The 282,752-nt window shown below is 50.4% G+C and overlaps 6 protein-coding genes and 1 long non-coding RNA gene across 38 annotated transcripts in view; 3 read left to right on the top strand and 4 right to left on the bottom strand.

The window, feature by feature from the left end:
- The window catches only part of LOC137204314 (uncharacterized), a 9,694-nt gene extending 8,073 nt beyond the window's left edge, over nt 1-1,621 (top strand). For 3 of the 4 annotated variants that reach the window (XM_067701495.1, XM_067701496.1, XM_067701494.1), the window contains one exon: nt 1-1,621. This exon is cut by the window's left edge. The gene's annotated coding sequence lies outside the window, so the exon portion shown is untranslated. The other variant, XR_010933522.1, reaches the window with a different exon arrangement.
- Nucleotides 1,622-88,827: 87,206 nt separating this feature from the next.
- DLL1 (delta like canonical Notch ligand 1) lies at nt 88,828-98,160 on the bottom strand. 2 transcript variants are annotated; one of them, XM_067701492.1, is made up of 12 exons: nt 97,734-98,160; nt 96,701-97,113; nt 96,214-96,510; nt 95,426-95,486; nt 94,937-95,194; nt 93,080-93,140; nt 92,433-92,563; nt 92,142-92,311; nt 91,811-92,027; nt 89,889-90,684; nt 89,582-89,699; nt 88,828-89,483 (listed from the first exon to the last, which is right to left on the bottom strand). In XM_067701492.1, exons 2-12 carry the CDS (start codon nt 96,752-96,754, stop codon nt 89,478-89,480), a joined length of 2,169 nt encoding a protein of 722 aa, XP_067557593.1. In that variant the 5' UTR covers nt 96,755-97,113; nt 97,734-98,160; the 3' UTR covers nt 88,828-89,477. The 2 variants fall into 2 exon arrangements, with proteins under 2 accessions (XP_067557593.1, XP_067557594.1); XM_067701493.1 differs by having other exon boundaries at nt 97,742-98,160.
- A 5,316-nt stretch (nt 98,161-103,476) lies between these two features.
- Nucleotides 103,477-109,792, bottom strand: LOC137204312 (uncharacterized). The gene is made up of 2 exons (XR_010933521.1): nt 109,546-109,792; nt 103,477-103,868 (listed from the first exon to the last, which is right to left on the bottom strand). It is a non-coding gene; the product is annotated as an uncharacterized lncRNA (long non-coding RNA).
- FAM120B (family with sequence similarity 120 member B) lies at nt 109,646-203,778 on the top strand. Of its 15 annotated transcripts, none has more exons than XR_010933518.1 (12): nt 109,646-109,749; nt 120,772-122,205; nt 127,245-127,425; nt 139,340-139,441; nt 146,060-146,232; nt 149,670-149,762; nt 161,532-161,738; nt 163,171-163,279; nt 165,938-166,030; nt 171,715-171,766; nt 178,526-178,784; nt 179,409-180,521. XR_010933518.1 is itself a non-coding variant. In XM_067701473.1 (11 exons), exons 2-10 carry the CDS (start codon nt 120,793-120,795, stop codon nt 171,753-171,755), a joined length of 2,412 nt encoding a protein of 803 aa, XP_067557574.1. In that variant the 5' UTR covers nt 109,646-109,749; nt 120,772-120,792; the 3' UTR covers nt 171,756-171,766; nt 202,960-203,778. The 15 variants fall into 15 exon arrangements, 5 of the variants coding, with proteins under 5 accessions (XP_067557574.1, XP_067557575.1, XP_067557572.1 ...); XR_010933515.1 differs by having other exon boundaries at nt 174,722-178,784; XR_010933512.1 differs by having other exon boundaries at nt 171,715-178,107.
- An 18,676-nt stretch (nt 203,779-222,454) lies between these two features.
- Nucleotides 222,455-240,379, bottom strand: PSMB1 (proteasome 20S subunit beta 1). Its single transcript, XM_067701491.1, has 6 exons — nt 240,203-240,379; nt 235,873-235,980; nt 232,946-233,027; nt 230,424-230,553; nt 223,792-223,898; nt 222,455-222,742 (listed from the first exon to the last, which is right to left on the bottom strand). Exons 1-6 carry the CDS (start codon nt 240,313-240,315, stop codon nt 222,557-222,559), a joined length of 726 nt encoding a protein of 241 aa, XP_067557592.1. The 5' UTR covers nt 240,316-240,379; the 3' UTR covers nt 222,455-222,556.
- Nucleotides 240,380-240,420: 41 nt separating this feature from the next.
- On the top strand, nt 240,421-256,904 carry TBP (TATA-box binding protein). 13 transcript variants are annotated; one of them, XM_067701484.1, is made up of 11 exons: nt 240,421-240,720; nt 241,787-242,069; nt 243,971-244,037; nt 244,587-244,627; nt 244,773-244,973; nt 247,220-247,602; nt 250,493-250,580; nt 252,930-253,021; nt 254,067-254,234; nt 255,440-255,534; nt 256,227-256,904. In XM_067701484.1, exons 5-11 carry the CDS (start codon nt 244,920-244,922, stop codon nt 256,304-256,306), a joined length of 960 nt encoding a protein of 319 aa, XP_067557585.1. In that variant the 5' UTR covers nt 240,421-240,720; nt 241,787-242,069; nt 243,971-244,037; nt 244,587-244,627; nt 244,773-244,919; the 3' UTR covers nt 256,307-256,904. The 13 variants fall into 13 exon arrangements, with proteins under 13 accessions (XP_067557585.1, XP_067557586.1, XP_067557581.1 ...); XM_067701485.1 differs by having other exon boundaries at nt 244,770-244,973; XM_067701480.1 differs by having other exon boundaries at nt 243,971-244,068.
- A 3,503-nt stretch (nt 256,905-260,407) lies between these two features.
- PDCD2 (programmed cell death 2) lies at nt 260,408-267,277 on the bottom strand. Of its 2 annotated transcripts, XM_067701476.1 has the most exons (6): nt 266,907-267,254; nt 266,105-266,347; nt 265,609-265,740; nt 263,553-263,656; nt 262,225-262,338; nt 260,408-260,967 (listed from the first exon to the last, which is right to left on the bottom strand). In XM_067701476.1, the coding sequence occupies exons 1-6, from the start codon at nt 267,187-267,189 to the stop codon at nt 260,809-260,811; spliced, it is 1,035 nt and encodes a 344-aa protein (XP_067557577.1). In that variant the 5' UTR covers nt 267,190-267,254; the 3' UTR covers nt 260,408-260,808. The 2 variants fall into 2 exon arrangements, with proteins under 2 accessions (XP_067557577.1, XP_067557578.1); XM_067701477.1 differs by lacking the exon at nt 265,609-265,740 and having other exon boundaries at nt 266,907-267,277.
- Nucleotides 267,278-282,752: the final 15,475 nt, after the last annotated feature.

The following is a 282,752-nucleotide window of genomic DNA, read 5'->3' as shown; positions in this document are numbered from 1 at the left end:
GCTCTTTAATTGGGAAGCCCAGTGTCCAGGCCCACGGCACTGCCCCCACCGTCCACTCCCCCGCCTCGCCAACCCTGCTCCCTTGGTGCAAGCTCCTAATTGATTAAACGGATGATTGATTATCGGGCCCGAGCCATGTGTTCTCCAGACACCCGTTTGCTTGGAATGGACAGAGCGCGGCCGACATCCATCACCGCCCGCTGCCCGCAGACTCGGAGCCAGGGACTGCTGTGGGCCCCGCCGCCGTAATTGCCGCCAGCCTCCCCTGAAGCAGGTGCACACCCGCCATCAGTTTTGCTGTCTTGATGTGAGCGTCCTGCCAGCCGGCCACTGTCAGATGCTGCTGACGCAGGACTCGCTGCTCCCAGCCTCCCAAAGCAGCCACCCTGTTCGGGATGCCTGGTGACGGTTCCGTCAGGGAGTGGGGAGTGAGGAGTTCGGGTGCCTCCTGGTCGCGGGGCTGCTGGGGGACATGTGATCCGCTACTTTCTTGCTGTCTGGTGAGATGGAGTGGTGACTCCAGCTGGGTCCTGGGAGCAGTAGGATCAGTTTCCCCCCCTAAACTGTGGCCCTCAGGCTAAGATGCTATTGCCCAGGCAGCCCTTGAAAGCCGGGGTTTCACTTCACCCCCATCTGGACATGAGAAAGTAGGGGGGAAACGGGAATCCACTCAGTCAATCCAGCCACACGAGGCCCTTTATTTTGTGCAGCCTGGGAGGCAGGCATAGCGTCAAACGGGAGGTGGGGTCAGTGCATGACTGTCACACGCAGTCCTGAGACTCCACGTCTGGAGGCTGATGAGGTCCTTTCTGCAGGGGTGCGTCCACGGCCTGTGCTTCCGGCATCTTTCTTGCTTCGCCCATGAATTTCCACGAACTTCGTGCTTCTTTAAAGTGAAGCAATGATTGTAAGGCAAATATAAAGCTACGGGGTGCAGAAGCATCTATGTTTCTACAATTTTCTCCTCGACCTTTTAACGGTGGCTGGTCTCCCTCAGGGCCACGTTGGAAGCGATATTTGTGCTACTCAACTTTACAAGTCTTTCGAAAGCAATAGGCCCAATTTTCATAAAACATCAATTCCCTCTCTTTTCACTCAGTCTCCATCATTTTGCTTCCCAGTGAGTAAATCTCATCAGTGCAGTAAAGCGGTCCTAGACAGCTTTGGGACCAAGCACACTGCTTCCAGCTGCATACAAGCAGCTCGAGACGGCCACAGTCTCCGCAGGCCAGCTGGAGGTCCTGCCACAGGAAGGCCAGCCTGGGACGAGGCCAGGCCTGCCCTGGCGATGCTCAGCGGGCACCCAGGAAGAGCGGCACCCAACTGGGTCACGACTCAGGCTGAGAAGCTCAAGGTACATCCACTGCGTGGTGATCGGCAGTCAAAGTCGAGTCCCAAGACGCCGCCGTTTCCCTAAGACTGAAAAATAAACCAGAAGCCCCAGCGTTCCAGAGCCCCGGCGCTCCAGAGCCCTTAAAGAGAATTACACATTCTGGACATTTACTTTATTTGCGTTTTTTTTTTTTTTTAAGCTGAAGACATTTTCAACTTAAAAATTTGTATAATAATGTATTGTGCAATGTACACATCGTACATTATTGTATATAATTAAAAGCTTGAAATAATAAAGCCATCCACGTGTGACTCCCACGTGGACGTAGCATCTTGTCGGTAACTCCCAGATGCTGACGGCGGTCCTGAGGGGTGCACCTCGGGATGCTTCCACCGGGAGGGCGTGCTTGGAGCAAGTTGCCACCCTCACCGCCCACACACCCCTCTGGGTCCCGCCAACTGGCAGACCAAACCTAGCAGCCTTTTTAAAAAGTTCTCCTGTCTACAGCACGTTCCACGTCAGGTGCTGAGTTGAGTATCCGTCAACGTCCAAAGAAGAAGCGTCTTCAGGAAGCAGAAGTCCTCTGGTCTTAAGTGAGGACTGCTATGCCATCCCCCAGCTGCCACTTGTCCTTCCAGGCCCAGAACAACTCTTTGAGCCACAACCAAATCCTCTCCAGGTTCTGCCCCCAGGCCCCCAGGCCGAGGTTCCAGCTGGACCCTGTGCTGAGGGACAAGTGAAGGTGTGCTGTTCAGGGGGGCCCCCAGGGGCAGGCTGTGTGGACTCAGACCCACTCTCCCGGGGTCGCATTCCCGCCCTCCTCCAGGAGTGGTTTTTGTGTTTGGACAGAGATTTTCCAGAAAGAACCTAAGCCGGGGACCATCCTGCTGGTCGCCCTCCCAGCATCCCGGCTCAGGTGGAGGTGAGATTCGCTGGTTAGAGCGGGGAGCATTCCCATCAGGCAGGGACGCCTCCCGTCCCCTCGCAGCAAGAAGACGGTCTCGAGAGGAGCAGGCGGCCGTCGGCCTGGCCAGGAAGGGCCTGGAGTCGCCAGCGTGGGTCTCATTAGCCCCCCGTGGGGAGCCGGCCTCCTACCGCCTGACCCCTGCCTCCGGCTCGTTCTTCCACAGACTAATTCCCCAAACTGACAGATTTCAGAGCCTGGTGTGCCCAGGGTCACTCAGTCACACTGCGCTCTGGTCAGTGTCAACGCGGGCTTTACCGGAGCAGGGGTTGCGGTGGGAGAAGGGGGTCCACAGGCCCGGCACGTGCGAGCTCAGCCCGAGCGGGCGGCGTGGGGAGGACGCGCTCCTCACTGAGGACACGGCCACGCCGCAGTGATGCGAAGGCGCTGAGCTCAGCAAGATTCCCGAGCACGCGGGAAGTCTCCCGGGAGAAGCGGTTTCCAAATGAGGGCGCTGTGCCTGGAACAGTACCTCGTGTGTGTGTAACACACACTCTGCAGAAACATCTTTTATGTCCAGGCACCTGTCACCTGAGGCTCCCAAGCTGTCGTGTAGCCGGCGGGCGAAAACCTTCGTCTCCTTGTCTTCAGTGGAGACCGGCCACACGGGGCGGAGTCGCCACCAGCCCAGGTGGGCTGAGGGCACCATCCGCTCCCCTTCCTCAGCGCCCAGCCCCACCACCTGTCCCGTCGGAGGACTCGTGGCCGGGCCCCCGGGGCTGATGACGGGGGTGCCAGGTCGGTACCAGCAGCACATCAGTTAAAGGCATTACACTGAGGGCTTCTGAGGGAGCTCAAGGCTCTGCTCAACTGGGATCTGAGACACGGACCCACAGAGACCCTGGCAGGTGCCCAGAGTAAGGACCCCAATGGGCAGCAGCTCTGGAGGGACCCTGGAAACCCGTCCTGGGGAAGGTGACCAAGGGTCCTCTGAGCCAGCGGCCCCTGCTCCTGCCAGAGAAGCAAAACCACAGAAAAACCAGGACAGGCTGGTCACCGGGCCAGCAGGACCCGGAAGCCCGGCCTCACGTGTGGAAGGCAGCATGTGGTCACCTGGTCCCTGTCCTCTCGTTTGTCTAATCGAGCAGCCCCCCGTCTGGCCTCATCACACGGGCGGGGGCCCGGCTGGGCTCCAGGGCTGGGGTGCAGGCCTGGGCACCGGGCTTTTGAACATTCCTCAGGGTTCCGGGCTGCAGCCGGGCTGAGCGTCCCTGGCCGAGCAGACCGCGCGTCCGCACAGCCTGGCGCATGGCGTGCCCCGAGAAACGACAGCCGCTGCGGGCGGGGTGATGTCAGACTTGGGCGCATTCGTGTATGGGCACCATACTGAGTCCTTTAAACACAGAAGCCTCAGTGCAAGCCTGAAAGCACCACGATTGTCCCTAATCACAGATGCAAACCCTGAGGCCCAGGAGTGCAGGGACTCGCGTGAGGCCGCTCAGTGGTCAGTGGTCCAGCCAGATCCGAGCTCCAGTTCCCCTTGACCCTGAGCCCATGCTCCCCACGCTGAGGCTACCTGTGAGGCTTGACCCTCGGGTCACAAACTTCTCTTCAGTCATTTCATGCTGCACTAAATCATATTTTGGCCTGACCTCTGTCTATTTTTTATGAACCTAACAATTATAACTGTGTTCCGTGAGTATCGCACATATAATTTGGTACCTGTGCATCTCTATACATACATATACATGTATTCGTATTTCTGGCGTGGTCATAGAATGTGCTTCTCCAGGCAACAGGAAGATCGGGTCAGCACAAAGGTGTCTTAATGCTGCTTTTTTAGGACCCCTAATTGAGTCTGCTGCCTGCATATCCACTTGCAAGGCATCCTGACTTCGGAACGCGAGCCCACAAATGCTGCGGCACCAGCTGTCTTAAGCCTGAGTCTGCTCCGCCAGAAGGGCGGCATTAGATGTCCTCTCCCTTTACATATTTTCATTTTTGTAACAGCATTCCTCGGCTCAAAGCTGCCGTAGGGGGGTGAGGAAGGAGCGATGAGGGGCTGGCCTGGAGAAGAATGAGAAGACCCATGCCACCTGCGGGACCTGGGGCTCGGAGCCCCAACTCAGGCAGAGATGTGAACGGGACCTGGGGCTCAGAGCCCCAACTCAGGCAGAGATGTGAAGCAGTCTTGTTGGCCGGGACTGCCACTCCCGAGACAGGACTGGAACACAACGGGAGCCACACTGGTCCCTCTGTCCCTTCTGGAGGGATCCACACACACGCACGACAGGCGCCCCGTTTCCACAAATAAGGGCCAAACCACCAGCAGCCCAGTGGTGGCCCCCCAAGAGGTGCTCCTGTCTCCTCGTGGGAGCCCTGCTCCGCCGGGCACATGGAGCAAGGGGCCTGCACACACGTCGGGTCTCGCTCGGAAGCTTCTCCCTCCTGTTGGGAGATGACCCCCGAGGCTCCACACCTCCACACGGCTTTCCCAGGCGGCCACATCCCAAGCTCTGGGACCTGTGTGCCATGTTCCCTGGAAAGGGGGGATTTACATTGCTAATCAGCTGACCTGAGACAAAGAAAACTGGAGACCCCTGATGCTGCTGGCTCCGAAGACGGAGGAAGGGGCCAGGAGCCCAGGAACACGGTGCCCCCAGAAGCTGGATGCGAGGCCCAGGAGGAAATACGGACTCTCCTCAGAGCCTCCAGGGGGAACCAGCCCTCTGACTCCTTGATTTTAGCGCAGTGAGACCCACGTTAGAATTCTACCCCAGAGGACGGTAAGTGGATGAATTTGTGCTAATCTGTTAGAGCAGCAATGGCTCACTAGTTCAGTCCCACTCCAAGGAGAAGTTCAGAATCTGAGGGAGGAATTGTAAAGGAAGGTTTGTGAACGAGAAACGCGACGAGTGGGTTTCCAGCGGTCACTTCCAGAGTTTCATCTCCTTGTGCCGACTGCATGGAGTGATTTGGAGTGAGGTCAGCCTTGAGGGCAGTGCCGTGCCCTTCTGACCCGTGGGGTCAGAGTCACCAGGGGAGACCCCGGGGCCCTCTCCTGGCACCAGCGACCCAAAGGGGTCAAGGTAACTTGACCCTGAGAGACTGGGCCAGCCTCTGGGTTCCGCTGCTCACAGGATGGTGGGAGGGGTCACATGGGACGCCCTGTGCCTCCCAGACACCCCGCTGTGTGTTACCGGAAGCACCGTCCCACGGCGGGGACCAGGGGCGCAGCCCCTCGTGGGCCGGGAATCGCGGCTGTCTTCCTGCTCCGGCTCCACGGGCGGCCTTCATGGGGCTGTGAAGAGCTTCTGGAAGCCCGGGTGTGGGGGACCAGGCAGGTCACGTGGGACTCGGGCTCCCACCTCCCTTCTCGCTGTCTGTCCATGTTCATGACTGGGCAGGACCTTCCGCAGGCCTGGGGTCAGCCACCCAGCCCAGACCCTCAGCCTGGGCGTCACACGGAGCCTCTCTTGACCAGGGCATCGCAGACACACACGCTCACAGGGGCACGCACACGCGTGCACACCGAGATGCACATGCCCAGACACACGTGTGTGCTCACACACGTGTATGCACGCACGCGTGCCCACCCTCACCCTGCGGGCTTGCTGGCTGGGCTCCAGAGCAGGGCCTGGCCCACGGGGAGGGGCCAGAAGACGCTTGGGCACTCCAGCCAGTCCCGTGTTTGCACTACCCTCTGCTGCTAACCCACTTGCTGTAAACTCCAGACTTGGTTCCGTAGAAGGAAGGAGAGGCCTGAGCTCACGCCAGCTGCTGTGGAGGACGAACAGGAAGCTCTGTGCCCTCACTTCCCCGGACGGACGGCTGAGGATGGCATTTACCACCGGGGAGAGCCTGGGACCCCCTGGACGTGCCTGTCCCCCGGAGCAACACGCCAGCCCCTGGGGCAGGCCTCACTCGCAGGCAGCCCCGCTGGGGGGCTCCGGGTGTCTGCACGGCGGTCCCCAGGCAGCTGGCGGCCTCCTCGCCTCCCCCGAGCACGGCCCAAATCTACCCGAAGGCACCCGGCTGCACCCCGGCCTCTTCCTTCCTCACTGGGAACCTGAACGCAGAGGCCGTGTGTGCTGAGCTCCTGCGGAAAGCGCCTGGCACACACGGCCTGAGGCGAGATGGCAGCGTGATGCCCCCCCAAGCCCCCCGCCCCTAGGAAGCCACCACCTCTGAGGCGGCCCAGAGGCGGACGGCAGGGCCCCGGGAGCTCCCGCCACCGAGGGCTGAGCCCGCAGGCCTGGGCTGCACAGCGGCCGGCACCGCGGTCGAGCGGGCACCTTGTCTCCAAGGCTGGTCCACACCGACCACAAAAACTCGTCTCCTCGGCACTGGAGTCCTCAGGGAAGTGCCGCTGAGCGTCTGTGTGGGAGGCCCCCTCCTCTCAGGACCCGCCTGACAACCGTGGCGAGGCTGTGACCCAGTTCTCGGGGGCAGGGGCGGGCGCACAGCCATCCAGTGTCTGCTCCATCGCACGAATGGTGGGCTCTGATGTGTGGACCCACCTTGCAGATGAGGAAGACGGGGCTTTGGGCACATGGACAGGAGACGGGCCCCGCCCCCGCTGACTGCAGCTCAGACCCCTCTGCACCGTGGTTTGCCGCCCTTGCTGCCTGGGAAGCAAAGCGTCATCCTGAGGATGAACCCGAATGCACCAGTGCTGGGCAAAGCCCAGAGCACAGCACACTTGCAACCCTCACGGCTGTCAGTGTTACCGCTGCTACAGCGTCCCTGCAGGGGACCCGCCAGGGGCTGGACCCCGCCAGCCACAGAGGCCACTTTGCAGGAAGAGAGCTGGCGTCAAGGGCTGGGCCCCTCCCCTCCTGGGTCTCCGCCCTCCTCTAGGAGAGAGGGACCCGCCAAACTGTTCCTGCTGCACTTGGAGGAGCCGTGGCGCCTACCCACAGCCACTCCGTCCCTGGCCCTTCCCTGCGGCTCCACCGGCCTGGACGGCTCCTCTCAGCACCCTGATTAGAGCAGCAGGGGCAACTCAGCACCCTGGTTAGAGCGGCAGGATCACTTAGCACCCCAATTAGAGCCCCAAAGAGTTTATTCATCACAAAGGCGACCCATCACCTAATGATAGACTCACACACGTGTAGCACTAAATAGCCTGTGTTATTCATGGTTTTCTTGGCAAGGACCTACCCTTGTTTGAGGGGAGTCGTATTAACCTGGATCCCAGTACTTCAGACTCTGTGCTCGCCTGAGAAGGATGTAGCAGAGAGACCCGCTCCGTGCCCGCCCCTGCCCCGAGTCAGCCGTATTCGTTTCTCAGGGGAGATGTGGTGCTTTGCTCTAGTCCCGTGAGCTGCCCGGGAAGATGGAATGTCTGAGCCCAGGTCGCCCCTGGGGCAGTGGCTCATGAGTCAGGAGAAGAGTAGCCTCCAAACACGCCAGTTACCTCTGCTTTCCTAGAGACGGGACTTCAGCTTACCTGGGGCAGAACTAAATGCCCACAGCCTTCTTCCCGCGTCACTGAAGCGCACGAGGGAAGGAACATAGACAGGGCGAGAGGCGGGAACGAAAACCAAACTGTAAGACCAGACTCGACAGGTGGGTGGTGCCCGTGAGGCCCCGAAGAGCAACGCTCTGGGCTGTCAGCCAGCTCTGGGCACGGGGGAGACACTGAGGCAGGTGGAGAAGGGGCCCCACTCAGGCCGCACAACAGGGCAAGGGGAAGTGGGCTGAACCCAGAGCAGGCAAGTTTCCCCTTGTCAAGGGTCAGACCCTGAGGCCCAGCTGCCCTGACTGGAGGAGCGTCACAAGAACTCTCATCTCCTGGTATCACAGGACTTGTCTCCCAGACCAGCTACAAGTCTCAGCTAAGTCGACAGTACTTACTGATAGAACTAGGGTGGCAGGTGCCCAGCAGCAGACATCCTGCAATTCAGGTGAGATGTTTGGAAGTCACATATCAGCTCCAGGCTGTAAGCACCAAGTTCCGCAGATGCCAGAAGCAGTGAGAATTGCCATTGGAGACCTCCATCCACCCATCCCTCCACATGCACAGAGCTGACTTGGAGCCACTCTGAGACTTAAGACAGAGATCAGCAGAGGATAAAGAAGAACAAAACCCAGGACCTGCTCCTGAAGCCATCACATGGGGGAGGAGAGGCCCAGAGGCCCCATCACGTGGGGGAGGAGAGGCCAAGAGGCCCCGTCACGTGGGGGAGGAGAGGCCAAGAGGTGTACATCTACAGTGTTGTGTGGACTCTGTCCCTCAGGTGGGACGTGGAGGTGTAGACACCCCTGCTGTCCTGTGGGCTCAGCACTCAGGCGAGCCCACTGTGGCTCTCAGTGGGTGTCTGGCCCACACCCTGGGCTCCGGTGGCCTCTGCTGCCTTTGTTTAGATGGTAGAGTTCATGTTCTTTAGGACCCATGATTTCCAACCCACATGCCTGGGTCTCTCGTCTGCTAAGGACCTGCATCAACAGGTTTGGTCTCCACGTGACAACACCTGGGCCGTCATAATGGGGAGCGAGGCGGAGGCGCGGGAAGCACGGCTTCAAACCTGTTGGCCCAGCCCCTGGGATAGGCGCTTCCCAGCCTCCTCCAGGGGAAGGGCGCTCCCGCCCCCTCCCCGTCTGTCTGCTGCTTTCCTTCCCCTCCTCTACAGACACCTGGCAAACATGGACTGAGGGGAATTTAGTGAGGAGGCAAGGAGGCGAGGTCTCAGAGTCCCCTCTGGATGGACCACGTTGCTTCAGCGGATAAAGGCCCAGCCGCATGCAGACCCTATCCAGATGGATCAGTGGGTCTTCTAGCCACCACCGGGCAAGGTCTTGGCCTTACAGCCGCTTCCCCAGCAGGCACTGACTTAACTCTCTTCCTTACTGGTTTTGCCCTAAGCGTTCACTGCCAGATTTCCCAATTTTTCTCTAAAAACTAACGAAGTACTTTATTATTTTCCCCAAGGGAAAAAAGTTTGAAAGTAGCGAAATGATTGTAACTGAGCAATTATATTGTGCCAGAGGCTGACGACTAACTGACAAGCACTTTCACAGATTCAGTTTCACAAGACGGCGGGAAGGTTGCTGAAATACTTCCCTTCTTCTCTCTTCTCTTTTTCAGCCGTATTTGTGGGGAGTCCTGGGAGCTAGGAGCTGCACAAGGGCCTGAAGGGAGGTCATGGTTTCCCCACGTCCCAGGCCTTGGAAGTGCTGTCTTGCTTCCGTGTCCCCTCCCAGGGACAGTCTCATTGCAGCATCGCATCCCCCAAGACCAGTTTTCAATTCGCTAAATAATTTACCCCCAGCCTCCCTCGGCCTCCCTCCGTCGGAAACACACCAGCTGACTTGTGGAATCAAACAGTCCTTTCTTCTCTCCCTGAGGATGTGAAGCTCCGTAATCTTTCACTGACCAGCTCTGTCCCCTTATGAAATATTCATTGCCTGGAAGTGTCCCCCTGGAGAGTGGCCCGGCCTCCTTCACCCCCCAGATGAGAGAGCGGGCGGGGCGGTAGGGAGGCGGGAGGGCTGTGTTTGTTTGGGGTCCGGTGCCCTGTTCAGCCAGTGCAGCCGGGCTCTTCGGAGGCTGCCCCCTCCCCCGACTCCTCAGCTGCCTCTGCGCACAGGCAGCCGGATGAGTCATGGTTACCATGAATATTTTAAGGAGGTCTTTTCGGTGTTGCTGGATGGGTCGCAGCTGTAATGCAATCCACACCATCACCACCATTGCTTCCAGGGAACCAGGGAGAGATGGCAGCTGGGGAGCCCGGGCCAGGGGAGGGGAGGGCCGGCAGGGGCCGGGCGGCTCGGGTGCGGGGCAGGCTGCAGGCCTGAGAGCTGCCCAGCGCTGGAGGGGCGGGAGCAGATGACCAGCCTCCCCGCGGTGTCACGCCGGCCCCTCCCGGTGAGCCCAGGAGGTCAACTATGAATGTTTCAGAAATGCATGTGTAAAAGAGAGAAAGAAAGAAGAACCAGTGTTAAAACTCGCTTCTTCTGAAGCTCAGAGACCTCAGTTCAAGGAATCTCCACCTACCCCGAGTTCCGCCTCCCTCTTCCTGGCACGTCTCAGTTTCTATTCCAACCGGAAGAGAAAACGCTGCCCCATAACCACCACGGGAAGGTCTGGCTCCACGGTTCCCACTTGATTCGCACCCAGATGAGATCCAACGCGGCAGAGGCCGGAGGCCCGCTAGCCCCGAGCTGCCGCGGGCGGGGGCCTCCACCCAGGCACCAACCTTCTCCCCGAGCTCAACCCGGAGCCGCGTGCGGACGGAGCCCAGCCGGCACTGCCCAGTCTCCTGCCGTGCGGGAGCACCTGGCAACGTCCACGAAGCTCCCTCAAGCCTGAGCACCTGATGAGCCTCTGGAACGTGGCGGTTAAATCGTGAAGAGCCTTGTGAGCGTGAGGACCACCCTTGTCCACGCAGCCGTCTGTCCATCCGGAAGCCAGGCGGAGCCAGTGCTGCCTGTGCGTCTCTCTGGGCCTCCGCAACAGGACCACAGTCTGCGGCCGACTCACACTTCTGAAGGCCTCGGACGGCGGTCCAGGGCCTGCCCCGAAGGCTCCCGGGGCCCCTCTCCCGCCTGCAGAGCGCCGGCTGCCCCCTGGGGGCCTCCACGTCACCTTCCTCTGCGTCCAAATTTCCCCTTCCGATAAGGACCACGGTCCCGGGCGAGGGTCCACCCAAGTCCGGTGGGGACACTGTTTCCAAATAAGGTCCCATTCTGAAGGACCGGATCAAGACATCAGTGTATGAATTGAGGGGGACACAACTCCGCCCACAACAGACCCCGTGTTTGCCCACAGGCTGCTGGATGATGTGCCTTCCACAGCCAGGGGATGGGGCTGGGGTCCCCTCACGGCACCCCAGGGACCCCACGGCCCCTCAAACCTAGGCAGCACCCACGCCTTCTCAGCACACAAATGTGCAAGCTGCTTACGGATATGGAGTGGGGACGCCAGCAGTCCCCCCCGCGAGGGGCTGGGCTCCAACAGCCCCAGCCTGGGCCGAGAGCAGCCGCTGGGAGGTGGTCCAGCGCATCTTCACGAATTCTCGGCCCCGCCCCACGGGAGAGCGTGGAAGGCGCTGGGTCGCTGCGCGTGGGCCCCACGCCTGCCCGTGAGCGGCCCCAGCGCCGCCCAGCCCCACTGGAGGCAGCTCTCCTCCACTGATCCCTGCGCTGTCTTCCGAGTTTGTCTCAGAGCCACAGGGCAGCGACCAGGAGACACGGGGATGGTCGCGAGGGCCCCCTCTCAGGAGGCACAGCGGCCGGTCCCGGCAGAGGGCACCGCGCCCACCCTCTCAGGGAGTGATGGCCACTCCCCCCAGTGCTGGGGACCCGCCGGGGCTGCTTTCTTGTGTGGAGACGCAGCCCATCGACAAGCGCACTTTGGTCAGGCAGCGAGGCTCCTGGCAGCCGACAACGTGGGGAGGGAGGTGGGGCTAGGGTGTCAGGGCCTCTCCGACCGGTGACGTGGGGGCAGTGAATGACGGGGGAGGCCAGCCCAGGGTCCAGGGAAACAGCCGCTGCCAGGGCCCAGGTGTAAGGACAGGGAACCAGAGGGGGCTGGAGAGGCTGCGGTTGGCCCCGGGGGACCACAGAGTTTCCAGGTGACAGCCTGCGCTGGAGAAGGCTCTCCAGCTGCTCTGTGAAAGCTGGATGGAGCGGGTGGGGAGAGGGGCGCAGGAGCAGAGGGACAGCAGGAGACCTCTGCGGTGATCCGGGGCGCTCGCGGCTGGCCTGGTCCAGACGACGATCCTGGTCGAGGTGGAGGAGAAATTGCATTCCGGTCGCGCTCCCGTGGCCGGTTTTTGCTGCTGGGCTGGACGTTTGTGCAGGAGCCGAGAAGCACCGAGGGTCCCCCCAAGCTCTCAGCTCAAGCAGCCCCGGCTGAGGCTTGAGGGAGGTTGTAGGATGTAGGAGAAGCAGACTGGGGACGTGGGAGCCGGGACTCCTTTGACCTGGACCATCTTAGTGCGGGCAGCTCATCAGGCATCCAAGTGCAGGTGCTGCGTGGGCTGGGGGGGGGCATCCTGGGCTGGGGAGGCAACCTTGGTGCTCATCAGACTGGGCGGCTCTGAGGGCCGTGGGGCTGAACGAGACACCCCGGCAACGAGCCCCAACGAGGAAGAGAAGGCGGCTCAGACGGAAGCAGCGAGGCTGCGCTGGGGGAGACGAGACCCGGGTGGGGGGCTGTGAATGGGCGGGGGCTCCAGGCCTGACCCACGTGGTGCCCTGATGGGCCTGGAGAGGAGGGGTGCCGGCCGGCTGGGACCTGCGTCAGGAGTCTCTGCACCAAGAAATGTTGGCCAAGGTGCTTCTGTCTGGAGGAGCCTTGCTTTTCTCCGCTTCACGCCCAGGCGTCCGTGTCTACTGCTTTTGCACGTAGGAAAGAGCAGTTGCTGAAAACAGGCCCGGCCCAGCAGCCTTGCTAATTAATCCCACCCACTCTCCCCATCTTGAAGGCCTGGGCCTCCCCTCCCCACAAACCCAGCCCACGCTGCTGGGCCGGCCCAGCTGTGAACACACACCCCCCCGCTTAAAGGGGCTTTGCCACCAGGACCCCGCATGACAGTGACGGGTCTCTGCCTCCAGAGCCTGGGTCACAGGGGAGACAAGCCTAACCTAAGCAAGCCCAGAGAGGGAGCGAGTCCTGGGCAGGTCTGTGAGGAGTTGATTCGGGGTCGGATTAGCGTGCGAAACAGCAGATGCTGTCTGGGCATCATGCCAACCCCTGACTAGTCTGGACGAGGCCGAGAGTGCAAACCTCAGGGTCCTTGGGTCCGGGGGCAGGGAAGCTACTGTCCACGGTCTCGGGAACAGACAGGTCGCAGGAGCATGGGAGGCTGGCAGCTGCCCCCTTGGTCCAGATGCCACCCAAATTCTGTTTGAATCTCTGGGAGTCGCGGGACGCTACACGGCCACTTGGCCTGGCAGGAGCTCCCACCCCCTCCCGGCGTCCTGCCCATCGCTGAGCAGCTGCGGCCTCCGGGGACAGGACCAGCACACTCACCCCGCCGTGTGCGTCGTTTTAACCTGCTGCTCCACAGGACAAAATTACTCTCAGCAACAATCATGAGATGAAACAAACAATAACAGTGGCCAGAAAAGAAACAAGGACAGAAATCTTCTGTTATTAAACTGCATATATAGAATCACACCAGTAAAGTTTAAAAAACTAAAATTAAAAGCTGATAAAAAGTAAAACAGATATTACATTGCTAAGAAAGGAAAATTCATAGATGAACACTTCTTGATTATGTGAATGTCTCTCTTCACCAAAGGGGCACACTGGCAGTACACCCTGGGCTCGCTGTTTTAACCCCCGGGGCCACATTCCAGTGGTATTGGAGTGTCGGGCGCGCCTGCTCCGTGGTTTCTGTCGCCGTCCGTCCTGAATGTAGAGTTTTGAGTTCAGGACTACTGGCTCACGGTGGTAATAAAAGCAAGCCAAGCTTTCGCTGGCTGAATTGTTTCCAAATTCTCTCAGGACAGGGCCCCGCCCTTGCGCCGAGGCCCCAGAGCTTCGCCGCACAAGACGGCCAGCCCTGGGCAGACCGGCCAGATGCCAGCACCGCTGGGCAAGGATGAACACTTCTCACAAAAACCAGGGCTTTGGACAGGCTGCCAACTTACACTAAAGCACGTCTGTTCTCGAGGGTGACCCGGTCCTGTCGGGCCCAAGGCACTGCCCATAGCCCGGTCCATCCGGCCAAGTTCACATCGTCTCCAGGTGGGTCCCGAGCTCCATGACCGGTCAGTGCAGTGAGAGAGGCACCTATAGGTGGCCACGGGCAGGGGACACCTGGGTCATAGGTGGCCATGGGCATGGGGAACCTGGCCTTGCTGTTCAGAGGTTGTGGGCCTGACTGCAAAGGAACCTGCTTGTCAAGAATCCGGTTCTTCCTGGTCACAAAGGCTCTGGAGGCTGCTGAGGGCTCTCCTTGCTGTTGGTGCTGATGCCGCCTGGAACGAACCTGCCTGTGGAAGCAGCCTGGCCTGTGGACTCAGGAGGGACGAGAACCCAGGCCGATGGTTTCTAGTGGTGTTTCTGAGAGGGCTGAGGGTCCCCGCAGGGCCTCCCAACGGGAACTGCCGTTCAAAACAGGAGGCTTAATGAAATGGTTTTTTCTCTCCCCAGCCAGGCAGCGGGTGCAGCCTGGGGGCTCCTGGGAGGTGAGGGAGGGCTGGGCCTTGCCCCGGCTGTAAACAGCTATTACACTGATCAAAGGAGCTATGTGCACCTAATTACAGAGCTTAAAAATGAAGGAAGTGCAAGGCTTTTGCCCACGACGGGGATAAACTCGGAGTTAAGGTAATCCGTCGTGACAACGGGGGGGGCTCCCATGGTCATGTCCTCAGGCTTCCTGTGCCTACCCGGCCGCACTTGTCAGCAGGGTAGGACCAGGCAGTGGACGCTCCAGCCTTGGACGGCCAAGTGTTTGCTGCACGAACAGCCACATCACGTGAGAGGAAGTGAGATTTTTCAAGATTCCAGTGAAGGGGACAAACCTTCACGCTTCATTGATGGAGATGCCGCGTTTGGACCGAAGGTGAAAACAGCCGGAGCCCACGTCCAGGTAATGAGGGAACAGCTGGGACGGACAGACTCCCTGTCTCCAGACGGCCCTGTCCAGGCAGGACCTCCCCCTAGGCTGCCTTCCAAGCCCACCTCCTAAGGGGCACCACGGGGCTGAGGGAGAGCAGAGCCTCACACTGGCCTCGGCGGGGCCAGGAGAGCGCCCCCAGACCCTCTGCTGCAAAGAGAGAGGGGACGGGGGCCCGACACCCCCCCCACCGGGCCCACCAGCACGTTGACGACTTGTCCACTCCCAAGAGTTGCCTCTGGTCGGGGGCTGTAGGCCCGTCCAGTCCCCAGACCTCACCTTGGCCCAAGGACTCTCAGTCAGCCCGGGGCCCGGTCCTCCCGGCTGCCTCCCCATGCTCCACAGGCATTGCCCCTGCGGTTCCCTGCCTGGATCCCACCTGCCGTCCGCCTCCCGAAGGCCTGCACTGGCCACGCCGCGTCTCTGCGCCCTGCAGCCTGTGCGGGGGCTCGTCGAAGGAGCTGGGAGCAGCCGTGCCTGTCTGCGTAGAGGACCCGGCCCCAGGCAAGGACAGCAACAGTGGCCCCAGCACTGGGGTCCTGAGACCATGGCGAGGCGGAGCTGTAGCAGCGTATCAGCCAAGGTTCTCCGAAGGAACACACGTGTGAGAGACAGAGAGAGTTATTTTAAAGAACGGACTCACGCAGTCCTCGGGGCTGACCAGTGTGAAGGCGGCAGGGCAGCCCAGCAGCCTGGGCCCTCAGGCAGGACTTCTATGTCGCAGGCTTGAGGTAGAATCACTTCTTTCCTGGAAAAACTCAATTATTTTCTCTACTGTCTTCAGCTGCTTGGGTGAGGCCCACCCCCACCGTGGAGGGTCGTCTGCTGGACTCAAAGTCCACCGATTCTAATGTTGATCTCACCCAAAAATAACTTCACAGCAATTAGACTGGTGTTTGACCAAACACTGGGCACCATGGCCCAGCGGGTGGACTCGTAAACTAACCACCCCTGGGACCGTAAGTCGCTCACTCAGTGGCTGGCCCTCGCCGGGAGCCCGTCCGGGAGCCGCACGATCTGCCCAGCCCCGCCGACACCACAGGGCTCGCTCCTCCTCAGGGGTCCCCGACCACCGCTGGCTTCGTTCCGTATCAGCACCTCATCGGTAGCTTCGGGGTTTACGGTCCTCTCAGATCTGTGGCTCTCTGTACCATCCCCTTGCCGGACATGCCACCCCCGGGCCCAGGCTGCTCTGCAGGGGCTCAGAGAGCAGTGAGTGTCCCGGGCCCCAGCCGAGCAGCACCCCCAGGCCACACCCACAACTGGCTTCTCTTAGGCACTGTCTGGGGCTGACCCTGACCTGACTGAAGTCTCCTCACTCAGCAAGCACCCGCCCGGGAGCCGCGCCTTCGCAGGGTGCAGAGGAGAGAAGGACGGGGGCCCAGACCCAGGGTTGCAGTTGCTGTGTGGCCGCCAGCTGGTCCCCGGGCCTCTCTGGACCTGTTGCTTCTTCTCTGCTGAGGGCAGCAAGATTGCGGGGAGGGCAGTGTCGCTAAGGTCCCTAGAGCCCAGAATCGCGTGGTTCTCAGCCTTTGTTCTTGGAAGGAACCCTTTGGATGAGTGGGGACAGCTGCAGTCTGGACACGAGGGTACAGCGCCTCCTTCTGTGCCCATTGGGCTGCCTCAGGCCAAAGGGCGCCTTCCAGGGAAAGGGCGCGTGTTCAGCGGTGACTGGCACGGGTAGGATGCCGCCACGGTGGTGGCTGGCCACTGAGCGCCCGGCACGTCACCTGCCGGCAGAGAGTCCTACCCGCTCAGAAACCCAGAAGCTGGGGTGGGTGTGCCCATCCCGGAGGACCTCCCCAGCAGGAGCGGTTGGCGTCAGGCCCGGGGGAGCTGGTGGGCTCTTCTCATCACGCGCGCAAGGAGAGCCCTTCCGCCCGTCAAGCAGCGGCGGCGGAGATGGATGGAGCAGAGGGCCTGGAGGCGCCAGCTGTCCTCACTCTTCCTCTCAGGGTCCAGCAACTCTTCCCAACCGCTAACCCCAAGCCCAGCGCCAGATGTTTGGCTGCAAACCGCACAGAAGCACAGCCTCCTCGGGTCTCCTCGGGCGTCCCCTTGATCCATGGCAGCCGGACACGCTCGGCTTCTCAGACCAACAGCTTGTGGCACCCTCTGACCCCCATTTCCCTCTAGACTGGTTCCCTCAGCTCTGCCACAGTCCCCACAGCAAACGCCTCATCCAAGGACACTGATTAGTGACCCGCTCCTCTCACGGAACCCACACCGAGGCACCAACACGCCATTATTGATTTTCGAGATTGGATGGCACTGTGCCAGGTGCTGGGTACGCACAACCCGGCTAGATGATGTATTTATCCTTATTATGTCATATAATAAATTGTCATTTATTATGTTCATGGTCCAAAGCATCTGCCGTTATTATTTCTACGAAGCACTCCTTTGGATATTACTGTAATTGTCTTTAAAAAGTTACTCAGATACAAAGCGTTGGTAAAGAGGTAGAGAAGCTGAAACTCTCACTCACAACCGTGAGAGTGTAAATTGGTACAACCCTGTGGAACCACTTCGTAGTATCCGTGAAAACAAAACCTTCAGTAGGTGCCTATCTGATGATCCAGCAATTCTGCCCTGAGGTATAGACCCATCAGACAGTGTGTTCGCGGGAGTGCTTTTTAATAGCCCAAAGCTGGGAACCACACAAACGCTCATCATTAGTAGAGGGATAACTTGTGGTTTCTCTTCAGCAGTAAGAACCTCCAATGGCAGGCACGAACAGGGAGAAATCTCACGTACTGTGAGGGAAAGAAACCAGACACACAAAATATGTATTGTCTGATTCTAGTCATACAAAGTTCAAAATCAGGAAAAGCTAATCTAAAGGTTAGCAGTCAGGCTATTCAAGGCTGAGGTGGAAGGACACAGTGACAGAGTGGAGAAGCGACAGGCTGCTGGGAAGCGGCCGCTGATGACTATCCCACTGTGCTCACTGGAGAACTTCACTGGGTTTTGCACCTAAGATGTGTGTATTTTTCTCCTCAAAACAAGTGTTTTACCCCTCAGAGTTACTCTGCTTTATCCTTATTTCCTTTTATTTCTGTATTTCTCTTCATGTCCTAAAAATATATGAGCTACACCTGCCTTATCATCCTTCTAATAGTGTTCAGTCATAGTGGGCAAGTACATCTGTGCAATTCTCTTTGTATCTTTCAGGCCAAAGGACATTGTGCTCTCAGGTTCTTCATAGAGGTCTTCTGATGATGGTGGTGATGATGGTGATGGTGGTGATGATGGTGATGGTAGTGATGGTGATGGTGGTGATGATGGTGATGATGGTGGTTGTGATGATGGTGATGGTGGTGATGGTGGTGATGGTGGTGATGATGGTGGTGATGGTGATGGTGGTGATGATGGTGATGGTGGTGATGATGGTGATGATGGTGATGGTGGTGATGATGGTGGTGATGGTGGTGATGGTGGTGATGATGGTGATGATGGTGATGATGGTGATGGTGGTGATGATGGTGGTGATGGTGATGATGGTGGTGATGATGGTGATGGTGGTGATGGTGGTGATGGTGGTGATGGTGATGATGATGATGGTGGTGATGATGGTGATGGTGGTGATGATGGTGATGGTAGTGGTGGTGATGGTGGTGATGATGGTGATGATGGTGATGATGGTGGTTGTGATGATGGTGATGGTGGTGATGGTGGTGATGGTGGTGATGATGGTGGTGATGGTGATGGTGGTGATGATGGTGATGGTGGTGATGATGGTGATGATGGTGATGGTGGTGATGATGGTGGTGATGGTGATGATGGTGGTGATGATGGTGATGATGGTGATGATGGTGATGGTGGTGATGATGGTGGTGATGGTGATGATGGTGGTGATGATGGTGATGGTGGTGATGGTGGTGATGGTGGTGATGGTGATGATGATGATGGTGGTGATGATGGTGGTGATGGTGATGATGGTGGTGATGGTGATGATGGTGGTGGTGATGGTGGTGATGGTGGTGATGGTGATGATGATGATGGTGGTGATGATGGTGATGGTGGTGATGGTGATGATGGTGGTGATGATGGTGATGGTGGTGATGGTGGTGATGATGGTGGTGATGGTGATGGTGATGATGGTGGTGATGGTGATGATGATGATGGTGGTGATGATGGTGGTGATGGTGATGATGGTGGTGATGATGGTGATGGTGGTGATGGTGGTGATGATGGTGATGATGGTGATGGTGGTGATGGTGGTGATGGTGGTGATGGTGGTGGTGATGATGATGGTGATGGTGGTGATGGTGATGATGGTGATGGTGGTGATGATGGTGATGGTGGTGATGATGGTGATGGTGGTGATGATGGTGGTGATGGTGATGGTGGTGATGGTGGTGATGGTGGTGATGATGGTGATGATGATGGTGATGGTGGTGATGGTGGTGGTGGTAATGATGATATTTATCTCAGAACATGTGACACAAACAAATGGATGATATTAATGCTTGAATTATTAGATAAAAGATATAATTAAAATCAAAATATTAGTATTTTATGCCATGTTCCCAGTCCCAGATGGATTTCTGGGGTACGATTCACATAAGCGACCCACAGTGGACCGTGGCGTTCTCTTGGACACTGCAGCACGCCCCCTTCCTGCTCCCAGCACCTGTCTGTCAGCATCGACTGAGGATCAGAAAGGGCTTTAGATCCTGCCACCCTCTTGTAAGTACGTGAGGTCTCGTCCCTGGGGGTGGCTCTGTCAGATACAAACATGCACCCACTTCAACAGCCAAGGAACGCCCCCCTCATTTCCATCTCCCACTTGGTTATCCAGAGGGCTGAGGAAGAAAGGAGAGGACAAGACCAGAGCGACAGCCCCCAAAGCCCCACTGCTGCCAGCACTTCCAGCAAAGCAACAGGCCCCATCGTGCGACTGGGCTCATTTACATGAGGAAGTGCTGCAGGTGTGTCTGCAGTAAACAGAGAGGAGTAATCAGGGCCAGACAGCAAGGCCGTGGCTGTGGTGACCGCCTGCTGGAGCCACGTGAGGGGCCGCTGACCCCGAGGCTGCAGATGGGGGTCTGCCGCCACCCTCCTGAGCCTGGGCGTTCTCGTGGCTCTGGTGAGCTTCTCCACCAGTGTTTTTTGTCTTTGTCTGTGGCAGAGACGCCACCAGTACCTAGAGCGTATGGCAAACAGGAGGGGACTTTTTCTCACTTCCAGAACTTACTGCAGCCGGGACAGTGGGCAACTCACCTCTTCTCTCCAGGTCTTCGTCTTCCTCTCTCAACCAGAAAAGTTAAATAATTAATGACTTTTTCTCCAATAATCATGGAGTATCTCGGGGATGTTTATGGTGTATCTATGCTTTTCAGAAGTTTAGGAAAGGTAATTGCTGTTACTCTCCTGCAGCAAATAAGGGGAAATAAGTGTATCACCCCCTTTAAAATAGACCCCAGTCAGTCGTCAGGGCACCTTCTCCAGGAAGCCTTTGCCGATGTCCATTCCTCCCTCCCTGGAGGCTGAGTCCACGCCTCCCCCTCGCTCAGGGGGACACGACGCGACGCAGAAACCAGACTCAGCCCCCCACGTGCTCTGTCCACGTGCTCACGGCCCACGGTGCTGCTCTCGGGAGAATGCTGCATTTGTGCACGAACAATGAATGACTCGGGGAATCTCAGGGCCCCAGGAACACCAACCACGCATGGGGAACTCAGACCACACGACGGCTCCGTAGTCTCAGGTATCTTATCATCTTGTTGTCACCAGCAGGCAGGCAGGCTCGGCCCAGGGAGCAGCGGACCCAGCAGCTTCCCCCACCAGCTCAGTGCCCTCCGGGCCCCAGCTCAGCAATGAGCCCGGGAGCCTGGGCCACCGACTGACCTCACCCACCCAGAGCCTCATTTTCCTGGGAAAACGGCAGCAGCCACCTGAGCGTCTGGGGAGACATGAAGAGCTCGGGGAAGCACCGAGTCAGGAGCCTGAGGACCCAATGCCAGCTCACTGCTAAGTCAGAACCCAGGACGCGGTGAGCAGCTGCGCTCACCATGGACACGGGAGCGCCAGGCACCAAAGCCACTGTCACGGCCATGTTAACTCCTCACAGCACAGCAGCGCGCCATGCCCGCCTGAGAGCCGGGGGGCCTCGCCAAGCGCTCAGACCATGAACTGACCTGAACTCCAAGGCTGGGCCCCCGGCGGGCCCCGGTCAGGCACAGGAACAGGGACGAGCATCTGTCGGAAGGCGCGAGACGTCGTCACCACAACAGAGGGCAGGTGACTGGCAGCCCTGCCTCCTGTGGGACGTGGTGGCCACACGCAGCCTCACGGGACGCAGAGAGGATGGCGCTGGGGCCCCCCTCTTCCTGCAGGAATGTCTGAGGACAGTCCCTCAGCGCTCGGTGTCTGCTGTCTGGGTCTGGACAACATCCCGAGAAAGAAGGGCCTCCCGTGACAAACGCTTCCTGTCTGTCCTAGGGAGCTCCCGGGTCTGCACAGGCGGGAGGCACACGCCAGCGCCCGCTCCCCACGTGCCGCCCTTACTGTGTTTTCTCGCCTCGGCAGCGCCCGAGCTCGAGGCCTGTGTGTGATCTATCTTCACGGGCCTCACGCGGCCCTCGGCACATGGCAGGTGTTGGGTGAGTGAGGACACAGCTGAGTGGCTGGAGGGGCACCCAGGATCTGACCTTTACATTAGGACCGACACACACATGGCCCTAACTCCAAATCCCCTCCACAGCGAAGGTCTTGACATTGTTTCCCCGAAGCCACAATCTCCTCCTCCTTCCTCAAGGGCCAGCACGGCGAGGAAGCTCCCTGCGGCGACTCGGGACGCCCGTTCTCACAGCGGCCAGAGGGGGTTAGAGGAACGGAGAGCCGCTGACAGTCACACGGGCAGCAGCCCATCCCCTTGGCCGTGCAGCCCCCGTGGGGCACCGACCAGCTTCGCCCTCCCGGCGCCTGCAGCTCCCTGCTCTGCACGGATCTTCGCCTCAACCCCATCAGTTTCCAAGGCGCCCCCCCAGGACCAGGTCCGCCCTCCATCTCGCCGGCCTCGCTCCTCTCTTCCCTGCCCACTCTCACGTTCCTAAGAGCCCCTCCCATCTCCTTCCTGAGGCCCTGAACCGTCCTCCCTTCAAAGCCCAGCACCGCCGGGCTTGGCTCTGCACTCAGCGTAGGTGGAGACCTTTGGGGATGGTGATGAGGCCGCCCGTCCAGCTGTGGTCACAGGGCTACCGGAAGCCACTGCGCCATCAGCTGCCTCCCGGATCATGCCTGGAAGGGCCTGAGCACAGTCTCTGGGGACCCGTCTCCCCATCTTGCAGTGACGCAGAGGGGAAGCACCCCCTCCCGGGAATCCTCACTGGAGGCTTGGTTGTGGCCATTCCGATGTGCCAGCCCAGCTCCCACTAGGAGAGGCAGCACCGCTGCAGCTGCGACACCGAGTCCTGCCCCATCAGTCCTCCCTGGCCACACCCCAGGGGCAGGTTGCTTCTGAGCTGCACCTGTGGCCACAGGCCCCACAGGTCAAGTGGAGCCCAGCAGGGCACAGTCCTGCCCCCCGCACGAGCTGCCTGTCCTCCACGGCCGGGTGGGGGCTACGCCAGCCAGCTCAGGGTGCCCTCCTCCACCCCCTGGGGAGCTGGGAGCATCGAAGTCCCCAGGTGGGAATTGCAGACACAGGGGACCGCAGAGCACCCAAGGGTCTCGAGGACTTTGCGGGGAGAAGGACTCGTGAGCCAGAGGGAGGCCCAGTGAGGCTGCTGCCCAGACCGCAGCCCACGACGTACTCACGGGGACCTCGGGCTGAACCCAACCACGTGCCTGAGTGTGAAGGCCCAGCTTTGTCATAAGCCACCCGGCCTCTCCTGCGTTAATGCTGATGAAAACCCAAACCAGCTCGCCCTGGGAGCCAGGCCAGCACCCGAGCACACCGCCCGCCCCACGCGGGGCAGGACAGCAGCCGCTCCACCGACCGGCAGTTCCAGGCCGGCAGCCTCGTTTACAAAGGCTGCAGACGACCTGAGCTCCTCCCAGCCAGAGAACACACCCGGACGCACCCAGGTAACGGTGAGACCTGCACCCCAGGTGGGGCGAGCAGGAAACCTGACCCTCCAGCCCCGCCCTGAAAGTGAGTCAGGACCCCTGGCTGGTTTCCTGGCCTCTGTGACCAAACGCTCGGGTCCACGTTCCAGAAAATTCCCGCGTGTTTGCACATATGTCGTATGTAGACAGGTTCCAGAAGCAGTGGTGGAAGCCCGCTGACCTCCAGGACTTGGTCTGTCTGGAGAGGCTGGGAACCCCCAGGTAAGCAGGAAGCACACTTACTTCGGTGGGGGGGGGGGGGGGGCGGGGGCACACAGAATCAGGAGCAGCGGCCGCGACACCGGCGGGGGGTTTCCAGGAAGACTGGAGACTGCTGGGTGGGGGCCGGCCAGGGTGACCTTGGGGCAGAGAGATGCAAGTCATCCCCGCCCGCCACCAGGCCCAGAGAGATGCGCGGATGCTGTTGAGTGAGCTCTGAAGAAGCAGACCGACCACAAAACATGTTTGGCCCCAAAGGCAAAGTTCCAAAGTTGACTCAGGGCTGAGAATACAGATTAAAAAGAGAAACCATACCTGGAACCTACTAAGATTTAAAAAACGATAATTTTACTCTCTTCTCCTATTTTAACTTGAGAACCACAGACTTAGCTCTGCAGATCTCAGCACCCTCCGTCCTCGGTGCACCCCTTCTCAGTCTACCACGTGTGCCCACAGCCTTGGGGTCCCTCCTGTTCCCGCAAACTGACCACATTCTCTGAAGATCCGCCTCCAGTACACGACCACCCTGAGCAGACTGCGGCACAAGAATAACTGCTCCGATTTTCTTATTAAAAAACAAGAGAGAAAGATACACAAAACCAGTCACCTGGACTGTTTCACAAGCCTTATGCAACTTCAGTGGACTCTCATGCAGAATGCCCCAATTCGGGGCCTTTTGCTAAATTCTGCTCAGCACGAAGGAAAATCATTTCTCACCTGTTAATTCTTTGTCATTCACATTCTATTTCTTCGTACCCCTCCCCCGCCCCCCCAACATTACAAACTTGCCTTTTTCTTACAGGCAAAAGATTTAAAAAATACTACTTTGTGACTTCTGTAAAGGTCTCTCTTGCCTGGAAAATATCTTCTCAACAACTTTGCAAACCTGCGTGAGGCCGTCCTGCTCCAGCAGGACAAACTCCATGACATGTGCCTCACTGCGCCCACCCTACAGGGCCAGCTTCCACGCTGGTGTCACCACTTGTTCCAAACACACAAGCCCACTGCTCACAAAAGGGTCTGTAGGTCACACACAAGGGCATGAAGTAATTAAAGAGCAAGGCTCTGGGTGGCCTGACCCTGGGAGGCGGGGAGCCACCCACAAGCTGTGAGTGTGAAGAAAGAGGAAGTCATGTCCAATGACACTGACTTCAGACATTTTCTCACCATAAGTCCCAGAGAGCTGTACCCCACCCCTCCTCCCAACCCTGGCACCGGGAGACCCAGCGCAGGTGTTTCGGGCAGCTGCTCCAGGTGCTGGCCCACGACGGGTTCACGCGTCAGTTGTGGAGCAGGGCAGGGAGCTGCAGAGCCAGGCTGACAGGGCATGTGTGCCTTTACCTGAACTCAGCAACTGTGGGGACTGCAGTCTCCGGGATTTTAATATCAGTTATGATGCCAGTGGCCATTGTGGACCATGAACCAGCGTACGGGGCGGGGGGTCAACATCACAGAGCCAGCTGACCTGGGCAAGTCCTGGCCAGACAGTTGCCACACCCAGGCCCTGGTGAAGAGAGATGGTGTTAACACAGAGCCACATGTGGACTCGTTCCTCGTAAGTGCCTGATGTGTGTATACCTGCGCTTCAGTTATTGAGTGATCTGTACACAACTTGTTAGTAGATGATTTGGTTGTTCTCAATTGCACCTACAGAACTCCTTCACATAAGAAGCCTCTTCACGTCCCTCTTTAGGGCCTCGGCCCCACTGTGGTCAGGAATCTCTCTAGGGTGTCCTCACAGACAACACAGAGTGGGAAGCGTCTCTCTGCTGGCCTGTGTTCTGCAGAGAGAACAAACCAGGAATGAAGAGGAGGAGAAAGAGGAGGAAAAGAAACACTAATCAAAGAAATGAGAGTTGAAAACCTCTCAAATTTAGCAAGAGACATAAACCTACAGATTCTGAAGATGAGCAAACCCAAACAGGATAAATTTAAAATCCGTATCAAAACACCTCATAATTACACTTCTGAAAACTAAAGACACAGAAGAAAAAAAAAAAGTCCTGATGTCTGCCAGAGAAAAACTGACCTACCTTTAGGGGAAAAAAAGTTGGAATAATAGCGTATTTCTCATCTGAAATCATGGAGGCTGGAAGAAAGTGGCCCAATATTTTATGTGTTAAAAGAAAATAACTGTCAATTCAGAATCCTATATAATTCAGAAAATGTCCTTTAAGAATGAAGGGGAAATCAAGGCATTCTCAGGTGAAGAAAAACTAAGAGAAGTAGACCTATCCTAAAATAATGACTAAAGTAATTTCTCTAAACAGAATGGAAATGATGAAAGAAGGAATTTGAGAACATCAGCAAGAAAGGAAGAACACAGTAAGTAAAAATACAGTAAAGTTTATACAATAGGCTCTTCTTGAGTTTTCTAAATTATGTTTGACAATTACAGCAAAAGTATACCACTCTCTGATATTGTTCTAAATGTACATTAAAAAGATATTTAAAACACTGTATTATAAATAGGACAGACTAAAGAGACATAAGAGGAGGAAAGGTTTCTAATCTTCACTCAAACTGGTAAAAGGACAACATGCGACATGTTAGTTATATATACTGTAATACCAAGAACAACCACTTAAAAAGCTGTACAAAGAGATAGACTAATGAACACTAAAGATAAATCAGAATGGAATTCTAAAAATGTTCAAGTGAACCACAGGAAGGCAAGAGAAAGAAAACATACAAATGAAAAGCAGAGAGAATAAAGAGGAAATAAAAAATAAAATGTCAGATTTAAGTCCTAATATATCAATAATTACATTAAATGTAAATGGTTTAAATATACCAATTAAAAGACAGAGGTTGGCAGAGTGGACTAAAAACTATGACCCAACTCTTTGCTATTTAAAAGAGGCACTCTTGAAAAAATAACAGTACAGGAAGACTGAAAACAAAAAGATGGAAAAATATATATCATGAAAACATTAATCAAAGGAAAGCAGGAGTGCTTATATTAATATAAGGTAGATTTCAGAGCAAAGAAAATTACCAGAGACAGAGAGGGACACTATATAATAATAAAAAGTCAGTCCACCATAGCAATCCTAAATATGCATGAACCAAACTACAGAACTACAAAATACATGAAGCAAAAACTGATAACCAAAAGATGAAATGAACAAATCCATAATCATTGTTGGAAACTTTAACATCAACAATAGATAAAACAACTAGGCATATAATCAGTAAAATTAGAGAACTCAGTGATACAATCAACCAACAGGATTCAACAGATAATTATAGAGCACTCCACCCAACAACAGCAGAAGATACACACTTTTCATGTGCCTATGGAATATACACTAGGATTCGCCATATCCTGAGTCATAAAAAAATAGCTCAACAAATTGGAAATAAACGAAGGTATAAAGAGTGTGTTTTCAAACATAGTGGAATCAAACTAGAAATCAATAATAGAAAGAAAACTGCCAAACACTAATTGGAAACTAAGCAACATACTACTAAATAATCCATGAGTTAAAGAGGAATTCATGTAAAAGTCAAAAATTACATTGAACTAAAATGAAAATGCAATATGTGCTTAATCTGTGGGGCACAGCTAGGCAACATTGAGAGGGAAATTTATATCACTAAATCCATACAATTCATACATTAGGAAAGAGGAAATGTCTCAAATCAATAGTCTAAGCTACCAGCTCAAGACCCTAGAAAAAGAAGAGCAAAATAAGCCCAAAGTAAGCAAAGGGAAGGAAATAAGCAGAACGTAATAAAATTGAAAACAGAAAAACAATAGAGAAAATCAACAAAATTAAAAGTTGCTTTTATAGAAAGAGCAATAAAATTGGCAAACTGCTAGCAAGACTGAAAAAGAAAGAAAAGTAGAAGACACAAATTATCAATATCTGTAATAAAATATCAGAGAGGTATCACTACAAACCCTGAAGACATCAAAAGAATAATAAGAGAATACTATGAACAACCCTACACATATAAATTTGCTAATTTAGACAAAATAGACTAGTTCCTCCAAAACCATAATCTACCAAAACTCACCCAAGATGAAATAGATAATTTGAGTAACTCTTTAATTCTTAAGGATATTGAGTTTGTAATTTTAAAAGTCCCAGAGGAAGATATTTCTAGGCCCAGATGCTTTCACTGAAAAATTCCACCAAATGTTTAAAGAAGACTTAACACCGATTCTATACAATCTCTTCCAGAAATTAAAAGAGGAAGGAACACTGTAATTGATTTAATGAAACCAGTGTTACCCTGATACCAAAACCAGTCAAAGATAGGCCAAAAAGCAAACAAACCAATATCCCTCATGACTATAAATGCAAAAATCCTTAACAAATATTAGCTAATGAAGTTAGCTCTATAATATATAGAAAGAATTGTATACCGTAGCCAACTGTGGTTTATATACACTTGAAATGCAAGGCTGGTTCAATATTTAAAATCAATCATGTAATCCACCACATTAACAGACTAAAGAAGAAAAACTGCACGACCATAGAAGCTGATGCAGAAAATTCATTTGACAAAATTCAACACTCACTTAAAATTTTTTTTATATCTCATAAAAATAGGAATAGAGTGGAACTTCCTGAACTAGATAAAGAGTGTCTATGAAATCCTACGGCAAACATCATATTTAATGGTGAGAAACTGATACTTTCCGCTAAGATTGGTGACAAGGCGAAGATGTCTGTTCTTACCACTCTTATTCAGCATAGTGCTGGAGGTCCAACCAGCGCAATAAGGTAAGATAAGGAGATAAAAGGCATACAGTTAGGAAGAGAGAAAATGAAATTGCAGATGACATGATTGTCTATGCAGAAAATTCCAAGGACTCTACAAAAAAAAAAAAAAAGTTCAACAAAGAATTTCAACAAAGTTGCAGGATATAAAACGAACATATGAAAATCAATTGTATTTCTTCTTGCTACTTATGAACACGTGGACACAAATGTCAAATACAATAGCATTTACTGTTGTTCAAAAAACATGAAATTCTTAGGTATAAGTCTAATAAAACAGAGGGTCTGTATGTAGAACAGAACAAAACACTAATGAAAGAAATCAGAGAATATCTAAAGATGCAAACACCCAGTCCCTGGCACTCTTGCACATGTGTTCCAGAAGGCCTGCAGGAAATGTTTAGAACAGCATCGGTGGGACAGCAAAAGTACCAAAACAGCCAATGTCTACAGCCAGTAGAATGGGTTCATGAACTGTGGCATATGCAGAGCTGGTAAGTAAACTACAGTGATATGCGTCATGGCTGTTCATCTCAGAAACTTCATGTTAAGTAAAAGAAACAAGTCCCATAAGGACACTCAGAGTGAGAGTCCACTTATATAAAGCCCAGACACTGGCAGTACTAAACAATGTGTTGTGTGGAGATGCATAGATACATACACATGTTGTAAAACTATAAAGAAAATCAAGGCAACCTTTATAAAAATTCAGGATCATGATTACCTCTAGGAGAAAGGAAGTGTGATGCGATCGGTTAGGGGCACACGGAGGTTTCAAACAGATTAATGAGGTTCTCGTTCTAAATTTAGGTGGAGGATACCCAGGTGTTCATTTTACTAGTATTCTTTAAAATACACTTATATATTGCAAAGACTTTTGTATACTTTTTCGGTTTTCTATCACTCTTAGAAACATCTTTTATGCATGTGACTTTACACAGTGTATTTCACGCAACAGAGTATATCAAAAACATTCTTTTTCTTCTTGGTAAGTGTTTTTGTGTGTACACATAGCATAACGTGTACCATCTTCACCATTTTTAAATGTACATTTCAGTGGTATTAAATATATTCACATTTTTGTGCAAGGATCACCACCATATATCCCCATAACTCTGAAAAGGAGTTTTCACTCTGAAAAAAAGTTTTTCATCTTGTAAAACTGTAAGTCTATACTCATTAAACAGTAACTCCCCATCCTCCCCTCCTCTGGCCCCTGGCAACCACCACTCTACTTTCTGTCTCTATGATTTTGACTACTCTAAGTATCTCACAGGCGTGGAGTCATATAGCATTTGTCCTCCTGTGAATGGCTTATTTCATTTTGAATAATGTCCTCAAGCTTCACTCATGTTGTAGCATATGCAACACTTCCTTCTTTTTAAGGCTGAATAATCTGCCGTTGTATGTGTAGAACACACTTTGCTTACTCATTCATCCGTTGATGGACACTTGATTGTTTCTGTGCTGCTGTAAGTAACACTGCTATGAATATGGATGTGCAAATATCTCTTCAAGACCATGCTTCCAATTCTTCTGAGTATATACCCAAAAGTGGAATTGCTGGATCATATAATAATTCTACTTTTAATTTTTTTGAGAAACCACCATACTGTCCTCCACAGTGACTGTACCATTTTATATTCCCACCAGCCATGTACCAGTGTTCCAATTTCTCCACATCCTTGCCAACACTTGTATTTCCTTTCGTGTATATACTAGAGTTATTTTCTTTGTGGTTGCCACAGAGATTTCATTTAACAACCTAAAGTTATATACATTGTGTGCCCCAAAACATAAAGTAATCATTCTTTTAAATGCATTAGGCTCTTAAATTATGTAAAAAATAAGATTTGGAGTTACAAACAAAAGTTCTAGTAATATTAGCTTTTACACTAATAACTGGTTTTCTTAAATGTATTAGTCTCTTACATCATTGTAGAAAGCAAAAAGTGCAATTACAAGCCATTGTTTCAATAATATTAGCTTTTAGAATTGCCCATATATTTACCTCTATTAAGATCTTTATTTCTCCATATGGCTTTGAGGTCTGGTCTAGCATCCTTTTGTGTCACCCTGCAGGACTCCCTTGAGCATTTCTTGCACAGCAGGTGTAGTGGTAACAAGCTCCCTCAGCTTTTGTTTATCTGAGAATGTCTTAATTTCTTCCTCACTTTTGAAGGACAGTTTTGCCAGATACAGGATTCTTGGCTGACAGGTTTCTTTTTCTTTCAGCACTTTGAATATATCTGCCCATCATATCTGGTCTCCAAAGGTTTGATGAAAAATATGATGATTACCTTATTGAGGATCCCTTGTGTGTGATGATTCACTTCTCTCTTGCTGTTCCCTAGATTCTGGCTTTGTCTTTGTCTTTTGAAAGTTTCATTAAAAGATGTCTTGGTGTGGGTCTCTTTGAGTTCATCTTACTTGAAATTCATTGACCTTCTTGGATGCTTATATTCATGTCTTTCATCAAATTTGGGAAGTTAGCCATTATTTCTCTCTGCCCCTTTCTCTCTCCCACAAGTCCCTTAGGCCTGTTAGCTTTTCTTCAATCTTTTTTCTTTCTGTTCCTCTCTTTATGGATACTCCCATTTTGTTAACACATTGTTTTCTTGACTTTATCCACATCTTTTTTTAGTTCTTTGAGCATATTTAACAGTTGTTTTAAAGTCATTGTCTAATATATCTGCTATTAGGTCTTTTTCAGAGACAGTTTCTCCTGAACTTTTTTCTTTGAATGGGCCATACTTTTCTTTGTATGTCTTTTGTTTTTTAACTGAACAATGGACATTTCAATTTAACAATGTGGTAACTCTGGGGCTTCCCTGTGGCACAGTGGTTAAGAATCCACCTGCCAATGCAGGGGACACGGGTTCGAGCCCTGGTCCAGGAAGATCCCGCATGCCGCAGAGCAACTAAGCCCATGCACCACAACTACTGAGCCTGTGCTCTAGAGCCCATGAGCCACAACTACTGAGTCCACACAGCACAACTACTGAAGTCCACACGCCTAGAGCCTGTGCTCTGCAACAAGAGAAGCCACCGCAATGAGAAGCCTGCACACAGCAAGGAAGAGTAGACCCCGCTCACTGCAACTGGAGAAAGCCCGCACGCAGCAACGAAGACCCAACACAGCCAAAAAAAATAATAATAACAATGTGGTAACTCTGGAAATCAGGCTTCCCCCTTTCCCCAAAGTTTGCTAGATTTTGTTACTGTTTTTGTTTATGGTTTTTGCTTCTCCGATTGTCGTATGCTGTCTCTGTGCTAAGGGCCAGCCTAAGGCATAAACTTGATGCCTTCTTACGTTTCTTCTGAAACTTCCCCAGGTATTTATGGGCACTTTCTACTTTTCCCTGTATATGCAGTCATTTTTTAATGTCCTAGTCTCTAATGTCAGGCTCCCAAAAGAGGGGAAAGCAAAAAATAAAGGGGGAAGACAGGAGTGGGCCTTTTAAATCCCCTGGCAGTCACTGCAGCCTGAGGGGGAGGGGTTGCAATAATGGGGGAGGTGCTACGACCATAGATGTGCTCCTCCTTGTCTGCACCTCTGTGACCAGAAGTAGCAATCGGTGATCAGAGCACAAATCCCAGTATTTGTAGGACAGGGTCCTCTTGGCCCACCCCGGCCCCACAGTCTGTGTGCACAGCTGTCTGCCAGGGGCTGGGGGTGGCTGGTAGGTGTCTGCTCCTGTGGTAAGAGCTGACATTGACCAAAATGGACCACAATTTATGATCCAAGCTTTCAACAGACCCCAGAGTTCCAAGACGGTTACATCAGACAGACTCTGCCAGTGCCACTGTTATCCGGGTGGGAAGACAGAAGATTTCTGCTGTCCTACTCTGCCATCTTCCCAGAATCCTCTGAAAAGACAGTCTTTTAGTGAAATAACACTGCATGTACTCATACGTACAACTAGTATTCTTAGAAACATCTTTTGCACCTGTTCTTTTACAGAGAACGTTAAATACAGCACATGTAGTGAACACATTCTTTCCCTGAAATAACACCGTCCAGGTGCAATAAAATCCTACCACCCTTAGCAAAATATTCTTGCTGCTGTGGCTCAGTGGGTATAACATCTCTGTCATGCAAGAGGAATACGTTCCAGGGATCTGCTCTAAACATAGTACCTAAGTTAATAATGTAGTTTGTGCACTTTAAAATATGTTAAGAGGAGAAATCTCATGTTAAGTGTTCTTACCACACACAGAGAAAAAACCCACAAGGAAAGTTTTAGTAAAAGAAATAGTGCAGCACACAGTGGAGCAATGCCTCAAAATTCTGAGGGAAATAAAGTGTGAAGTTTAATGCCATAGGCTTAGCCCCAGCAAGGTCATACATTCTCAAGTCTGTATTAATTCAGGGATTCAGTAGATTTTCAGTAGACTGAAAAATCTACTTAATGGTGAAATTTAGTTAAACAAGAAAAAATCAAAATTAATAACTCAAAAATGCAATCTTTGAAAAAGTCACTAGATGAAATAAAACTCTAATTTGAATGCAGTCAAAGAGAATATTTGATATTTGGAAGATATCATTGACGCATTCACCCAAAACTCAACATTGAGTGACAGTCTTTTATATAAAAGAACAATTCAAAGATAAGGATAAATTTTAATGTCTCATAGACATTCTAAAAGGAAAAAAGGAATAAGAGTAACAGAGAGACAGCATTTGAAAAGACTCTTCTAGAACAGAAGAAAGATATTTGTCCTGGGAACAAATGTGCACTTCATACACTGAGCAGGGTAGTTAGTGATAATATACAGTGATACAATATAAGGGAACTATGACATCACAGGCGAAAGGAACACTTAAAACCTTCCAAAGGGAAAGGCATATTACCACAGAGGAACTACCTCTACCAGACTTCTCATCAGCCAGAGCAAATGAGAAAGGGGAATGGAATCACATCTAGAACGTGCCTAGAGAAAATATCTGTCGGCTAAAAGATTTACACTATCGCTTAAGAATCAGGGAAAAATAAAGGCATTTTAGACCTTCAAAGACAAGGAACTGAGCAACCACAGATCCTCACTAAAAAGAAGTTAAAGGAGTTCTTCGGCCAAAAGATAACTAAACTTCGAGGGACACACAGGATATAAGAAACAACTAAGTGATTGATTTTTAAGTCATTTATTTAAGCTTTTAAAAAATATTTTATAAAATAGCTTTTATGCTTCAAAAAAAAATACCCAAATAATAACAATTTGGAAGGAGGGATCAGTGATAATTACAACTTGTTATTTGGGAGAAAAGGAGAGACATACTGAATAAATTTCTATAAAAACTTCATCAGAAAGATAAAGGTTCAAAGGAACTAGTTACGTTTTTGATTTAAGAAGACAGAAAGAGAATAGAGTGAACCTAAGGAAAGTAGAAGGAAGGAAATATTAAAGAACATAAAGTAACAAAACTGAAAATAAGTGATCGGTAAGACAAGAAAGGCATTAAGTTGTTCTTCGCAGACTCTAGATAAGAGCCTAGCAAGATAAGGCCAAGAAAAAAGAGACACAGATTACATACTTGGAATGAAAAGGGGAGGATAATTACAATAGAGAAGACACTTTTCAAATTACAGAGAATCCTATGAACAACTGCACACTGATAAATTTTAAAACCTCTATAAAATTAATAGTAATTTTAGCAATATAGATTGTCAAAAATTAAACCAAGATGAAGTCAAAAGCTAAATGAACCTATAATCATTAAACAAAATAAAAATTCATTCAAAAGTCTACCTTTGCCAGAAGTTTCCAAGACACTTATCATTCCCCTGTTTTCAACTGGAAAATGTACTACATGAATGGAAGCTGAGGAAGGGGCCGTGACCTTCCTGTAGACGTGCCTGACCCATAACACACATGCAAAGACCCTCAGTGGCCCTGTCTTGCCTATCAACACTGACCCCGCATGCACCGTCCGATGCAGGCTAATCTGAACACAAGACAAGAGTGTGGGAATCTTTTTGTTCACAACCTTCACACTCTCCTGGGGCCACGTCACACAGGCTGGTCACGGTGCTGATTACCTAACTGCATTTCTGCAAACTTGGAGAAAGCCTCAGTCAGGTTTTGCTGCCGTGGTGGTAACTGCTCTGTGCTCCTGGCATCCACGCCCCCGAAGGCAAAGCACAGAGCAGATGCCAGCTCCCGGGGGAAAGGTTTGGGCTGCCGATGTGGACTCACGCTAGGGTAGAGCCTGGATGACCAGCCACCACCTCAGAGAAAGTGCCAGTGGCAGCGGGTTAGAACCCAGAAGCTCGCTCAGCGTGCTGTGGGGCCGCAGGCACGCGGACGGCTGGCGGAGCCAACACACTGCTGAGCGCACATCTGGCGGATGGGAATGTCCTTTACAGACTTCTAAACTTTCTCCCTGGTGCACTGGAGTCTAATATCACGCTCACCCAATGTGACCTCCGAGACAGATGACAATGGTACCAACGAAAGGACGGAACAACCCAAGACCCAGCTCACAAGGAGCCACACAGACCCCAAGGGGGGGCTGGGCAAGCCAAGCTGCCCGGCAGGGGTTACAAGCGCAGCCATCGCCTTCCTGAAGCCCCTGGGAGAGCCACGGCCATCGCCTTCCTGAAGCCCCTGGGGGAGCGGCTGGGGAGGGGCCTGGGGTGTGTGCTGAGCCCTCCCGCGAGGCCCCGGGCAGGGACCTCCTCTACCTCCTTTCCTGGCTTCAGCCCAGGCCGCTCTACGCCCCGGTCTTCAGCCACCCCCGCCCCCGCTCACCTCACCCTGCCCTCCTCCGAGCTACGGACAAGGAAGACGCCTGGTCCTGGAGGCATCCTTTACCTCTTCCCACCCTGGGCTCTGCAGCTTCTCTCCCCGCACCTTCAAAGCCCTCTTTGACCCGCGCGCGGTCTCCTTCGCCAGCATCCCTCTAAAAGACGCTACAGCGTTGCCGCGGTCTCCTCCTGCAGCGCGCGGAAGGGCGGCCTCCCCCTGAGCCTCCCGGAGCCAGGAGGCCCCCAATTCAGAAGAGCCCTGTCCTACTTGTGAAGACGGATGAAGCACCTGCAGGCAGGCATCCTCAAACAGAACAAGGGCAAAACCGTCTCTTAGACCAAAGAAAGAGATCGGGGAGATGGTTTAAACTATGGCTCTTTCCACCAGCTTAGGGCAAGACAAAATCAACTCTAAGCCCCACTTGGCTCAGCTGTGCAGACTTGCTTCATCCCAGATGGCAGCCACTAGCCATATATGGGTTCACATCTGAATTCACTAAAATGAAATAAGATTTTAGAAACCAGTTCCTCATCCTCACCAGCCACAGTTCAAATGCCCAGTGTCACATGTGACCAGTGGCTACTGCGTTGGACAGTCTAGAGATTTCTCCCCGACAAAGCCAGCCTCAGGCAGGAGCTGGGGGAGAACACAAGGCTGGGCGCCCGGTGCCTCCTTTGCCCTTACAGGCGCGCACAGAAGCGCTCGGCTCTCACGCCCGAACCCTCCCCCACCGCTTGGGAAGCGGTGGTGGAAGTTCACGTCGTCCCACGAAGCGTGAATTCGGTGACTCGGTGTCTGGTCGCGCTCAGGCCAGCTCCTCCCCACCCGCGGAGGGGTTGTTCTCAGGCGCGGGCGGGGGTCACTCAGCTTAAGGCAGTAGCGGCAGGGAGCCCACGGGAAACCGCCCGGGGAAATGAGAGCGCTGCAGGCAGAATCCGCCTCGGTGAGGGTGGGCGGCAGCCCCGCCCGCTTTTACTTCGGATTCAGAGATGACAACGCGAAGAAACGCCCCAGGAGGAGTAGGTCACACTCTTGGGTATAATCTTTTGCATTTTAAAATGCCATTAAAGGGCCTCCCTGGTGGCGCAGTGGTTGAGAGTCCGCCTGCCGATGCAGGGGACACGGGTTCGTGCCCCGGTCCGGGAGGATCCCACATGCCGCGGAGCGGCTGGGCCCGTGAGCCATGGCCGCTGAGCCTGCGCATCCGGAGCCTGTGCTCTGCAACGGCAGAGGCCACAACAGTGAGAGGCCCGCGCACCACAAAAAAATAAATTAATTAAATAAATAAGTAAAATAAAATGCCTCAAAGTTTTAACAATCACCATCTTTTTATTGACAAATTCTCCCTTAGCACCAATCAAGTAGCAAGAGAAGGAACTGTTTCAGTTTAACTCTCATTTTTAAAGATTTACTTCTTGCACGATGGTTAGATTTCACAACTCGCAAAATCCAACCGCTGGAAGCTGCCTGGTGTCCCACAGATCACAAAATGAAGATACAGACAATTTAGCCCTGAGCTCACGTAAGTCTCCGTGTGTGAGCGGGTGTGTGTGAGCGGGTGTGTGTGAGCAGGTGTGAGCGGGCTGGGAGTGAGGAGACATGCGTGTGCTCTGTCTAACTGGAGACCTAATTGTGCCAGGTGGGTCCTCTTTCCTCCCCCTCTGCTGGCTGCAGTAACGCGCTTTTCTTCTTCCACCCTGAGGTCTGGGTGTGCACTGTCCCTGTGGACAGCCGTGCGGCCGGGAGGCAGCTGAAGGGCCGCAGCTATGCTGCTCGCATGGCCTCTGCACGAGTGGCTAATGGTACTTGCTGTGGCTTTTATGATTGGGGGATAAGCTGATGGGACGGCATGGCTCCGCATCCTACCTTCCAGCTCCCAGGTCGAGAGGAAAACCCCGTCCCCCATCCCGGGGCTGCCCAGGGAGCCCTGAGCAGAGTGGCCTCACGGGGCACAGTGCAAGGAGCAGAGGGCAGGCTGCCTGCGGGGCGCTGAGGCCCGGGCTGGGCTCACGGGGGGTTGGGGACACTCACAGACTGGGGAGGCGGTGGGCACCCAGCGCGAGCGCATCCTGCGAGCATGCGCTCCGTGGCGGAGGCCACGTGTCACGCAGCACAGCCCTGTGAGCTGGCTCTGGGACCGCTGGTGGCAGCAGCCTGATTCTACAACAAGGAAAGTGAATCGTGATGTTGAGAAGATCCTCATCTCAGGCTGTAAACATCCGGCAGAGGAGTCAGAATTGGTGACCCGGCAGCTCTGAGACACAAACTCATCTGGGATTTTTAAAATTTCAACCAAAGAAAGTCACTGCCTATTTATTTGGCTTTTTTGTGTGGCTGAGCTCTCAGCTAACGAGACAGGTTGGCAAGTCCCCCTTCTTGGGAGCAGCGGCTCTCCTGGGAGAGCTTGGAATTGGGAGATGGACTCAGATAACCCCTAATGCATCCCGCTCCGTAAGTCTCCCCTTGATTCCCTCCGGGATCAGGAGACTAGCGTTCCTGACCTACATATTTTCAGGTAGACTCTATAGAGGGAGCTCCCGGCTTCCTTCCCAGACCCCGTTCTCCAGTTTCACCTGCCGGCCTCCCTCTCTTGTGTCGGGGCAGGGAGGGTTCAGCTTTCCCCGTGTGCGCCCTTCCCCCGGGGATGTCTGGTCCACACGCCAGTCCCTGGTGGCAGATCTGGTCCTCGCTTCTGTAACAGGAGCTCAGTTGTTACCGACATCGGAATCAGACAGATCACTTTTTCCAGAGAATCTTGGGCCACAATGAAAACAAAGCAAAATAAACCCACATCATCCTCCATCTGGGTTTCCTTTGGCTTTTGTTCATGGTAGGAATGTGGAAACACTGAAATTCAGTCTCTCCCCTGGAGATGCGGGATTTCGTTAACGTTTGGGGCAAACTGAGAGAGGGGCCCGCGCTAGCGACCTGACCACTCCAGGCATCGGGTCCCCAGAGGGCAGGCGACGGCTGGTCCCTGTGATGCAGGGAAGGGGCTGAGCTCCTGCACACACCACGCGGGGTCGTGGGTGTGAAGAGCCTGGACCCTGGGGGAGAGTCCTGACCTTGTGCCCCCTCAGAGACTCCATGGATCGGATGGCCCTTCGAATCCTGTGTGAGAGCCACTCCTCACTGCGGGGCCTGCGGCGTCCTGGCCTCAGGGTTCGGTCACTGCGCAGGTCTGTGTTAGCGCCTAAGGGTAGATTTGCGCCCGAGCAGGCAGGTGCCAAGTGTGTGACCCACTCGCCAAGGACGCCAAGGTGTCCTGGGTGCCCGGTGTGGGCGGGGGAACAGGGACAATTCTGCCCAGGGATGCAGGACACAGAGCAGAGCTGTGTCCTCCTAGCCGCTGGCTCAGTACCTGCTCTGCCGTTACTTTGTTTCAGGCTTGTATCATCTTCACTCTGCCAGGAGGCTCCGTGCTAAAGAAAGTGATTTTAGCTGAAATGTCCTTGCTCTCGTGAAATCTTGGAGCCTGTGACCTTAGGGAAGGAGCTCGGGGCAGGATGTTTAGAACAGACTCTGGGTCCACGAGGACCATGGAGGACTTAGTGCTCGGGTTCTAGAGCCAGATCATCTGGCTTTGAATCCCGGATCTGCTGCACACCAGCTGGGTGACTGAGAGCATTTATGTAGCCTTTTCGAGCCTTGGTTACTCTTCTCCAGATGGATGTATCGGTTCCTCCTTCGTGGAGTTGCTGTGAAGACTGAACGAGCACCGTCTGCAAAGGGCCTGGAAGAGCACGTGCTCCCTAAGGCCGAGCCGGTGCCGGTAGAGGCTCCCTTAGGATTTCCGTCCTTTGAAGCAAGACGCTGTGAGGCCCTTCCTCTTAGGGAACTAGCTGTGGGCGGCATGTGGGCAGGGAAGGGGGGCCGTGTGGAAACCCCTCTGGCTGGGGAGGCTCAGGGCAGGTGGCGTTCCTGTAGGCTGACGGGGACACCTTATCACGGCTCCCTCAGGCTCCCTGAGCAGGGTCCTGGGGGGCGTGAGGGTGAACCTCCAGAGGCCTAAAATTTTCCACAGGCTCCAGCAGCGATCTGGAGAGGTGGAAAACTGTGATCCCAGCTGTGTTGTTTCAGCTCGAGGGCTTTTTGGTGGGACAACCAGGGCCCCGGCACTCCTGAACGGGGCACACAGGACCGCTGAGCCCAGGGGCGAGCGTCAGACGCCTGTTAGCACTCTCGGGCCCGGGCAGCGGGCGGCTGGCAGCACAGCTTGTCCGCTCGCCTTTCTGAGGACGCCAGCTTGCCGGCACCGCAGTTTTGCAGTCGCACAACCAGCGGTTCCTGGAAGCAGGGCGACAGCAGCCCCGGGGGATGCTGTGGCGGACAGTTCCTGGTACTTGCTGGACACTGGACGGCCCTGTGCTGAGGGCGGGCACTCTGGAAACAGGCAGCCCCGCCCGGGCAGGAGGGCCCTCGGGGAGCTGCTGCGGATAGGAGTGACAGGCTCTCGGGGGCATCTCCTCCCCTGTGGCCCTCCAGCCCGCCCACGACTGTGTCCTCTGTCCCCCACCTCAGGGGCTTCTGACTGCGCTAACGTTTTAAAATCAACGTGGAATTTACTTTGCAAGGCTAAGACAAGACACAAACCCAGTCTCTCTTTGTACGAGCCACCGCCGCCCCTCAGACACCGAGCCTTCATCACCCCCGAGCTCGTGTGAGCTGTGACCTTCGACCTCACAGCAAGTCAACAATACTGCCTCTACTGCTGTTGAGGCCTGCGGCTCGGCGCCTGTGTGCCCAAAGTCTCCAGGCCAATGAACAGAACAGGTGAGCTGGTCCTGCGGCATGGCTCTGCCCACACGGCTGCCCACACGGCTCCATGTTGGGAAAGGGCCCGACCAAGAGCATCTCGACTGAAAGAAGGGTGAGCTTGATGAGTCGGTGCACACACCGGAGTGGATGTAAGCAGCCTGGCGCCGCGGCAGAGCCTGGTGCCAGGCTGCACCTAGCACGCCACAAACGGGCCCCTCTCTGCAGCCAGACTGCTGGGCGTCAGCGTGGTCCCAGCTCCTACCTCTCCCCCCGACCGTTCACACGCCCCCTCCAGAATCCTCTGCCCTACCTTCCACTGCTGGGCGTGCACAGCCGCCGGGATGGTCTCAGCGCCTCCTGCCTGGTCAGGCCTCATCCTTCACTCAGCTCCAGCCTCACTTCCACGGGGAAGCCTTCCCTGGCCTCCTAGCAGGGTCACGAGCCTCTCTTTCGGAGCATTTCCCACAGTTTACTTTGCATATTCTTAAGTAATTATTTGACGGGCGTCTGCCTCTCCCGGTAGAGCGTAACCTCCATCCGGCAGAGGCTGTGTCTGGGTTTGCTGCCCACTGCACGGCAGCGGTTTGCAGGGTTAAGCGCTTAATAAACACTTGTAGATGAAGGCCCTGCGGCCCAGGAGATGGAGGCAATGGTGCATCCGTTGGTTGGAAACTCACTGCCTGGGAGGGAAGAGTCTGATCTTGGCTTCAGACCGGTTGGGTCGGGGGCAACACAGGTGAAAATGCCCTCTGAGCGGCACAAGCTCAAGAAAGAGGTGCGGGTGAGACGTCCCTGGGGGACGTCACCATGGAGGTTGTACGTGGACTCCCAAAAGGAGGGAAGACTGGAGACACAGCCATGTAAGGGAGGGACAGGTGGGAAGAGGCCAGGCTGGGGGCCCCCGGTGAAGAGGACACAGCAATCCAATCCGGCAGAGAGTCGAACGGCAGGACCCTGGGAGACAGAAGGGATGTCACGGAGGCAGGGGACAGTGGGATATTCAGCGTCAAGAAATCCAAGGACACTGGATGGGGCGGAGCCCACATACGGGATTTGTTATTTTGTTTCAAAACTAGATTCCTCACGCATAATAATATCTCCTCCTCACTTGTAAGCGTTCTCTGTAGGTTTTCAGAAAAACACAACTTTGAGAATCGTAGCATCTGGACTTGCAGGTCAGGAACAGAAAGGAGTCCGGTGGGTGGGTGGGTGGCGCTCCTGAGGTGGGTGCAGCCCAGGACCGCCAGGCAGGGTCTACACCTGAAACTCACCAGTCACACCCTGCAGGGCAGCGCGTCATGGGTTGTTGGGACCGTCCTGTGAACAGAGGCCCCAACCGGCAGCCTGAACACTTGTTAGAAGAGCAGGGACGGATGGTGGGGACGTGAGAAACAGTGCCTGGGCTGCCTCTGAAACGTGATCTCCAAACCCTCTGTGCCCCTCTGGCTCTGAGCTCGGCGGGCAGGGGTCCCCGAAGGCACAGGAGAGAGGCTGAGGCCCTCCTGACCCACCCTCGCCTCTGTATCAACACAGACTCACAAGTGAGGGGCCGCAGTGGGCTGGGCTCGCTGCAAACACAGCTCTGAGCCCCGGGGGCCGGGAACCCCCCCAGCCGCCGGCGCCACCGCTGGTGCACGAGGACTGGAACCTGAGGGGCTCCCGGCACCATGGCTGCCTCTTCCCCTCCTCCTGCCACCGCTCCCCTGCCCAGCCCGGCCACCTGCCTGTGCCCCACCTGCCCAGACCTCCTTGTGGAATCCCTTTGGACTGTGGGCCCCTAATTAAAACGGATTAATGTTCTGGAGCAGAAACTGTACCTAATGGAGCCGTGCTGGGGTCCTTCGAGGCACTGTGCCTGCGTCCTTACCAGCCCTTCAGAGACGGCTGCCACCCGGCCCCAGCCTCTGCCACCAGCAGGTAACGCAGGGCGACGTTCCTCACACCTTCACCTCGACCTGTCCCTGTGCCCACGGCAGACGGGCCCACCTGACCTCTCACGCCGTCCCCAGGAGGGGGATGCCCCCATCTGGATCAAGTGGACAAAGGGGGGCATTGCAGACCCTCCCTCCCAGTTGGGGTCTCAGGTGGTCCCAGTCTTGGGTCAGCACTTGCACACCGGCTCAAGCCTTTGCTGCTCCCACCATTTCCGGCAGGGGCCCCAGGAGGGAGGCTGTGAGGCCTCCAAGTGGTCCGTCTAGAGACAGGGCGGGGCGGGACGCAGAGGGTCAGGTGCCCCAGGACGAGAGACCTGCGGCTCCCGACCCGCCCACGCCCTCCATGAGGCCAGGGCAGAACCTGGAGTCCACGGTGCTTTTAGGGACCCAGGTAAGAGCGGAAGGCGGGCTTCAGGTGGGGTGATGCTGACCTACTTGTCTTTTTCCAATGCAGCCAGTGTCCTGTGTCCTCTTTGAGGTGTCTGACGGGGGAGGGCCCGGCATCTGCAGCCTGTGCAAGGGGTCGGGTCAGCAGTGGGCCACTCGTCCTCCCAGGGCCTCTCTCGGGCTGCCCTGCACGGCGTGGGGCATGGGAACAGCAGAGCTTCCCCGACCCCAGCTCTGGGCCTCCCGCCAGCTGCCCCCGCTCAGAAAGGGCCTCCGAGCAGAGGGACCCTGGGCAGCTCTGCCCCGAACTGTCACCCGGCACGAGGACGGGCAGGCCAACGCTTGTCTCTCGGGTCACTGTGCTGACCGCCCCACCCTCCGGGTGCTGGCGCGGGGCTGACACAAGCCCGCGCCTGTTTCTGGGCAGGCGTCCAGCCCGCCTCAGATCCTGCCTGCTGCCCTCTGCCCTGCATTCCTGGCCCTCGCCCGCAGCCCCAAATTCCTGCCGTGCTGGAGGCGGGGTGTTCTCCGCAAAGGTACCTAGCTTAGGAATTCACCCTCTCACCTGGCCTGTCACGGCCTGAGCCCATGGCCCGCAGGCTCACACAAGTCCCGTCTGCTCCCCGGTGGAGGCCTGGAGGTGGTGAATCAGGGCAGGGGAGGTCCTGGACCACACGCCCCATGCCCAGGAGGCTGGTGGCAGCCCTCTCTGGACGTCAGACGAGGGGTAATGAGTTTCCTGCACACCAGGCTTCTGAAGAGAGATGGTCCACAGGTGCTGGGGGGGACGTGGACCCTGATTTGTGCTGCGGGGGAGCTTCCACTGTCTGGAGCGCTTCTCCTCTAGGTGTTTGGGCCTAGAGGCTGAGGAATGCCGGTGGCCTCAGGAATGTTATCTGCTGGGAGGGGCTCAAGATTGCATGAAGCAACCTAGCCATGCAAAAGAACAACCTCCAAAATCAACTCGTTCAGAAGGAACCGGCAGCTAAAAAGAGACATTACGGTGAGCGGGTCCTGAGCGCACAAGCCACACCGTCCCTTCAGGCTCACAGATGGTGCCCGCCGGGTTCGCCAGCGGCCCGGTGTGCTCTGCACTCGGCTCTGGGCGAGAGGCCGGCCCAGGCCAGCCGAGCCTTCCTGCTGAGCCATCCCGGGCCAGGCCGCTCGGGGCGGGGGCCCTTGGCCTGTGCTCCCTCCTCCCGGCACCCTGGGCTCACCCCACGGAGAACACCGCTGAGGTTAAACGGATCTTGTACACAGTTTCTTGTCTCCTTAAGTGAATTGACTTTATAAACAGTTTTATTTTAGTCGCATCATTCTTTTACAAATAGGGGGCGGGTCTCCTAGAACTGTCCTAGGTCAGATTTCTCCCAACCAGCCGCCATTTACCAGAAAGTCAGGCCCAGGATCGGCACATGACAGACATCTATGGGCGGCTCTTGTCAAACCCCCATTAGAAATGCAGGATTTTTCGGACCACGGGGGCCAGCACCCTCTTTTTGCATGTGAGGAAACAAGAAGTGTTCCTGGCCTGCCCGAGTCTCAGGCCGGCCACCTGGAGTCCTACCCATCCGGTGCTCCGGCGCTGAGCCCCTGGGGTGTTGTCAAAGGAGCAGCCAGCGCCCATCGGCAGTAACACCGCGGGATGAGTCACGATCGTCTCGTAAGCCTTGCTTCTAAGCCCTGAACCAGCTTGGACCTGCCCTGCCCCGGGCGTACACAACATCCCCGTGACCCCCAGCCCCGGCTCTCCATGGGGCGCGAGCAAAGGGCTCTGGAGGGACAGCTCTTCTCCAAGAGACTCCTGCACGACACTAAACACATCTGCAGTCTTTAATCGCTACAGATAAAAATACAAATCAGCCTAAGGCGTGCTTGGTAAATTCATGGAAGATGGAGTTGCCGTGTTCGACACCCTGGGATCGCTTGGGCACAGTTCCTTTCTCTGATCGCGTGCCCACTGGTGCCGGGCACTGGGTTCCACTGCTCTCATCGTTCAGCAAGCAGTTTGTTTTTCAAGAACATCCCAAAAGGGGGCTTCATTTTTTTTTCAACTTGTAAGGGGCACCTGCTCTAAAGGTCCTCAGTACAGGCCTAACGTCACTGCCCCGGAGTGTGCAGTGCGTCCTGTCTTGCTGTTTCCCACCCAACTCTCAGGTAGAATAGAACTACGTCCGCATCTGCGGTCACCAAACGTCCTGATTTGCCCAGGACTGTCCTGCTTTTAGCACTGAAAGTCCCATGTCCTGGGCAAAGCCTCAGCCCCCGAAACCCAGGACGCTGGTCTCCCTCTGACTGCCTAAAAGCAAGGCTGCTTTGTCTTACATCAAGCAGAATTTTACACCAAAAACTTTTTTTAGAAGTTCAAGTGGAATTTTTATTTTATTTTATTTTATTACTTTTTTGGCTGCGCAGCATGTGGGATCTTAGTTCCCTGACCAGGGATCAAACCTGCGCCCCCAGCGTTGGAAGCACGGAGTCCTAATCACTGCACCGCCAGGGAGGTCCCTCAGTTGGAGTTTGTAGTGATGGGGGAAATGGTGGGAAGAGCTGGGGAATGTGATCTCGACCTCTGATGAAAAGGTGGAGAGAGGATTGAAATCGAGGGTCTTTTTCTGCAAAAGCTCTGAAGCTCCTCCTTCCTCTGTAAGAACTGCTGGTGTTTTTATTTACATTCAGTGTGGCTCCACATTCATCAGGGAGGGAAAGTCCAGGATCCAACAGGTTTCTCCTTCTCAGATTCCTACGATGTAACCAGCAGGGGAATCATCTGGGCTTTCTCAGCGAAACGGCAGCAGCTCACGGGGCGGCCGCCTGTTCATGCATAAACATCACCACTAATTGTCTCTTTGTTACCCTATAGCTCTCCTCCCGGGGCTGCAGTGCACTTGGTTTTGGCCCATTCCCCAGTGCGGGAGAGCCATGCGAGGCCCTTCCTGGGGCTGGATTACACCCCAATCCACTGGCAGGGCCCGTGGTCCAGCGGCAGCACAGAGGGCAGGGGGACACCGAGGGTGCCGTGTCACTTCCACTCCCGCTTCGTCCCCGGAGGGTGCTGGGCCAGTTTCCGGGGTGGGACCTCGGCCATGCCTGGCGCTGCCCGAGGGAGCGCGGCCATCTGGCCGCTGGGCGAGCTGCTGCCCACGTGGCTGCTGTCCTCTCTTGTCAGGAGCCGGGGCCTGGGGCAGGGCCCCAGGGAGGGTCTGGCACAAATTCACTCCCACGTCTGCCCTGGCCTTGGACAGAGAGGGGACAGAAAGGACCGTGGCAAAGTGTCCTCACGCGCATCCGTGTGCACACACGTGCCACTCTCACACACGGCACCGACTGTCCGAGGAGGCGTGCAGACGGGCACAGGAATTCGGTGCCACCCGAAGAGCACGGCCCAGAGGACTTAGAAGACGAGGTCTCCGAGGGCGAGAGCCAAGAAAACCTGTGCAAAGAGGAGGGAAAAAGAAGGGCGGACGGTGTGAGGAGGCGGTCAGACAAGTGAGGACGAAAGACGGGCAGGAAGGATGCGGCAGCCCCGCGCCAGACCCGCACCTACACTGCCCCGCACGCCAGGCGGGACCCACCACGAGGCTCCCCCTGTGCTGCACCCCCTTCTCCTGGCACGTTCTCTTGTTTGTTTGCAACATGTTGATGTCATGCACTCGCCAAGAGCTCAGGGGCCAAAGTCGCCTCACACTCAAGAGTGGGAAGAACAAAGCCGTTGAGGGAAAGTTTGCTTTTTCTGAAACGGGTGCACCACAAGGGCTCGAGCCGCCGGCGTTCTGCAGGAGCTCGCCCTGCCGTTGTCTGGCCCTCGCCCTCGCCTCTGCCCAGGGAGACCTCCGACTTGGAGCCGTCCTGCCCCTCTGTCCCCAAGGGGCCCCCAGCTGGAGCACATCAGCCTTGGCCGCTGCCTGCGTGGGCCTGTCTGATCCACACCTCGCAGCGGGGCTTACGCGGTGTGCCGGCCGCACTGTACAGAGAGAAATGTCATGAAGCCACCCTCTCCGTGTGGGGGAAATGCACCCCCCCCAAGAGGCGGAGACAGGAAAAAATAAAAGCAAATAAAAGTGTCTGGTCGCGGAGCCTTGACAGTTGAAGCAGCGAAAGAAATGGCAGCACCCCCTCCTCCTGGTCCTCGCGCTTCTCATCCGGTGCCCACGCCACGGCTGTGACATCACAACACAAAGCGCCACACGATGGCAATGAGCTCCTCTGAGAAGGCCTTTCAGCATCCACCCTCGCGCCTGTGACGTCAGGAGGCCGTGTGCATCCCTGGGTATCCGATGACTCACCCGGAAGAAAGCCTGGTCGGGGGCAGTGAGCTTTGCTGGGTAAATTCTCTGGAAATTGTTTATTTATATATATGTGTGTATGTGTGTGTGCGTGTCTGTGTATGCGTATGTGTATGTATGTATCTCTGTGTTTGTGTGTCTGTGCATACACGTGTGTGTTGCGTGTCTGTGTGTGCATACGTGTGTGTGTGTGTGTGTGTGTGTGTGTAACATTTACATAGTTCCCTTGGGCCGTTTGCTCACTCAGATTCCTCACCTCCTGGCTGAGGACAGAGAACTCACAGGAGCCACAGGAACCAGACTCAGCAGGAACGGCCCTGACATGGCTTCGAATTCTCACAAACAGGCTCAAATCTGAAAAATTTACCCCAGTCAGGGAGAAGCTGGAAATCCTGCAAGAAGAGGACCTTTTGCTTTTCAAGACTTCTAGTCCAGAGGGAACTGAAAAAGAGAAAAGCAGGAAAATCCTATTTTAGTGGTTTCTTGAGTTGTTGGGTCTGCCCCGCAGACACGTGGTAACTAGGGCCGCCGCGTTCTCACAGTCACCACAGCGCTCACTCGCGGGAATAGTTTTCTGCACTTTCATATGGCGCCACGTCAGCGCTCTCACAACGGGGAAGGGTTTGAAACTAGACACAGAAGAAGTTCCCGCTGACCCTGCTAATTTTCCAGCGAGTTCTGGTTGGGAGATAATACCTGGCTGCAGCTCCTTAGAACGTGGGCCCTGCTCGCTCTGCTGCCGAGTCTGTTCTGGAAGCTCTCGGAGGCCGAGGGCAGCGGCGGCAAAGCCGTCCAGGGCTGCTCGTTGCTGTGATGAGAGGGGAGGGGTGCCGGCCCCGGCCCCCTTCTGCGGGCAGCGGAGGGACAGAGAGGGAGGCCCCTCGCCGGGCTCAGGTGGCTAACGCACCCAGGGCACAGGATCCAGCAGGGAGGCATGTGATCTTGGGGGGAGGCGGCCTCTGACGCAAAGTCACCCCACACGAGGACGTAACTTGAGCCCTGTAGCCGGTGGTCCCTGGCGGCGGCAGGAACAATGGCTGGGGGTGTGCCGAGGCCCCTGGCTTTGTGCTGGGCACCAGGCGAGTGTGTGCACGGCTGTGCCTCTGCGGATGCTGGAGAGCAAGGCGCTCCCGGTGCCAAGATCCTATCTCAGCTCCAGACGGGACCCTGCACCTGCCGCGTGGGTTTCGGGGCCACCGGGGGTGGACGGGAGGCTTTGCGCACGGATGAAGCACTTCTGAAAAGCCGACTCGCTAAATCGGCTTCTTCGGGGCTAATTGATATCCCGCACAGGCTTCCGCAGACTGGCCTCAGGCAAGCCCTCCTCAAAACTGAAATCCTAGTGCAGGGCCGAGGCAGGCCTGCCCGAGGACCCCACTGTTGATCGGCCCGCAGATCAGCCCAGGAGTCAAAACTCTTCCATCGGCAGTAAGACGGTGCGTGTCTGAGACAAACTGCACACACAGTTCTCAGCCACGTTTTCCCAGCGGAGCCTTGAGTTCCGAGTGACATCGTGAGTGATTCTGAGGCGCAGAGACGCGAAGGCCCGGCCGGCATCACACAGCTGGGCTGGGGAGGCGGGGATGTCTGCAAACCCCCGGGGCAACGCGAGCGTGGCACCTGGACGGGGCCAAGTGCGTGCACAGCCTCCTTACGGAAGCCGCGGCTCCTCCACAGCCTGAGGCTGGCAGCACCCTGACCTCACAGAAGAGCAGAGGGCGGTGGGACCCCAGGACCCATCCACACTGTGGGCCGCCGAGACCACAGAGCCTTCCCCGAGGCAAGTCCAGCCCTGCGTGTCTGGCAGCAGGAACGGCCACCAAGGGCACAGTTTTCAGGGGAAAATACTTACGACTGTTGGTGCGCATCCTTTTCATTGTTTCCTGCAGCTACGAGACGCCCTGAGTGATTCTGACGCCGGCCTCTTCCCTTCGGGAGGGCTGGAGCCAGCCTGTGGACTCGGCCCGGGTCTCTCCTGACCTCGGCCTGCCACCGCGTCTGGGGAGCCATCTGACCACAGAGTGGCTGTTCACTGCTGGCTCAGTGGGGTTCAGACCCGGCCCCTACAACCCTACAGACGCCCATCCCCCAGCAAGTCGCCCCAGTTCGCACGCCCGCTCTCACCACCGAAGCGTTGCACCGATTGGGTGGGTTCAAGAAAGCCCTGCAGGAGAGACGGAGACGGGCCCCACCCTGAGGACAGGGCGAGGGGCCATGAGAGCTGAGGTGGGTGGTGAATCAGCACGAGGACACAGAGGTCACTCGCGATGGTCTTTCAATCAAAGTCCTCATACTCGAGGAGCTAACGTAAGATGAGGGAGGTCAAAGCAACAGATGGCTGGCGCACCGCGTCCACGCCACACGCCGCTTCACTTGTGGGTCAGAAACCCACGTTTATTTGTGATTAGGTCCAGAGGCCTGTGAGTGCTTCGCAGCTCCACGCCCTTGCTGCCCCGCTGAGCTTTCCCACAGCCAGAGCCTGAGGTGAATCAAGAAGGAAGAATCTTCCCGTACCTGGCCAGGGACTTTGCAGCCCCCCACACATCATGGGTCAGAAACCGGATGCTGTGGGAAGACACAGACCTGCTGCACCGACCACCTGATTCTGACGTGCTGAGCAAACCGCGGGCCCCGGGATCTGGTGGACCCAGGGCTTCCCGGTCGTCTGAACCCAGGACATCAGCCGCGGACCCTCGTCCCCGCTCACCCAGAGATGTGAGGGTCAGGAGTGGGCCGGCGGGGCCTCCTGGCTCAGCCCATCCACCAGAGGCTCTCGGGCTCCACTCTGAGGTGCCCGGGCTCCAGGGCAGAGCTCCCTCCTGGAGGAGAGGTTTGATGTGAAGCAGCGAGCGCTGTGACTCAGGCCAAGCTCATCCGTGCCGGCCGCTCTGCCTGCCTCTCCCCCCCACTCACCTTTGCTCGTCTGTTTTCTCTCCATGTCGACCGAGGCCAAACGTCTGGCCACGAACCCTCCATCCAGCATGTTCCCAGGCACTCGGACCCACGAGGCCAGCGCACCTGGTGAGTGGACGTCCCACCTCTCCTCCGCAGCTGCCTCCTCACAGTGACCCCGCGGCACCGCCCCCAGAGCCAGCGCCCTGCTCTCAGCTGGAGGAGCGGGGTCTGGCTGGGGCTCTCGCTGAGCCGATGGCCACCCACACGGCCTCCCGGCACCTGTGGTGAAGGCTGGCCCTGAGGACTCTGAGGACAGCTTAAGTGACTCTGTCTGCTTGGAATCACTTTCTTCTGGAGGCCTCGTAATTTCTAGACGCTGAAACACCCAGATGTGCGTGTAGGGTTTGGAAAGTGAGCGTGCGGACCGAGGAAACGCTGAGGCCCGATGAGCTCAGCAGTTTGGCCTGATACCCTGGATGGCGGCGTCCTTGCCTCTGGAGGGGAAGGCCGGCTGAACCTGTGCGGATGCTCGGATGCTGAGATCGCCCTGGGACTGAAGTCGGGCCATGGGGGCCCCACCTCAGCAGAAAGGCAGGTGGAGCCAGGGGCACGCCCTGCCCCGCAAGGCCGTGTCAAGGCCAGAGTCCTTGCTGGAGCCAGCTGGTCAACCCCTGGTCTCCTGGCCAAGAGTAAGCCCAGGCGTGACGACTGGTTAGCTCATGGGAGAGGCGTTCTTTAGATCCTCACGTGAAGGAAGCACCGAAAGGTGTTATTAAGCCATGGTCACAAAAAAAATGTCTGAGAAGAAAAATGCCAGGTCAGCGGCTGGCCCTTCAGCCCAAGGAGTCGCACCGCACCGAGCCCTGGTCCCGGCTTCCAAGCTGCCCCCGGCGGCTGGAGGCCCCCACGGTCTGTGCTGTTGTCCCTAATACATAGGCACAGTCTCCGTCCTCCACAGTGATTGTGTCACCTAGCCAGCTGATTTACTACTCCTTTAGGGCTCTGACCCAAAGGTACATATCTAACTCCCTAACATATCAGTCAGCTCTTGTGTTCAGCCACCTTTCGGAGTCTCTTCAACCCAAATGTCCTGACTGTCTTCCCACCCAGGACTGTCGGCACCTTCGTGGGGCCTCCTTTGCGGGACCCTCTGGGCACCGTGAGGGGTGCCCAAGCCTATTGTTCATTAGATTATTCATAAATAAAGTTGGCTTTTTGGTTTAAAAAAGAAAAAAGACCAAGTCATGAATGCAAAAAAATACCTGCATTTTAACCCCAGACTCGCTCTCCCCGAGCTCGAGCTCGGCACGCTCAGCTCCTGCACGTCGCCCCCCAAGTCCACGCCGTCGTCCGCTGTGACGGTCACAGCCTTTTTCGCGGCTTCCACCTCTGCCTGCCGGATCATTCGTCTCCGTGTTGTTTTCCCTTCATTGTTCTGCTACTTCCAACTGGGATTTTAAAGATTACATGACTGGCTGCAAAAATCCTTAGCACCAAACGTAAAAGCTTCAGTGAAATGAGTTGAATTCTCCACCAAATTTTGTTCATCCAGACTAGATATTATTGTTATTAAACCTTTGTTTTCAATGTACTCTGACAGAAAATTGTAAAATCTGTAACAGATGTCAGATGATGGTTTATTCGAAGAGATGGCGACTCCATAAAACAGTTAATCAATTAATAAAACAGTCAAGGAAAAACTGTGGCCAAAGAAACAGTATATTTTGAAGAAAACGTCAGATTCACCAAAAGCAAAGGAAGCTTCGGAGCCGCCAGATCTTTGCTGTTGTCTTTCCTTTACATATTTTCTTTCCGTTTCTTTTTGAACGCTGCCAATTAGACGGGTTTAAAATTCAAGCCAGGCATTTTTTTATTCAAAAGAGACCATTTCAGTTTGAAGAGGAGCGGCTTTAAAGCAGCAATTCCCCCCTGCTGTGCCTGATCAGCTATTGATTAGGGGAGGGTTGCTGACCTGGATCATCAATGCCGGATAATAGGCCTGCAGCCTGACAGACTGAACGGAGCACATTTGTTGTAGGAAAAGTAAAGCCGACCTTTTGTGGAGAAGCAAAGGCTCTGGTCTCTCTCAAGGAAAAGAAATGTTAATTGAAAAATTCCTTAAATAGGTGGAGGCTCTGAAGCTGCTTTACAGAAAGGTGTGAAAGCCCAGTCAGAGGCCAGGAAAGGAAGGACCCAGCCGCTCAAGGGGGAGTTTGCTCTCCGATGCCGCTGATTAATTTCCCATTCACGGCGGCCTGGGCGGGTGGAAAGGACTCCTTTCAGCAGTGCGGCTGATGACAGCTGGATCTGCGTGCTCAGGGGTCTGGATTAATTGGCCCCTTGACGGGAAAGTAAAACAAAGAAACTTCCTATTGGATGCTGAGAACTAAACCTGACGATTTACATAAATAATTAATGCACGGCCGTCTTCTCTTCTGTCAGTTAAGGACCTTAGACAAACAATCACGTTGCCACCGTTAAAGGTTCTCAGGGATCCTTATGCGGGAAGGCGACTCCGAGACCATCAGGGCATCTACACATAACCCACTGTACCTGACGAGAGGAGTATCGAGTGTAGACAGGAAACCGAGCGCGACTGACAAGCCAGGAGACCTGGGGGCACAGGAGAGACCAGCGGACAGAGGCTCTTCCCCAGAGCCCGGATCCTCCTCTCCTGCCATCCACGCAGGCCGGGGCTCGGCGTCCCTCCAGCCCCTCTTGCCCTTCCTCTGACCCTCACACTGTCCACACCACAAGCCAGACTTGATGGAAAGAAAACACATCCATTCCTTCTGCCTCAGCCACGAAGCCACCCAACAAAGTGGCCAACGCGGCCCCAAGCTTGGCCTTGGCACTGGCGGTTGGCACCGTCCCGGCTCCCACGTTCACGGGGAGACACGGGGAGGCTGCAGGGCATCAGGGCGCAGGAGCAGGTCGGGTTCCCTGAAGATGACAGGGTTCCAGAAGGGCAACGCGGGACCCGGGGCAGCAGGAGAAGCCGGGCAGCTCCCATTTACCGTCGAGAGCTGTGGACCCCCCCCCAAGTGTGCCCATAACCACTTCCCGTTACTCAGCACCCTGCACGGAAACCAGCCTGACAGACCGAAGACGGAGCAAAGATTCAGGTTCTGGCTGTCAAATCCCAACGGCCAGAGTCACCTACTGAGCAGCGCCAGCTATGCAGGCGCATCTAGCCTCACGGCGGGCCCGAAATCTGCCCGTCCCCCCTCCCCGCCCAGCAAGTAGAGACGTCCTCTCAACATGGAGCGTCTGTTCTGCTAAAATTAGATGAAGAGTACATTTGGGAGTTTAAATAATTCAATTAATTGATTAATCTGATTAAATAATTTAAATCTTTCACTTCTCGCTAACTAGGAAAGATGGTTGAAACCAGCGTGTGTTCTGCCCCCTCCCCCAACCTCCAGACTTCAGTCAGTGACATGCAGGTGACATGCAGTTGCCTGAACCTAGTTCGGCCCAATGAGACGCAGCGGTGAGAAGGAAACAATACCTGGGCTCGATCCGGTGTGGGAAAGGTGGCTGACAGCACAGCCCGTCTAGGGCGGAAAGGGCCACGGTGACCTGGTCCTTGCTGGAGGCGGGGTCTGCAGCCCTGTGTGCAGGTCCTCAGCAGTCGGGTGCTGGAGGACAGACAGGCCTGCTTGTCTCTGAAAGAACCGCAGGAGAGGTCTCTTCCACTTCAAAGGGGCGGGAGAACACACAGGGGAGCTCACGTGGGTCCCGTTGCACGTTCTCAAGCACAGGATGGCGCCCAGCGCAGCGGCTCAGCCTTGGGGCCTGGCCCAGGCGAGTTCATGCCACACCGTGTTTGCTGGGTCTTAGGTTCCGTCCATCCGGGGAACGCGATCGTCTTACCCACGGGACTGCTCAGACCCACCCCCGGGGACAGGCAGCCCCGGGCCTCCCTCCTAAGGGGCAGGCACTGCCAGGAACCGGCCTCCTGTCCTGCTGGAAACAGCTGAGGGGTGGGCGTGGCCTCCGGCTGAAGACCGGGAATTCAGAGCTGCTCAAACAGCACACCTGGCCCTGGTGGGGAAATTGCCCGGAAGGCGGCTCTGGACTCTACCCCCTCAGGCCTGGGCCCAAGCGTCATCCTCTCAGGGCCGTGCCCATGACCAGCCTCATCCTCAGACTAGGCTCATGGCCACTGCCTGGCCTGGCCTGCTCTGGGAGGGAGGGCTGCGGCCCCGGGACCAGCTCCACGCTTGCCTCTTGACTGGTGACAGTGAGAGTGCCAAGCCCCAGGTCGCGAGGGACTCAAAGCAGAGTTCCCGTTGCCCAGGCACTCTCACAGAAGCAGGGCCCCTTGAGGGGACGGCACCGGGCAGGTCTGGGGGTCCTTCTGCTTTAACGTGTCTGCACTTCATTGGGATTTTTAAACAATCGAACAAGAGCACAGAGAAGAAAATTCTGCATAGACTCTACGGTGGCGCACATCCCTCTGAAGAAGCCCCGGGACAGGGTCCTCCAGAAGGAAATAGGGAAGCAGATGCTAAAGACGGAGAGTCAGAACGGACTGAACTGGCTGGTTTCCTTCTGAGCTGAATGTGTTTCTAGGGAGCCCTGCACGGGCCCATGGGGTTTCACCAGCCCCAATGCCTACAGCAGCCTTGGCCACCGCAGTGGCAGGAGTATGGAGGGCGGGGAGGCGTCCATGGGCCTCTGGGGGTAAAGACTGCTGTGCGACTGGTGTGCAACAGCAGAAGGAGCTCCCTAAGAAGAAAAGTTACAAAATTACAGGTATTAGAAAGAGAACTCAGCCATAACAAGTGTACTTACAACACCAAAATAGACGTAGAACAGAAATGGCCAACAAAAGCGGATTGGATAAATAAATGTAGAGCCTCCGAGTGACAGAAGACTCTGTTCCAAGGGAATTCCAAACCAGCACAAGCAGCCATCCAGCCTGGTGCCTGGCCCAGCCGAGGGCCTGGACCCCTTCTAAACTCTCGGGCTAGTCTCCCTTTTAGGCCAAAGAGCTTAATTTTTTGAGAGACATGATTGCTTTGACAAGCTGAGGAAAGAAACTGACTGTCTCCCTAGAAAAACTTGCAAGCACCTGCTATTCTGCCCACAGTTTGAAGAGTTCCACGGCAGCAAGGAAGCACGAGCCCAGGTCCCCACAGCCTCTGGCTCCGCGGGGACATGCAGGTGTCAGCCAGGGATGTCCAGTCCGTTCAGACCCACGTGCTTCCCCATCCCCTCGTCTGCTAATGTCAACACAAGAGGAGCCCCCAAATCCAGAACTCGAGTCCCTCCAGACCCTTAGGCTCAGGAGGAAGAACTGTCCATCCCATTGATTCTCTGGCCCCAGAACTAGGAAAGTCTTCCCTCCACAAGCATTTTCCACTGGATTCTCAAGTGCTTCCAATAAGTGAAGAGAAGAGGAACAGCCATCCAGCCACGGGGGAGTGAGTGGCGACACAGGGATTCCAGGCCCATGTCCACGGGACGAAGCCCCAGACGCGGTTAGAAGAAGACAGTCCTACCTGAGACACAGCCAAGCAGAGCCTGCTCCCCAGGCCCGCACACCCGTGTCGGACACAACAGGCCACACGCTGGAGAAGCCACGGCATCACTAGGATTAAGAGTCTTGAGTGAGTTCTAGAGCAGCCAGTTCACAAGTCGGAAATGTGAGTGAATAACAAACATATTTTCCTAGTCCAACTTCATAAGTAATAAAAATATAAATTAATATGTATCAAATTTGCAAAAAATGTAAAGTATCTGTATTTATTGTTAGCAAGGATATAGGACATACACATTGTCAAATGCTGCTGGGACACCCGAGTTCAAAGTTTTGGCGGTCAGTGAAGCGATGTAATCAAGAACCTTGAAAAGGTTTCTGCTATCTTAACCACTAATTCTGCTTCCTGCAATTTCTCTTAAAGAAATAATAAGTTTACACAACAATTTTTATACCAGGACATTCTTTACAGTTTTATTTAGCAATAATAATAAATAGACATGACATTAATAACCAACAAAAGGGGATTAGTTAAATAAATTTTAGAACATCTATATAAAGAATACTCTATAGACATTATAAAATCCTATTTCAGGAAAGAGTTAATGACATAGGAAGTGGCTACAGTAACTTAAAAGGCTCATTACATTGCAGTGTGTATGGTGACAATATTGTACCATAACTTGGAAATTATTGGGAGGGTGAATTTTATGTTATGTGTTTGGGTTTTCTTTGCCACAATTTTTCAAAAGGTGGCCACGACGGTGGACAAGCCCAATTGTGATGATAGCGTAACGCAACGGGAATGGGCCCCACTTGCTTCTCACGTTCCTGTTTCCATTGATCTAAAGCCTCTCTTCTTTCCCGTGAACATGTGTTGCCTTTATGAACAGGAATAAAGGGAAACTAGTTTTTTCATGTTCCTACCTCTACCCCCATTTTTCTACTCCTGGAAAATTAGCCTAAGGAAATAAATTGAGCTCTAGAAAAGATTATTTTTAAAACAAGTTCATGCCACCATTATCTATAAGAGTAAAGAATTGTGCTACTTCAAATATTCAAATCAAGATTTTTTAAAAGAAAATGTTTAAAAATCTATCAAGTCAATGGAATATTATATAGACAAGATAATGCTTGAAGGGCAGAGAAGTGCTTACATCGTAATATAAAGCAAAATATCAAGATATAAAATCATAATCCTATAAATATCTAAAAGTGATGCATAATCTATAAGCAGTAAATGTACATGGGAAAAAGGAGGGAAGAACTACGCCAAGATGTGACTAGTACTGCCTGTGGATGGCGAAACACGACGATTTTATTTTCTACTTGTCTCTGTTTCTGAGTGAGCAGCTATTACTTTTGAATTGGAACAAACGATACGTTTTAGTTTTAAGTGTAAAAAGCATACCTAGATTTCCTTCCTCAAGGAGAGAAACATTTTCTTTATGAGCCAAGACGTCAGCCTCTGCCCACTCTCTCCAGCATCGAGGACGAAGGCCCAAGGACCGGCCTCCACCAGGGTACCCCGTGGCGAGAAAATGCTAGAACAAACCTCGCGAGAGAACCGCCGGCTGTGTGGACCTTGGATATGAGGTCAACCTCAAAGGGTCTTTCGACTCACCTCTGAAAGCTTTTCAAACCTGGGTTTCATGCGGCGCATCGTGACGTGTCCACACGTCCTCACGCAAGGCAGGTACACGCACACGCAAGCAGCTCAGGCCGGCCCAGCCCCACGCACACGCGGCCGGCACGCCAGCGGGGTCCCTCTGGGGTGACTGCGGTGCCCCTGCCGAGCCACATCCTCACGGGGGGAGAGCGGCCCCCTCAAGGAAGCCACCAAGGTGGGCGCCCACCCCAGGGGTCCTGAGAGCCACACCTCCCCTCTGCCTAGACCTTCTGCGAGGGGTCCAGGACTCACGAGACCCTCCTCCGGATGCCCGAGAGAAGGCAGGTGTGGGGATGCAGAGCTGCAGGCCCTTCACAGTGGCCAGAGGACAAAGGGGCAAACATTTGTCTCATAATGAAAACAACCGACTTCACACAATAGGCTGGTAGATAATGTATCAACCCAACACACGCGGCTTTTAAATGTCCACGTTTGGAATTGGCTGACGTTAATTATTTAAACACAAATTGAATTAACAAAATATTCAACATATGTTCTCTTTAAACTCTGCTAAATCTGATGGGACATCCAGAGCCGATCCGGGGTCAGCCTGCGGAAAGGGGGGAGGCAGGGGGAGGGGCCGAGTGAGTAAACGCAGCCCAAGGTGGCTTCACGCGGCGCTGGAGGCCTGAACTTCCCGCTCCCCAGAGGGGCGGGTGATTAATGCTGCCACCAAATGTATGCCCGTACCTGACCCCGATCTCATCAAATCCTGCTGCCACCATCTGCTGTTTTTAATTCCTCTGCAATATTTGTATTTGCTGCCTCTTCCGACAAAGGCGGGGGCGGGAGAGCCCGTCCCTGCTCGGGGCGGTGCGAGCTGGCTGGCTGGCGGAGCCCCGGCCAGAAGGCATCTGTTGCTCATAGCCCTGCAGCATCTGCTACTATTTCTCACTTTCCCCGATCGCTGCGGGATACGGTTTCTCCCAAAGGTGGCCTTTCCGCGCTCACTGTCAATCCCACCTTTGTCCGCCTCGCGTTCCCACGGTGCCGGCCTCGTTACCATGCTGCCGGCCTTTGCTCGCTGGCTGTCTGTAATCCAAGATATTGTGTGATTGGGTTATGCCATTAACCCTTTTCGTACGCATCAGGACATTCAATTAAGCCCGGCAGGAGAAGCAGATTGAGGGGGAGGGCCGTCTGGTGGGAGGCACAGCCCATTTCTGGTGGGAGGGAAGCTAGAAAGTTTACAAGGATAATGATGACAGCAACCAGCGAGCACTGTCAAAATAGCACGTCCTTTCAGAGAACCAGAGGCGCTTCTTGACAGGCAGCTTTCTCCTCTCTCACTTTGTAAAATTTAAAATGCTGGGAAAGGATGCCTCATTTTTCTCCCGATTCCTGATGCAGCTACTAAGCCCTGGCATAAAATGTGTGTGCGGGTGCTATTACTCAGGTGTCTGCTCTTTAAACACCTCCTGTTAATGGGGTGCAGCCTGATCTTGCAGCGTCCCAAGCTGTCATCCCTCGTGTCCTTCTGTCAAACCCGAGCACGTCAAGGGCTTCTATGGGGAACAGTCCTTCCTCCGGAAGCTATTTCTCCCTGGGGCACCAGGCAGAGGGGAAGGAGAGCAGGGCATCCACGGGCGTGGCCTCAGGCAGCCTCCATTCTGTGGCTCTCTGCTCTGTCCCTCATCCCCGGGATGGCGAGAGCTGGTCAAGCTGTGCGCTCCGTCCAGCACGAGAGGCCGCGGCCACCGCACAGGCCCTCTGGCTCCCGTCCGTGTGGGGCTTTCTTTCAGGCTGCAGGGCCCCAGATTTGGAAAATAAGTACTGAGCCGGAAAAGATTTTCTTAAATTGAGGCATTTTTAATGTTCCTAAATATTAACACTACCACACTGAGTGTCAGCTCAGTGATTCTGAATACCCTAAATTTGTGAATAATTGGCAATTTGTAAAGAGAGGGGCACGTCTGAAGGGCGCCTACTGTGCATCTGCAGTATAGGGATTCTGCTGGTGCTGAACCCTAGGAGGTACCGTGGGTGTCCCCCTCCGCGGGTGAGAGATGTCTCCGGAGGAGCTGCGGGCATGCCCAGTGTGGGCACCTACAGGTGGAGTGTGGTCCAGAACCACGTCCGGCCCAAGCACACTCCTCAGTCTTTGTTATTGCAAACACGGCTGAAAAAAATAAACCCACGAAATTCAGGGAAATCGCACTAGGTTAGGTCACACTCAGAGGTAATTAAGAATCTAACCCTGCTCTGACAAAGCAACTTGGATGTCCTCATGCGCTCTTAGAGAAAGGCTAGACTGAAGAGGTGCCGCTCGCGGGGCTGGGAACCACAACTTGTAACACATCCCAGCCCTTCGCACGGCCTTTGCTGTGTCGCCCTGTGTGGTTCCATTTCCAGGAGCGGCTGCTGTCTGTGGGCCCAGCCCAGGCTCCATGGGAGCCCCGAGCCTGGCCCTGGGGTGCACAGAAGGCTGAAAGGAAACTGTTTGCGTGACAGGTGTGCCCTCCCCACATGAGAGCCTGGGAAGCCACCTTTTACAAGTTGGTCGCTTATCTCACAAACCCACTCTGTGATCCTCCGTTCTTTTTTTTTTTTTTTTTTTTTTTTTGATCCTCCGTTCTTGTTATTAATTACAAAGTGTCCAGTCCCAGTCAGCATTTCATCACCACGTAAAAGGCACAGGAGCGCCCAGGATCTCTGCCCACGATGCTGATGACGGCTCTTCTCGCCCGGAGCATTTCATCTCTGGGAAGGAAGCTCCCCGCGGCCTGCGGGCACTCAGACCCTATGCTCCCTGTCAACCTCCTTCCAGTCTGGGATGACACCGTGTGTCTGCTGGACAGAAAAGAACAGGAAAGGCGGGGCCTTCCTGGCGGATCTGAGCCGGCAGAAAAGGCAGTGCTTGGGGCCACGCGGCCCGTCTCTCGTTGGCAGTGTGTGCGCCTGAGTCCTCGTCTCGTCGCCGCCCAGAAGCAACAGGACACCCCCGACCCTGGACGAGAAGCTCGGGGCAGAAACGACGGCTCAGTCGCTCTCAGCGGCGCTGGGAGAGCCGTCGGCAAGCCTCCAGCTGCCCTGGGCACACAGCAGGCATCGGGGGGCCAGGCCGGGAGAATGTGGGAGCAGATGCCAGGGTGTGGCTCGCGGGCTTTGTCTGGGTGACCGACCAGGAGACGGTGCTGCGGCTGTCGCGGCTCTGCAGGGGAGCGCACAGCTGCTGGTCTGTCTGTAAGGCCACGCTGCCTTAACCCCGACTGAAGGGGCCAAAAGTCCTCTCTGTGAATACTGGCTGCACACGCAGGTGCACAGCAGCCCTGGAGAACAGGGAGCACAAGTTTCACCCCAAGTGAAGTCGAGGTCCCCACGGCCAACAGCAAACGATACAACCAGGGGGATGGGGAGCTGGGAGGGGAGGGCTGTCTCCCTCCCCTCAGGGGTCAGACCCTACCCTGCCCCGCCCTGAGGCCCTGCCTGCCGGTGGGGGGGGGGGGGGTTGGTCTCCCTGGAGCCCAGGGGCCTTAACCCTCTGAACAGATTTCTGCCAGATTTCTCAGCTCCCGACGCCCCCAACGCCCCGCCCCACGCACACGCAGGCGCACTCGTACGCACCCGTCCGCTAGTGTCGGTGCTGAGCTGCAGGCAGTCCACCCGCCTCATTCCTGCTCGCGTCTAGTTGCACAGGTATCTCCCCCTTCTGCCCCAGGAGGGAAAGGCTCGGGGCAGGGGATGAGACAGAGAGGGCGGGAGGTTCCACTACACCACCTGCCCACTCTGGCCACTAGCGTCCCCAAAGCCAGGCCGGCGCAGGTGACCCTGGTGCAGAGAGGGTCTCAGCTGCACAGCCCCTCAGGTGTCCCCACTCCCCTGCTGTCCATCCTAGAGGTGGGCACGTTGGCTGGGGTCACAGGCTGGGGACCCGGGCCGTCGGCCTCTACGCCGGGAGCGGAGGAGATGCTCAGAGCTGACACGGTACAATCCTCTTGTCACACTAATGGGGGACCAGGGGGACCCCTCCGCCCACCCAGAGGCCCTGGGTGCCTCTGCTCGTCTCCCACCTTCCACTGGCCATTCAACACCATCGGCTGGGCCCAGGGTGGGAGGCCAACTGCCCCGACCCAGGATCCGGATGCCCTTGCACACTTGGGCCTAGCGAGTACAGACCAAACCCAGAACCCAGACCAAAATCTGGCCTCTGACTCAGGCTTTGTTTCTCACCTGAAAGACAGAATCCTCCCTTAGGGTTGGGAGTGATTTAGTCATGGGCGTTGCCTGTGGGGGGGGCTCTTGAAGAGGCCACCAGGTGGGGAAACTGAGGCAGGGGCCCCTCTTTACGGCCCCCAGTGGAGAACGCCGCTCGCAGATGTCCGCGCACACGGGGGCAGCCTGATGTGAGCACCCTGCAATGACCTCGAGGTGCCTGTTTGTGGGGAGGACGTGGCGGGCGCCCTGCTGCTCTCTGCTTTGGAATTGGTGCACTTCCCTCTGCTTCACTTTTCTACTTTGAGAGCTGCCCGTCCTGGGTTTTGTTAAGGCAGAGTCTGCTCATCTTTGCTTTTCCAAGACTCCATCTCGTGATGGAGAAGCAGCTTTGCCACAGTCATTCCCGAGCCACACAGAACCCACAGCCCGTGTCACCCCCTCCCCTGGGCGGGAGCACGCCTGCCCACCACAGGCAGAAAGGCCTGGACATGGCTCCACAGAGGACCCTGGAAAACCATTCACCCCAAGACCTGGTCTGTGGACCTCGGAGCTTTCCCACTTTCCTTAAGGTTCTTAGAATTTATCTAAAGAAAAATAATTCTTGTTTACTTAACTTTTTAAATGTTCCTGTTGGGCACACTTTACTTTTAAGAAAAGAGTTCAGAGTCTTAACTCCAAAGACTCAGAGACCAGTCCTAGGAATGCAGGGGCCCATCAGGCAGTGGGCAGAAGGGGCAGGCCCACTGCATACCCTGAACTGCGGAAGGTCCAGGACGCCGGGCAGGGCCAGGTGACCTCCCATGAGGGGTGCACAAAGCAGCCTCCGACTCGTGACTAGACTTTGTACTGTGTGTAGAAATGACTTCCTCCATCCCAGGGCCTTCCAAGGTGTGAAGGGGAATTATTTCATAAGACCAATGTTGAGTGGGAGAAACTGAGGCACAGAGAATGGGTAAATCTCCCAAGATGTGTTCAGAGCCACTTAACTGAGTCTGGAAGAAAACCTTTGGTTTCCATGAGACCCTGGGGCTTTCCTTTCTATGTCCGATTTCTTTTTTTTTTTTTTTTTTTTTTTGCGGTACGCGGGCCTCTCACTGCCGTGGCCTCTCCCGTTGCGGAGCACAGGCTCCGGACGCGCAGGCTCAGCAGCCATGGCTCACGGGCCCAGCCGCTCCGCGGCATGTGGGATCTTCCCGGACCGGGGCACGAACCCGCATCCCCTGCATCGGCAGGCGGACTCTCAACCACTGCGCCACCAGGGAAGCCCCCAATTTCTTTTTTAATTAAAAGCTTCATAGCTTCTCCCATGACAGTGAGGCCCGTGCTCTGACACTCTTTCTAAGAACTGTGCAGATGTTCAGGTTCAGACGTCCAAGGTAAAAGGGGAAAGAAAGGAAGCGGGCGGGTACTGGTGCAGGCACGCCCTGTAGTAGCTCGGCCCCAGGGAAGGGACGCAGAGGGAGGTTCTCAGACGTCAGTCGTGAACGATTGCTCTTTGTTTAGAATAAAATTAAGATGAAGCTGAAGCCAGCAGACCCTACCTGGATCGGGACCAGATAACAGCTTGTTCCTACAGTGGAGCCGGGGTCTGCAGGTCCAGACGCTGTTTCTGTATCTTTCCCTGGCTTCCTGCACCCGGGGCTGCATGGCTCCTGCCTTACTGTGGATGCCTCTCATCTGGAAAACAACATAATGGAACTAAGATATACAACTACTTGTCTGGGGTAGAGCGCGAGGAATATCACCTGTCTGATCCACAGCCCTCCGCAGGTTGATGTAACCGTGGCCCTTGTGAGTAAGATGAGTATCCAGCCGGAGAGCATCACTTCACGCGAGTCCGGGGCCCCACTGCCATCCACGCACGAGGGGACATGCTCCTTGCGCCCTCCATGGGACCCACAGGCTCTCCGTTTAGGCCACATCCGAGAGAGCCCAAGAGCTCCCGCAGCTCTGGCTCTGGTCCCAGCCGGGTGATCCTCCAGGCAAAGGGCGAGTGTGTGAGCCGCAGGGGACTCGCGCATCGGCAGCCGGGTCAGCGGCGGGACGGCTGCAGCCCAAAGAACCAGGAGACGCCAGACTCCGTGCCACTCCCTTCCCCGGAGAGGCTCCCAGTGTCCTTGCTGCGCTACTTGGAACGCGGCCGGTCGTGCATCAAGCGCGCGTGTCAGGGCGTCCATGTGGGGAAGCCCTCGGCAAGCACACAGCGCCACTTGCCACGTTGAAGCCCCCTGGTGCTGCGGCGTGTCGGCCCCAAGCTCAGTGGCCTGGACAGCCCCGAGGAATGACATGCACGTCTCCAGGGACAGGCCAGCCCACCACGTGAGAAAGGCCCAACCCAGGGCTGGATGCGCAGGAGACCGCGGAGAGGCTGGGGCCAGCCCACAGCAGGCCGGGCCGTCCCCTCCCCGTGAGGCACCCCCCCGGGCAGCCTCTGCACGTTGGGAGTCTGTCACAGCCAACAGGCTTTCAGATCTGACCCTGGGGCCTCAGAGAGCAAAAGTCACCCCGAAGCTGGGTCCTACTGGTGGGGCAGATGTTCGTTGTGGGGAAAGCCAGGAGCACCTGCCGCCGCCCTCACGAGCACCCATCCTGTCTGTTTATCCAAGGAGCCTCCCCATCCCCGTTCAGACCATGGAAGTGGACACCCTGGCAGAGGCAGAGCCACGCTGCGGTCCACTCTGTGCCGAGCTGCAGCCCAGCCCCCAGGTGATAACAGCAGTTGAACAAACACATTTTTAAGATGGCCCTTCTCCAGCCTTTTCCCACTAGGGCAGCGTTGGCATCTCAGTCATTAATCGACTGCATTGATCAGCTTAGTGTGTGTACCAGAGTCTCTTTTAAAATGACCACTTGACCCTAAACCAACTTCCCGGAAACCTGGATCTGCAGCCCCAGGTCCACCTGCTCGTCGAGGGGCAAGTTCAAGCTTCAGCAAAAGGAGATTTGGATAAAGGAAAGAGGGAGGTCAGGTGGATTCACACTCAGCCTTGGATCAGACCCCAGAGGCTGAAACTCAGATGCACCCCTCCCCCAGGTTTAAGTGCTGAGTGAGACCTCGCCTTGCACAGAGCACCCTCGGCCTGGCTGCCTGGAATCAGATCCGCAGGCCCCGACACAGGGGCAGAAACAAACCAGCCCAGTCCTAACGTCCATCAGGATCCTAAGGTCCATCAGGATAGAAACCTCTCTCAACACTGACAGGACAACCCACGGAGATGGCATGATGCCTTCCGACCTCCTGTTCTCACGGAGGGGACAAAGGCACTGAGGAAATGCAGAGGTGAAGCCCACGTGGCTAGTGGCCTTTGGATACAACAGGCACCAGGAGTTTGGGTTGTCTGTGTGACCCTAAGAAGTGTCACTCTGTCCTGTGTTACCTAAACCCAAAGTGAAGATTTAAATTCTCTGCCCAGTATGTTCTTGTAAGACACTGCCAGATTCTTAGTTGAAATTTCCAAGAGAACCAAAGTGTTATCTCACCTGTTTGCTGCACCCAAATCCTTATGCAAGGAAACCACATAGCTGTGCCAGCTTCCAACCTCCCCTACCCTGGTCTCAGCCTGAGCTCCAGGACACAGAACTGTGACTGTGGTGGAGACGGCCTGGGACAGCCATCGTCTGTAGCGGAGGACAGATGCCCTGCCAGCCAGGTGCAGCAGAGAAGCCAGGATAATGCTTCTGGGAAAGAAGCGTGGTGGAAACAGCATGACCACACGGCCCCTCGCAGACCACAAGTTGAGCAAGCCTGGGACATGTCTTACAATGCCAGTTATTTTTTTTGCTGTGTGTGGCCGAGGTCATGAATCTTATAAATCTGATACAGAGAAAACCTGATACAGATACAAATTCAGTACTTTTCACCTTCTAAACATTGATCACATACAAATTCAGTAAGTGCCTAATATGTGCCAGGAATGTGCTAGAAGCAGAGGAAAGAGATGAAAGACACGTCAACCCCAGGGAAGTTTGCAGACTGGAGAGGAGACTGACACCAGAGGAAGGAGTGACATCTTCCAGGAGGAGGTGCTGTGAGCCGGGCCCTGAAGGATGAATAGGAGTTTTCCATGAGGAGCGAGCTGCATTCAGTATCACTGCAGGTAGAGTGAGAGGAGGGGACAGACCAGGTGAACGTGATTTTATCCTGCAACCGATGAGATCACTGAAGCTCCTGATGGGAGATGACCCGCCCAGAGTGGCAGGTTGACCTTTACTTGGAGTTCCCCGAGGAAAAGCACAGCAGTAGTGTAACCGTTCCAGGCAAATCAGCTGTGGAAGTACCAATGTGCCTCTAAGAGATATTCTAATTATCACCTACTGTTTCTTTTGAAACCACATTGATTTTCCTAAAATTTTCTCTTCCTTCCTTCTACTATACTTAGAATAGTAAGCTGCTTTTTTAAAAATATATTTTCTGTCAAAAGCTTTTTAGCTTTTCACTACTTTCCACAGCCTCCCCCCAACTGAACAGAAACACTGAGATTTGGCTAAATTTGCCCTTCGAAATGGGCCCACGTGGTGGATGTAGACCTGCAGGACCACCCCCCAGCCAGGGACCCAGACACCGGATGGGAGGGGAGCACGTGTGGCAGAGAAGTGGAGGTCCCCCGGCTGCTCACAAGAGGCCCAGGGACCACCTCCCTCCCAGAGCTGCTCTGGAAAAGCTGGGGAAGTCACTCCAGCCCTCTCGCTTCCTAAGGCTGCTGTCGGCTCAGAGGCTGGCTTCCGTCTGAGACCTGCCCGTCCCTGGGCATTGGGAGGCACCTCTGGGAGGCTGGCCTCTTCCCGCAGAGGCAAGAACACCCTTGCAATTCCATCAGGAGAAATGATGTCTAGATATGCCATCATAGAGACAGCAGTTACACGTTTGCTCTATGTCTGTGTCCAGGAGGGGAAAGGGGGGAGGGATGAATTGGGAGATTGGGACCGACATACACACGCTACTATGTATAAAATAGATAACGAATGAGAACCCGCTGTACAGCACAGGGAACTCAGTGCTCTCTGGTGACCTAAATGGGAAGGAAATCCAAAAAGGAGGGATGTATGTATATGTGTGGCTGATTCACTTTGCTGTACAGCAGAAACTAACACAACATTGTAAAGCAACTGTATTCCAATAAAAAAAAAAAAGAAACAGCAGTTACATTTTAAAATCACGCAGCCTAGCAGGAGGGTGCCACCACTATGCTTTTCTCCATGGAGGGCAATCAGTCCATCAGCATTTATTAAGCACCTACTATATGCCAGCAGCGCAGTGAACACTTGAGATTAAACGTAAAAATAAAATAAGCCCCCCACCAAGGAATCATCATCTCACAGGGCAGCAACTCCAGGGCCGGGAGAACCTCGTCCTTCAAGACGAGGTGGGTGAACCACAGGGTGCCTAAGCGGCTGTGGACCAGCCAGTCACTCAGGACAGACGGACCAAGAGTTCGTGGTGGTCTGAACCAGGCGGCTTCCTGGGGATTGGGCCTCAGAGGCCCTGGGGAGTGGGCTGTAAAGACAAGGCCAGGAAGGTCTGCGCCTGGGAAGCTTTGGGAAGCGAGCCCAGTGGCTCCAAGCTGAGGGCGACTGGAAGGGCCCCCAGACAGGGGCGCGAGGAGCCTGTGCGGGGAAGCAGCACAGAGGTGGGGGCTGTCTGGTCCCCAGGAAGCTCTTCATCTGCTCAGAGACTGGCCGGCAGGGCTCTCTGCAAGATGGTCCCTACAGCTGACTGGGGGCAGCCGGCGGGCTGACCTGAGGCCCAGGATGTCTGAGGAGGGAAGGCTGGGAGCCCCTGGTGTTCTGGGTGGCGCTCGGGCCCCAGTTCTTCAGTCTCTCTGTCTCTTATCATCTACCTGTCTCTGTGTCTCTGTCTCTCCGTGTGTTCCAGGGCAGGAGAGACATCGCCAGACCCCAGACTGCAGGGCAGTTGTCATGGCTCAGACGTGCGTCCTGGGCAGTCCTTGACCTGTATTTTCTTATCTGTGAAATCCTACCTTCCTTGTAAGTTTGCTTTGAGGATGAATACATCGGCGTATTCAGATGCTTTGCCCCATAAATGTAGCGCTTATGATCATCATCATTGTTCAGCATCTCCCTTCTGAAGCTGCTCTTTATAGGATAGGGTCAGAATGGAAGTTTCCCAAACCTCAGCAGGGCTCTCCATCACCTCGAGAAGTGACAGCGCTCGGCCTTCTAATCCTGGAAGGCTAATAAAAGGTGCTCTTCAGGTTAATAACGCCGTGCCCTGGAGAGGCCAACCTTAAGCACGAATGTGATCAGGGCTGCCCAGCACAGCTGACGCCTCTCTTTCAATTATTTGCCAGAAATGAGTTCTGACCACCACTGGCCCTTGTGTCTGCCAAATGCCCCTTAAAAGCAACAGGCAGACTCACGGTGCAGGAAAGTCGCTCCCTAGAAATAGACCAGCTGCTTCAGAGAGAAACTTCTGAAGGCCAAGTTAAGCCCAGCCAGTAGCAGACGCCTAAAATATCTCACCTTGTGTTACTATAAATCAGTGCCTCAGCCCTGCTGGAGCTGCACCCGCCACTTCTGTCACCTGTCACCCCTCCCCGCGGCCCCGGGGGTCAGCTTTGTGCTCTGGGCCATTTTCTCCCGAAACGAAGCTTCAGAGAAGGTCCTCAGGATGATGGCCAGATTTAGCAAATAAAAATGCAGGACATACAATTAAATTTTGAGTTTAAGATAAACAGGTTTTTTTTAGCTTAACTTTGTCCCATGCAATATTTGGGTCACACTTTATAGTAAAAAATTTCTAGTTCATCTGAAATTCGAGTTTAACTGAGCCTCCTATTTTTATCCGGCAGCCCTGCCCTGTGAGGCCTTTGCAAACAGATTCTCATCGGTCTGGTGGGGTCCCACCTCCAGGTGAAGGCGAACATAAGATCCCACGAGGCCCCCGGATCCCTAAGACATTGCACTTCCTTTTCCTTTAGCAAACATTAAACTGCACGGCTTGTAGAGAACGGCACAGCTCAGGCCAGGAAGATCTGTTGTCTACGTTGGCATGACACAGGCCGGGAAGTGAGGTCCCAGTGTGGGGTGGCCCATTGAACAAGTGACATCTGGCTGCGCAAAGACCACACACCCTGCACTTTGTTTCCGGACTGGAGGAGGCCAGTTCCAGGAGTGGAACCGAGACCGCAGAGCACTGAGGCCCTGCCACCAAGACCCCTGGGGCTGGAGAGGGGCTCCCCACCCGGAGCCCTGTCCTCTGCGGGCCCAGCCGGCTGCCTGTCGGCTCCCCTCCCAGCACAGCGGAACGCCACGGGTTTGCAGGCTGAATCGTCCTGGGTCCCCAGGCCAGTGTGTGTGCTGCCCCATCCAGCGTCTGCCTGGGTCACGCTGTGTCGTGACGCGTGGACACCATTGCTGCCTGATAAGACACTTGACTTGTTCACCAGACCCTGTCGGGCAGGGGGTGACTCGGCGTCCCTGGGAGGGGGGGCTTCCCTGGAGTGACTATGAACCAGACACGGGCCAGACCTTTGTCCCCAGGGCCCACAAGGACTGTCTGCTGGGCAGTGTCACCTCAGGAAGCCCCTCTGAGTGACCGTCCACCCTTTTCACTTTCACTATTCTATTCTAGGATGCCTGCTGTGGAATAATTAGAGGAAGAAGGTAATTTAAACAGAAAGAACATCGTTTCCTGAATCCTGCACTGATCAGCTGTGAACCCTCCCCCCACCACTTCCACACGGAGGACACGCCAAGTGTGGCAGGTTCTGGGGGCTTCCTCTTCTGCCTGCCCTGCGGTGGAGACGGCATTTCTGTCCCCGTCAAGACAAGGTTTGCTCATCTACGTCAGACACTCTCACTGGCAACAAGTCTGGTGTCAACGTGGGGCGGGGGACAGGTGGTCAAGGTTGTGAAGATCTGCTGCCCCAGGAGATGGTAAGCTAAAGCCACCAGAGTGGACAACGTGACCTCAGATAAGATCCCTGCTCTGGCCCTGAATTTAATCCACCCACAGTCTACAAGCTGAGAGACAGGAAGCCCCACTTCTAGCTTGTCAGGTAAGGACAGCTGCCCTGGCACCTGCCCTAACTCGGCAGGGAGAGTAGAGGGGGCTCCCGCCGACAGGAAAGTGCCAGAGCCTTGGGAGCTGCTGAGACACGGATCCAGACTCCGTGGGAAGATCGGTCCCTGCAGAGTGTCCCCCCTCTGACTCACACTCACCCCTCGCAAAGACGCTGAGAAGAATAGTGCCTATTTCCTGCCTGTATCTCCCGAACAGTAGGAAGGTTGATGGGGTGTAATCTTTTGCATACTTTATGTTGGAAGAAAGACAGAGGTAGGTTATGATCGGGAAATCTATTATATTCTAGAACTGCTAGCCCCACTCACTAAAATTCTGGCCCCGAGGAGCCAGCAGCCCCGGGAACGTTGGTTTTGAAGAAGAGAAGACTAGAGGCAGGAGTCAGCACTCCTTTCTTAATTCCGGATCCCTCTTCCTCCTCCTTTTACTTCTTCCTTCTCCTCCATTTTTCTTCCTGGAAAGATGTGCGCAAGGTGTCGACACACCCCGCCAGGCCCTCACTGCTGCCTCTGTCCTTTCCTCGTTGCCACTCTAAGGTCCAGTGGTGCTCGCTGCAAACAGTGGACGAGGGTGCGCGTGTTTGCGATGACGTCATCCAACTGGAAACCAGGTCCGGGCTCCACGCGGTCAGCTGCTGCCGTCTGTCCCGGATCCTGGGCATGGCGGGGCTTCAGTGCCCCTGGCGAGCACAAAGCAGTGGTCTGGTTCACCACAGCGCGGCAAAAATAAAACCCCATGACAATAAGTGACCAAATCAAAATAGAATTTCTTTTTTTGGTTCATCGCTGCCACACCAAGACCTATCTTCAGAATCAGCTGACACAAGTGCTCGAACACCTGGTCCTGCCCTGTTCCCGCCCCCGAGAATTTAGGTGGGACAAGGGACAGCATATGTGTCAGTCCACCTCCTGAAGCACCAGCACAGAGGACCAGCGCCTGTGCCAAATGCCATGACTCTCCCGGGACGGCTGACACTCAGTCACTGCCCTGGAATTGCTGGTCAGGCACAGACGCAGACCGGCACATGGCAGCACGAGGCCGGATGTAATTGCTGAAGGATTTTAGTCAGAGAGGGTTTTTACCTGGGATGTCAGCAGGCTTTCCTGTAAGCTTTTTACCACTTGGGATTTGGTCTGAGCCTTGAGAAATATATAAAATTGGACCCAGTAGAGAGCTCTTTTTTCTGGATGGCAGAAATGAAACTGATGAGAATTAATACTAAGCACGCTTCTACTGAGCATTTTTTTTTTTTTTTTTTTTTTTTTTTTTTTTGCGGTACGCGGGCCTCTCACTGTTGTGGCCTCTCCCGCTGCAGAGCACAGGCTCCGGACACGCAAGCCCAGCCACTCCGCGGCATGTGGGATCTTCCTGGACCGGGGCACAAACCCGCGTCCCCTGCATTGGCAGGCGGACTCTCAACCACTGCGCCACCAGGGAAGCCCCTACTGAGCATTTTACATGTGTTTATCCATTTACCTCACGGCAACTCTAGAGAGCTATCACCCCCTTCCTCAGGTGGGGGAACTGCGGTTAAACACCCCGGCCGAGGTGAGGCCACGCCCAGAGCAGGTCTGCCTGGTCCAGGGCCCCTGCTGCGCGCAGGCCGTCGGCACACGAGCCAGTCAGGCCTACCTGCTAGCACTGGCATTAAATGCTGGTTCTTGTGGGTCTAGGCCCAAGACCTCAGGGAAGTAAAACACTTCAGCTGCGAAGAGCCGGGCCTCAGTGAATATCACAAAGCAAAGAGCGTTCTTGCTCCCAGGCACCTCGTGCCACGTGGAGAGCTGGCCGCCACCCACAGGAAGCCGTCCGTGATCCCACATCTCGTCCATGTGTTGGGGCAGAAGCATTAGTTGGGGAATTTCCGTGAGTTTCCCGAAGCTCTGGGTCCTAACGTGACTTTGTAAAAGTGGGTGAGTTCTGGGCGCCTGAGGCTCCAGGGGGCAGGATGGACAAACAGACACCTCCTTTCCACGCCCCCCGACCCCCAGGAAGCTGACACACCAGCAGGAACTGAGCCCCCAATGAATCCAGGAAGAGGATGGCACAGGCTCCACCCACCCAAGTCGACCATCCGAGAGGTGAGAGTTGTCACGGGGACCCCAACCTACCACCCAGACTGCACAAATGTGCTAAAACAGCGTCTTTACTTTTGGTGGAGTCTATCAAATCGCCTTGGTACACAGGTCATCCAACACGCACCAGCTGCTCTCTTTGGCAATTAAATATGCCTTTGATCAACAAAATGGTAAAACACACAAACATAAAAATGAACATAGGCTCTATGGGGAAAACAATAAAAGGGGTGTTTGATGATGAAAAGATTGAGAATATCACCATCCTTGATAAGTTCTGATAACACGAGAGAGCCTGAGGAGTTAGAGCAACATTGAAAAAGGGGTCACTCATCACGGAACGAGGTCGACCAAACTGATTGGAAAACCATTACTGCTCTACTAGATGAAGGTGAAGGAAAATTATAACTCAGTGAGAGAACAGCCCAACTCGCTCATGGTCAAATAGTGTAATTAAAATGATTGCTTACCCGTTATGGTATAAAATCTCCTTGATAAGTGTATTGTGGTAAAACAGGCGTCCCATACATGGCGCGGAAACTGGTCCCGTCTCGGGGGGAAGACGTTTGACATTTGGCGATGAGCGCCGGGAACAGAATCCGCTCAGGTCCTTTGACTCAGTAACCAGTGTGGCAGGTGGCAGGAGCTGTTGGCCAGTGTCATTACAGTAGCAAGAATTTTCTAAATAAACCCTTTATGGAGTATTAAGTAGCCTTTAAAATGATGGTTTTGAAGACCATGTAGTAACACAGAAATTGCTGATAATATAATGCTGCTTAAAAATAGCAGGATAGGGCTTCCCTGGTGGCGCAGTGGTTGAGAGTCCGCCTGCCGATGCACGGGACACGGGTTTGTGCCCCGGTCCGGGAGGATCCCACATGCTGCGCAGCGGCTGGGCCCGTGAGCCATGGCCGCTGAGCCTGCGCGTCCGGAGTCTGTGCTCCGCAGCGGGAGAGGCCACAACAGTGAGAGGCCCGCGTACCGCAAAAAAAAAAAAAAAAAAAAAAAAAAAGACTGGGCAAGGCCTGGAGAAAAGCCAATTAAAGGACGACCAGAGATCAGTGTGGAAACATGCCATTCTTTGTTCCTTGGAAAACATCGGAAACTTGCCCCCGGGGGGGGGGGGGGAGGCGTGGCCGGCTTGCAGCTGGGAAGGGGCCTCATCGGTCTCTCGATCCTCGAGATCTGGGAGAGGAAGGAAGAGGGGCTGGTGCGTGAGGATTCCCACCCAGGCCCAGGCGTGGCCAGGGGGGCGAGCAAGAATTCCAAACTTGCAATTTCCTTGCTAGCGTGTGAGCGGCCACAGCCTCTCTCGTGCGCAAGAGGTTTCGTGACCTTGAGGTGCCCAGTCGCCGGTCCAAGTCTTGGCGTCCAGCTGTGCAGCACTTGCAATGAGGGCTGCGGGTTAGAAACTCCAGACCGAGCGTCGCTGCCTGTGAACCCTCAGAACGACACTTGAAGACTCCGACTCACGTTGTCACACAGAGCTTCTCATGGACGAGGCCGTGGGCTGAGTCCAGAACCTTCTGTGTGCCGGGGTGGAGTCCCACCTGAGCATCTCCGTAAAAGGAAGAAAGGTCTCGGTCTACCGCGGAGGCCTGCACCCTCTCCCTCCTGTCCATCTGCCACACTGCAGTGCCGGCAACACGAAGTCACATCTTCAGAGAAGGTTTAAGTCAACGGCACATCACAGCTGCGAGAGCTGCAGCAGTGGCAGCAGCAGACCCTCCCGACGTGCTGCAAACGAGGGCCCTCCTGGCACACGCGGTCCCAACGCCCCTGTAGTGGAATCGCACCGACCCAGACTGGCGCTCTGGTCCACGCGTGCTCGACGGAGTGGGAGCTTTTATTCCAGCTCGTTTATCATCTGTATCATCGGTTCAAAACAAGGCGGACACTTACTGGGCGGACAGTTACAAACCTGAGTCTGAGCCGCCACGGTGCCCCCTGCCTCACGCCCTGAGCGGTCACCTCCCGCCGGGCCCCTGCTCCCCCACGGGCGCCGAGGCCCCTCCGTCGACTCCGTTCTCTGGAGTAAATCCTGAGGAAGAGTTGGGCCTTTTTCAGTAACCTGAACCTCATCGTGCAACATCCGTTCTCAGGATCTCCCACACAGAACAAGCTTCACTTCTCTGAGCTCAGTTGGGGCATCTTGGGCGTCTGTGCAATTTCAAAAGGAGAAGACGAGGCGCTCTCACCGGGGACAGAGCTGGCGGCCAGGTGACAGAGGAGGGGGCGCATCAGCTGCAGCGGAACTGCCAGGACCACAGGGCCGTTGCCGCTTTCTGAGCGACCTCATGTTAGCAGCCGCGCCACAGCCCGGCTGCCCCCAGGTGACAAAGGTAGAAGGTGTCAGGGGGTTTATTAACTATTCCCTGGCCCCCGAAACCAGGACTCGCAAACTTGCTCTGTACAGAGATTCGTGTTTCTCTGAGCTCTGTTACTGAAGTAATTGCCAAGTCTTTTCCTGTCCTGTGCTGACCCCAGAAAAGAGCTTTTTTCCCACACGTTGCCATTCCGAGGCTTCTATCATCTACCAAACCGGCCGTGTGCACTTCCGTGGAAAGACCCAGCTGGGAGGGGGCAGGAGCGCCCCTGACGCTGTGCCCCGGGGCTCACCCTGGAGGCTCTGGGGCTGCAGGGCTGACAGAGGATCTCAGAGCGGCAGGAGTCAGCCTCGGTCTCCCCGTCTGTGAAATGAGAGGCTTGGGTGTGTGGTCCCCCGCAAGGGGACCCCCAGTCCTCGTGCACCGGGGCGGTTCTCTGAACACACGCGGTGTGGGTCCAGCCCCTGCCCAGAGCTGCCCTCAAGCAGGTCACCAAGCTCACGCCCCGTACCCCCAGGGGCCCCTCGGAGGGACATCTCAGCAGCCCCAGCTCCTGGGGGAGGGGCTCACCAGTCTGGAAACAGCGCCTCCTCCTCAGCTTCCCTTTCAAAACTGGCCTGTTTCCTTGGCGCTCTTGGGAAGACCAGGCAAAGAAGGCCTGACGATTCCACGGGAGGAAAATCAGTTTCATTAGTGCGTTTACTGGACATTATTCACTTAAAAAAGTTAGTCTAAATCCCCCAGAACACAGTGGTTAGGAGGGCAGGGGAGGGGGAGTGGCCGAATGGAGGTGGGGGAAGCGTCAGCCCAGCAGGCGGACACAGGGGGCTTTGCCTGCCCCTCCCGCCCCCCAGGGCAGGGCTGCCGCAGGACCTGGAAGCAAGTGCTGGGCCAGCTCCCGGCTGACCCCGTGTCGCCAGCTACGCGCCCAGGTTGGGCCCAGGGGCTTCCGTCAACATGATCACTTTCTTCTTTGTTTTTCAAAGAGGTCAAAGGTCAGGGGCTGAGGGCTGGAGAGACTGGGGATTCTGAGATGTGGTTTCTTAGAAAACACCCCCCAGGAAAAAATACTTCTGTCATGAAATATCAATGCTGACCAGGTGTCACTGGCTTTTTTTTTTTTTTTTTTGCATGTGTCCCTTAGCAGCTGGCGAGAATATCAGCTCAAATTATCGGCCACGAGCGCACACTTTCCGTCTCCAGATAAGGGGATTTGAAATCCTATTTGTCAGTAAGGGATGGTGAAAACTGTGGAATGGATTTTTCTAGACCAAGAGAAAGGTGACTTTCTTCCCTGCTGCCTAGACGTGGTCCCGAGGGACCAGAGGGCTGCTCAAGCCTCCCGCCTCATCCCCGGGATGAATCCCACACCCACCGGCAGGTCCTTCAGCAGAACCAGAAATGAGGGCCATTGTTACCGCCTGTTCTGTCTCGGGATCTTGTAGGCATAAGGCCAATCTCCTTACAATTTAGAAGCTCCCGGTCATTCCTGCGGTGTCTGTTGGTGTCCAGTCTAGAACATTCTATCATGCATCTACTCACATAGACTGTCTTGGGGTGTTTTCCTCATTTCATGTGCAGCTTCTACGTCTTGTCTTTTCTTGTGTTTTCTATTTCATTTCTACTCCCTGGGTGCTTTGAACAAGTAGGTCCTCAGAAAGTCCTCACTGAGGAAAATTTCAAGCAGACAACGCCCTTTTAGAAGCCATTTCACCAGTTATAATGACTGTTCAGTAGTGGGTTAAATGATATCCCTCCAAACCCAGCACCTCAGAGCCTGACCTTGTCCGCAAACGGGGTCTTTGCAGGTAATTCAGGATGGAGGTGAGCTCATACCGGAGTAGGGCGGCCCTAGATCCAGTGACTAGTGTCCTTATAAGAGGCGGAGAGACGCACAGGGAAGGGCCTGAGAAGATGGACGCCGCTCAAGCCAAGAGCGCCAAGGTGCTCACCGCCCCCCGGAGCCTCCAGAGGGGACCTGCCCCACCGACATCAGATTCTGGCCGCAGAACGGTGGGAGTCCACATTGCTGTCGGTTAAGCCCACCCGGCTGGAGGTACCGTGTTATGGCAGCCCCAGGAACTAACCCAGTACCCAGGAAGCATAGCAAGTTACAGCTGGTTCTAAGGGAAGCCACTGCCCCCAAGGCAAGAGCCTGCAAACCCACCAGTGATTCAGAGTCGCATCCAGAATGGCCCTCAGGTCACCCCCCGCCCCCCGGGAACCGCTGCAGGATGGTGCACCCCTGGGGGGCTGCCCTGGGGGGTGAACTGGGCACCACGCCCAGCAGGCTCAGTGAGGGGGGAGGCCACGGGACTGCCCAGGACCCCAGAGGGACATGTCCTCAGTAGAAGCCTCGGAGTTTGTGGCTTGAGCTGATTGGCTAGTTTCCCATCTCATTTTGAGTTGATAAACAGCAGAAAAAGGCAAAAGACTAGACGCTCACTCTCCCACACCAAAGAAGCCCAGAGATTTTAACTCAAAGTCAAGGACGTGGCAGCTTGTTATTATCCACACAACACAGCACGGAGCCCAAGTCCTGCCCTGAATGTGATGCCCGGGGGCGCCTGGCACTTGAACTCTGACAGGGTGAGCACGCTCCTGGCTCTCGGTCTCAAACATTCAGCCCCATGGCACTGAACAGGTTAGAACCCGTGGTAAACAGGCAGCCCTGTTATTGCAAACGCTGGAGAGCAGCCCTAGAACTCGGCAGGAAGAGTGTTTGCGGCCCTCACCCTGAACGCAGCCGGTGTCCAGGCCGAGGCGTCAGGAGGGGAGTTCGCAGTCATCAAACCAAAGAAATAGCTAAAGTGACTTAATCGCGTTTTCAGGAGGCACACAAAAAGCGAGTGAGAAAATCACGCAGAAATTCTTGGCATTTGGTGTCTCAGAGTCTAAGAACACAGAACCCAGCTAATAACAGAGACCCAGCTCAGCAAACACTGGGACCTGTTTTGTCTTTTGTGCACGGAACGCAGGACACTTCACAGCTGTCTCATGGCCATAAACGCTCTGCCAGGAGCGCCAGAATCCCGTCTGCTCTGCTCATCCGGGCCCAGCACAAAATGGTGCCGCCGGTGGTGAGGGAGAGGGTGCTGTCTGCGACCCACCCACCTTCAGGACAGACCCCACCAGGAATGTGGGAGCTGGAGGGGGCAGCCCAGGGAGCAGACACACCACCCACGAGCCTCACCCAGCACGCCTGTGCGTGATGCCCGTACCGTCTACACAGCTCTGCGGGGCGGTTTCAGCCTAGGAGACAACAGTCATCTCAGAAAGATGCCATGAAGAACCAAATGCCGTCTCAAAGCAACTGCAGGGGCTGCAGTTTAGATTCTCCCCAGCCTGCCACTCCTCCAGCTCTGCTGCAGGTCTCAGGAATCAGCTTATAAATACTAAAGCTATTGCTGTAATAAGAAAAAGCAAGAAACATTCCTGGAATATTTCAGAGCAAAATGCTTCTGCAAGCCCTTGGGTCCCCACAGAAAACAGATTCAAAGAAGCAGCGCGGGGACCGTAGCAGCTGCCCCAGCACCTGTTATTTATTCCCATCATTACTGTTCTCATGGCATTTTGGAAAGAACTGAGCGTTTTCCCTGAAGAAATACCCTTGGTTCTGGATCACAGTTGACTGCACCCAACTGCTGCGGGGACAGAGGGCCCATGAGGTTCACGGCCGGCAGAAGCAGCCTCCCCCAGGCCACACAAGGGGAGGCCGTGGGCCATCCCACCCCTCCCGGCCCCCTCCCCTGCTTCCCTGCCCGCCCTGGGCCCGTTTCTACAAGGACTAAGGTGTCGCCTATCTGTAGTTTTCACTCTCATAGAATAAATATCTGGAGGGAGGGTCTTCAGGGCCCTGGAGACGCTCTAAGGATCCCTCAGACACTGGCCGCTACTGGAGCCAGGTTCACTTCTCCCTGCGTCAGTCCGCAGGCCCCCTGAGGAGCTAAACGCATACTCGCTTCCTCTTGCTGCGCTAACAAATGGCCACAGACTTGGTGGCTCGGAACAATACCAGTGTATCATCTTCCAGTTTTGAAGGGCAGAAGTCTGAGACAGGTCCCACTGGGCGAAGTACAAGTGTCAGCAGGGCTGGTCCTTCTGGGGGCTCCAGGAGGAATTTGTTCCCTGCCTCGTCCAGCTCCTCGAGGACACCACATTGCTTGGCCCCTGGCCCCATCCTCCATCTTCCCATCTCTCTCGTCCTAACCTCTGCTTCCACCATCACCTCTCCTTCCTGCCTGACCCTCCTGCCGCCCCTTCCCTGTACGAGGGCCCTTTGACTAGGTCAGGCCACCCAGTAACCCAGCATAACCTCCCATCCCCATGTCCTTAACTGATCCCAAAGGCAGGTCCTGTTGCCACATGAAGCAACATATTCACTGGTTTGGGGGCCCAGGAGGTAGACAACTCTGGGCCTTCTTCTGTCCACCACATCCTTGATCCATGTAATTTTTTAACGACCTCTTTGAATTGGATCAGTTTCTGTCATCCACGCCACTGACGCCCTTCACCCAGCCATTCACTGGGTTCTATTTCTAGGACGCTGGGATGTAGAAAGGACAGCTGAGAAGGGATTCTTCCACCTACATCTTTCTGCCAATAATTTGTTCAACAGGTGTTGATGAGCACCTACCATGGAAGACGCTGGGCTCAGGGTGACCAGGGCCATGAGGAGGCCACAGGTGGGCAGGACACAGTCCTGAGTGGTCATCAGGAGACCCACGTGCTGTGTAGAGTCCAGCCGCAGGGACAGAGCTTCCTAGTGGTCATGTCCTTCCTCCAGAAGCAAGGCTGGATCAAAAAAGGCTCCCTCGGGTTGTGCTTTCTTGCCAGTTTTGTGGGAAAATGCACAAACAACACAAATCCCATTGATCTGAGTGAGTGTCACATGCTAATTTGGAATTTTCAGTTCCTCAGTAGACCAGAGCAAGAAAGTGAAAGTGTAGCAAGAGGTCAAGACCTACTTGCTAGAACTTCCCAAATTTCTAGAGGTCGTTAGATTTCCTGCGGAGACGGCAGGCTGTCAGCACTGAGTAGAGCCGGCGACCCAGGAAAACTGGGATCGTCACAGTGTCTCAGCATCCGCGTCTGTCGTTCTGAGTCAAGCTGGGGCGGCCCGGGTCTCACGGCCACCTGACGCCTTGCGAGCTGTGGGACCTAGTGATTGACCATCTATTTGCCTCCATTTCTCCATCTCTAAAGCCCTTAACCCAGGCCCTTAACTCAGCGAGCTCTGGGTGAGGGCTGTTAATATCCCAGGTAAATTCTGGTCATTTCCAGGAGGCTAGTCCCAGGACCTGAGGGACTTTGATACCGGAAGGAAGACCTTGCTGAGAAGATTAGTCTGTAAGTGTTCGGAGCTGGTGGCACTGAGCTCAGCACACCTAATGGGTGGGTGGGCAGAGGACCAGCAGTGACTCCTCGCTACTGATAAAGCCACACAGAGGCCCGGTGTCGCAAGGAGAGAAAAGAAGTTCCCCATCGGCCCCGTATCTTGGCCGTGTTCCCAGGCTTCTCCTTCCTCTCTTCCATGATTACTGGGACCTCGGAGATGATGGGCACCAGAGATACAAAAGCAACCAGAGAGTGCTTATCCACAGAGAGGCCAGGCATAGGGAGGGGATGCCAGCTTTATGAGACGTAAAGGAACAGGCCTCCTGGGCCATGGTGCAGAGCACGGCGCCTCCCCCCCAGAAGGGGTGGGTTTGCAGATGAGTGGGGACATACGGGGACCCAGGGAGAGGCCCTGTGGACCGGAGACAGGCAGCCCCAGCCTCCGTTTCCCTGCTGATAGGATAGAAATTGTGTCTCTCACTTAGAATCCGAGAACTGTGGCAGCATGTTAAAAATCCTTTCCAAAAGGTGTTTAAATGTTGCCACTGGCCACCGGGAAGCCGTGCGATGGGGGAAGCTCAGAAACCTCTGGGATTTGCTCTCTCTGTTGGTGCTGTGACCTTGGGCTTCAACCTCCACATCTGAAAATAAGAATTAAATGAAATGCACTTGGTGCAGAGCAGGGACCCCAGTTCTGGGTGGACGTTTGAGGAGCGGATTGGAGGCTTGACCCTAAAGGGCAGGAGGGAGGCCTGGCCTCTGGCCGGCATCTGGGCCCAGGCAGGGCCCCTCTGGTACCACCCTCTGCGCAGCCATCCAAGCGGCTGGCACGGCGGGCACGGAAGCCGCCTCTGCAGCACTGACGTCTGCCGTTTTCACTTCCGGTCCTGGCGGGACCACACGCCGGCAGTCACTGTCGTCCTGAAACTGTTTCCCTCTGGCCCCGGACACCAGTCAACTCACAATTGAGTACCGTGCAATTTTCAGTGTCTCGCTCCTGAATCTTCTGTTTTTGCAGAGTAACGCTTTACTGACGCCAGACTCCTCAGCGCAGCGTCAGAAGGTGCTTCGTGATGACAGCCTAATTTAATCAGTGTGATCAGATCACTTGAACCCTAATGTTGAGTGGAGAATTGCTCCAACGCCGTCTCACTGTGTCAGATGCCAAGAGCCTGGGGGCAGGTGTTCAGCATACAGGAACTCGAGCCGGCCTCCTGTGACAGTGACCTGTGTCCCCACCTGCAGGGTGGCAACACAGAGATCCCACCTCGCTTGGAGCCGACACCCGTGGCCGACGTGGGCCCAAGCTCCCGCCCGACCACTCCCCTGGGCCCCTCGGGCTGTGGGCTCGGTGCCCGGCCCGTGCCCTGGCTGCAGGGACAGTGCCTCCCTTCCCCCCCGGAGCGCGAGGGCTGCAGAAAAAGTAACCGGGTGGCCAGCGCCGCAGGGGCAGGACTTCTGGCCTTCAGCTTGTCTCCAGCTGCGACCAGAAGACAAAACTGCCACCTGACTCTGCCGTCTGGGCTCAGGCAGGACGACAGGCCGGCAAACCCCACTTGTTTCTCTGTCCAGCGAGTGTTCCCAAGCTCTCCTGCGGCTGACCCTCCAGCAGAGAAGACCCAGCGCTGTGTCCCCGATGTCAGCTGACGAAGCCGCAGGCTGGGAGCTTTAACGAACGCAGCCACGGTGTCATGGGGCTTGTCCTCTGGGCTTCCCACGGTGTCAGCAAACCCCAGAGGCAGCCACCTGGCCGACCTGCGATGCTCACGGTGAGGTGTTCGGAGCTTCAGGCCCCAGAGGGCGGAGCAGTGGCACCCAAGTGCTCCGATGTAAACTGAATTCAGGTGAAATGAACCAAGGCAGAACCCCTTGCTTTCACCAGGTGGTCTGTCTAAAAAGGTGTCTTTAGGTCTCAAGAACTTTTTAAGTTACGGCAGGTATGAGGGGCATGGAGCAAGGCCCAGAAGGGTGAGGCAGCAGCGTCGGGAGAGACACGATAGACGCGTTACCCAGAACTCCCGCTGGTTTGTGCTGCAGCGGGTGGCTTTATATTTTCTCTGCCAACAGCCGGGAGGGGGTTGGGTGGAAGCAGGTAAGGAGGGGCACGGTCCTTTGTATCCCTGCTGCTGATTTGTAGAATTTCATTTATTCCAGTCAAACAAAGCTGCCCTCTGGGCCTCTCGCTGCCCCTGACCCCTCAGCCTGAGCCCCCATCCTGCCTCCCCACCTGGTCCCAACCAGTCACCCCATGACGCTGGTCTTGGTGGCGACTGACGAAAGTTTACGCAGACACCACGAGGAGCAGCCTGAGGAAGAGCGGGGACACCTGGGCTGCTTCCTAATCCCTCTGTGAAGCCGCTTGGGAGACGCCGCCTGCTCCGCCGCTCCCATCCTGTTCTCCCAGCCGCACCGGAACTCCACGTCCACCAGAGGCCTGGCCCTCAACAGAGAGAGGGAGCAGTCTCCAGAAGCAGAAGGGGCGCAGTAGGCGAGGCACTGACGGCAGCCCCAGGGAGGCTCCAGGGGGTAGGCAGCCACGGGAAAAGGAAAGCTGAAAAAGGCCACCAGCATCTAGAGCAGGGATCAGCTTCCATGTCGGGGATCAGCCTCCATGCCGGGGACCAGCATCCATGTCGGGGATCAGCCTCCATGTCGGGGATCAGCATCCATGTCGGGGATCAGCATCCATGTCGGGGATCAGCTTCCATGTCGGGGACCAGCTTCCATGTCGGGGATCAGCCTCCATGCCGGGGATCAGCCTCCATGTCGGGGATCAGCCTCCATGCCGGGGATCAGCATCCATGTCGGGGATCAGCTTCCATGCCGGGGATCAGCCTCCATGTCGGGGATCAGCTTCCATGTCGGGGACCAGCTTCCATGTCGGGGATCAGCCTCCATGCCGGGGATCAGCCTCCATGTCGGGGATCAGCCTCCATGCCGGGGATCAGCATCCATGTCGGGGATCAGCTTCCATGCCGGGGATCAGCCTCCATGTCGGGGATCAGCCTCCATGCCGGGGATCAGCCTCCATATCGGGGATCAGCTTCCATGTCGGGGATCAGCATCCATGTCGGGGATCGGCCTCCATGTCGGGGATCAGCTTCCATGCTGGGGATCAGCTTCCATGTCGGGGATCAGCCTCCATGTCGGGGATCAGCATCCATGTCGGGGATCAGCCTCCATGTCAGGGATCAGCTTCCATGTCGGGGACCAGCTTCCATGTCGGGGATCAGCCTCCATGCCGGGGATCAGCCTCCATGTCGGGGATCAGCCTCCATGCCGGGGATCAGCATCCATGTCGGGGATCAGCTTCCATGCCGGGGATCAGCCTCCATGTCGGGGATCAGCCTCCATGCCGGGGATCAGCTTCCATGCCGGGGACCAGCTTCCGTGCCGGGGATCAGCTTCCATGTCGGGGATCAGCCTCCATGCCGGGGATCAGCCTCCATGTCGGGGATCAGCTTCCGTGCCGGGGACCAGCCTCCATGTCGGGGATCAGCTTCCATGTCGGGGATCAGTTTCCATGCCGGGGACCAGCTTCCATGCTGGGGGTGGGTTCTCTGAGCCAAGACTGAATCAGTGACGAGGTCAGCAGAGGACAGACTGTGCAGCGGCCAATTTCCCCATGGGCAGAGGTAAGGTGGGGGTCCCTTTACCTCCCTCAGGCAGGGGGCTTGGGTGGAACAGTTCTTACAAAATTCCGAAGCAATGAAAAGAGACGTGTGATACATGTGAGCAGAGACAGGGCCGGCGGGGTGAGAAGGGTCCACGTGCGCGAGCTCCCAGCACCTCCATTACCGGAGTCATCTGACCCGTGGCAGGGATTGTGCATAGGGCTTTTGGAGCGATGGGGGTGGGAGTCCTCCATCTTGATTGTGGAGCTGATCTCATGAGTGTACATGTTTCTCAACATTCATCCCACTGTGGGTTTAATATATGTGCATCTTACCATGTGTGAATTATACTGCAAATATAGTTGTTGAGAAAAATTAACACAAAAAGCACACCCACCCATGAAGAAAACCCAAGGCACGCAGAGTGCTGGCTGCAAACACACTTGGGGGGTCTGTGATGTTCTCCCAGGGATGCCAGCCCTCACCAGTCAGAGGCTGGCCTGCTGGGCCCTTCACTGAACCTGTGACCTTTCTGTGCCGCAGGAAAAGGAAATAATCATCTCCACCCAGGTGTGTTATGAACTTACCTTAAAAATGTCTATGAAATGCCCAACACACAGTAGGTCCGCACTGGTGGACAGCAGGTGCCGTGGGAAGAGTAAGGCCTCCAGGACTCAAGCCTCCACCTAACAGGTTAAAATTGAATAATTCTGATCACTATTTTCACTAACCAAATTGGAAAATGAACTTCTTAATCATGATTCATTTTGTTGGTGAACAACGGGCAGGATTACAAATTGGTACAAATCTTCTAGTGGGAATTTAAAGATCGTAAGCGCCTTTATAATGTTTATTCCCTTTGACAAACTAATTCCACTACTAGAAATTTATCATAATGAAAAAATGAGACATAATCACAATGATTTATGTACAAAGTTGTTCAATGAAACATTACTTAGACTGACAACCATCCAAATGTCTACAAACAGAGAAGATCAAATATATTAGGGCACAGCTGCAGGGTAGAGCATTCCTCCTCCAACTGAGAATTCTGCTGCCTCAGGCCAGGCTCACCCCACGCTGAGGACGGCGGGGGCCCTCGGAGCCCAGGAGGGTCCGGGCTGCCTCACAGCCGAAGGGGCACCTCCTGGGCTGTCAAAGCGATCCACCCGAAGATCACTCAAAATAGCAGATAAATAAAACTAGCATCCTTGGCTTTGGAATGAGCTGCGCTGCAGGAAGGGAGGAAGGGGAACTGCAAAGCGGTCACCCTCCAAGTTCTGTTTGGGCCAGTTTGTTAACATCAGTGTGTCTGCTGGGGGACACGCCAAATGCATCCAGGGGAACACCTGGCCACCAGGACGGCCTCACAAGGTAGTCCCCACCGCGAGCCGTGGGGGACCGAGGCCACCTCCCTTCCTCAGTGGCGTGGAAGAGTCCTACTTTCTGTAGGGCCCTCTTGGGAACAAGAGGCGAGTTTATGCCATTGGAATAGGGTGGGGTCAGCAGAGAGGCCTGAGAACGGAGACCAAGGGCAGCGCCTCCTCCTGGAGCCTCGGTGACCTTGCCCCTCTCCCCGTGCGTGCTGGTCAGACCATCGCCAGCAGCCCAGCGCCCGCGGTCCTGCTGGGTCAGGACCACGCATGCGGGGCCTTTTGCTCTGCTGGCGGTGACCAGCCTCCTTCCCTCTCCTGGGTCAAAAGGAGCAGAAAGGCAGCACGCCTGGCTCTTCCATCTTAAACTCCTCCTAAATTTAGGACGTTTTCCCCTTATGAACACGCCCTTTTTAATGCTGCATTTAACTTGACTTTTTATTCCCAAGTGGTTTCCAAGCTTCTCAGAAAGGGCTGAAATTCACAAAGTCCCGGGAAGCCACTCTAACTCTGGAGGAGGTCGTGGGCGCCGTCCCTGCCTCCAGAGCAGCAGCGAGCGCAGCCCGAGGGCCCCGTGGAAACATCACTGGTGCTACGGAAGCGCATCGCAGGTCACTCCCGTAAAAGCCCTGCGTGGCACCGCTGGGCCCCGAAAATGGCAGAAAGTCTCAGCTTCCAATTCTGTCTCCGAAGAGGCGAGCTCACAAGCCACGAAGGTTCTGGTCAAGTGCCCAGGACTGACACTCTCCCTTCTGGTCCAGTCATTTTAAAGTTCAAGTTAACTTAAAGATTTATTAACTTTTTGTTAATATTGATTTGAGCACATGAGAGGTAGAAGCCAGTGCGTGTGTAGCACAGACGTAGACAGCAGAAATTGGTGGCGGAGAATTCGAACCTGAGCAGGCCCACAGCTTTCTAGGTCTCCACGCTTGTTCCCGCTGCACGTTCACGTGGTCTTCAGAGGTCACATCACAAGGACACTCAGCCACCACGGCAGCCCCCCACCAGCCCGGCCAGCCTTCCGAGGCTGCGGGCGGCGCCTTGGTCCCCGTGCATCCTGTCCCTGCTGTTTTGGACTCTCTGCTCTTACCCTGAAGCCGGTGCCCTTTAGGAGTGCCGCTCGTGGCATCATCGTGTTCATCCGTGAGCTTCAGAAAAGGAAGCGATCCCGAGGCTGCGTCGTACCTTTTAAAATGCTGCTTCATGCTGGCACCTTCAGGGACGCCACCCCCATTTCTTTTAAGATTATAATCTCCATAATGCGGAGTCAGCAAATGCCAGATGTGGAGCAGTGGATGTTTTCTTAAGAAACAAGAAAGGTGAGAAAGAGAGTGTGGTTGTTTTTCAAGTCTTGCCAGCAAGAAAAGGCAAGGACGACACCGCCCCACCTCCCAGGGTGACGCAGGTGAGATAGGTTTCTCCAAAATGGAAATATTGGTTTATTTGAGCAAATGAATGTAATTCAAGGTTGTTCTGGGGGGAAATGCTGATATTCTGCATGGACACGCATCATCTTTAAAAAGTTTGTCTCCAAATTACTTCCAGATGACAACTGCCTGGCACGGTCGAGCGTACCGTGGTGCGCACGCCTGTCGCGTGAGGCTTGACGTCCCACAGACGCACACCCACACGTTCGGGGCCCAGCTCAGCCCAAGTTCCAAGTCCCGCTCTTCTTTTCAGTGTTTCTACAGACATCCAGCAGCTGCCCTTTAGGAAAGTCGTTTAACTTCCCTACAGTTTTTCTACAAAATTCACAGCCTAAGAAATTACTAACTGCATATGGCCCCGTTGGCTGGGTACCAAGCAAGCATCCTCACAGCACACTCTGTGTCTAGGTGACCTTTTACTTATTAGAATAAAAACAAAGTCATGTGGTCTCCCACTCAGATCATATCTATGTTTGGCTTCATGCTGTGATCCCAAAGCACCAGTCACATTGGGAGGAATAAAACTTCCGTCGTGGCCAAATCCTCACGCACTCGTACGCATTTGCCTCCTGGGTGGTGAGCGTGCACAGACGACAGCTCTCGCTCGAGCTCCAAGCTGGGCCTGGAGGTGGTGAGAGCCCTGCCCGCCCCCGGGACACACAGGCCTTCCACCGTCGCTGCACACACTCAGCCACAGGCTGGCCAGAGGACAGTGCTGCGACAGGCCAGGTACCCCAGCTGGAGGCCCAGAGGGGTCTTCCCTGTCGGCAGGTGCTCGGGGAGGAGCCGCGCAGCACGGCCCAGCAGGTGGGAGGTGACAGCCAAGTTTCGGAACCGGGGAGGGGTACAGAGCCGCAAGCCGATGGCCAGTGTGGCTGGAGCTGAGCGCTGAAGGGACAGTGGGGAGAGTGACACAGACTGAGGCAGAAAGACGGTCAGGAGCCGGATTACACCAAGGCCTGACAGACCAAGGTGAGGATTTTGAACTTTATGCTAAAAGCAGATGTTAGCTGGTTTTCAGGAACGACACTCTCGGGTTTGTGCTCTGGGAGCCTCTGGAGTCACGTGGAGAACGGGGTCCTTGCAAAGCTGCTCAGGAAAGACCATCATGTTTCAGCGGAGTTGACAGTCACTGAGCCCAGCCAGGGGGCAGGGCCAGGACCTGGCACCACAGCCCTGAGCAAACCCCGCTGCGTCTCGAGCCGTAAGATGGCCTTGGTTTGGTCTCGCAAGATTCCTCATCTGAAAGTGCAAAGACCGGGAACTTCCCTAAAACCCACTGTGCTCGCACATCTACGAGACACAGCGTTACACGCGCACCAGTGACTGTGTCACCTGGGTGCGTGCACTCACTGTGTAAGTCATCTTAATGCCTTTAGTTATGGCAAGTTTCCAACACACACACAAGGGGCGAGAAGGGTGCAGCCAGCCCCACCCACAGCCAGCCCTGCGACTGGCCGCCAGCAGCCCTCGCGTTTCACCTGCACCCCGCCCGCTGCCAGCACCCCGTCTCGTTACCTTTAAGCAAATCCCAGACATAATATTGTTTCATCCATAATATTTCAGAATTTTTCTCTAAAACCTAAGTACTCTTTTTGTGTTCGACTTAACAGTAATAACCTCTCACATCTAAAAAATGTACAAGTACTGCTTAACACCATTAAACATCCAGTCGGGCTTTATGTCTCTCCAGTCAGCTCATGAATTTTTAAACTGTTTTCTGACTAAGTCGCTTCTAATCTGCAGGTCCCCTCATCCCTCTCCTTCTGCCCTGGACTCGGCCAAGCAGATCCTACTGGTGTCCAGACTGTGTCCTCAGCGCCCTGGACTCCTGCAACGGGATCAAGGCGTCTGACCAGATTCAAGTTCAGTTTTCTTGGCAGAAATACTTCCTCCACTGTGTTGCTGGCCGTCTACTCCACGACGCAGAGTGTGCACCCGAGTCACGCTCGCTCAAGGGCCTGCTTGGGGCTGGCACCCGGGTCTCACAATTTACGTCTCGGTAACTGCCGGCTGCTGTCAGGCTCACAAAGGCACAAGATGAGAAACACGGTTGTCTCCCTCCTCCACTGATGGAAGCAGGGTTACTGAGAGGGGCCAGTTCCAGAGCTGGGCCAGGAGGGCTTGTGAGCCTGAAGGTAAGACACACCCGGGAGGGTGGGGACCGCCCACCCTGGGGCAGCAGCAGACTGTGAGCCACTGAGGAACATCTACACTGCTGTAGACAAGAAAGGACCGCTCGTCCTGACTGCAGAGGGCCAACCAGTCAGGATGGAAGGAGCACGGGCGTGACAGCCCTCGTCATAACGAGAACTCTTTGCAGAATTTCTGGAAGTCCAAAATTACGTCCCTATGAAAAGTTAAAGGAAAAAGGCCTAAGGAAAAGTATGTGCGCCCCACCTTCCTTTCTGTCTCACCAAAGTCCCGGAAGGCGGTGCCTGGAGCGTGGGCTGCAGGCCTGAGGCTGCAGGCCGGGCCCTCGGGCAGGCGTCACCCACGCTCCGTGCTCCTCAGAACTTGGGAGCACAGGTCCAGCGCCAGCTTCACCCCTGCTGAAGGGACCTGCCTTTTCACCTCCTTGTTCTTGTCACAGATGCTCCTTCCTGCCTGGTTCCTAGCAAGGCTAGTCATGCCGGCGTCGCTTGGGCAGTGAATCGTGGACACTTGTCTGTAAATACCCACGTGTTCATGTGGATGTTTTGGTCAATGTACCTGAACTTCCCCCTGCAAATGACGTAAACCCTGAAAGCTGAGGGACCATCTGGTTCAATGTCCAATTAAAACATAAGCCTCAGGAGGGACCCAGGGAACCACGTGCACCAATTTTCAACTGGCTGGCAATTCCAAAGCTGTACCTTTGGGTCTCAGTTTGCCGTGTTACTTGCTTACCTAGATGAAAGATGAATTTCTTCCCTGATTTTACTAGAAGGCTGGCAAAGATGAAAGTGACATTATCTTTAAGTGCATTGAGGTCCTTTCATAGAATGGGCTTTGCGAGAATCCCAGAATATTCCATAATCTTGAAACTAGATAAGCCATTTGTTATCCGAGTCAGGTCGCTGCTGAAAGTGAGAGGGAGCTATGGATGACTCCAGGTTAACAAGCGTAAACGGGATTGAGTTCACCCCACTCTTTCACCAGATCCTGTAGCCTCTTGAAAGAAACCTGGTGACCCCCTCAGTTATTCTAGAATATGCTGCTAACCCTTAAAGTCAGCAGGGGACAGAAGCCTAAATCTCCCTCAGCCGCACTTGGCCCTGACGCTGACTTCTTTCCGTGGATGCAATCTCTCCACTGGAGTTTCTGCCCGTGAGCAGTTATTCCAAAATAACAAGCCAGAGAGGTGGGGAATGGATGGGGTTGTGTTTCAGAGGCAGAAGCCCCAGCCGGGTGGCTCCTGGGTGCCGTCTGGCCCCAATGTTGTTATCTTGGTCTCCAGTCCACTGCACGTGCTTCTCCATCCTTTACACACACGAGGATGGGCATCAGGACTGGTTAACACACAACACGCTTTGTGTTTCCTCCGCAGGAAGAGTCTAGAATTTCTGACTGTACAATAGCGACCGATGGAATAAATTCATCACAGTCACTGAGACAAAGGCAACCTCTTCCCTCTCATTAGTTAAGCCCTCTGCCTGTTCCCCTCTGACCCCGGGAGTAAAGCACTTTTCCCCAACACTAACTTGTCCTCGAGAGCTGACCACTGAATGGCACCAGTGATGCGGTCTGTTAAATCCCTATCGCTCTCAATAAGAAGCTGAGTTCTGACAGATGATGATCAAACCAGGGTCTGGAGCCAGACTGCCCAGACTTGAATGCTGACTTTGCCACTTACCAGCCCCGAGCAAGTACCTTCACCTCCCCAAGCCTCAGTCTCCTCAGCTATAAAATGGGAGTAAGGAAGCTACTACCTCGGAGGATTAATGAGATAATTCACATGGAGGTAGTAACCACCCAAGAAGAGTGTTTTTATCATTGCTGTTGTCTGTCCCATGGCAACCGTGGTTGAATTAGGAGGCAACTAACTCTTTTCAATTAGCTAGAGATAAACCCACAAATCAATGAATAAGTACTACTCGAGGACCGAAAGCCTTTGTCATGACGACATTAAAGTGCTCTGTGGGTATTTAATCCAAAATGAGGCTTTGTTCCAGTCCCGATAAAAATAAGGCTCCGATGGAAGGTGACCAGCTCCGAGGCGTCTCAGCACTGACCGGACGTGAAGAGCCCTCAGGTTTCCGTGCAGTTCAGGGGATGCTCAGGGAATCAAGCGACCAGCAGCACCGCACCCGCCCCTTCCTTCTCCTGACAGTGACCTTGGAGGGTTCTCTGAGGTGGGCAGAGGAGCGAGGAAAGTTGCTTTTCATCAATCCAATGAAACTATGCAAAGACCTGGGAAACAGAAAAGCAGAGGCCGTTTCTGTCCTCACGGCTTCGGACGAGTATGAGTGAAAGTCTGCTCTGACGCGGGGTGAGTAAGTACACCTCTGGATGTCGTTCATAATATTTATTTTGGAAAAATATTTTAAAAAGGAATTTCTTCATTAACAAAACAGTAAAAAAAAAAAAACCTCAAATAACATTTGCACAATATTCCATAAATACATTTATATACAAAAAAATATAATCACATAGACCCGAAGTGCCTTTGTACATATTTACCAAAAATTTAAATTATAAAAATGAACATCACAAAATACTCAAGCTTTACAGATATCATGAAAAATATTTTTACAAATCCAAAAAATAACGCACATTTTTTTCCACCTAGAAAAAACACATTTTAGTATCAAAAAGGACAATAAAGGCAGTGTTTGTGATTCTAATTCAAGAAAAGACTGGCTCATAAGAATCCAACATATACACTCCAAGCAGTGCGAGCTTCTCACGTAGTGATCAAGTCCATTCATTTAAATATATATTCTTTAAAAGCAACTGTCCATAGTGCAATGGAAACGTCCTAAAAGGCAGTGCGACAGGCGCCTGGAACGCCTGCCGGCCGCCCCCTCGGCAGGAAGAGGACCTGGCTTCCCAGCAGCAGTCACGAGCACCTCCGCTCCTCTCAGCAGCATCGTCGGGGCAGATATCCTTGGAAGTTCACTTATTCTAAGAGAAACGGGAATTCGCCACATCACCTCCACTTTACACCTAGGGGGGGCCAAGAGACAGAGGGGAGGTTAGCGCAAGTCATAGGCCCGGTTCCGACCCGGCCGGGCCGAGGGTGGGTCGGGCAGCCGTGCGCTGACCTCAGTTGCGATGACGCACTCGTCCTTCTCCTCGGATATGACGTACACCGACTGGTACTTTGTGTCTTTCGAAGTGGAGTACACAGAGTCCGGCCTTTTTCTTTCAGCTGCTTCTCCACTAGAAGGGAAATGAAAGACATCCATAGTCAACACGTGAAAACATTTTTGAACAGTACAATGACCAGAGCTTGGAGGAACACAGCCAGCTGGTCCCCCTGCCCGGCCTGGCCCGAGGCACCCCGCGAGGGTCGGGCACCCTCCCCGCTGCTGGCCTTCCCGCCTGTCCCCTCTGGCCCGTAGCACGCACCCCCTGAGGGTCGGGGCACTCTTCTCCTCCCCCGCAGAGCCCTGGGGCTGGCTCTTGGCATCACGCTTGCTGTGGGGCTCCCCGCTGGCAGCGGCACCCTTGAGGTCCTGCAGCAGGTTATAGCCCACGGCGGGGTCGCAAGCCTTGAGGCTGTTCTTCTCGGTGCCGGGCTCCGTGTGCAGGTCCACCTTCTTGTTGGTGTTCTTGATCTGCGTGGCCCCGATGACGCTGACAGAGATGTCCTTCTCCCGCCGGCGGTTGGCCAGGTTATTCATGGTCTCCGCCTCCCCCGGGCAGGGGTCGGCGGGGGGCCGGCGCTTCTGCAGCCTCAGCCGAACGCAGACCACGGCGGCAGCGCAGCCCAGCAGCAGCGTGAGGACGAGGACCGCGCCCGCGCCGACGGCCACCCAGGGGAACGCGCCGGCTTGGCCCTCCACGTACTTCTCGGTGAGGTCCACCACCACGGGGCCCGGGGGCAGCTCGGGAAGCAGGAACTGGCAGTTGGGGCCCCCGTAGCCCCGGGCGCACTCGCACAGGTAGCGGAGGGCCCGCTCGTGGCAGGTGGCCCCGTTGTGGCAGGGTGCGTGCTCACACCTGCTGACGGGGGCACTGCAGTTTGTGCCCGTGTACCCGGGGGGGCAGGTGCAGGAATACTCATTCACGCCGTCCCGGCACGTGCCGCCGTTGGCACACGGGGAAGAGGCACAGTCGTCCACGCTGTCATCACAGTGCCTCCCAGAGAAGCCGGCTTGGCAGCGGCACACGTAAGCATCGCCAAGGTCTACGCACTGTGCACCTGGGACACGGACAAGGGCAGCGGCTTGTCACCCAGAAAATGCCCTGAAGCACGTGCTGCCCCGGCCGCTGCGTCACACACCAAAGCAGAGACACAGGGGCAGACCGGACAGAGGCCACCGCTTAAGACAACATACATCAAACACAGGCCCACGGCGAGGGCCGGGGTGGGGTTTCTGGTCAAGCTCCATAAATCACCTAAAAAATACAGGCTAATACCTCCTGACATGCACCGTGCAAAACGCTTTGCCTACAGTGCTGCATTCGCCTTCACAGCAAGCCAACAAAGGACCCAGTTTACAGATGAGGAAACCAAGGCTTAAAGAGGATGACGTGCTTGCCCACAGTTACACAGTTAGTGACAAGTAAGACTTGAAACAGAAAGAAAGAGAAACGAAGAAAGGAAGGGAGGGAGGAGGCTGGGGTTTGGTCTTTGTCTTTCCAGAGCCAAGCCTGCTAAACCTCCCTATTCTTCCTCTCTAGACATGAAGCACCCACTGCTCTATTGGTTCAGCGGCTGGAAACCAACAGGAGAGAGAGCCTGACCCCAGGACGCCACACCTTCTGTACAGAACATGGAGAGCAGAGCGAGCTGATTCCTCTCCATCGATTATCACACCCCACGCAGAAGCTCCAGACGCTTCCAGAATGGTCCCGCCTGCCTGGGGCCCAGCTTCCCCCTCTGTGAGTTTGCTTAGGGCGCCCCCCTCACTCGTGGAGACCATACATCCTCGCAGCAGACGGCTCTGCTTGGTGACAGAGCAGAGCTGGGCTTCCCTCCAAAAGCGCAGTGGCTGGGCTGGCGCTGGGGCTGACCCGCTGATGTTCGGGGTCTCGGGCACCCGAGGCGCCGCAGGACGGCGCGCAGGTCATTGCGTCTCCACCTGCGCCGGGCCCTGCGGACAAGGAACGCCCCTGCCTGCCTTCCTAGCTCCCTGGGTGCTTCCAGACTCGGGGATGAGATTTCTATGAACAGTTTCTCACTGTTCAGATGGAAGGGCTTCTGAAACGCAAGGCAACTCACAAAGTGATGAACTCAGCCTGAAACTAAACTCTGCGCTTCTGACGCGTTCTCACCAGTGTGGACCACTGGACAACGTCTCGGATGGGTCAGGCGGCCCCCTTACCATTGGAACAGGGTGAGGAACTGCAGGAATCCATTTTCTTCTCACAGTTAAAGCCAGAGAAGCCCCCAGGGCAGCGGCAGGTGTACCCTCCCTTGGGGTTGTCCGAGCACCGTCCCCCGTTGAAGCAGGGGCCGTCGGCACACACCATGGCACTCAGCTCGCAGATCCTGCCGTAGAAGCCAGGCGGGCAGGTGCAGGAGTAGCTGTTCTCGAGGTCCTGAGTAAGGGAGAAGATGAAGAAACTCTCCTACGTCGTTCCGAGGGACCCACACGGTCTGTCTCAAACCAGGGTTCCCGGTTCGGCAGGAGAGCCCACGGTGGCCAGACTCACCGTGCAGCTCCCTCCATTCCTGCAGGGGCTGGCACTGCACTCGTCCACCTCCGTCTCGCAGTTGGCCCCCGTGTACCCAGGCCGGCAAGAGCAAGTGTAGCTTCCCTGGCCCGTGTTGGTGCAGGTGGCCCCATTCTTGCAGGGCTTGTGGTGTGTGCAGTAGTTCAGGTCTGTCAGGGTGGAGACGGGAAGAGGAGGAGAAGGGAGGCCCAGGGTTAAATTCGGGAGACCGTACTTCCCTGAGACAGAGCCCGGGAAGCCAGGCTGCCTGGCGGGGGACAGGAGGCTTACCCTGGTTGCAGAAAAGGCCCCCCCAGCCTTCCTGGCAGTTGCATTGCCAGGGCTGCTGGCAGGTGCCGTGGAGACAGCCGGGGTACCGAATGCACTGGTCACAGTACCGGCCCTGCCAGCCCACTCTGCACCTTAGAGGAGAGGACAGAGTCAGTGGACGCTGACGCTACCGGCTTCCTAGCGACACCTTTCCCAATCACGAGAGACTGTCTTCCAACAGCATCAACACCGCTGGTTCTCAAATGAGGCAGGACACTGGACCGTCCTCAGGAGCTTTAAACCACGTGGATGCCTTCGTCCCACGTCAGAGGGTCTGACTCTGGGTCCAAGGGCCAACCGGGGCAGCATCTCTAGGTAATTCTAATGTGCTGCGAAGTTTGAGAACCAACTAAACTCTCTCTTCTTCTGTGCCAATTCTTTTTAAATCTCCATCTGTTAGTTCCACACCACTGAGGAGCTTAGATGGATGACAGCCCTTGACCCTATGCCCGTCCATGTATTTATTTAGTAGAAACACAGAAAAACAGCTCCCTCCAACCAGCTAATCTTACCTGCGGTTTTCAAAAGCACATCTAGAGATGCTTTACTAATACACTAGGTGTAAAAGGACAACAAGAAAAAGAAAAAAGCAGCTCTTGCAAACTTACTTGCATTCCCCTGGCTTGTCGCAAAACCCATGTTGCTCATCGCACCCCGGCAAGCAGATGGCTGCGAGAAGAAAAGGCACAGCGTCAAGCCCACCAGAGTGGCCCCCAGCACAACAGGGCTACAGACCGTGCCCAGCTCCGCCACAGAGCCTCGCCGAGCCCCGGGCATCGACCGTCCTGCCCGGTAACCACCGCGGACTTTACTCAGCCCAGGAGGAGCATTCTTCTTAACACAGCGGCTCCAGGACAAAAGAGCGCGGAAGCCCCCCCCCCACACCCGGCCCCTTTTCTTCTAAGAGAGGGTCAGAAGTCCTTCCCCCTCCTCCTCCCCCACTTCCCAATTCTATGCACAAAGCTCCACCTCTTAATACCCAGAAAGTGTGTGTGTAGATAAGGGTGGACAGCTGGTATGCAGAGTACCAGGGCAAGACAGCTGCTCTATTGTCTGTTCTCTCCCAGCAGCTGCCCCAGTGCAACAATACCGGCCTCCCCCTCGCCCCCCATGCCCCCACCCCTCACACACACCCCAGCGTGTACACCACACACACACACACACACACACACACACACACACACACACACACACACACGTGCACCCTTTCCACCAATGGGAACAGGCGTGCGTCCCAGCCGCCTATCCCCGGAGAGATCTAATCGATGGCACGCGCGAGCTGGGGGCGGGGACAGACTCCAGTGTTTGAATAAGAAGAAAAAAAGTTTAAGTTTATGGCAACCCCACGGTGAGGGAGAGGGAGGGTAGCCAGGAGGGAGGCGGCAGGCCGGCCAGAGGTCCCGGAGGGGGTGGGGAGGCTGGAGGCTGAGGTTTCAGCTGGCTCCCTTCTCCTGGTTATGAAACTCATTAACAAGCCGCTCCACAAGTTTTTAAGACAACAGAGCCAGCTCAGGCCAAGGCGAGCTCAGAGGAGCTGTGGAAAGCTGTGCGGGCTGAGCGACAATGACACTGCAGGTACGCGCAAATCCAAACTGAGAAGCTTCGCCTCCCGGCGAGAGGTTCTGTCCTGCCAGAGAAGGTTCCCAGGCTCGGGGGCGGAAGCAAGGTTCCCTGGGGTTTCTGGGGAAGCCCTAGGACCCACCCCACCTGACACCTAGAGTGCGAGGTGGCAGTGAGGCAAGTGGGGTCCAGCTGAACCAGGCCCAGGAGCCAGCCGGTCCTCACAACCCTCCTATGCCCCCTGCACCTGTGCAGCTACCCTGCCTGCCTGGAGAATACAGAACTACGGCAGGCAGGGCCTAAGTCACTTCTGTAAAGGTATGTCCCCCCTCCCAGGCAGGGCACTACGTGAGCATCCCGCAAGCAGGACAAGCAGGGCTGGCAGGCCCAGGCCTCGAAACACACCCACCCACGTCCATAGACCCCGCGAGTGAAAGTGTCGTGAACAGTGGAGTGTTTTTAAACGGGCCAAGCACACCAACTCCGGAGAGAAAATGAAGCACTTTTCAATGAGAAGCTGTCTGGGCAAAGAGAACTCCTTTGGTAAAAGCACGCCCTGCACACAGCCTCCTCTCTGTTCCTCCCTTCCTTCCTCCCTCCCTTCCCTCAGGCTTACTTCCTGACCCCTGGCCCTGTGTCCAAAATCCTCCCTGATTAAGAAAGGCAGCTTCCCATAGCGGAAGTTGAAACGTCTAAGTTGACCCCAACCTGCCACTGGCTAACTGTGGGGTCTCAGCAAATCTCTCTGGCTCCCTGGCCCCGGTTTCCCCACCAGAACATCCCTCCGGGGCTAAAACCCCAAGATGCCAGCAGCTCAGAGAATATGCCCCCACTGCCGGGGGTGGGGTGGGGAGCAGGCCTGCGGAGGGTAAACTGAGGGAGCGGCGGCCCCCGCAGGGACTCACGCTCAGTGCAGTACTGGCCTTTCCAGCCAGGGTTGCAGACTTTTTCCCCTCGCTCCCCGCAGGTGAAGTGGCCGAAGGCGTCGTCGCGGGGGCGGCAGAAGACGGAGCAGCCTTCCCCATAGTAGTGTTCGTCACACACGAATCGGTAGGAGTACTTGAGGTCTGTGCGACCGCTGCTGTGCAGGTCCTGGGACCACTCCTCGCCCACCGTCAGGTGCCTCTGCGTGGCCAGGCGGCTGATGAGCCTTTCCGGGTTCTCTGCAGGAAGAGGATGCTCTGTTGGTTCTGACTGGGAACCCAGAGGCTCGGGGAGTGAGGGAGGTGGAAAGGATGCTGGGCAAGGAGGCTGAAGGCTCTTCTCCTCAACCTTCCGGAGTAACTTGCAGAATGAAAGATGCAGACGTTTGTTTCTGGGGAGATCTGAACTCAAATACATAATAACTGGAGACGCAGTTTGCACAGTTTGGGAGCGTTTTGGTTTGTTTTTACCTGTTGCGAGGTCATCAGGAGAATCAGAGTGGAGAGCTTCAATGATCAGAGAGAAGGTTCCCTGGAGGAAGGGGGAGGAGACAGAAGATAAACCAGAAATGTTTAAAAAAGAATCAAAGCTTTCGGGACGACCAAGTCGTCGCAGGTCTGTGTGCAGTGTGTCGTGGGGGTGGGGGGGGGGTCTCTGTACATCTCTTGTCTGATTTCACTTTCCTTAAGGAAATGGAAGAACTTTTTAAAGAGTGGTTTCCTGACGTGTTTTTTCAGCCTGTTAATACAGGATATCGCAGTAAAAAAAAAAAAAAAAGAAGAAGAAAAAGAAAAGGAAAAACGATTGCGCGCAGCAGGCGGGGCTGGAGGGGCTTGTCTGCAGTCTCCTGGGGAAGGCGCCAAGCAGAGGGCCTGGGGGCTGTCAGGCTGCGAGGGCGACTGAACAACTAGCCAGTCCACGAGCTGGGGAACTAGAACTTTCCCAAGTGAAGGGGCCCGTTCAACTTGGGGGCTAGGCGCAGAGACCGGATACGGAAATGTCCCGGGTCCTCAGCCTCTCTGCCTCACTCTATCCCGGCTGTCACCTCCCACACTCCCCTCCGCCGCCGCCGCCGCCGCCGCCGCCTGCAGATCACCCGGGCGTGGAGTCAATGCCCCAGGCCCCCGCGGACCGCGGCGCCCACCTGCCCAGGCCCAGCCGCGCGCCCCCGCCGCGCCCCGGAGCAGGGCTGGCGGCCGCCTCCCTGCCCACCTGCCGCCCGCCCCGCCCGCCCCGCGCCCGCAGGTGCGGCGCTCACCGGCCAGGTGAAGCCAAAGGGGAAGCGGATGGGGTTGCTGAAGGCGGTGTCCGCGCCCGCGCCGTCCGGGAGGCTGAAGGAGTCGACGCCCAGCACCGGCGTGACGGTGCTGCCGTAGGTGCAGGGAGGCTCGGGGGACACGCTGGCCTGGTAGTGCTTGAGGCACACGCGGAAGAAAGTCCTGCAGGCGCACGGCGGCGGCCCCGCGCCCCCGCGGCAGCAGTTGCGGTTCCCCAGCAGCCCCTTCTTGTTGACGAACTCCTGCAGCTTCAGCTCGAACACCCCGGAGCTCCAGACCTGCGGGCGAGGCTAGGGCGTGGGGCTCCAGGCGCGGGGAGCCCGTCCGGCCGCGTCCTGCCCCGGGCCCTGCCCCCCGCGCGGCCCGCGCCCCGGGTCCCCCCCCCCACCTGACGCCACAGGGAGCCGGAGAGCCCCGCTGACAGCCTACCTGACGGCGCGGCCCTTAGGACCCCGCCTGGCAACTTACCTGGCACAGCAGGGCCGAGAGCACGGCGAGGGCCAGGGCGCACCGCCGGCCCATGGTGCACCGCCGGCCGCGCTCGCTCTCCTCGCGTCCCCCTTCTCTTCTGAAATCGCCAGGGAATGCTCGGGGAGGAAGGTGTCTCCAGGAGCGCGGGCAGGAAAGCGCCGCCGCTTTGCCTCGGGCTGGGATTATCCGGACTTCTTTCCTCAAGGGTCCGTCTCCGGCTCTTTCGGAGGCCGAGTTTCCTTAGATCCTCCCTGCGGAGGCGACTGCGGCTCCGGGGATGCACGAGGGGGGAAAAAAAAAAAGGCTCCCCGGAGAGATTGCTTCTGGCGCGGCAACTTTCGGTTTTCCCCTCTTTCTTCCAATCCACGAGTAGGTAGGGGTCGTCTGCTTCCTGGTTTTGTCTCAAGATTCTTCGCAGAAAAAAAAAAAAAAAAGGAAGAAAGAAAGAAAGAAAAAAAAGAGAGGAGAGAAAGCGTCCAGATATTCAGCCCAATTCCCGACGAGCTGCAGGGCTCCCCGCGAGTCCGATTAGCGAGCCGGGGTCTGGAAATCCCACGCGCGAGGCGGTAATCCGGCGCCGGCGGAGCGCCCGCGGGTGCGGCCCGGCCAGCTCACTCGGCGGCCGCGGTCCGGGGAGCGCCCTGGACCCGAGTTTTTCCCAGGGACCCAGCCAGTGCCATCCAGGTCAACACCCGGGGTCCCGGACCGGGTCCCGGCGGAGGCTGCGCGCCAGGCTGTGCGTCTGGTGCGGCGCCGGCCGGGGCTCCGCGGGCGCGCAAGGGCTCGGGCTCGCCCCGCGCCGCCGCCTTATATCCCGCCGGCCGCCCGCATGGCTAATGAGATGCAAATGAGCAGCCCCCCAATCTGGCGAGAGCTGTCACAAAGGAGCCACTTTTCCAAACCCTCCTCTCAATGGATCGCCAAATGGTCAGTGAGCTGTAAAATGTGCAACCCTCCTCCCCGCCCCCACCCTCCCCGCCCCCGGCCCTCCCCTGCCCCCGCCCCCAGCCCCCCACCGCACGAAACGCACTCATTTACATTCCTGTAAAACGTTCACCGCAAGAATCCCCTCTGCGCCCGAGGCTGGTGCCGCCGCCCGGGCTCCTCGGCGCTGCCCTCCCGGCCACAGGCTCGCAGAGGCCCCGGGACCCGCGGGGGTGGCGCTGCGCCCCTGCCCTGCCGTGAGCCACCCGGCGGGTGAGGCCGCGTCCGGCCTCGGGAACTCTCCGGTCGCCGCGGCGCCCGCCTTCGTCCCTGTTGCGCGCCGCGGCCGGGGTCTGGCGGCGGGGGCGAAGTCGGAGGCCCAGTTCCCGGTGGGCCGCCCCTTCTCCCGGGCAGCCTCTTCCTAAGGAGGAGTCTCCGGGGCGGGGGACCGGGCACGAGAGGGAGGGGGCAGGCTTGAGCGGCGGGCAGAGGGTGGCGAGAGGGCAGCGGCAGTTTCGGGAAGTTTGGGAAGGTCTGACACCCAGACGTCTCCGGGCAAGGACGGCGACTCTGCGTCTGGGAACACAGGGGCGAGCGCGGCGCCCCCGGGGACCCTATTGCCGCGAGCTCGGGGTGTCCCCGCGCTGGTCGGCGGCCGCTGGGGGGCGGGGTCCGGCTAGCGCCCGGGATCCTGACGCCTTAAACCACCGCCCCCCCTCCGCCCCAAAAACACACACGCACCCTTCCGGGCGCTATTCTCGGCCTCCGACACCTTTCCTGGGTCTCCGGCCCCTTTCTCCTGTGTCTTCCCCCCTCGGCCTCCCTCTGCTTGGTAAAAAGTGAGTTTGGTGTGTGTCGTTCGCGTGGCTGTCATTAAGGCAGTCTGTTATTGTGCGAGGCTGAATCAGTGGCTCTTTGTGCGCTCAGCTGTATGGTAATGCAGACCGCACCTGCTCCCCGCACAATGCGGAGAGAAAGAGCTCCCCTCCGCGCGCGCCGCGGCCTCTGCAACAATGTCCGGCACATGTTCTAAAGACCCTCTAGCCTGGCCGACTCAACCCGCAACCTTCGCACAACCATCACCTTATTAGGGTTTACACGTCCATCAGACACTAGAACTTTTGTTTTCATTTTTTTTTAAGGGAAATGAGTTTATTGGGAGGGCCGAGAACACACGTTATCACACAATGAGCTATCTAAATTGCTCTCATGGTTGCGGGCGCAATGCAGAGTTAAGGTGGGGCCTGGACTCCTACTCCGGCAGCCAACTTCTTGCTGGGCGCACTTCGAGGTCTCTCTCCCACCCCCTTCTGCTCCTCCTTTATTCCCCCCTCCCCCCAACACCTAGGGCAGCTTCATCCAGGACGAGCAGTGTGAGCGTTGGAGTACATGTCACTTGGATGGCAGCACAGCCCCAGGGCGCCTGGCCACAAGGGCCTTGCTCTAGGTGTGCTACGGCTGCCTTGTTAGTGGGAACGTGCACTGTCCTGGCAAAGTGTGACTTTCATTGAGGCAGATGTTGAGATCACAGTGTACCATGTAATGCACGGGAAGAGGGAAAATTCTCAAATACCAAAGTAATCAGTTGAAGTCATTCATGGCCATCCCTCCAGCTGTTAGGCAACAGGCTCCCAAATACCTTCAGGACAGATTGTAGGTTTTCCACTGATGCCAGAGAAGCAAAGAATTAATCGAAAGTAATGTGCATGTAATGTTTAAGGCTGAGGTGAGAAAGGCAGGCTTGGACCCCACCAGAACCCCCTACGGTTTGGTTCACAACAAATGGAGACTTCAAAACCTCCTGTGCCCCCAGGACGGTGGCAGTCCCGGCGTGGCCGCCCTCTGTGGACTTTTCGAGGACTCGCTGCATCACCACAGGGCCGGGCCAGTGCGAATCCTAATTTAATCTTGCCACCTAGTGTCAGCATCCTTTTTTCACTACATCCATGTTTCCTCTGAAAGCTAATTTCTGAGAACTCTGCTCCCTACTGCATGGAAGCTGGTGTGTGTGAGTGTGTGTGTGTGTGTGTGTGTGTGTGTGTGTGTGAGAGAGAGAGAGAGAGAGAGAGAGAGAGAGAGAGAGACAGTGGTGGGGAGAGAGGTAAGAGGGTTCCAGGAGCAGGAGAGGCCAAAAGAAGAAAGGAATGTGAACTCTAAATCCTCTGTGCTTCCAGACTGAGAGTAGATTTCGGTAAGAAATGAAATATAGGGAACCTTTTAATTAGAAAATGGAAGTGGGAAACAGGCTCATCTGAATGCCTGTTTAGAAAACTGGAAATAAAAAGTTCCACGCCCAAGGGCTTAAACCTTGGGGGGGGGGAACGACTTGCCCCAAATCTTTAACAAACCCGCCTCAGTATCAAGTATTTGTTAAATTGACATGGCACAGATTTCTCGATTACAGCGGCAAAGCGGAACTGAAAGGCATCGTAAAATCCATCAGAATCCTGCCCAAAGCGTTCATTCTTTTCCAACTTAATTTATGCCACGCAATTCTGTATTGGGGAAATCAAGCAGAAAGCCCTTTTCTTGCCCTTCCTCCTCCTCCGGCTCTTCTTTCCTCTACTTTCTTCCTCCTCTTCTCTCTCCATCTTCTTCTCCTTCTCTCTCTCTCTCTTTCCCCCCACCCCACGTTGGGCCCTCTCCCCCTCTCCCTTTCAAAGCTGAGCTAACGGGAGACTGTTTAACTTCAGTGTTTCTATAGGAGTCTGTTGTAGTTTAACTCCTGCACACCAGTAGCTGAGATGAACAAAGGAGAGACTCGAGGTCCAACTATTCATCCTTTCTTTGCACTTTAATTTTCATTGATTGGGAAGACAAGGGGAGCCCTTAGGGATTCAGGCTGAAGGGGGATGACACGCCTTTAGACGCCATCAGCCCCCTAGCCAGCCATCTGCTCCAAACCAAATGGCGTTTTTTCACTCCCTAACTGCATGTCTGTATACTCCTGCGACTAATCGCTCTGAACCCCCTAAATGCAGGAGGGAGCTTAAGCTCGACTATGTTAAACAGAGTTGCCCCCGTGCTGGCTTTAGCAGCCAGATTCCCTCCTCCCACACACACCATAAATCCTCACCTTGCTCATTAGGAAAAAGCAGGAAACTTTCTTTTAAATACTTTTTGATGTCTCAGCAAATTTACTGTACAAAGTGAGGCTCATTAGGGCTTCGAAGGCACCCAATACATCAGACACAGGAGTGGGGCGAGGGATTCACCACCTGGTGTTGGTGTTTTATTTTTGCCGGGCATTCAGCGCTTATAGCCCGAGTGACCCCAATGACCAGGGTAGGCTCAGCTGTAATCAGAACCACAGCCGCACCAACTACAGCTGAGTTCTCTGCTTGCTGGCGACCCTGATCATTTTCCCCATCATTTTATTAGGCCACTTGGGAATAAAAGCTCACGACCATCATTTTATCAGACTAAATATGCCCGTCCTCAGCAGTGAGTGTGACTCACACTGTGGTCAGCCCCATCCTGTTTCCATCCCCGTTTGCCCAAAGAAAGGTTCTATCCCCGAGGTATGTGTGTGGCGGGGGAGGAGGGCTTGAGCAGATTGCAGTAAACAGTGCCCAGAACAGGACCCAGACTCCAGGCCAGCCCCAGGTTCAGTTTTCTGTGTAAACAAGTCTGGAGACTTGAGTGGGGTTTGTGTTTTCTTAGACCAACTGAATACTGTATACCCAACAGAGAGGTTCTCTTATTCCTAAGAAGAATTAGGGTCCTTGTTCAGAACAAGAAAATGAAAAACTTCCAGGCAGCAAATCTGGTGTTGATCAAACATGCCAGCTTACTTGAAAAAGAAGAAGATGATGAAGGGAACCTAAAGCAAGTTTATTCATTGGCATTAGCATCACATCTCCCACCAGCACACCCTTCTGCCCATTCCCCATCAGTCACAGGTCTGGAATCCTTCAGCGGGTGAAAGAGCAGAGGAACTGGCCTGCTTGCTTCGCACACAGGAAGCTCCACAGACATCTGTGGGTACAACCTCACCCGCGCGGGGTGGCTGTGATGGATGGTCCCTTACTTCTTCTTAAGGACAGAACCCCAGAGACACGTGAACATTTACAGGACGCACTGACCCGAATGTATACACGGTGTGTTTGCACCTGATCAAGTTCCTTCCGGATCACTCTGTTGAAGATACATCCTAACCCAAGCCATCCGTTTGTCCACGGCGGGAAAGAGGGGCAGATCTAGCTTTTATATTCAGGCTCCGGGGCTTCCCTCTCGCTAAGGATAAACGCTACGCGGCACACCAAGGAAGGCCCCACAGCTCGGCCTCCCCTGCCCTCCCTGGGACGTTTCCCTCGGGGGAGGGGCGGCCTGCAGACGCCCAGGACCACTCCTGGTGGGCGGCAGGTTGGCGCGAGGCGGAGGGCGCCGGTACCGGAGGACAGAGCCCAGGGAAGACCCAGTGGGCTTGACGCCTCCCCTCCGCCCTCCCTTCCACCCGCCAAGCGCAGACACCCGCGGTAGGGAGGAAGGACGGCCCGGCCACGTGGTCCGGAGCGGGGACCCCGCGCCCTGGGGCGCAGCGCGGGCCGGGGTTGCGGAGGCATGCGCTGGTTTGCATGAGAAAGGCGGTCGCGTGGCTCAGCTGGCGGCGCGGAGTCCGCTCCTCCGACCCCGGGATCATCTGCCCGGCGGTCCGCGCTCATCTCCATGACAAAGCGCTGTTTACCTGGCGCGGCTCCGGGCGCCTTTGTCCCGATCGGATGACCGCGCAGCTGCTCCGCTCACCCGCCCGAGCGGCCCCCGACTGAACGCGCCGGGCCGGGCGCTCTGGAGGGCTGCCTGGAGGGGGTGCGGCGCCAGTGGGCGCTCCGGAGGGCTGCCTGGAGGGGGTGGCGGCGGCGGGCCGGGCACTCGCCGCAGGGGCATGAACGCCGGGTTGGGAGGGCCAGGTCAGCGGGTCACCCCCGGCCGCCGGGCGTGCGGCGGTGTGGGGGGGGGGGGCCCACCCGGTCACCTGCACCGAGGCGCGGCCCCACCTGGGGGTCGCCGGCCCGTGACCGTGTCAGACAATGAGGATGGGAAAGAAAGGGCGGCGCGAGCGACTCGGGCCCTCCCGAGGCCTCGCTCCGGGACGCGCCCCATCCGGAGGTCGCGGGCACCTGTCGCCGGTCCCGGCGCCCGTCAATCACCCGGCCCGCGGGGCGGGGCGCGGGCCGGGCCGGAACCGCGAGGAGGCCGCCCCGCCCGCTTGTCCCAGCCGGACCCGAGCTGCCCTGCGCGACTGCGCCGTCCTTCCCCGCCTCCCACCTCCTTTCTGCGAGCATCTGCCCGCAGAGGAACAGATGTGGGCACCTGCGGTGACAGGCCGCATATGTTCCATCCTATTCACAGGCATTCAGACGTGGCTACAATGAGCGGCCTTTGTGCGCACAGTCACTAAATATATTAATCTGCACTCCCCAGAGCACCGGGCTGTTTAATTTTTCACTAGCAATAACATCTGATCTAATCCTTAAATCGGCTCCCAAAAGCCTGCCCTCCCGCCCTCCTTTTTTTCCTCTTTCTCCCCACCCCCTCCCGAAAAACGTGTGAAGCTATTCAACCTTCCACCTGTTGCCTGCTGAACTGGGCGTGGGTTCCTGCAGCATCTGATGTCGGTCGGGGCAGGGGGTGGAGGTGGGATTGGGGGCGGGCGGGGGCGGCTGTGCGGGGGATGCTGCCTGGCCACACGGGCACCGCCAGGGCCTGTGTACCAGAAGGAAAATAAGCGCAACGTGCGAGGGTGGCTCCCGAATGCTGTGCAAACAAAGAACGATGATTATTAAACAGCTTCCAAAGCAGCCCAGCATACCCATCCTCTCCGTGGAAGCGCCTTGAAAATGTACAAGTTCCCATTTATCTTTTTGTTTATTAAACTCTGATGGTCATTATAAACACTGGTCAATAGGCCACACAGCCAAAAGGTAACATAAATCTCAGATGTGCGACTTAGATTTTTTTAAGCGATTTTGTTGCGTGACTCTTTTATCTTAGCATCCCGTATTCTGTTTTGGTTTGTTTTCGGTCACAATGAGTCCCTTAGTGCCATTGTGGGTGTCACAATGCAGACGGACATCGGGCTGTGAATGAAGACAGAGGCAGTTTAAACAAACCGAGCTCTTTCTTTCCTTTCCGTCCATTGTACTATGAATGGGCCTTCTGCATTCGGCTGCTAGGAGACGGCTTTGCAAAGCCCTACTCCAGTAAATGGGCTGGAGAGAAAGGGACCCCAATAAACAGCCTAAGTATTGGAGAAAAAAGGGGGACAAGTTTAGGCAAATGTTTTTCCACCTTCGCATCAACACCTTTCCTAATCTCAAAACTAAGACATACTTTCCAGCAGTTTCCCTCCTTCTTGTCACTGTAATTCTTACTCCCCCCTGACCCCCCACACCTCCTAGGAGACGCAGAGTGGGGACAGCACTGGCTCACCATTGAGATCTGTTTCCAAATGCTGCTTTGTCTCCGGAAAGTAGAATGGGGCACGGGGCTGTTTATCAGTCATCATTGCTAATAACTAAGGATTGCAAACTGCTCTCAAAATGGATGCCTGGATGTGTTGCTAGGTAAGTAGGGGCAGGGTTGGTGAGTCTGGACATTTAAGGAACAATCATGAACTATGAATTGTTTTCGTGGTAGTTGGAACTGTTCTGATTAACAGACGTAGGTTAACTGAAGCAAGACACATAGCTGTTTTCAGGTCAAGGGTCCAGCTTGAGTACATTAGGGAATGACCCACCACCACCACCTGCGTTTCTCAGGGGCTAGAACGAAGTCACAGGCCACCACCGATCCAAACGCAGTCGAGGGAAATGGGAGAACCACGACTGGCTTATGTCAATCACAGTTCACAGCTGGGGCTACTGTCAGGCCCAGAGCACATGGCAATGAGAAGGCCAATTCGTTTAGTCGTTTATTCACTCATCCACTCACTGCTCAAGGGGCTGGAGGTCCAGAGTGAAATCAGACCTGCTTCCTGCCACTAGATGAGTGGTAGAAGTAGAGAAGTGTCGCTTGGTCTTTTGTTTTTGGAGAGAGTTTTTGTAGGATTAATAAGTCTTCCTTCAATGTTTGAATAGAACTCACCAGTGAGACCACCTGGGTCTGGAATTTTCCTTTTTGGAAGATTTTTACTTACAAATTCAACTTAATATGGGGTTTAAGAAATATAGGGTTACTCAGATTTTCTATTTTTTCTTTGGTCAGGTTTGGTAATTCATATGGTTCAAGGAATTTCTTCATCTCATCTAAAGATGCTCAGATAGTCTCCTTTTTACCCTTTGGTGTTAGTAAAATCTGTGATACCATCCTTCATGCTTATTACGGGTAATCTGTGCCTCCTATCCTTCTATCGTGATCAATACAGCTATGGGTTTATCAGCTTAATTGATCTTATCAAAGAACAGTCTTCTTTCAGAACCTCCATCCTTCACTTCCTGTTGCCTAATGTCTAAAACTAGTAATTTCATAAATTTTATCTAGTTGTTTACAGTGGAAGGACAAGTTCTGTAGGAATTATTCCTTCATGGGCAGAAGCTGAAACAGTTACGATACTTCTGGGTGCAAATAGCAGAAAACCCTAATTTAATATTCTTAACTTTAAGAAAAAGACACCGTCTCATAGAATGAGGAGGTAGAGTGGTTTTAGTTAACTTCTGGCTCAACCATGTCGTCAAGGCACAATGTGCCCTCCATCTTTCTGCCCCACCTTTCCTGCCTTGCTGGCTTCCAACATGGGTTAGCTGTCTCCTGTGATTGCATGAAGCCTGCAGGGACCCAAGAAGTCACAAATAGACACAAGGACGGCCAGTAGAGGAAGAGGACAATTTCTTTCTGTATGATGCTCTTTGTTCAGTGACAAAACAATTCTGTAATATTTACTGTGGATCAGCCATGTAGAAGTCAGTATGTTTTAACAGTTGTAGCTTTTCTTCTTTCCCAGTTTTTGGGAAACATTTTACTGTCTCTTAATTCCCAACTTCTCCCTACTTTCAACCTACAGTTTTCTTTTTCTCTTCCTTTCTTTTTGTCCCTGTTTTTCTCTCTTATGTAAATCCTTCATCCCCAAACTGATAAATCTGACGTGTACAGTAGGGCACAGGAAAGTGTCTACAGGTGGTATGAAGCAGAAGGTGGGGAAAAGGATGTGAAGAGTCTCATGTAAGTCTTTGTGCTCCTTTTACACTGATTTCTATGTACAACTTTCCTTTTAGATCCTAGGAGAGAGACGTGGGAGTAATCGCTGGCTCTTCCTTTCCTTCACCGTAGTGTATGTAGTCGTAAAAAATGTTAAGAAGCCATTAGAATTTAGAAAGATTCGAGTTTGAGTAATAATTGTGCCACTTACTACCATTGTACTAGTTACTTAATCACTTCTTAAAACTTATAATAGTTTCCTTTTATCAAAGTAATATACTTACAGATTTTAAGATTCAAATAGTACTTCTAGATTTACAAAAAAATAGCAATTTCCTACACCATGCATTCCCACTCCCAATTCTTTCCTTTCTAACTCGTAGCTACTTCTTTTGAAATTTACTCGTATTTTTAAAACACTTTCTAATGCTATGTCTTTTTCAGCTGTGTACGTTGTCTACAGACTCCCTAACTCTAGAAGATGAAGGTCTAACACTTCCACCTGATCTCCCAGACACACACATATTTATGAACGCACAGAAGGTCACCTCCCATGTTTTCAAAACTAATTATAGCATCCTTTTGATTAAATTACCATTCAGCATTTACCTCATTAAAATTATGGAATCATTATTCACAGCTGAGGCATATGCCACCATTACGTTTTCTTTTTTGTACAATTTTGTCTTTACTGGATTCAACAATTGCCAAATTTATTTGCTTATTGACCTTTCTATGTACCTATTACATACTGTCACCAAACTCTGAATATCTCCTTTTAAAACACTCAAGCAGGGCTTCCCTGGTGGCGCAGTGGTTAAGAATCCACCTGCCAATGCAGGAGACATGGGTTCGAGCCCTGGTCCGGGAAGATCCCACATGCCGCGGAGCAACTAAGCCCGTGCACCACAACTACTGAGCCTGCGCTCTAGAGCCCGCGAGCCACAACTACTGAGCCTGTGAGCCACAACTACTGAAGCCCATGCGCCTAGAGCCCATGCTCCGCAACAAGAGAAGCCACCACAATGAGAAGCCCGCGCACCGCAATGAAGAGTAGCCCCCGCTCGCCACAACTAGAGAAAGCCCGCGCGCAGCAACGAAGACCCAATGCAGCCAAAAATAAATAAATAAATAAAATAAATTCAAACAAACAAACGAAATAACACTCAAACATCTCAGGCATTCCATGGACTGGCTTTTTCCTGGAGATGTGTCTCTAGCTTTCTCCTGGGATTTCCCACCTCTCTCTTCACTTGGATTCCCTACTGTCCGGGTCCTAAATATTCCTTTTTCTTGGCCTCTTAGTTTTGGAGAATATCCTCCAGCAGGTATCTGAGATAAGGTATTTGGTAGAAAATATTTTTGAGCTGCATATCTGAAAATATTCCACCCTCACAATTATAACTAATATTTTGATTTTGAGTAGAATTCCACGTTAGAGTTATTTTCTTCAGAATTTTGAAATTTAGCGCTCCACCGAATTTCAGTTTCCTGTAACTCTACTGAGACTTTCCATGCCATGCTGGTTTCCACTCCCTAAATGCGACCTTTCTGTTTTTCCTTATGGAAGATCTTTAAGGTCCTTCCGCTGCCCCTGGTGTCCTGACATTTTGTGATGATGTGCTTTCACGTGGGTCTTCATAGGCTTCTTGTGCTGGGCGTTTGGTGGGTCCTTTCCACAGGAGAGCATGTCTTTTAGATCCGGGAACTGTTCTTGAATTATTGCTTGAATAATGTCCTCTACTTCATTTTTCTGTCCTCTTTCATGTAACTCCTATTTTTCAGATGTCAAACTTCTTAATTTTCTAATTTTCTTATGTCTTTCTCTTTCTCCATCTTTTTCTCTTTGTTCTGTTATCTGAGAGATATCAAATTTATCTTCTATCAGTTTTTAAGTTTAAATTACTGCTTCTTAAATTTTCAAGAGCACATTTTCTGAATGTTCTTTTATATACTTTTTTTTCCTTTCCCTGGTATATGATCCAGAGACTGCAGACCATGAAGTTTTTTATAATATTTTCTCTCTCCCTAGTTTCTGTTTGTTCCCTTTTTTGCTGTCTTCCTCAAACGTCTGTTGGCCTTGGTCATCTGTGCACATTCAGGAGGGGCAGAGCCGAGTGCCGCCGAGTGGCAGGGCTCACACAGGGTGGTGAATGGGGCTGTGGTCGGCCTGCCTCCTCTGCCTCCACCGTCTGGCTCCGGGGGTCTGCACTGTCTGTCAGTGTGAGGCTGCTGCTCCTACAGTCCGGGATGCGTGGCTTCTCCCTCACACCGCCTGAATCCCTACCTCCATCGCTTTCCTCCGTTTGCCCCTTCTGCCTACAAGTCCTTCTTCTTCTAATCCTGCCTCAGGCCCAACCCGCCCTTCCAGGCTCAGCTCGCACATTGTCTCCTTGCTGCCTTCTTCATCCATGTGTTCTAAGACTTTATGTGTCACTTGTTCCCTGATACCTGAAGTGTGCGTTTGTCTCCCCAACCACCCGTGCACTCAAGGCTTGAGACCATTTCACATACTGTTGGTGCGACCCTATGGCACCCAACAAGTATTAGGTGCTGAGCACTCTTTACTGATTTTAGAAAAAAATATCAACAGGAAATGAAAGCCTTGTAGGCCGAATGAAGAGATTGCTTCCCAAATTATTTAATACATACATATGGTGTCACTTCAATTTGGTAATGCTTTTTTTTTTTTTTTGGTGGGGGGGCGGGTAGATTCTTAGTTCCCTGACCAGGGATCGAACCCATGCCCCCTGAAGTGGAAGGTGAGTCCTAACCACTGGACCACCAGGGAATTCCCATCAATGTGGTAATACTTTTTGAGTGCTTGATCTTCAAGAGACCCTGCAGGAACAATATTTGACCATCTTATTTCCCTGATGGAAGCCTCCAGCTCCCTGGGGCTTGCAGCAGCCCTCCTGAGATAGGTCATATGAAAAGATAGGTTTTGAGATGCATCTTAAATAACTTGATATTATTAATTGAAGTTTGTCAAGTATTTACTTAAAAAATAAGTTAGATTGGTTTCAAAGTTATTCTTCTGTCATAACACTTGGCTACCAAAATGTTCTCTTGGTTGTAGAGAAAAGGGTGGTGTTGTGACCAGAGGAATGGGAATTGTGTATAATCTGAAGCCTGCCTATCTCCCAGCCCAGGGGAGCATGTCCTTAATGGGAACCTTGCTGGCCTTAAAGCAGCTGCAGAAACAAAGTCGAAGCGGTGGCTACCAGAGTCCAAACTCCTTAACGTGAGACGCAGACACCGCACGACCAGGCAAGCGCGTCCTCGCTTCCTCCCCTCCTCCGCTGCCGTGGCTGCCCGCCCCGGAGCTCTCATGCCCCGTTCCAGACCGCAAGCCTGCCCACTAAAACTGTGGGCTCCAGAATAGTTAGGGTGGCCGCCGCCGTCACAGCAATGCTAGCAAGGCTCCTCTCTACCTAGCGCTTGCTGTGCTCTGCTGTGTCCTTGGTCAGCCCAGGCTGGAAAGCACCGCCCTCCTCCAGACAGGACAGACACCGAGGCCCATGGTCGAGGTGGACAGCGCGCCAAGGTCCCTTGGCTGGAAAGTCCACCCGCTCTGGACCCCCCCCGCCGCCTGCCTCCTGCGGGGCCCGGGCTCAGGGCCAGCCTGCCGTCTCCTAACAGCCCACACCGCCCTCCCTGCGCTCTTCCGCCAAACTGCGGCGTCAGGGCCCGGGCTCGCGCGTCCGCACCACCAGTGGCCCATAGCGCCAGCGGGTGAGCCAGCGGGAGCCGAGCGAGGCGTGACCCCGACCTCCACGCACCGCGCGGTTTCCGAGGCAACGGGCGCTGCGCCGGCGCATCGCGCTTCCCGGCGCCTCTGGGGCCCGGCCGCGCAGACCCCGCCCACCGAGTGGGCGGGGCGGTTTCTCGAGCGGAAACGCCCGAGCGGAAGCGGAAGTGCTCGGCGGCTGCGGCGGGCCGAGGGCTGCGTGGGCGCGTCTCCGGCTGTGCTGGCGCATTTCTAGGTAGGGCTGGGCCTGTGGGGCCAGCGCGTCTGGGCCGCTCTCGGTCGTCGCCTCGGCGCAGCGGCTGCGCTCGTGGTTCTGCGCCGTCGCGGTCCCTGGGCCGCGTCGCCCTCACCGCATGTCCCCACAGCCGTGCGCCCTGCCTGCTTCTCCAGGTGCCGCCTTGGCCCGACCCCTCCCCGGAAAGAGGTGTGCAGTTCCGGGTCGCCGTGTGGTCCCTGTCGGCCGTACCCCAGGGAGGCGTCCTCTGACCTTTGCACTTGGCGTCTCCGAATTTGGGCGCCTTCCGCATTGACCCGGCTGTCCTGAGCCGGGGCCCCAGCACCCAGCAAGCACCATGCCCTCTGGGGAATAAAGGCCGGCGGGATGACGCCTAGGTGGCTGAGAAGATGATTTGTCCATGTCGGCCAAGGAGGGGCCAGAAGTTTCTATACAGAAGGGGAGGATTCCAGCTGAGTTTCGAATAAGTGGGAGTTGGGAGGTGCCGAGGGGCAAGAGGCCATTAATTCCTTCAGAGGGAACAGAATGTTCAAGACCTGCAGGTTTGAGACTGCCTGACATATTCTGGGAGAGACAGAGCGCTAGAGCTGGGGATGGCAGGAAACTCGGGGGAATTGGGAACAGGGAAGTGATGTGATCGGATCGGAGTGTTAAGAGTCATCTGGCAGGCGTAGGGATGGTGGTGCTGGGTGACTGCATGTGATAAGAGGGCTTTTGCAGCCGTTTAGGGAAGAAGTTTTAGGACTGAAAATCTGGAAATGATAGTGGGGAGAACTTGGAGGTGAGTTTGATGGGGAAAAAGTGAGCTCGTGGTATTTCCAGTGACTTCCACATTTTTGGCTTGAGCGCTTGAGTAGGTAATGCAGAGAATGAGAACCACAGAATGGGGACAGGTCTGCAGCATCCGGTTCCTCACCTGTCGCCTCCCAAATGTATTACGCTCTGGTTCCTCCATGTCTGGTGTCCTCCTCCTGTTTTGTCCTCCATCTCTGTCATTTCTGAATCGTGGCCTCGCATCTTCATGTGCTCTTTGGCCTGCCCACGTTTGGACCTTTCTGTGAGGAGCTACCACTCCTGCACCACCACAGCCTTCACACATTCTCTATGTGTCGGTTTCCCCGTCACCCCATCTCTGCCATCTCTAAGCTCTGCCGTAGGGGTTTTCCCCCAACCTTGCCATTCCTCTGTCACAGGACTGCAGTGGTGCATTCCTTATAGGTTGTGTTCAAGGAAAGCAGTGAGAACACCTTGGCTGTGTCAGGTCGCACACTACTCATCTCCATGCATACCGTTTCCTGACCACCTTACCTCCCAGTTGTCTTTGTGTAATTTCGAACAGACATGTCTGTTTTCCAGACATGGAAATCTCTAATCACTTCTGGCCCTCTGTTTTCTCGTCTGTGAACTGAGAAGACCGCAGTAGGTGTTGGTTGAGGTCACTTACAGTTTTTACTATTCTGAGGTTCTCCCTACTCCCTGAGCCTGAATCAGTGTCATTTATGGGGCAGGTTTACTGTAAAGCTAATGAAGTTCAGGCTTCAGGGGCCTCGCTTTCACGGGCCCCTTTCAAGGCACTGGGAAGGACCTCAGTGGTCTTGTGTTTATAATTGTGTGTCTTTTATTTTTATTTATTTATTTTAAAAAATTTATTTATTTTTGGGCGCGTTGGGTCTTCGTTGCTGCACGCGGGCTTTCTCTAGTTGCAATGAGCGGGGGCTACTCTTCGTTGCGGTGCGCGGGTTTCTCACTGCAGTGGCTTCTCTTGTTGCAGAGCATGGGCTCTAGGCGCGCGGGCTTCAGTAGTTGTGGCTCGCGGGCTCTACAGAGCAGGCTCAATAGTTGTGGCTCATGGGCTTTGTTGCTCTGCAGCATGTGGGATCTTCCGGGACCAGGGATCAAACCCGTGTCCCCTGCATTGGCAGGCAAATTCTTAACCACTGCGCCACCAGGGAAGTCCCATAATAGTGTATTCTTTTTTAGAAGAGGGACCTCAAATTATATAAGTTTCAGGCCCTACAGTACTTGGATCCCTACTAAACTGGCCATTAGTCATATCCTGCTGTCTTGGTTTTTGTGTTCTTGTCCTTCAGACTTTCCCCTCCCCACCTCCTACTCCTCCTTGTGTGTGCCTCTTATTGAGGCTTAGAGAGAAAATATGAATGAATGGAGCTGGTCAAACTCCTGCTGTAACCTGGCTTTGGTTTGCTCTTGGGTCAGGAAGAGAGGTGTCAGAGATTGGCAACTTAGCACAGTGGGCAGAATCTTTACAGCAGTGCATGTATTTGATTTGCTTGTCTGCTGGGTTGCCATGTCCTTCAAGAAAAGGTTGAAAGTAAGAAGGGAAGGTCACTTAATTGAGATCATAGAAGCAGCTCTTATCTCCATGGAAACTAGAATCATACACTGGAAATTCATTCAGAGGAATTAATTGCATCCTTATTTTATTAGTTTGAAACTGAGGCAACCCTTATGCTATCAGTTACTTTTATAGAGCTTTATAATAAGTGTGAATAACTTTTACATTTTCATTTGCTTTTAGAAGGAAATTTCTGTTTCTTTATAAGGTGTTCTGTTGGAAAAGTCTTCAGAGTTAAAACATGTTATTTAAGGTTTAAATTATTTATATAAATATAATAAGATATTTCTAAAGGATTTTATAGTAGTAGTTTAAAATTTGCCAAATTGAGAGGTAAATCATTATCTTATTTTTACAAATAAGGAAATCAGTGATGTACAAAGAGAGTCAGTGATTTGTCTTCAGTCAGCCAGTAAATCAGGACCATTGCTAGCTAAAAAAGCCAGGTCCTAAGCACCCGTTTCCTTATAAACAAGTGTGGTTCAGAGAAGGAGGAGTCCATTTAAGTCAGCTCTTGTTGTCGAGTGCTTACTATAGCATGCACCGAGTTTATACTTCCACATACCTGTCCAGCTGCACGCCCGTGTGCATGCTAGGCTGTAGAAAGTACACAGCAGAGATGGATGCTTTCCCCATCAGTCCTTGAGCCCGAAGAATTAACTCAGTACAGATTCGTGTAAGTTACTGTAAGTCATTTATAATAAAACGGTCTGCAACCAGGACAAGGGGACAGTAACACTTTGAACAGCAGAGTTTGCTGGATAGTTGAGTTTTGGATTTTTGCCCATTAAGCATCAAAATTTCACATTTAGGATGGAAATCTTTCTAAAATAGAGTATTTCCCTGCTTTCTTTTTAAATTTTTTTTTTTAATTTTAAAAACTTTTTTTTTTTTTTTTTGCAGTACACGGGCCTCTCACTGTTGTGGCCTCTCCCGTTGCGGAGCACAGGCTCCGGACGCGCAGGCTCAGCAGCCATGGCTCAGGGGCCCAGCCACTCCGCGGCATGTGGGATCCTCCCGGACCGGGGCATGAACCCGTGTCCCCTGCATCGGCAGGCGGACTCTCAACCACTGCGCCACCAGGGAAGCCCTAAAAACATTTTTTAAATTAAAAAAAAAAAAATTACTTTTAAATGAAAAAAAATATATTTTTTTTATTTTTTGGCCACACCACAATAGCTTGCGGGATCTTACCCCAGGCCCCATGCAGTGGAAGCGCGGGGTCCTAACCACTGGAGCCATTCCCTACTTTCTTAATAGAGTGTGCTAAATGTGATGTGAACTTTCCCTAATCCCTGTGATATGATCTCAAGTAAACATTTTAAACATAAAATTTGTGATGCAAACAGTGTTAGGGCTCGTTGAGGCACATACAACTGTTTTCCCTGTTATTTGTTTGGAGTTTTTGTGTCTTTCGGCCTCTTTCAGTGTCTTCATCCCTTTGCTTTCCCCAGGTCAGCTGTTAGAGGTTCTGACCCTTGTCAGTGTGTGCGTGCCTACCTCAAATGCTCTTTCCATACTTTTCTTCACTGTGGACGTAGGAGCTAATTGTTAGAACTATGTAGAAGGAGAATTTATAGATGATAAATCAGAGCCTGCGAAGTTGTTTATGAATAAATTGTTTCAGTTTTACTTGTGAATTTTAAAATTTATGTTGGAGTCTTATCCTGAATTCTGGATACATGAGGCATAAGTTTTTGTAGGTGGCAGACATTTTCCTTTTCTATGTTCGTTGACTTGAAGGGGTTTTGTAGCGCTGCAGTCGGGTGCGGAAAGGCCCAAGGTCCAGCCTTCCGGGTTGCTCCTTCAGTCCAGCCTTTCTGTTGGGCCCCTGGGACTGGGAGGACCTTCAGAAAGGAGCGCTCTGGGCTAAGCGCGTGCCCCGCAGGCTGACTCTGCCACGCGAGTTGGTGTTCCGCGCGTGCCGGCAGCAAGTGCAGTGTTGGGGTGGGGGCTCCCCTAGTGAGAGGAACCGGTTTCGGAGGCAGGTGGATTCAAATCCCGGCTTTGCCGTTGCCGTCTGTGACCTCAGGCAGGTGACTGAGCAGCTCACACTGCTGGCTGCCGCCCAGCAGCCGTTCGTTCCTGCCTTCGTCGCTGGCAGGCGTGCCCCACAGTGGAGTCCGAGCAAAACTTGATAGCGTGCCAGTGGGACGAGAGGGGTGTCTGCCGTGGGGCTCGTAGAATAAGCTGCACATATTTAAAGTGTACGGCTTGGTGCGTTTTGACATGTGTTTGCACACCCGCAGGCTTCTTTCCTGACGGACCCTGAGCCTTTGCTCCTTCTTTCAGGGTGCATGTCTTAGGGACTTCGTCTTGCTGGTTGCTGTGCCTACAGCTGCTAGATCTCTGGTATATCGGGGAGGGTGGGGGAGCAGAAGAGCCTCTCTGTACCCTCCTTTGTCTTTTGCAGCAGGAAACAGGGCTCTGCCTCCCTGCAGCGTTGGGGTTCTTCCACATCCACATGAGGGAGGGTGCTGGGCTTTGCGGGGGGGTAGCTGGTTTTCCCCAGTCGGGCCTGCCTCTCTCCCTCCTCCACAGCACAGGCAGGGCAGTGCTTCTAAAATGCGCTTGCTTAAGAGCCCTGAGCAGCACCTGCTTTCCCTTAGGATGAAGTGTGCACGTGTGTGTGGCTGTGCAAACTCTGGTCGCTGCGCCTCTTCATCTCTCTAGACTCTTCTTCCCTTACTACAGAGGTTCTGGCCAGACTGAGGGGTTTTGTTTTTGTTTTTTTCCCCCATTTTCCACGTTGAAGAACACATTTATAATACAGTAAATAAAGTACAGGTTAAACTACCTAATAGAACAGATATTTTAAGCACCTTAGAAACACTGATTTAATAATTAAAAAGACACCTTATGGACTTAAAAAAGATTCATCCCTTATTCCTCTTGCTTACGCCCCCCCATCCGCCTACTCTCCCCTCTCCCTCTGGCTGTGCCTGCCGGCTCTTCTGCCTCATGTCAGGGCTGCTTGGAATGCCCTTCCTCAGGATGGCCATCGTGGATCCCAGGTCTGGGTTGGGTCTTCCTGCTGAATATTCTGCACGCCCTCCGCTTTTCTCTGCCCTACAGTAATGCCCAAGTGATCATTGCTTGTTGGAGGCTTTCCTGCTGGAGCATAAGCTGCCAGAAGGCAGGGACCCTGTCTGTCTTAGTCATGGCTCCACGGCTGCTGTAGCGATGACACAGGTAGCTGCTGAATGACTAAACCTGACTTATGTCTAAATAAAGTTACCTGGTGTCATTGAGGAGAAGTAAGTGTGAATGAGTTACAACTACAGTTAGGCACAAATGACCAATATGCGCTTTTGCGTTGACTCAGCAGTTTCACACCTAAGATTAATCCCAAGGAAATGATCAGAGATGGTGTGTTCAGAGATGTGTATTCACGGATGTGACTGACATTCTTATTTATGGCATACGGCATTGGAAATGAATGTTCAGCAGTAGGGTTAGATAACTCCTATTATGTCTACATGGTGCAGCCATTAAAAGTGACACTGCAGGAGGTTAACATTACGACTTGGGAACATATTCATAATAAACTAAGACACAGAAGTAGATTATAGAAAAGCATGATCCCAATTTTTAGTAACAATGAATAACTAAAAAAACTAGAAATATGTACTCAGATGTTTGTTGTAGTCACCCTTGGAAGGTGAGATTATGAGTAGTTTTTTTCTTTTTGTGCTGCCCTGAATTTTCTGCAAAGAACATGGCTACTTTTTTAATCAGAAAAAAATTTTTATAAATAAGTACGTTCCTGGTATTAAAAAGTAATATAGGTTGTAAAAATCATAAATACAGTAAAGCCTGACTAAAATTTATATGGCTTTGTTTTAAATTTTGAGATAATTTAATAATTTTGACTTGTGCTGCGCTTATTTCACTGAACTGTAGCAACTAATGAAAAATGATGACCAAATTTATAATATAAATAAAATTGCATCACAGCAATTGAGTCTTATAAACCTCATTTTGCATATAAGAAGAATGAAGTAACTTGCTCCAAGATTCACTGCTAGTAAGTGGAGGTTAGAATTTCAACTCAGCTCAGTTTTGTTGTAGAGCCTTCCCTTCTGTCAGCAGTGCTGTGCTGCCCAGCGTTCTGTCTTTTTCCCTAGGACGCAGCCAAGAGGGGTCGAGCTCCCAACTCGGTGCATCTGCCACGCACGGTTTTCTGAATGTTGGCGTCAGTGGTCATGGCCAGACTGTGGTCCGGAGGGTCCTCCAGGGAGGGCACCCTGAGTCTGGAGTCGTGACGGCTGTAGGCTTTCCATTTCCACTTTGAATAAACTTTATTGAGGTTGAAGTTAGTGTTAAAATATCCCTCTGACACTTGTTAAGACAGTGAGAAGGACTCTCTTCAAGACTTGAGTGGTGAGAGAGGTGGGCTCAAGTTCGAACACAGCACAGGCACCGGGGGATTGAGAGCCTGCAGCAGAGGGAGGGTCGCTGCGACTGGAGGGCGGGGGAGCAGTTAGATCAGATCTTGAGGCGGGTCACGTGTCAAGGGTGGGGTTACTCAAGCTGACTCAGCAGGAATCTGGCTAAACTTGGTAAGGATGAACTTGCAGCTCAAGGTGGAGGCCTGTCGAGAAGAGGGCCCAGGAGCCTGAGTTTGGTCAGGGAGAGCGTGTCGGCCAGTAGTTCCGCTTGTCCCGTGTGGAGGCCTCTGACAGCAGGGAGAGCAGCCTGGTGCAGCCGCCCGGACCACCTGCGGTGAACCGCAGCCCTGGCTGTGAATTCCAGTGAGCGCTGGGCAGTTGCCGTGTCTCGTGTGCTGGCCTGGGACACATGTTCATCCCTGAATTTTCAGTCCCTGTTCTTACCCTGCTGTGTTGAAAGGGTCCCTGTAAATTCCTCTTTTTAGCTGAGGCTAATGGGGAGGAGAGGAGAGAGCAGACTTCAGATCCTCCACCTAAAGGTGTGAGGGGCCTCATGAGAGGGCCCAGGCCCTGGGCAGCAGGTTACCACTGGGAGAACAATGGTCCAAGAGTCAGACACGGAGCATGGAAAAAGAGGACTGTATGTTCTTCACTGAATCCTGGGACATTGTCCAAGAGATTCTTGCAATATTCAGTTTTCTAACAGAAGGTCCCTCTCTGTTTTACTTTGCTGTTTACTCTTCATGAGAGCTCAAACACTGTGATGTTACACGTTAACTTGTAGATTTTTGTCTTGTAGAGACATTATTTCTGTCTGATAAAGATCTATCCAAAGGTTATGGATCTATTTCTGGAGGACATTAACCCAATTCCTCTCCAACTTTAAAAAGCTCACTTTGGTCGGCCAGCTCTTCAGATGCGCTTGGAACTGGCTTCCTGTCTTACGGTTTCTTTCATTAATTTATATTTGCATGGGTTATGTCTTTTCACCTTTGAACATTATGCCTTGACACCTTTGGGATGCTGGATGTGGCTCAAGGTGGCCACAACTGCTGGTACTGGTTGCCTACAAACACTGCTCCATGGGGGGCAGGGTGTGTGCCCTGGGCTGTCCATGGGTCCACTGTTGCTGTGTCCAGAGTGACTCTCCATGTGTAGCTTTTGACCCCGTTCTCTCAGTGGCAGATAGGGTGCATATGTGTTTTGCTGCCTCTCTCTTCATTTCTCCAAGTGTTTGTCAGTTGAAAGACTGTGAATAAAGGAGCTTCTGGGCTTCTCCTTCCTCTTCTCTGCAGGCCTCATTTACTGGTAACCCAGTACATTGGGATTGGTCTGGATGTAAGGAGAACAGAGCCATTGCTAGGAGCGAGGCCTCCTCCCGTGTCACACACTCTAGCTGTACTTGTGCACCTGCTGCTCTTTCCTAAAATCTCCTGCACTGATGCTTTGTTTCCCAGACCAGTTTGTCAGCTACTCAAGGGCAGACTCTACTCTGTACTCTTTGCCCACAGTTGGAGTCTATAAACTTGTTGATTCCTGATTTCTCTTTATACACTTGCCCTTTGATGCCTTTATCTATTTATTCATTCACAAGTGCTTGCCAGGCCCTCATGTGCCTGATACTGTGCTGGGTGTTAGGGATCTGACAGGGTGACATCTTCTGCCCTGAGGCCCACGTTAATGCACGTGACTCCCAGACTGTATTTTGAGCAGTGGGACTCCTACCTAGTGAGACATAACTTTTGTTTTCCAGGCAACAGTTATCTAGATAATGACAATTTCCTGTATAATTTGCAGGTAGAATAAATGAAATTTTATATACGTGTGTGTATATATACGTATAATTTTACAATATATATATTGTATAATCATATTATATGTATTTGCAGTCATCTTAAAAACTACCTTTAGAGTATATGTTGTTAGCAATAAAAGGCGTAAAAAAACAGAAGAAAGTTGTTTAAAAAGGTAATATCCAGATTTCTCTTTTTAAGCATCTCCTTTCACACCACACTGACTGCATTGATGGTGGGCTAACACTGCATTAATGCTTTGAAGAGCCGAAGTGCCGGAAGGCATCCTCTAATGCCCAAGTCCCCAAACCTTTGCCTATCCAAAATTGTCTTTGTGAATGCCATAGAAGAGCACATTGTAACATAACATTCCTGAGGTAATTTGTGATTCAAACTGTGAGAAATTGGCAGTGTGAAAGACAGGAAAAACCAGTACATGTTTAAAAAATAGTGAGCTTTTCACTACTGGGGTAAGCAAGGAGGAAAAACATTTGAATAAAATCAAAGCAGAGGCTGAGCCCGACTTCTTGCAAAATAAAGAGGAGAGTGTTTCAAGAAACTCAGTGTTGTCACTTGCAGTTTTAGTAGAAAGATGCTTGAAACAAAAATGTCTTTTTATCGGTGAGGGAAGGCGGCCAACGCAAATGTGGCAGAGCTGCCGCACAAACGGGCCCACGTCTGCGAGGGGTGGGAGTGAAGGCGGTGCCGGTGCTTTGCCCTCCTGGCTCCACCTCCACGTGGGCTTGGTGGGAGGGTCCTCAGCACCCGCACGAGAGCTCGGGGAAAGAAGCAGCTCTCCTCTCGCAGTATAGAAAGAGTCCGCCTCCCGCTGGGTAAGATCTACCTTGGATCCACTCGTCGTCCACAGACCTTGCCTTTTTTTTTTTTTAAATCCATTTCGGTATTTTGTACAGTCTGACATTGTGTTCTGAAACATATCCCCTTTCCACACCAGGCCCGGAGGGCCCGACTGGAGAACTGCATTATGGCTGAGATAATCATGTTATGAAGTCCATCTCCTGCTTCAGAAACACACCTTCCAAGATGAACCCACTGCTAGTAATAGGTCTCCAGTGGTTTGGGGTATATGGATCCATTATGTGTAACAACTTAATGAGCAAGCCCTCACTCAATTTCAACTTAAATGTGTGCTATTTGTGTCCACTCAGTTTTTAGATATTCTTTATTATTAATGGCTATTAAACAGATAACTCCAAATTCTCTTAGGGGCAAGGGTCCATTAACAGGCAGCAAATTCTTAAAAGATAATCCACGAGGGGGCCTTTTCCCAGCCTAGTAATTTATTTACTGAAATAGGGCTTACAGATTTTTACCCGCCAGGGTTGTTTTGAAGAGTGGAGACGTGTGCTTTGAGTGCCCAGCGCTGTCTGGCAGGAAGTGGGCACAGACAGGAGCTGTTACTGCCGTGCGTGGGCAGCTTGGGGCTGCTGCCCTCAGTCCCCAGCCTGGGAGAGGCACCATTTGCTCTTGTGCTGCTGTTTGCATAGTAAGGATATTTTTGTTTTGTTTTATCAGAGGACCGGAAGCCCTGATGAAAAGAATAGGCCGTTAAGATAAAAGATGTCTGACCACTGATGTATGTTACTGGCTATATTACATCTTTTGTTATGCGTAAAGACATCATACTTATTACATAAAGGACTCTGCTTAGATTTTTTCCAGATTGTGAATTCTGATCCTTTGAACTATTTTGTGTGTTTTTACATTTTAGAATGGGCAGTTTTCCATCCAAAGTCAGTCAGTCACCACCTCAAATGTTGCTGCATTTGGCCTAGTGAATATTCATGTAGTTTCCTTTTTAACACCTTTATTGAGATGCACTTGATGCACAGGAAACTGCACATATGTACAGCGTATGATTCGAGAGGTTGAGCATGCGTTCACCCGTGACACCATCCCCACAGCCAAGGTGGTGAATGTGTCCATCACCCTGTCTCCTGCCCCACTGCAGACGACCACAGGGCTCTTGCCACTGCGGGCAGCTCAGCTCTCAGTGGGCTGGGCTTTTACATAAGTGGGACCGTGCAGTGTGCGCTCCTTGGTCCAGCTTTCACTCAGCAGAATTACTTTGAGAAACATCAGTGTTGCACGTATCAATTTTACATTTTATGTTTTCAAAATTAACTTCTGTTTGAGCTCCTAGATGGGCAGTATTACTTCTTTGAAATTGTTAACCTGTTTTCGAACTTTGTTGAGAAATCTCTTGAGTAATAGTCTTAGTGACAATCTTAAAAGAGTGCTGCCCTGTGCTGTCCTGGTGGAAGTCCGACTCAGCACCTTACTCGCAGGCGCAGCCCCACGGGTGTGTCCGGGGAAGCCTCTTCAGGCTCCTGACCAGCGTGACGTGCTCTGTGTCGTGCTGGAGACAGAGAGTGAATGTTAAATATTGTCTGTGTTTGCTCTGAAAGGCGCCATATGTCTGGTGATAACGCCATAAGTACTCATTTCTTTTCCTTTCCAGATCCTTTCCAGGAGGTCAGTTATGGGTGTGAGAGGCTTACAGGGATTTGTGAGAAGTAGCTGCCCACATATATGTATGGTAGTAAATTTCAAAGAGCTGGCAGAGCACCACCGAAGCAGGCATCCTGGAGGGACTCCTACCATTGTGGTCGATGCCATGTGTTGCCTCAGATACTGGTACACGCCGGACTCTTGGATCTGTGGTGGCCAGTGGCGGGAATACTTTTCTTCTTTGCGAGAATTTGTGAAAACTTTTACAGCTGTTGGCATCAAGTTGGTATTCTTCTTTGATGGCATGGTGGAGCAGTCCAAGAGAGACGAGTGGGTGAAACGAAGACTCAAGAACAACAGGGAGATAGCCAAGATCTTCCATTATATCAAGTCCCACAGGGAGCAGCCTGGCAGAAACATGTTCTTCATCCCCTCAGGGCTGGCCATATTTACTCAGTTTGCTTTGAAGGCCCTGGGTCAGGAAACTCTGTGTTCGTTACAGGAGGCCGACTATGAGGTGGCTTCCTATGGCCTCCAGAACAACTGTCTTGGGATTCTTGGAGAAGACACTGACTATTTAATTTATGACACCTGTCCCTACTTTTCCATCAGTGAGCTCTCCCTGGACAGTCTGGACACCATCATGCTGTGCCGAGAGACGCTCTCTCAGAGCCTGGGTCTCAGCCTGTCTGACCTTCCTCTTCTGGCCTGCCTGCTTGGCAACGACATCATCCCAGAAGGCATGTTCGAAAGCTTTCGTTACAAGTGCTTGTCTTCTTATACCTCTGTGAAAGAGAACTTTGACAAAAAAGGTAACATTATCTTAGCTGTAGCGGACCACATATCTAAAGTTCTTCGGTTGCATCAAGGTGAGAAGAAGCTGGAAGAGATGTTACCTTTGGGGCCAAACAAAGCTCTTTTTTATAAAGGAGTGGCATCATATCTTTTGCCAGGACAGAAGTCTCCATGGTTTTTCCAAAAACCTAAAGGCGTAGTAACTTTGGACAAGCAGGTACTGTCCATGAGTTCAGATCCTAAATCCAAGCAAGAAGTTCCCGTGTGTACAGACCCTGAATCCAAGCAGGAAGTTCCCATGTGTACAGACCCTGAATCCAAGCAAGAAGTCCTTTTGTATACACACCCTGAATCCAAACAAGAGGTTCCCGTGTACACAGACCCTGAATCCAAACAAGAAGTCCCCATGTGTACAGACCCTGAACCCAAGCAAGAATTTCCCTTATGTACACACCCTGAATCCAGGCAAGAAGTTCTCTTATGCACACATCCTGAATCCAAGCGGAAATTACCTGTAGATACGGACCCTGAATTTAACCTAGAAGCACCCCTGTGTACAAACCCTGAAATTAAACAAGAAGATCTTGTAAATATGGGGCCTGAAGTCAAGCCACAAATAACTATGGTTTCGGATCCTGAGATCTTGAAGGTATGTAGATGTGTCCACCCAGATCTAACGTCATGATGGAAAGTGTACCCATTGATAGATTTGACCGTGAGTATTTATTGACTGCCTGCAGTGGTTAAGACACTGGGGCGGGGGGTGGGGGTGGCAGGCACAGGACAGAACCCTTGGAGTTTAGCTAGGAAGTAAGATACAATACATGTGAAAACCCACATTATAAACTCTGTCTCACGTTGTTACATCACTGTTACAGAGAGAGTGCTCGAAATTTGAAAGAGAGTAATCACTGTGGGTTAAGTACAGAGAGAAGCTCCCAGAGGAGGGATAACTGAAGCCAGGCCTTCATGGGGCTGAGATTTGTTGTGAACAGGTGAAGATGGGGTCTGCGGGAGCGCTGGAGGGGTGGCCTGTAGACTCTCCCCTCAGGCACAGTTCTGGGACAGGTAGCAGAGGCATGCGGTTTGAAGGGCTAAGTAAGGAGAAAACAGTTGCAAAAGATAGACTGCGGCCAGATTGTGGATTTTGGTACATGCCATGCTGGGAATTTGGACGTAGTCCTGAAGGTAATATAGAGCCTTGATGGTTTTTGAAGGAGAGCCACTGTTTATTAACTGCTTGCTGCATGGAGGATCTGTCTACGTGCAGCGCGTGTATTTTAGCTCATTGAATCCTCTCGTTCTCCTTGGGTTACAGAGAAGGTGCATGTCCACATGAATGCCCTGAGGCATCTCAGCAAGTGCAGAACCAAACATGACCACAACCTTTCATTGTTCTGGCATTGACTGTCACCATCTTGCACAAGTTAAAAACCTGGGAACCATCTCTCCCATTTTTCGTAACCAGTCTCTCCCAAGTCTTGGTACGTTGATCTGCTCGGTGGATCCTACCACCCTAGGCCAAAATATCGCTTGTGTGAATGACTGCAGTCATCTCTGAGCGCTCTTCCTAAACAGACTTCTGCCCCTTCCAGTCCATTTGTCATGCTGCACACAGAAATAAAACCCTTATTTGCATTCCGTAGCTCTTAGGAGGGAAACAGTAACCGGAACAAGGCTGGCAGCCATCACCCAGGCACTGCCTGCAGCTCCACCTTTGTCTGCCCCTCGGCTGCTTGCAGCCTCGCATGTGCTCTTCGCCCTCCGGGACGGCTCTCCTGCCCCCTTCTGCTAGTCGATGCCTGCTCGGCTTTTCCACCACACACGCAGAGAAGCCCCCTGGCTGCCCACCCTGTGTGTGTGTGCCTGACGTTTGCAGCGCATGCCCCTGGAATGTCGTGTTTGGTTCCTGTCTTTCCTGCTAGATGGGGCGGTTCTGTGAGGGCAGGACCTTGTTTGTTCTTGTCATTGCCAAGCCCCTTGTCCTGTCCTGCTGTCTGTCTGGTAGGGGCTGCTAGTTCAGTCTCAGAGGGGATGTTCTCTGTCTCATGTATCTTTAGGTTTTCTCTGGTGACTTCTTCCCTCCCTCCTGTACAACTGCAGGGGTTCTCCTGTCCGAAAGGTCTTTCCCCTCTTTCTCTGTTACATATATTGTAGCAGAGGAGCTAAGAGGTAGAAGGTGATACATGTTTTAAGAGAGTTGCAGGTGAGAAAGTATTAAGAAGTTAAGAAATTTATTCTACTGGGAAGCACTCTTAACTGCTTTTTAGAGGAAAAAGAATGTGGGGTGGACGTTGGAGGAAGGTTAGAAGTGGACCTCCACGTGGAGGTGCTGCCAGGCAGTGGGACATGAGTAGAACATGACAGCACGGGGACAGGTGGGCCTCAGCAGAGAATGAGGAGTCGTCTGATGAGGAAGAAGGAGAAGAGCATGGAGGAAGGACAGAGAACTAAACCTGGGCTCGACTTGCATGTGTTCAGTTTGGTCGCGCAGGTGGCTCTACAATGACACATCTCTTTGTAGTTGTTCATGGTTCCCAGAAGGCGTTCCTCACTGAGTCTCCTTCGGTCATCGCACAGCTCTGTCGCTAGACGCGTGGGTGAGGACATAGGTGTGAAAGTGACATGGTCTGCAGTAGTCACACGACTAGCGCTTGGCAGACCCTGGCGTTGAACCCAAGCCTTTGACGCTTTCCAAGATCACCGCTGCCTTCCCTGCTGGTCTAGAAGTTCATTGGCGCTTAGAGAGGTGACACAGTCGTGGTCGGTAGTGTAGAAGCAAGAGAGTGGAGGAGTGTGTAAGGGAACCCCCCTGCTCTGAGTCTTCATTCGAGAGGCGGCGGTGTCTGCGTCTCAGCCAGCCCAGGACTCTGACTGAGCGATCACCTGCCACATCCACAGTGCCATTCCAGGCCCTCTCTGCTCACTCTCCTTTGCTCTGGCCCCTGCCAGTCCCCGACTTCCGCTCTGGTCTCCCGTCTGTGTACACCTTGCACCTGTCCCGTCTGGGCTCCTCGTCACGCCCCCTGGCTCATCCGCCACACCCACCCCATACCCACCTGGGCTTCCGCTGTGCTCATGGGCGTCCTGGCCGTCTCACCCAGTCTCCTGCAAGGGGAGTGCGGACAGGTTGGGTCTGACTGCCAAGGGTAGCACGTGTGTGCTGAAAGAGTTCAGGACTTAGTTCTTACACTCTTTAAGGAGGCATTGGCTATCAAGCAGAGGTGTGGTGAGATCAGATCTTTGTTTTTTTGAAACATTGGGTATACTGCAGAGAATGGCTATTGGCACATAGGAGGGTTGGGTGGCCTCAGAGAGCTGCGGTCTCCCAGGGGCCTGGGGGAGTTCAGATTACAGGGATTTGGGGAGCAATTTGGAGGCAAAAAAGGCAGGAGCTGGGGATGGGGTTGCTCTTTCAGGAAGTTTGGCAGAAAGAGCCTGGGATGGGAAGAGGCCAGCAGAATCTGGTAGGCCTGTCTGCTGGTTGCGGGGCGGGGGGGGGGGGGGGGGGGGGAGGGTAAGGGCAGATAGTGTGCTGTTCCCGTGACACTCGCATTTACTGAGCTTAGTGATACCTTTGAAAACAATTTTGAAGTTTCTTAAGTTTCCCTTAATTTTTTCTTAAAAATTTTTTTGCAATGGAGTCTTCCAGCCCTGTCAATAGGTAACCAAAATTCAAATGTGTGCATTTTGACCACACATAGTCACCCTGGAAATCCTTAGGTGCAAAGTTGCTGAATGCAGCAATTACCTGAGTACATACCCACAACCACTGCTGTTTCCTCCAGAGTTACACACTGTTGGATAAACTGAATTCTTGCTTTAGAATATTCAGGTTAGGTGCATATGTTAAAGTTTTTCCAAGTGTGGAATGCTATATAATATCTACAGTTAAGGGCAGAGATAAAAAGATACTGAGGTGATGAGCTAATTAATGAATTAATATTATGCTTGTAGAGAACTTCTCTGAAAACCCTGTGTATACCCAGAAAAGAATGTTACATCTCAAATTCTGTAGAGTTGCCGAAATTGAAGATTTCTTAGTAGAGTGAATATAATTTATTATAGCTATATACATAAATTTGTCAAAATACTAACTCTTCTGAAATAAAAAAAGAGTGAGAAATGGAAGAGGGAATAGGAGAATAAATTAGAAGGTACTCTGCCTTAAAAGGATCATGAAATATCTAACCCTATTGTTTCTGATAGATTCTGTATCAAAGGGGGTGTTATAGAGAAATAGGTTACTTCTAATGATCTTTGATTGGTTAGAGCATCAAGTAATAACTCTTTTGGAATCCTTGCTGACCTTAAAGTTGCTAGCTTGTCTGCCATCCTGATTTAAAGAAATTTTAGCCATGAGATAGACACTCGAGTATGTCCAGCCTGAGACCAGTACTTACCACCTACTGGCCATGCACTATGTGCCAGCCTCCTATATTAACACATTTAATCCTCACGATAGTTCTGTGAGGTCAGCACCTTTGTTAAACCTGTTTTACATATGAAGGAAGTGAGGAGTTAAAGCGATTAGGACTCAAGTCTACAATAATGAATGGGCGTGACTGAGCTGCTTCACGTGTATGAGTAACAACGGGACACTGACACACAGAGGTTTTGATGTTCCAGGTTATTGGCAACACATTTTAAGGGCCATTAGTGGTAGGCTGGATTTAAATTCTGAAGAGTAATCTAGATGAATTTATTCCTGCAGTAATAAGAATGTTTTTGCAGGAACATGAAACCTGTATGGAGGATATTATAGGCCGTCTGATCTTAACTACTCATTGAATGAGAAAGTGGTATCCATTTAAATCATCCATCTCGTCACCTACCATGTGCTGCCACTGTGCTGCATTCGAAGTAGAAAGAAATGAGTGCCCAGTGCATAGTTTCTGCTCAATAAAAAATCCCTGAACAGTTGAATGAACGTGATGCAGTTTCTAATCCCAGGGAGTTTATGGTTTAATAGGAGAGGTAAGGCCAGGTAACCAGTGTAGGGTAAACGTGAGTTTGAGCCCATCAGGCCAGGGGTAGGTGAGTTCCTGCTCAAAGAGGATGACGGGGTTATGGAGAGATGACGCTGTAGGGGACCCTTAAAGGAGCAGAGACTGGGAAGTGGCTGGTTGGGAAGGGCTGAAAGAGGTCAGTTTTCCAGAGCACAGGGAGGGTTCTTGCAGAACTTTGGAGCTTGGGCCCCAGAGAGTCCACGAAGGGCAATGGTGTACGTGGGAAAGGAGATGGAGGCCTCCGCGGGGCCTCCCTTGAGTCTCAGGCTGAAGAATCTGTGGTAGCCGGCCAGATGCTTTGAGGAGGCATTGACTGGGCCTCTGTTTCCAGGAAGGCAGAGTATCGCTGGGATGAAGGGTGGCTTGGAGAGAGGAGAGACTGGTGGGGGCGGCTGGAGCCCTGGGTAGCATCTCTCCGTCAGGTGGACAGGATGATGAATGACGGCAGGAGGAAGTACGACAAGTCTGGTAGGTGATTGGAAATTGGAGGAGGAGCAAGAGGAGTAATAGAAAGCTTTGAGCCAGAAGCCCAAAGGAAAGGAGGCACAGAGGCCAGCTTGGCGTCATGAGTTCGAGTGACAGTTACTCTATTTCTGAGCCCTCAGAGACGTTGGATTTCCTATTAAAGGTCACTGTTTTGTTTTCAGCGAGAAACCAGTTGCATTTAAATTTCCGGCAGGTCGCCAGAGCACATCACGTCCAGGCAGAGAGCTACCTGGTGTACAACGTCATGAGCAGCGGGGAGGTCGAATGCAGCAACAGTCTGGAGGATGCGACGGACCAAGCTCTGCCCAGCCAGGCCTTCGTCTACCGCCCAGTGCGGCAGCGGGTGTACTCCCTCTTGCTGGGGGACGGCGAAGGTGAGTCATGGTCTCGCAGTGACTGTGCGCGCGAACCTGAATTCTGAGAACTGGCCAGACAAAGTAGAGTGCATTCTTTCAGGACTTGGGGTTTATTTCTCTGTGAAATCTGTAATGTAGAATGCCACTCGCGTCTGTGCAGAGTAAAGGGTAAGTGCCTTGGGACGTCTGTATCTAATTAGCAAGCATTTGACCAGTGTTCATTAAAAGAGAAGTGCATTGTTTCTGTAAAATGTCGAGGTTTTTTTTTTTCCTGCCGCACAGCATATGGGATCTTATTTCCCCAACCAGCGATCGAACCCACGCCCCCTGCATTGGAAGTACAGAGTCTTAGCCACTGGACCACCAGGGAAGTCTCTAAAATGTTGTATTTTTATGCCTTAAAAGGAGTCGTCCTTTTTAAAAAATGTGAAAACCCTTTCCTCCTGTAGGAGTGTGGGGTGTGTTTATTATTAGAAGACAGCGTCTAGTTACTCTCCCTCAAAATGGGAGTTTCGTAAAATGATTGTATATAATCATCATATTTTAAAATATAAACAAAATTTTCCTTTGGAGTTTTTGTAATTAAGTTTATGTTTTTCCATCTGTATTTCAATTTCACAGTAGGAACAAGAGGATAAGGAGAGGACTGTCCCTGGCTAGGCCAGTAAAATTGAGAGGACCTTTAACACCAGGAATAAAATTAATCAGACCCTGTAACCCTCTGTTAGGAACAGTCTGGGGAAATTGGGAGTGTCGGAGAGCGCTCTGTAGCACAGACTAGTGATGCTTAATGCATGCAGTTACCTCCGTGCAAGGCCTTGCTGACCTGAGGCAGGCTGCTGGAACATCATGGTCTGATCGGTTGGTGCTGGGATGAGAAACAGAGTCTGGCACACTACTGTCAGGGCAAGGACTGAAGCAGAAAAGTCCTGGTGAAAGGATGTCTGTGGCCCATTTGCCTAAACTCCATTATCTCCAAACCTACCAACATTACTATTAATATTATTCCAGAAAGGAAACATTTACATAATCTAACGGTGGTGATAGAATCATCAGATTGAAGTGTTGTGATTATTCTTCTTTTGGGCAGAGGGAGTGGCAGGTCCTTTGTACCCAGATTTTATTAGATTCCCAGCACCACCCATCATGTGCTGCCTTCTCCCATAGGTGCTGTGAGAGTTCAGACACTGATGTGGCCTAAGGAGGACATGAGAAAGATGTTTAAGCTGATTTGAAGACAGAAACAGAAGAACCTATGTAAACTTTGAAACCAAATATTATTGAAATAATTTTTCTATTTTTCTTATGTGGTTCTCTGCCCATATACTCTTTCTTAACATGAATGATGGCACATTGACTCCAATGATTAAAGAAAAGATATCTTCATCATGAAAAAATTTCATGTTATAGAATAATATTTGCCTAGAATTATTTTTAGAGTATTTTGTTAAATGAGGTTAAAATATATAAACTTCATAACTTAAATTTCCTACTTTGTTAATGCAATTTATTGACAGCCATAGAGATCACTTTATTAGATAACCACAATAACAGGAAAATTACTCAGATTGAACTTATCTTCACAACTGACCTTCACTCTCCTTTTTTCTTTCTCAACTTTTTGGCTTTCTACATGAAGTCTACATTGTTAGGATGTAACATAAAAAGCTGCTGTTGCAGGTTTATTTATGATGAATATAATAAAGCGTATTCTATGCTGTTTGCTTGGCTTGGCTTACTATTGCACATGCACCTAAAAGAGATGTCTTTTCTGCAGTGGAGCGTGGTGTTCTATAAAATGCCAGTATTGCGAAGAGGGCTATGAGAGTCTTCCACCGACTTTCTGTCAGCTTGTTCATAGTTTTTAAGAAAAGAGTGTTGAAATCTCCAGATACTGTTGTGGATGTTTTTATTTATTCCCTTCATTCTGTTAGTTTTTACTTCAGATGTTTTTGAGGTTCTGTTATTAGTGAATGTACATAGAGGATTGTATGTTTCTTAATGAATTGGCTCCTTTAACATTATGAGATTTCCCTTTTTTAGAAAATCTGATCATATTCCCTATGTTGAAGCTGGCTTTGTCTGATACTAGTATACACACCCCACTTTTCTTATGATTATGGTGTATCTTCTTTCTGTCCTTTTACTTTTAAACTATTTCTTTATATTGAAAGTATGTCTCTTTTAAGCAGCATATACAGTCTTTCAATCTCTGTCTTTTAATTGGACTGTTTAGGCCATTTACACTTAATGTACTTATTGACAGTACATGTAATGTCTTCATGGGTTTAAGTCTTCATTTTGCTCTTTGCTCTGTTCTTTTTTTCCCTTATTTTCTCCTTTTCTGACTTCTTTTGGATCAATTGAGTAATTTTTAGTATTTTGTTTTGTATTGGCTTATTATTGGGCTTGGATTATTAGATTTACCTGTTTTTGTTTGCTTGTTTTTTTAGCAGTTTTTATAAGGTTTATAATATATGTCTTTAACGTGTCACAATTTGACTTCCGTATCATATCACGTAATGTGTATTGTAAAAACCTTACAACAGTGTACTTGCATTCTCCCTGCTATTCTGTATATTTTTAAAACTTCTAAAATGATTATATACTCAAGGGAGTTGCAAAAAATAGCTCATAGGGTTTCATGTACCCTTCACCCAGCTTCCCCAAAGATGACATCTTACAAAATAAAGTACAATATCAAAGCCAGGAATTTGACATTGGTACAGTACTATTAACTAGATCATAGACATTATTCACTTTTCAGCATTTTGTCCACCCATTCATTTGGTATGTGTATAGTTCTATGCAGTTTTATCCCATGTCAAGGTACAGGAATGGTCCATCACCACAGGGGAACTCTCTCATGCTGCCCCTTTGTACCCTGCCCTCTGTCCCTGTCCCCTGGTGACCACTAGTCTGTCCTCCAACTCAACATTTTGGTCATTTTGAGAATGTCACATAAGTGGAAACATAGTAGGTAACCTTTTGAGATTATGTATATGTTTTAAATCCCATAACACACAATTCTTATTTTTATTTTAAACCATGGGTTGGCAAACTTTTTTGTGAAGGACCAGATGATAATAAATATTTTAGGCTTTGAGGGCCCCACAGTCTGTAACAACTGCTGAGCCCTGCTGAGCCAAGTGCCATGGACCTACATCCAGAAGGGTGTGGCTGTGCCAGTGAAGCTTTGTCTAGTTTTCCCATGTCACAAAATTTGAATTTTATGTCATCGGTCTGTGTCACAGAAAATTCTTCTTTTGATAATTTTCCAGGCATTTAAAACAATATGAAAAGCATTATTAGCTTTCAGACTGTATAAAAGCAAGCAAGCCAGATTTGGCCTATGAGCCAAGTTTTCCAACCCTTCCTTTGAACAGTCAGTTGTTTTTTTGGTTTTTTTTTTTAAGAATAATTTATTTTTTTGGCTGCGTTCGTCTTTGTTGCTGCATGCGGGCTTTCTGTAGTTGTGGCGAGCTGGGGCTACTCTTTGTTGCAGTGTGCGGGCTTCTTCTTGCATCGCGGTGGCTTCTTTTGTTGTGGAACACGGGCTCTAGGCCTTGCGGGTTTCAGCAGTTGTGGCACATGGGCTCAGTAGTTGTGGCTTACAAGCTCAGTAGTTGTGGCTCGCAGGCTCTAGAGCTCAGGCTCAGTAGTCGTGGTGCACAGGCTTAGTTGCTCCTCGGCATGTGGGATCTTCCCAGACCAGGGATTGAACCTGTGTCCCCTGCATTGGCAGGCAGATTCTTATCCGCTGTGCCACCAGGGAAGTCCCAGTCATTTGTCTTTTAAAGGAGTTAATAGGTGAGATGAGGTCTTCTGTGTGCACCATTTCTGCTGCTCTTTTTTTTTTTTTGGTACGCAGGCTTCTCACTGTTGTGGCCTCTCCCGTTGCGGAGCACAGGCTCTGAACGCGCAGGCTCAGCGGCCATGGCTCACGGGCCCAGCCGCTCGGCGGCATGTGGGATCCTCCCGGACCGGGGCACGAACCCGTGTCCCCTGCATCGGCAGGCGGACTCTCAACCACTGCGCCACCAGGGAAGCCCTCTGCTGCTCTTTATTTCAGAAATATAATTCTGCTGGATGTAGAATTTTAGGTGTTTTTGTTGGGCACTTTCAGAGTGTCATTCTGTTGTCTCTGGCTTGTGTTTCTCATGAGTTGACGATTGTCCTTCTGACTGTTGTGTCCACGGATTGCAAGTGTGTGTTTCTCTGGCTGTCCTTAGGGTTTCTTCTTGATTGCTGGTTTTCAGCCACTGTTCAAGCTGAGCTTTGGAGTCGTTTCCTCTCTGTTTATTCTGCTTGCAACTCTTGAGCTCTTTGGGTCCATTTCTATTCCCTATTGACTTAGAAAACAACATTTCATGAAACGGTGCTCAACTTTTTCTATCTCTCTCACCTATCACTCTGGGCCTTCAGTTACGTGCCTGGTTCGCACCTCACAGTGTCCCTCAGGCACCAAGGCTTGTTTTTATGCCTCTTCTCTCTGTGATTCAATTCGGGTCACTCTTGTTGTCATTTTCGCATTTCTAGTGTCTTTCCTCTGCAGTGTCTAATCTGCTGGTAACCCATCCGGTGAAATTGTCATTTCAGATATTGTGTTTTTCAGTTTTTTAAAACAATCTTCCATTTCTTTCTTCCCTGTCTTCATGTTTTCCTTTAAATCCTTAAACTTGTTCACAGTAGCTGTTTTCAAGTCCTTGTCTACTAATTCCGTCATCCCTGTCATTGCTGGGCCCGTGTCTGTTTATTGACTTTTCCTCCTTATAATGGGTCCACATATTTCTGCTTATTCTGATGTCCAGTATTTTTTATTGTATTCTAGAAGATTTTGGATCTGTGAAGGGTCTTGATTTCTGTCCTGTCGGGCAGTTCATTTACCTAATCCTTTCAGGGCTTGCCTTATAGGGAATTTCAGGAGGTAGAGTGGCCCTGCTCCTGAGGCTGGGCCTTCCTGGGATGTCACCCTAGTGCCGGTGTTTGACAACGTCTCTGCACACTGGCCGCAGGGGCCCCCGGGTCGGTCAGCAGGGTTCCCCATGGTTGTCTTGTCTGGCCTCACTGAGCTTTGCCCTGGACCCACCAGGACCTCGAGCACGCTCCTCTGCAGACTTCTGGAGCCGTCTCTGCACGGCACCAGCTCCTGGTTCTGCCTGCAGCCCCTGCTGTCACGACAGCCTCGTCCTCTCAGAGAGTGGCTTGTTCTGCCAGGCTCTTCCGCCCTAGGTTGCTGTCTGCACGGTGCCTCAGGGTAAAAAGTGTCCACTCGAGAAGGCGGTGGCTTCTAGAGTTGTTGGAGAGGGAAGAGTCGTCAGCACGACCGCCCCGTCTCAGCCAACCCCACCCTCCTCTAGTGTTCCGGGTGCTGACGGCGTTGAGTGCTAGTGTGGTTCTTGTTCCTTTTTTGTGACTGTTTTCCCCTTGGAGAGTTTTATCCTGCATGTTTATACATTTTTCTCCCATCCATATGTCCGTTTTCCTTTATTGGAACTGCTAAGAGATGTTGCACTTCCTGGTCTGATGTTCTGTTTCTTCATCTTCTACTTCCTGGTTTGTTTTTGCTGCATTTGGGTAACATTTCACCACTCCAACCTCAGCTTTTTTGGAGAAGTGTCCCTCTCTCCTTCCTCTCTCCATCAGGGCCTTTCTCTTCTCCGTCCTGAAGCTCCTCCTGGACCGTCGAATTCCTGCTGGAAGCCTCAGGTTGCTGGTCTGGCTCCTGTTCTCAGTGGCTCTGTTGGTGGGAGGCCATCAAAGCTGGGTTTGCCCCCTTTATCCACAGGTGATTTCATTCACTTGCATTGCTTTAAAAACCAAATCCATGTTGAAAAATACAAAATTTATTTTTCTGGCTCAGACCATCCTTTTTTTTTAATTTTTTATTGGAGTGTAATTGCTTTACAGTGTTGTGTTGGTTTCTGCTGTACAACGAAGTGAATGAGCTATACATATACATGTATCCCCTCCCTCGTGGACCTCCCTCCCACCCCCCATCCCACCCATCTAGGTCATCACAGAACACTGAGCTGAGCTCCCTGTGCTATACAGCAGGTTCCCACTAGCTATCTCTTTTACACATGGTAGTGCATATATGTCAGTCCTAATCTCCCAATTCGTCCCACCCTCCCCTTCCACCCCTGTGTGCACATGTCCATTCTCTACGTCTCCGTCTCTATTCCTGCCCTGGAAATACGTTCATCTGTACCATTTTTCTAGATTCCACATATATGCGTTAATCTACGGTATTTTTCTCTTTCTGACTTACCTCACTCTGTATGACAGACTCTAGGTCCATCCACATGTTTACAAATGACCCATCCTTCTGACCAGTTCTCTTTGTCCCTCATGCCCTTGAAAACCAACCCCCCCAGATTCCTCCCTTATGCCATCATCAAAATTGATTTCCTCTGAAGAAGCTTTGTGCTTTTCATCCTTAAGCTTATTACAGTTCGTACTTGCACCCTGTTCACATGGGTGTTGTCCGGTGGCCCTCCTCCCCACTAGGCTGAGGGAGCAGGGACTGCTCAGGGGGCATTCTGCCACACCTGGCAGATTTCTCAGGTGAGTTAGGTGACCGATATTATGTGTGTTGAGTGTGTGTTTAAAATGTTACCTTTGGGCTTCCCTGGTGGCGCAGTGGTTGAGAGTCCGCCGGCCGATGCAGGGGACGCGGGTTTGTGCCCCGGTCCGGGAGGATCCCACGTGCCGCGGAGCGGCTGGGCCCGTGAGCCATGGCCGCTGAGCCTGCGCGTCCGGAGCCTGTGCTCCGCAACGGGAGAGGCCGCAGCAGTGAGAGGCCCGCGTACCGCAAAAAAAAAAAAAAAAAAGTTACCTTTTCAGGAGTACTTGCATTTAGCAAGGCGTTCCTTAGAAAAGGATTACCCTAATGGTTGAATTTCAGACATGGGAGGGAGAGCGATGGTCTCTCAAATCCCACTAGGTAAGCAGCTGTCTCTAAGCCCTGTCTGACTGGCAGGCAGGAGCCCACTCGTTTGGAGTTTAGAATCAAAGTTGCCTTTAACTCCACGGTCATCGACTCTCAGCACTAGGGCTCCTGCAGGTGCACAGCTGTGGACGCTGGAGGTCTGAGCCAAAGCACAGCACCGAATTGATGGCTTCATACTTCAGAGCTCCTAATTATGGGCAAGATTTGGGTAATGGATCTGTTGGATACTCCAGTTCATCTGGAATGTTGCAGGGTGCCTCTTTAGGGAGTGGTTGGTCGCTGTCACTCTTACATGTATTTTATATAGTTGAATATATGGTATTTAGACAGCTCAATGGCATCATGGCCAAAAGTAGGGAGAAACCCTGAAATCAACTCAGACCTCAGCCCATCCTTGGCTTCATACCCATTCTTACCGCTGATTTTAACTCTGTCTCCGTTTTTTAGTCTCCCTAATGATAAGATTAGGTTAAATCACCATAAAACTTGATATATTTTAGGAAATAGAAGGAACTCAGAAAGATGCAAGAAGGCAGATTCTGTTCTGCCCTCCTCCTCTTGTCTCACTGGTTTGCAGCTCTGGAGAAGAGCCCACACCTATGGCAGTCTTTAACAATTAAGGTTAACTGTCCTTTTTCCTTGTCATTCTCTCCTCGTTTTCACTTAGCAGACATTCTGGGAATCCATGGGAGTTGCAGGAGAATGATAGTCTTGTGATGGGCGGTTAGGGAGTCATGTCATCCGTGTGGCACCTTTACAAAGCGCCTACAGGCCATCAGCTCATCCAAGTCCTAGAGGTTGACCTAAAAGGTGACTTTTTTTTTCAAATGTATACAAAAAAGAATGGGGAGTTTTTCTGTATTTTTAAGGACTAAAGCCACACATAATTACAGATTAAACCAGCAATGTAAAAAATATTACAGGATCATAAGGACATATGTATACTTTTTAAAGCCTGGAGGATTGTTATCAAACTTGAAAGTACAGTACTTGAGCGGTTAAAGTTGACGTTGCTTCTGCTCGTTCTCTTTCCCCTCCCAGTGCTCACAGACCCTCCAGGTTGTGTGAGAGGAGTGGGCACTGCTGGGAGTGTGTGTTGGCATAATCAAGAGTTCTTATGGGAGAGCGGTTGGGCATGTAGACAGTTCCACAGTTTTGCTCCCAGGGGAAAATGTCTTAGTTATACTAGAAGCTTTTATAAAGCAGTATAATGTGTCTGTCCTTTGGGAATAGCAGAAGAACAAGTTTGATTATGCTACTTTTCTGTTTTCCGTATAAAATGTTCTAGCGTGAATAGAGAGTAAAACTAGCAAAGAAATTTTACTTGAGTTTTTACTTTGCTCGTTTGAACTCAGAGCCTAGCAAATTGAAAGTTCAAATGAGAAAATCAACCTTTTCTTTTAGGAATTACCAAACTCAATTTCCTCTTCTCTTTTTCTTGATGTGTAGGTATTTAAGAAGATTATTTTAATTCAGACAAACCAAATTATTGCAAACATTTCTGCTGTTGTTTCAAAGTGCATACCAGATTAAAACCTCTGAAATTATGTGGTACCCCAGAGAATGTGCTAAACTATAGCATTTTCAAGCAAAATGCATTTATTTTTATTTTAAGAAGATTTCAGGTAACACTTTGCATCCGGCTGTGGCTTTTAGGAGTGGGGAGCTGTAACTGTGTCTGTGGTAGGCATAGTCTGAATTAACAGTGAAAATGCTTCCAAATGAATGTTTAGGTCTGGACAGAGACCTTATCCAGACTACAGACTTACTCTGCCATGTTGATAGCATTTTCTAGCGGCTCTGCACTGCCTTTTTACCCTCTTCTGGCAGAAGGAGGAAACAAAGGCATATCGAGGGTCTCTGTCACCGGGCAGCTCACCAGGTGAGGGCAGGACGCAGAAGAACCTGCAGACACCTGCCCTCCACTTCAGAGAAGATGCTTGTTTTTATCCCTCTTTTCCTGTATCCTTCCCCACAATTTATAAAATGTTGTTTAGGGAATGAAACTTCAGATCAGCAGTTCTGATTGAACTTTTATCCTCTGGCTAGTTAATTTTATTTGAAAATTAAGAGTTTCCTATTCAAGGCTCTGTAAGTAGATAGCTGTAAGTACTGCATTTTAAGCAACATAGTTTGTTGTGCTGAGACCTAGTCAGTTAAACTCATCAGATGTCAGTTAACCATTTTATTGTAAAAGCAAAAGCTTCCCTTCTTTTGTTAATTAAGAAATACTTTGTAATTAATATTCACTTAGCCCTCAATGGTCTAAATTATGGAGAAAAGAGGGAATTTGGTGTCAGTGCTGGTCTAAATAATGAGGAAAGAGGGGATTGGGCATCAGTGGTGGTCTAAATTTTGAGGGAAGAGAGATCTTGCTGTTGGTGCTGGCCTTGGGCCTGTTTCTCTGCCGGGCCTGACGCAGAGGTGAGCTCACAGCTCCTATTGGGCTCTCTCGATGGGCAGCTGTTTCCTCCTGGATTGCAGCTGAACGACTGATGCTGTGTGGCATTTCTCTTGGAATATTTGTCCAAAAGATGACTTCCCTGGGTCTTAACAAGAAAGGAAATAACAGAAGGTCTGTCAGGTGTTTTTATTTTTTTTTATTTCTTTAATTTTTATTCATTTATTTATTTTTTGGCTGCATTGGGCCTTCGTTGCTGCGCACGGGCTTTCTCTAGTTGCGGCGAGCGGGGGCCTGCTCTTCATTGCAGTGCGCAGGCTTCTCATTGTGGTGGCTTCTCTTGTTGCAGGACATGGGCTCTAGGCGCACGGGCTTCAGTAGTTGTGGCACGCGGGCTCAGTAGTTGTGGCGCACGGGCTTAGTTGCTCCGCGACATGTGGGATCTTCCTGGACCAGGGCTCCAACCCGTGTCCCCTAGCATTGGCAGGCAGAGTCTTAACCACTGCACCACAGGGAAGCCCCTATCAGGTGTTTTTAAATAAAGGATACCAGTGCCCAATGTGAACCTATCTTTACTTTCTTTGTGTGTTATTTAGAATTAAAACTTTGAGGTGTCAACTCTGAACCTCTGTGCTGTGAACAGTTTTAGATGAAAGATGGTCACTTGCACGCGGTGTGAAGTGCGGTTTTGTGAACGTTTTAGTGATTCCCAAGGAGTCAATTGGCAGGCTAGGTTCATCAATGGCAGCGGTTGAGTGTGAGTTACTAAACCTCCTAAAGTTGGTCTCTTGGCATGAGCAGGACAGTACTCACTCAGTTGGCTGGTTTGTGTTTTTTTCTTGCGGTGCGCGGGCCTCTCACCGCTGTGGCCTCTCCCGCTGCGGAGCGCAGGCTCCGGACGCGCAGGCTCAGCGGCCATGGCTCACGGGCCCAGCCGCTCCGCGGCATGTGGGATCCTCCCGGACCGGGGCACGAACCCGCGTCCCCTGCATCGGCAGGCGGACTGTCAACCACTGCGCCACCGGGGAAGCCCCCGGCTGTTTTTTAATGCAATGGAAAGCTAGGCCAAGAGGATTATATAGAAAGTGGATTGTTTTGTTTTTAACAACATCAAGAATACTTCTCATATTTTCTTTCTTTTTAAAAATTTTTTTGTATGCGTGAAATTTAGACTGAGATGAATTTGCTCATTAAACTTAACAGTTAATGAATATTTGCTCTGGGCTTTGTTTTATATGAAGAAGACACAGTTCTTGCTCTGGGGAACTCACAGTTAGGGTGGGCAGCCGCGGGAAAATTGCAGGCATATGCGGGACTCTGGCCAGAGAACTAGGGGAGGGAGGCATGGGGTGCTGGGGGGTGCAGGGGGAGGTGCTGGCCCCACACTAGAGGGACTGATGCCTAACTGAGAGTGAGGGAAAGGGAAAGGGGGAGTTCACCAAGTGCCCATCAAGGGAAGTGGGCCTCTGTGGGGAGTGGGGGGGCGGGCAGAGAAGAGAGTGCAGACCAAATGCAGAGGTAAGAAAAGACAAGGTGAGCCTGGGGATCTGGGGGGCTGCCGCTGAGTGGAGCACGGCACGTGAGCCGGAGCTGTGGTTCTCCAGGGTCCCCAGACCAGCAGCGTCAGCCGCCCGGGAACCGGTCACCACCCCCAGAGCAACTCAGGGGCCCTGGGCAGTTGCTGGGCTCCGAGATCCGCACTTGCTTCTGGTCCCTGGGCAGCTGTTGGGGAATCTTAATTAGAAAGAGTGACCGACCTGGTCAGATTTTCATTTTTAAAAAAGCAAAACCCCAAAAGCCCCATTGACATGGAGAATGGCTTGAAAGGGGATGAGACTGAAGAGGAGCCTGCTTTCACCAGGGCAGTGCCAGCGTGAAGGGGGAAGGCCAAGAGTTCCCCTTGTGGGCCCCAGGCCAGGGCTGGTGTGGTGAGGGCCCTGTGGGGGACAGGGTCTGGAGGCCGCAGGGGAGCCAGACGCTGATGGCTTGGAGAGGCTGAGTGAGAACGCTGAGTAGGACAGGCTTGCGCCACCTCCGCTTTGCTGAGGCTGGTACAAGAATGGAAGCCAGCTGAACTTCTGTAGCAATTAATAATCCAGCAACAGACAGAAAGGCCTTTAATTCTAGATTATTTCTATCAGCTTTCTGAATTGTCTGACATAACAGTAGTCTTGATAGTTGTGTAAAGTAGTGAATTTAAGAACAGAAAGGACTGTCCTATTTCTCCAGTTCTCTGTAAATGTTTTCTGGAATGGTGGGAGGGTGGGAAGGAAGGAAGGCAGAATGCTGCAGGAGTCATCTCCGTGGCTGCCTCTCTGCCTGGTAATCACTTACCCGGGTGATCCTGCCATCCTCCCCGACAAGGTTATCATTCCTGTTGGAATGAACGGATGGCCGTCAGATCAGAGGGTAGGGGGCCCACTGCTGGAGGCCCAAGGCCTCTCAGTGACCTTGGATGTGAGAACTCACTGTGCTCACCAGCGTGGAGTTGGTCCTGGCCAATGTGGGTCTGGTGCAGTGTTAGCCTGGTGATGAATTGGCACTCACGCATGTCCACTGATGCAGCTGTCTTTACTCAGGTGGTACCAGCACCTGCCCCACTGTCAAGGAGTGGTTTGTGTACTCTGGGAACCCACTGAGGCAGCCGGACCTCGTCAGGCCTCTGCAGATGAGCATTCCAGGTACAGACAGCCCTGATTGAAATAAATCATTGATTTGTTAATGTGATGCAAGTGCAGTACTGATCTCTGTGGAAACATACTTTTCCAGAACTGTACACATACTAATTTTCATTTCTGCCTTGGGTCCCAGAGCAATGTACCTAATAAAGTTCTAAAACACCCGAGGGAAGGGCGTTATACCGATTTTCCCGGGGCCAGTCTGCCGAATCGTCCTGCCTCGTTCCCCTCCCACTGCTCAAGGTGCATGCGGGGCGGGGGGTGCGGGGGGAAGAGAGGTCGTCATGGGTGGGGCCCCAGGACCTGACGCCTGGCCGTCACTCAGTGAAACCCACCCAACTATCAAGGCTGGGTTCTTGCTACTCTGTTTGAGTCAGTTCTCGTCTTGTTCCCACCACTGAAAGTGGGCTTGAGGAACTGGGGAGGGGAGGCGAAGAAAAGTTATTTTAACTGGAAAAAAAGTTTTTTCAAGGGAGGTATCTTAAAACACATAATGGGAGGGGAGGAAAAAACAAAGTTCTCCTAAAAATTAGTTGAAGTAAATCCTTCCTTCCTGTGAGTTCTTAGTATCTGAAAGAGGTCAAGCATGCTTGTAGCAGATAGTGTTTTACATACAGACAACTGAAGAAGAGGACTTTAGGGTTTATTTTAGTGGCCCTCGTTATTGTTTTGGAAAACAAATACTTTGCAAAACTTTTATATTCCGTTTTTGTATGTATTAAATTCTCTTAAGTCACTATTATTTTCTATCACTCAAGCCTATAATTTACCAAATAAGGATTGAACACTGCAAAACATTTTTCTTATAAGTGGAATTGTATAGGGAGAGAAGTTGAAGGAATATTTCCTTACTCTCTCAGTTGGTGAGTGATATACTCAGACCTAAAAAGGTGCTTATCACAAAAACAAATTAAGATGAATTGACATTTGGTTTTACAGCAAGAAGTATTTTTAAAGGATAGCCAAAACCGTTTCCCAGAAATGTTCTGCTATATATGTAATTTTCATTTTATAGGATCTTTCCAAAAATAATGTGGAAAGTGATTGTGATAGTTCTTTTCCTCATTTGAATTATGGAGAATATTTGGTTATTCATTATTATGAGTTAATTTTAGAAACCACTCCATATAAGGCTTTAATAAGCTCTAGAAGTCATTCATTTATCAGAGAGGCTGCTTCTGGGTCTTGTGAACCACAGGTTTGTGCGTGTGGCACACCCAGACTGCAGTTGGAACTCTGCTTCCAGAAGGAGCTGGGGACGGCACGTCTGCCATCACTAGGAAACTGGAAATGGGATCTTGAACTTTTGCTGCAGGTGGTTTAGATGAATTACTCTGTTCATGCTTATGTTAGTAGTGATACAAGATGACAAGATTTTTATGTAAATAGCTTTCTATATCCATGAGGAAAAATGCCAAGTGGTTTTAGACTAAATTGGAAAATGGACTAGCTAATTCCTGTCTCAGGTGTTTTCCAACCTCACCCTGACATGCGGGAGTAAAACCAGTGGACTCCTGCTGCTTGATCCTCACCTTGGCAGGCCCCTTGTGCACAGGTGCAAGGTGTCCTTGCTGCCTGATTAAAGCCATCCTTTCCAGCCAGGCCAGCGGCGCTGCTAGAGCTGTTGCTCTAGGGGAGACCGTGTCTGATCCTTCCTGTTCTCCTGAGATGGTGCCATTAGGTTGGTATCATGGATGTTACATTTTCAGTGAGTCTCCCCATGTAGTGGCCAATGTAGAAAAAAAGACTTTTTCCTCTAACAGCACACGTGATTTAACACTTGCTTTCTTAAATGGTGGAAATAAAAAATAAATCAGATGTTTTTTAACAAAGTGGAAAGGAGACAGAAGGGGAGCAGAAAAATTATAAAGATTACCTAAAAATTAGGTAAGAGTTAAAAGGGGGAAAGAATTATAAATGACCAGCCAGGGAGCAGAAAAATTAATTTCATTACTAGTATATTTTATTCATGGAGCTCATTTACATGCATATATTCCATCCACATCCCCATCTTAATGTGTGTGTACATATACACACATCCAGATGTACTAGCTATATTACGTTTATAATTGTATAGGTATTACAATATGTCATGAAAGATGATGTTCCTGGTAACACAAGAAGGGTGTACCTTGAAATTTCGCTTCCTTTCCCCAGACGACCCTTGCAGGATCCTTGCGTCCATGTGTGTTTGGTCATTCATCACACTTCACTTACGGATGTTCTGCATTTTGTGGTGTCTTGGACCACATAACAGGGAAGCATTTGAAATAGCTTTCTAGCTCTAGAACTGGAGATTCTTCTTTAGACAAAGTGTAGATGATTTCTTTTTTCTTCACAGAGCCATTTTTTAGTCATAATAAGCATATCCTTATTTTACAAACCTAGGAAAGCTGATTGCACGTATCTAATTGGTAATTTGTGTGTCTGTTGGGGTGGCCAAAAGTTCATTCGTTTTTTCCGTAAGGTGGCTCTAGTAGCACTTAGTTATCTTTAAGTTCATTCAAAACAGTTCTGTTAGATTGTATGTGACAGCTGTCATATCAGCATGCGTTTAATAAAAGACTTACCAAAATTGGTGAATTTTTGTGTAGCCATTTTAACATTGAAGATGGAAGAAAAAAAGCAACATTTTTGGCATATTTTGCTTTATTATTTCAAGATAGGTAAAAATGTAACCGAAATGCAAAAAAAGATTTGTGCAGTGTATGGAAAAGGTGCTGTGACTGATCGAATGTGTCAAAAGTGGTTTGCGAAGTTCCATGCTGGAGATTTCTCACTGGATGATGCTCCACGGTCGGGTAAACCAGTTGAAGTTGGTAGCGATAAAATCGAGACATTAACTGAGAACAATCAACGTTATTCCATGCAGGAGACAGCCGACATGCTCAAAATATCCAAGTCAAGAGCTGAAAATGATTTGCACCAGCTGGTTCTGTGGATGTTTGGGTTCCACATAAGTTAAGCGAAAAAAACCTTCTTGACCGTATTTCCACATGTAATTCTCTACTGAAATGTAATGAAAACATTCCGTTTTTAGAACAAATTGTGACAGGTGATGAAAAGTGGTTACTGTACAATAATGTGGAACGGAAGAGATCGTGGGGCAAGCAAAATGAACCACCACCAACCATACCAAATGCCAGTCTTCAGCCAAAGAAGGTGATGTTGTGTATATGGTGGGATTGGAAGGAAGTCCTTTATTATGAGCTCCTTCTGGAAAACCAAACGATTAATTCCAACCGGTACTGTTCCCAATTAAACCAACTGAAAGCAGCACTCGACGAAAAGCATCCAGAATTAGTCAACAGAAAATGCATAATCTTCCATCAGGATAACGCAAGGCCGCGTGTTTCTTTGATGACCAGGCAAAGACTGTTACAGCCTGGCTGGGAAGCTCTGATTCATCCTCTGTACTCACCAGACATTGCACCTTTGGATTTCCATTTATTTTGGTCTTTACAAAATTCTCTTAATGGAAAAAATTTCCATTCCCTGGAAGACTGTAAAAGTCACCTGGAACAGTTCTTTGCTCAAAAAGATAAAAAGTTTGGGGAAGATGGAATTATGAAGTTGCCTGAAAGATGGCAGAAGGTAGTGGAACAAAAGGGTGAATACATTGTTCAATAAAGTTCTTGGTGAAAATGAATAATGTGTCTTTCATTTTTACTTAAAAACTGAGGGCACTTTTTGGCCAACCCAATAGAATGATTTTTTTAAAGTGTTGTTCAAGAATCAGTGAGTAAACTTAGTATTTCTTGGCTATGTAAAGATGTTTGACTCACTAGAATCTTGCAGATCATCTTAGAAGACTATTTTATAAAATGAAATGAGGTGGAGTGGTATATTTTATGACAAGAAGGGGCTATATTTGACTCCTTCCATCATTTGGTAAACAACTATAGTGAAGTTTTCTTGTTTCAGCTCCTCTTAACATGTACTGTTGAAGATTTCCATCTTGACACTTGTTAATACAGGTGAAAAAAGTGTTGTCACATCTTGGAGGTTTCTGTGGGTGGTAACTGGAGGTCACCAACCTGCTCTGTGGGTGAGAGCATGTGCTCCTCGTGAGGAGATGCTGTCAGGGCCCCAGCCTCTGAAGTCACCTCCCTGATGTTGTGGATTAGAATAAATGGATTTAAAACCTCAGTCGTGTTTTTCTTCCATTTGTAAAGATAATTGGAAGCTTTGTCAACTAAATGTTACAAATACACGTATGAGTCACAAGCCAGTGGTTGAATTTTGCACTGACTGCTTTTTATACCTAATTCACTATATTTTGAATGTATTAGGTAGAAGCAGTATAACTGTCATTTTGCAAGCATGAAATTAGCTCATCCATGGAAGTTTAGAGTTTAATATATTGAGATGTCAACTCATTCTAGTCCGTTTATATCTGAATGAATTTTTTTACTTATTGTAAATAAGCTACTGAAGTTTATCCAACCAGAATAAAGATTCAGTTTGCATGTGAGTAGTCAGCGTTTTTTATTTTGTCTTTTTTTGGCCAGCGGTGCTCTTTCAAACAGAATGCTAAATAAATATTCATTTAAATCAGACTTACGAATTAAAACCTTCATAAGTAAACTTGAGACACACAGTGTATGCAGGTTAATTTCTGGAAGTGTCACCTCTCTCGTTCTCAGAGTGCACACAGACCAGTTTTATGGTTTCTTACCCTAGGAACATGCAAGGAAAATAATCATAGGATAACCCTAAAACCCAGCGATTCCATTATTTCCGTATAGAAAGCACCCAGAAATGCCGTGGCTTAGAGTGGAGGAGTGTGTTCATTCACTCGTGCACTTATAGCTGTAAAAGCACACTCCGGACCATCGCTTTGTTACTAGTGAGGCACCCAGCAGCCTCCACCCTGGGGTGGGTCCTCCCAGGCATCTCAGATGGTCTTCCAAGTTGTCATTCACAGAAATGACCACTTCCCTTGTCCGTCTGCGTGCCCCTCCAGGGCTCGGTTGCTCCGAAAAGCCTTGAGACTTTCCTGTCTGTCCACGGATTCAGGCAAAAACCTTTGCCAAGTGACAGAATTTGGTTTTTGAAGCTGATGTGTTTCAGAGGCAGTGTATCGTAGTTGGTGACCTACAGACCAGGTCACCTGCTGAGATCTCTGGACTGTTCTTTGGAACATCCCAGCTGCCCATGGAACTCTGGGTAAAGTGTAAGGGCTACCCTTGATCTTTTCTGGCAGAGTTACACAATTTTCTCATATTGTGAAATCTTTTTACTTTGCTATTTTCAACTATTTAAAAAATGTGAAAGTCATTAATAGTTTATGGGCTGTACAAAAACAGACAATGAGCTGGATTTTGCCCACAGGCTGCTATTTGCAGACCCCTGCAAGATGATTGTTTTCCGGAAAAGCGTGTTTCTAAGAAGGAATAGCTGACCCTGTGATTCTCTTGGAATAATATTTCTATCTTAAAGACTAGTGCCGTTGGTTTTTTTTGTTTTTGCCAAAACAAAATTACCTTCATTTTCTTTCTTCCAAGGGAAAAGATGATTTAATAAATAATGAAAAAGTATTTTGGGGAGGAAGGAACACTTCAGCCATATCAGAAATGCAAGTGACTTGCTGGGCTGTTTCACTTCTGATGGTGGGAAATACACACCTGAGAATATTGAATGACATTGTGAGAAGCATAAACAGAAAAGGGGAAGAACTTCCTTTTTTGAGTCACTTAATTCTGATACCATTTGGTTAGTGAGTTTTGTTTTCTTAGTGAAGCTGTGGGATGGTTAGGTCCAGCCGTCCTTGCACTTGAGGATGCCTTACAGCCACAGGACCTACAGAAAGTCACAGCTGCTGCTCTTGGCAGGACCTGGCCCAGCCCAGGCCTGGCCCCTCTGGGCAGAAGGAGCAGGGCTGCTGTGTCTTCCTCCAGACTCGTGCTGCCATTGATGGTGACTTGGGTAAATGAGTGAGAAGTTTTTCTTTTCTTTGATTTTAATAATTTAAACATATATATGAAATGTAGGAATAAAACACAAATTTAGTAGAATTTTAATATTTTAGGAATTTCTGTTTAATAGTTCTAGGGATGTGCTTTCCAAAGCATGGGGCTCACAGGTGCCCTGCTTATCCCAGTCTCTAGTTTGTTCAGTGCAGACTCCTAGGTACTTTACCTAGCAAAGCAGAATTTCTGCATACAGACCCCACGAAATGTATTTTTTACAATTTTGGCAGCTGGTTCTTCTGCACAATGAAGTTTGAAAACCACTAGTCTGGGGAAATAACAGCAAACTAACAGCAAATAGGTGGTGTTTCCACCAAGCACCCCATCGCAGCTGTGCTGTGTCTCACGCCCTAAGACAGTACAGCGAGCAACACGGGTAGGAAAAAGCCCTCTTCCCCCACAATGTAGCCATTTAAAAAAAGAAGACTGGTTTCAGTGAAATACATATATGCTGACCTTTTAGGGTTTCTGCTTGTTTAAACCAGGAAGTTCTGTTCATGTTTATTTCCAGTTGCTTTACACTTTAAAGCCCACGGATATCGGGAAGGGAAGAGGTTAGTGCCCTTTATTCCTTTACTGTATTTCTGCAGACGCGTGTTATAACCTGCTAGTGCAAAGAATAACGGTAAATGGACTTTCCTCTAACTAGGGGGAACGCCTAGTTTGAAGCTGCTGTGGCTGAGCCAAGAGGCAGGACTACAGGCCCAGCGCTTGGACACACTCCTGGCCTGTTTTGACCTTTCCTCCTCGCGAGAAGAGCTGCAGGTGGTCGAGAGCCCCTTTCAAGCGTTGTGCTGCCTCCTGATCTACCTCTTTGTGCAGGTAACCTCCTTTCCTGTCGAAGCTGCTGCTGTCACCCCTCACTCCTGGCCCTCGCCTTTGGTGGGGTGTGGTGCTCTGGGATGTAGCCGTGGGTTGGTCCCCTGCACCATCTCTGCCCAGTGTCTGTTCTAGAAACTCCAGTCCTTCGAAATGCTCGGACTCAAGTGAGGGTTCCGTGTGTGCGTACATTTGAGAAGCCCCGTCTGCTGCCGGACTTAGAGGTGGGCGCTGCACCTAAGTGTGATGGAGACTTGAGGCGTCTGACCCGTGCAGGAGCCCTGTTGCACTTTGCTCGCGCTTGCTGAGCTTTTTGGGCTCTGGACTGTTCCTGTGTCCCTATGTGGGTGGTGGTTCCTGTTGGTGGGGTTTCATGTAATGGTGAGAAGGTCCAGCGCTGCAGTCCGGCTGACCTGGCTAGAGTCACAGCTCTTCTCAGAAGCACAGAGCTACCAAGGGAGACTACTTCAACTTTCCTAAGTCATCTAACAAACGTTCGCTTTTCCACCTGCGAACGGGATCACACCTTCTTCCTGAGGCTACTGGCCAGGCATTCTGTAGAAGGCGAGAAGTGTCCTGCACAGGTGCCCAGAGAAAAGCCCACCAGGGTGGTTGCCGCTGTCAGCCACCCCCACGCGCGGAGCTGGGCCACGCACGGGGTGGAGAAGGCCACAGCCACGCGTGGGGAGGTGCCGCCAGCTCCTCGTTCGTGCTGTTTGTTAGTTTATGCAGGGAGCTTACAAGGGTCACTGAAAACATTCGCCTCTTATTAGTTTCCACGTGCATGATAACGTTGGGACGCCTCAACAAAAGAAGGGCTTAAATACCTTCCATCTCCTGCTTCCCTTCCCCAGCTGAACTGTTTGTACAAGTCCTTTGCCATCAAGTGTCTGTTTCTTTAGCCATGTAGACCTTCTCACCAGCTTTCCTGATCCCCAGTAGCTGTCCCCTCCTCTGGTCTCCGTAGGTGATAGGTCTGCGTCTGCTTTGCCGTAACTACCAAGTTTTCATTTGTCTGGAATAGAAAATTATGTTTCTGTTTTTCAAACCTGAATTCATTGTCTTTAAGAAACTTATGGTCGAATTACATTTCAGGGGAATCATATACTGATTTTTCCTTTCTAAAAGTCCTCTGTCATTTTATAGCTAGTCCTGTATTTTGCATTTTGTACAAACGTGGTATATATAGTTAAATCACCCTTAGAGATTTTATTGCTTCTTTATTGGTTTCACATGCACCTGTATCAACTTTAGTTCTGAGTAGAATTTTCCTTTATTTGCACCAGACTCAGCAAAGTGTAAATCAATAAATGATGGCAGGGTTGTTTAGTATTTCAATGTAAAAATATATTTCTTTTTATATTTTTACTAAATGTACATGCATGTATTGTCAGTTAATATTTTCTGTCAATTGTTTATGAATCTACAGGTGGCTGAGGTGGACCCATAGAGGGAATTGGGAAGTGGTAGATGACCAATAGCTGAGTTTTCTCCTCCAGAAGGATCAGTGGTTTTCTTCTCAGCACTCCTTGTGAACATACGGATAGTGATGCCATGTGTTAGCGCTCCTAGGACTACGTTTTGCATTATTTTTTTCCAGCAGTAGAGATGGTCCTTGAACCCATTCACAGTCACCCGATACAGCTCTGCTTTCTTGTCAGCTGTGCAAGTGATCGTTAGTTACGAAAAATCCACTTCCAACAGGAAAAAAATGCCAAATCACAGAACAGTCACTTTACATCTCATATTTATATAACCCTGAAGCAAGACAAGCATCAGGAAAACTTCTACTTTTACCTTCTTTACACTAGTAACTGCCTTTTCAGTGAACATCTCTTTAGTGTAAGTAAGTCAGCATGAGATAGACTCAGTGTTGGCTTGACTTGCAAGGACACATTCAAATTGGAACTTTTTAAAACTAGAAAACAAATCGACACATCAGCGTTGTCCCTCAGATCAAGAGGTACTGTACTGTGCTATTATTCACGGGGATAACTTCTCTCAGGATTAATAAGACTAAAAAGGTAATTTTTTAAAAATACTGTACTTTTATATAGTTAAGCTTATATTAGATGTTTTGATGTGCTATACGGGTTAACTACATACTGTTCAGTGCACAGAACCTGTAGAGAAACAAAACCCTCTCTTTTGTTCACTTGGATTCGTACCTCCAAGTCAGCAGCATTTTTTATCAGAGGCTTATCTGAGAAGCTTTCCTGGGAGTGTAAGTTTGCATCATAGAAAGTTTACATATTTTTTATAATCTATACTGGAGCAAATACTTTATAATAATAATATCCATTATACAAAATTCTAAAAAATTGGTATTACTAAGACTTGCCTCCTCTGATATGTTATAGATTTGTTAATTACAAAGGTGGTGGCAGAGTATGAAATAGGTTAACTGAAAAAAATAGGACATGAAAGAGTTATTCCTTTCTCATAGGTAGTGTCTTTTAAAATCAGCCTTCTGCAGAAGTTGCTAATGGCAAGAAGTAGAACTAACTGCTGACAAACCTGTCTAAGCAGAGAGAGGTGAGGGTTTATGGGTTTAAAAAAAATACTTCCTGCTTGGCCTTGCTTCTGTGGATGGGGATCTTTTTTCTTGGTCACGAGTGCTGCACGTTTGTAGATTTCTTGGTTTTTCCCTGAAATAATTACAGCTGTCATTTATACAAAGGCAGCAACTATTTTGGAGTAAACATGGAAATGGACAGTGACGGGACCAGGGTGGCATTTGGTGGCTGAGCCTTGTGACCCTGTGAGGAGGGTGCAGAGGTGTTGCCGATGGCCGGGCCTGGCGCCGTCTTTGATCTCCATCCCCTCCTTCTTTCCAGGGTCCATCTCTTTCTCCATATCTCTGTCTCTCCTTGTTTCTCACTCACACTTTGGTTAGACTCTTTGATTCCACAAAGGATGGGAGGGGACTCATATCTGGGGAATCCTGGTTTCCTTTAAACTGGGATCTGAGGACACAGTTGATGTCTGGGGCTGGCAAGGGTGGGTGTTTATCCCAGCTCTGATCACTCTGGCTCAGGCCAGCTGTGGGTGCTCTCCGTCTGCAAACCCCTGAATTGTCAGTTCTGGAAATATGTGTCAAAACTTGATGACCTGTGTTGCTCCAAGACTTAGACTTGGTCATAGCTCAGGCTTTCCCCAGGCGCTCTGGAGCGTTCTGCCTTGCTAATGAGTAACAGGCTCCCCAGTCCAGCTTGGCCCTAGGTGTCGTGGAGATTTTCACACCAGGGACTGTGGGTGGTGGGAGAAAAGACCCTGCTCACCTCCACTGGCGTCTCTTCTGCTGCCTCTGTGTGTGTGTGTGTGTGTGTGTGTGTGTGTGTGTGTGTGTGTGTGTGTATGTGCACATGCATGTGTCTCCTGCCTATATTTGGTCCGAGCTGGTTTTCCTGGGGCTGACGCTGGCTCTCTCTCCCACGCAGGTGGACACCCTCTGTCTGGAGGATCTACATGCCTTCATTGCACAGGCCCTGTGCCTCGAAGGAAAGACCACCATGGAGCTTGCAGACTTGCAGGTACTGACTGTCACACCTCTAAGGATGGCCCGCCTGACCAAAGGGGTGGCACACTTGCCAGCCTTCTTTACATTTGGTTGTTTTACAGGAACATTCCCCATGACTTATTTATTTTGTAACTGGAAATTTTTTACCTTCTGAACCCCTTGACCCATTTGGCCCACCTCCTACCCCGCCTCTGGCAACCACTAATCTGTTCTCTGTGTCTATCAGTTTGTTTTTGTTTTTGTTTTGTTTTGTTTTGTTTTAAGATTCCACATAGAAGTGAAATCGTATGTCATTTGTCTTCCTCTGATTTATTTCACTTAGCGTCATGCCCTCAATCCATGTTGTCACAAATGACGAGATTTCATTCTTTTTTTACGGCTGAATAATATTCCATTGTGTGTGTGTATGTATGTGTGTGTGTGTAACAGTTTCTTTATCCATTGCACTCATCGGTGGACACTTACACTTAGGTTGTTTGCGTGTCTTGGCTGTTGTAAATAGTGCTGCCGTGAACATAGGAGTGCAGATCTCCTCGAGATAGTATTTTTATTTTTTTCTGATAAATACCCAGAAGTGGAATTGCTGGATCATATAGTAGTTCTGTTTTTAACTTTTAAGAGCCTCCATGCTGTTTTTCAGAGTGGCTGCACCAATTTACGTTCCCACCAATGGTGCATAAAGGTTCCCTTTTCTCCACACCCTCTCCAACATTTGTTACTTCTTGCTTTTTGATGATGGCCATTCTAACAGTTATGAGGTGATATCTCATTGTGGTTTTGATTTGCATTTCCCTGATGATTAGTGATGTTCAGTACCTTTTCACGTCCCTGTTGGCCATCTGTATGTGTTCTTTGGAAAAATGTCTATTCAGATCTTCTGCCCATTTTTTAAGCAGATTGTTTTGTTTTTTTGCTATTGAGTTTTATGAGTTATTTATATATTTTGAATATTAACCCCTTGTCAGATACATGATTTGCAAATGATTTCTCCCATTCAGTAGGTTACCTTTTCATTTTGTTGATGGTTTCCTTTTCCGTGCAGAAGACTTTTTTCCTTTTTTTTCGGTATAGTTGATGTACAATAGTATATGTTACAGGTATACAGCACAATGATTCACAGTTTTAAAGGTTATATTCCATTTATAGTTTTTATAGTTATAAAATATTGGCTTTATTCCCTGTGTTGTACAATATATCTGTGTAGCTTATTTTTTTTATACATAGTAGTTTATATCTTTTAATCTGCAGAAGCATTTTAGTTTGCTGTATTCTCACTTGTTTATTTTTGCCTTTGCTGCCTGTGCTTTGGGTGTCAAATCCAAAAAAGTCATTGCCAAGACTGATGTCAAGGAGCTTACTGCCTGTGTTTTTTTCTAGTAATTTTATTTTTTCTGCTCTTATGTTCAAGTCTTTAATCCATTTTGAGTTGATCTTTGTGTATGGTGTAGATACAGTTTCATTGTTTTGTATATGACTGTCCAGTTTTCCCAATATCACTTGTAGAGACTGTCCTTTCCCCATGGTATATCCTTGGCTCCTTTGTTGACCACTTATGCATGGATTTTTTTCTGGGCTGTCTATTCTGTTCTGTTGACCTTTGTGTCTGTTTTTGTGACAGTACTAACTGTTTTGTTTACTGTAGCTTTGAGATACAGTCGGAAGTCAGGGAGTGTTATGCCTCCAGCTTTGTTCTTTTTTCTCAAGATGGCTTTGGCTATTTGGGGTCTTTTGTTCCATACAAATTTTAGGAGTGTCCTATTTCTGTGAAAAATGCCGTTGGTATTTTGATTGGATTGCATGGAATCTGTAGATTGCCTTGGGTAGTATGGTCATTTTAACAATATTCATTCTTCCAATCCATGAGCATGGTATATCTTTCCATTTGTAGAAAGGTCCTTTTAAATGATATGTGTATTTACACGTTTATTAAAAATCCAGGTGATGGGGCTTCCCTGGTGGCGCAGTGGTTGAGAGTCCGCCTGCCGATGCAGGGGACCACGGGTTCGTGCCCCGGTCCGGGAAGATCCCACACACCACAGAGCGGCTGGGCCCTTGGGCCATGGCCGCTGAGCCTGCATGTCCGGAGGCTGTTCTCCGCAACGGGAGAGGCCACAACAGTGAGAGGCCCCCGTACCGCAAAAAAAAAAAAAAAAATCCAGGTGATTAGATTATATTTGTAAAGATTATAGCACATTTTATATATATATACTGTACACACATTCATTTACAGACGTAGAAGTCTGCTATATATGAAATCAAAGAATACAGGAACTCTTAATCTGCAGGAATATAAAAGAAGAAAGAAGAAAAACAGTATTACTTGGCACTAAAAAAAAAAAGACAGGCTTTTTTATAAAGCAGGGAAGGCAGTGACCAAGGACACTGGTCTCCTGGGTGCTGAGAGCACAGTGGGGCCAGGCCGTCCATCTGTCAGTCAGTCTCCAGTCGCTACTCTGTCCTCTCTGAATGCTGGGTATGTACTTGCTAGTTTTCCTGTCAGCGTCGTAACTGTCCATGTGTGCGTTCCGCCTACAGCTCTAGAGGACAGGGTCTGCTCACGTGGTCCTTTCATACTTGGTTTGTACAGCCCATAGGAACACACGTGCATGCATATAGATAGAGATGCAGGTGCATGGCTAGCAGGGAAAGTCAGTTAAGTAGTATTCTGAATTGTATAGCAAATAAGTCCCCCGTCTTAAGCGACTTGAAAGGGGGAGGGTGGATTCTTAGATTCTTCTATCTGTATCATTTAAGACAGGGATACCTCAGCCAGAGAATAATCACGGGTAAGGTATCACATGTCATGATGTGTGAGTTCCTGTGGTCACTTGCCCCTGTCCTTTCCTGGTTCCTGCCCATTGGGCGGTGGTGGGAGGAGCCCTGGGCCTCAGGAACCCTGGCTCCTGCTGTGTCCTGTGAGCAGTACCTCTAACTTGGGTGCCCTGTGTGCCTGTCCAGGAATGTAAAAGGGGTGCACGTAGCTGCCTTGCTCACCCCCAGGGTTTCGTCAGACTTGGGCACGTGCCCAGAGTGTTGTGTAAAGTCCTCTATGAAGCTTACTGTCACTGAGCCTAGCGGAGCCCAGGCCTGGCGTCCCAGCCAGACTGCGTGCTCTCAGAGCCTCTTTGCTCCGCCCCAGGGTGCTCCGTGGTTTAAATTTGCTTTCACTCTTTCCTTTTGGAATGAGCCAAAGAGACACTGGGGCTTTGTTTGCCTGTCAGTTCCTCTCTGCTGCATTGGGTCCCTGAAACCAACAAAACGATAAACCATCTGCTTTCAGGGGGAGGCCCCCAACTGCTGGAACATTCCAGGCTCACCTCTCCCACCCCCGGCGCTCGGGGAGACCTATCTGAGCCACCCCGAAGCCTAGCTTACAGGAGGTGGCTGGCATCTTTCCTGGCACTACCAGGGCTCCTTGGAAAGTTCTTGGTCTTTTTTTTTTTTTTTCCCTTGCGGTACGCGGGCCTCTCACTGTTGTGGCCTCTTCCGTTGTGGAGCACAGGCTCCGGACGCGCAGGCCCAGCAACCACGGCTCACGGGCCCAGCCGCCCCGCGGCACATGGGATCCTCCCGGACCGGGGCACGAACCCGCATCCCCTGCATCGGCAGGCGTACTCCCAACCACTGCGCCACCAGGGAAGCCCTCTTGGTCATTTTTGATTGGGAAATTAAAAGGAAAAGAAATAGGAGTTAATGGAAAGGAAAATTCTGCTCTGAAATTCGAGCTATACCACATTAGCAAGGGGTCTGCTGTGAGCATAGCATCTCATCGCCCCGGTGAGGATGTTTCAAGATTTACTGGACACGTGACGATTGGGGCTGCTCCACGGCTGGACCCTCTCTGCCTCCTATTGGGTGCCGGTCGAAGGCCCAGTGCTCAGCACATTTCGTATTGAAGGCAGTGCTGTGCCTTGGCGCTGAGTGCACGGGACCGCAGGCAGTTCAGCCAGAGCCCTGTGTCTTGGGCTTCGACTCCAGAGTGTGTTGGAGCCACATTAAGAAGCCACAGCTCCTTTTCCACGTGGGTTCCCCAGCGTCGTGTCATCCCCCCAGCAGCCATGCACCTCTCAGGTGGGGAGCAAACGCAGCGTGTGTGAAAAGCAGGTGTAGACGTCTTCATCGAGAGATCTCTACGTAATATTGCCTTGGCTGGTAAATCCTCACTTTCTAAATCACTCTAAGTCCCATAGGCAAAAATCAAAATGCTTTGAGGACGTATTGAGATCACATTCTTAGAGCACATCAAAATAGTATGCTCTGCTGATTAACTCACTGGAACAGCCACAGAAACACAGGATTGTGTAAAAGTACACTCAGATTTAGAAAAATGCTTTCATTATTAGGCAGCTCAAAATTGGATGAATGAGTGAATAGTAGAAATAGAATCTATTGAAAGTTTTAGTAGACTTTTTAAAGTTGTTTTGTAAACATAGGAGATGAGTGCTCCAGACAGATTAAATGAGATGAATGGGTAGGAAACCTGGTTTCCATATTTTCCTCATTTTTATTCTCTCTGGCATGCTTACGACTTTCAAATGCTTGTCCCAGGCAGGATATCGTTGAGTGACTTTGGGAGGGAAGAGAGGTAGTGAGAGGGCTCAGGGTGCCTGGAGCCCAGAGTCCAGAAGGCCTGGTGCCCAGCGGTGGCAGCAGTCCCAGTTTCGCGTGGTTTGTATCACAGTACAGGTCCTGGTACTCGGTCCAGAAGATGCGGTCTCTCCGGGTGAGCACGAGCGTTGTGAAGAGACCGTAAGGTGCACAGTGGGGAACACGGCTGACGAGCCCTTGAGGGAACTGGCCGTGAGGGCTGGTCACGCCTCCTCCCTGAGTCCATCTGCAGTGCTCAGACAGGTTCTCCGGGCGAGAGGAGCCCGGGGAGAATGGCTGTGCCCCTGGGAGGGGGCTGGGGGCCCTTGTTAAGTGAAGGCGTGTGGGTGTGAGGGCAGCGACGGAGCTGGCGGGACGCCTCCTTGAGAGTCGGGAGAGATCTCGGCCCGCCCTCCCGGGCCCGTAACGGTTCAGAAGGGTCGATCTCTCCCCCACCAGACACCGGGGGTGTGCGCTCGGACAGGAGAGAGCGAGGGAGGGCCAAACCCAGCCCGCGCCCGCCCCCGACACAGCCACGCTCAGTCGCTCACACATTGTCTGTGGACGCGTTCACATCCCAGCCGCAAAACCGGGTGGTTGCGATAGATGCTCTCTGCCCTTCCCAGACAGCTGGCCAGCAGCCCTGGGCGTGAACCTGAGAGCTGGTTGGTGGGCACGGACGCTCAGGGTCAGAGGAGGGGTCTGTGTGTACATGCCTGGCATAGTTCACAGCGGCCCAGCTTTAGAATCTGAGCTATTCACATTTGGGTTTTCGTCCCTCTCCTGTTTTTGTCTTGAATCATAAGCAGATGTTACAACTTCTTACTGCTTCTTACTACAAACATTCAGGTATTAAGACTTCAGCACTCTGGCTTTGAAACTGTCTCTAGCCTCTGTTCTCCCCTTTCCAGGCCACTCACACCCCAGGGTAGATTAAAGATTTTGATGCTCAGAATCTGCACTTTTCCAAGTAGGCTGGCCTTCCAGGCCCTCTGATTCTGTCTGCCCTGGTGTCTGTCTTGCAGTCCAGCCCCCGTGAAGCAGGCCCTCCACAGACCCCAGCTTTCCATGCCCACCAAGACCCAGCGCTCACCACCAAGGTGACTTCTTTCCTTCTGCAAATACCTGTAGTTACTCCTGGTTACCTGTACTTGCTGATAACACATAAATACCTGTAGTTACTCCTGGTTACCTGTTTTTGGCAATTACACAGGTGCTGTGTGATCCCTCTTCCAGTGTTGCAGGATCTGCTTCAGAACCATGTTCTTCCTTTTCTCAGCGTGGGTCTCTTACTGTAACGCTGCTCTTGGATACGTGTCCCCTTTCTCATGTCGTTCAGACTGTTCTTAAACTCCTTGGCTTGTGGCTTCTTCAAGAGTGGGGACTCCGCTTTATTCATCTTTGTGTATTCTCTGGTACCTATGCTTCTGAGTAACTTAGCAGGTACTCAGCTAGTATTTGTTCAAATGAATTGAGATACATCCTTCCTGGGGCAGAGTAGGGGGCGGGCCGAGTGTTTATAACTTCCATGGAGCCCCCTTGTGTGTCGTATGTACTCAAATAATTGTCAGTTTGCTTAATGTTTGTATAAACCGCTGTGATGTTGGTAGGTGTCCTTTTTATCTTCATGAATAAGAGCCTTTCACATAAAATGTGTTTTTCTACAGCAGAAACGGACCTCAGACGTAATTTCAGTTTCACCTTTCTTTTTCTACAGCAATGTGATTTCTTTTACAAACCCCATCCCATTGGTTGCGGTATATATTCCGGGGTTGAGCGGGTGGGCACCCCCCGAGACACTGTGCCAACTCGCTCTACCAGTGGGGGCCGGGCTCCCCCGCCCCGCTGCCCCCGTGCCTGCTCACCTCCCACATCAGCCGGGCAGCAAAGCTCTGACACCTTGCACAGAGTTTCTTCCCCAGACCCCACCTGCCAGAGGCGGAGCTCGCTGGCTGCCTGGCAGTCCCCCTGCGGGCTCTGAGCTCCACTCGCCCGAGGCGCCTCCCCTTCCTGCCCCACGCCTGCCCCTTCCTCTTGCTCACTCTCCACACGTGGGGCACATTGGAGGTCTTTCAGGTTCTCCGGGGGTGAGGCTTTTGAAAGTGAGAGGTCGGAACTTGGCAGTTTTGCCCTTTCCTGTCCCCATGTACTGATGGCACAGAGGCTTAGGTGACTGAAGGCCTTAAGGAAGAACGGGAAGAAGGGTGGAGTTACGGTTACAATTACCTTACTACATTTTTTGGTAAAGATTAGCCTTTTACCATTCTTTCAGTCCCTTTCTGCAGTTTTGTACTTGTAAACATAATGGCAGACCTCATGGTGGTCGTGGACCCTGGAGCCACCTTCCTTCTGACTGGATCACTCGAGGCTGCAAGAGCTGCCTGAGATGAGGTGACGGGGCGGGGGAGATGAGTGCAGCTTCGAAGCCATAGGACGTCTGCATGTGTTCAGGTGGCTCTGAGTCTGGAGAGGGGTCAGGACCAAGGAGGCGGTCTGGAGTGGACATTGCGGGTGGTAACACTGTGGGAATAGCAGGCTTCATCCTGCCAGCCGTATGTGGGCTGTGCTGCTCCCATAGGTATTTCCTCTGTCACATAGTTTTTCGTGAAGGAAAACTTGACTTCAGACCAAGCTGCATGTTCTCTTCTTTCCTCTGTTCTTGGGTCCTTTCTGTGAGCCACAAAGCACTCTAGTAGGAATTGTTTTTCCTGTTGGTTGCCTGTGGTCATCCATTCTGAACCTTAGGTGTAGGTCAGGATGGAGTTGGAAGTTAGGAGTGCGTCCAGAGGCTGTCTCCTCATGCCCTGCGCGTGCGGGGGCTGCAGATCAGAAGGTTATGGCTGGCAGGCCTGTCAGTCCTGCCGGACCCAGCACGCCCGAGAAAGCCACTGACTTTAGCCAGGTGGGGATTTTGTTTCTATGTGTGGCGAGTTCAGAAAACCTGCAGTTGTTCCACAGGGTATTGTGGGTATTTTAGTGATGTTACAGGGCGCTGCAGCTGGCCCAATCCTCTGACAGGCGGCCCTTGACAGTTTCTCACTTATTTCATTTTACTCTCTTCCGCTTTTGTTCCTTGCAAGTGTCCATTTAAATTCTAGGAGTGCATCTCAACACAGTTTACTTTTGCCTGGATTAAAGATGTGGCGTAAAAACGACATTGGATAAGAGCGTGTACAGGAGAAATGGAATTTTCATCTCGCTTGCTGAGGGCAGGAGCCGTGTAACGACTGCCCACGCAGGCCTCAGTGTTACCCTCGGGGCAGCACCTGTCGTCTCGTGGTGACCCTGTGTTCGCGAGAAAGAAGAGCTTTCTGGGTGCACTACTGCTGGTGCCTCGTTAAACGGTGCCCTGCCTCTGATTTCTTTTTCCCTCTAAGGTAGGATCAGAAGGTGGTAGGCTTCCCCACACAGCCTTCACACGTCACTTATTTACATGTAAATCCAGCAGCTGTTTTGAAAGTACCCACTGTGTGGACAGCCCTCCTGCAGTGACCCACCTGACACGCTTGCCCCTGCTGTGTTCTCACAGGCTTACCTGTGTGTCAGACAGATGCACTCGTGTTATCCTCCACTTACAGATGAGTGGCTCTCCAGGGCCTACCAGGTAGTGTCGGCATCCTCCGTACAGACGCAGAGCCCTGCTCCTGTGGTTCCCGTCTTCTCCCCCGACACAGTCATCACGAGTCACGTGCTTGACTCCCTGTCTCCTGCCTATTGGCTCGCGTCTCTCCCCGTCCTGGGGGTTGGAGCTGACTCTGGTACCTGGCCCGTGGTTGTGTGGGTGATGTGTAGGTGCCAGCCACCGGCCCCGCTGCCTCAGGCGGCCTCCTGCCCCTGAGCAGCATCATGTCTTGATTCACGGCAGGAGGGAGTGCTGGACAGAGATGGGAGGGTCGGAAGGTAAAGTTGGGAAGCTGCTAGGCTCCGGGGGACTGTTAGTATTGGATTCGAGCCCTGGGCCACCCCTGTTGGACGCGGAGAGTCTGGGGGTCACAGGTAAGTTACTCAGTGCAACATGAGAAGCCTCCAGGGGAGGGTCTCAGCAGACGGCCCCATTTTCGGTGGTCTCTGCCCTCAGGAGCCATCTTTAACAAGCTCTCCTGGAAGCCGCGGGACCCCTGTGTGACTCAGGAGGGCTGAGGAGCAGCCGGCTGTTAGGAAAAGCCGGACCAGCCCCTCGTGCGCCTGCCCCGCAAGGTTCAGGCGGCCTCCTTGGGCTTGTGTTGTACAGTTGTGCCTGCCTGTAGCCACAGAGAACTTAGGTGCAGAACCTCCTGAGTCCAACCGGCCTTTCAGACCAGAGGAGCTCAGAGTTTGCCTTTGCTTTGTTTTCTGGTGAGTGGTAACGAGTCTGCAGTGCTCTCCTTGCCGTGTCTGGATTTCCACCTGGTTTTAGGACAGTCGCTGTGGTGAAGCAATGCCTGAAAGGGAGCATCGGCTGACTGGGGGTTTTGGCCTCCGTGTGTACATAACTGCTAATACCTTAGCGTATAGACACCACACAGTTGAGCTGTTTACTGTTAAAATATTGACTGTGAGGCTTTGCGGCGCTAGAACTGGTCTTTCTGGTTTCTGTGTCCGCATTAGATGCTCCATCACCTCAGCAGGAAGTGCTCAGGGCTCGGCTCCTCCTTGTCTTCATTCCAAAGCACCTTGAATCCTGTTTCCAAAATACGGCCGCTTTTATTTATGACTTTTATTGGTAAGGCCATACCGTAGCCACATGGAATTAGTCCGTGCTCACCAGCGACTCCGAGTCTGGATTCAGGGTCAGCCTTCTGCCACACTGACTTGTTCCCTAAATTCCAGTTCTTTGGGGAAGAAGAGGAGTTGCTATGTGACTTTCTCTGTTGCTGGAAGATACCCGCAGATTTTGATTCTGCAACCTGTGAAAATCTTCTGCTCTTTCAACACAACCAACTGTTTATTTTTGGAATACAGACTTGGTTTAACATTTGAAAACCGGTGTGATTCACTTCGTTAGTACCACGCACGATGCAGAGAAAGTATTCGGTTGAATTCAGTACCTGTTTGTCGTAAAAAGTCTCGGCAGACCAGGACTGGAGGGGAATTTCCTTAATCCAACAGAGTAGCTACAACAGAAATCAGACCTGATGGTAAAACAGTGGACGTTTTTCCACTCTGGTGGGAGTGAGTCAGGGGTGCCTTCTTCCACCACTTCCCTTACACTGGAAGAAGAGAATAAAACTGTCATTATTGACAGGTGGCGTGGTTGTGTATGTGGAAAATCCAGATCTACAGGGCAACCATTAGAATTACTAAGCAAATTTAACAGGGGCTGGTGCAGAGCCAACATACACAATCCAGGTATATTCTACAGAAACAATAACAAGTAAAAATAGCCCCCGCATTTTTTGTGTTTACACTAACATCAAAGAAAAAATATGAAGTACTTAGGAAAAATCAACAGCTGGGCCAGGTCTCCACACTGGCAACCATAAAGCATTGCTGACAGGATGCGCTCCTGGGCTGGAAACAGGCTCACTGTTTAAAGATGCCCGTTGTCCGCAGCGTGGTTCATAGGCTCAGCATCCCCAGTCAGCCCTGCAGGCAGTGGCGTGTGACAGCCCGGAGGGGTGAATGGCCTGGGGAGACCCCAGCAACGTCAGCCCAGGGAAGCCGGAGCCCGTGTGTGCACTCCACTTCCGGAGCCGGTTCCGTCAGCTCACTGGCGAGCAAGCCCGTTCCTGCTTTGAGGAGTCGGTTAGCGCTACCTCTGGGGACAGTGGGTGTGACAGGGAGGGGCAGGGGGGCTTCTGTGGTCCTGGTGACATTTGCTTTGTGGCCCAGGTGTTGGTTGCCTGGTTTGTTTGAGAATTCAAGTGGCGCACATAGGATCTGTGCTTTGCAGAGTGGTATACTTCATTTAAACTTTACTTTAAGACAGACAGACAGGTGTCAAAGAGATGAGCAGAAACTGACTCCATTACTGGAAAATGTGCTTCATGAGAGAACTGCCCCCAATACTCAGAAAATACGCAGCCTCTGCGTCAGTTCACCTGACCTTGAGCAGCCATGGTGGGTGCCCTGACCTGGGGCTGAGACCTGCCCCGACCCGTGCGGCCTGCAGTGCAGCCTCGGGGCTGGGCACTTGGCAAAGGGGAATGCGGGAGGTGGAGAAGGTCCAGCGGTGGGCAGGCGGGAAGGTGCTGACTGACACTGCCACTCAGGCCCCCGAGTGGGGTGGTGCCTCTGAGAAATGGAGCATTTGATCTTACTGCACTTAAATTCAAACCTCACCCAGGGCCCCAGCTGCTGGTGTGGACAGTGCGGCTCTAGACAGACAGTACCCCGTGTGCGTGGGTGCACAGGGTGAGGGCTCGACGACTGAAATCAGGGAGACGGTGGAAGGTGCTGATGACAGCGAGGGGCAGATAGCCTGGTGAGGGCGCGGGCAGAGAGACCTGAGGGTCACGACCACGCTTCTCTCAATAAGGGAGGTGAGACCTGACTTAAAAAGGGCATGAACATCTGTCCCTTTTCCTGGTTTACTTCAATTTTGTAAACTATGTGAGATACATAATGACATTTAAAATCGCTGCTGTTTACTTTGAGCAACACAGATCCACCCGATGCCGACACACTGAGTTGAACTTGCCTTGTTAACAAAACCCCGTGGACAGTTGCTGCCTGTCAGTTCACTGTGTGTGGTCAGCACAGGCCACAAATTCCAGAAACACGAGCGATTGAAGGCGAAGGGCGTCTCTGCAGGTTCTCACCAAACGGAGCCCCTGCTGTGTCCAAGAACAGGAAGGAGGTTTGACAGCAGAATAAATATTTTGTATGGGTGTGACCTTAATTTGTAAGAAGTAACAGACTATCAACCCTATGCAGTAATAAGCCATTTTATTCTTAAATGATAGACGTTCGTGTAAAACATATCTAATAATGTTCACAGAACTCAGTGTGATTTTTAAAAATGCGATGACTCATCAGTGTCTAAAATGACCCTGTCTTGGCTTCTCTTTCTTTGCCTTTGCTTTTAAAGGAAGTTTCCCAGTAGGCCCGAGGCTGCAATCCTGTCACTTTCCTGGCAGGTCAGAGCTTTGGCCTTTGCAGCTCCAAGGGTGTCTCTGTGTGCGGAGCACGTCGCACCCCGAGGGCGCAGCGCCTCTGGTTCTCTGCCCGAGTGGCGGCTGCCTCCTCACCTTCTCTGTGCGTCTTGTCTCCACAGCTCGAGCACGTCGACCCCAGGGCTGTGCAGCTGGGTACCCTCCTGGTCCGCGGCCTCACCACCCTGGTGCTGGTCAACAGTGCCTGCGGCTTCCCTTGGAAAACGTCGGACTTCATGCCCTGGAATTTGTTCGATGGGAAGCTGTTTCATCAGAAGTACCTGCAGTCTGAGAAAGGGTACACAGCAGAGGCGCTTGTGGAACAACACGTGAGTTCACAGTTTTCTTTACGCTTAGAAAAAGTAGGTTTGAAATCAGTTGCTCAAATGCATCACGAAAACTCAGAGTCCTCGGCTGGAGGTCAAAAGGGTCCGCAGCACTTTCTGTCCTCACGGTCATTTTACTTTAGGAACAGACCCCAGAAGTCTGCTCTGAGGAGCCGCAGATCCCAGGCTTTGAAATTGACCCAGAAGTCCGTGAGGCTGCTGGTGCCGGTGGTCTCCTCCGCTGTGGTCGTGCCTCAGGCCTCAGGGTCAGCGTTGCTGAAGCTTCTGCCAGAACCTGTGAGGAGGCGGGCGAGCAGCGTCCTGCCCAGTCTCACACATTTTGAATTTTCGAGTGCTTTCGCTGCTTTTCCCCTTTTTGAGTTAAGAATGCACGTTCCCTGCAGAGCTGCCTCTGCAGACATCAGACTAATTCAATAGGAGCGGTGATGATTTGTTACTTGAAAATATTCCCTGAAGGCTGACAGTTTAGTTGGGGTCATTGGCTGCTGTTCTGGCTTTGTAAGTACAACTGCTACACGGTTCCTGGAAGATTTCCAAGTCGGGCCCCGGCCAAGCTCATTTGGAACGTGTGTTAATACCCACAGGACCCTGTGATCAGCGAGAGCTGACTGTCTATGACAGGTCAGCGCTCCACGCCTTCACATCAGATGGAAAACATTACTGACTGATGTGCCGGTAGTGCTGCTTCACACACAGACACAGTCCAGGGCGTCATAGGAATGTAAGTGTTCAGAATTTAGAAGCAGCCACAGTTATGTAGTCAACAAAAGCAGAGTACTGACAAAAATGTCCTGTAAGTGTGGCCTTAGTACCGAATCAGTGAAAGGTAACAGTAGGCCGGGCTCATGGCCTGCACATCACCCATCACGGACCCCTCCCTCCTTTCCTTCCTAATGTCTTGACCAAGTACAAAATGATTACAGGTTCACACTCACTGCTTTAAAACAAGTTAGGGCAGATAGGATCGAATATTCAATAGTACAGATGAGGCTGGAAGGGAAGGTCACATGTTAATTTGTTGTCTGTGGCCTTGCTCTTTCCACTTACTGTCTTACAACCAAGAGGAACTGAGGTGATCACACACTACCGGCATGGATGTTTTAGGTATGATTGTGTGTTAGGGCCATAGATGTCACAGTAGAACTTGAAGGCCCTTTTGGAAATGCTTGTGTAACCTACAGGGGACAGAGAAGGTGTAGCTGCCACTGTCGCCATTCCAGGGCATGCAGGAGAAGATCAGTTTCTAAGAACATCTTGCTGAGTTGCAGTGTGGAAGGGAAACTGCAGCCGTGCTCGCCCACACCGCTGCAGTGTCCTTGGGCACAGTATACTGTGTAGTTTCACTCACGTAGTTGCGTCTCCCGAGTGCCTGCCTGTGTCCGACACTGCTCCGCCCCGTCTGGTGTGTTTGCAGAGGTCCTGGCTCACCAGATTCCACGCCCTGAAGTCAGTCGTGTGCAAGGCCTGCATGAAGGAGAACAGGCCCATCGTCAGCAGGCGGCACTGGCGTTCACACCACTCAGGTGGGTCCCAGCCTCTCGGCCCCGGGAGGGGCCCCACTGCCACGTGCAGCTGCAAGGAGAGGCTGATAAAATTGGAAGAAGAAACAAAATTAAGATGATAGTGTGCTGCTGAGCGGTTTAAGTTCTGGTCCCCGTAGGAGGGAGTTTTCAAAGGGTTCATGTGCTGAGAGTTAAGGACCCTCCTCTGGGGCTCAGCCTCCTTTCCAGGAGGCCCTGAAGTACACACGCCGCTGGGCTGGTGGGCCTTTATTTGACAGAGGTTTGGACTTATTTTTTCTCATGATAAAAGTACATGAGAAAACACTTAGAATATAAAGAAAATAATTAAAAATGAAACCCAAATAACCTTTAATTCTGTCTCCTGAAGGTAACAGATGATGACAGATGTTTTCCTGTGTTTTCGTCTCATTATGATTATACTCTGCATGCTTCTGTGCTCTGTTCTCCTCGGCACTTGACTTCCAGCGTGATCGTGGTCACGGTGGTCAGGCTCCCCTTAAACAGAAGCCCCACCACCACACGCACTGCCTTTGCGTCGTAGCCCCCCGCCTCAAGCTTCCGTTTTTTCTCGTTATACTTGATGCTTTTCTGTGTGTTGTTTCCTTAGGATAGAGTTCCGTTGTTCACAGAATTATAGATCCAAACATAATTGGATTTTAGATAAATGTTGCCAACTTGTTTTCTAAAAACACACGGTCACTTCACACCTTCACCAGAGGGGTTAAGAGTTCCTGTTTCATGCATTCTTGACACCACTTAAAAGTTTGTTTTTCTGACTAATTTGATAGATGAAAAAGCCTGTCTCCTTGATTGGGTGCTGCTTTGTTTATCAGTGAAGTCGGACATCTTGTTCAGTAGCTCATTGTGTTGAGTTCATTTTTAATCACGTTCTCATGTCCTCGTTTGGGTAGGATCTATACCTGTAACTGTAGCAGCCCCATTTTTTCTTGATGGAATAGAGAATTACCCCAAATTCCTACTCCCCCAGACCGTCTTGACTTCTGCTCACACCAGCCCTGCACGTTTCGCTCCGAGAGACTTTGTGCCATGAGGTCGGTGAGGCCTCAGGTCGCGTCCAGCTGCTGCCGGTCAGTGCTGTGTAAAGGGGCTTCCGGCCCCTCCCCACTCCTAATGGTGACAGAGTCCCTCCTGGCCTCGCCCCCTCTCCATCCCTTACCTTTCTCCAGCTGCCTGGAGATAGGCGGCGTTTGAGACCCCAGAGCAAAAGTTTATTCCTTGCAGAAGAAAGAGGCAGCGTTCTCTCTGTGCCCCCTGTTCCCCACATCTGTCGGCAGCATGTCACTCAGGCCGTCTGCCCTGTGAGCGCCGCGCCAGGATTCCTGTCACTAGTGAGATGGGCAGCAGAGCAGTGACAGGCTGGCTGCAGACGTGCAGATGGCAGGGTGCAGCTTTGTCAGCTGCAGCAGTCACTGGGATTTGGATGCCTGAGCCTCCTTCTGCATTTCAGAGTCTGACACTCAGGCTTAAGAGTGCTGTACATGTGACACGTTTTCTTGAAAGCCCTAAGACAGCCTGTGGTTTCACAGAGGTTAATGCTGCAGTACGGTCACTCCTAATACAGACAGGAAACTCTGTGATCTCTTTCTGGTGAAGTGTCTGTAAGATGGCAGACCTGGGTGATCCTGTCGAGTTACTCCAGATTATGGAAGAAACGGTTTCAGCAGATAATCATGAGTCAATTTACGTGATTTGGAAACTGCTCCTTTTTTCTCTCCTCGATGTCATCATTTTCTTCACAAATACAGCCTGATATTCTGTGGTTCACTCCCCTGGGCCCCGGTGGCTCGCCAGCACCGCACAGGTTCTCAGTGGCAGAGCCCAGCCCCTTGGCCCCAGCCCAGCGTCCTTCGGTCACCTGCACGCAGCCGCTGTCTCCTCCTCCCGGGACGAGCTGGTGCCGTTGACACTTGCCGGTGCCTTTCAGGCCGCTCCCCGCCCTCAGCTGGCAACAGTGTGCATGGAGGGCAGGGGCCTGGGGCTGAGCCAGTGCGGAGCCGCCTGCCCGTGTCCTCAGAGCGCTGGTTCGCCCCTGTGGCTGGTGCCGGGCAGGCTTGGCCTCCTTTCTTTATGGAATAGTGTGAGGTACCAAGGTAGTGTTTAGAATCACATTTAAATATGTACTTAGACTTGCTAGTACTAAATTCTAGTAGAGACAGACAGAAGAAAGCGTCAGGGTTTAGGAATTTAGAAGAATTTAGAGTGAGCCGATTGCGTGCCGATGAAGTTTGTGGGGAATTGGGAGGAGAGGGTGGCCTGGTCAGGCCCACCATGTCCCAGAGCCCCGCGTGCTGGTGGCCAGCAGTGTGGGCCTGGGCCTGTGGCCGCTGCCCAGGGCAGCTGCCCGAGGAGGCAGAAAGGAGAACTTACTGCCCTGCTTTGAGGGACCTGACAGGATAGCCTGCTCGTCCCCCCCACAGACTCTCCTGGGAACAGGTTTAAGTGCAGCCCTGAGCCAACCCGGCCGCGGTGCCGTGGCCCCAGCATCTGCATTTTTCAGGGGCTTTCCCTGTGATGGTAAGGACGTTAGAAGTTTGGGAGCTGCCAGCCCAGGGTCGCCTTGCTCTACTCTTAAACACGACTGCCATTTGGAGTTCTGCGTCTGGTAGCTGCTGACGTGCTGATCACGTGTCCCCACAGGGCAGAGGGGCCGACAGGGATCCAGCGACCACAGGATGAGCTCTGGGTACAGCCGGTCTGGCCAAGGACAGCACTGGAGGGACCAGGGGCCAGGTAAGAGGCAGGCGGGGTGGCGGCAGTGTTCCGGAGACTGCCTCGCAGCTGTTTTGGAAATATGTTGTATGTTTACAGGTAAATAAACAGATAAATGTACTGATAGATCTGATTGCTTTGCCTAGTGAAGTGGAGACGTAATTGCCATGCTCGGTGCTAGCCTGCCTCTGCTCACCGCTTTATTCATTTTCTGTCAATTTATTCATCTGTTCAAGACCCAGTTTTTTGTAATTTACTCAAAGGAAGGCTCTTGTAAAGGCTACATATACATACACCCTTCTAATAAGAACACAAACACATTTTCTTATGTTCTATGACTTTTTTTTTTTTTTTTTTTTTGCGGGCCTCTCACTGCTGTGGCCTCTCCCGTTGCGGAGCACAGGCTCTGGACGCACAGGCTTAGCGGCCATGGCTCACGGGCCCAGCTGCTCCGCGGCATGTGGGATCTTCCCGGACCGGGGCACGAACCTGCGTCCCCTGCATCGGCAGGCGGACTCTCAACCACTGCGCCACCAGGGAAGCCCTATGACTTGGTTTTATACGTAAGAGCCTTAACAGTGTGATCTGGGAAGTAAGATGAATCCTTTGCTTCTTATGTGTGTAATACAGATACCTGGTTTGAACGCATAAAGATGAATTTAGTACGTTGTGGCCACGTGGACTCCGAGCCAGGCTGTGTGTGGACTGCTCGTCCCGCGGTGGCCTGTGGGGGGCTGAGTTCTTCCCACTGGTTCTTGGTAGAATCTGCACTTACCTAATGTTAGGAGTCTGTTGGTCGGTTCCGTGAGGCCAGAGTTTATTATGACTGTTCCGGAAATGCCCATCCCTGTGGGGAGAGGAAAGCTTCCCAGAGTTAGACTCACAGTTGCTGCAGCTGTTCCTTTGAGCTTACTTCACCTGCAGTCTCTGCCCTCACAAATGACGCCACCCTCTGTCACTTGAAGCTTCCAGGTGGGCTGGTTGAACAAAGTGAGTAAAGTTCCATCTTCTTAGAGTCCCTGGTCCATTGTTGGGACGGGGTTACTTCCGCCCAGTGCCAGCTAAGTCATCTGAACGATCACGTAGTGCCGTGTCACTGAGCAGGGAAAATACCTCCTTTCCATGACTTCACAGCGAGAAGGTGCTGAGGTTGACTCAGTTGCAGACAGGGCACCCGGAAAACCATAGGCAGGTCTGTGTACGCTCTGGAATCCGAAGGTGATAGCAGTGCTGTGGACTCATGGCCGAGGGCGCAGCCCCTCAGACACTGGGCTGGGGGGCTGTCCATCCGTCACACCTGCGTCGTGCACAGGGACATGCTGCCGATGGCACTCATCTGTCAGCCCCATCCCCCTCTAGCTGGGCAGTGGGACTGCTTGGAAACAGGCAGAATTTCAGCTTCTGACTCTTGAGAACGATGGGCCTTCCTCAGGGGAACCAGGGGGAAGGTATTTCTGAGAGAAGGAGGACCCTGGACAGATATGCGGAGGCCTGGAGGGAAAAAGGCGGGGCTCCCCTCCCCCCGCCCCCACTGGGTTACACGAGGGGTCCGAGGAGAGGGGCAAAGCCGTGCACAGGGGGCCACAGCCGCGGAGGAGCAGGGGCGGCCCTTACCCGGCCGTGCTCTCCCCTCGCGAGGGCCACACAAGACGCCCTTGGTGTCCTGAGCAGGGCGATGCCAGGAGGGGCGGCCGTCAGGCAGCAGACTGTCATCCACATGCCCAGAGCCCGCGGCCTTCAGTGCGGAGCCGGGAGGAAACGTCGTGCGGTTCTGACTGGGTTTGGGTCTCGGTGCTGGCCCTGGGGCCTCGAGGCCTTGTGTGGTGGGCTTGGAGCCGGGTGGGGGCCCGGATCCCCCACTCCAGATACGAGTGCGATGCTGGTCCCCCTGGAGTCAGGCCCCCAGCAGAGTGCGGAGGGCGGGGGAGCTGAGGGCCATCTTTAGCTGCCTGGCCTGGCATGGCCAGGGTCAGCCCTCCCTCCAGAGTCCGCTCCCAAAGCCAGGAGACAGGCCCCTGCCAGTGTCTCTCCAGCCGTCTCCCTTCCCCCCACCACCCTGCGCTCCCCATCGGGGCCTGATGTTCTGTGAACGGCCACCTTCCCTCGCCCCTTTGGCTCAGGCCTGTGCCCTCTCCTTCCTGCTGGGCCTCGGGTCAGGAGAGCCAGGGTGGGAGGCTGCAGGTTGAGACGGGCACCAGGTGGGAGAGGCTGTGACCTCGGGCGCCTGCGGGGGAGCACTTGGCCAGCACCAGGCCATCCTCTAGAGGGCGTGTCACCTCGAACAGCTCCTGCACCACCCCTGGGCCTCATCACTGGGTGTCCGGCCCAGGTACCCCTAGTGTCCTTCTGGCTCTGAGCCCCGAGGTCCTTTGCTGCTGCTTTTTCACGCTGGGACAGTGGCCCTGCAGAGTGCGTAAGAGGCAGACCTGTGTCCTTGGGACGCACCATCGGGTGCAGGCCTCGTGTTGCCCCACGCCGGGTGGCGTTGGGCCTGGTGCGCCCTTGAATTTGAAGCCTGTAGAATAGTACACGCTACAGACTTTCTTTTCTTACTTCACTTGGGTCCAGACAGGCAGAAGCTGTCTCGAAACCTGGGTCCACCACCTGCCAGAGGCCTGGCCTGAGCAAATCACAGATCCTCTGGGGCTGTTCCCTGACGTCTGACCTGGGGCCGGGCTCTTCCTGCAGGCTGTGCTGAGGGCTGGAGGGAAGGCACCCGTGGACCTGGCCTCTGGTGGCCCCTACGCTGTCCTTTCTGAGACCTTGTTCCTCTCCTGCTGTTAGCTCTAGTGTTTCCCTTAATATTTCCACGTTGACCTGTTTTATTAGAGTTATTAGTTTATTAGAGTTGTTTTTCTATCAAAAAGCAAACAAAGTCAACTATACCTCAGTTAAAGCTGTTTTTTAAAAATAAAATAAAGGAAGGAAACAAAGCAAAGCTTGACTGTGCAGGCTTGGCCTGTATGAGTTCAGCCATCACTTGACCACAGGACCAGAAGCCATTGCTTAAACACCAAGTCCTCTCCAGGACATTGCCCTCAACCTGGTCAAAGTTTCCTCTGGTTGCCGGCCAAGGGCCAAGGAGAAAAGGTCGTGAATGTTGGCTTCGTCCTTACTTCCTTGGGATGGCATCAGGAGCATGTTAACATTGAAGGAGAAACAGTTTTCCTTGGATCTACAGTAAACAAAGAAGTTTCTTCAAATTCTGTTGGCAGACAGGAGTAGTGTCTGGCAATTTCTCCTCGTGCAAATTAGAAAAACAGAGTGACTTTCCTTAGGGCGGAAGCGTAGACGCTCACCATCAGCCCTGGTTCCCTGCTGGGGAGGAATCTTCCTCTTGAGACCCCACGTGACTTGACAGCTGGCCCCCTGGGGAGTGACAGGAGCCCTGCTGGCCGTGCAGAGGCCCAGGTGCTGCCCGCGTTCACGTATCCTACATGTGTGGACTGGGCCCTGTGGAGGTTGAGGTCAGGCTGAGTGGTGTTGGTGAAGAGAGCAGTGGACGGACGCAAGCCTGAGAGTAAGCAGGTCAGTGCAGAAGGACGGGGACACCCGGACGCTGAGGGCCTCTGGGAGGCTGGGGGCGGCAGCGTCCCAGTGGGACTGGACCAGAGCACTGGCAGGCAGCTGGTGACTGGAGAACGAGGGGCTCCTCGTTGGTCTGGCGGGCTTTAAGGTGCTGGGAGGAATGATTCAAGGAAGTGGTTGGGTCTGGGGGAAGGAGGGTGAAAGGTTGTCACCTGCAGGAGCACAAGGCCAGGTGTTGCCACCACCTTGGGCTGATGAGAGGGGTCGAGGACGCATGCCAGCAAGGCCTGTGCGTGTCTGCTGAGTCTTCCCACCTGGTCTCGGGCTTCGGGCACGTTGGCAGAGCAGAGGCCCCCGGGGAAATGTGCTGTCTCTTCCCTTCTTCCTCCTCTGCCAGAGACCTGAGCTCTGGGCCCCACAGGTCTCACTACCAAACCTCAAGTGCAGGTCACAGGACCCAGGTCGATACGTGGACTTAAGGAACCGTTGACTCAGGGAATGAGGCCAGAGGTGCAGCTGCGACTCCTCTTTCAGGTGTCGGTGGTTCCCGAGCTGGTGCCGGTGCCTCCGGGGTGTTTTCCCTGTAGACCCAGCACATACGTCTGATAAGGGGTCTTTGAAGGAAACCCCTGCTCTGTCGGGGCCGCAGTAGCCACACCAAAGTCAAGGGGTGCTAGTGCCAGAGGGCTGGGGCTGAAAAACTTCCTCTGGGGGGCCGCAGATCAGAGGCAAGTTGAGGTGGTGAGCGCTGAGTTGGTGTCAGGCTTCGGAATTGAGGAGTAGGTGGTGGAAGTTCCGACAGGACACACATGAACAGCCGGAGTGTGAGCACTTGCGTGTTGCCTGACGTGGAGAGTGCTCAGAAAATGTTACTGCAGTGCACGCCTGTTTCCTAGTTGCAGATGTTTTCATATAGTATGTGTTTCGTACACACACACACACACACACACACACACACACACACACATTTGTGTACATAAAGTCTTTTATTGGGACAGGAATATGTTTTTTCAGGTTAGGTAATCCACTTTTTCAGTTTTATGCTATGATTGAATTATGTCATCTTCACTTGGCCAGCACATTTTTTGCTGGGTATTGTCTACTTTTGAACTCCTGTTTTAGTATTTTTTGGAGATACTAAGGTAGTCCAAGCAGAAGGTTGTCACTATTTCCAGGGCAGAGTTAACAGGCAAAATTCTTCCTATTGGTGAAAAACTAAGAATGCCTCAAAATGAGAGTATTCAGTTACTGCCCAGAAGTTGGGAGATTTCCCACGGCCGCCCCCTGGCCTGATGAGAGGCGAGCCGTTCCATTTGGGCCTGGCCGGCCGAGAGAGGTGAGAATCACAAGCCTGTGAGACCTTTCTGGGCTGAGATCCAGTGAACTAGGGGTGGGGACCCTGGACCAGCAGAGGTGTGAACCTCCCCTCACTAAGGGGGTGAACATCAAAGCTTTCGGAACTTTTAAAATGCTAGCCGGCAGCTAAAGTGAGAATGGTTTAACCTCTTGCATGCTGTTGGTGAGAAATGATGTGTTAAATTCCACAGTCAGTAGCCACAAATTTGCCTGTGATTTCTTCAGATTTTCACTTCTCTGTGGTAATTCTGTAGGAGGCCTGGGCTGTTGTAAAGCTGCCTCCGATCATCTGTGATAACAAGGGTGGGGCCTGGAAACCTCATTCTGGCCACTGCTGTGACCTCCTGCTACCCTCCTGGGGGTGTGGGTGACGAGACTGCCCATCATCCGTGAGCACGGCGGAAGGTGGGCAGCAGCCCCATGGGCAGGGGCAAGGAAGCCCTGGGCTCTGCTGCGGAGGGAACCACACTCGCGCTTTTCCGCATCAGCGGAGTGTGCCGTGAGCCGTCTCCACGTGAAGGGCCATTTCCAGACTTCACTGACAGCAGCGGCTGCGCAGGCGCAGCGCAGACGGTTGGAACTGGAGTTGAGGGGAGCAGGTTTGACGCTGCTTCCTTGCACTCACAGGGCTGCCTCTTAATTAATTGCTTCCTACTTTAATGGAATAATTATGGTGGCCAAAACGGAAAAGAGAATAAAGTTCCGGCCCCAAGTATAACTCAGGTGTTGTTTGTATACATACTTAGAAATGTGCCATTTTTTCTGTTTGAATTTTAGAGAAATTTGATTCTGAATTTTTGTTTCATATTTATTTGGTGCAGGAAGTAGACAGTATGACCCTGACCAGTGGAGAAGATATTAATCATCTTCTGGGTAAGTCCACCACTTATATCTTCAGAACAAATCAGTTTTATCAAAGGTTGAAGTACAGTATCTGTCTTTATAACATACATCTTTCATGTCAAGTGCCAAACTTTAAAAGAATTCAGATGTTAAAACCTCCCAACAAGGAGCTAAGTTAACTTGGTTTCAAGATGAGTTTGCCTCCTTCAGAAAAAGTGTGCACAGAAAAAGATGCAGAGTCTGGCCATGAAACCCAGCACCCTCCTTCAGAGTGAAGTAATCAGACGGTGCCTGTCTTCTCTGAGGAGGGGCTGACCTGTGGCTTCTAGACCCAGCATCACGTAAAGAGGACAAACATCCTTGTCAGTCTTCTCCCTCGTATCATATAAGAAACACCTTTGTTGGCTTATTTTTAGACATTGTACCTGATTCCATGGCCCCAAACGGTCATTGTTAACATTTTCATTCCAGTGTCTTCATCTGTGATGTGGGTATGGTTGGTTTCTTTTAATGAGTGGGAATCTCATTATATCCCACTTTTTCTAACTTTAACACTAGATAGTGAGGATGTTTCCCAAATGATCTTGTCTTTGAAGACATGATGTCTACTAGCTATGTCATTTTCCAGGAATTGTTTTCTAATTATAAATTCTAACCTAAAGTAAAGTTTCCAACCATATCTTCTGTTGGTCCTCAGAAGTGTTTGTATAGCGAAAGAGGCACCAGCTTCCTTCTCACCTTCCTGGTGGGAGAGGTAACTGCGTAGTCTTGACACAGCGTGAGACTCGTGGTTCTGCTTCTGTTGTGTCATCCTTTTCATTTTGCACTTGTTAGGCTCAAGCCCAGAGCCTGTGCATGTGAAGACACACCCGGGTTCTCAGCAGACATCAGGCATCAGACAGGAAGCCTAATTTATGATGCCACTAATGAGTGGTACATTTGTTGCTCTTTGTCTGTGAGCCCTGCAGGGCTCTTGTTGTTAAAAAATATCTTAAATGAATCCAAGTTCAGAGAAATTCTTTTCATGGAGGAATTTTCAGATAATCCAAAAATTGAAATAGTAAGCCCCAGATTGTTCTGAACTCAACCCCTGAGGTTTTGATAATAGAAGAAAATCTAGATTAGGGGTTAGAAGACAGGCCCTTCATTAGCAGCTGTCTCCCTTTGGCCTGGAGCTGCTGTGACTCCCAAGTCCCCTTCTGGGCCACAACCACGACTCGGGAGAACCCCAGCACTCTCAGACATGCTCACCAGCGCTCATGAGACGTGTCCTTCAGTTGACGTCATTAAAAACAAAATAAACCCTAAACGAATCACAGTTCAGTTTGTAACTTTGCACCTGATGCTTCACCCTGACCGACAGCTCTGTGTGCATAGCTCCTGACTTTGTCTTGTGTTTGAATCCCATCTGGTATTTACCAAAAAGGGATATAGTCTCCCGCTGTTTTAATACATGTATGTCTCTTACGTTTGAAATATCCTCACCACTTCCTGCTGGTCCTTCTTAAGGACATCTGCATGTCTAGTCACTTTTCATTCAGTCTTGTAGGACCTACAACCTTATTTCCCAGCTTTGGAAATAGATCTTTTTTTCCATGTTTCCTGATGGGAGGGACCGGTCGTGGGTAGAGCTTGGTGTAGCTCTGGTGGGCAGAGCTCAGTAAAACTTTAATCTGCTTGTCTGCTGATGGGTGGGGCTGGGTTCCCTCCCTGTTGGTTGTTTGGCCTGAGCTGACCCAACACTGGAGCCTACCTGGCTCTTTGGTGGGGCTAATGGCGACTCTGGGAGGGCTCACGCCAAGGAGTACTTCCCAGAACTTCTGCTGCCAGTGTCCTTGTTCCCGTGGTGAGCCACAGCCACCCCCCGCCTCTGCAGGAGACCCTCCAACACCAGCAGGTAGGTCTGGTTCAGTCTCCTGTGGGGTCACTGCTCCCTCCCTGGGTCCTGATGTGCACACTACTTTGTGTGTGCCCTCCACGAGTGGGGTCTCTGTTTCCCCCATTCCTGTCGAAGTCCTGCAGTCAAATCCCACTAGCCTTCAAAGTCTGATTTTCTAGGAATTCCTCCTCCCGTTGCCGGACCCCCAGGTTGGGGAGCCTGATGTGGGGCTCAGAACCTTCGCTCCAGTGGGTGGACTTCTGTGGTATAATTGTTCTCCAGTGTCTGTCACCCACCCAGCAGTTATGGGATTTGATTTTATTGTGATTGCGCCCCTCCTATTGTCTCATTGCGGCTTCTCCTTTGTCTTTGGATGTGGGGTATCTTTTTTGGTGAATTCCAGTGTCTTCCTGTCGATGATTGTTCAGCAGTTAGTTGTGATTCGGTGCTCTCGGAAGAGGGAGTGAGGGCACGTCCTTCTATTCCGCCATCTTGAACCAGTCTCCCCAATTTATCTGGACTCTCTGGGGAGGCAGACAGGCACAAGAGGCCTCTGGTGGTACAAAGTTCCAGTGCCTCGTAGAGTTCAAGGGAAGGAGAGAAGTCTGCTCTGGGTCCCCTCTGTGGTCACTAAAAAAATAACTTCAGTTTTAAACACCTACTGTCCAGCCACACAGCTTCCTGCCTCTAGATCTGGGTGATCCTTTGGTCAGATCAGGACCCCAGTCCACTTGTCCAGCCCCCTTCGTTGGTCCTCACATTCCTTCGCTGCTGTATCCCCTCCCTGTTTACCTTCCATGATCAGTAATGAAAGTGACTTTCTTGTATCTATTCTTGACCGCTTTGCCTCTCTCATTTTACTATGTTTCGTGGTAAAGCTGCAAACTTCGGTTAAATCCAATCCTTTGCATTTGTGTTGTGGCTAGAGAACAACCCCCAGTCACCCTTACCAGCCCCACCTTAACACTCAGCTCGCCGGCCTCAGGGAAGCCAGCCTCCACTCTGTCCCACCGGCCACACGTTTCACCTCTCCTCCCCGCTTAGTTTTCCAGCACTCTCCAACCTCAGTCACAGCTGACAGCGCTGCTTTCTGTACATTCCTACAGCCACATTTGCCCTCTTTCAAGCATCAACGCATTATCAAATCTAAATTGTATAAGCAAATGCCAGGAGAAATAGACAAATCCAGAATAACAGAGGGAATATCTACTTTTTCGTCTCCTCCTGTGGATGAACTACCCATGAGTCTCTTCAGCTGTGCTCTCAAGTCCCCATCACCTGGTCAGTGGCATTGCTCCACCACAGCCTCCCCCCACCGCCCGGCTCCTGAGGCATCAGCTACATCCCCTGGTTATTCCTCCCATTTTGCAAAAACCCTTTGTAATCTGCTTTCTCTCCAGCAATCACATCATTTCTTTGCTTTCCTTTGGAGAAAAATAATTTTGAGCCCAGACTCCTATAGTCAGCCAAATTAGCATTGTAACATCAGAGCAAAACATTAATACACTTTTAGGAATAGTAAAATTTTGACCAGCGGATCTTTTCCAAAAGAAAGTGGGTATGCTCTAGCAAAATGAGCACTTCAGCTAACGGGAATGCGTGGGATATAGGAAAGTGTTGAACAAAGAAATCAGTGAAATGTATAGTTATTGCTGTATAATTATTAACTGTAAAAAATGAATAAGCAAAAACAATTGGAGACTAAAATATCAGAGTATTATAAGGAAAGTTATGAGTGTTTCTGGGGCATAAGATGAAAAGCAGTGACTTCCCTGGTGGTGCAGTGGTTAAGAATCAGCCTGCCAACACAGGGGACATGGGTTCAAGCCCTGGTCTGGGAAGATTCCCACATGCCGCGGAACAGCTGAGCCCGTGCGCCACAACTACTGAGCCTACACGCTAGAGCCCGGGAGCCACAACTGCTGAGCCTGTGTGTCACAACTACTGAAGCCCATGCACCTAGAGCCTGTGCTCCGCAACAAGAGAAGCCACTACAATGAGAAGCCCACGCTCCGCAACAAAGAGTAGCCCCTGCTCCACAATGAAGAGTAGCCTCTGCTCGCCACAGCTAGAGAAAGCCCACGCCCAGCAACGAAGACCCAACACAGCCAAAAATAAATAAATAAACAAGTAAATAAATTTATTTATTTTTTTACAAAAAAGGTGAAAAGTAAAGGCAGACTAAATTTTTTATCTTGCTTAGAGAGAGAATAGGTTTTGAATAAATCTAGCAGTTTTTAGGAAAATGTAAGTTTGCGTATGTTTGTAAAATGTAGGGGTACACTCTAGAGGAAAGAAAGAAAGGGGGGAAGAAAGATGATAGAGGAAAATCTGTCATACCCTTTATGCACCTGACATAAATCAAAATTATAAGCAACATACAAGGAGAAACAGACCCAATAAGAGTATATTTAATACATCTCTGTCTCAGAGATACAGATCAGGTAGACAAAAGTATGATATACATTTGAATAACTTCATTAACAAGTTTACTGTAATAGAAATATACAGAACAATATATGCCCTCTTTATTTATATTATTTTCAAAAATAAATGGACAGTTAAAAAGTCTAACTGGGTATTACAGGTTCCAAAGTAAATCTCAACCAATTTAGTGAAAAGCAGAAATCACATAAGACATATTTTCTGTCCACAAGAAAATAACTTAAGAAATCAACAACAGAAGGACAAAAAGCAGAAATCTTCCCACTTGGAAATTAATCTACTATTCTGAACTTTTACTGAGGAAATCAAAATCAAAATTACTTTTAGAAATAATAATAAAAATACTACATTCAAAAATTCATGGCGGGAGAGTGATGTCAGGGACGATGCTGCAGTAGGAGGCTCCAGGACCCATCTGCCTGGACAGCAGTTGTACTGGCAGAAACTGTGTGAAGGAGCTGTTGTGGAACTCTGGAGTCTGAAGGCCTGCAGCTTCCAGGGGAAGGCATGGCTGGTTAGTTGTGATTCATTTCCATCCATCCCCTTTGGCTGCCCATCCTCCAGCCCTCGGCAGACAGCCGTGTCCTCGTTCCTAGTGCAGCTTGCTGGAGCCAGGATGGGCAGTGAGGTCCTGGGCCACACATCAGGCTTCTTGATTGCTGAGGGACAGGCGCTGGCCGCCACTGTCTCAACCCCACAGTATTTAGAGGAGCAACCCCTGTGGAGCTTTTGTTTCCTCTTTTTTCCCTTTGTGCTCTTCTGGAAGCCAGACATTAAAGGGTTAGGACATTCGAAAGCAAGCATATATACAGGGGAATTTAGAAAGCCACCACACATGGCCAGGGAAGGGTGCAGGCTCAGAAAAGACATGAGCAGGCCTCACGTGTCCCCCTCAGGCTGGTCCCCAGCACAGAGGCGGCAACAACAAACAGCAAACGCCAGGAGACGAGGAGGATCAGATCTCCAGGATTACCACAGTATACGCTTTAAATGTCCAGTTTTCAGCAGAAAATCACAAGGCATACAAAGAAATAGGGAGACGTGTCTGGCAGCTAAAACTGGCCTCAGCAGACAGCAGTGTGACGGCATCCGTTCATCTCTGACCTTTAGCTGACCTAGTGCTTCTAAAGTACCACTCACGCGTCGTTGAGGTTTTGTTTCCATCTCCGAGGTTTGCAGAGGAAGGAAGCTGGGTCTGAAGGCGTTTGCCTGCTTCGTGAGTGACTCGGTTGCGTCCTCCTCCTTTCCCTCCGTGCCCGCAGCCTGCCCTCACCTCTGCACCTCCCTCTTCTAATCCACCTTTATGCTCTGATTAGCGCGTGCCGTTCTTTCCATTGTCCTGCAGTAATGGAAGCTTCAGCTTCAGAATGGACGTTCCAGATTCTTCATTATCAAGATTTTGCCGCATTTGCTTCAACTTTCCATGTCTTTTCTTTGCTGACTTAACTCTCGTTCACTTTGTTAAAAGACAAACTAAAGCATATTAAATTTTTAAGAGTTTATTTGAGGAAAAAAGTCAATTCAAATTGGGCCGCACCAAAGCAGAATCTGTTTGGAGGCGTCACCAGTAAGAGCCGGGAGGAGGCGAAGCAAGGCCCGAGGCTGCTGGCCGGCTGAAGCTCGTAGCCTCTCTGGCTGCTTGTGGTGGGTTGTCCTTAGGTTTGGGTTCCTTGATTTCAAGGCATTTGAGGGTTTGCTTACTTAGGCTGCTAAGGCCTTGAGCCAAGTCAGTCTGACGGCCTCTTTGTTTAATTTACAACCTCTGCACACTGGGTCTGTCTCTGGCCTGTGGTGAGGAAGGTGTGTCCTTCACTCTCTAAGGAGGTCGGTGTGGGTGAGCTTCTAAGGAAAGGCCTTAGGCCTGGCCATCCTGATGGGCCCCAAGTCAGGGAGGTCCGGCACCCAGTCCAGCTTCTTGGCACACACCTGACCACCAGCAAGAGCTTCCAAGGAGCCCCTGCTCAGGGCGGTGGGGGAAGCCAGTCCGTCTCCAGCGTGGCCCACCTGCCGAATGGACGGTGACATGAAGCCAATTCACATCTTCCAGGTTCGGAAACTTTTCTCAAGTGATTCTGTGATGATTTCCTCCTTTCATTTTCTCTGCTCTCAATTATTTGTCTCAGAGGTTAGACACTGTATTCTGAGTCCTATAATTATCTTACATTTTCCCCCTAATATCTTTTTGTCTTTTTACTCTACTTTGTGGGAAATTTCCTAAACTTTATTTTCCATCCTTTCTGTTAATTTTTTAATTGTGCTGTTTCTAAATTCTGAGAGCTCAACATACTTAATTTTTACCACATTTTCTTCTCTGTGTCAAGACTGCACGTTTTCTCTCACATCTGAGCTTAATTACAGCCGTAAGTTCGTTTTATTTTGTTTCTCTTCCCTCATAGACTGTCCTTCCAAGTTTCTTTTTCTGTATGTTTGTTTTGGTCTCTGCTTTTACTTTAGTTTTCCCTCAGATGCCAGGTGACTCTTGAGTCCGCTCTTGCTGGAGAGTCAGGCATTAGAAAGGGGTTGGAGGCCTGTGCCTGGCGGGCCTTCTATCCGCCATCTTCTCAGTCATGGGCCCCTGTGGAAGCCCTGACACTGGAGTCCTTCGCTCTGTTACCTCGGGTTGGTCAGTTTCCTTAGAGCAGAGACCTCTAGTTTCTTCTGGAGGCACAGAAGGGATGACGTAGTTGAGAACATCTGAAGCTCTGCGTGACCTTTGGAAACAGGGTGAGGGGCCTTGGAGTGACCTCCAGGCTTCTGCCTTGTGTTGGGTTCAGATCTCAGTAGCGTTGACTTGGAAGCATGGGGAGAACAGCAGTAACCTGTGGGTGTGTAGCCCTTGAGACGCCGACGCCGCACACGCACACGGATGCAGGCGCACACGGCGAGCACATCTGTAGAGAACTAGGAATAGCCCCTGGGGCACCGGCACCCACAGACCACGGAGGAAGGGGAGGTTGAGGGAGAGCTGCCTGAGGGTGCAGGAGGGGTTGGGTGCAGGTGCCCTGGGTCGCGGGGAGGAGCGTCTCAGAGGAGAGGGGCTGGCACCTTCCAGCATCTCCGAGGCAGGAGCGACCCACAAAGAAGGGATGATGTTGAGCCCTGAGGACAGCAGGGGTCACATGGAAGAAGCACATGGTTGGTGGCGTCAGATCAGGAGACCCGTTGTGGGCCTCCAAGGCCACACTCAGTGAGGGGGCACCGCAGGGGCAGGGGGTCCCTCAGCTTCTCCTAGACCCTCCTCCACATCCAGGCAGCACAGCACCCATGCAGACACACACGGCCTCAGGTGTGATGCTTCCTGTGGAGGGAACTGCAGCTGACACACCCCTCCTTTCCTGCTCACCCCAGGCCCTCCAGCTTAGGAAGCTGTCCTGTCCTGGCAGGAAGAGCGGGCTGGCTCAGAAGATGCGGTTGCCACGGAGACTCACGCAGCCACTTGTGTTCCAGGCAGTCCAGCCAACGCCTGCCTGCTGGGTGGGACAGAACCGTGTCACCACTGGAGAGAGAATTGTTTTAAAACTTGGACATTGAACGTAGTGCCTCTGGCTTACCTACAGTCAAGACACATCATAAAATACACTGTGTTTCACACGTTACTGGCACCCAGTCCAAGACGTACATGGGACGTGGTGTGTGTTTTAAACTCCGTTCCCCTTGTGCATTTCACAGGCAGCGGGTAGAGAAGGGAGCCAGGAAGACAAGGCAGAACTGAAGACACTCACGGAAAACCACCTGCGACGTGTCGCCCAGAAGCATCACTGCAGCTTCACCCCGAATACAAGTATCGTCCTAACAGTGAATGTAAATGCAGAGACGCTCGTGGGAGAGAATAGGGAGTGGAGAACTCAGCCACACTGCAGGAGGCCTCTGGTCGGCCGCACAGCAGAGGCCTCGCTGTCTGTCCAGAGCGCGTGGTTACAGCTCCTGCTTCATTTTCACACAGCCCAGTGCACACTCGTGTCTTCATACAGCTGTCCTTGAGTTAAAAACACGATTTCACAGAAAGTTACTTTCTCACAGTGGTGGGCCCAGGCCTCTGACATACAAGGATCCTTGTAAAATGCATTGATGTGTCCATGGTACAGCTTTTAGGTTTTGATTCCTTGTTTAAATTTGTCAGAAAGGCCATTTTGTCAGGAGTTAGAGTTTTCTGCGGGCGAGTGGAAATGACTGGTCTGTGGTGAGCATTTTGCTCCTAGGAGCTAGCCAGACCTCGTCGTTAAAGGAGACACATGCAAGAGCCAGGGAGAAGCTATGACCCGTCCAGGGGCCGGGCACCAGGGCCGCATTCCACGCGCTCTGTTCCTCGGCACTCTCCACAAGGTCCACAGGGAAGCCTGCAGCTGTACAGATGGTCTGGTCGGGTTTGCCATCTCTCTTCGTGTCGTAACGGTGATCTGTGATGCAAGTGTGTGGTTTATGCCAAATATAAATGATTAGTCTGTTACTAATGAGAAAACATGACTGACTTCTTTGCTTCTGTTTTTCATTTGGACCTGTAGTTAAAGTTCTAGAGCTGGAAAGGCCTTGGGGCTCTAACCCAGGCCTCTTAGGTAGCAGGCGACTCCCACGAGGTTACCGTGGCGACAGCAGGGTCTGGTCCTGACTCTGCCTGGCCTCCTCCTACTTTGTGGCCCCGGTGTCCTCATCTTCAAATGCGAGTCACACGTACTCCCTAAAAGGAAAAAAGTGATTTCTGTGCTGATTTGTTGTTCTTCTAATGTGATTTAAATTCGTGCAGACACACCTTAGATTCCTCGTGCTCACAGCTCTTCCTTGATACAGCTTTCGATCTAAGACATTATGTAGATGAAAGGAAGCTAAATTATGAAGCAAATAGTGTCAGCATCACAACCCCAGTAGCTCTCCGTGGGCTGCCGTAGCCTGTGCTGGAGGAGGGCTGTGCCGGGACAGTGGCGGCTGAGCCTCTTGCAGGGCCTGCGGTGGCGGCACAAGGGGGAGCAGAGCCTTGGGGGGAACGAGGCTTGGGGCACCCTGCCCCGGGCGCCCACCCACCCCTGCAGCTGTGGTGCGGTGGGTCCTTCTTGTGCCTCGCGCCCCTTGGTACCAGGCCGGGAGTCGCCCACTTCGCTGCTCCCTTGAACTGGTAGAGCTTCTGGGGGACTGGGTTTCAGGAAGGCTTCTGCCTGAACTGTGCTGTGGGAATTTCTGCAGCAGCAATGTGTGTGTGATCCCGTGGAGGAACACAGCACGGCAGGGACGCTGTTTTCGTCTGAGATAAAGTGTCCTTTTTTAAAGTACTAATTAGTTGGATTTTATAAATCTGATTTTTTTTCAGGTTTCAACACCCAGAATTTGGTTATGTTCATTTTTTTCCATCCTTTGAGCTTCTTGTTTAAAATTTCAAGTTCTTTCAGGCACCTGCCACAATTTAGGAAGAAAAATAAATAAGCAGGCACCACTATTTCCTGACTCACAAAAAAGAAAAAAAAATTTTGCTAAAGGGAAACGAAGCACATGTGTGAGGCAGGTCTGTGTTTTATACGTGGTATTGAAGCTTCGGCTGGTGACACACAGGTGACTGGACATCTTCACCGGTCTTCAGTGTCAGCCTGGCTTAGTGCCCAGTGAATTCCTCACCCCACTGTCCTGCCGGCTTTGGGGAAGAGCAGGCTTGCGGACCATGATGTTGTCGGACCATGAACTGCGTCCCTTGGTGGAAAGAGGGACGCTGAACGCCATGCTCTGGGGAAGCCGCAGTTCCGTGTGGGGAGAGGGGACCCGGGCTGCTTGCAGGTGCTGCGTTCGGGGGGCCCCGCAGGGCCTGATGCCCATAACTTCCTCCTGTTTGATGCCAACGTGACCCACGGCCGAGCCAGCTGCCTCCCTGTTAGTGTAGCAGAAGCTGACTCGTGGCTTCTTCCGTGGCTCCCGTCTCCCAGATGTTCTGGGAGCTCCTTGTGAAGCGTTAAGAAGGGCTGGAGCTGGCTCTGCAGACTGACCGTGAGACCCCATCCACGGAGGTGAGCCAACCAACAGTTGGCAAACGTCCCCTCACGTCGAGGTCCTGTGTGGTTAGAAAACCTGCTCCCTCACGGTCTCAGGTGGCACCCAAGGCCATGGCTCGTGCCTCCCCCACTGTTCCCGGCCCAACCGAACCCGCCCTCTGCAGAAGCAGCGCGGCTCTGCGGGGCGGGTATAGTTCTGAATGAGGAGGTGGATGGCGAAAGCCGGCTTTGTTAGAGGTTGGGTAAAAACTGAAGTTGACTTCAACCTTCTCTGTTCGGCAAGTTGTCTGAACTGAAAAGGAGGAGAAGCAGCAGCCTCTCCAAACCAGACCGGTCTTCGCGTCTCTGTGGTTTTCCCAGAAAGCCTCTCTCCTGGGGAGCCAGGTCAGCGCCCACAGGACACGCAGGGAGTTGCGGGGGAAACGTGTGCTGGTGCCGACGACTAGGTCCCCGCGGGCACCCAGGTCAGCGCCCACCTCTGCCCGGAGGGCAGAGCCGGAGGGCAGGGGGTCCGGCAGGCAGTGACTTGAGGGCAGGAGGGAGCGAGGCCCACTGGTCACGGCTTCGCGCCTGGACACTTGTCTGCACTAGAGCCACTGAATGTTAGTAAAGCTGAGCAGCCGGGGGAAGCCTCTTCCGGAAGGTTCCACGGGCTGCAGGTTTCTCGCCGGCTGTTCTACAGTTTCGTCGTCTCCTAACCCCATTTTCTTGGAGGCAGATCCGGCACCAAGAGTAAAGCACTCCAAGATCTGTCTTGTGGTTTGATTCGGCCTCTCCAGCCTGTCAGTCCTCTGCGTTAGCAGCTAGCTCATAAGTCTGTGTAAAATGGCGTGAGATATACTCTCCCTTTTCTTGATCCATGTAGCTGTTAAAATTCAGGAAAAGCAGATGATTCGATTAAATTAAGCCACCAGCCTGTCTACTGAATCAAATGTTCAAGCCACAGCCCTTAACTTCGGATCCAGACCAAGATAAAAGCCTGTCACGTGTGAAGAGATACTGAAATAGTCTGAGCCACTGATACACATCTGGTGTCACCCCAGCCTTCCTGTCCCAGGCAGCAGGGCAGTGACAGGTCACCGTGTGCCGGGCGAGGGGGATGCAGTCAGCTCGAAAGGAGGAAATTGTCTAATCCCTTTGGCGTTGGTCTCGGAGCAATGCACTTCTGAGAAGACAGTACCGCAGTGGCTGAAGGGATCGTATGACTCAGCATGAGTCGCCAATTTAAGGCTACAGAACTTTCTTTCTTTCTGAAAAGGTTTTCCCAAAGAGTCATGCTGTTTTTTCTTCCCCCCCCCCGCCTTAGAAATCCTCCTCTTCCTTTGCTCTTTTCTGATATTCTGGGTTTCAGCATATTTCCTTCTAACAGTTGGACCTTTCCAAGTCTTAAAGCTGGATTAAAATCGTTTTAATCCCGGATGGTATGTAGCGAGGTTCAGTCCCTGGCCCTCGTAGAAACGTTCACAGCACATTATAATGAGCTGATCGTCAAACTGAATGTTTCTGAGCTTGTGTGGACAGACGTCAGGAAAATCGCCTTGTTATGTTGGATATGAAGGATTTCTCTTTCACGGAGGAGCAGCAGATCACTACAGTAGACTCCCAGGCTTTGGTGGCCCCTAGCAAGTACACAGAGTCGTAGAAAATGTGCTTTTCATCCTCTTGGGAACAGTTCTCGTTCTTACTGGTCTTAGACCCCTTTTATACCTAGAAACTATTGAGGACTCTAGGTTACTGCATTGAAAATTAAAAAGGGTAAAAAACCTTAAATGTGTATTTATTAATTCATTTAAAAATAACATATTTCCTCCAAAAAAATGAGTGAGAAGAGCAGCATTCTTTTGCACTTTTGCAAATCCATTTAGTGTCCGGTTTTAGGAAAGACAGCAGACCGTCTGCAGCAGTGCGCCATTCGTCTGAGAGAAAAGGAGGACCGGCCCCAGGCCTGTGGCTCGAGAGCAGGAGGCCTCTGGTGCCTTTTCAGAGATGGACAGGCTTCCTGGAAACCATCCCACACTCCACAGGCAGGAGTTCTCTGAAGGCAACTGCAGTGGAATCTGAAACCGCTTCAGTAACTCCGGCCCAGCGTGTGTGACAGGCACTGGTCTGCCCTGCACTCTGGGCGCACAGTTGTGTACCCTGCTTGGTCATGTGGAAAATACTGGCTCTCTGAGTTCTGCAGTCTTCCAAACGCTGGCATGTTTCCTTATACGAGAGTCACACTCGCTGCTGTCGCCCGCAGCTCCGTCTGAGAGCTCTTCCCTGAGGACACCCTCCAGCGGCTGTGGCTCACACAAGGGCTCCCAACTCTAATTTTTGCTTGAAATTTCAGATTTCCTCATTGGCAACAAAACTTTTTGTGTTGTTTTCCCTGAAATGACAACTTCAGCACCTCTGGAAAGGGAAAGTGGGAAGAGGTACGGGTTAGAATTTAATGCATTAAAAAAAAGCATCAGAAACAAAATGGCCAAAAGCTAACGCAGGACAGCCTGGAGGAGGCGTGGATGGAGGTGTGGGAGCCTGGGGACAGCGGAGAAGCCACGTAGGTTGACGCAGCCGTTCTGTGGGCAGACGTACTGACGGGACATTTGTGTGGGAGACTCTGTCCCCAGGGTCCAGATAGGAATTTACTCTCGTCCTGTCCATACAAGGCTCATTCTGAGTCAGGCAGCCCGCGGAAGAGGGAGTGTCCGACCTAACGGGCCACAGGACACGTTCAGATGCAGCTGGGACAGAGGAAGGTGTGGCGTGTGCAGGGGTCTGCTCCCGCCGGCCGGGCTGGGGGCTGATACTTAAACCTCCCACGAAGGGGGTCAGACCAGATGCGGCGAAGACTTACAAACAGCACAAGACGCAGAACCGCAGGGTCACACCCTGGCTGGTGGCCAGGCAGCGTGACCACGTGCTTCCCGCCCTTGAGTCCCCGAAGTCCCCACGAGGACCTGTCTCTGCCCCACCCTGTCCCTGAAGACGCTGAAGGAGACGTTTAATCCTCCTCCTTCCCACAGGGAAGTGTGCTGCTTCTGTAAAAGCCGCAGGCACAGCCCAGGGCTGGCAGGGCTGCTCACTGGGCTCTGGGCCCCTGGTCGTCAGCGTCCCGCTCGGCTAACTGAAGCCCAGCTGCACACACAGGCGCTAATGTCCGTGACGCAGCACCAAGGGGAGGGCAGGGAAGGAAATGTCAGGGTACCAGGGCGAGCGCCCTGCCCACCCTCCATCTGTGCCCACGGCAGGGCTTACGGGAGCATATGCTGCCTGTTGCTCACTGACCATCTGCTCCGAGTTGCTGAAGTGTCCCCGTTACCGTGGCAACACAAACACTCCCCGGTCAGGTTTCACTTTTATCTGTGCTCTGGAATGGGGCTGGGGAGGGGTCGGTCTTCCTTCCTCCCGGCCCTGCTGCCCCTCCCTCAGCGCTCCCTCCGCCTCTGGCCTGGCCCTCTCCCCCCAGTTCGGAGCACGTACCGTTGGAAGGAGAGCTGGCCAGTCTGAGAGCTGGGTGGCCGTGTATTTCTGTTCGCCTGGCGCCTGACTCCGGAATGGACCCTTCCCCAAATTTCAGGCTGGTGTCTGCGGGCTGAGTCTGCCCGCACGGGAGAGCTCCAACTGGCTGGGACACGGCCCCTTGGCCAGGGAACATCTGTCCACCCACGCAGTTTGGGGAGCTGGTTTAATGGGACAGATGGGTGGGCTTTCGTCAGCTGTTAGCAGGACCGTTTCGTGGGCCCTGTTGTGGGATCCACGTCCCTCCCGGCAGCACCAGGGGGCTCCTTGCAGGGGGCGCAGCTGCGGAGCCTCCTAGAGAGTCCGTGTTTTCAGCTGGGGTTGAGAGCTGCTGAAGGGAGCAGGCCGGTTGCAGCCTCCTCTCCACCGAGGTGTCAGGTGGTGAGACTGGAGCCCCTCAGCGGGAGGCTAGGAGGGGTCTAGGGCAAAGCCAGACCTTTGCTACGTTACCCCCAAACTGAGTTCCCCTCTTGGTGAGCGTCGAGCCAGAAGACACAACCAAGCCCAGTGCGGGAGAAGGAAGGATTGATTACTTGCAGCAAGTAAGGAGAGCACCGGGGATATTTCCCAGAGCAGCAAAATAGGGGATGTTTTAAGCCAAGGGTACCTGCATCTTCATGAGGGGGCTTGAGCAGAAGAGAATTCAACATAGAATTGGGCAGAGGTGGACACAGCCCAGGCTTTAGCTGACTGAAGTTGGGACGGTCAGCATCCCTCTTCGCCTCCTGGGGAGGACTTAGTTCCTGCAGAGTAACTCAGACTGTGGTGTGCGCCCCTTGGGGAGGAGCTGGGACTCTGTTGCATCGCTGTTCCGTTGCTTCTTGACTGGTCTTCCTTTGTTCCTGCGTTTCCCGCCTCCATTAAGATCATTAACTGCTGAGACCTGTTCAAGGGCAAGCGCTGTGTCCACGTTCAGATCACAAAAGGCTTAGGCCCCAAATGGCTTCTTATGTCAGGAAGGCCATGCCTGGTTCTTTCTCCAGGGACCCCCTACCCTGTTTGCTTACAGTTACTTCCTTTTTTGAGAACCTAGGGATACAGAGATTCTGTTTCTCCTGCTGGTTCTTGGGGAGACCAGCTCCCAGGTCTGGCTGTGACCTTGGGCTGCTTCTCTCCATCAGGACGGCGTGTGTCCGGGGCACTTCCACCGGGCACCACACAGACCTGCACGAGGAGGCCTCACAGGCTGCTGAGCTGCACATGCAGGGCCCACGCCCAGGTTTATCAGGAGAGGGCAGAGCATGGCAGTTCCTCCCAGAAACAAGGGCGCCAGGCCGCCCTCCGTGTTCTCCAAGTTGATGGGACCACCCAGAGCTGGGACCAGGCAGGAGGGCAGCACGGGACCTACTCCAGGGTTTCTGGGGCCCCCTCGGCGCTTTTTCAGCCAGACCCTGGGCGTGGGCAGGAGCGGATGCCCAGGCAAGACCTGAGGCATCTTATGGTCTCCAGGGAGTCAGTGGGAAGCCAGGGACCCGAGCGGCTCCGTGCGGTATAGGAAGCCACCTCTGGGGAGGAGTCAGCCTCTCGTGGCCAGACTCACCCACCCAAGCCTCTCCTGAGATGCCCGCCCCGCACAGAGCCCCCGGCTGCCGTGGTGGCAGCGCCCCCAGAATTTCACAAAATCTGCTGTAAAGGTTCATTTGTGGCTCTAGGACGCGACTTCCCTCAGACCCAGGGGCTGGGTGTCGCCACGAGGGTCTTGGCGCCCCGCGGTCACTTCATCAGCACGGCCCCCCAAGCTCAGCAGTGGCCCTCAGCCTTCCGCACCGCACTGCCCGCTGGAGTTAGTTAAGCGTCCGCACCCTAGCCGGGCCCCTGGCCACCTCCTGCCAGGCTCCCTCCAATCTCCAGTCACCCGCCCGGTGCTCGACCGCAGGCAGGTCCTCGCTTCCCGGAAACGAGAAAGCAGGTGCCTGGCTGCTCATTAAGTTCCACTTCCCTGGCCTTTCACCACTGCACTTGTGAGCATAAGATAGTGATATTTCAATAAAATTAACACACATTGCTGGGCACCAAATGGCCTTAAGAGCAAGTCAAACTTGGAATTTTACCGAAAGCAAAACTCCCGTTAGACTTCTTATCTCGATGGCTTTTTAAAATAGGAATTTCTTCATAATATCTCAAGTATCTTTTAATTTCCAACAGATGCACATAAAAGGCCCATTTCCAGGTTACTTGGGTAAAGGGTGGCAAGTGCTGATTTCCCTCTGTGCCATTTACCCTGCCTGTTCCAACATTATTTAAGCCATCGCAAATGTAGAAAGAAAGCGAACATAACATTGACACCAAAGAGATCAGCAAAAACGAAAGCTATCGACTAATCTAATGTATAAGCAAGTGTGAAAATCCTAAGTAAGTAATTAGCAAACAGAATCCAGCAGTGTGTTAAAAAGATTATACACTAATAAGGGACTAAGTAGTTTTTTTCCAGTGAAGTAAGAATGGGTCAATACTAGGCCTTTTGATATAAACCACCATCTAGTAGAGCAAAAGATTAAAATGTCTCTATAGATGCTGACAAACATTGGATGAAATTCAACATCCACTCTCAGCTTTTAAAATGCTCCTAATAAAACAGCAGTTGATGAATACGTCTTTAATATTATCAGTGCTGTCTCAGCCTGAAAGCTCACATCCTGGGGAACCCTGGAGACGCTGGGAAGAAGACAGACCCTCACGATCCCACAGCCCCTTCACACAGCTTTGGTGGTTCTGGCCCATGCAGTTGAGTCAGGAGAAAGAAAGTACAAAACTGGGAAAGGATGAGATAAAGTGATGATTACTTACAGGTTATTTCATTGTATATCTGGAAAACCCTAGAGAAGCAGCTGAAAAATATGTACAAAAATATAAGAGAATTTGGCAAAGTAATCAGCAGGCTTCCTGTCTGGAAACAAGAACCAGTAGGAGATATGACAGAAGAAAAGGCTTCATTTATCACAGCAACAACAAAAAGATAAGCTGTATAACAATGTGGTTAGGAAGAAATATGAAAGTCCTACAGCAAGAAAACTGTATAGCACCTCTGGGGAACGTGCACACCGGGACAGGGACCAGCACGCATGCGCTTGGGTTGAAGATGCCAGTTTCTGCACAGTTAATCTGCACACATAGTGCAACCCCAACTAAAATGTTAACTCTTTTTAACTAGACAGGTTAAATCTAAATTTGTGTGAAAAAATAAAAATAGGGCAAATCTAAGAGAAAAATCATAGAGGAATTAGCTCTATCAGATATTAAAACACGTTTTGAAGTTATATTTTAAACTCTCTTTTACTGGCAAATGGATAATTAGGGAGTCCAGAAACAGACCCAAAATACAAGTCATTTATGATAGAAGTGTTTAAATCGTTGGGGGAATGTAGTGGTGCTACATAGACAAACATCTTGGAAAACTATAAAGCTGGCCCTGTACTTCATCAAAGTTAATTCCAGACAGATCAATGATCTGAATGCTAAAGAAGAGAAACAGACGTGTACTGACTGAAAGAAACCACAGGAGGGTTTTTATGTTGTATGGAAGGCCTAAATATAGCACAAAACCCAGAAGCCATAATGATATGAACAAAAAGATGACATAAGAATAAAAATACTCTGCGTGGAACTAAACCGTCACCGTAAGCCAGTCAGAAGATGAAGATAAGCTGTAAAAGATGTTTGTAACAGAAACCGAGAGGAGTTTCTTTGTTATTTAAGTCAATAATAAAGAGACCAATAGGTCAATGAGGAAAAGGAGGCAAAGGACGTGACACACAGCTCACGAGAAGGAAGGAGAAGTCGCCCTTAAACGAAAAGATGCCCAGCTTTTCTCATAAAACTCCCCGAGCGACCGTGTTCCACTTGGGTCAGGCTGAGCAGGCAATACGAAATCCCTCCCTTCTCAAGGGACGAAGAAGGTTTGGCATGTCCGTCAGAACTCTATTTCCATGAATGTGTTCCACAGGTACAGTCACACGTGTGTGCAGTGACACGTGTGTGGTTATTCGTGGCCATGTTGCCCGTGGGTCCACCCTCATCCACAGATGCTGTTGCGTGTCACCTGCCCGCTGAGCGCTGGCCCCGCAGAGCGGAGCTCGGAGCCCAGCGTTGTGGCCACCAAAATCCTCACCTGAGACTCGGACCCGTGGACACCGTTGTTTCCCGTTAGGACCCTGATGTGAAGGGCTGGCTTGGGACAGGTGTGACCCCCAGAGCCCTCGGTGGCTTTGTGAGCCCCGAGTCATGGGGCCCAAGTCCCTGCAGGTCACAGGCCATCCTGAGGACCCTCGTCCCTCCAGAGACCCTGCCCCTCACGCCCGTACCCGCACTGTTGTGGGAGACCACACCAGGGCCCGGAGCAGCCTGGGCTTGGGGGGGCCCATCCACAGGGGCCCAGGAGCCACCAGCTGGGTGTTCACTGAAACCACGAGGTGTGTTCAAATCTCCTCGTGTACATCTCAGCATGTGTCTGGGCGAGGCTTTTCTCCCTGTGGGTTAATTTGCAGAGAAAATACTGCAATTCAGAAACATGTACAAATTGAAAAGGCACAGGAACGCTGGAACTGCCTTTTCTGATCACTTACTCAAATTCATAGGGCTGTCTGAGCAGGATCCTTGCTCCTGGAGGCCAGTGGAGCCAAGCGACTTTGACCCCACGGAGGGCGGGAGCCCTGCCTTTCCACCCCGAGGACGGACCCCTTCTCCCAACACAACCCATGTCACACGGACGAAGCAGTGATCGCATGGGATGAACTCACCGGGAAGAGACGAGGAAGCTGGACATATGTATGTTGTGGAATAAACTCAAGAATTGAAAAGCCGTGGAACTAGGGACCTGGGTTTAAGGTTGAGGTCTCCAAGTCTGTGAACCTGCCCCTCTCCCGGGGACGCGAGTCCTGTGCCAGATACAGGCTGGCACCAGGTGGGCCCCCCTCGGGGGCTCGACCGGGCTGGCAGGAGGCTGTCCCCTTGTCCGGGGTCTGTAGCTCTGCGGCACCTGCCCACTGTCCAGATGCTGTCCTCCTCGCCGAGCTGACCATCTCCCCCCGGAGCCCAGCTCCAGTTTCCAGCTGTTCCCACGGATCTGAGAAGAAACTACGATTTGCACAGCAGCCGAAGGGGCTTTTTCATTCTGGAGTATCTGTAACAGGTGGGAAACCGATCTCCCAAATGAGCCTCGTTGACACCCCTCTGTCCCTGTTTCTTGTGGGGAGAACAGCATCTGGCTTATAGAAGCTACAGCCGCGGCCTCTACACGTAGTCGGGCCGCAAAGCCAGGTCTGATTGCCCAGTTCAGTTTTAGTTTTGCCCACAGAGGTAGCTGTTGTGTTTTGGCTGTGTGATAGTGATGACGGGGCTAAATGAGACAGGTGCTTCTCTGTAAGCACCTTTGCTGAGCACACAGAGACCTTGCACTGTGACTGTAAGTGGCCTTAGCCACTCGCCCAGTGATCCTGTCGGCTGCTTTTTGTGCCGGGGGCCAGGAGACCCCCTCAGCCCCATGTCGGGTGGACTGCAGAGGAGGTGGAGAAGATGGGAGGGGCTGGGGTTCCCATCACAAACACTCCCTGCAGCACGTCCAGCTCACGGGGGGTGGACCCCACTCCCCGGCCCCACACATGGTTCTCTGAGCCAGTCCCGTTTTCTCCCAGGGCCCCAGCAAGGCACAAGCTGACCCTGACTTTCATAAGAAACTGTGGCCGGCATGAGGGGCCGGGGCCATGTGGCCAAGGTGGTTGGGAGACTGGCTGTGTGACTTTTCAGCAAGTTACCCTCTCTGAGCCTCAGTTCCCTCAGCTCGGAAAGCAGGACAACACTGGGTATCATGTAAGGACCAGCATGCAGTGCCCAGCACACGGGAGGTCTGAACAGTCGCCGCTTTCCTCCCTTCCCCCCCACCCCCCGGGTGGGACCCCCGAGGGGTGGGCCCAAAGCTCGATGTCACTGGGAGTCACCCTTGAGCCATGGTTCTTGCTTCTCAGCGGATGTGCCGCGCCCGCCCCGTGGGATCCTCAGCAGTGGGGATGGGGGCAGGGCAGGAGGAGGTGGGGCCAGGGGGCCACAGACGTGCAGCCCCATCTGCCTGGGACCCAGGCGGCAGTGCCGTTGCTGTGTTTGTGTCCAAAGCCCATGTTTCATCGCAGAACCTGACAGTATGTGGATGGGATACTTGGGTGATCGCCTTGACAACAGGCACCTCTAAATCCTCTGTCCCGGCAGATCCGCAGTGGCCTCGCCCTCCTGGCGAGAATGGTGCCGTGTTGCCTCACCTGGGTCTACAGTGTGTGTGTGTGTGTGTGTGTGTGTGTGTGTGTGTGTGCGCGCGCGCGCGCGTGTGAGTTACATCTCTCGGCAGCTGCCGCCCATGCAAGGCCAGCCAGCTCTTCTTTCTCCTCTTCCCCCCAGGGCAAGGGGCCTTACCTGACGCAGCAGGGGTTTGTGGAGTGTCCACTTGCAGCTTGCCAGGCGGGGGGGGGGGGGGGGGGGTCACTGCTCAGCTGGCCACCACCTCGCCCCTCCCCGGCTCAACTCAGGCGGAGTTGGAGCTCTCTGGGCCACTGTGACCCCCCCCGCCGAAGGAGTCCCCGTGACTTTGGGGGAGGCAGCGTCCCTGCCCTCTTCTGAGAGGGAGCCGTATGACCCTGGGTGGGGGTCAGGCAGAGAGGGCAGTGGGGCTGGTTCGTCACCACCCAGCTCTGCTCGTGCGAGAGGACAGAGGAGGACCAGGCACACCTTCCTCACCTCCGACCGGGGGCGCGTCCCACCAGCCCTGGTGTCCTCTGGGACAGTGTCGGCACGGCCATCCGTGGGTCCTCTGGGGACCAGGGTGGGTCCTCCACTTCTCTTGTAAATGAGGAACAGAACGGAGGTCTGCCTCAGCCCCGAGGGGGCGGGGCTCTGGCCCTGACCCGCAGACACAGGAATCTGCTTTCTTTAAACAAGAGCGGGCATGCACCTGCGCTTGGAGTGGCTGTTAGGTGTGACCCGGACGTTGGGTCAGGTGCTCGCCGACCGCTGACCCAGCCCCTTCGGCCACATTTCCTCAGGCTCCTGTAGCGGACTGAGTGGATCTCAGACTTTGTGGCCAGAACCGCCCAGAGTTCAGGACCAGGCGGGCACAGGAACCTGCGTTTCTAACACTGCTGAGGAGCTGCTGGTGCCCCTGGCCCGGGGAGCAGACTTGGGGACCCAGCCTCACTGCTGACATTCAGCTTCAACTCCAGGGCTCGCGGGAGGCGCCCAGGGCCCCTAGGAGGCAGGAAGGCCCAGTTAAGAGGTACATCATGCTGCTGAAACCTGACTTTGTGTGTAAATTTCCTGGGGATCCTGGTTCAGGAGGCCTGGTCCCCCTTGTGATCAGTGTTGACAGCACAGAACATCGCAGGGGCCACCTTGCTTCTCGGTGCTGGGGACCAGGCCCCGACATCCGCGGCCGCTCTGTGGTCCATATGTCCCCCTTCTCGACCGGAGGCCTCTGCCTGACCCACGGGAGCCTGCTCCGGGGGACTCGGAACTCCTGCCCGACCCGGTGGCCGGAACCCCAAACGGCTTAAAATCTCTGTCTGTCCTGCTGGCTCTCACCTGCTGACGAGGACCTGGTTAGAGGGCCGGCGGGTCGTGTCCCACCCAGGCTCCAGGCTTACCCACCTGGGTGCCGGGACCCAACACCCGGCCCCGGACCAGCCGCTGAATCGCCCAAGGGCGACGCCCCTCACGCCGCAGAGCCTCGGGCAGAAGAGTTCCCTCTGCTGCCCCCGCGCTGCTCTCCCGGCCCAGGCTTCCTCCTCTGAAGTTTTCCCTCCCAGCCCCCCATGCAGACGTGACACGTGATAAAGAAAAATGAGCCGACCTCCGGCTCTTATCTGGGGATATGGGGCAGGCGACCCTTCCACCGACCGACCCGCCACGGACACGCCAGGCCCCTCTCTCCGGCGGACGGTGTCCTCCTGCCCTCGTGCTGGCCCCACACCAGTGTCACAAATCACAGCGTTTCTGAGCTGAGGAGACTCCAGGACGAGCTGGACGACCACGCCCGCCCCTCCAGCCGACGGCATGGGCGCAGGGGGAGCGTGCCTGGGCCTCCATCTGAGCGAAGCGATCGGAAGTCGGGGCAGCAAGCTGCGACGCCCCTGACCGCGGCCTCGGCCGCAGAGGAATGTGCCGCCGTGAACCGCTTCACACTTGGACTTCCCACCTGCGAGGGGCCGGCAGGGGGCGCTCAGGACACCGCCCTCCCTGGGCTTTGAAGTGGCCACGCCTGCACCTCGGCCAGCAGAGGGTGGGAGCCTGGCGGGCATCACACCTTCCCGCCGGTTGCAGGGTTGCCCGGGGCCTCCTCCGAGGGAGTCACAGATCTGCATAACCCAGAGGAGGGGCGGGGTGGCAGCACAGGGCAGCTGGCAGATGAGAAAGGTGGGCCCCCCCAGGCCGCAGACCTAACCCCAGCAATGGCTTGGGGTTCCAGGTGCCACCTGGGCGGGCTTGGGCTGTTCTCTGTGGGAATTGCTGCAAAGACACTTCCGCTGCTGGGAAGCTGGTGGGGAGCAAGTTCCGGGGTCTCCAACTCCACAGAGGGGTCTGAACCCCCAAAGCCAGGATTACGTCGGCCTTTGCCCTTGGATCACAAGCCAACGGGCTTACTGAGCCAGTTAAGGCAATGAAGCCGTGTGGCCCCCGAGGACTTGACGGGGTTATGGCTGAGGGAGGGGTGCAGCCCGAACCTGCTGGCAGGGGGACCGACGTCCCCCAGGCTTCCCGCTGCCCGTCATGGCCCCGGGCCCTGGGCAGCCCTCCAGGGTCCTGGCTGCAGGGTGAGGCTGGGTGTGGAAGAAAAGTCACTTCGGGAAGCTTTCCACTCAGGCCTGCCTCGCCGCCAGGGGTGCTCAGAATATTGCTTTTGAGAAGATTCTGAGGCGGGGCCCCAAACGCTCCGTTCCCACAGTGGAGGGCCCAGGACCCGGAGCCCGCGGCCTGGAGGCCGGAGGCAGCGGCACGGGGCCCAGGAGGGAGGTTGGTGGGCCCCGGCGCTGGCCGGGGAGCTGCGTGCCTCTAACCCACTTGACAGATCAGGGAATCGAGGCTCTGGGAGACAAGTCACCCACCCAGGTCACCGCAACCCGGTTCTGCTGGCTCCCAGGGGGCCCAGCACTCTGCTCCTGTCCCACGGCGCCGCAGCCCCTCCCTGTCAGGGGCGACGGAGGCCACATCCGAGCCAGGAAAGCCCTGTGCCAGCACCTAGCCACAGGCCCCCAGGGCTCCGACTCCTCAGGAGACAGGAGCGGCCACAACCCCTGGGTGCCTGCACACCCCATGACCTACTGAGAACAGCAGACGTGCATGTCGAAGGAAGCGGAAGTGAGGACGCACGGGGGCCCGAGGGGCCAGGGGCAGCCAGCGCTGCAGTGGGTGGGATTCGGGCCACGCTCAGGCCTGCGCCAAGGCTTCGGTCAGACTTCTGGGAAACGGGGTCCCCCAATCAGGGCAGCAAACCTTGTCTCGATGAGGGTGGGGAGAGCCGGTGGGACAGGTGTGGAGCAGACACACAGTAAATCCTGGGGAAAGCGGCAGGGGCACAAGAGGGAGGGAGGTGGCTTCTGCTGGACAGGCAAACGGGGCCGCATGTCTGAGCCTCCATCCAGCCTGGGGTAAAGCCAGAGGGAGCAGGCATTGGGGCAGGCTCAGGCCAGGCCACACCGTCAGAAAGCCTGGGCTGACGTGCCTGGGCCGACCCCTCTGGGACACACTCGTGGCGCCTCGGATGGGCCGGGCCACGCTAGCCGTGAGTGCCAGGGCTCCCGGCCTCACGTCCACGCCCGCTGCCCTGACGCTGCCTGGTGACTCTGGCCCTGCGAGGGCTGGCTGAGCAGCGTTCTAGAAAAGCCCACCCTCTGTGTCCTCAGAAGCAGGCCAGCAACTGGCCAACCCCCCAGCACATCCCTGGAGCCCCCTTTCTACCCAGTGGTCTGTCCAAATCCTCCCCGCGTCAAAAGGAATGCTTTCAGCTACAAGTAGCAGACTCCTGGAATAACAGTGTCTTCAGCAAACAAGCTGTTTTTCTCACAGAACAGGGAGTCTTGAGGTGGGGAGCTCAGGGCTATTTCAGTGCTCACTGATACCAGGCCGCTGGGTGAGCGCCTCCTCATGGCCACAACGTGGCTGCACAGCCGTAAGTGTGATATGCTTACACAAAGCCAGAGGGAAAGGAGTGGGTGAGAAAACGTCCACCTAATTAATAAACAAATAACATGATGTGTGCAAGGTGTCCCATAACAGGGGCAGCAAAATCGTAGTTTTCGCTTTTATTAAAAAAAAAAGGAAAGAAAAAAGAAAACGTCCAGCTAGTGGGAGTTAGCATGAAAGAATCTTGGCAGGAAAGTGACAGCTTTTCCCAGCCACTGAGAACCCAGAGTCTCTGTGTGTGACCAGCAGAGCTGCAGAAGCATGTGGACCCATCCAAGGAGAAGGAAACAGCGGGACGGACGCACCAGGCCAGCTTCACGGGCAGCAAAGCGGAGACTGAAAGAGGTGAACTTCGGAACTCTGCCTGAAGTAAGAAAAGTGGAACATGGACCTTGACCCATCACATGAGTAGCTGAACTCTTCAGAACCAGACGGGGAGTGGGGGGGTCACTCCATGAGGCCTGTCCGACCGGCCACTCCCTGTTCCTGGCCAATCTGAAGACCACCTAAGTGACAGTCCGGCCACGCCGTCTGCTGTCTCAGAGCCCAGCCCGTCTCGTCCCGTGTCCTCTGTAGAGTATCACCAGCCCAGTCAAGATCAGCGAGGCCAGAATGGCTCCCAGAAACACATCCAATGCCAGGAACACGCCCTGGTCCTCTGAATGCGGGGTATTTCGGCTGTGCACTCGGGACAGTGCCCTGCACACGGCGCTCCCTCTGTGGAGCTGCCTGTGGTTGGTGACGCCCGTGCAGCGGGCAGCACTGCGAGACAGAGGCAGCCTCCCTCCATGGGTGTCGCTAGCGCCTGGGCCTCATGCTTTCTCAGACAGACCCTGCAGGACAGAGCAGCTGCTGTGAGCGGCGGTCCAAAGAGAAGGGAGACAGTGCCACAGGCGTCTGGGAAACCCAGGTGAGACACGATGGTCCTGTGTAGGCTGCTCAGGACGCCGCTCCGTGCCGCCTTCCTGGAGGCTTGGGGATTGGCCACGGTGCCATGTTTCCAGTGTGTTGAGGAGGGCTGTCCGTCAGTGGGGGGGTCCCGTGCCTTCCCTCCTCTTCTGGGCCTGCCCCTCGTGGCTGCCGTGTGCTGGGAGCCATGGGGCCACCAGAGCCAAGCCTCTGCGGCGCTTGGGACCACGGTGGGTGGGGGAGCCTCAGCGCTGGGCGCTGTCCCCACGTCAGCGGTGGGCTTTCCAGGCTGCTGGCCCACGGTAGGATGGGGGAAGACAGGGAGAGCAGCCCTGAGTGTGAGGTGCTCTGGAGGCTGAGACAGACAGAGAAGCTCTCCCACAGACCCTCCTGTTTCCTGAGCTGAGTGGCAAGGACTTGGCATGCCCGGAGCCCGGGAAAGTCACATTTTACAGTCCCTGCTGTGTATGGGATGTAGGGCCCCAGAGAAGCGTTCACTTTGCCCGGATCCAAATTGGTGCTGTCTACTGCTGAGGCTAGTTTCTTTTTCTTCCTGCTTTCGCAAAAATGAGCAAGTTAGCATGGAAGCACCGAGGAGTCCCAGCTGCTCCCGACCCAGGCTCCCGACCCCTTCCTGAGGGCACCCGGAGGCCAGAGGAGGACTGTGGTCCCGGGTGGTGCCTGGACTTGGAAATCCAAGGGGAACGGCAGCCTCTGCTCACGCCGAGCACACGGGGCCCGTGTGGCTGGCAGTGTTTATTGTGTTAAGCTTCTTAGACAAATAGCTATTAAATATGTAAAACTGTTAAATACTACAAATCCCTCCCATCAAATGGCGACGATGAGAAGCTGGCAGTGTTGCCGCACACTCTAATCCACGAAGTTTGCGTGACTTTGTCAGACAGCGGGGCTGCCACCCAGCTGCTGTAACCACAAAGGGGGAGGAGGCCGCACACCAGAGGCCCCTGAGATGAGGGTCTCTGGGGATCTGGCCAAATGATCTAAAGCAGACATCCGGGCCTGCCTGCGGGTTCAACAGCCAGGTCCAGGGGCGGCTTAAGAAATGCTAAATTATTTTCCAAGGAAAACAATGCATAATATAACATACAAAATGCCTAGCACACAGTAGGGACGCGATAAATATTTGCTAAGGATTTGATGAGCGATGGAACATTTGCATTTTGGTGTAACTTTTATCATTGCGTAATCAAAGAAATCCAAAATTCACAGCGATGCCGCCAAGCCACAGAGCCTGTGGCCTTCCCCATCCCGTGTTCAGCCTGGGTTTCACGTCTGTCCAGCGCCTGCCCCGTGTCGGTCCCAAAGTGACCAGTTGTCCCCTATTGTTACCGTACGTCTCAGCACCCCAGAAGGCTAACCACACTTTTTACTGAAATACAGACATAGGAAAATATAAATGAGCAAAGAAACTACCTCCCACAAACATAAGGAACTTTAAATGACCTGTGTGCCAGTGTCACTAGCAAATCTGCAAGAAGCCACAAATGGTGCCGCCATGGGTGAGGAAGTGGGAAGACACCAACCACCCCTACGCTGGTCACGGCCCTGCAGAACCCCCACACCCCAGCCCGAGACACGCGCTCGTTCATGCCCGCGCACAGCCCATCCCCTGGCGGGTGCAGAGTCAGGGCCCCCCATCCTCGTGTCAGAGGGTGGGCAGCGTGGCCTCTCCAGGCAAAGTGGTTTTTTTCCAGTGAAGTAGGAATGGGTCAATACTAGGTCTTTTGATGTAAACCACCATTTAGTAGAGCAAAAGATAAAAGTATTGTCTTTAAAGATGCTGATAAACATCGGATGAAATTCAACATCCACTCTCTGTGTGTGAAATGCTCCTAATAACATAGAAATCCAAATAAAATAGAGATCCGACACCCTGGAGCCCTCTTCAGACCCTCAGCTGCTTTTTTCCGCAAGCTCCACGTCTGGCCCCTGTCAGGCATCCCCAGGCTTTCACCACCACACAGCTTGTGTAACGCAGACAAGTATTGATGTTCCTGACCTGTGTTTTATGTGTCAAATAAGTAACATAAACAGAAAATGCTCACAGGTTTAGCAATACTAGCAGACTTTTTTTTAAAATTGAAGTGTAGCTGATGTACAATATTATACGTTTCAGGTATACAATATAGTGATTCACAGTTTTTAAAGGTTATACTCCAATTATAGTTATTATAAGATATTGGCTGTGTTCCCTGCACTGTACAATGAACCCTGTAGCTTATCTTGTATAGAACAGTTTCTCTTACCCTCCTAACCCCTAGCTTGCCCCTCCCCCCTCCCTCTCCACTAGTTCGTGTTCTGCATCCGTGAGTCTGTTTCTTTCCTGTTTTCTTCACTAGTTTGCTGTATTTTTTAAATTCCGCATATGAGTAATATCATACCGTCTTTGTCTTTCTCTGTCTGACTTCTTTCACTTAGCATAATAATCTCTAAGAAGTCCATCCATGTCTCACTCCTTTTTAGTGGCTGAGTAGTATTCCATTGCATATGTGCGCCACATGTTCACCCGTTCATCTGTCGACGGGCATTTAGGTTGCTTCCACGGCTTTGCCATCGTACGTGGTGCTGCACTGAACACTGGGGTGCGTGTATCTTTTTGAATTAGTGTTGAGCACCTCCTAAGCATCAAGCTCGGGTGTTGTGCACAGAGTTGGGGCGGGTGGGGAGGGGAGGTAAAGAGACAGGTGCCCCCAACGGGCCAGCAATGGATGAAGCTCAGGGCCCACACCACCACTGCAGGCAGCGCCGAGTGCGAGGGTCACCCCTGGTAGCAGAACCTTCTCTCTGTGTACCGCCAACCCAAGGCCCCCACTGCCTAGACCGGTGGCAGTGTTGGGGTCGATCACGTGAGGGCCCGGCGAAGGAAGCGGGGCATCTGGCCCGTAGGCGGAGGTGGCCCCCAGCACTGTCGGCCAGGGCATCGTGAGAGGAGGGCTGAGAAGGAATGGCCTGGGAGGAGGAGACCAGCTTTGCAAGATGTTACTTAGGCTCGTAGTGGCCTTTTCCCTGGCTCCTGATGGGGATGGTACCTCAGCACTTGTGCATACGGGTCCGCTCTGCTTGGAGGAGAAACTCGGCTCCCAGTGACAGACAGCCTTGGTGGATCAGCGTGGCCTGGAGGGGAGCAGGCAGTGGCATCCCCCCACCTCCCAGCCGAACTGGGAGAAGGGCTCAGGGAAAAGGGGGCTGGCACAGGTGTCAGTCAAACAACACTTCCCCTGCACCCCACGCTGTTACAGAAGTGGAAGCAAGCTACGAGTCAGCCTGGGAGCTACCATCAAGAAGGCAAGAGATAACAGATGTTGGAGGAAGAGGAACCCTCGTGTGTTGTTGGCAGGGATGTACAATAAGTCAGTGCAGCCACTGTGGGCAACAGAGTGAAAGTTCCTCAAAAACTAAGAGTAGAGCTACCATACGATCTAGCAATTCTGGTTCTGGGCCTTTGTCTGAAGAAAACAAAAAGAGTAATTCAAAAATTTATATGCACCCCAATGTTCATCGCAGCACTATTTATAAGTGTCTTTACAGCCAAGACGTGGAAGCAACCCAAGCGTCCATCGACAGACGAATGGATAAAGAAGATGTGGTACGTATATACAATGGAATACTACTCAGCCATCACAGAGAATGAAATCCTGCCACGTGCGACATGGATGGACCTTGAAAGTATTTTGCTAAGTGACATAAGTCAGATGGAGAAAGATGGATTGTGCAATTTTACTCATCTGTGGAATCTGAGAAACAAAACAAAAACAAGCTCATAGATACTCAGCTGTATTGTGTCAGATGGAAACTACACTTGTGGTCGTGATCACACTGTAGTGTGTACAGATGTCAAATTATATTGTTCTACAGCTAAAACGTCTATTTTAAAAAAAGAAAGAATCAGCCGGGGGGTTGCCTTTGCAGGAAACGTGGTCACAGAGGGGCGATGAGGGCAGGCAGTGGTATCAGAGGGCGCTCGACACGGCCTCTGGGACAAGGGTGCAGGGCAGGAGGGAAAGGGGACCTTTCCCACAGTGCATAATTTATTTTTAAACCTGTGAGAGGCAAGCAGATGTGTCTGGTGGTTTTGCTTACAGGCCCAGAGTCGTCACCAGGGCCCAGCTAGTCTGGGCTTGTTTGTCACCGGCACAGGTCTGCACACACACGGGCCAGCAGGAGCCTGGAGCCCCCACCCAGCACACCCCCTCCAGCAGGGGCTGGAGGCCAAGCAGGGCTGCCCCTCCAGCGGGTGGGCGGCCGCCATCTGTCCCCCCGTGGGGCTTCCGGGTGTGGTCCCACCTGAGGCAGAGGGCTGGATCAAATGCGCTTTTGAGGTTCCTTCCCTCACAAGCCCCTGAAGTCTGTTCACTGGAGCCCGTGAAAGGTTGAAAGCGTAAAGCAACCGTGGATATAAAAGAGGCAAATGGAAGCTTTGGGTTTCGCCCTCCTCTCCCTGCGAGAGCCGACACCAGGGCCTGCAGCTCTCAGCTTCTAGAGCTGCTGCCTGCCCGCACGCCTCTGGGAACTAAGCCATCAACAGTAGGCTGAGAAGTGAGGCCGCACCATCTCCGCGCCCAAATGACTCTGAAGAGTGTCTGAGATCAAAGGAGCCAGGCGGCTTGTCCCACAACGGCCCCCAGACGGGAATTCACACCTCCCTGGGGCTGGCCCCGTGTGAGGAGGCATCGCTTGCAAAGGTGCATGAGTTCGAACTTTCAAAAGGTGCCCTCCGGCAGCCCCTCCAGGGACAACAAGATGAAAGGGTGACCTTGCTACACCACAGAAGATGCTTTTGTGGGGTCTGCATTGCAGCGGACCCTCTTCACAGGTCCTTGGCTTGAGGCCTCTAGTCCTGCTTTCCACAAACTGTGCCCCTCGCCAGCCAGGCGCAGAGCTGCAAGCTGTGTTGGAGTCCAGTGGGCTGCCCGGTGTGACTTGGAGCCAGAACTCGAAGGACAAAGAGCGAGGACAGGACACATTGGGAGGGACAGCGGTGGACGCCTCGGCCAAATGGACGCATAAAACCTTAATCTAGTAGCCGGAGTGGATACACCTGAACTCGTTAACACGACCGATTTCCCTGAACTTCCCCGATTCAGCTGGGAAACCAAGGACTGGCCACTTGAGTGTGTCACTGTAGCCCTGGTGACATGAGCACGTTCACTCAAAACGTCTCTAAGATGGTGCCCGGAGCACGGGGCCGGGGGCGCGCGTCCCTGCAGGGGGACTGCCCTCTTAGGGTAGCTTGCACACCCTCGGTGCTCGGTGAATGTTTGTTGGACACACGATTTGATGCTTGATATAACCTTCCTGAGGGTTAGCCTCTGTCACGGAACAGTAATTCACCCGGAACTCTTCAAGTGATGTATGTTAGTTGTTTCTGCTCACTTCAGTTACTGTTTAGCAGTGTTGTCTGAGCATCTGGGGTTTGCCCCCGTGGCTCGGATGTGCATGGAGGCTTCAGCTGTCCAAGAAGTTTTCCCAGAACAATCAAACTGCAGGCCACCGTAGTTCACCTGAGCCCCGTGGCCCAAATCCTACGAAAACACTACTTCAGGAAGAACTTAATTTTGTCTACAAGAAGTGTCCTTGGCTGCTATACACCATAAACTAGTGAGATAGTTGTCAACAGAAATCCTTCCTAGGATAGACAGTTTTCTATTTAAAATTTGCCAACCTAAAAAATACCTACACAAGATTGTCTGTTTCTGCCAGTTTTTCTAAAGCCTGACTCATGGCTACACAATTTACCCTTGATCTTGGCTCACCAAAGATGGTCTTAGTGGTTTGAAAGTCAAGTCGACAGAGTTCTAAATAAGCCCCCCTTTAGCAGTGGATGGAGCAGCTGTCCATCTGGGCCGTTCACTAAACACACACCAAACCCGGGGCACCCCTGCCTGCACCCCCGGGGACGGGACGCCCTCTGGACAGGCCCCAGGTGAGCCCCAAACCCAGGCCGTACCCTCTCACATCTGCCCCCTGAGGAAGCAGAGCTTTGCTCGCCTAGGTGCTCACTGACTGTTCCTGTGACAATGGAACAGAATTAATGAGCGTAAGGGTGGCCGCCCTGGACCCCGGTCCTCGACTGCTTCTGTCAGCAGAGGTACTGGCTAAGGGTAGGTGGTGACCGGGCACAGCTGCCCCTCCACCCCAAATGAGACCAGCCCTCACCAAGCAGCTGTCAGGCCGGCCAGCCAGATTCCAACAGGTGGTCTGTACAGGTTAAAAACTCCCTATCCTGTTACTGGTTCCCAGAGCTATCCAATTCCCCCTTCCTTCTTCTGGGGAGAACTTTGTTATGAATAGAAACTTTGAATCTCAAGGTGCGTCCTCTGTCCTTCCCTCCCGGGCAGGAGAACCTCAGACCAGACGCAGAGGAGCAGAGCCCCAGGTGCTGAGTCCCCTCCTGCCAGTGGGGGGAGCCCTGAGCCGCCCGACCGGACATCAGTGCTCACGTTGGCAGTTCAGGCCAAGATGCGGACAGGGGTTCAGGGATCCGCTTCCCAGCCCACCAGCCAGGAGAAAAGGACTAAGATGAGGGGCTAAATGATCCCTAAGGCCCTCGGCCCCAAAGTTCTACCACCTTACCGGGCTCACGACCGCACTCACACTCTGGCCCTTCCCAGTGCAGGGGCGCTGGGCAGGTGGGCAGGGGCAGGGGGGTGGGGTTCGGGGAGGCTGGAGGAAGGCACTGGGGCTTGGCACGAGCAGGCACTAGCTGCGTGACCTTGGACGAGCGCCTTAGCCTCTCTGACCCTTGGGGTCCTCTTCCAAGGCGGGGATGTGGTGCCTCCCTGTCAGGGCGGTGAACAGGGGCGCAGACCCGCGAGCGCAGCGGCTGCCACCGGCTCCTCACAGCCTTCCCCTCCCCCGACCACATCCCTGTCACTAAGAATTCGTGGTCTCCCCAGATGTGTTGAAGTTCCTTAAAGAGGCCTCGACAAACCATGAATCCTCTCAGTTTCCTCATTTTAAAAAGCTGAATGACACTTTCAACAACTTGTACTGCAAACGTTACCATGGAATCCAGTGGAAAGTTACGTAAAAGTCCTCGCGCAGTCTAAACGTGACGCGAACGTTATTTATTGCAAGGACGCGCTCACCATGGCGACTGATTCCGTGGGCACTTCACGTATTAAAAGTGGATCTTGCCACAAATGCTCATGGTTCAAGGAAGTCTCTGTCCTGGTTTTTTACGGTTCATGGTGGGGGATGAGCGTCCTTTGACAACCTAAGAGAAAGAAAAGTAGATAATTAACTTTGGTGTTTTTCCTTTTACCTTTTAATTGTTTTAGCTCATTGGTTTTGTCTTGTTTTGTTTTTCTTTTCTCAAGTGACCACGCCTGAATACAGGCTGTATCCTCAGTAACAGAATGATCTGGGCAGTTCCAAGGTGTGTCAGTCCCTCTCATGCCTCCTCAGCCAGCCAGACCCGCCCCGGTTGCAGCCGTCCTGCTGATCGGTGACCAGTTGCCTGGGAGAGCAAAAAGGGAAGGGGACTGTTTCCCCTGGTCCCACGTCCCACTGAGAAAGGTTCAGGGGAGGCTGGTGTGGTGACCAGACAAGGCGGGGCTTCCGGGAGACTCCAGACAGCCAAAAAGGAAAGTCAGGAATCGCAGACTCACCCCCTACCACCCTTCTGTCAGGCAGGGTCTCACTGGTCAGCCCCGAACTTCAGCTGAGATCCGAAGCACAGTCAGTGGTGCGTCCGAAGAAAGGATGAGCGAGAGCCCCGCCGGGGGCCACCCGGCGGGGTTTGTCCCCGGGGCTGCGGTTGGAAGAGGTGGCCCTGGCCCGCGGCGAGCCGTGGGGCGTGGAGGAGGGAGGTGGTCTTGAGACAGGCCGTCTGCACTCCTGCTTGGTGTGGCGCCGCGGTCAGTTCCTTTCCCATGAAAGACCCTCCCAAGTCCTGCTAGGGAAGCCAGTGAGTCCTAAACAAGCCACGTTCATTTGGCATTTGACTTTATGACGTCCTTCGCTGTCTGCAGTAGCTCTGGGCAATAAATGTTTATCGGTGAGGCCCCGAGCGCCACCACCTGCGACTGGAAAGCACAGTCGCGGTGTCTGGACAAGACGCGGTTTGTCTTCTCGCGGAAGGGAGTCGCTGGTCCGACTGGAACTGCACGATGACCCAGGACCGGGGGGGGGGGGGTCTCATTTTGCTTGAGACCCAGATGCGGAGGAGGGCGCCTTGTCAGGGCCCTTTCGGAGACCCCAGCAGCACCCTCCGGCTCCTGGGGAAATTCCCAGGCTCCCGGGCAGTCAGCCTGGTGCTGGCAGCCCTCTTCCCGGGTGAGTAACCGAGGTCTGAGAAGCTGTGCCTTTGCCCCAGATTATACAGCTAACAAGTGGTGGGTCCAGGGTTCCAAACCAGAATCCAAACGCAGGTCCGTACTCAAGTAGGCGGGCACGCGCACGTGCAGGCACACGTGTGCACACACCTGCACACGCTGCTGAGGGCAGCTCAGAAGGCTGCCCGGGCCCAAGGGCCTTCACGCAGGCACAGCGGCCACAGAGCATCCAGGGTCAGGCTTGGGGCTGCGGGAAGAGCAGCTCCGTCTCTGGTCCCATCTGCAGGCTCTGCCGGTGCCGTTTAGCAGAGGAGCCCTAAGTCCCCACAGATCACTCTTTACTGTTTAAAGAACAAGGCAGGTGGGGCCTGGCAGCCCACGGAGCTACCAGCACCCTCTCCTGAGGTCTGCGTGCCTGCAGGGCATCTGACCGCCCTGAATTCTAATCCTGGAAGCAGGAGCGCCAGCCCTCTCACCGGGCTAGTCCTGAGAGGGTGGGGCAGGGGTTGTTTCTGGAAGTCCAAGCTAGAGCCCGCCCTCGGCTTCAGACTCCGGAAGTGCCTGTTCCCTGTGTTATGTCCTCCTCTGCTTGAACCAGCTCAGATAGATGCAGGTGTCTGCAGCTATGCTCTGACCCCCAGATCCTGCATCTGCCCCCAGCTGGGCCTACGCTTGCCCCCTTCTGGAGGTGAAGAATGTGCTGACGAGCAAATGAACCCTCGGGCCTGTTCTTTCTTAGCTAGAAAACAAGCCGGTCGGCTGAGGTATTGCTCAGTGAGTCCTCACCTCCAGCCCTCCCACCCCTTCATGGGAGAGCCAGGCCTGGAGAGTTGCCCCCTCGTCCCGGGAGGGGGCCTGCCAGGCCCGCTGCCCACAGACGCTGAGTGAGAAAGGGAGCCTACTGCCCAATGCCACCGAGCACCGGGGTGATGGCTTGGAGCACAGGGTTGTCATAGCGATAGCTGGTTACTGCACCCAAGCATGGTTTTGAGAATAAAACGAGACATTAGACGGTTTCGTGTGTCACACACACACGCGCACTATCGTTGAGACACCGTCGCCTGACAGTCTCTGCCGGTGTCTGAGATCCAGCTGTTCGCTGGGAATTCCTTTCTCCCCGGTCGGTTCTTCTCTTCCCTCCACCCAGCTCAGGACCGTGCAAGGGTCTGATCACAGACGCTGTGCTCTGTAGGCAACCTCCTGGCATCTCCCTACCCTGCGGGTGCGGTTCTGCTACCTCAGGTGGGGCAGGGCACCACCAGGACGGTGGCCCCGGACGGAGGGGCATCCGCAAGCCCCTCGAAGCCTTCCTGGGCCGCCATCTCCACCCTCCTCCCCAGCCGCCCCACAGCTAGTCCTGTGTGTCTGTTCCCTGCTCAGCTCTGCCGGCTGCGTTCCCAGCCAGGCCCCCGTGAGATGCACTCAGGGAACCTCTTCCACACCAATGAGTCCCGCGGCACCGCCCCCCTCCAGACCCCGCTGTGTGATTTAATAAACACAGACGCCTCCATCTTCCCCCCACGCTAAGCTGCCTTCCCTCCTCCCCAAGGGGGGCTGTCGTGCTTGCCATCGTGGCCTTTCCCGGCAACTTCTAGTTGACTTGGGCACACACAGCCTCTCCGGTCTGCACAGGTGTGGCTTCCCTCCACCTTTGGCAAACTGCCCTCAGGCCCAATGCAAACAGAGTAATTTTGCTCTCTCCATCTCTTCCTTTTAAATTTCCTCCACAGCTTCCCCGGGAGTAAGGAGGCTCAGACAAGCTGAGCAAAAGCCAGGTGCCCCTGAATCTCCCTGAGCCTCAATTTCCTCATCCATAAAATGGGGGTGTCCTTTCCAGGAGGTGTGGCTGAGCCAGAGGCAGCTGTGCTCACCTCCAGCAGGTGCCGGACGCCTCTCCTTCCTCTTTGTGTGTGTCTCTGCCCCTGTCTCTCTGTCTCTCTCTCTGCCTGTGTCTTTCTCTGTCTCTGTCTCTGCTTCCACCCCTAACGGTCATGCCCTGGCTACCTGGCCTCAACGCTGAGCCCTGGGCGTCCAGTAGACGCACATAGGAGCCCCTGCCGTGCTCACTGCCCTTCTTAAGTCACTCCTAGTTCAAGGGTAGCGTCTGAATCTGCCCTTGGCCCAAGAGGCAGAAGGCCCAGGGGGCTGATGGGAAACTGAGGGGACGGCCAGCTTCTCTGCAGGAGCTGGCACTTGAGACAGACAGGCAGCAGAAGGCAAAGCCAGAAGACACCCAGAGAGCAGGTAACGAGAAGCGGGGTCGGCGCAGGGGCCACCTAAGAGGGGCTGCGTGTCCTGGGCCGACCGTCTTCCTTCCCTCTCCTGACCCCTCCTGATCCGAAGGCTGCATGAGCCCCTGCAGCCCAGGTGGGAGGGTCGGCCTGAGCCGCGGCCACATCGGCCCTTCCGTGTCTGGGGGTGTGTCTTGTCTTCAGCCAGGCCTTCGAGGGGCCCGGCCGCACCCTGACCCCTTGTCATCCCCAGTCCTTGGCTCTCCCAGGATCGCGTCTCCTTCAAAGTGGCCACACAAGCTAGCTTGACGAGCTAATCCCCAAACCTGAAAGAAATGAGGCACCATTGAAAGCAGTCAGGCAGATGTCACCTAGAGGATGGCTCTCCCTCTCCTCTGCCCAGAAGGCTGGTAAGTGGGGACCTCAGACAGGTCTGGGCCACCAGCATGGACTGTCTGAGCACTTTCTCCTCACGGACTTCTCATCTAGAGCAGAGTCGGAGGGGATTCAAAAGCAACAGGAGGTAAACCTGGAAAAGCAGCTTTTCTCCTCATTGTAGTAATTCTTTAAGTATAATAACCATAGTAACAGCTAATGCTTATTGGTCACGTATTACTTGTCAGCTGTGTTTTCAGTTTAAGCCACTGAACCCTGTGGCACAGATACTACCAGCATCCCCATTATTTTACAGATGTGGAAACTGAGGCACAGACAGGGCAGCACCAGGAGTCTCACCCTGCGTTCTCACTTCAGAGCCTGAACTCCTAACAACCGCTGTCCTTTGCAGTTTTCAGGGAACTGTCAGAAGCTAAGAGATCTGTAACATTTCAGGCTTTGGGGTCGGATGCGATCTCCTTGCCTCTCCAGCTGCTGTGACCGTGGGGAAGGATTTAACCTCTCTGAGTCCCAGGTTCCTCATCTGTGTGACAAAGTAGGCCTACTGTCAGGCTTAAATGGCATGAATTCTGTTACAGATGACGCGGCCCTCCTGGTCAGAGCCGAGCCTCCAGGCTGAGAGGGGCTGGTGAGGGCGGAGTCTGAGGACTGTCCCTTGGGCAGGAGTTTTCCTTTGTCCCCTTGGTTGCCGCCCTCCTTCCTCTACCCCACAGAGTGCTTTCTGATGGTTCTGGAAGCCCTCCTGCCTACCCATTTCTGTCCAGGGCGACTCCCCAGCTTGCGTCTGCTGGTTCCCAGTGTGGCTTCACGCTCATGACATAGAATCACAGAGTCCCCTCAAAACCCGTGTTCCCGAAGGAGCGGAGGGTCAGAGGCCTGAAGTGGTCTGTCCCGTGTCACAGGCTGTGCAGTACAGACGGTCACCAGCCGAGCAGGGGCTGGATCCGTTCACCACAACCAGGTGCTGTGCACCCTGAGCGCCAGACACCCGTCCAAGCGAGCAAGACGTGTGAAGCTTTGCCCTCCTGGCTGCAGCCGATAGGGGACAAGATTATAACCGACAGACGCTGCGCAAGGGGCCGCAGCAGGAAACGATGGCGGAGGTGGGGAGGGCGTGGTGCTCCAGAAAGGGACGAGGGAACCCCATCTTCTGAGCAAGCCACCCGCGCAGGGCGTCCCACAGGCCGGGCGGGCGGTGCCTGCTTCCCGCCCGCTCGCAGGGGCCCTGCTCCCCCGCCAGCTTACGTGTGGCCTCCTGCCCTGCCTTTCGGGCCCAGGCTCTCTGAGCACCTACTGTTTACAACAGAGCAGGGAAAGAGTGCGGCTCCTCCCAGAATGGGGCGCAGGGGCTGGGAAACCAGCAGCTGCTCTGGACAGAAAGCTCTGCAGAAAAGAGAATATCTGGAAGCAGCCCTCTGACCTCCATGCCACGGGGCGGGAATGTACCAGCTTGCAGAAGCGTCTGGGCGACAGAGCTGCGTGGGTTTCAGCACCACTCCCCACGGCCTGTGGGCAGGCACAGGGGCTCCCAGAAGGGGAGAGGGCAGTGACCCCTTTTACCCTCAAGCCTTTCTGTGCCTTCCCTCACTGTCGTTACCACATCTGTGAACATCTAGATGCCAGAGAAACAGGGCACTGGATCAGGTCTCTAGTAGCCACGTTCTTGGGCAAATTTTTCCCCTTTAAACGAAGTAAGTCTATTAAAGAGTATGAAAGACAACAAACAACTCTGGACACATGGCCTGTTGAGGCAAAAAGAAATGAAGGTTTCTTCATTGGGGAAAGGCTTTGGGGCGACATCTCGACTCTGGGAAATAGAGCACAGCTAATATCTGGGAGGAAGGCTCTCGTGCTCCGACGTCTCGAATGTTGATGACTGTTGTGTGGTGTTTGTTGTGCTGTGTTGTGTTGTGTTGCTCACTTGCCTTTCTTTCTGGGAGGTTGTGCATCTCCGATCTTCTCCTTCCTTGGAAATTTTTAGCAAGTAGGCAAATTCACAAGTATGAAACCCGTGGGTAATGAGGATTGACTACGCATGTGCACATGTAGTCTCAGGGCATGTGCGTGTGAGACGGGCACCGAACAGGCTGCCCTGAAGTCGCCATCCGGGTATCGCACTACTTTGCTGTGCCCTGCTTGCTCCAAGCACTGGGACTGAAACACTGAGAGACACAGAGTTGCTGCTCCCAGAGGCTTTATTCTTTTTAAATGTTGAGGCTTCTTTTAATTTATTTATTTTTATTTATTTTCTGGCTGTGTTGGGTCTTCGTTTCTCTGCGAGGGCTTTCTCTAAGTTGCAGCGAGCGGGGGCCACTCTTCATCGCGGTGCGCAGGCCTCTCAGTGTTGCGGCCTCTCCCGTTGCGGAGCACAGGCTCCGGACGCGCAGGCCCAGCGGCCGTGGCTCACGGGCCTAGTTGCTCTGCGGCATGTGGGATCTTCCCAGACCAGGGCTCGAACCCATGTCCCCTGCATTAGCAGGCAGATTCTCAACCACTGCGCCACCAGGGAAGCCCTTCCTAACGGCGTGAAGACGTCTGTCTGGGGAGGGGAGAAGGCGAGGTGGCTGGTGGCCTGGAGGCCCGAAGTGGCTGGCGAGGCTCCAGAGCCCCAGGCCTGGGGTGCGGTTAGTTCTGTGGACGAGAATGGGGCTGGTGGGAGTGGTTAGTGGGATTTTGACTCTTTATGTAATTGTGGGTTTTTAATGAAAAGGTATAGTCATGTAGCATAATATACCAACAAAACCTTAAATAACAAAAGCCAAGCGTATCCAAGTTCCTTCAAGAGTGGCCTCCAGAGCCCTAAGAAACACCCACCAGCAGAACTTGGGTAAGGAGGGAGAACGCTACAGAGGTCCGAGGCGCAGCTAATGGAGCAGGAGGAAGCCCCAGAGATGCGCTGCCACAGAGCCGAGGCAGACAGAGGGAGGCCAAGCAAGAGGATTCTCTTTAGATTTGGCCCAAGTACCTCCGTGGCGCCTTGACAAGCGCACTTTGATGTGTCAGAGTGCAGGAGGCCACGTGGAGGGAAGGGTGGCGAGTGGTGTTTACAGAAAGCGTTTTGAGGAATTTGACTATAAAGGGAATCAGAGTAATGGAACAGTAGCTGGAGGGGGGTGAGGAGGCCAGAGGGGTTCTCTTGTTTCTTTATGTGGGAGGCCCTAAAGCACATCAGTTTGCCAGTGAGGATGGCCAAGTCCTAAAGAAAGACCAGTAATTCACAACGGAGGAGGGCGTAATAGGAGGAAAGAAGACCTACACAATGAGAGGGAAAGGGGTCTGAAACTCCTGTGAAATAACTGATCTTTGTTAGGAGGAAAGACCTTCTCCAGTTGTATCTGGATGGAATAAAGAGAGAAGGGTGCATATAGGAGTATAGACTTGGGAGGAGAGTACAATGATAGTGTAATACATCACGGGCTTCCCTGGTGGCACAGTAGTTAGGAATCTGCCTGCCAATGCAGGGGACACGGGTTCGAGTCCTGGTCCGGGAAGATCCCACATGCCGCGGAGCAACTAAGCCCGTGCGCCACAACTACTGAGCCAGTGCTCTAGAGCCCGCAAGCCACAACTACTGAGCCCGCGTGCCACAACTACTGAAGCCCGTGTGCCTAGAGCCCGTGCTCCGCGACGAGAGAATCCACTGCAATGAGAAGCCCGCGCACCACAACGAAGAGTAGGCCCCGCTCGCCGCAACTAGAGCAAGCTCACGTGCAGCAACGAAGACCCAATGCAGCCAAAAATAAATAAATAAATAAATTTATTAAACAATACATCATAAAGTATGATTTAATATTTGTAACTTTATAAGACTTCTCGTATAAAAGAGTTCACAAGTCTGAAATCAATCTTTGGTTAACAAACTCAGTTTGGGGGTCTGAAAATATAGTCACCGTATCATGCTGGGTCATTTACAAAATTTTGCATGCATAGAGTTTTAACTGCAAAATGGCAGGAGGTGAGAGGAGCTGGTCCCATCCAACTGTTTGCATCAAACTAACCCCAAGGGACCTTAGGGAGTGGCCAGGGACTAGAGGCCAGCCCACAGAAGGCCAGCAGGGGCACATGACAGGCAGAAGGCGGAAGTGACCCAGGAAAGGCACTGGTCAGCGGCAAAGCCCTGTATCCTACCTTCAGTGGCAGCTGCTGCCTCCTAAGCTCAGAAACAAAGGCTTAATTCGGAGATCAGGCTCCCGCTGGGACGGAAGGAGAAGCTAGCGCAGCGGTTCCTCAAACTTCCTACCACCAAGAATTCTTTTTCTCTTTCCCACCCCGCCTCCATTGACCCACCCTGTGTCGGGAAGGTTTCTCTTACAAAATTGCATTTAGTAACAATGAATTCTTCAAGAATCAAAGATATTTATAGTTTCCAGCCAAAGTTTTATTGAATAAAGTCCTGAGTTTGTTTAATTAATTATTTTAACAAATATGTATTCATCAGTAATGGCAGACATGGATGTCGAGCCCTCCAGGGTAAGAGTCAGAAGTCACCATGCAGTGAGGAGTTACCCTCCTCAGGACGTCTGTGCAGGAGGAGAGGGGGGCGGGGACGAGGCAGGGAAGGAAGAGGAGGCAGAGGTGGGTCAGGGGCAGCTTCCCAGAGGCACCCCTGAGCCGGGACTTGAAGGAGAAGAAGGACAAATAAGAGTTTCCAAGTAGGGCTTCCCTGGTAGCGCAGTGGTTAAGAATCCGCTTGCCAATGCCAGGGACATGGGTTCGAGCCCTGGTCCGGGAAGATCCCACATGCCGCAGAGAAACTAAGCCCGTGCGCTACGACTACTGAGCCCACGAGCCACGACTACTGAGCCCACGAGCCACAACTACTGAGCCCACGAGCCACAACTACTGAGCCCGTGCGCCTAGAGCACGAGCTCCACAACAAGAGAAGCCACCGCAATGAGAAACCCGCGCACCGCAACGAAGAGTACTAGAGAAAGCCCGTGCACAGCAATGAAGACCCAAAGCAGCCAAAAAGAAAAAAAGAAAAGAAAAAAAGTTTCTAGGCAGATAGAAGGGCGTTCGGTTGTGGACCCCCCAGAGAACGGGAACAGCCTGAGGCTTAAAGAAAATAGCTGCAATTCACTGAGGCCTTGCTGCGCGTCGGGCTCCGGGCTGAGCACTCACACGCGTCACTTCATCCGCTCCTCCTAGCGTTGCACACATTTCACAGGTGAGGATGTCTGAGGCCGCATGGCTGGGAAGTGAGGGAATTGGGCCCCAGGGCTGACAGCCACCGACTCTGCAAGTGTGTTTGGCCCACAGCAAGCAGCTTGTCGTCACTGGAAAGGGACAGTGGGAAGACAGGCCAGGACCTGAGGGTGCTGGTGCGGCTCGGCTGCGCCACGTTGGTCTGCAGAGCTGCTCCAGTGCCGGCGGGGAGTGGGCAGAGTGCAGTGCAGACGCGAGCACAGAGCCATGCACTGCACCGCTGCACAGTCACCCTGCAAACACAGAGAAAGCGGAGCCTTTTCTTGGGCCTTATTTCACATTAATGTCCAGTTCATGTTAGATTTTCCAAAATATTGTCCCTGGATGCCCCCTCTAAGCTGGCATCTTGTAAACACCCTGGGGCTCATGGCACACCCTGGCTTCCTCTTGGCATCCACGTCTGTCTCGGCTGCTGAATGAGCCCAGCTCTGACTCTTTCTGGGTGGAAATCCACGTAGATTTGCTTCCTATCTGTAACTTTCCTTAATTCAACCTCCTGTCACATACACTTGTCACAGCTGTAAAGGAAGGAGAAGAGCTGTGATCTTGCCCTGACCATCTGCCACATTTGCAAGGAATACTGTCCCTATAGAAGCTGATTTTGGAATGGAGTCATGGAGGAAGCTGAGATAAATAAGTGTCTCCTTTTCTGGACAATTCCTTGAGATGGAATCTACTCCAAAAGGCAAGGCACTTAGTTTCCGCCCAGAAACTGATGTCACTTGGGCAACAGTATTCCATCTGAAAGTGACAGTGACAATGAATTGGCATCATAGACGCAGCTGGACCTCGCCACGGCACATTCACAAGTGGATGTGACATGTCACGCGCCACCCAATTCCAGGTCATAGAGGCAAGAGGACACCTTTGAAACTTAAAGATAGCTTTAGTTTAAGGAAAAGAGGAAAGAATATGCTCAGGAATAATCGTTTGGATTCAATTCTCGTTCAGAGTGGCACAAACATCAAATATAAATAGGTTTACAGGGGCTTTACGTAGACTGTGGGTGATCGATGCACGGCCGGCTGTTAAGGGTAGCTCAAGACGACTGGGCTGTTTTGAGGCCAAGCTCTGGGAGGCACCCTCTCGCTCCCACAAACTGTTCCCTGGGCGCTTTCAGAGAGAAGCTGCGCCTGTGCAGCCCACCCTCTGACTCTCCTTTTAAGGCCATCAGGGATCTGAGCCCGGCAGGCAGGGAGCAGGCAGGGCAGCTGGATGCCTGCGAATAGCTTGACTCTGAAGTGTCTAAAAGGGAGCCTGACAGCCTGGGCCTCGCAGAAGAGGCACCGGTCACACAGACCCTCTGCCCCGGTGCCCAGAGGAGCCATCTGGAGCTGAGCTGAGCTGGAACAGACCCTTGGCTGGTAGGTTCCCTGAGTCCCTCTCCCAGAAACAGTCCCAACAGGAGCAATAAAGATAAAGGCAGAGGTGACAATGAGACTAATAGCAACGCATCCTTACTATGATCCCTAGAATAAAATATGAACAAAGGTGTTGACCACAAGCAGGCATAGGAGATAGAGTGTTGAATACAGGGGCTAAGCTAAGAGGATTCCCAAGAGCAAGCCAAACTCCCTCAGTTAGTGGGCCAGATAGCCTGCAAAGTGTGTTATTTGAGAAAGCAAGTGATATTTACATTATTAACACAGAGCAGGGTAACATGATAGAAACCCCGTTTAAAATCAAAAAACCAAAAACCTTGGAAGAAAATGCACTGCCCTGGAGGAGAAGCTGTGACCTTGTGAGGGAGCTTCCTACGTGGCCCCGGGGATGGGCTGAGTGGACGAGCCCCCATCCCTGGAGATGCTCATGCAGAGGCCAGGTGCCCCCACCCCAGGGCAGCGGGAAAGGAACATCTGACCTGTACAAGCGGGAAGCTTGAAGCCCTGCCCTGTCTGAGTTTGGAACCTATGATTGAAAGAACGTTGTGGCTTTTTTCGAAACTGAAGTTTATCTTACAACGGCATAAACTAAAACAATCAATCGTACTTAGATATGTGTCACATCACAGTAGATTATTGTTTGACTAATAGAAACAGGTCAAATTTGCCGATCTAAGCAATGGTAAGATGTAAACTTAGATTGCTCTGTTGATGAAAAATTGAACTGAATCTGATCAAGCTTCTAAATCTAACTACCGATTTCTAGGAAAAGACAAGCACAGAAGCTACAGGAATATAATCGGTGACATCCAGAAAGTGGGAAACTCTGCAGTACAAAGCACCTGGCTTCTTTGACCTTTGAGTTTCAAGAGATTGAAAGAGATTAATACAGAGAGAGAGATTGGCGAGAGAGAGGGAGACTGAAGAGGGAGATTGATTTATTTGGCTCCAGGTTTGAATGAACTGTAAATAGACATTTGTGAGACAATCGAGACAATTTGAACATAGACTGGATATTTCGTTGAGAAATTAATCTTTTAAAGTATGATTATGAAATTGTGATTATATTTTAAAATATGATCATTATCTTTTAGAGGGTTGAAATATTTACAGATGATGTTATAGGATTTTCATCTGATTTCTTCACATCAAATAGGTTCTTTAGAATCGAATAGAAGATTTCTTTCCTCTATCTAATAGAAGATACAGAACAGGAGGCACTGAAGTATCAGGAGGGCTCAAAACTGGCTGTAAATTTTGAGCAAATGAAGGTCTCACGTTAAAGCTCCCTCCAGTGTAAAATCGCAGACGGATTTTTCTCATGGAATTACGGGGACACGGGGCAAGACAGCGCTAGTAAGGGGGGGGAGGGAGGCCAAATGCCCCTCAAGACTACACCAAACTTCCTGATAAGTTTGTGTTTGTTTGCGGTGCGCGGGCCTCTCACTGCCGTGGCCTCTCCCGCTGCGGAGCGCAGGCTCCGGACGCGCAGGCTCAGCGGCCATGGCTCACGGGCCCAGCCGCTCCGCGGCATGTGGGATCTTCCCGGACCGGGGCACGAACCCGCGTCCCCCGCATCGGCAGGCGGACTCCCAACCACTGCGCCACCAGGGAAGCCCTCCTGATAAGTTTTGACCAGTAATTTGTTTCCCTCCAATCTGTGAAAACTGTAAGAAAGAATGTGTTTTTTTCTTGGTTTTGAAGTGTTGATATTTGACATTACTCCAAACTTCCAATGGAATAAAAAAGGCATTGGTGATTTTCCCTGGAGTTTTTCTTTAATTGTTTTGTGGGGGACATATTGGCTCTAAGCATTTATTAGCGTGTCTTTTTGAGGGAAACTCTACACCCTTCAATATCATTTTCTTTGTTAGAATTTTGTAATGTTTGCTAAAGGTTAAAATTCCTTTCACCTTCATGAAGGCTGAGGGAAGTCAGAATTCTCTGTGATTCTCTCCAGACGACCCAGAGACTTTGTACACCTCTTTCTGAAAAGGCTAGGGTTTCAGTTTCATAATTCGACAGATAAGCAAGACTAGTGTTCTGGCCATGCCATTGCCTAACTGCCCAACAGTCCTGAAATACAGCAGGCATGCGCTCTGCAGTTAGCCCCATCCTTGCCCCACCTACCCACCCCCAAAATATTTGTGGCTTATGAAAACAGCACCATGAAAACAATAGTTTTTATTAGTTAATAATTAGGAAATGATCAGGTATATCTCTTGATGTCAACATGGCTGGTTAAAAGTGAGATACTCTGTCAAACAACCTAATTTTTTACCAACTCAAACCAAATTACCAGTTGGATTTTTCTCATTAAGTTAGCTGATTACTAGATTGCATCCACACTCAAAATAAAATATTGTGAGGAGGTTGGCAAAAATGGAAGAGGAGTTATTAAATGAAGAATCCTAAATTTACAAAACTTTACCTAAAACTTTTTTTAATGACAAAGTATCATTATGGAGGCCTATAAAATAAGGAAAACCACCCATATTGGGCCACTCCACTGTATTAATTTGGACCTCTTTTCTTCTGCATTATTATATTCATGTTTTCACATACCTTTGGTCATGGCGCACAGACAATTTTCATTCTGTGGATTTCATGCAATGTTCTGCCCTAATATTCTGCAGTGTTACCACAAGGGCTTCACGGGCACTACTTTTAAGGGCTGCAGAGTTCCTAGGTAGTCAGTATTTCATAAATTGCTCAATCATTCCCAATTGTTAGTTTTTAAGGAACTTAAAACAGAAACACCGTCTGGACGAGGTTTTTATTTATCTAGATGTGCTTCATGTCAGGACCCCCACTAGCAACAGCCCACATGGGCCGAGTCCCAGTGCTTTTCTCAAAGGGAACCGTACACCGCACAAGAAGAAGCTGAGGCTTCAACACATGACCTTCGTGTTAGGATCCCAGCCTCCCTCTGAGGCACAACACAAGAGTCACTAAGTGCTTGGCTTCTTTCTCAGGAAGAATCACCAGCACAGTCTCCCTTCTGCTCTGCTCCCTCTAGAACCTATATTCCTCTGTGTTGACTGTCTCCCTTCCCCCAACATAAGATGAGCTCCAGAGGACTGGTGTCTGTTCAGGCCTGGCACGGAGATGGTGCTCAGCTGGTATTTGGGGGAACAAATGAGCCTTGCAAACTCATCCCCAAGATCCTCAAACCCCTGGCTTTTCTTTGTTCTCAAGTCCCAGCTCACATGGTTCATACTCTTTTCAGAGCCTGCAGAAAGGAATATGACCAACCACCCTGGCTCCTTGACATTACCCAGGGTCTCCTGTCCCTGACCCTGTGTCTTTCTCCCTGTTCACACCTTCCCCTTCCCTCTGAGGAGTTTCACAAGGATCCTACAAATGGGGAATGTTCTATGACATTTAAGGCTTCCAGAGCCTCAGAGCCTGGGAGCGGGATGGTTGGCAGTTCTCCGGGAGGCCTTCGCCAAGCCTACAAGCTTCCAGAGATCCGTGCACTGCACCCCTCCCAGGAAGCAGTGATAACAGAGTTCGTACAGTCCAAGATGACCTCCTGAGACGCTAGCCAACATTTCAGGGTTTGTAGGTGGATGTTCTCAGCATCCTAAATGAAGAGGAAAAACAGCAACGTCGTCACAAACGGACCAGCAGCGTCTTCACCCTCTAGGCCAGCCTCATGGCTCTGAACAGTCAATTCAAAAAGTAAATGAGATTATCAAAACGGGAAGAAAACAGAATCCAGGTGCAGGTTTTGAAATAGTTAAAAATAAATGTTAGGAAAGAAAACCAAAACTAAACAGGTACTCTTAACAAGTCGATTACAAGTGTTAATATTTGAAAGACAGCCTTGAATTGAAATGTTTGGTCAGGCCGTATATTACAGCATGTTTCAACCTTTGGCTTAGAAAATGTGGTCATTATAATGGCAAGCTTTCCTTTTTCCTTTTTAAACTTTTTCCAGTTAGGGCAGGTCAGCCTTGGGGTTACCAGATCTCTCTTCTGAGCAAAGGAGAAGAAAGGCAAAATTACCTGTGATATATAAGGAAAACACATGTACCCCTTGCCAGTGGCACAGGAAATCAGTAGAAGCCAACTCCTATTAAATCAAAAGGCATTAAGTTAAATGCAAGAAAAGCAAGTCTTTTCTTGTGTTTTCTTGGGGGTGTAGTTACTACTTGAAGTAAGCAGCCCACTCACTGGGATTTAGAACTTCATTAAATGGACATTGTGCTCGTGACTTTGTGGCCACTTTCTACCATGAGCGCCTACACAAAATCTTCAGCCACGAATCTCAGTGGCGTTTGTAGCCTTGGGTCCTTAGAGCATCATAACATCACATTTCATTTGAAAGGAACATACTGAAGTTCAAGAAGTAAAAGGATTTACTGGTAGCAGAAAACAAAGAAAACCCAGAGAGAGAGTGCAGTAGCATAAAACAAATACTGTCTTAATTTCAGTCCTACCACCAGTCATCTACCTGAGCAGACCCCGTCAATTTCCCCATTTCCACAGAAATACTGTGTTCTGATGTTTTTCTCCCCCCTTTCTCTTTCTCCCTCTCTCCCCTCCCACCCATACACATACACAGGACCTCCAGTATAGATAACTACCTGCCAACTTTTCGGTTGGTCTCTGCCGGTATCGATTACTACCAATTCTTCTGCGTTTATCTCCTGTTCTTTCCACTTTGATATGAAGATGAGGGGATTTAGCGCATAGCAAGGCAACCCTCCTTCCAGGTCACCAAACAGGACTTACCACCAGGCTCAGGGCTCTCACAGGAGCCCAGCAGTCTGCACTGGCAGAACTTGGGCCAGCAACATGCTTCCTTACCGAACACCAGGTCCCCAGCTGCAGGATGGCCAGCCGAATGAGACAACACTGCCATCAAGTGGCCTCGGGGAGAGTGGCCCACAGATCTGACGTCCGTTAAGAGTGAGGGTCCGATGGCCTCCCTGGACCGCAGCCAACTCCTCCTCCAAACCCACAGCTTCTAGCTGGGCCCCTCCAGCAGCATCTCACTGCAGAAGGGGCACAGGTTGTGGGTCTGCCTGAGGACAGTGTGTGAGACCACACTCCAGGTCACCTGTACTTTCTAAGTCAGCCCTATGGATATCAATTCATACCCCATGGTGGTTTTTTGTTGCTTTTTGTTTTCCCCGGCTGTTTTTTGAAAAGATTTTCCTATTACAGAAAAAACATGTTTCAAAGATGATTACACACTCCAAGGAGGCACTCAGACCAGGGAGAGCCACATGGGCAGCTAATCTCATGCTAGAGGAGAGAGGAGAACAGATGCCTTCAGGACAGAGACACCGGGCACCTGCTCAGAGAGGGTGATGTGGCCGTGGTGGTCAGGGCCTCCTCCTGTCTGGACGTGCCCAGAGTCACTACAGACACACCGTGAGCCCCTCCCCGTCCAAGAGAGTAAACCGGCCCGGATGTTAACAGACAGCTCTCATGCCCTCTGGCCTAACCAGCAGAACGGTAGGAGGAGGTTCTTGCGCCCCCGCAGGCCGCCCATAGTCCAAATTGCCCACGGACATAGCTGCCGCCTCCTCTGCGGGGTGGGAACCTGAATGTACTTCCCGCGTTTAGGCGTGCCCTGCTGCTGCCGACTCAGGAGGAGGGCTGGCCGGCGAGGTGAGGCAGCATCCGTCTTCCTTTCGTGCCCATCTGGTGGGCGTGGTGGTGCCTTCAGCTCCTGCCAGCGTCCCTCTAGCTTCTCCCGACTGCTGTGCCGGGTGAGAGTTTAGCTCAGCCCTTGTAGCCATCTCTGCGGGTAGTGGGGCTGCTGAGAATGTCCTCACGCCCCAGTTCAGTTTCCAGACTGGCCGTGTGTTCCCTTCACACCCACTGTCCCTTCCCAGCAGCCTAGGCTGCACTGTAGACTAGGCCCTAGCACCACGCACACACACGTCTAACCGGCCCCTCTTAACGGCACAAGGTCAAACCTGTAATCGAGCCTTCGTTGTATGTCTCCTAAGGGTTGTTCCTCTGATTGGGCCTGCCTGAAGAGTTACGGGAGTTTTCAAATTGGGTGTTTGTTTCCTAAGGCAAATTTTCATGGCCTAGTCCAGAAACCAGGACAATACGTCCGGGGTGGGCCCAGGAATTCATTTTTAACAAGCGCTCTACATAATTCTGATAGAGGGGACCTACTAGTCACACCCTGAAAGTCACAAACAGAGGGAATGGTAGACCCTGGAGTCAGAAAACGTTACTGAAGGGCTCTCCTAGGTAACAGGTACAGAAAAGCAGTGGGAAAACCCATCAGGGTAATCACTGAGATATTTTAGTAATAAAGACGATTTTCCTACTAAGTGGTTCATGTTCCTCTCAAGTAGGCTTGCAAAGTCACTGTCTCACAGCCCGATTTGCCTTTGCAATTAGAGCAGGCAACGTGGCTGCGTGTGAAACTCAGAGGCGCAGGAGTAGCCCCTGCCCGTCACAGGCTCGGCTCTGAGCCAGCGCTACCCCAATTGGGCAGCCCTGTCGAGCAGACTGCAAAAAAGCATTTCTGCTCCGATAATTAAAGAAAAAACAAACATCCACACAGCATTCCAATTCAGTGTGTGTGTAAATCAAAGCCATGGCTAATACCTCCAAAGAGTAAGCACTCCTTTCCCCCAACAATTTCTAATATTATCAGATTCTTTCAATTCTGTGCTACAGGCGGGAATGCAACTCACTCATCTGTAAAGCAAAGTCACAACGTAATGGCAGCTTTATAACCAGGACCTTAAAGGCCGGCACCTCCGATCTATCAAAGTGCTAAAAGGTTGCCTTTTTAAGGTGAGCACTTGTGACTGAATGACCTATAAAAGCCACTCAAGCAACTGCAGTCAGAGGGAGCTCCAGAAGGGTCCATATCTAGCACATTCTGGACAAGGCCTTCAGATGAGACCACGTTCACGGTCTAGAGGAATATGATGCTAAAATAATTTGCACCTGAGGGTGGGGGAAAAATGGTCCTAGAAACCTCAGGAGGTGAGGACCTTATAGGAACATTTTAGGCACGATATACATAACTTTAAGTGGTGAAAAACTGAACCCCAAGTCAACAGAACATCCTTTGAAATGAAAAGTAAAATACACCTGTAGCTTACATAATCGTTAATTTAATGTCGACTTGACTGGATGACAGGGTACCGAGATATTTGGCCAAACAAACATTATTTCCGGGCGTCTGTGAGGGTTTCTGGGTGAGGAGGTTGTTGCCCTCCCCAGTTTGGGTGGGCATCACCCAATCATTCTCGCTCCCTGTTGAGCTGGGACTGCCACCTTCCCTCGTCCTGGGGGACAGGATCTCACCCCGTCGGCTCTCCTGGTCTCAGGCCTTCAGACTCGAACTGGAACCCACGCCCCACCCCTCTCCTGGGTCTCAAGGCTGCAGACCACAGGAAATGGGGCGCCTCAGCCTCCACAACCATGTGAGTCAGTTACCAGTAATAAATCTCCGTCTGTACCCCGATTCCGTGTCTCTGGGTAACTGGTAGAATAAAGACGACAAACATGTCCTCTGGATGGGCCAGTCTAGTTGCCGGTTGTGATGTTTTAAGAGAAAGGAATGAGATGCCACCACTGCATCCTTGGTGCCTGTGACAGAGTATTCAACAACAAACACTTCTCGAGCAAATTTTAAAATACGCATCCTCTACGGGGTTTTGATCATTTAAATTCCTCATGGAAGGCCAACGGTAGAATTGGCCGCGAGGCAAATCACACCCCTACGTAGCACAGAATTTGACTTGTTCGACATCAAGAAAATTACTCCCACATCCAATGTTGACTCCATCCCATGTGATGGAGCCAAAGTGCACTTAACATTAGCTCTAAAGCAAAAACACTCTATCGAAATTTAGGTATCAATTTTAACATTTCCAAAGTGTTTATACAAATTATTCCAGATTTCTGGCTAAAGCCCGTTTAAAGGGCTATTTGCTTTTACAGTTTTCTTCTACTCTGGTTGATTTAAAGATTTTCCTCCAAAACAGCCATTCCAGACTGTTTAACAATCCCAGGGATGATAAATCTTAACATACTCTACTCTATTTATATCCATTAATGTCTTAATAAAATTGAGGTGGTTTAAAGGTAATCTGCCCTTCAAGGCAAGCTGGGTGGACTAAATAAATTCCAAACACTCTCCATAAGATGGGCTGACCTACCATAAGACGATAAGCTGATCAAAACAGTGAACTTTCCCAGAGAGATAGATGAAAGCTAAAAGATTTTGTATCCTTAAAATACAAAAATAGCTCTGGATGACAGAAAAATACAGGAAGAATGAAGAAAACGAAAGGAAAAAGAAACTCTACTTCCTAGTTCTGTCCTGGAAGAAAACAAGTCATAACAAAATAAGTGCTTAGGGTTTTATTCTTTAATAAAACAGATCAGTCCAACAGTTCCAAGGTACAAACTTAACCAGTTTTGAACTAATCAAGGACAACGGCACAGAACTCAGTCCTTCCGCAGAGGCACAGTCTCCTCCCTGATGCCCTCCTTGGTCACGATGCAGATCCTCAGTGCGTCCCCAGTGTACACGTCCCTCTCGGCAGCAGAAATGAAGACATCTTTCACAAGCCGCATGGCTCTGTCCAAGGACAGTGGGACATGCTCCACATTCTGCATGTTCTTAAAACCAACCTGGTGGGACAGAAACCTTGGATGAGGCATCATGTGACCATACAAAGGCAGTCCAGTCTCCCCCAAAGCTTTCACACGTCTCAGGGTTCAACATGAGTACATCACACAAACGTCAAATGTCCCTCAACTGAAATATTTCCAGACCTGGCTGAATTACACATACCTAACACCTGACCAACATCCACCGAGACAAAGGCCCTGCTCTTGAGAAGCACACAGCAGAGGCGTGAACATATGTAAGCAAACTATCGTTACAGAATCTACTGAAACTAAGAAGAAAATAGAGCCAGGAGAGCCCCAAGCTGTCCTAACTAAATCTCCTGGGAGAAGAAAAGAAAGGCTTCAGCAGAAAATACATCTAAGTAGAGGAGTGCTAAAGGATAAACGAGTTCAAGGATGGAGTAACACTGCAGATGGAGGCTGTGGTATCTCCAAAGGGATGGAGATGGGAAGGCACATCACTTCAAGATCTGAGTGGAATATGGAGTGACAGGAGATGAGGCAGATGAGCAACAAGCAGAAGTAACTACATACTACGTAACGAATTTTAGACAAGCAAGGAGGATGAAGTAGGGAAGTAAGCTTGGAGGCAAAAAGGATGTTGGAAATAAACACAATGACCCAGGCAAGATGCCACGCAAGCCTGAATGCAGCCAGCAGTGACAGAAGAGGGGGCAAGTTAAACGTATACTTGGAAATTAGAATACAAAACGAGGTGACACAGAAACGGTGAGACTGGGGGAGAAATGCATTTTCATGATTGCAGGTAAAAATGGCAGGAGGAGAACCAAAAACATGGACCAACCACTGTAGACAGAAGCGCCTTCCAAGCCGTGAGAACAGGGAAGAAGCTGGAGCCGTGGAAGGGAGGGGCGGCAGGAGAACCAGTGGAACAGAGACAAGAAGGCTGGGTGGGGCAAATCAGCCCAGCAAACTCAGCGGCGAACTACAAGAAAGCGCTGACTTCCGCACTCCCCCAAGCTGGTGAAGAGAATGCAGGGGAGGCACTTTGTGTTAATGCCACCGCCCCCTGGACGCAGTCTTATTACCTGGTTGTCAAGCAGGGGCTGCAGCATGGCACTGGCTGAGCCTCCAGCCTTGAAGGAGTCTCTCTGGTAGGAACCCACCGGATCAAAGCTGTACACAGCTCCCTTCCCTTAAAGAAGAAAACAGTCTCCATAAGGATGCATCTTGACCACATTCCCAAATCGTGGTAAAATAAATCTACTCAAAATGTGATACAAAATGGACTATCAACTTGGCTAAAATTTCCGAAGAAGAGCAGCCTGCCTTTCCCCTCCCCTCCCCTCAGAATGCAATCGGAGGCCCACCTGCCCACTCCTGTCCACTAAGGCGTTTGCCCCCAGGAGCGTCATGCTCTCTTCCAAGCTACCATCACCGATTACCACGCCGTGGCTCCCACTATGTATGTGGTCTCACAGGTTCACTAGTTAACAATCACAGGTCCTGCTCTAAGTTCTGCACCAAACTCCTCACAACATTCCTAAAAATCTAACTGGTGTAGTTGCAGTATAGACACAAGTGTAAGATTTTCCTGGTGCTAAATGTGAGAAGCATGAAAAATTTACTGTGTACTTTTAAACTAATAGTAAGCACACTCTTTAGCATCAGCACCATAAAAAAATCAATTTAATTAAGAAGAAATTCCAGGGACTTCCCTGGAATTCTCTGGCGCAATGGTTAAGAATCTGCCTGCCAATGCAGGGGACATGGGTTCAATCCCTGCTCCAGGAAGATCCCACATGCCGCAGAGCAACTAAGCCTGAGTGCCACAACTACTGAGCCTGCGCACTAGAGCCTGCGAGCCACAATTACTGGAGCCTGCGAGCCACAATTACTGAAGCCCACGTGCCTAGAGCCCGTGCTCCGCCACAAGAGAAGCCACTGCAATGAGAAGCCCGCGCACCACAACAAAGAGTAGCCCCCGCTCGCCGCAACTAGAGAAAAAGTACGTACCCTATGACCCAGTAATAATTTCACTTACAGAATTAAGATTTACCTACAAGTAATGCTTACATAAACACACAAAGCAATATGTACAAGATCATTTCTGTATCTCTTACAGAGCAAAAATTTACAAGCAACCAACTCCATTAGCAGAAAATGGTATATGTCAACATAGCCATGTGCAGACTAGGAAGAGGAGGACAGGTCTGTGGGACACATCCATGGGACAATGTAAAATAAGGAGCTCTGTGCTATGTAGAGTACAGTCCTATTTTTGTTTAAAGGCATTAAGTAAACTGTACAGACATTTACATATACACACAAAAACATATGGAAAGATTAGTAAGTAAACTGTAGTTATTCATCTTTGTGGGATTACAGACAAGAAAAGAAGGGAATCACTTTATATGCTCTGGTATTGAGTTTATTACAAAGAATACATGTCACTAATTTTTAAAAAGGCCTTTTAAAACAACTGTGTTCTAAGTGTGAGAAATCACGGATCATTTATAAGGTATGACTTAAAAGTGACACAACTGATTTTTAAAACACATTATGCCATAACTGAAACACTCCAGGAGTTACCCTGGGAGATGTGAGACAAGGACAATCTTCTTACTACCATGGACAACTGCCAACATTAGCTGTGTGTATTTTTCCCACCGCAGAATTACGGAGATATGACCCTAGCCCCAACCCGGCTGAGGAGGCAGCACCTGAAAGAACCTGGAGAAGTGCTCTGCTGGGAGCAGGCTTAGAACAAGAAACAAGGTCACAGCAAGCAAGGCCACTAACTTCAACACATAAAGAAGCGCTATGAGGTATAAAGCCAAAAGAACAACTGTATCGCTCATGAGGCCAATAGGCCACAAGTAAAATGAGGCTCAAAAGATTTACCCAAGGGTAAACCAATCTCAGAAAACCACACACACAGCTTTGAGGAAAACAAAAGAGTAGAATATACCCAAGACCACAGCTTCAAAGACTCCCTTAGAAAAAGCAAGAGACACCTGTAACATGAGTGCAGAAGGCCTGAATCTTGGCTGTAAGTATAAAGTGATTTCCCTCATCAAAATAATTCTTAAAAAGTGCGATGATTTCAAAGTAAAAAATAAAATAAAACCAGACAAGTCCTAGAAAAAAACACAGGTAAACCTTTGATGGGGAAGGCGTTTCTAACAAAGTTAAGACACTCAATACCATAAAGAAAAGACTGACAGATTTGTATGAAAGTCAGGAACTTCTGTATAGCTCAAGACACATCCCAAAAGGTCAGAGACCAAGAACGCTCGTGCACGGCATCTGCCACACACGTTACACAGGGTTAACACAGTTGTTCTTATAAATCAGTAAGAAAAGACTGACCTGCGAATAAGGGAATAAGCAAAGATTAACACATGGGTCAGTCTCCAAAGAAATGCAAAGGGCAATAAACACGAAGACACCCAACCTCTATAAACAAAAAATACATATAAATTAAAACAACAAAGTATTTACTAGGCAAAGACCTAGAATGTGTCAAAATTCTGAGACTGGTTAGGATGCAAAAACAGAACCAAAAAAACCCAAAACAAAAGAAGGTACTCACACCCCTGCTGGTGGAGTGCAGGAGGACTGTTTCTGAAGGGCACGCCCATGATGTCAGCAGGATGCAAACATATAGATATTCTCTGACCCAGAAGCTCGACTTCTAGGAATTTTTTCCAGGGAGATAAGCTGGGTCGGAGAAATACACAAAATTGTATGTACAGGAGTTGTCATATTGTTTATATTAAGAAAACTGGAAACAACCTAAATAATCCTCAGAGGACTGGTGGGGAAACTATGGTGCCGCCCTATCCCATATGTCAGCCTGGAATCAGTATGCATGCCTTTATCCACCAGCATAAAGCTACCTCAGTGATAATACATCCACTGGACAGTCCCAGAAAAACGTATAAACTACATCCTACTTATGTAGTGTACAAGCACGTATGCACACCAAGATATCTAAAAGCATGTTCGCTATAAGTTGAATAGTAATTATCTCTAGGGACAGGCGTTGGGGGATTACTACTTTTATCTTTGTATCTTCCAGTACTATTTGACTTCTGTAAGCATTATTGTTTTCATTACAGAAAAACTAAAGCCCTCATTAACTTGGGGGAAATTTTTTACAAGAGGGCATGATTGCAGCTGGAGAGGTAAGGGCACAGAGGTCAAAGTAGATAGCTGTCGACTGTGTGCTAAAGTCAGCTGTTGACCCAGTGTCCTGAGGGTCTCCATAGGAACAGAGCCCCACTTCCACCAACACAAAAGACAGGAAATAAAATCTCAAAACAGGGACTTCCCTGGTGGCTCAGTGGTTAAGAATCCGCCTGCCAATGCAGGGGACACGGGTTCAAGCCCTGGTCCGGGAAGATCCCACATGCCGTGGAGCAGCTAAGCCCGTGTGCCACAACTACTGAGCCTGCGCTCTAGAGCCCACAAGCCACAGCTACTGAAGCCCACGCACCTACAGCCCATGCTCCGCCACAAGAGAAGACAACGCAATGAGAAGCCCGCACACCGCAACCAAGAGTAGCCCCTGCTCGCCGCAACTAGAGAAAGCCTGCGCACAACAACAAAGACCCAACGCAGCCAAAAAAAAAAAAAAAAAAAAAGTCTCAAAACTTCAGCAGAGGCTCTGGACTTGGAGGCACCAGGCTTTACCATAGACAGGGTGAAAGGCAGGTACAAAAACAGAAGTGTTAAATGGAGAGCTGATGTGCTCCTTCAGTGCAGACCTTTATGACCAGATTTTGATTATCAATCTTCAGTACAAATGGACGGCCAAAATTCAAAAGAAATTTGAAGGAAGCCTCCAATGTAGAAGGCAGCAGCCAAAAATAAACAAGATGAAGAAAGCAATCTGAGGGCTTCCCTGGTGGCACAGTAAAGAATCTGCCTGCCAATGAAGGGTACAGGGGTTCAATCCCTGGCCCGGGAAGATTTCTTCCCACACGCCGTGGAGCAACTAAACCCGTGCGCCACCACTACTGAGCCTGCGCTCTAGAGCCCGCGAGCCACAACTACTGAGCCCGAGTGCTACAGCTACTGAAGCCTGCACGCCTAGAGCTCGTGCTCCACAACAAGAGAAGCCACAACAAGAAGCCCACGCACCACAATGAAGAGCAGGCCTCCAAAAAAAAAAAAAAAAAAAAAAAGAGCAGGGCCCCGCTCGCCGCAACTAGCGAAAGCCCACGCTCAGCAGCGAAGACCCACTGCAGCCAAAAATAAAAATAAATAAATAAAAATTTAAAAAAGGAATAAATTGTCTCAGTGGGTGTATACACATTCCAAACTTATCAAATAATGCATTAAAAAAAAGCAATTGGGGCTTCTCTGGTGGCACAGTGGTTGAGAGTCCGCCTGCCGATGCAGGGGACATGGGTTCGTGCCCCGGTCTGGGAAGATCCCACACGCCGCGGAGCGGCTGGGCCCGTGAGCCATGGCTGCTGAGCCTGCGCGTCCGGAGCCTGTGCTCCGCAACGGGAGAGGCCACAGCAGTGAGAGGCCCGCGTACCGCAAAAAAAAAAAAAAAAAAAAAAAGCAGCTGGAGAAAATGCAGAGAACACAAGAAAACTTCAAAGAAGTACAAAAAAAATCTAGCAGTAACAGGACACTTAAAATAAAAATAAAGGAGCTAACAAAGAAGAAAAAGCTCTTGGAAATTAATGATGGCAAAAATAGAAAGCTCAGTAAAGAATGAGGCATTGAAGTTGAGGAAATCTTCAGAGCAGAACAAAAAAATAAACAGGTGGACAACATGCAGGGGAAAAAATGAGGAACTATGGATCATAACCCAGGTGGCTGTGGAGAAGGCAGGGTTGGGAGAGGAGGAGAACAGTAGAGGAGACAAAATAAATGAGCCAAGACTCTGGGCGAGGAGCCTCGCTGGAACCTTTCAGAACACCAGGATAAAGAAAAGACTCAAAAAACAAGGACTCAAAAAGGTCTCCTGATTCCTTTCTTCAGAAATTTCTCTAGAGATGCACACCACCAAACAAGGAAATAAACCAAGAAAGAGGAAAGCACGGGTGAGAGAGCTGAAGGCTGTCCTGGGAAACAGAAAAAGGCGGCAAAGGACTGCTTTACTACACACACAAATTCCTCTAAGGAATAAAACCAAATCAAACCAGACAAGATTAGAAGGGGGAAAAAAAGGTTAGAAATGCCTGAGAATACCACCAAAGCAAGCGAGTGTAATCTGGAAATCAAAGAAGAGGGCTGTGAAGTCAAGCAGATCCGAGCCTTAGCTCTGCCCACACACGAGCTCAGCACACACGAGGTTTCTCCAATCAGTCTGATGCTCAGAAAAACTCAAAGGACGTTGTCTGGCCTGCTGAAATTCAATGGTAGCTATTATTAACATTGCTAAAATCTGAATTTATTAACCTGACATTCAAGTCAGACATAACTGAAGTCAAAAAAGGCACCAGAAGTGTCCAGCATGCTGGGTAAGGCAAGCTAACCTGTGGCTAGAATTTAATTACCCAGGTTAAGTGTAATTAATTTCTATGTACCATTTCTGTGCTTTATATTTTCTCTTAGTTTTCAAGCAAGTTTGAAAGCCTGAAAAAACTGTGTCAACCTAATTTGTCTACATATAAACCATGGTAGGTAAAATGATCAGAATGCTCCCAGAGGTCACATACAGGGGCAGAGGTGAGAGAGAGAGCGAGGGAGAACAAAGAAAAAACCCATGGAACAGGAACGGACAGGAGTAAAAACGAGAGGCGATGAGAAGAACCTGACTCCATCCTACCCAGAAACCTTCCCTCTCAGAAAGATAGACTGTTTCAATGGCACCCAAGACACTCCTGTAGCTTCTTCACACTGGACTACTCTAAAAGGCAGCACAGATCTGTCCTGGGAGACTGTGTTTGATTTCTGGAAGCAACTAAAAGTCAATTCAAATCAGACCTGGTGAAAAACACTGCTGCCCTTTGATCCATGCTTTGGATCAAAAACAGCATGGAAATGTCAAGTAACAATGCTGATTTTCACTGGCCCTCCTGGTATGACTCTGACAGAAAATCCAAGAGGGATTTTAAAAATTATCCAAAAATACTGGTGGAAATGCACTTCTTTAACACATTACTTTCATAAAAACCTTTTGAAGTACGTTTGTCTTACTTAGAATCATACTTAGGTCAAGCTTCTCCAAGTCAGGTTTCTTTCTGTAAGATTAAAATGCTAAATATACTATCAAATTCATGCAAGATCTTGAGAAAATAGTGAAACAACTGACTGCCCAACATTCACTTAATACACCACTTGCTGTGTGTCTCTGGATAATCATTGATTTCCCTTTTAGCTTCAGTTTCTTTCTTTCTTTCCTTCTTTTTTTTTTTGGCGGTACGCAGGCCTCTCCCTGTTGTGGCCTCTCCCGTTGCGGAGCACAGGCTCCGGACGTGCAGGCTCAGCGGCCATGGCTCACGGGCCCAGCCGCTCTGCAGCATGTGGGATCTTCCCGGACCGGGGCATGAACCCGTGTCCCCTGCATCGGCAGGTGGACTCTCAACCACTGCGCCACCAGGGAAGCCCTAGCTTCAGTTTCTTCACTGCTTTAATTATGAGAAAATGAAGTTGCTGGGCAAGAGGGTATCCGGTTCTTTTCAACTCTGGTTTGAAACACACACACATCTAAGAAATGCCACCCCATTCATCACCCAGAAAGAAAACATCCTACCTTCTTCATCGAGTCCCCCGATGATGTTGTACACATAGTAGGGGAAAAAGCGCCTAGAATACAGGATTGTAGACAGCATTGCAGCAATCGCCCCTGTCGTCATGGCCTTATTATTGGAATGTTTGTACATCTGCAATTATTAACAAAAATAACAGGCATGTAGAGGCAGAATATATTAAAGACTAGAACAATGAACAGTAAATTGAAAAGAATGAAAGCCTATCTTGGTGAAATGGGAAAGGATACCTGTTTCTTTCATGATCAAACAACACAATACTACTAAAATAAAATACTTTATTATGTCCTATCATTTTTGGGGGCTACAAACACTTCTATCGGAAAGAATGCTAAGTTTGCCCTCAGCTCTCTGGTTTAAAGAGTACTTTCCATGCCATCCTTATCCCAGGCACTGCTAACTCAAGAGCAAATATATACAAACAGAGCATATGAGGCGACCTGGAGAGGATGTTCCAAATCCAGCCCTCCACTCTGCAAACAGACAGTGGTCAGGAAAGTCCATGGGCCAAATTCAGACCACCACTTGTTTCTATAAAGTTTTATTGGAACACAGTCTCGTTCATTCATTACATATTGTCTGTCTGCTTTTGCACAAGGGCAGAGTTGAACAGTTGCCACAGAAACCAAATGGCTCATAAAGCTGAAGGTATCTGCCATGCTAACTCCTGACCAGACTCAGACGTAAGTCCGTCTCTTTGCAGAGTAGGTACCTGTGAGGTGCGAGGGCAGCGCCCTTACTGTGTGTGAATACAGTGCGGTGGTCTTGACCCTTAGAGCATCTACCATGGAGAACAGAAGTATCCCAAACAGCATCTTATACAGTGACTGCCAATCTCAGATTTACTACATCCTTAGGAATCCCAAATTATCCAATAAAAGAAATTTAAGTTCACCAGTTTGTCAGCTACATAGCAACCATCTCTAAAGAGAAACCTAAGAAGTACTATAAAATCAAACAATGACAAATACTGAAGAAAGATGAGAAATGAGCTACTTGGATAAATCAGTGCACAGAAACATTTTTCCACGGTTATAAAGAAAACTCTTCATTTCAAAAGCGAGCACCAACATTTATTCACCTCACCATTTACACAATAATATATGAAAGAAAAATTTCAAGGACTGTACACTGAGTTGAACTCACTGTTGCTTGTTTTATTTTATTAACAACTCTCCATGTCATGTTTATTTTTGTCCTCTAAATGCCATTTATAAAATATGCATTAGGAATCATACAAATACATCAATAAATATAAGTCACTAAAGCTTTCAATATAAATAGATTTTAAATAAATGTTAACAATTGATAAATAGTAAATGAAATCATTTCTACACATTCAAAGAGCAAGTATCAGTTAAACAAATTCATTACATATTCCAGTGACATCACACATAATCTTAAGGGTTATCACAAATAGGCAAAACAGAATGCGACCAACCCGGCTCACTTTTTCATGTACCAGCTGGACTTAACCAACTACTAAATTAAAAATTACGACACGTAGCCTACAAAATTAAATAAGAATATTAACAGCATATAATATTGACACTGTAAATATCAGCAGTTTAAAAAATGTCAGCAGGCTATAACTGATTAAGAAACAGAGCTACACTTCTGAATGTTGACATATGGTGATTGAGAATCCTACTCCAACCCTATACTGTTATCAACTAAGAAGAGAGTAGTTACTGGTTATTATTACAGATAAAATCCATTTTAGCACAGTCCAAATTACACCTATCCTATTCTCCCTGAAACTACTAGCAGCAAACACTGCTAATACACACAGGCGATGATCAAAATCCAGACGGCCCTCTGCTTTCATCAAGTCAGCATTCCTTTGTTCTTTATGCCTCCCCAGCTTCCACAAAAGACATGCAGGCAATGTCAGCCCTTTAAAAACTGTAAAACAGGTTAGTCTGTCTCGTTCTCTTACTTCTTCCAAATACCACCCTTTTCGTCTCTTCCACCCTCATCCACCTTGCATCAAATCTCCTTCCTCAGCTAGCTATCAACTAAAGCCTGTTGAGGGGCAGGTAACAATGGCGCAGGTTGTGCCTCTGGTCCAAACAGCTGGTTTGTTCCTTCTTCTCCTGCTCTTGCTAACAGTGCAGGGCTATATAGAGAGCATGTCAGCTGGCGGTGCTCCAGACCAAGCTTCGGTCTAAAAGCTTGCCTCCTCTGCAGAAACTGATTTGTTTCATTTCTGAGGGAAGAGTGTCTTCAGAAGAAACCCCTCCCCGTCTGCCTCAAGAAAGGTGGAGAATCCATTACTTTATACGCACAGATACTTTAACAAAGGGACTTGCTGTAGTCTCACATCGTGCTACCTTGATGATGCTGCATTAACACTATCACTTCATTTCCAGGATAGGTTAGTTTCACCTGCTAGACGTCTAGCTCTTCTGCAGCTATTCTGAGCAAGTCATGATGTATATGCTTAAAAGAACCTAAAGGACTGTTATTAGTTTTCAATAGTGCAGACATATACAAAGGCATCTACCTTTAGTCTTGCTTCAATAATCTTTGTCAGGGTAAGACAGTCTCCATGAAAACCGCTACATCCAATGACTGTTTTGTCTGTTCTGTAAAAAAAAAACCACATTTCAGGAAACTAAGTTGGTTTGACAGTAGAGGAAGACATGTCTTGGGTAATTTTAAACTGAAAACTCCCATTCCCATTATTCACCAAATGGTAATGGGACAACTATTTAGTTAGCTCTTTTTGGGGGGAGGCGGGGGGGTTGGGAGGTCCTGTATCCCAACATCTCACTCAAAAGAATAAATGAAACTATGAATGGACTAAGGAAAATATGACTGAATTTTTTTACAACCTTAGGTTGAGTTGTGAGCAGCTAGTTTAGCTCACAACTCAAGCCAATTTACATATGATACAACCCAATGTTCACACAGAAAAAGCTTTACAAATTTTATTACATAAAAAATTAAAACTTCTATAAAAATACAATGAACAAAGTTTTAAAAAAGAACCAAGAGCGCCGTTGCCCAGGTTCAATCCCTGGTCGGGGAACTGAGATCCCATAAGCCACTCGGCATAGCCAAAAAGAAAAAAAAAAAGAACTAAGGAAATGTATGTGTAGTACATACAACCAAAGTCTAATTTTAATTTCCTTATTCTACAAAGGGTTCCTAAAAATACGAAAAGCATTAACAGCACAATGGCTCATGGGGATGTAATACACAGCATGGTGACTACAGTTAATAAGCCTGTGTTGCGTATTTAAAAGTTGCTAAGAGAGTAGATCTTAGAAGTCCTCACCACAGGGAAACAAATGTCGTAACTATGTGTGGTAACAGATATTAACCAGACTAATTGTGATCATTTTGCAATATATACAAATACAGAATCATTATGTTGTATACCTGAAACTATTATATGTCAATTATACCTCAATTAAAAAAAAACACAATGGAAAGATGGGTAACTTATATGAAAGTCACATAAAAAGAGACACAAGTCACCATAAACATATAAAAGAACCTCCATGCCAATCAGAAATTCAAATCTAAATAAGAGATGATTTCAAGCTATTAGACTAATAATGCCTAATGCTGGTGATGTTGTGGGAAATGTGCACTCTCAGATACTGCAAAGAGGACACACTGATGCAAGTGTTTAGAAGGCTCGTTTGACAGTATCTAGCAGAAATTTAAATGCACACCATTTTCACTCAATAATTCCACTGCCAGAAATTCATCCAGTCAATATACTTATGCAAGTTTGCAAAGATATACTCTGGGTTCACTTGTGTGTAAGTATACGTATTATTTTAATGGCTCTCCAAAACAAAACAAACAAAAACAACCCAAATGCCCACCAGAGGGAAACCGGTAAAATCTTGGTACATCTATGTCTCAAAAATTAATTCCCAAGTCTTGACATGTATAAGGAAACACAAACCAATCTCATCAAGAGATGATCAGCAGAGGCCACATGATACCCTTCCTTTCAGAAATATAAGAATGACTCATACAAAACATACGTGTCCAGCTGGGGAGACCACTGGCACCTCCAGGGGCACCACCAGCATTTCCTGATCCACCCCTATACCCAACCTCACTGCACTGAGCCTAAGACCCCCAGTATACCATAAGGCTTCACTGCCTATACTACTAAGAAGAGTTGACAGTACCAAGAGAGTAGGACAAAATCTGAGCTTCAAAATGCTTTTGCCAAATATCCAGGTACATAAATGAAGAGGCGTTTTTATGCAAAGAATAAAGAGGAAATGTAAGTCTCAAACAGGTGGGGAAGAGGCAGACTTGGCTCTAGGTCAGCCCCAAAGGGCATGGGATCAGAGGCACGCAGGCAATTCAACTGCATGTATGGTCTAGTGCAAAACATGCATGACAGGAACACATTAACGTTCTGTCTCTATATACCTGAAGAATTTCATTAAAAAAAAAATGGGTATTCACTTAGGCAGCACACAAACTAAAACAACATTATAAAGATGAGCAGAATCTTGCACAAGGATAATATATATAAAATTACGTATTTAAATTTTATTTATGACGTTACTACTTTCAAATTATAAAAGTTACAACTTAGAAGAAAAAATTATAGCATGGGTACAGTACAAATCAGAGAAGAGAAAGGGGTATCAAAAGAGAAGTGGACAGAAAGGGAACTGGGAAGATGAAGACAAGCTTACTGTTCTTTAGGTTAAGATGTGGGCTAGCTCATGCCCTGCAGCACCGCAAGGCCCACCCAAAGGACCCGAACCTCATCAGTCCACTCCTGCTACAATTCAAGGTTAAGACCATCTCGTGGACTAACGTAGGCGTAACCACCACTTTTAACTGTGTCTAAAAATGTTAAATACAAACCACTGCTAACATGCAAGATGCATTTAGGTAACTTACGCAGACTTTCTTCCCCTGTACACATGCCTTTATTTTCTTATGTTTTAGAAAAAATATAAGCACCCCATTAAAACCGTGAACGATGGCTACAACTGCTTACCATATGGTTAAATTGAATGTTTCAGGTTATCTTCTTTTTTAAGGTGCAGATTAGAAAAAAATTCAACGTATTAATGGATGCATAGAAGGATGAAAGTATGTATGATAAAGTAATAATAATAAAATACTGATAAGATCTAGGTGATAGTATATGAGTGTTCACTACAAAATTATCCTACCTTTGTCGTATATTTGAAATTTTTCATAAGATGTTGAAGTAAAAAATATGTAAGTTACCAAAAACACTGTTGGTACCTAGATATGGCAAATATCATGAAGACTACATACTGAATTATTAGAAAACAATTTCCTAACAAAAATGCAAGCTAAGCTCCAAACAGGCAATTAAAAAATTCATGAAACAAGTCATTTAGAAGTTAAATCTCCGGCAGTATTAAATCATCACAAGATGCTGAGAATATGTCCTCAGAAATATTTACTTACAATTTGTAACATTTGGGGCTGTCCCGTGTGTGAATTGAAAACCCCTCACTCAATCGGGTGTCAGAAGCAACAATTGAAAAATCTTCTCCAGCAATTGCCAATACAGTACTGAGGGGAAAAGAAAGACAAAAGAGAAAATTAATGAATTCTTCTGGATGGTAATAACACCTTTCCCAAAATGAGAATGCTCCACAGCATATAGTGGGATAAAATATACTAGATGTAAGCAAGTGCAGGATTCAGATGGAAGAGGAAAGATAAGGGGAAAGGATCCCTGGGCTACAAGTCATCTGGGAAAAAAATATTAAGTACTTCGTAAAAAACACAAGCCTCAATCAGAGCAAAGGTTCCTTAGCAGAAGGTAACAGAAACAAATCACTAAATTATCACCGTCATCAAAAAATTAACATCTACCGATACTATAAAACAGCCAAAGGCCATGGCCCTGCCCGCCGGGGGGTGGGAGGGCAGTTAGGTGTAGATATTGGCGCTACAACACAAGCTATCTGAGCTCAGAGAAGAGAGGATTAGTGTTTTTCTTTTCTTTTTAAAAATTTATTCTTTTTTCTGTTTTTTAAAAATTTATATTCTCTTGCACATAAAAGTCATAAGCACGTATGTATAAATATATATATATTTGCTCATTTTAAGAACCTATCCCACTGTTTATTTTTTAAATTTATTTTTTTATACAGCAGGTTCTTATTAGTCAACCATTTTATACACATCAGTGTATACATGTCAATCCCAATCTCCCAATTCATCACACCACCACCCCCCACCCCCGTAAAATTATTTTTGTATTTTTTATTTTTTGGCCACGCCAAGTGGCATGTGGGATCTTAGTTCCCTCACCAGGGAACTAAGACGGAACCCCTGCCCCCTGCATTGGAAGTGCACAGTCTTAACCACTGGACCTCCAGGGAAGTCCAAAGGCTTAATGTTTTTCATTTCTTTATATCCAAGTCTTTATATTATGTCTTGCACTCAGGAAGACACCCAAATATCTGTTGGAAAATGGACCAACAAAGAACAAACTTTTCCCTTTGTGGCTGTGTGGCTCATGCTAGCAGTTTAGTGGAGGTCTAGAGCATGAGCCCTAAAAGCAGACCGTCTGGGTTCTAAGTCTGGCTCTCCTGCTTAGCAGGTAATGAGATGGTGGGTAAGTTGCTTAACTTCTCAAGGCCTCAATGTCCTCATATGCGTATCAGAGATCATAACAGTAGCTACCTTATTTGGGTGTTAGAGGATTAAATGAGTTAATAATTGTTAACCCCTCATACCAGTGCCTGACACATAACTGGTCCTCCAGTAAAGTGTTAGCTATGATCCTTGTGGCGTAAGCATGAGGCAGCAGAGTATGATCACTGAGAACCTGGGCTCTGGAGTTACCCGAAACCCGCCCCTGCCACTTAACAGCTCTGTGACCTTGGACAAATCATCCAAGTTCAAGGTGATGATATCAGCAGCTGCTGTGTTAAAGGGTGGCTGTGAGAATTAGACATGACCCACATAAAACACCTGCACTGTGCCTCACAGAACATAAGCGCTCAGAAAACTTAGGCCATTATTCTTGCCGAGGTGGGATGGCACTAAAACTCTGAAGTACAAAAGGATGGTATTGCACATAACATGAACACTGAATAAAGGAAAACTGGTATAATTCAAATAAAACATTCAAACAACTTATTCAGGTGTCCCTTTTTGTGTATACAAGTGAAGTGGCATAAGGCTTATGTGATGGACAGATCCAACAGCAGAAAATCTCACATGGAAAAGCACAGATCTAGGAATTTTTGTGAGGAATCAAAGGTTATACGAGCAGAATGAGAAAAGTTCCTTTTGCAAAGTGGAATTTTAAGAAGACTACTGTGACAATAACACTATATGTGAAATTAGGATGGAAACTCTTTCAATAAGACTAATGCAGTAGGAAGGTAGCAACGTGAACAGGAAGAAACAGGTATATCCAAAAAACATAAACACACGAACTGTACAGGTTTTTGTAACTACCAAAATGTGTTAGACGCTGGAAGAGCCAATTTTGACATCCAAGATTTTAAATTCTGACAAGCAGCATGATGGCCTAATTATAAGCCGTGTAAATGAGAAGTGATTGAGAGGAATAATTAGTTTGCTTTTTGCTTTCTTTTTTGCGGTACGCGGGCCTCTCACTGCCATGGCCTCTCCCGTTGTGGAGCACGGGCTCCGGAAGCGCAGGCCCAGTGGCCATGGCTCACGGGCCCAGCCACTCCGCAGCATGTGGGATCCTCCCAGACCGGGGCACGAACCCGTGTCCCCTCGATCGGCAGGCGGACTCTCAACCACTGTGCCACCAGGGAAGCCCTACTTTTTGTTTTAATATCTTAAGTTATGGTGAAAGCAGAAAATCCAGGTGGAAAGTTGAATTTAAGAAGCCAGAATCGAGCGGCTCATGAAAGGTAGAACTGGAGAAACAGATCTGGGAATATCGTCCCATAAATGAAACATGTGAGACTACTCAGTGACAAATGTGAAGGCTAATCAATTGGGGTTTAACCACATTTAGTGAGAATAGAAAAAGACATAGGACTAAGTCTTATTTTGTAGAAGCAAAGGCTGCCCAAGAGCCAGCAGGAATAAATATTAAAGAAAAAGAACGAAGACTGAGAAAAGGTAATTCAATAATGAGAAAAGCCATAGCAACTAACTTTAGGGCAGTAACTGGATTACAAAGGTTAAAAAGTGAGTAATGAACACTGAACACCTTATAAGTCTTATATAGAATCTGCAACTGCCTCATGAAATGGGTCTATTAATGCATTTTGTGGTATAACTACTTCATTAGTTGTCATAGGAAATATTTAGAAGTGCAATAATAAAAGCATACATAAACTCCATGGCAACACAGCTATGGATTCAAATCCTGGGGCTCAACTTCACACCAGCTCTGTGACTAAAAAAATTTAACTTCTGGGCTTCCCTGGTGGCGCAGTGGTTGAGAATCTGCCTGCCGATGCAGGGGACACGGGTTCGAGCCCTGGTCTGGGAAGATCCCACATGCCGCGGAGCAACTGGGCCCATGAGCCACAACTACTGAGCCTGTGCGTCTGGAGCCTGTGCTCCGCAACAAGAGAGGCCGCAACAGTGAGAGGCCCGCACACCGCAATGAAGAGTGGCCCCCACTCGCCACAACTAGAGAAAGCCCTCGCACAGAAACGAAGACCCAACACAGCCATAAATAAATAAATAAATAAATTTTTAAAAAAACAAAAAAAATTAACTTCTAAGGGCCCAGGCTCATTTGTAAAATTGAGGCATATACCATCTAACACTCAGTCACCATAAGGATTAAAAAAGATAACTGCTTTCAATTTACAAAATGCTTCTCTTTTGATTCTCCCCTCGCCAAAATATGAGTAGCTAAGAAAGACAAGGAAATCTGGGTTCAAGAAGTTGAGGGGTACCCAAAGACCACAATGCTCTTTAGTGGCAGAAACAAGGCTAAAATCATAGCCTTCCACCCTGTTTGCAACATACCGCGAAAATCTGCATTAAAATTTCAAATCCATAAGGACCTGATTAATTAACCTGGTTCCCTTAAAGGACCATCTGTTTGTTCCAATTGGGTGGGGATATTTTAAAGTACAAAGTTTGGTCGGTAAACTATAATCAGTGCTTAAATATACAGCTCTTCATTGTTAGGAGTCCTCAACAGAGTGTTTTTCCATAACCCTGATTCTTTTAGTGTACTATCAAGGAAAAGTATTATTTAAGGTAAAGATGGTAACTAAAAAAAAAAGACAACTTGAATGCAACACGCAAGAATACAATATTCAAAGGTCCCCCTTCTGAGTATTTTTTTTCCTTAACTTAACGCTAACCCTTAAAAATAAACGCTTATCTATGAAACTAAGTCTGGCCGACTAATCCTACCCGCTATTTAAAATAACAGAAAATGATGAAGTAGTTTCATTTAGCTACAGACACAACTACATCTAACGACACGGCCAATCAATCCTAACTCTTTCATCTCAGATGCTCAACCTGCCCCTTGCCTGCTGGCGCGAGAAACACGTTCAGATAGTAACGAACGGTTAGGTCCATTTTTAAACCTCTTCCAGAGCAGAGCCCAGATATCAATTTCTACCTCCCGTCCACGCAAACCTGCCCGTCCACATCGAGACCCAGTGACCGGCCTGTACGGTGAAGCCCTGAGGAACAAGATCGAACCGAGCAACCACGGAGAAGGAAGCCTGCGGCTGGCGGGGCAAAGCCGGGTAGCCATGCCGACAGCCTTAGGCAGGGACATGGGGGGAGAAAGAGGAAGCGGCGGCTCTCCGGGCTTTACCCTCCGTTGAAAGCGTAGGGCGAAAAGCGCAGCTGCAAAGGGCCCGGGGCGCTGTGAGGCTCCATGGCCGGGTCTCTCCCCGGGCCCGAGTACGCGGCTACCGAGGACAACATCCCGCTGCTCCGCTCCTGCTGTCTCACGGCGAGATGGCGGCCCCTACCGGAAATGGCGCCACTTCCGGCTTCGCAGCGCTGCCTCCGGCCGCTCGGTCTCACGCCGGTCATTGGTCCTAGAGGCAAGCGCCGTAACCTTCCGGTGAGTAGCCGGCGCACGCTCTTCCAAGAGAGCTGACAGAGAGGTAAAGGCTTTCTCTCCCAAGGAAACATTCGAAATCACTCTTGATGGATAAAAATTTTAAGGTCTGACCTTACAAAGAAATTGGCAAAACTATGGAGCAACGGAAGCTCGAAGACTCTATTGGAGCGTAAATTGGTACAGCCATATTTCGAACAGGGATTGGCGTTACTCGGCATAGTTGAAAATACACACGCATCATGACCCAGCAGTGTCACGCAGAGGTATGTACCCTGGCCAGAAAGACGTGTAAGAATGTTCATAAAACATTGTTCTTAACGGCCCCAAAGTAGAAATGAGCTAAATGTCCATAAACTGCAGGATGGATAAAGCAACTGAGGGATGTGTCACAGCAAAAAATTAACCTACTTCAGCTAGAGCGAAGGCACATCAACATGGATGAGTCTTCTAACGTTGAGCAAAAGAATACATACTATATACTTTAGGAGTACACAGTAAGTAGGAAGGGCCTGTGTGGCTGGGGACGGGTCGTGGTGCTGGCAGTACTGGTTGTCTTTACTTGATTTAATACCGTCTGTTAATCTGTACATGGGTTTATGTACTTCTGTATATGAATATTATATTTTACAATTTAAAAATGTTATGTAAAAAAGCAGACAAGCAGCTGGCTAATATAGAATGGACTGTCTGATATATACATGCAATTCTGGAAGCAGAGAAGATTTTTGAAAAGTACTTTTTTAATTAAAACTTTCCCCATACTTAAACAAAGGATTTTCTTTGATGGTTATGGACAGAGAAGTATTGTACTTATTCAGGTACTGGCCTGGATAGAAAAATTCTGTAAAACATTTCCTATCCTTAAGGAGCTCACAACCTCATTGATTATATGAAGTACAAAGGAAAGCATTACAACATGTAATTATGCCTAAATGAGCCATAGGAGAGGTACTCTGGGGTCCAACTACCTATAGTCTCTTTGTGACCAATGTAAAAATACTGCATAAGATGGTAGCAGCAGAATTAAAATATAATCGAATTTGTAAACCAGGTGTGTTTTTTGTTTGTTTGTTTTATCATTCTACATGTTTGAGAATAGCTAACATGCTTACCATGTGCCAGGCACTGTTCATGCATTTCCTTAATCCATCTCACAGTCCTTAGAGGACACGTGCTATTATTACTCCATCCTACAGACGAAGAAACTGAGGCGGAGAGGTCTGGTAACTTGCTAAATGTCACATCGCTAGTCGGTTTAAACAGTCAACATTTAAAAATCAGTCTTGCCTACTACATCCAGCAACAACCAATCGTAAAATACTCTGACAGGGTGGCCTCGCCGGAAGGCAGAAGAGCTCCGCCCCGCCCCTTGTTTCCCTTAAGCCGAATACCCAGCAAATCACAGGAAGTGACGCAACACCCACACTTCCCATGGCCCGCGCTGCACGGTGGGCTGCCGGCCGAAGCCGAGGGCGGAACTGGCGGAAGTGACGTTAACAACGCGCGCCAGGAGTGCTGTAGGGTCGGGAACGGTCGCCGTAGCGGGCGCCTGGGCCGTTTGCGGCTTAACGTCGTTTTCGCCGACTGTTAGTTGTCTCTGCAGTGACTCCAGGTAACAGCCCTTTGAGCTTTTCTCTGAGGTTTCGTGTAGAGGTGACCGCTGCAGCGGGGCCCTGGGGTGATGGTGGGAGGAGGCGCGGAATGGACGGGGACACCGCGCGGGGGCTGTTCCTCCCGCTCGTGCTGCCGCAGCTTCGGCCTGTACCGGCTGCCTATCCCACCGAGTGCCTTCCTCTGCCGTAGTTCGAAAGCGGCTTCCCATAGTACGAGCGTGTGGTGCAGGGTGCTGAGAGGGGCCTGAGACAGGACAGTCCCGCGCATCCAAGACGCGGAGTCTTTATGTCCTGCCATCCGTTAATTCCTCTCGATATTCAAAGGGAGATTCACCCTGGCCTGTGCCCACCTGTTTTGCTACCAGCAGTGGTGGTTTTATAATAAAGTTGCGCTTGAGACTTTTTAACGTTTTGTCAGAGGCCGGAGAGTTCAGGCACGCTAGAGCGTTAAGATACAAATACACACCACTTTACTTACGAGGTCTCCCTCCCTAGGCCCTGGACTGTGTGATTTTCTCGTTTAAAACTCCAGGTAGACGTCTCTGAAAAGATTATGCTTGATTTACATATGCAGTCACTAGAAGGCTATGCAGAATTAATTGAGTCTTTTCCCTTATCAGTGATTATTTCCAAAAAATATCGAATTTGACCAAAAAATGAGGAGATTCTGCAAACAACTCTCTTTTGTGAGGATACAGTAGTGCGGTAATAGTTGTGCGGTTTTAATGACACAGGGGAGGAAAGATGGTCAGTTCCATCACTGGGAGTGAGAGATGAGCTCTGAAAATGGTTACATGAGGCCTCAACCTAGTTCCACAGATTTGTTCTCTAGACTTAGTTTGTAAAAAGGGGTCTGGAGCCACCAGTTTCTGGATAATCTGTAGTCATATTAATGAGTGGTTTAAATCCTGCCCTCATTAGCTCTTGCCTGAACCACAGCAGTGAGTCTTAAACCGAACTTCCAGCCTCCAGTTTTATCTATTGGAATTCATCCACACTCTTGCCAAAGTAGATCTACTCATGGTGCACTTCAGAATCTTGTCACTGCTCATATTGCTTATGTAATAATGACTTAGAATCCTGATAATGTGACCTCACTTATATTTGCTGTCTCATCCCCTGCAGGAACGTTCCATGCAGTCATGCTAAATTTGTTGCTTGCATACTGCGTGCTCTTTCAGTGTTTGTCTCTTTCTGCTTCATCTTTCTTCTGCCTGAAATGCTGAATATAAATTCCTTCTCACCTTGCTAGACCCAAGTCATATGGTCCCTGCTTTATGAACATACTCTTCAAAACACTTGGCAGTTATATTGTCTTCTTTTGTGTAGCATGTATGCATTCATTCATGATCACATACTATATGCCAGGCCCTGTACTAAGTACAGAGATTACAAAGACATATATTGCTGATTTCTTCACTCAAGGGGCTTAGCATAGTGCATATCTGCTATTATAGCACTTAAGTTTTGCAGTGATTATTTACAAATCCTTCAAATTGAACTCTTTGATGCCAGGGATCAAATGCCTCTTCATTTTTATATTTGCAGCACTTCTGTTGTTGTAAGAGGATAACAATGTCTGAAAGAGCATAATTTTCTTATATGTCTGATGTTTTCTGAAGCAGAGTTTTCTCTTTTTTTTGGTCTGTTTTCCATTGATGAATATGTAGGATATATAGTCTTTGGGGTCCTTTGTCCTTTCAAAGTCATTATCAGATTCTTTCTGAGTGCTTATTTTGTACCAGTACATGCTTGAGTTACACGTGTGTCTTTGACATATAACTTGTAACTTTAAGATCTGTAAGTTCTGTGTGAGAATATCTTATTAGATGGTAATGTTTAAACTGAAATCTAATAATAATAGCTAACATTTATCCTGTGCTTACTGTGTGATAATTAGATGCTGTTCTTGAGGTGTTAATCAGTCCTGTTTGAATCGGTCAGTTCTCACAGCAATCCTGAGCACGGTAGGAGTCCATCTGAACTAAACAATAAAAGGTAGTTCATCAGTCACTCGGTTCTTTTGACTAAAAGAAATTTCAAACGTGTAGCCAGTAAAGACATGATTTAAGGAAAGCCAGATACAGGCATAGTTTGTATTTATGTGTTCTGAAGAATTAAAGTTATTACATATATAAAAACATGATGTTTATTTTTATGTCTGTACGGCGTCTATCACAGTGTTTTATTTAAAGTAGTTGCTCAATAAATGAGCACACTAAAGTGTATTGGATCCAATTCAAAATTTATTAAACTTAATGCCCAAGACATTGTAGAGGATAGAATGCTGAATGGAATATTTTAAAACTTGAATTTAGCCTAATAGCGCTGTGTATACAATGCATAATAAATATTTCTACTCAGATATGACAGGTTCCTTAGGAATTTGTTTTCCCTGGGTGTTTTTCCCCAAAAGTTTTTAATGCTGATTATGTACTTCAATTTTTAACATTATAAGACTATAAATTAAACACATAAAAAAACAATTTTTGTTCTGTTGGCAATTTTGCATGCAGTCACAGGAAATGTGGAAGGAATAAGATTTCAGCTTTGTAAGGTAAAAAGAAATATATTCCAAAATAGTTTCGTTGGTTTTTTTCATTCTTTGTTTGTTTGTTTTTTGTTTAACCATGAAACTGGTTTATAAGACTGTATAGCTTACCTGTATTCTTACATTAAACTTCAAACTTTTTTCAAAGCAGCATCACTGTTTCTTGGTGTGCATGAAGATAACCCAGAGAGTTGAGGAAGTCGCTAAGAGTGTGCTGGGGATGCTCTAGGAAAAGACTGAATGCTGAGGTGATTCCCAGTCCAAAGGTTTTTGATTTGCCAAGAAGAAAGTGAACCTCATGGATCAGAACAACAGCCTCCCACCTTATGCCCAGGGCCTGGCCTCCCCTCAGGTAATACAACTGGAGGGAGGGTACACGTAGGACAGAATCTGCATTGTTAGAGACAGTGTAAAAGGGAAGCAAGGGAATTTAACCATCTGTTGTTGAAAATGGATTTATATTTTTTAAGCCTCCTTTATTTCATTGAGAAGTTCTATTAGGCTTTGAATAAACATGATAGTGTTTGATTTGGGGAGTTTGTTTGGAAGCTAAAATGTGTATTTGTAAAACTTAATCTTTTGATAAGCACTTATGAAAGTGGTCTGAGTGATTATAGGGTGTTTGATTTTGGAGATAACTCTAACCAAATTATTTTCTAGTTTTCTTTTCATTTTTATGTTTAAGGTTCCAAATAACGTAGCTACTTTTAAATTTTTAAATAACTTCTGTTGAAGTGTAGTTTACATACTTAAATAAAAACACTATTATTTTTAAGGTTTAATTTTATTTATTTTTGGCTGCATTGGGTCTTCGTTGCTGCGAGCAGGCTTTCTCTAGTTGCGGCGAGCGGGGGCTACTCTTCGTTGTGGTGCACGGGCTTCTTGCGGTGGCTTCTCTTGTTGCAGAGCACGGGCTCTAGGTGTGTGGGCTTCAGTAGTTGTGGCACGCGGGCCCTAGAGCGCAGGTTCAGTAGTTGTGGCGCATGGGCTTTGCTACTCCGCGGTGTGTAGGATCTTTCCAGACCAGGGATCGAACCCGTTTCCCCTGCATTGGCAGGTGGATTCTTATCCACTGTGCCACCAGGAAGTCAAAAAACACCCATTTTAAGTATGTGTTTTGATAAGTGTATGCACCTGTGAAGGTTATAGAACATTTCAATCACCCTAAAAGTCCCTTCCTGCCCCTTTGCAGTCACTCCCCTAGCTCCAGGCAACTAATGATCTGCTTTCCAGAGTTAGAGATAGTTTTGCCTACTCTAGAATATCATGCAAATGGCACCATACCAGTATATGCTTTTATTTGTGTCTGTCTTTGTGTATCAGCAAGTTCCTTTTTATCACCAAGTAGCACTCTGTTGTATGGGTGTCCGACAGTTTGTCCATTTTCCAGTTGCTGACATTAGGGTTGTTTCCAGGTTGGGGCCATTGTGAATAAAGGTGCTTTGCGTTTGTGTACATTTCTCCGTGTCTGCTATGTTTTTGTTTCTCTTGGGTGAGTACTCAGGAGTGGGATTGCTGGGTCATTGTGTACGTGCATGTTTAACTCTATAAGAAAGCATGTTCTGAGGCTCTGCCAGCAACACGTGAGAGTTCTAGTTGCTCCACGTGCTCACCGGCCCTTGGGTTTTTACTTCAGCCGTTCTAGAAGTACAAGCATTTTCCTCTGACTTATGATCTTGAACATCTTGTCAAGTGCTTATTAGCTATTTATAGATCTTCATTTGTAAAATGTCCTTCACATCTTTTGCCCATTCTTTATTGGTCTGTTTTTTCATCTTTTATTGAATTTTGATTGTTCTTTATGTAGTCTGGATATGAGTTCTTTCTCAGATATATGTATGGTAGATGTTTTCTCGTAGTCTGTGGCTTAATTTTTAATTTTCTTTTTTTAAAAAAAATATTTATTTATTTTATTTTTTTGTCTGCGTAGGGTCTTAGTTGTGCCACATGGGATCTTTCGTTGCGGCATGTGGGCTTCTCTCTAGTTGTGGCGCACGGGCTTCTCTTCTAGTTGTGGCGCACGGACTTCTCTCTAATTGTGGTGCACAGGATCCAGAGCGCATGGGCTCTGTAGTTGCGGCACTCGGGCTCTCCAGTTGTGGCACATGGGCTTAGTTGCCCCGCAGCCTGTGGGATCTTAGTTCCCTGACCAGGGATCGAACCGGCGTCCCCTGTATTGCAAGCCAGGTTCTTAACTCTTAACCACTGGACCACCAGGGAAGTCCCAAGTTTTAATTTTCTTAATGGTATCTTTCAAAGAGTAGAAGTTCTCGATTTTTTTCTAAGTCTTAAAGCATTGTTATCCTCTAGAGCCTGAAGGGTTAAGGAGCTTCCTTAAATTCTCACGTGTTGTAAGTAGCAGAGTTGGATTTCACACCCAGGTCTGCTTCCACATCCTAAGCTCTTACCTACTGTGTTATGCTGAAGAAGAAAGTGATGTGTGTAAGAACAGCAAGTTCCTCCCCATTACTGCTATATAACCCCCTTTGTACTCGGAAGGTGCCTGTCTTTGCAAATCTCATCTGCTGTTCTACCAGCCAAGTCCTACAGACACAAACACCAGCCAGCCTAACCCATTGTTCTCCTAACTTCCCACAGGGGGCCATGACTCCTGGAATCCCTATCTTTAGTCCGATGATGCCGTATGGCACAGGACTGACTCCACAGCCTATTCAGAGCACCAACAGTCTGTCTATTTTGGAAGAACAGCAAAGGCAGCAGCAGCAACAGCAGCAGCAACAGCAGCAGCAGCAGCAGCAGCAGCAGCAGCAGGCGGCAGTGGCAGCCGTTCAGCAGTCGACCTCCCAGCAGGCGACCCAGGGGGCCTCGGGCCAGACACCACAGCTTTTCCACTCACAGACTCTTACGACCGCACCCTTGCCGGGCACCACTCCCCTGTATCCCTCCCCCATGACTCCCATGACCCCCATTACCCCTGCCACGCCAGCCTCGGAGAGCTCTGGGATTGTGCCGCAGCTGCAGTGAGTACTTGTTGTACGTCCTTTCCCTGCCCTGGAGGGGTCCACTGGAACTGTGCTGCTGTTCTTTGTTCTCAGATGGATTGAGTTATTTGTGTGGCACTAATGGCGATCATGCATCAAAACTCGCTTTAAAAAGAAAAGGGGAAGCTGTCTTAGTGAGTCAGTGCCCCCAGTAAAAGGCTCTCATAACATCTTCAGAAATTTAGTAGCTGTGCTTATATGTTTGGGCCAATGAAGTCCAATTTAGATTGCATTATTGTTATTGTAGACATTTCGCTGTAGCTGATTTACCAAATGAAGCTTTATGTAGTCTCCTTCCCGTGTGATATTTTTAGTTTTTGGGAAGATTAATTACTTAGTCACAGAATCATTATAGTTCATAGTGGTCCTTGTTTTCCTTCATTGGTCATTGTAAGGGCTGCATGTAAATTTTTGAAGAACTGTGCCCTTCCCACAAGCTGAGGATGGCTGTTCTTGTCCTAAATGTATTTTTCTATCTAATTGAATTAGGTCCTGTATGTAACAGAACTGGGGGGTAGGGGACGGGTAGGGAAAATTTCTCCTTCCTGAAAACCAAATATTCTTAAATATCTGTCGCCGAGAAGTATATAGCTTTTGCCTTTAGGCAGTTTATGGCCATATCAGGGGATATTTGTAACAACTATGTTACCCAGTTTTCTTGTAAGTCATTCCTGATCATTTTTAGAACTAAGTAATGTTTAACCATGGATCCTGACTCTTATCCAGTGGCCTAAATCTTGCGTGGGTGTTTGTTTGATCTGAAACAATTTTAAAAACAAAATAATTTTAATCTTAATGATTTTAGAAAGATAAGCACTTGTTAGTTCACCTCTATAAACACCATACCCTATTGTCTTTTAACACTTAGCTGGCTCCTATGTGTATTTAAGTTTGCACCTTTGGTTTAAATCGTAAATTCTACCTAGTTCAGATGGGGTGTTTGTTTCTTGCCAACACCGTAATATTTCTGGTATTCCACAAAGCGTCCCAGAAAATTCACAAGATTGTAGAAATTAAATAACATACTTGTATTTTCTTAATTTATTTTTGTTACGAACTTATTTATTTATTTTTATTTTTGGCTGCGTTGGGTGTTCGTCACTGCATGCGCACGCTTTCTCTAGTTGCGGCGAGCGGGGGCTACTCTTCATTGTGGTGCACGGGCTCAGTAGTTGTGGCTCGTGGGCTCTAGAGTGCAGGCTCAGTAGTTGTGGTGCATGGGCTTAGCTGCTCCATGGCATGTGGGATCTTCCTGAACCAGGGCTCAAACCCGTGTCCCCTGCCTTGGCAGGTGGATTCTTAATTGCTGCGCCACCAGGGAAGTCCAAATAACACACTTTTAAACAGCCAATGGATTGAAGATCATAGGGACAGTTAGAAAATACTTAGAGACAAATGAAAACAAAAACACAACATACTAAAACATATGGGATGCAGCAAATGTGGTGCTGTGGGTGAAATTTATACCTACAAATGATCACATTAAAAAACAAGAGGGCTTCCCTGGTGGCACAGTGGTTGAGAATCTGCCTGCCAATGCAGGGGACACGGGTTCGAGCCCTGCTCTGGGAAGATCCCACATGCCGCGGAGCAGCTAGGCCCGTGAGCCACAATTACTGAGCCTGCGCGTCTGGAGCTTGTGCTGCACAACGAGAGAGGCCGCGACAGTGAGAGGCCTGCGCACCGCGATGAAGAGTGGCCCCCGCTCGCCGCAACAAGAGAAATCCCACACACAGAAACGAAGACCCAACACAGCCAAAAAACAAACAAAAATATTTCAAATCAATAACTTAATGTTACAACTGAAAAAAGAACAAACTAACCCCAAAGCTAGCAGAAGGAAGGAAATAGTAAAGATTAGGGCAGAGATAAATGAAATAGAGAAAAGAAAAACAGTAGAGAAAATCAATGAAACAAAAGGTTGGTTCTTTGAAAAAAATCAACAAACGTTTAGTTAGACTAACAAAAAAAGGGAAGACTCAAATTACTAAAATCAGAAAAGGAAGTAGGGATGTTACTACCAATTCTACACAAATAAAATAGATAAGAAAGTTCTGTGAACTTGTGTATGTAAAATTGATTGGAAGGAAATAGGTGATGTAGAAATGAGAACATTGAGTTGATCAACCTAACTGGCATTACAATTGTGTATTAAAGAAGACACCCAACCTCTTTCCAACCTAATTATGAGCTATCAGGTTTTCAAAGGTATTGCATTTTGACAGTGCCAAAAAAAGACCCAGAAGCAGCCATGAGCTGGAACAGTTGGAGATGCATTTGCAACCTGGGGTCAGTGTTCACAAGAGAGTGATGTTACAGCTCATTTAGAAGTTATTTATAAAATTACATAAGAATATTAAAAAATGAAAAGTGTTCATTGGACCCAGATAATAAATGGTGATGTTTGTTTTTCTTGACTTACTGAGGGTTAATCAGAGGAAAAAGCTGGTTTTCTTCCTTTGTCAAAGATAATTGAACTTTTGTTCTTCCAAAAGATACTTATTTTGAGAGAAGTGAGAAAGTCCTACCTCACTTAGGAACCATGTGTATACAGAGCAAGTTACCCCCACTTAAGCCTCAGCTTCTTCATCTGAAAATGGCAGTACTAAATAGTTATTACTTCATAGTGCATTGTAAGTATTAAGTGAGATTATCTTTGTAAAATGTTGGCATGGTGTTTGGTACTTGTTTAAACACTTAATAAATGTTAGCAATTTTTAAAAATTTTAATTAAAAAAATTAAGATAGTTTAAATTAAACTAATCTCATTAAATTTCATTAAATTAGTTCTAATGAAAGAATACAATTTCTAAGTAATCATCTAACACTAACAGTAAATAATCATGTTTTCTTTTCCAATTTCTTACAGAAATATTGTATCCACAGTGAATCTTGGTTGTAAACTTGACCTGAAGACCATTGCACTTCGTGCCCGGAATGCTGAATATAATCCCAAGGTCAGAACAATTTTAATGTATTTCAGACTATAATAATACAGAATTTTCTTCCAAAGGTCTCTAGATCAAAAAGAATATGTTGTGTTTAAGTTTGTTGACACCAGCAAAACAAGGATTTAAAGCAAAATATGCAGCATTTTTATTGACTAGCTGCCAAGTAGGAGACTCCAGGAATACAGCAGTCCACAGGATGAAGTTTGACACATCCATTGTGAGGGGATCACGTGAAGTTACAGAGCAAAATATATAGAGACTTCAGGAATACAGCAGTCCACAGGATGCAGTCTGACATACCCACTGTGAGGGGATCATGTGAAGTTACAGAGCAAAATATATAGAGACTCTAGGAATACAGCAGTCCACAGGATGAAGTCTGACGTATCCATTGTGAGGGGATCATGTGAAGTTACAGAGCAAAATATATAGAGACTCCAGGAATACAGCAGTCCACAGGATGCAGTCTGACGTATCCTTTGTGAGGGGATCATGTGAAGTTACAGAGCAAAATATATAGAGACTCCAGGAATACAGCAGTCCACAGGATGCAGTCTGACATATCCTTTGTGAGGGGATCATGTGAAGTTACAGAGCAAAATATATAGAGACTCCAGGAATACAGCAGTCCACAGGATGCAGTCTGACGTATCCTTTGTGAGGGGATCATGTGAAGTTACAGAGCAAAATATATAGAGACTCCAGGAATACAGCAGTCCACAGGATGCAGTCTGACATACCCATTGTGAGGGGATCATGTGAAGTTACAGAGCAAAATATATAGAGACTCTAGGAATACAGCAGTCCACAGGATGAAGTTTGACATATTCATTGTGAGGGGATCATGTGAAGTTACAGAGCAAAATATATAGTATGATCCCATTTATGTTTTGAAAACTATATAGAATCGAATGCCATGCTACCTGGAATTTACTTCAGAATAGTCCAGTTGGAGAATTGGGAAAGGGACATATGGATGAAACAAGATTAGCCAAAAGTTAATAATTGTTAAAGTTGGATAATAAGTACAAGAAGTTTATTATATTTTCTACCTTTGTATAACTGCCGATTTTTTTATAATAAAAAGATTAAGGGAAAAATACCTACAAATTTTCTGATTTTAAGATAACAGCCTAGGGCTTCCCTGGTGGCGCAGTGGTTAAGCATCCCCCTGCCAGTGCAGGGGACATGGGTTCGATCCCTGCTCTGGGAAGATCCCACATGCCGCGGAGCAACTAAGCCCGTGCACCACAGCTACTGAGCCTGCGCTCTAGAGCCCGTGAGCCACAACTACTGAGGCCCGCATGCCTAGAGCCCGTGCTCTGCAACAAGAGAAGCCACCGCAATGAGAAGCCCGCGCACCGCAACGAACAGTAGCCCCCGCTCGCCACAACTAGAGAAGGCCCGTGCACAGCAATGAAGACCCAACGCAGCCAAAACTAAATAAATAAATTTATTTAAAAAAAAAAACAGCCTAATGCATATGGAAAGTCCATATGAATGTAGCATTATAAGAATTAATCTTGTCATAATTTTATTAAGTTGAATACATGATTTTACATAATTTTTTCTAATGAAATGATATTAGTTATCCAAGCAATAAAACCAGTAGAGGGAATTTAGGAAATGCAAAATAATTAGGCATTTCCTGGGACTTGTATAAACTAGAATATAATGCTAGCATTTTTACATGGTGGTAAAATCAGAGAGAAGACATATAGTAGTTTTTAAACTAAAATTGTGAAAGCAATCTAATTTGTCAAAGAGTGATCTTGATTAGAAATAATACGAATTTTTTCATGTGTAATTAGATAGCAGATATTAAATTTCAGTTATTTTGAAACTAATTTTTTGCTTTGTATCATGTAACCTAGTCACTGAGGCCATTACATTTATATAAATGCCAATCCACCAATTCAGTTTCTAAAGTATTGGAAACGGGAGGTAACGTCACTATGCGTTGATATGCTTGTAATCTGATTTATTAATTCCTTCTGGATGTGGAAAAGGTTTATCAGTAGATTTGTCTAAAAAAATTAATAAAACAAAATTTATAGTTAAAGATATTTTTGCAAATATTCCTTGTCTTCAGGTGTTGGGATGTGTATGACAGAACACAGAGATCTTGGTCCAGCCGCCTTAGAGTCACAACTTGTGTGCTTGCTCCATATGCAAAAGATGTGTGGCACATGGTGATGTAAGGGAGCCCTGTATGGAAACACATGACAGATATCTTGATAACTAAGTACCAGGTCCTTCTTACTATTTGGGGTGTTTTTTCTCATTGTCTAGTTCTCCTGACAGAAGTCAGCAGTCTGGCATGACATCATTAACTATTGTCTCTGGCTGTTTTAGCGGTTTGCTGCTGTAATCATGAGAATAAGAGAGCCCCGGACCACTGCACTGATATTCAGTTCTGGGAAGATGGTGTGCACAGGAGCCAAGAGGTGGGTTTAAAGGAGTTCATTGTCCTGGTCTGTATGTTATGAAAGAAATGGCTGTGTCATGGTTTCTAGGTGTTAGGCTAATACTTTAATAAAATGTTATTGTTGCTTTCTTATTAAAATAGTTGATTCTCATCACTTTTAGACAGCAGTAACTTCATTTTCTTAAAACCAGGCATTAGTTTAGGGTGTATGCTATCACCTTATTTCCATACAATTCAGCATGTATGCATGCCTCATTTTTGTCATTCATGACCCTGCACTTGAGAACCTTTTGTCGACGATGATACTGCTATCATTATGCTTTTGTTACATGAGCCCTGCTCTGCTAAGTCATAGTTTTGTCCAAGAGATGACTTCTAGGAATGGATAAAGAAAGACTTGGCGTAAAAGAGGAATTAGCGTATGCATTCTTTGAGTATAAGTCTCATCATTATTTTCCTATCCAAATGAAGCTTGTTAGTTTTCATCTCAGTAGAAATTTGTGAGCTAAAATACAATAATATTAATGATAATGGTGATGATGATATTATGTTTCACACGTATAAAATCTAGGGCTGTTGGGACTTCTCTGGTAGCCCAGTGGCTTAAGACTCTGTGCTCCCAATGCAGGCGGCCTGGGTTCGATCCCTGGTCAGGGAATTAAGTCCCATACGTGGCAACTAAGAGTTTGCATGCCACAACTAAAGATTCCACATGCCGCAACTAAAGATCCCGTGTGCCGCAATGAAGATCCCGTGTGCTGCAACTAAGACCCGGCATAGCCAAATAAATAAATAACTTTTTTTTTAAAAAAAATCTAGGGCTATCAGTAATTTGGTGAATTGAAGAGGGATTCATTTTGGTAGGCCTAAGTTTTCTGTCAAGGACACAGGAATACTTTGTACATAAAACTGTTAATGTCTGTTGAGCTTTTCTTTATTGGAAGGGGTGACCAGTTTACACTTTATAAAATATCTTTCCTAATTTGGACTTTTTATAAGTTTTTCATCTAAATAATTATTTTAGGTGTCTTTGAGTATGAACATTTCACTTTTTCTTTCCCTAGTGAAGAACAGTCCAGACTAGCAGCAAGAAAATATGCCAGGGTTGTACAGAAGTTGGGTTTTCCAGCTAAGTTCTTGGACTTCAAGATTCAGAATATGGTGGGGAGCTGCGATGTGAAGTTCCCTATAAGGTTAGAAGGCCTTGTGCTTACCCACCAACAGTTCAGTAGGTGAGTCTGAAATGGATTGTGATTGCTTTTGGCAACAAGTAATTTATAATCTATTTAAACATTGTTCATGATAAAACATGTGCAAACTAATTAGTATGTAAGAACAAATGATATACTTATAGGTATATTTAATGTTGAAGTGTCTTCCTGATGTCTTTGGTAACACCTATTATTCTCACCAGCCTCCTACTTCCCTGTCATTTCACTTAACGACACCGAAAAGTCCCCTTTACTGGGATGAAATTGATTCCCCTTCTGTATGTTTTATCATTTTATTGCTCACTAAATACATTTTAAATACATGAACAAAGTCCACAACCTCTTGTATCAGTTTTTTCCCCAGTTGTTTGAATCTTTTGTGCTAGTCAACATTTATTTTCCCTGCTACTTCCTGATGAAGACTTACAAGGCAGGTGGTCCCTACCCACCTCTCCAGCCTCTCTGCTCGTAGCACCCCCAAGGCTTATCATGCCCTTATTGCACCAGGGCCCTTGCACATCCCACTTTTATACCTGGCACACTCTTATATCACTTTTCACCTAGGAAAGTCCCACTGGCATTTCACATATCCACCCTAGCATCTCTTCCTCAGAGAAGCCTATCTTGAATTTTCCACTAGGTTAAACAGAGTCACACATCCTAACTGTTTTCAGTCTCTCTAACTAAGAAAATGAGATTACTAGGATTAGAATAAAACATACCAATAGTGCATTTAGTTAGACAACATAGTCAGGGAAAGATTCAGTCTCCAACTAGTATCTTTTCTATCACTTTGGTTAAATTGCCTGAACAAAGTTAACAGCTAGAGATATTTCAGTTTAAGGAGATGAGATGTGAATGATTAGAAGGTAAACTGTGACTGTCAGATCTTATAAATGAATGATTATTGGGCTCTTGTAAGTCGGTGTAAACTTGTCCAGAATGAAACTTGATAAAGGTCAGAGACTATAGAACATATTTATAAAGCTCTTGTTCTTATGTCAGGAAATCCAGATTCATTAGAAATAGAGTTAGTTGGTCTTCAAGTGCCAGTTACAAGTTGGCCTCACTTGAGCCCTCTCTCCTGTGATGCTCCTCAAGAATTGGGCTTCACCTCCTCATTAGTTTGCTGCTTACTCAGTACTTTCCCTTGTTCAGGTCCCCATTTTTTCTAAAGGCATGAACAGCTGTTAATTTCTAAACTGTTTTTGCCATTTTCCTTCTAGTTATGAGCCAGAGTTATTTCCTGGTTTAATCTACAGAATGATCAAACCGAGAATTGTTCTCCTTATTTTTGTTTCTGGAAAAGTTGTATTAACAGGTAAGTTGCAACAGGAAGTAGTGTTCGAAGTTTGGAAAGTGTGAAGAATGGCATTTTCTCAGTGCTAAGAAGTAATATCACAGTGTCGGGACAGTTGACTAGTGACTTGTAAAGAAGCTTTGCCCCTTTTTTGTCTTCCCCTGACCCCAACACTCTGATGGGAAACACACCCACCAGAGGGAGTGAGCCGAGGGAAGTCAGAGCACAGCCCTGCTGGTTCTTCAGCTGAAGCATGACCTTGGTGGGGAAGGGGGAGGTGGGCATTACAGCATAACAGATGGCGTTTTAAGTTGGGTACCATTGTCTAAAACTTTGGGGTTCATCACCATTATCATTTTGCGACAACAAAGGCAGATTCAAAAGAGCTTGTTTGAAGGCAGCGATTGGGAGAATAAGATTCAGCCACTCTGACTGCTGCCCTGCTGGGTTCTGACACAGTCCAGAGCCCAACACCAGTCACATGGGCAGACTGGGGAAGGAGGCTGGAGTCACCTGGGGCGCTGCTTTTGTAATTTTTTTAAGAAGCCAACTTAAAAAAATACCACCTTAAAAACAAAAATAGGATTATGACAAGGGTCCATCGTTAATGTTTTAATGCATCTGTCTTACTAGGTGTGGAGAGAATTGTGCTTGTGGTTTTATGTTAAGAAATGCCGTTTCACACTCTTCTCTACTCCAACTTGTCTTCATAGGTGCTAAAGTCAGAGCAGAAATTTATGAAGCCTTTGAGAACATCTACCCTATTCTAAAGGGTTTCAGGAAGACAACGTAATGGCTGTCATGTACTCCTGCCTCCCCCACCCACTTGTTTTTTTTAAAACAAATCAGTTCTGGTACATTTAGTGGTGTTGTGGACGGCCCCATGTGATGAGAGGATGGATGTCTGGTTGTAGGTTGCAGCACGAGGTGAAGCTCCCCTGCATGTGTACCCCGTAGGGATGCCAGGAAGGGGGCGTTATTTCTGCACAGAGATCACCGAAGTGTTACTGTAAGTTGCTCGAACTGTGCTGCTATTTGGGCAGCGCTGCCCGTTTATTTATATTTAGATTTTAAACACTTACTGCTGTTGACAAGTTGGTTTAAGGGACAAAACTTTAAGTGTTAAAGCCACCTCAACAATCGATTGGACTTTATTTTGTTTAATTTCTTCCCCATAAACCACAGTTTTTATATTTCTACCAGAAAAGTAAAAATCTTTTTAAAAAGTGTTGTTTTCTAATTTGTAACTCCTAAGGGTTATTTTTGTGCCACATTCCGCCTTTCCAGTATTGCAGGACAGAATAGAAATGTATTAATGAAAACAAATGGCTGTACATATTTTTCTTCCTTCAGAGTACTCTGTACAATAAATGCTGTTTATAAAAGTGTTAGATTGATGTTATAAACGAAACTTTGTAAGATCATGTGATCATACTGTTTAAAAAGTCGTATTTTAGATATAATGCCTGAAACCATTTCAGTGTGTTTGCTTGCTTGCTTGCTTGTTGTTTGTTTCAATCAACATTTCATTGTATGTTGCAGTGAAAATGGAAGAATTGTCTGAAAATTTTAAGTTGCTCACAAAACATGTTTATTACGTCCCATACGTTGAGCACCTCCCGTTTCCCAGATATGTTGCCTTCTCACAAAAGCTGCAGTTAGGTTTTGTTCCTCTTTCACAAGTAGGGTAAGGTAGGCCCCAGCTGAGGGTCAGCCCAAGGTTACAGAGCCCGTTAAGTGGCAAACATGGGCTCTAAGCCAAAGGCCTTCAGTGTTAGAGCTGGGGTTGTCCACTGACTGGTGAGGTGTGTTTTTCTCATGAATATCAGGTGAGCACGTGTAAGTTCTTGGGGTTCATTGTTCGGGCATGTGTTTTTCTTTTTAATTGTAAAAATATTTTTTCAGAAACCAGAAAGTTTCTTCCTTCCTCTCCCTTCTGTCTGTTTCCCTAGGTTAACTACCAGATTGGTGGGTACCTCCCCAGCCCTCTTCTGTTCAGGTTTTTTTCTTTTGGGGGTGCTTTTGTTATCATATTGAAAAAAATAGTAAAGCATATGTTTGATTTTATAGCTTCCTTTTTTTTTTTTTTTTTTTTTTTGCGGTACTCGGGCCTCTCCCTGTTGTGGCCTCTCCCGTTGCGGAGCACAGGCTCCGGACGTGGCTCACGGGCCCAGCCGCTCCGCGGCATGTGGCATCTTCCTGGACCGGGGCACGAACCCGTGTCCCCTGCATCAGCAGGCGGACCCCCAACCACTGCGCCACCAGGGAAGCCCCTATAGCTTCCTTTTTTTAGTCACTATATCATACACATTTTTCCATGACAAACATACTGCCATGAAATGGAATCTGATGGTGCCACATGATGTAATCTGATGGTTACACAACTTTATATATTTAACCATTTCCGTAATTATGGTCATTTATGTTACCTGTAGTGTTTTACTATTATAAACAGGTGCTGCAGGGAATATCCTTTTATGTGTATTTGTGGATAAGTACAGGTATTTCTGTAGTAACATGCCTAGAAGAGGAGTCACTGTATTAAGAGCATTTATACATTCTAGGTTTTGATAGATCCATACCAGGTTACAGTCCAGAGAGAACATGGTGTATGAGGTACCCTTTTCTTGCATTTTCCAGTCATCAGTGATGTCAGTAATGTATGGATGAATCGGAAAGACATCAGTCCAGTATAATCTCCTTCTATTCAAGAAAGAATTGTTTCCCCACGTGTGAGTCTTCCTTTAGGTTCTTCAGTAAAGTTTCATAATTTTTTTCATATAGGGCTTTACATTACATAAAAGTTAATTCCTAAGTATTTTAGTTCATTATTAATGGCATTTTTCATAAGACTTTAAAATTATTGCTGATAGATTTATTTCCAGTCACTTTACTGAATTCTTGTTACTCCTTATGCACCAGTCCAGCAACACCACCCACCCAAATAACCATTATCCTTTTACAGTAATTACCTAAACACCAATATAGGTTAGTCTTCCATTTTAATAAATTGATGTTTTTATGTCTGCTTTATTCCTTAAGTTCCCCTGCCATCTCATTTAAGGAAATTTATAGGCTGTTTGGCTGGTAGTTTCTTACAGTCTGTCTTGCTATTTGCAAACTCAGGGTGGTGCAGCCAGCATGTCCCTCTGTCCTCTGCATTTCCTGCCGGTGGGTGGCTGCATCTAAAGCCTTGATCTCTTTGTAAAGACTGGAAGTAGTGTTTGCTAGGGATTTAATGTCTGATTGGCGTCTTCTGATTGACCCCCTAATTCATTAGTGGGTTGCAAAAGATAAAATTCTAATTATTTTTTTCATGATCTGTTAGAATACTTTTTTATATAGTTATATACTTCTTTCACATAGCAGGATAAGTTCTTGCTTCTTTCCCTTTGAAAGTTTTCAAGATAAAATACCTCATGAGTTCGTACTGATATATCCAATCCAGATTCAGACCACAGGGTTTTTATTTGATCAGTTCTATATTACGTATTTTACGCTGAGAACGCTTAATTTTTAAAGACACGTGGGATGATGAGTTAGTTAGAATAACAGAACACTACCACTAATATGAATATCAAAAGCACTGAAACATTTTTTCTTTGCTGTGATCTCTGAATTGTCAAAGGATGATGAGACCAGCATTCAATGTATCAAAAAGGGACAGGTGACTGCACTGCTCTCTACAGTAGGGTGAGCTGCCTGGTCAGGCAGTATCTGGGCCAAGCAGAGGTTTGGGGGACAGCATGCATGGGTTGGCAGTAGCGATGGATGTCCTCCACAGGAGCAGCTGCTGGGTGACATGTGTCGGTCATTTCATGGTTGGCATGAAGGTTTTTAAATGTCTTGACGTATCTAGAGGCAACTGAGTTGCTTTTTTTATTTATCTAAATTTTCGTATTTTTGTTTTAGTTATTTTCAACCAGTTACTTTTCTTGGACATGGTTGCCAAGTCAGTGCTGGAAGTCTGTCTCCAAATGGAAATGCCCAGTGAACTTGCTGTCATCTCCAGACCTCGGCAGGGATACACACCTAAAGGATGGCTTGGTGGGTTACCAACATGCCTGCAAGAATGTCTACATAATCTGGGGGTCTCTCCAAATAGACAGACCCTAAACAATTTGCTTAAACAGTCCTTCGCAGTCAGGATGCTGTCCTACTGGGGCAAACTTCTGATTTATAGTTTGGGCTATGAAGGCCCCACTAGTCCAGTATTTTATGTATCTTTATATAAATTACATACATATCCACACACACGTGATATGGACTAAAAGGCCAGGATTTCCTGATAAAAAACTATAGTGAAATAGCCAAGTCAGTGATATTAGCAAGTGATATTACCTCCAAAAAGATGTGTTTATGGTGGCAGTGCATTTCAGGGTTAGCAGGGATGTTACCAGAACTAGCTGCTGGTCTTCACGCAGTGATCAACAGCAATGTCTCCAAGTTTGCCTTCGCAGCAGTGAAGCCTGCCCAGCACCAAGAGAATTGGGAATTATCACAAGTATAAATCACCTGGGGCTGGAAGGAGCCTTAGCGTGGATGGTGGCATCGATTCAGAAACCGCTTGTGTAAACAGAGGCATCGGAAACAATATCCCTCACTTGAAAGCTACCTCAGAGCCTTCCCTCAGGCTGACCCAGGGAGATTCCCGTGGCTGATTCCCTGTCCTTATTTGGGTTTACTTGCCATGTGGACAGTGCTGTGAGATGGGGAGATGGAAAGAGAAGACCTTTCAGTCTCTGGTCTATAAGCAGTGCCACTGGCTGACCAAAGTCAGTTTTGAAGTAGAGCTTCTCTTTGAACTCAGGAAGTCTCTTGGGGTTTTACCCAAATATTTTTCTCCTTGTTTTAACTTTGCAAATTTTAGGGGAGAAATGCTCTTGAGTGATGGTTTGACTTAATTAGGCACATAACCCATTTTTATTATAGAAAGAAATATACATATAAGTAAAAAGATCATGTCACTTAGTCCCACTGTTCAGTTAACCAGTTCACACCTAGTGCATTTCATTCCAGATATTTTTGGTGTATATACATGTGTATAAATATTTTTACAAAAATAGCATACTATGAATACCATCTACAATGGTACCTTGGCATCTTTATCTTACTTGATGTGCATATAAGTCTGTATCATTAAGACTGTGTAGCCTCCTGCTGGACAGATACACAACACCTAAAACAGCATCTTTGTGTATCTCTGGTATAATTATTTCCTTAGGATAAAGTCCTAGAAATGGAATTGGAAGGTCTAAGAGATGATGAATATTTTGAGGCTTCACACAGTTGTCTTTAGGCAGTATCTGTTATATCTTGCTTCCAAACAAATTCCTCTGTGTAGCCAGTGCCCAGGCCACAGCTTTCAGCACAGGTGAAGACGGCCAGGACGCCCCAGTCGACACTCCTGCCCAGTCTGTCGGCCTTCAGGCAGTTGAGCAGATGAGGCATGACCTGGGAAAAGGATGGCACAGTCAGAGCGCTCCTTGCCGGTGATGAGCACAGTCTGCTCTCAACAGACCAGACCTTCCTGGGGATCCTGGTCTCTCCATCTCCACACTCCACAGCAAGATTAAAGACATTAATGGTGTTAACATACTTAACAATCTAAAAATACTTTGCAACTCTATGTTTCTTTAAAGTCCCTCTCTATTTGGTGTCTTTCTTTTTCGTTTAAGAAAGAAGTTCCTAAGTATAATAAGATCAGCTGATCTATTTGACCTGGCTGTTAACCTAATTATTTTTTTATTAATAATATGCCACAAAATAGGGATGAGGCTTCTCTTTGGGCAACTCTTATTTTGGGTTATTTACAACCTGAATAGCAGATGCTGTTACTATGACTCTGAAGAAACACTAACCTAGTAGAATACAAAAAGGAAATCTATTGATGTATTTGTATAGACTAGAAATGGGTCTTAGGAGTCAGTGGTCTCATGGGAAAGAGTAAGAGCCAGCACTGCCACTACTGTTATCAAATTGCTTTATACAACCACCGTCAGCTCATCTTGGGCGTCAGTCAGAGCTCTGGCAGTAAGAACCAATTAGTTTTGGATCAGTCCACAAAAATCCTTTTTTTATCCTAAGAAACAAATATCACTTTATAAGGTTAGTGAATCCACAATTCAGGAGCATTTCCGCCCAACCCAAACGGATTTTGATGCTAACAACTTCTTGTGGGGGGGGGGGGTTACCTTAATGATTACATTAATTTGTTCTCCTAACAAATCTACAAACCAAGACTAAACAGAGTAAGCGTTCTGAAACACTCTCACAAAGGAGAGAGTCAAATATTGTAAAAAAGGTATATTATTTTAAATTATAAAGGTAACAATAGAGGCACTAAAATAATATTGACCCTAACCACACTGGGAAGTGGGCGATGGTCTAGATGGTGTGAGTGACTACATTTAAATCCTCACTACTGCAGAAGTCAGTCAACAGATGTCTAAAAAACTAGTAAACTGATAAATCTCAGAAAAAGCATGCTATTTAAAGATAGAAATAACTACCAGATAACCAGTAAAAGATAATTCCCTCCTTGTAACAAGCCCTAAGGTGGGGTAGGAAACTACTGATTTTCATTATAGGGAACCTTCCATAACACCATAGGGACCCATACACATATGTTACTTTGGCAAAGTTTTTTAATGCTTAAAATTATAAATCAGGGTAATTACATACTAAAATAGTACTTATTTAAGGTCATACCTGGAATTCAAATATTCTCTTGGCACCACAGGGGCAATCTGGAATATCCTTTTCTTGAGGGATATTTTCACCAGAGATCCAGATGGGGGCAATCCCTCTGCCGTATCTGAGAATCTAAAATCAATAAGGATCAGTTTAAATCACCAACATCTCATGTGATCTGAGGATCATCTAGAGAAGCTTTGTACATACTCTTACGATTGATGAAACGCTCATCTGAAAACCACTTTACTGTCTGTCCCCCTGCGCCCCTCCACTGGGCACAATTAAGACCGTTCTCAGCGTCATCAAAGGCAGCGGTGCCCAACCTTTTTGGCACCAGGGACTGGTTTTGTCTCGTGAAAGACAATTTTTGCACGGACAGGGAGGGGGAAGGGGGTGGTTCTGGCGTGAATGCGAGCGATGGGGAGTGGCAGCTGAAGCTTCACGGTACCGGTCCTTGGCCCAGGGTTTGGGGCCCCTGATCAAAGGGACTGTTTCAGCTTATCTGATTCAGGATATCCAAATTATTTTTCTTAGATGTCAATATGGTTAGAATCTGAATCCTATGACTATTTTGTGAAGAGACTAACAATAATCCTATTTCCCCATCACCAGGTTGTCAATCTAACATGCAGCCCAGGGTCTGTGCTTACCTTCACACAGATATAAGGAAACTTAGTTAACAATTTTTAAAGGAACAAATACCAAGTGAGCCACAGTGTTTAAATAAAACAGAAGTAAATTTTGTTATAACATCTTATGTAACAAATGAGTGACCTTCCTCAATATTTCTTGTTAAAAGCGTATGTGTTGCTAAAAACTACCTTCTCAGTATTTAGGACCTAGACCTACTCTTCCTATAAGCCCCTGGATGTTGATTTGCTCTAGCGACTGGCTTATGGGAATTTAGCTGTCTTCTTTAGTGATTTATGTTTATGGTAAGGGAAGTTAAGGGGAATAAAGTTAATGGAAGAAAAGAGGCAAAGGGAAGCATTTGCTGAATACTTACTGTGAGTCTACAATCTACCTTAATCCTCGAAACCACTCTTTTTTTTTTCCCCACACCGTAGATACAATTACATCAGAAGGTCAATATGTAATTCAAGAAGCCAGAATTCTTCATAACAGCAAAACCCATTATTCTTTTCACAAAACCACAGTGGTCTTTGTGCTAATGTTGCAGGTTGGTTTCTTAGTTCCCCAACCAGGGATCAAACCTGGGCCCCCAGCGATGGAAGTGCAGAGTCCTAACCACTGGACTGCCAGGGAATTCCCTACTCAGGGTTTGTACCCCTAAACCACCACCTGAAAAGAACAGAAGGAGCTGTAAATGAATTCTATTTTACCTGTTCTGGTTCAGAGGATATTTTGGTTTTAAACTTCTGGAAAATTCTATCTTCCCTAGATTCATGTTTTGCCATGGAATCCAGTTCTTCCTCAGGTGTTTCACCTAAAAAATTATCAACATAACTATTATGCAACAGGAATAATCTCCATGTCTGGACAATAAACACATGCTGAGGGAAGCCAGTTTTAAACAACCAACTTAGTGTTAAATCAGACAGTGAAGGCCAGATGTTTCTACAGGCTTTCCTATTTTAATTCATTAATGTTTGTGCTTTAAGACCATCTGACTTTGCAGGTACTCCATGAAGCATTATTACTATGCCGGCTCCTAGTAAGAGCTTCTCTTTAAAACTCCAAATTAAAAGAACAGACCCCAAGTCCCAGTCTGAGGACTGCTGTGCCCACCACACAAAAGGGCACCCAAAGAATATGAGCCCTGCTTATCACTAGTGTCCTTCACCCATCTGTACTCTTACTTCCAATCTCTTCATGTTTCATCTCTCCTTTCCCTTACACTCATTCAGTCATCACATGCCCTAACCCTACCAGCTCACTCCTTCACACTCACCTCTGGAATCTCAGCTACCTGAAACACCACCATCCCCAACAGGATCGAGTCTTTGTAACTCAGAAGATATTTCTGATACCCTGAATGTGAACTGTAAGCCAGTAAGCTGACATTCTAATCCAAAATTTAATTTAGATTCTGAAATCTACATTTTGGCTCAAGTTTTGGAGTAAGACGTGAGCTCAGACTTCAGTTCTAGAACTTAACAACTTTAGTCAGTTATACGACCAAGCAAGTTATACCCAGAACCTCAAATTCCTCACTGCAAAATGGGGCAGAGTTTCTAACATATTGTTCTGATGTCAAGACTTTAGTAAGATCATGCACAAAAGGCCCGTGGTACAGAGTAAGTGTTGGATCAATTTTGGCTACGGCTCAGTCTCAGCACAGGCACTGCTCCAGAGTATGATAACCTTGAAGTAACTGATGAAATCAAGTATCTGAAACTTGCCAGATAAAAGGGCCCCCTGCTGCCCACCAAACACTGCTAGGCACTCTCATGTCCACCATCTCAATCAGAGAAACAAATCCTGGAGCCAGATAAACTTTCCAAGTTTCCAGCATCCTGTGCAGCCCCACCCAACTGACCACCTGGATACTTCCTCTGACATGTTTACAGGAACCAGAACGTTCCTGTATATGCCAAGGAGGGAAGTACAGAAAGGATATCTTCAAATGAGGCAATATTTGAAAAGTATAGGTTGCAGCCTCCCAAGTGAGTTGCCTTTTCCTATCAGTGCTTCTCTTCTTGGCATCTTGAGCCCTTCCTTTCAAGCATTATATTTAATCACTTAATGAAAGAGTTTTTTTATTCTTTTTTTTTTTTACATTTCTATTGCTTATTACTTTATTGGCCCCATGTCTGAGGGAGCAGAGACAGTGTGGATCAATGGCATGCACTGTCCAGTTTAGATACAGCATGGTTTCATTTCACTGGACACTCAATACAGGGAGTTCTCTCTCACCTGTTATTGGAAATTTTCTATCAGACTCCTTCATCAGTGAATTCTTCCCCAAAGCACACTCTCTAACACTACTACCCACCAACAAACATAGCATCCCTCTCCCTAGGTGCTTTTAAACATCTGGCACGGAATCTTCTCATATGTTAGTTAAAAAGAAAAACGTTTTTTGTCTTAGCAATGATCTAAGACGGGTGTCTCCAAACTGGTTCTCTAATCCCTAGGTCTCCATGGCAGGCCGTCAGTGTCCCCTGAAATGGGTGACAACATGTCCCTTGAGGCTGGAATGTTGGGACACTTGACCCTCTACTTTCTCTCTGCTTCAACTAGATTCACTATTCTTCCCCCCACCTTTTTCCTTTTTTTCCTTATACATATATCCCCTTTTATAGATTTCCTTCCTATTTAGTTCACCACAGAGCACTGAGTGGAGTTCCCTATGCTATACAGTAGGTTCTCATTAGTTATCTATTGTATACATAGTAGTGTATATTTAATGAATGAGTTTTGAAACTGATTCCTTACCCATGCTACCTATAATCTCTGATTCATCATCTTTTCCCACAACTTCAGGCATAATCTCATCTTCTGTTTCTATTACAATTTCAAATTCTGGAAAAAGGAAGCTGTGGTCTGGAACTGTACTGTCCAAATCACCTGAAACAAAGTAAGGTAACTAGCATCATTAGTAATCATTTAGTTTGGAAGGTCAAATAATTTCCTATATCTGAAGTGTATTCCATGTCATAACAGTTTTCCCTAGTAATTAACATATGTAGCTCCAGCATTTTAGATTATGGCTCATAAATTAAATGACTATACTAAAGCTAGGCTGGGACGTGAGTGGGCAAGACCTCACAGTTCCTTCTTCATAAAGGTGTTTATGTCACTAGTTAACCAAAGCTTTGAAAAGTATTACACCTTTTGTAATGTTAATGTTTATCCTCAAAATGAAAGATTTGGCCTGACAGACACTATGAAACTGAGCTGAGATTTAAAAGTAAAAACAGAATTGACTGACCTTCTTGTGTACAAGCCTGCTTATGTCCCAATCTCCAGTCCAGAGTCTGATGCTCCTTGCTGCAGTAATGTGCCTTGTGACATCGGGAGCATGTTTTGGGGCCTAAACAGCCACAAACTCTGCAGAGATGAGCACCGGACTCGAGCTGGAGGCACACGGATTCTCCTGTCTCCAGCGGGGGATCCTCAGAAGGTGGCTCATAGGCATAGAAGTCATTTCTCCTAGGCAACTGATTTCTAAAAACTAAGGAGAGAGAAGGAGAAACGTTACACATGTTTTAAATAAAACAACATAGCAATTCAAATATTTGAGCCTTCACTCCACACAGGACTGAAAAGACAGTCATTTTTTAAAAAGAAAAATAGAAAGTTTTTGCTTTCAAAAAGCTTATTTGCTGGAAAGGAAGAAAAAATAAGAGTGAAAACGAGCAACTTTTTAAAGTCCATACAACTAAGTAGGCTCTTTGAGCTTGTTCAAATTAGTAACAAAAGTAACATTAAGTCAGACTACATACATATGAGCAACGTGTTGGAACCCAGGTTTCCGAAAAATTACAGGTTCTATTATCTGAACACCTACTACCGACTGATTAACAAAAAGCTGGGGTCGAAGAAGGCGCGAGCCCTTGGAACTCACCCCCACCCCCGGAAACGCTCGCGGGGTACAGGGGAGAGGCCCGCGGCGGGGTCGCAGAGGAGGCTGCACGGTCCCTGGGCCCTGACCGCGAGCAAGGCAGCGCACGCGCGACCGGGGCCGCAGGCCTCTCACCGCGCACGCGCTACCCGGGCCCCGGGCCGCTCACCGCGTAGGCCGGCGCAGCACGGTGGCGTTCGGCAGCAGAAAAGGAAGAGACTGCGGTGGAAGGCGTCGGCGCGGCCCGGAAGCGGTGCGTACAGCTGCAGCAGGAAGGCCAGTGGGCGGCCGCACAACGCGCAGGCCAGCCCCGCGGGCCCCGGCAGCCCGGCTGCGCCGAGCCACGCCGGCCGGCCGCCCACCTTACTGGGGAACTGCTCGCTGCGCAGCCGCCACGCCGGCGCCGCCTCCACAAAACCCAGCTCAGCCAGCCCGACGCTCCCGGATGCCATAGGCGCAGGAATTAGGCCCCTCGACCTGCCGCCCCGCCGCCGACAGCGGAAGTCGCCGCGGAAGCGCGGAGGACGGCCGGCCAGAAGCAATTGGACGGCAGTGGAGAGGGGGCGGGGCCATGGGGAGGCCTGGCGTGGGCCGGCTTCGTTGTCCCTGACTTACGATTGGTTGCTGGGGCAGGGGCGCGAAGCCGCTTGAGTCCCCGGGGGTCACGTGGAGGTCTTGGAGGGCGTTTAGGTGAGCTAAGTGCAGCGGAGCGCGGGCTCTCTGACTTCCTCACGGCCTGGGCACGTCCTGCAGACGCTGTTGAACGCTCTGGGTCTGGGAGCACATATCCGCTCACCTAGGGGCGGATGACCGCAGTCGCCTCCTGAGCCCTGGAGGCGGGGCTGTAGGGTGGCGGGGAGAGGCAGGGTGGAGATGCTGAAAGATTCAGAAATGTCATTGGCCCAGTTGGTCCAGGAAAGGGACGGAGGGTGGCGTGAAGGGTGCAGTTAGGGAGAGGGTTTAGGATGGTGGGGAAGGGATAAGCTTAGGGGTTAGGGCCTAGAGTTAAGGGTTAGGAGTTAGGTTTGGGTTTAGGGATTGGGCCAAGGGCTAAGAGTTGGGGGTTAGTGTTGTAAAAATTAATAAGCAGAAACCTCAATTAAATAGGACGGGGAGACCAGAACGGAGAGCTCTCATGCGTTACCGCAATTGCGGAGCCCCACAGTGAGAAGAAAGACTCTCATTTCCTGGCCTCAGGAAAGGACTGAGCCAGGACTCAAGGACTCAGCCAATAAAAAGTTGTGTACTGTTTGCTATAGCCCGTCCAGGGTCCTCTTCCTTTCTGCAGAGGTGTTTCCTTCCCTTGACTCATGGGGATGCTCATGTGCCTTGCTGTGGTTGCAGACCTCCAAGTTGTGATTTTCTCCCGATCCTGAGAATAAACCCATATTTGCTGGAGAAATATCTGGCTGTCTGTTTGTTTCAGGTCAACACCAGGAAAACTAACTCAGGAAATGACCTAATCTCCCTTACATACCATCTTCAGTTAAAAAACAAAAGGTGTTGGGAGAGGGGGGAAGCCAGTTAAAGGAGGTCATCAGGCAGTGCATAGTAAACAAGGGTATGTTTGTTATGTAGATTTAAGTCCAGGCCTTCTCCATAGGTAAAAGTTTCTTGAGCTTCAGTTACCCTATTCCTGGTACAGAGAGGGAGACACCCTTTCAAATGGAGATTTACCTCATAAATTCCCCTCACAGAGGGAAACACTACTTGGTTTCCTGAGCTCTTGTGTGCTTTTTTTAACCCTAACTGTAACCCTAACCCTACCCTAACCCTAACCCTAACCCTAACCCCACGGTGCTCAGGGTCTAGGACAGGTAGAGGGAGAATTTAAAAGGTAGAAGGCAGAGCGTTATGTTGGGGTGGGTTCAACATCCACCCCAGTAAATCAGAAGCAGGAGGTTAACATATCCTGGGGGGAGAGAGACCCTGTGGACAGAGGTCCTGGGGGTGCACTGATCATAACCCCCTGAGGTCTTATGTGCCTGTCTGACAGGAGGTCCTATATGTGGGCCACCTGTGCGTGAGGGGGTCGAAGTTGGGTTTGGACACAGAGTTGATGAAATGTGCTGGTACCTCCCTTTGTGGAAATGTTTTCGAATCACAGGGAAGCTGAGAGTCTTCTGGATGTTCTCTTTGTCAAGAAAAATAAATAAGATATAGGAACTTGATGGACACATCCCTAGTGACTGATGATATCCCATCTGCAAATAGACAATGTAACTTTCTCATTTGTTGGCTGCACTGAGAATATGAGAATTCAGAGACAGAAAAAACTTGAAATGTCCCTTGGGGCAGCTGAACGTCGTGGAGAGGTAATTCTCAATCCCAACCGAAACCACCTTCCCTGCCACCCGCTGCACCGGTTCCTGGGACTAGTCTCTGAGCTCCCCTACAGCCCAGCCCCTCCTGTCTCCCTGCAGAGAGGTTTGTGTCTGGGCTCACACTGACTTCCTCTCACTGTCTCTTGCACAGTAATACACGGCTGTGTCCTCGGTGGTCACAGAACTCAGCTGCAGGGAGAACTGGTTCTTGGACGTGTCAGCAGTGATGGAGATTCGGCCTTGGAAAGCAGGTTGTAGCTTGTACTCCCTGTCCAGTACCCCATCCACTCCAACCCTTCCCCAGGGCGTGGGCAGATCCAATTCCAGTAGTAACTGCTGGTTACAGAGCCCCCGGAGACGACACAGGTGAGGGACAGGGTCTGTGAGGGCTTCACCAGTCCTGGGCCAGACTCTGCAGTGTCAGATCAGACAAGACACCTGAGAACAAGGAGAATCAGTCCCTCTTAGCCACCTGAAGCCACAATCATCCCCATAGACCGGCCCTGAACCTGAGACACTCACCTTGGGGATCCGTCACCAGGCAGAGGAAAAGACCCCACAGCTGCATCTCCTAGACCAGAGCTCTGCCTCCCCCAGAGACCACAGCCGTGCCTGAGGAGAGAGCTTTGAGCTCCCGCTACGCAAGGGTTAGGGTTAGGGTTAGGGTATGGGTACAGGAAAGGGTACGGGTTAGGGTACGGGTTAGGGTATGGGTTAATGTTAGTGTACGGGTTAGGATTACGGTACGGTTTAGGGTAAGGCTTAGGGTAAGGGTTAGGGTTACGGTTAGGGTTAGGGTTAGGGAACGGGTATGGTTCATGGTACAGGTTAGGGTACAACAATGGGTTAGGGTTAGAGTACATGTTAGGGTATGGGTTAGTGTTAGTGTACGGGTTAGAATTCGGGTACGGCTTAGGGGAAGGCTTAGGGTAAGGGTTAGGGTTAGGGTTAGGGTTAGGGTTAGGCTTAGGGAATGGGTACGGTTTAGGATACAGGTTAGGGTACGAAAACAGGTTAGGATTAGGGTACGTGTTAGTGTTAGTGTATGGGTTAGGACTAGGGTACGGTTTAGGGTGAGGCTTAGGGTAAGTGTTAGGGTTAGTGTTAGGGCTAGGGTTAGGATTAGGGTTAGGGAATGGATACGGTTTATGGTACAGGTTAGGGCAAGACAGCACGTTAGGGTTAGGGAACCTGTTAGGGTTAGGGTTAGGGTTAGGGTTAGGGTAAAGCATAGAGTAAGGGTTAGGGTTAGGGTTAAAGAACGGGTATGGTTTCGGGAACAGGTGAGAGTACGACAATGGCTTAGGGTTAGGGAATGTGTTAGGGTAAGGGTTAGTGTTAGTGTACGGTTTAGGATTAGGGTATGGTTTAGGGTACAGGTTAGGGTAAGACAACGGGTTAGGTTTAGGGTTATGTGTTAGGGTACGGGTCAGTGTTAGTGTACGTGTTAGGATTAGGGTATGGGTTAGTGTAAGTCTTAGGGTAAGGGTTAGAGTTAGGATTAGGGATAGGGTTAGGGTTAGGGAACCGGTACGGTTTAGGGTACACGTTAGTGTATGACAACGGGTTAGGGTTAGGGTATGTGTTAGGGTATGGGTTAGTGTTAGTGTACGGGTTACGATTAGGGTACGGGTTAGGGTAAGGCTTAGGGTAAGGGTTAGGGTTAGGGAACGGGAATGGTTTAGGATACAGGTTAGGGTGTGAAAATGGTTTAGGGTTAGGGTACGAGTTAGTGTTCGGGTTAGGATTAGGGTACAGGGTAGGGTAAGGTTTAGGGTAAGCATTAGGGTAAGGGTTAGGATTAGGGTTAGTGTCAGGGAATGGGTATGATTTAGGGTATAGGTTGCAGTAGACAACTGGTTAGGGTTAGGCTATGTGTTAGGGCACGGGTTAGTGTTAGTGTATGGGTTAGGTTAAGGCTTTGGGTAAGTGTTAGGGTTAGGGTTAGGGTTAGGGATCGGGTACGGTATAGGTTACAGGTTAGGGTATGACAACGTGTTCTGTTTAGGGCACATGTTCGGGTACGGATTACTGTTAGTGTATGGGTTAGGAATAGGGTACGGGTTAGCGTAAGGCTTAGGGTAAGTGTTAGGGTTAGGGTTTTTGTTAGGGTTAGGGTTAGGGTTAGGGAACGGGTACGGTTTAGGATACAGGGTAGGGTACGAAAACTGGTTAGGGTTAGGGTTCGTGTTAGGGTTAGGGTTAGTGTTCGGGTTAGAATTAGGAAACGGGTTAGTGTAAGGCTTAGGATAAGGGTTAGGGTAAGGGTTAGGGTTAGGGTTAGGTTTAGGGAATGAGTACGGTTTAGGATACAGGTTAGTGAACCACAACGGGTTATGGTTAGGGCACGTGTTAGGGTATGGGTTACTGTTAGCATACGGGTTAGGATTAGGGGACGGGTTATGTTAAGGCATATGGTAAGGGATAGGGTTAGGGTTAGGGTTAGGGTTAGTGTTTGGGAACGGGTCCAGTTTAGGGTACAACAATGGGTTAGGTTTAGTGTGCGTGTTAGGATACAGGTTAGTTTTAGTGTAGGGGTTAAGATTAGGGTATGGCTTAGGGTTAGGCGTAGGGTAAGGGTTATGGTTATGGTTAGGGTTAGGATTTGGGTTAGTGTTAGGGAATGGGTTAGGATTCCGGTACGGTTTAGGGTAAGGCTTATGGTAAGTGTTAGGGTTAGTGTTAGGATTAGGGAATGGGTCAAGTTTAGGGTACAGGTTAGAGTATGACAATGAGTTAGAGTTAGGGTACGTGTTAGGGTACGGGTTAGTGTTAGTGTACGGGTTAGGATTAAGGTACGGGTTAGGGTAAGGCTTATGGTTATGGTTGTTGTTAGGGTTAGGGTTACAGAACGGCTATAGATTAGGGTACAGGTTAGGGTACGACAATGGGTTAGGATTAGGGTACGGTTAGGGTTAGGGTTAGGGTATGGGTTAGTGTTAGGGTACGGGTTAGGGTTAGGGTACGGGTTAGGGTTAAGGTACGGGTTAGGGTTAAGGTACGGGTTAGTGTTAGTGTATGAGTTAGGGTTAGGGTTAGGGTTAGGGTTAGGGTTAGGGTTAGGGTTAGGGAACCTGTACGGTTAGGGTATAGGTTAGTGTATGACAACGCTCTAGGGTTAGCATATGTGTTAGGTGACAGGTTAGTGTTAGTGTACAGGTTAGGATTAATGTACGGGTTAGTGTAAGGCTTCGGGTAAGGTTACGGTTACAGTTAAGGTTAGGGTTAGTGTTAGGGAACGGGTATGGTTAAGGATACAGGTTAGTGTACGACAACACTCTACGGTTAGTGTACGTGTTAGGGTACAAGTTAGTGTTAGTGTACGGGTTAGGATTAAGGTACGGGTTAGGGTAAGGCTTCTGGTAAGGGTTCCGGTTACTGTTAGATTTAGGGTGAGGGTAAGGTAATGGGTATGATTTAGGGTACAGGTTAGGGTATGACCACGCTCTAGGGTTAGGGTACGTGTTATGGTACGGGTTAGTGTTAGTGTACAGGTTAGGATTAAGGTACGGGTTAGGGTAAGGCTGCGGGTAAGGGTTACAGTTATGGTTATGGTTAGGGTTACGGTTAGGGAACCTGTACGGTTTCGGGTACAGGTTAGGGTATGACAACGCTCTAGGGTTAGCATACGTGTTCGGTGATGGGTTAGTGTATGGGTTAGGATTAATTTAGGGGTAGGGTAAGGCTTCGGGTAAGGATTATGCTTACGGTTAGGGTTAGGGAACAGGTATGGTTTAGGGTACAGGTTAGTGTACGACAATGCTCTAGGGTAGCGTATGTGCTAGGGTATGGGTTAATGTTAGTGTACTGGTTAGGACTAAGGTACGGGTTACGGAAAGGCTTCAGGTAAGTGTTATGGTTACAGTTAGGGTTAGGGTTAGTGTTACGGAACGGGTACGGTTTAGGGTACAGGTTAGTGTACGACAACACTCTAGAGTTAGCGTATGTGTTAGGGTACGAGTTAGTGTTAGTGTACGGGTTAGGATTAAGGTACGGGTTAGGGTTAGGCTGCGGGTAAGTGTTACGATAACAGTTAGAGTTAGGGTTAGGGTTAGGGAACGGGTACGGTTTAGGGTACAGGTGAGTGTATGACAATGCTCTAGGGTTAGTGTACGTTTTAGGGTATGGTTTAGTGTTAGTGTACGGGTTAGGATTAAGGTATGGGTTAAGGTAAGGCTTCAGGTAAGGGATATGGTTATGGTTAAAATTAGGGTTAGGTTTAGGGAACGGGTACATTTTAGGATATAGGTTAGGATACGACAATGCTCTAGGGTTACCGTATGTTTTAGGGTATGGGTTAGCATTAGTGTACATTTTAGGATTAAGGTACTGGTTAGGGTAATTCTTCAGGTAAAGGTTACGGTTATGGTTAGGGTTAGGGAACGGGTATGATTTAGGGTACAGGTTAGTTTACGACAACGCTCTAGGGTTAGCGTACGTGTTAGGGTACGAGTTAGTGTTAGTGTACGGGTTAGGATTAAGGTACGGGTTAGGATAAGGCTCTTGGTAAGGGTTACAGTTAGGGTTAGGATTAGGGTTAGGGAATGGGTATGATTTAGGGTACAGGTTAGGTTACGTCAATGCTCTAGGGTTCGGGTACATGTTAGGGTATGGGTTATTGACAGCGTACGGGTTAGGATTAAGGTACGGGTTAGGGTTAGGCTGCGGGTAAGTGTTACGGTAACAGAGTTAGGGTTAGGGTTAGGGAAAGGGTACGGTTTAGGGTACAGGTCAGTGCACGACAATGCTCTAGGGTTAGCATACCTGTTAGGGTAAGGGGTAGAGTTAGTGTACAGTTTAGGATTAAGTTATGGGTTAAGTTAAGCCTTCCAGTAAGGATTACGGTTATGGTTAGGCTTAGGGTTAGCGTTAGGGTACTGGTACGTTTTAGGGTACAGGTTAGTGTACAACACTGCTCTATGGTTAGCATACGTGTAAGTATTAGAGTATGGGTTAGGATTAAGGTACAGTTTAGGGTAAAGCTTCGGGTAAGGGTTACAATTAAGGTTAGGTTTAGGGTTAGGGTTAGGTAACGGGTACGGTTTAGGGTACAGGTTCGGGTATGACAACGCTCTAAGGTTAGCGTACATGTTAGGGTATGGGTAAGTGTTAGTGTACGGGTAAGGATTAAGGTACGGATGAGGGTAAGGCTTCGGGTAAGAGTTACGGTTACGGTTAGGGTTAGGGTTAGGGAACAGGTACGGTTTATGTTACAGTTAGGGTACGACAACACTCTAGGGTTAGCGTACGTGTTAGGGTAATGGTTACTGTTAGTGTACGGGTTAGGATTAAGGTACGTGTTTGGGTAAGGCTTCGTGTAAGGGTTACGGTTACGGTTAGGGTTAGGGTTAGGGTTAGGTTAGGGGTACGGTTTAGGGTAAATGTTAGGGTACGACCAAGCTCTAGGGTTAGCGTACGTGTTAGGGTATGCGTTAGCATTAGTGTAAGTGTTAGCATCATGGTACGGGTTAGGGTAAGGCTTCAGATAAGGGTTACAGTTACGGTTAAGGTTAGGGTCGGGGTTAGGGAACGGGTATGGTTTAGTGTACAGGTCAGGGTACGACAACGGTTTAGGGTTAGTGTACGTGTTAGGGTATGGGTTAGTGTTAGTGTACAGGTTAGGATTAGGGTACATGTTAGGGTAAGGCTTCGAGTAAGTATTAGGGTTAGGGTTAGGGTTAGGGAACAGGGATGGTTTAGGGTACAGGTTAGGGTATGACAATGGTTTAGGGTTAGCATACCTGTTAGCATATGGGTTAGTGTTAGTGTATGTGTTAGGATTAGCGTACGGGTTAGGGTAAGGTTTCGGGTAAGGGTTAGGGTTAGGGTTAGGGATAGGGAACGGGGATGGTTTAAGATACAGGTTAGGGTACGACAATGGTTTAGGGTTAGCGTACGTGTTAGGGTATGAGTTAGTGTTAGTTTACGGGTTAGGATTAGGGTACGGGTTGGGGTAAGGCTTCGGGTTAAGGGTTAGGTTTAGCATTAGGTTTAGGGTTAGGGAACAGGGACGGTTTAGGGTACAGGTTAGGAAATGACAACGGTTTAGGGTTAGCGTACGTGTTAGGGTATGGGTTAGTGTTAGTGTATGGGTTAGGATTAGGGTATGGGTTAGGGTAAGGCTGTGGGTAAGGGTTAGGGTTAAGGTTAGGGTTAGGGAACAGGGACGGTTTAGAGTACAGTTTAGTGTATGACAACAGTTTGGGATTAGTGTACGTGTTAGGGTACGGGTAAGTGTTAGTGTACGGGTGAGGATTAGGGTATGCGTTAGGGTAAGGCTTTGGGTAAGGGTCAGTTTTAGGGTTAGGGTTAGGGTCAGGGAACGGGGATGGTTTAGGGTACAGGATAGGGTATGACAACGGTTTAGGGTTAGCGTACGTGTTAGGGTATAGGTTAGTGTTAATGTACGGGTTAGGATTAGGGTACGCGTTAGGGTAACGCTTCGGATAAAGTTTAAGTTTAGGGTTAGGATTAGGGTTAGGGTTAGGGAATGGGTACGGTTTAGGGTACAGGTTAGGGTACGACAACAGTTTAGGGTTAGCGTACGTGTTAGGGTATAGGTTAGTGTTAGTGTACGCATTAGGATTAGGGTACGGGTTAGGGTAAGGCTTCGGGTAAGGGTTAGGTTTAGGGTTAGGGATAGGGTTAGGGAACTGGGACGGTTTAGGGTACAGGTTAGGGTATGACAGTGGTTTAGGGTTAGCGTACGTGTTAGGTTACCAGTTAGTGTTAGTATATGGATTAGGATTAGGGTACGGGTTAGGGTAAGGCTTCGGGTAAGGGTTAGATTTAGGTTTAGGGTTAGGGTTAGGAAACGGGTACGGTTTAGGATACAGGTTAGTGTATGACAACAGTTTAGGGTTAGCGTATGTGTTAGGGTTAGGGTTAGGGTTAGGGTACGGGTTAGGGTAAGGCTTCGGGTAAGTGTTAGGGTTAGGGAACAGGTACTGTTTATGGTACAGGTTTGGGTACGACAATGGTTTAGGGTTAGTGTACGTGTTAGGGTATGCGTTAGTGTTAGTGTATGGTTTAGGATTAGGTTTGGGGTTAGGGTTAGGTTTAAGGTTAGATTTAGGGTTAGCGTTAGGGAATGGGGACGGTTCAGGCTCCATTTTAGGGTACGACAACGGGTTAGTGTTAGGGTACATGTTATGTTATGCGTTATTGTTAGTGTATGGGTTAGGGTTAGGGTACCGTGTAGTGTAAGGGTTAGGTTAAGTGTTCGGTTTAGGATTAAGGTTAGGGTTAGGGTTAGGGTTAGGGAACGGGTGAATTGCAGTGCCCCTGTGCTCCATATAAAGTGATGGAAATATCCAATGGAAGTGTTAGAAACATCTTATTTTACCCGAGCCTCATACACTGCTATATGTTAATTACAGTTTTGCTCACACATGTGTTAATTGAAGTTACAATGTTGTCAATTTCTGTTACTGATCCACCAGAGTGGGCCCCAACATGGCTCTCCTTGCCCAGTGTCTTTGGAGCCAACAGATTGAGACTGAGTTTGGTTCAGAAGCAAGTGAAACTCTATATTTTCTTCAGAGAATGGAGAGATGAGAACGTGCACTGCCCCACGGGCTGTGGGCTGAGCTGCTGTGTAGGGATCCCAGCAGCATCAGCGGGAGGGAGGAGCGGAGCTCTTGAGGGGTGGGTTGGCTGCAGCTCAGGCTCTATGTCGCGGAGTCTGCATGGGGCCCAAGGAGCTGAAGTGTCGACCCAGCCATTCTGCATTAGGAAATCGGGTCTGAAGTGCCGGGTGTGGGACCTCTGCTTGCGGGACCCTAGGAGCATGTGAAATTAGACAAAGCACAGAGGAAAAAAGATTAGACTTTATTTTATTGCCCAGATTCTACTTTTATCTCCCAGGAATTTTTCATGGGCTTTGCCGGTGACGAACCACTCCTCTGCCTTTTGTCCCATTCCTCATTCTTGGGGCGCTGTGGGTGCAGACCCCTCTTCTGTAACTGCTTCGTGCTGAGTTGGGAGTCCTCATACTCGTGGGGAGGGGCAGAACTTCTCCCCAGCAGCCTCTAGGTGAGGTTGATTTTCCCCAGGCCTCCTGACTCACTGCTCGTCCGCCTGAGCGCCAGCATTGGAAGTGATATAGATTCTAATGACTTTTAAGGGTCCAGGAGAGAGATGCGCAGAGATGCTGGGGTGGCCGGTTTTATTCCGCCCCACATTTGTTTGGCCACCTTAGGCTGACGGTTTCTGCCAGCCTAGATGCTCTGACCAGTAGTCTGTGCTTTCTTCAATTAGGCCCCTAAATTAACGTACAAACAGCACCAGATGTCAGAGCCCTGCCCGCTCAACTCCCAGACAGTCCAGGCCCGGTGGTGATCCAGCACCATGACGGCCACTGAGTCAACGGCCTTTTCAAGTAGCCAGGAGTCCAGCCGCTCTCATTGGGCACCGTCACTGCGGTGTCTGTAGGCTTTTCTATGGTGACAGCATGATATACGGTTCCCCTGACAAGCTTATTAGCTCCTCTCTGGGTGCAGTAAGTCCTGCAAGCAGTAGTCTGCTCTTTTGGGGCACACTCTTGTTGTTTTCTGAGAGAAGCTCCAGGTCAAGTGATGGTCACACGAGTCGTCATGGGGGCCCGTTTTCCCCGGTTGTCTCTCTGGAGGTTGGAGTTGGAGGGCCTCCTCACTCGAGGTCAGTGTGCCCACAGAGCGACCCCTGCAACTTCAGGGCATGGTGGGTAGTTAGGATAACCACGTGGGGTCCTTTTCCCTTAGGAGGGAGCTGGATTTGTGGGCTGCTGATTTCCAGGTTCTTAGATACCCCCAGTACCCTGGCCGGATGGGGTGGTGGGCCAAGCCATTGGTGACTGTAGTTTATCCTACCTGGAGGGCATTCTTGCAGTGTTCCATTTCAAGTGGTCCCAGTTTTTGCACTAATACTCCAAGGGCGATTCACATTCTATGGGGATGTAAAGTTCAAAGGGTTTAGCTAAATTAGGGAGTTCCAGGGCAAGGGTCTGAATTGACTGCTCTTTGCATTCTTGAAAGGCTGCTTCTGGATTCTATTCAAAAGGATCATCATCTTTTCCTTTCAGTGTTTCATATAGAGGCCCATCTATTTGACTGTAGTTCGGGATCCAGATGCAGCAATCCTCGGCCTCCCCAGGAACCCCTAAGCTGTCTTCTAGTTTTAGAAGGGGTAAGGCTGCAAATGGCTTCTTCCCTTTCCTGGGATGGGCTTCTCCGACCTTCTGTGAGAATGAAGCCCAGGCAGGTCACCATAGTCTGTGATATTTGAGCCTTTTTTTTCGACACCTTCTATCCTTTATTGTCTAGGTAGTTCAGAGGCCTCCTTAGTAGGGCTGACGATCAGAATGTCGTCTGCATATTGAAGGAGGGTTCCCCTTTGCAGAGGTAGAACTTTTAGGTGTTTAGCTAACGTTTCCCCAAAGATGGTGTGGGTATTTTTGAACCCTTGGGGCAGGACGGCCCAGCAGCATTGTTTTTGTTGTATGTTGAGTCCTGCCACTCACAAGCCAAAATTTCTTGTGACTCTGGGACTAATGGAATACAGAAGAAGGCATCATTGAAGTCTAATACAGAATGCCATGTCCTGGTGGATGGTAGAATGACCAGCAGGGTGTAGGAATTAGGAGCTACTGGATGTATACCCTCGGTGGCTTCACTGACTGTCCTGACATCCCTTACCAGGTCCCCAGCAGCCCACGGGGCTCTCATGGTCAGGCCCCTCCCAGGGTATGGAGCTCACCTGTGCAGCTACCCAGCAGCCCATGAGGCTCTCGTGGTCAGGCCCCTCCCAGGATACAGAGCTCCCCTGGGCTGGTACCCTGGCAGGGCTGGGCACACAGGAACCGTGCACATAGCCCTCATTGCAGAGCACCCCCAGCTCACCTGTCGCTCAGAGCTGACACAGAGCACCTCAGAGCAGGACTTGAACTAACAAACAGCAGCTGCGACAGGTCTGTGACCCTGGGCATCACTCTGTGCGGCCACCCTCCGCCTGGCCTTCCAGAGATTTCCACTGCTGCTGGGGCACCAGGCCTCTGTCTCCACCCACCACCCCTCCTCTCCCTGACTCCTGGGTTCCTCTCATTAGGAGAGGGTCTTCTTGAAGTTGTCTCCCACTCATGGGCCAGATAAAATGATTAGAAAACAAGCCAGAGCTGCAGTCCCTTGTCTATCCTGACTCTCAGGAGCCCACACCTGTTCCTTGGACGTGGCCGGTTCAGCAAGGTCCATTTTCTGCAACTGTGAGCCCCTGAGGGGTGAGGATTGGCTGACCTGGGCAGCCTGAATGTGTGGGCCAGCCCTCCCCAGGTGTGCCTGGGTTGAAGTCAATATAAACACCGCTCCAGGCAGCAAGAGCCCCTGCAGCTGTGCCTGACGCCATATTCTCTGCCCCGTCAGCAGTGTCGGGGCTGGGCTGGTGGGAGGGAGTGAGAGGCCACGGCTTTGTGGGTGGCCCGGTGTGAGTGGGGCTCTGCTGGACTTTCTGCAGGAGTTGCCAGGCTGCCACCTGCTAAAGAAGAGGATGTGTCACCCATACCTTCTGCTGGAATTTCTCCCCGGGCAGAGGTGAGGAAGGAAAAAAGCAGTGGGGGCCTGGACAGGAGGGGTATCTCAGGCAGGGAAATGGAAAGCTTCCAGAAGAGCGCCCGGGGCCAGGACAATCCTGGCTGGCCTGCAGGCACCAAGTCGGCTGGTGTGCTGTCGCTGGTGTGGCTCCACGGCCCTTCCTGTAGGCTTTCAAGTCCTTGTACATATTCAGGTGTTTTACCTGGGAAGGGTGGGAACAGTTCAGCAGCAGCTGGCCTGGGGCTCAGCTCACGTTTACTCACAGACGCTTCGGCACGGTCCCCCAGCTTTGAAATGAGGATGCTCCTTGTGGGGTGGGGGGCTGCTGGCTGCATGGGAGACGATTTCCCACCTCTGACCAACTTCAGCATTGTTTACCACTGGAGCAAGTGCCCTGATAGGGTTTTCCTCTGTATAACTGGTGGGTTCTTTTTTCTTTTTTCTCTTTTTTGGTTCAAGGTAGATTTTATTCCCCTTTTTTGTATTCATAGATATAAGCATGGAAATAATTCATTCCTATAAATACATGTATGTGAAGGGAATAACTTTCTTTCTGTTTTTTAAAATTTTATTTTAAAAAATTTTTAATTTAATTTTATTTACTTGTTTATACAGCAGGTTCTTATTGGTTATCTATTTTATACATATAAATGTATACATGTTAATCCCAATCTCCCATCACCTCCCACCCCGCCCCCCCCCACGGCTTTACACTCTTGGTGTCCATACATTTGTTCTCTACATCTGTGTCTCTATTTCTGCCCTGCAAACCGGTTCATCTGTACCATTTTTCTAGGTTCCACATATATGCGTTAATATACAATCTTTGTTTTCCCCTTTCTGACTTACCTCACTCTGTAGGACAGTCTCTAGATCCATCGATGTCTGTACAAATGACCCAATTTCATTGCTTTTTATGGCTGAGTAATATTCCATTTTATATATGTACTACATCTTTATCCATTCGTCTGCCTCTGGGCATTTAGGTTGCTTCCATTACCTGACTATTGTAAATAGTGCTGCAAAGAATATTGTGGTGAATGTGTCCTTTCAATTGATGGTCTTCTCTGGGTATATGTCCAGTAGTGGGATTGCTGGATCATATGGTAATTCTATTTTTAGGTTTTTAAGGAACATCCATACAGTTCTCCATAGTGACTGTATCAATTTACATTCCCACCAATAGTGGAAGAGGGTTCCTATTATCCACACCCTCTCCAGCATTTGTTGTTTGTAGATTTCCTGATGATGCCAATTCTAAGAGGTGTGAGGTGATACCTCATTGTAGTTTTGATTTGCATTTCTCTAATAATTAGTGATGTTGGCTTAGGGTAATGATTGGGGTTAGGGATAGGGTAAGAGTTAGGGAACGGGTAAGGGATAAGGTACAGGTTAGGGTACGACAACAGTTTAGGGTTAGTGTACGTGTTAGGGTATGGATTAGTGTTAGTGCATGGGTTAGGATTAGGGTACGGGATAGGGTAAGGCTTCGGGTAAGGGTTAGGGTTACGGTTAAGGAACAGGGACGGTTTAGGGTACAGGTTAGTGTACGACAAAGATTTAGGGTTAGTGTACGTGTTAGGGTACGGGTTAGTGTTAGTGTATGGGTTAGATTTAGGGTATGGGTTAGGGTAAGGCTTCGGGAAAGGGTTAGGGTTAGGGATCGGGGACGGTTTAGGGTACAGGGTAGGGTTCGACAATGTTTTAGTGTTAGCATACGTGTTAGGGTATGGGTTAGTGTTAGTGTACACGTTAGGATTAGGGTACGGGTTAGGGTAAGGCTTCGGGTAAGGTTTAGGGTTAGGGATAGGGTTAGGGAATGGGGACCGTTTAGGGTAGAGGTTAGTGTACGACAACTGTTTAGGGTTAGCGTACTTCTTAGGGTATGGTTTAGTGTTAGTGCACAGGTTAGGATTAGGGTGCGGGTTAGGGTAAAGCTTCGGGTAAGGGTTAGGGTTAGGGTTAAGGCTGGGGAACGCGGACGGTTTAGGGTACAATTTAGTGTGCGACAATGGTTTAGGGTTAGCGTACATGTGAGGGTACCTGTTAGTGTACGGTTAAGGATTAGGGTACGGGTTAGGGTAATGCTTCCAGCAAGGTTTAGGGTTAAGGTTAGGGCTAGGGTTAGGGTTAGAGAACAGGGACGGTTTAGGGTACAGGTTAGTGCGTGACAAATGTTTAGGGCTAGCGTATGTATTAGGTTACGGTTTAGTGTTAGTGTATGGGTTAGGAGTAGGGTACGGGTTAGGGTAAGACTTCGGGTAAGGTTTAGTGCTAGTGTTAGGGTTAGGGTTAGGGAACAGGGATGGTTTAGGGTACAGGTTAGTTTACAACAACAGTTTAGGGTTAGCGTACTTCTTAGGGTATGGTTTAGTGTTAGTGTACAGGTTAGGATTAGGGTGTGGGTTAGTGTAAAGCTTCCGGTAAGGGTTAGGAAACGGGGATTGTTTATGGTACAGGTTTGGGTATGACAACAGTTTAGGGTTAGTGTACTTCTTATCGTATGGTTTGGTGTTAGTGTACGGGTTAGGATTATGGTATGGGTTAGGGTAAGGCTTCGGGTAAGTGTTAGGGTTAGGGTTAAGGTTAGGTTTAGGGAACAGGGACGTTTTAGGGTACAGGTTAGGGTACGACAACAGTTTAGTGTTAGCGTACGTGTTAGGTTATGGGTTAGTGTTAGTGTACGGGTTAGGATTATGGTACGGGTAAGGGTAAGGCTTCAGGTAAGGGATAGGTTTAGGGCTAGCTTTAGGGATAGGGTTAGAGAATGGGGACACTTTAGGGTACAGTTTAGTGTATGACAACGGTTTTAGGGTTAGCGTACGTGTTAGGGTACGTGTTAGAGTTAGTGTACGAGTGAGCATAAAGCTTCGGGTAAGGGTTAGGTTTACGGTTAGCGTTTGGGTTAGGGAATGTGGACAGTTTAGGATACACGTTAGGCAACAACAACGGTTTAGGGTTAGCATACGTGTTAGGATACGGGTTAGAGTTAGTGTACGGTTTAGGATTAGGGTACGGGTTAGGGTAAGGCTTCAGGTAAGGGGTAGGGTTAGGGTTAGGGTACGGGGCCGGTTTAGGGTACAGGTTAGTGTACGACAAAGATTTTGCATAACCGTACATGTTAGGGTA

This window comes from Pseudorca crassidens, chromosome 13 (genome assembly GCF_039906515.1).
Source record: "Pseudorca crassidens isolate mPseCra1 chromosome 13, mPseCra1.hap1, whole genome shotgun sequence".
In the NCBI taxonomy this organism is placed as follows: Eukaryota; Metazoa; Chordata; class Mammalia; order Artiodactyla; family Delphinidae; genus Pseudorca; species Pseudorca crassidens.
The sequence above is the reverse complement of the archived record's forward strand: the minus strand, read 5'-3'. Positions and strand labels throughout refer to the sequence as shown.

Excerpts from the sequence above, each read along its gene's own strand:
- TBP (XM_067701487.1), top strand. The coding sequence starts at position 244,920 with ATGGATCAGAACAACAGCCTCCCACCTTATGCCCAGGGCCTGGCCTCC. Across the intron at positions 244,974-247,219 it reads AGGGCCTGGCCTCCCCTCAG|GGGGCCATGACTCCTGGAAT; the intron begins GTAATACAACTG and ends AACTTCCCACAG. Across the intron at positions 253,022-254,066 it reads GTGTGCACAGGAGCCAAGAG|TGAAGAACAGTCCAGACTAG; the intron begins GTGGGTTTAAAG and ends TTCTTTCCCTAG.
- DLL1 (XM_067701492.1), bottom strand. The coding sequence starts at position 96,754 with ATGGGCCGGCGGTGCGCCCTGGCCCTCGCCGTGCTCTCGGCCCTGCTG. Across the intron at positions 95,487-96,213 it reads CCTTTGGCTTCACCTGGCCG|GGAACCTTCTCTCTGATCAT; the intron begins GTGAGCGCCGCA and ends CCCTTCCTCCAG. Across the intron at positions 92,028-92,141 it reads GGAATGGAGGGAGCTGCACG|GACCTCGAGAACAGCTACTC; the intron begins GTGAGTCTGGCC and ends TCCCTTACTCAG.
- PSMB1 (XM_067701491.1), bottom strand. The coding sequence starts at position 240,315 with ATGTTGTCCTCGGTAGCCGCGTACTCGGGCCCGGGGAGAGACCCGGCC. Across the intron at positions 235,981-240,202 it reads CCCTACGCTTTCAACGGAGG|TACTGTATTGGCAATTGCTG; the intron begins GTAAAGCCCGGA and ends TTTTCCCCTCAG. Across the intron at positions 233,028-235,872 it reads AGCCCCAAATGTTACAAATT|AACAGACAAAACAGTCATTG; the intron begins GTAAGTAAATAT and ends TTTTTTTTACAG.
- PDCD2 (XM_067701476.1), bottom strand. The coding sequence starts at position 267,189 with ATGGCATCCGGGAGCGTCGGGCTGGCTGAGCTGGGTTTTGTGGAGGCG. Across the intron at positions 265,741-266,104 it reads GCAGGCTTGTACACAAGAAG|GTGATTTGGACAGTACAGTT; the intron begins GTCAGTCAATTC and ends ACTTTGTTTCAG. Across the intron at positions 262,339-263,552 it reads TATCCTCTGAACCAGAACAG|ATTCTCAGATACGGCAGAGG; the intron begins GTAAAATAGAAT and ends TATTGATTTTAG.
- FAM120B (XM_067701473.1), top strand. The coding sequence starts at position 120,793 with ATGGGTGTGAGAGGCTTACAGGGATTTGTGAGAAGTAGCTGCCCACAT. Across the intron at positions 122,206-127,244 it reads CGGATCCTGAGATCTTGAAG|GTCGCCAGAGCACATCACGT; the intron begins GTATGTAGATGT and ends AATTTCCGGCAG. Across the intron at positions 127,426-139,339 it reads CTTGCTGGGGGACGGCGAAG|GTGGTACCAGCACCTGCCCC; the intron begins GTGAGTCATGGT and ends GTCTTTACTCAG.